Source organism: Callithrix jacchus, chromosome 5, assembly GCF_049354715.1.
Source record: "Callithrix jacchus isolate 240 chromosome 5, calJac240_pri, whole genome shotgun sequence".
Taxonomy (NCBI): domain Eukaryota; kingdom Metazoa; phylum Chordata; class Mammalia; order Primates; family Cebidae; genus Callithrix; species Callithrix jacchus.
Window position 1 is genome coordinate 41,348,858 of NC_133506.1, and position 228,084 is coordinate 41,576,941.

Below are 228,084 nucleotides of genomic sequence, written 5' to 3' on the forward strand. Positions count from 1 at the left end.
TGTGCCCAAATTTAGGAAGAGCAAGGGGAGAGGAGAAAAACATCATCCTGCATAGAGAACAAGTTGTGCTGAGTGTTCTGAAGGAACATTGTGGGGCAAATGGATTGTTCTGGATGCTCAGGATGTGTGTACCCTTCTAACTTGAGGGGGGCAGGGAACCTGGCAAGGAAGCCAAGGAGGCACAGAATGTGGGGTGTAAGCCAAATGTGGCCACTCTGATTCCCTTCCCAAGACTTTGAACCTTGAGGGAGTGGTGCTCAAGTTCAGGGGCAGTTAGAGATTGTGTTCATTATCTATTGCTGGGTAAGATATTCACCTAAAACTTAGTGGCTTGAGCAAGAAAGCATCTATTTTCTCACAGTTTCTGTGGGTCAGGAATCCAGAAGCAACTTGGCTGGGTGGTTCTGATTAGATCACCACTGTGATCAAGGTGTCAGCTGGGGCTGAATTCATATGAGGAGTGGCTGCTGCTGGAGGGCCCACTTCCACTTCCACTTCTTTTTTTTTGAGACAGAGTTTTGCTCCTGTTACCCAGGCTGGAGTGCAATGTCTCGATCTCGGCTCACCGCAACCTCCGCCTCCTGGGTTCAGGCAATTCTCCTGCCTCAGCCTCCTGAGTAGCTGGGATTACAGGCACGTGCCACCATGCCCAGCTAATTTTTTGTATTTTTTAGTAGAGACAGGGTTTCACCATGTTGACTAGGATGGTCCCGATCTGTTGACCTTGTGATCCACCTGCCTCGGCCTCCCAAAGTGCTGGGATTACAGGCTTGAGCCACCGTGCCCGGCCCACTTCCACTTCTTAAGTGGCCGATGGCTGGAAGCTTTGGATTCTTGCCACATGGACTTCACAGGCTGCCTGAGTGCTGAGTGTCCTCATGCCATGGCAGACAGCTGCTTCCCCAGAGGGTCTGGAGAGAGAGAAGGGGGAGGAGGAGGGGGAGGAGGAGGAGGAGGAGGAGGGGCGGACAGAGAGAGAGAGAGAGAGAGAGAGAAATGAGAGAAAGAAGAGAGAAAGGAGAAGTAGAGAGAGAAAGGAGGAGAGAGAAGAGGGAGGAAGGAGAGAAAGAAAGAGGAGAAAGGATTGAGAAAGGAGAAGGAGAGAGAGAAGAGAAAGAAGAGAGAAGAGAGAGAGAAGAGAAGAGAGAAGAGAGAGCAGAGAGAGAGAGAAAGAAGAGAGAGAAGAGAAAAAGAAGAGCAAGAGAGCAAGAGAGTACACACATAAGATGGAAGCCTCAGTCCTTTTATTTTTATTTAATGTTTTTTTTGTAGAGATGAGTTCTTTCTATGTTGCCCAGCTGGTCTCTAAGTCCCTGCTTTAAGGGATCTTTTCTTCCTTGGCCTCCCAAAGTGTTGGAATTACAGGCATGAGCCACTGCACTTGACCTCAGTGGGTTTATTATCTAATCTCGATGTGACCTACACTCGCTTCTGCTGGTTTCTGTTGGTCAAACGGACCAACCCTGGTACAACAAAGAAGGGGACTACATAAGGGTGTGAAGACCAGGAAGTGGGGATGGTTGAGGGCTACCTTGGAGATGGGCTGGCACGGAGATGGTTTATAGAACTTTTCTGTGGCAGAGTCTCATCTATTTCCCACCTCTTGTGATTTTGCCTGGGTCCCTCTCTTGAGCCTTCCTGTCAGCTCTCTGGGCAGCCCAACACCCTTATAATAGTGTCCTCTTTGATTAAGGTTCACCACTCTGTCTTCTCTTGTTTGCAAGGACAACTCTGATTAGAGCAGGTACTACAAGAGAGAACAGCAGTGGTGGAGGTGGGACAGTAGTGAAGGAAACTTGCTTTAGATAAGGCGGTCAGGGAAGGCCTCTGAGGAGGCACCCCTTGCCCTGAGACATGAATGGCGAGGAAGAGTCAGCAGATGCAGGGTGGGAGGAGGGGCGTTTTTGGCAGAGCAGGCAGCATAGACAAAGCTCTGAGGTGGGAACCCCATTGCCAATGGCCAGGTCATACAGGGTCTTGAGGTCATGGTAGGAACTTGTGTCCCTTCCCCTGTAACCAAACCATCTCTTCTTCTAGACATCAGGGACGGGGAGGGCTGAGGACCAGACCTCCTTGTGTGGGGATCAGAATCAGCCGAATAAATGGCTTTAACCAGATCAGGATCAAGACATTCTCTATTTCATTCTCCCGTCTGTTTTGCTGGCTCTCGGGTTTTCCAAATTTCTGCTTTGGGTTCTTTTCTGAGTTTCTTAGTTCCCTTTGATAAATTCCCACCCCATACTGGTGAGCTAAAGAGAAAGCTTTTTGTCCATGGTTAGGCCTGGGGATCCCAGCTAGAGAGCCTGATCATCTTATGGAGTTGGGCTGCTACCCAGGACAGTGTGGGAATGGGCAGGTGGGTCTGAGGGATCCCTTCAGCCTCATTACTCTATAGTTCTGCGTTCACTCAAAAAATACCTGTTCAGCATCTAGCAGGTGTTCAGGCTCTGTGTGGGTGTTAGGTTACAAAGGTGAAGGAGACGCTGTACCTCCTCTCCACAAATCAAGTTAGACATGAAAGGATGGGCTGATCCAAAGGCAACTGAGTGCAAATTCCTTGTACCTTAGAAATCAGCAAGATGGCTGGCCCACAGCCAAAGCCCACAGGCCTTCTGTACCCTGTCTTCTAGGAGCCAGATATTTTCCCTTCAGGTTTGCTAAAGGAGGCAGAACTGGCCCTACACCCACTGGCCAAAATCTCAATTTTCTCTCCCTTGTCCATACAGCAGTCTTGGGGAGAAAGGAGTTCCTCCGCCTCCCAGTGATTCAAGTGAGACTCCTGTCTCAGCCCTCCGAGTAGCTAGGATTACAGGAGCGCGCCACCATGCCTGGCTAATTTTTTGTATTTTAGTAGAGATAGGGTTTCACTGTGTTAGCCAGGATGATCTCAATCTCCTGACCTCTTGATCTGCCCGCCTTGGCTTCCCAAAGTGCTGGGATTACAGGCATGAGGCACTGAGTCTGGCCAGTCTTTGGTTTTATTGAATAGTCTAGTGTTTACAGCAGGAGGCAATTTCCTCCCTTCCTATTGAAGGTGGGGTGCCTCGTGGAGATTGAGAGGTTACTGCAAGCATGGGCTGCTAGGATGCTGTTCCCTGACTGGGGGAGGACTGTGGGCAATGGGCTGTGCCTATCTGAGCAAGGGAGAGGAGAGGTGAGAAGAGGGGCATTGTGGTGCAGCTGGGTGAATGCATGAGCTTCTCTGGGTCAAGTGGATATTGCAGAAATTAGCCTGGCTGGCATACTTTTCTGGTAGCCTACTCAAGCAGGTTGAGTTGGGCAAGAGAGTCAGGACAGTGTCAGGCCCCAGGTGGTGGGGGTGAGGTAGCAGAGGTCAAGCCTGGGCTGGATGACCCTGTCAAAAATCTGCAGTGGAGAATCCCCGAAGGAACTCATTTGTCCATGAGAAATCATATATGGACATGGGGTCGGGGTGGGCGTGGTGGGGTATGTCTCCCAGTCAGACCATCTCCCCACCTCCACCAAGTCCTTTTCCTCCTAGCAGGCAGGGTCTTGGCTCAAGTCAACCCTTGAATGAGTAAAAGAGAAGATAAAATGAGATTTAAATTGAGTTTGAGAATAAAGCTCTAAAGGATGGAGGTTTAACAACTGAAAGTGATCTGAAAGTAATGCAATCTGCCCAAAATGTCATTAAGAGATGGAAGAGGGAGATTCAACACAGCATGGCTGAAGGCAGAGATTAGGGGAGAAAATCTTCATTATTATGCCCCATGGAGTTGAATTGCCTCAATACACTGGCTCCACAAGTAAACAGAATAATTGAAATACAGCGTGGTTGGGCTAGAGTCTTGCTTGGGTAAGCTGCTTCAGGTTCTGGGAGAGCACAGGGAGAGAGGTTGGTTGTTAGAGAGAGATTTCCAGAGGAGGGTCACCCGAGATGAACCTTGAAGCCTGAGAAAGAGTTGGCCAGGAGAAAGGAGAGTAGCAGTGGGAGGGGAGCTCTCCAGGCAGAGGTGACAGCATGGGATATCTGGGAAGTGGGGCTTGAGCATGAAGGGAAAGGCAAGAAGGATGCTTAGAGATGTAGACCAGGAGGCCCGTGGCCTTGCAACTCTGCAAACTTAAGAAGTGAGGGTCCCGGGGAGTTTAAATCTTGGAGCAACACGATTGGATTTGCATATTAGACAGGACACTCTGGATGCCAGATTCTGGCAGTGCTGTGGACACTGGACCTCTAGGCATGCTCCTCACCTATTCACCTGGCACTGTGAACCCACCTCCCTACAATGGCCATTTCATCTCTGTGTTTTTGAAATCCTGGGTCCCTACTCTTTTGAATGTCCTTTGCTCAATTCCTATTGTAGAACCCTTCCTTGTTCCCTTTTTGATTAGCCTGGAATGTTGCCACTTTCCCTTAAATCCTCTTCTCACTTTCCTCCTCCAGCACACTCTTCTCAGCTCAACAAGATTCTAGGCCTTCTCTGGGCCTGTGCCCGCCAGCACATGTCTCCTCAGGATATGTATGTACTAAAATATCTTCCCTTTATCTTATCTGGTCTTTGCCCTATGGGGTAACCTGAAGGCTAACATTTATTCCTTCACACATTAATTTAAGCTGCTTTAATTGCTGCTATGATATGTTTTATATAATATAATTAATGTTTTAATTCTGTGTACTTGCTTCCCCAGGCAGTTTTGTGAAAGGCCCAATTTTGGAATCAAGCAAATAAAGAATAAGTAATGGCTGAAATTATTATAGTAACGCCCCTCTCCCAAAGGAATTAAAACCGTGCTTGTTTTTCAAAGTGGGTTAAAAAGGGAAAAGATATTTTAATCTTCTCTTCATCCTGGGCATGTTTGGGTGGCTTTAATGAAGTTCCCTGGAATCTGATTTCAAGAGTTTTTGGCCTTTTGGTATCTGACTACCATCCTCAAGAGGCCACTGCAGCTTGAGGTCTGTGTTGACATTACCAGCTTCGCACCCCCTGCCCCCAACTCTTTTTCATGATGGAGGCTGCACTTAGGATGAGAAGTTGCTGAACCCACTTATTCATTTATTTATTCATTCAGCACCCATATATTGGTGTCCTATTATGTACCTAGGACTGGGATAGATCCAGTCCTGCCCTCAGGGAGCTTACAGTCAAATGGGACCAGGCAGAGGGAGTTATGGTCTGGCATACTAAATGCTGTGGCAACACAGGGGAGGAGGCAGGGTGGGATAGAGTGCCTACCTCTGTCTCAGGGAGTTGGGGAAGGGTTAAGAGGTGGCAACATCTAAACTGTTTAAGAAAGGAGAAGTAAAGGAAGAAAACAGCAAGACACAATGAGTTAAACTGTAAGGAAGAAAGATTGTGTGTCTGGGAAGTGGGGAGAGGCTGAAGCCAGTGTGCATGGGAGGACATGGCAGGAAGCGGGCATACAGAGAGGTTGGGGCTGTGTGGGGAAGGATGTGCTCTGCCAGGATAAGGAGTTTGGATCATCCTGAGGGTGTAGGAAAACCCAAAGAGGTTTTTATGCAGGGAAGTGTCCCAGTCAATCAGATCTACAATTTATCAAGAGAATTGCAGCCGTGTAAAGAGTTGCCTGGCACATAATAGGTGCTCAATACATTCTATGGAATAAAGGAGGCTGTTGGGACAGTCGAGATAAAAAATGGAAGCCTCTGAATTAGGACAGTGGCAGAGGTGACAAAAAATAGGGGATGGATCCTAGAGGCAGAATCCTTAAGACTTGCAAATGTACCCTTAACAGCAGAAGCCATGAGAATGGGGTTAGAAGCATCCTCCCCTTCCATCCTTCCTGATCTGTGAGGTCTGGCCTCTTGGCTTGCTCCAGAAATTAAGAACATGGAGGGTCATCTTCCCAACCATTGCCTAATTCAAGCTCCTAAGTTTTCCTTGGAGAAAAATTTAGTCCTAAGGGAACACAGTCCTTCAGAGGCAGAGCCTGCACCAGAACCCAGGTGTTCCATGCTGCAATGCAGAGTGTTAACACGGGTTCAAGAACATCTTGAGGAAAGGGCATAGTGGCTCACACCTGTAATCTCAGCACTTTGGGAGGCCGAGGTGCCAGGATCACCTAGGTCAGGAGTTTGAGACCAGCCTGACCAACGTGGTAAAACCCTGTCTCTACTAAAAATACAAAAATTAGCCAGGCATGGTGGCACCTGCCCGTAATCTCAGCTACTCAGTAGGCTGAGGCAGGAGAATTGCTTGAACCCAGGAGGCAGAGGTGGTAGTGAGCTAAGATCATGCCACTGCACTCCAGCCTGGGTGACAGAGCAAGACTCCACCTCAAAAAAAAAAAAAAAAAAAAAAAAAGTCTTCAGAAGTCATGAACCTGGGAAATGTAGGCACAAGTGTATGTGTGTTTCTGCAAAACAAGAGGGCCCCACATTTCCTAACGTTCCTTAAGTGTTTTATGATGCCACAAAAGGCTGGCACATTTTTTTTTTGAGATGGGGTTTTGTTCTGTTGCCCAGGCTGGAGTGTAGTGGCTCAATCATGGCTCACTGCAACCTTAACCTCCTGGGGTCAAGCCATCCTCCTGCCTCAGCCTCCTGAGTAGCTGGGATTACAGGTGTTTGCCACCCTTCCTGGCTAATTTTTAAAACTTTTTTTTTTGTAGAGATGGGGTTTCACCATGTTGCCCAGGCTGGTCATGAACGCCTGACCTCAAGCAGTCCTCCTTTCTTGGTCTCCCAATGTGCTGGATTACAGGTGTGAGCCACTGTACCCACTCCCCTCCTTTTTTTTGAGACAGAGTCTTGCTCTACCTCTCAGACTGGAGTGCAGTGGCACAATCTTGGCTCACTGCAACCTCCCCCTCCCTAGTTCAAGCAATTCTCCTGCCTCAGCCTCCCAAGTAGCTGGGATTACAGGCAAGTGCTACTACATCCGGCTGATTTTTGTATTTTTAGTAGAGATGAGGTTTCACCATTGGCCAGGCTGGTCTCGAACTCCTGACCTCAAGTGATCTGCCTGCTTCGGCCTCCTAAAGTGCCAGATTACAGGCATGGGCCACCTCTCTCTGTTCCCACTCTTAATAAATGCCTGTATCCAGGTGCTGGGTGGGAGCTGTGATGGAAGGGAATGAGGTGAGGATGCACGGATGCATGGATGCATGGATGGATGGATGGATGGATGGATGGATGGGAAGTTGAGACATCGCACCCACACGAGGGAATTTCCTTTGAAAGAGAGTGAAACTCTATTGGGAAACTCTTTTCCTTGAAACGCCTCCCCACACTCCAGCTGTGGGCTTCCCGTTTTCTGCGTGGTGTTGTGGGGGGAACTTCCTCAGGCCTCTCCACAGTGGAGACTTTTTCGGTTTTGCCAGGATACTTAGAGGCAACGGAGAGGGGGGCGGGGAGGGGAGAACCGTGAGGGTCCCTATGGCAGTCCCCAGCACCCATGGGATCGCTCTCCGTTCCCTGGAAGCAGGCTAGCTCCTAGCCCGCCTCAGCTTGGCCTTTTTAGGTCCAGGGGACAAAGAAGAAGGGCGCTCTCTGGGACCATGCCTCCTCCCCTACCCAGCAAGATGCGTCCCTAAACTCCCGGGGGAATTAGACTCTTGGGAAGGTCCTGGGGTAAATCCCAGCGCAGAGAATTGCTAGGGGCGGCCCCCTATAGGTGGACTGCGATTGGTCTTTGAAGACCCCGCCCCTTTCATGGGCGGGGCCAAGGCTGGGGCAGGGGAGTTAGCCTAGGCCCCGCTCCGGCGCCCAGTGGTCCTGCCGCCGGGTCTCACCTCGCCATGTTTCGTCTGCCTCTGCAGTGTGTCCTCTGGGGCTGCTTGCTGTCCTCTGTGAGTTGTTTTTGCCCCGACCCGACGGGATCTGGGAGTGGGGAATAAGAAGAAAAGGGAAGCAAGACTTCGGGGAAGAGACCATCTTGGCTGATTTTTGTGGGGGCAGGAGGGGTGGGAGCTGGGCAAGGTGCCCACGCTCCTGGCTGAATGGGGTGGGCTGCCTCTCTCTTCTCCAGGGCTGGGGTCCGGGGTGGTCCAAAGGGGCCGCTCAGAGAAGGCACTGGTTGCACAAGCGTGCCTAGACGGCGTGGATGGGTTTAGGGAGTCTCAGAGGCTGGCAACACAGAGACCGGTAGGGGGTTTAGAGGCCGGGAAGGGAGGTGGACCAAGGGAAGGGGCGGATCTGGCCAGTTTCCTGTCCCTTTCTTACTGTGGACAGATGCCAGCCTCTGCGAGTGGTTATCATCTCCTTGCCAGCTGGGGCTGCCTTCTTCCAGGGCATCTTGTGGGAACAAGAGATGGGTGCAGTGGCCCAGGTACTTTTTTGAGAAGGCAGGGAGCTTTTAACATCGCCCCCCGCCCCCCGCTCCCCGAACCCCTATCTTTGGTGTTCCAACTTAGGAGGAATCCCCAGGGCTGTGCCATTTTCTCCTGAATTTAAGATGACATAGGGAACCCCTGGGGGAGATGAACAGTTTATGGAACCCAATAAAGGGTTAGGACACCAGGGCTCTGGTTAGCTCTGACCAGGGCTGGTGGTCAGAAGGCTGGAGAAACCCTTGGTTTCTCCAGGCACCAGAAGGGCTCAGAGCCAACCAAGCATGTCTCCGGGATTTTCAGAAGCCTACACTTGACTCACTTTTTGTTTAAATGTATTTTTGTAGTTCCTCATTCTGGAGGCTGGGAATCCCCGAAGTACCTGGCCCTCTTGTCCCAGCCCCTCTGGCCTCCCCCTACTTTTGAGGGGTATAGATTCCCGCTTGAAGCCTGGGAGAGAATGACCCATGGTGTGGGGGGTCGGCAGCAAGGGAAGAGAGGGAATAGGGAGGCTACTTTGGTCCCAGAGCTTTCACTTTCACCTGAAGCAATGGCTCTCAGGGAGCAGAGAGGCAGGAGGGGGAGGGCGGAGTTGGAAAGAGGTAAAGGAGGGCCCTTGTGGGAGGAGTGGAGGAAGAGTCAGAGAAGGTGGGGTGAAGGGTGTGATCCAGGCTTCTCAAGAGCGGAGTCCACCCTCATAACTCCCAACTTTGGCTCCAGGTAGAGGCTGGGCTGTGACAACAAGGGGAGGGACTATCTACCGAGGGCTTCTTGTGTGTCAGGCTCTGAGTCAAACACTGCGTGTTTTCTTCGTCTGATTTCTCACAACTCCCCCGTTATAGAGATGGGCAAATTGAGGCTCAGAAAGGGGGCTTGTCTTGCCAAAGTTCTCATAACTAGGTAATGAGAGAACCTGGGTGTGAATCTACATCTGCCTGATTCCTGAGCCTGCCTCTCAGATAGTGAGAGTCTCCAAGCTCTGGTCCTGAGCTCTTTTGTGGCAGAAAAACCAGAATTAAGGAGAATGAGAACTGGGGATTGACAGATTTTTAGAGGAGGGCTTTATTTCTCATGTGTTTGAAGATGGCATCAAGGACTTTCCTATGTTTAGGAGTGTGGTGGGGAGCTCCACATTCACAGAATGGTGTCTTGTGATGAGCTGGTGGGGGGCAGTAGCCTTTTGTGCTTCCTTCCCCATTTCGGGTAAGTCAGGTTTCTGTGAGTAATTTGCTGAGATACCCAGATTGAGTGAGAGCCACCAATTAGGTAGGATCCTAGGCAGCCAGCCCAGTAGCCAGGGTGCTGGCCATGTAAGCAGATACAATTGAATGATGATTAAAATTGCCATTTAATGAGCACCTACTATGTTCCAGACACTGTGCCAGGCCATATACATCTATTCTTATCTTCACAATCCAACCTGCAGGGCAGGCATTATTACTCCCGTTTTAGAGATGGAGAAACTGAGGCTAAGAGAAGCAAAATAACTAGTGTTACAAAGTCAAGACTGAAGTCTAAAGCTGCCTGACTCTCAAACTTGTGTTCTTTTTCCTGGCTGTTCCTAAAGGGTGGGATGATTTGAAGGAGCACATGGACGTAGAATTAAACACAGACTCACTTTACAGTTCTTTTAAAAATCCTTCTCGTTTTTTTTCAAAGAGGAAGTCTCTGGAGCTAGAATAGAGTTAATGCCTCTCAAAGGCTTGCGAATCCTCCTTTTAAAACAAAAATAAAGAGCAGGCCTGGGGTGGAGGGCCTTCAGCAAGCAAAGCAACCAGCTGGGGTTTAACAACCTTGTTTTGTTTCTTCCAAATTTATTTTTAGGGTTACTTTTTATTTATGAGAAGTGATACTGGTTTTTGTCTCTTGGCGATAATGTAAGGTTTACATTTAAAGTAAATGTATTGGCCAGGCATGGTGGCTCATGCCTGTAATCCTAGCACTTTGGGAGGCCAAGGCAGTTAGATCACTTGAGGTCAGGAATTCGAGACCAGCCTGACCAACATAATGAAACCCTGTTTCTACTAAAAATACAAAAATTAGCCAGGCATGGTGGTGCACACCTGTAATCCCAGCTACTCAGGAGGCTGAGGCTGGAGAATTGCTTGAACCTGGGAGGTGGAGATTGCAGTAGGTGATGGAGAGAGACCCTGTCTCAAAATATAAAACAAAACAAAATAAAATAAATAAAATTAACAAGAAGTAATTAATAGCATGGGTGGTACCTGGATGTAGTAAAATGGTGCAGATGAAACACAAGTTCATGGAGAGAGGGAGCATTGAGACCTGAGTTCTCATTCGGTCACTGTCCCTGTGAGACTGGGCAAGTGACCCTCCTCTTTGGTGCTCAGTCTCAATTCTCTGTAAAATGAAAGAGTTGGAGTTTATTCTTCCAGCTTTACAGTCTAGCATTTTATGAGGGAAGGGCTGGATGAGCAGAGGAGTTGGAGGAAGAAAACATGATGGGTCTTGGAAAGAAGCAGGAAGAGAAGTAGAAGAATAGGAGGAAGAGACAAAGTGCTAAACATGGCCCAGCACTGGGGCCAGCTGAAGTCAGCCAGCTTCAAGACTGTAGGGGAGCTGCTGGGGTCCCCACGAACTATGGGATCTTTGCGAAGAGGAATGACTTGGGCATCAAGCCCAAAGGAAGTCTGTTCACTTCAGAGAATATTGTGAGTTTATAGTGCCATCACTTTGTAAAATATCAGAATGATTCTCTGGGTGAGATTATAATCAGCTCAGCTGGCAATTTACTTGAAAACAAACAGCCAAACATTATTTAGCTTCCACTTTCCGTTTGTACTTGCACTTCAGTTTGCAGCCTCTTTCCTGGGTGACTTTCACCTTTCTGCTGAGGAGGCTGCAGCGGAGTTTCAAGATCCCTTCAAATTGCATAATTCTGTTTTCAGGTCCATCCAGAACCACCCACTGCATGCAGAGAAAAACAGTACCTAATAAACAGTCAGTGCTGTTCTTTGTGCCAACCAGGTGAGATGCCAACCTTCTAGCTCCATCATGGAGCCCCCCCTTGCTTTGGTGGCAAACGCAGACCCCATGTGTTAACTGTAAACTCAAATCTGAAGCGACCCACTTCCCAGCCCTGCTTCACTGTCAGAATGTTCTGGGTTCCCTCTCCACCAGGTAAACCTCTGTCTACCCTGGACTAGGGATCCCAGCTCCTCTATCTTCCTCGCCTGACTATAAAGGGTCCAAGACTTTCATCTTTGAATCCCCTATGCTAAAGCCTGGCCTGATCATTGTGTGGTTAATGTCTGACTCATGGAGTTGGCCAGAGCGCTCCCTCATTTCCTGATGTTTTCCAGGATGGAAACTGGTGAATGACTGCACAGAGGTCACTGAAACGGAATGCCTTCCTTGCGGCAAAGGCGAATTCCTAGACACTTGGAACAGAGAGACACACTGCCACCAGCACAAATACTGTGACCCCAGTGCGTGGGCTTTTGGGAAAGGGGCGTTTGGGAGCCGGGCTGATATTCCAGCTAATATTCCTGACAATGCAGCCATTGTAATTTATGTAGCCAGGGTCTGTTCTGATTGGTTGGAGTTGGGGTTGTACTGGTCATTAAATGATTTGATTGCCATCTCTATTTGGAAGAGGGTCTGAGGGAGAAAGGGCAAGCAACATGGGGAGTGGGGCTCAGAGCATGGCCCAGCAGGGGGTTTCCATCCTTCCTGCCCTTCTCTGCTCAGACCTAGGGCTTCGGGTCCAGCAGGAGGGCACTTCAGTAACAGACAACATCTGCGTCTGTAAAGAAGGCCGACACTGTACAAGCAAGGCCTGCGAGAGCTGTGTCCTGTACCATTCATGCTCACCTGGCTTTGGGGTCAAGCAGATCGGTAAGTGGATCAACTGGAAATCAGTTTTGGAGGCGGGACAGAGGAACTTAGGGCCCAAGGTGAGGGGCTGGGCACTGGGCACTTAGCTCCAGAGGCAGAGGAAGTGGAGGCTCCAACCTATGTCTGCATCCCCACTGGACTGAGCTGGAGATGGGACCTTGTTCATTCTGCCCGCAGCCATGGGCATCTGTCTTTGAAGGGCAATGGGAGAAGTCCTCCTGGGGACTGCAGCTATTGGGGGCAGCACCACACCGCGGGAAAAGTGCTCAAGGCAGGAGCTCTACCTGTCCTGCCACTGGCTCCCTTGTGAGCTGGACAGGTGGTTCACTGTGGTGGTTAATGTTCCTCTCCCCACCCACTCCCAGCTACAGGAGTTTCTGACACCATCTGCGAGCCCTGCCCAGTTGGCTTCTTCTCTAATGTGTCATCTGCTTTTGAAAAATGTCGCCCTTGGACAAGGTATAAGCTCTCATCTCTTGTGTTTCCTGCTCTAAGAATGGCATAGAGCTGCCTCTGTTCTCTCCAGCCACCTGTCCTGTACCCACTCCCAGAGGTCCACACATACTCATGCACTTGTGAAGCATCTGCAGAGTGGCCTCATGGCCAACCAGATGGGCACATGTCTGCATTTTTCTTGCCTGCTCTCTTTTAGAGGTAATAGACACTGGTGATCTCTTGCTTCATGAGAGCCTCACATCTTGGGGGTATTAGGACACTTCTTTTAGCTTTCCTTCTACCCCTCCTGCTTCTCCTCAGTTTTCCTCCTCTTGCTTTCAGCTTACCTGACTTTCTAGGGCTTTCTGGGTTCTGGATGCTCACTCTGAGGGAGTCCCTGTCTTACCTCTAGCACCAAACCTGCACCAGATCCTGCCCTCTGGCTGTCTACATGTTTTGGGAACTTACTCACCATCTTCACTGTTGCTTTAGTTTGGACCTCATCACTGTGGTCCGGGTGATGCCTTTGCTGCTTCCTGACCTCCCTGCCTCTGGTTTCTCCCCTCAGCTGGTTCTCTCTCCATCCTCTTGCCAACGTGAGCATTCTACAGTTTCTTTCAGATCATGACACTCTCCTATTTGAGATGGTTCCTGTGTCTCTGTTGGAACCCAGACTTCTTAGCATGGCACCTGCCCTTCCTGCTGCATTTCCTGATCTCTTCCCTGTGTGTGTGCATTTGTGCACATGTCTGTGCGTAGGTGCATACTTGCAATCCTCTGACCACACTGTTCATTCTCTTCCATCAAACTCATCTGCCTGGCATACCTTAAACACCTGCCCCAGGCCAGCTGTGATGGCTCACATCTGTAATCCCAGCACTTTGGAAGGCTGAGGTGGATGGATCACTTGAGGTCAGGAATTTAAGAACAGCCAGGTCAACATGGTGAAATCCCATCTCATCAAATACAAAAAAATTAGCTGGGTGTGGTGGTGGGCACCTGTAATCCCAGCTACTCAGGAGGCTGAGGCAGGAGAAATGCTTGAATCTGGGAGGTGGAGGTTGCAGTGAGCTGAGATTGTGCTACTGCACTTCAGCCTAGGCAACAGAGCAACATTCGGTCTCAAAAAACAAATACCTGCCCCATTGACTTTTTGCTTTTCATTTTTAAAAATGGGCAAGATAGACATATGGGACAGAAAGCATAGAAGATCCAAAGTGATGTCTCCGTGTCTTTCTCGCATCCCTGCCCCTTCGCCTCCCAGTTCTCTCTGGAGGCAGCCATTGTTCCTTGCATATCCTTCCAGAGATTCTACATATAAATAAACCAACACACACACACACACTCCCTCCTTTTACTTTCGCACAAATAGGAGTATACCATATACACTTTATTTGTTAACTGTCAGCCTTTCCCTAGAATATTGCATATTCTTTAAATGTAGAGACTTGGCCTTTTTTTTTTTCTTTCACTGATACATTCCCTATACCTAGAACAGTACCTCATGCATAATAGGTGCTGTATAAATTTTTACTGATAAATGTTGACCGACTACTGGAGGCACTAGTGGCATAGTATTTATAGAATCAGTGCACTGGCTTACAAATCTGATTACAGCTCAGTAAGTGTGTGAGCCTCACTGAGCCTCAGTGTCCTCATCTGGAAAATGGGAATGACCATCATTTCACAAGGCTTGAGCTAAAGGCATGTAAAGTGTGTTGTAAACTGAATGCTCTACTCATGTAAGACTTGCTTTCTTCAAAGCGTCTCTCTTTTTCTCCTACCTTAGATAATTTTTCCTTTGCAATGGCCTGTGTCCATCCTGCTCCACTCCTGGGGCCACCCTGGACCAGGTCTTCATCATCTCATATCTAGATGCTTGCTGTGCCTCCTAGCTGGCCACTCTTCTGTAATTTCTCCGCCTCTGAGCTCTCTAAGCAGCTGAATCCTCTCACTAGTGAAGTCCTCTGGTTGGATGCTGATGAGACTGACCAGGTGAATCCAGTCGAAAACATCACACCTGCCAGTGATCTGGTTCTAAAGACCCAATTTTCCATAGGTCCCTAACACCGTCCTGCATGCCACCTGCCTGATTTCCCCATCACATCGTCCCACGTAGCTGGCCCACTTAGGTCTTTTGTCTGCAGGGAAGCCTTTCCGGAAGACCCTTAAACGGGAGGTTTTCAAAAGGGGGCTCCCTGTGGAACGTTTGCCAATGTCTGGACACATTTCATTTGTCACAAATGGAGACAGGGATGCTACAGGGATCTGACAGATAAAGGCCAGGGATGCTGCTGAACATCTGCAATACATAGGGCAGCCCCCGCCCCCCAAAGAATGATCCAGCCCAAATGTCACTGGTGCTGAGATTGAGTAACCCTGTCTTAAACTGAACTCATCATCTCTCCATTCCAGCCATGGTGGATTCTGCCTCCTCTGAACCATTCCCATCTCACTTAAGCCTACCTATATCACAAAGCTTGGCACTCATTATAGACTCCCCTATTTATTACTCCTTCAAGATGTGCAATAATCTTTTCTCAGCACTTTTAAGTTCTGTGAGGACAGAGTGTGTGTCATTCCTATAATAACCAGCATAGGATGTGGCACATACTGTGTGCTCAGTGAACCTAGATTTGTTGATTGTTGACTGACTTGCTCTAGAGTTGGAAATCTTATGCTTGTGGAAACTTAGTATCTCTCTCTCTCTCTCTCTCTCTCTCTCTCTCTCTCTCTCTCTTTCTCTCTCTCTCTCTCTCTCTCTCTGTGTGTGTACGTGCGCATTTGTGCACATGTGTGTGCGTAGGTGTGAGACCAAAGGCCTGGCTGAGCAACAGGCAGGAACAGACAAGACTGATGCTGTCTGTGGTGAGTCCTGGAAAATGGGCCCCAGAGACAGCCTGGGAAGGTGGGGGCTGAAAGGGGAGGCGGAGGCACACAGGGACACTGGATGAGAAAAGGGGGAGGGGAGGCAGTTTGGGGGTGTGGTATCACAGCTCTGCCACTTACCTTGGGAGCCTGGGCAAATCACTTCTCCTCTCTTAGCCTCAGTTTCTTCATCTGTATAATGGGATAACAGCACCTCCCTTGGTAGATTTTGATTTTAGAGGGAGAAGGTTGGCCTACAGCACAGATCAGATAATGTTAATCAGTGAAAAAGGTCAGGGGTAAGAAAAATACATTCCCTTTGCTTTCTCTTAAAATTTACTTTCCTATTCCTAGGGCTGGGACTAGAATGAGGTGAGCATGGCACTTGCCCTTCAGCACAATATTTAAGAAGGTGCCTTAAAAGTGTAATAATCAAGGTAGATTCATCTTTTAAATTATTTATTGGTAGATTCATTTTGATGCAATATTTTTAAAAATAAAAATTAATGCAAAGAAATCCACGATGAGCAAGATAGCAACATTTTAAATAAAGAACAGGACCCAACCCTGTGTTTGCATGACTCTGCCTCTCTTGCCTCACCCTAATCCTGGCTCTGGTTCCAATAAAATGAATAGGCAGCCAGCCTGCAGGCCGTAGTTTGCTGACTTGGTGTCTGCCTGATGATTTCCAAAATATGGCATGAAAAGAGTACTTATCTTGATGCCTGAGTTTTTGGGTCGTCCTTTTCAATTTTGTCCTGAAACAATTTCATTCCTTGCCTCACCCTAGTCGCTGCCCTGCCTTTTGGTCTTTTATTTTTCTACTTAGAAAAAAAAAACCAGGCACGAGAAATACTTTACCTTTCCCCTCCACTCTTCTATACCAAAAGCAACATGCTGACATGAATCATGCTAGACTTCAGCACTGGACAGAGAGCAGGGAGTGATGGGGAGCGTGGTAAGCAGGTGGTGACAGCCACGGCTGCTACTTGCTTCTTGCTGATGGTTCCCAGGTGGGGAGGCTGCCCACTGAAACCTGGTCTTCCCAGTTTGTAAGAGAAATCAGATGTCTAGTTTTAATAGGTGATCTCCCAGTTTTAAAATGCCGGCAAATATTTCCAAACATTAAAAAATGTTCTGGTTCCTTTAAAGACATCTGCCAGCCACGTTTCCCCAAGGGCCACGGTTTGAACCCTTTGATGTAGATGAGCTCTGACACTGGAGGATTCTGGAGTCTGAAATGTCACAGCAGGTTTGGGGTGGGGAGAAACTGCAGGTCGGGGGGTGCATGCCGAAGTCCTGATTTCTCCAGGTCCCCAGAATCGGCTGAGACTCCTGGCGGTGATCCCCATCATGTTGGGGATCCTGTTTGCCATCCTCCTGGTGCTGGTCTTTATCAGTGAGTCCCCAGGTGGGGAGGTGATGGGGAAGGGAGTGGGGACCACCTGTTTACCGATCTAGCCTCTCCAACTCCCCTTTCATTTTCTTTTTCTCTAGAAAAGGTGGACAGGAAGCCACAGGATAAGGTAGGTCATCCCTGAGACCGGGACAGAGTTTTGGCAAACTGGAAAGATGGCCTCATGGTTACCTATAGGGCAGTAAAACTGATTCAGAGTCTGTCCCTGCCGCCAGGGGGGTGGCAGCAGAATTGGGGACTCTCACCCCCACCCACCATGCTCCTTCCATCCAGAGTTCAATCTCCGCAGAACTGCCCCTGGTACCCCTGGCAGAGCCTAACACTGGCTGTTCTCCATGCCTTTCCTGACATTCAACACGTGGGGAGCTGCATCTTTGGGTCTTGGGGCTAGGTCAGATGGGTGGGAGCAAATGTAGCAGCCCCGTAAGCTCACTGACTCCCACTCTGGAAGCTCCTCCTCACCCTTGGTGTGGCCAGCAGGGGGCAGGAGGTACCCGAGGAATTGGCACTGACCTGCCATCTGGGAAAGGGAAAGAGCTTGGGGAGGGGATCCACTTCCCAGGGAGGGGCTCCTCAGAGGCACAGCTGCCCCTGTTGCTGGGGTGACCTCACACCTTGCCTCCCCAGGCCCCCTGCACCAAGCAGATTCCCCAGGAGATAGACGATCTTCCTGGCCCCAACCCTACCCCTCCAGTGCAGGAGACTTTACATGGATGTCAACCAGTTGCCCAGGAGGATGGTAAAGAGAGTCGCATCTCAGTGCAGGAGAGACAGTGAAGCTGGACGCACCCAGGAGTGTGGCCATGTGGGCAAACAGGCACCTTGCCAGAGAGCCTGGTGCTACTGCTGCTGTGACATGAGGGTGAGGGACTGGCACTGACTGGGCACAGCTCCTCCCTCCTGCTTGCATCCCTGCATGTTGAGACAGGAGACTTAACAGCGGATGCAGAAACACTTCACCTTGAAGAACCTCTCACTTCATCCCTTGAGCCCATCCAGTCTCCCAACTTGTATTAAAGACAGAGGCAGAACTTTGGTGGTGGTGGTGGGGGCTGTGATATAGCAATATCCACCAGGCCTTCCGATCCAGCAGTTTGGTGCCCCGAGAGGCGTCGTAGTGGCTTCCCTGCACACAGGAAGCCACATACATGGATGCCCACTGCAGCGTTGTTTGTGATAGTAAACAACGGGATGCTGCTTAACTGTCCATCAGCAGGAAACCCGCACTTTGGGTCCTGAGCTAAATAAAATTGGAATATGTTTATACAACAGAGTCTCAAAAACACTGTCGAGTAAGGAAAAAAGTGTGTTGCTGAATGATGGGTATGAAACCTTTAAAAAAAAAGTACATGCTTTTATGTATGTATGTTGCCTATGGCTATATGTATAAATATAATATACATCATATATTGGTATAACAAGTGTTCTGGAAGGATACACAGAAAACCCACAGCTCGAAGAGTGGTGACGTCTGGGGTGGGGAAGAAGGGGCTGGGGGAGGGTTGGTTAAAGGGAGATTTGGTTTTCCCATAATGCTTCATTTTTTTTCCCAAAAGGAGAGTGAATTCACGTAATGCTTATGTAATTTAAAAAATCATCAAACATGTAAAAAGAAAAACAGGGGCGAACATGCTGGGTGACATGAGCTGTTTAACCTGCTGCCAGGCTCAGGAATGAGGGCATTTTCTGTAGATCCATGAGAATGTCCCAGGTTGCTGCCTCTCCAGGGTGGTTTCCGTGGGTGCTCACATGTGGCATCGAGGTTACAAAGTGCTCTTCCCATTTGATTCATGGTCACAAAAATAGCCTTCCCAGGCTGGGCAGGCCCGCATGCCCCCGTCTTTTACGGAGGTGGAAATGGAGGTCCAGAGAGGCAAAGTGACTTTCCTGCAGTCACACAGCAGTGTCTGGTGGTGCCATGCTCAGAGCTCCGCACTTTGGGTCCTGAGCTCCTCCCAGATTTGCCTGCTCTCTGGAACCGACATCTGTAGCTCCTTCCCAGGGAGATCCTGGGTCTCCCACTGCATTTTGACCTCCCTGTGGCTGCAGGAGCTGCTGCTTCTTGGTCAGATGGTATCCCCTTCCCCCCCAGCAGTATCTCAGGATAAAAATAAACCATCCTGTTCTCTTTTCCTGCTGAGCCAACTGAGGGGGAGCCTAGCCAGGAGGAATGGCAGATGGAGAGGGAGCAGAGGGGAGGGGAGGGGAGGGGAGGGGGGAGGGGAGGAAGGGTGGAGGACAAGGAGGAGAAGGAAGAGCAATGCAAAGTACCCTGCAGAACCCGGCACAAAGGTTCGAGGTGAGGTTTAACCCAGGGGTCTCAACCTTTCCCAGGGAAGAAACTGCTTTGGATTTCCCCAACACGTCCTGCTGGCTGGTGGGTGAGGGATGATGGGGGGCAAGGGGAGATGTGGAGAGGGATCATCCCAATGGAGGCTGTGAGGGCAGCTGGGAGCCAAGAGAGGGGCACCTGGCCTGGCAGTCTTCCCAGAAGCGCTTTAAGAACCATTTGGATGCACCAGGTGGAGGCCTTTGGTTTAGAAAGTGGAGCAAAGTGGTGATGGCAGGGAAGGGGAACTTTGGGACCTAATTCTCATCTCCTACCTAGAGCCTAAGCACAAGTGTTGTTCACTTCTGGGGTGGTATGGTGGAAAGAGACCAAAGACCCATGTGCTACCTATCATCAGTGTGACCTTGGATGAGTCACTTTCACCAATTCACTTCTCAGTTTCCTTATCTGACAAATGGGACAAAAGCCGCAGCAGATGCTATTGATGCCTCCTATATTATCTCCTAGGTCAGAGCTTTTCAAATTTGAGTGTGGGTTGGGTATGGCGGCTCATGGCTGTAATCCCAGCCCTCTGGGAAGCCAAGGCGGGCAGATCACCTAAGGTCAGGAGTTCAAGATCAGCCTGGCCAACATGGCAAAAACCCATCTCTACTAAAAATACAAAAATTAGCTGGGCATGGTGGCAGGTGCCTGTAATCTCAGCTACTTGGGAGGCTGAGGCAGGAGAATCATTTGAACCCAGGAGCTGGAGGTTGCAGTGAGCCAAGATCATGCCACTGCACTCCAACCTGTGTGACAGAGAGAGACTCTGTCTCAACAACAATAACAACAACAACAAAACTTAAATGTGTATCTGAACTACTTGCAGGTGGTTCTTGTTAAAGACTGCGGGGCCCACTTCCTGTGTTTCTGATTCCGTAGGTCTGGGATGGAGATCAAGCATCTGCGTTCTAACAATCGTCCCAAGTGGTATTAATACCGCTGCTCCGGGGCTCTCACTTGGGGGAACTACTGCTTTCAAATTTCTTTCTTTCTTTTTTTGAGGCATTGTCTTGCTCTGTTGCCCAGGCTGAAGTGCAGTAGTGCCACCCCAGCTCACTGCAACCTCCACACCTCCTTAGTTCAAGCGACTCTCCTGCCTCAGCCTCCTGAGTAGCTGGGACTATAGGCGTGTGCCACCACGACTGCCTAATTTTTTGAAGTTTTAGTAGAGACGGTGGTTTTACCGTGTTGTCCAGGTTGGTCTTGAACTCCTCACCTCAAGTAATCCTCCCGCCTTGGCCTCCCAAAGTGCTGGAATTTTACAGGTGTTAGCACCGCGACGGGCCTGCGTTTATATTTCTATACTGTGTAAACAGCCAGTTTCTGACTGCAAGCTGGGAATCACTTGCCTCAGGGATTTTCCAGGCCTTGAAAACACGCTTGGTGCCGAGGAAGGCCAGGTAAGCTGTAGATGGGGGCGTTGATTCCCCGAAGTACGCTCAGCCAGCCGGGGTTGAAAGTGGGTGGATAAATACTCAAGCTCCCTCGCCCTTGGGAGGGACAAACGTGAGCTGTGTTCTACAGCGTCTCCGAGGCTCCCTGGAGGGACTGAGCCACGGAGCCTAAAGACGGCGCTCTGCATGGATTCCCATCCTTTCCCAGTCTCTTGCCCCCCTCCACCACTGGTGCTTCCCGGGTTCAACCCCAAACAAACAACCGGCGTTCATCCCTAGGCTCAGGATCTACTCCTGGGAGATGTTCCCCCTGAGAATCAGCAGAGCCGTGCACAACAGCGTGCAATTTTGTTTTTCTTAGCGTCCCTAATGAAGGGAAGACGTGGTTATTCTTGGCAGCGTTAACAAGTTCTGGTTCTAAATGGAGATTGGCCAGGAGCTTTCTGTGTGGCCTCAGGAAAGTTACTCTCAGTTCTGGGCTTTTGTCCCCGGATGCTTGTTGAAGGACTGGGTCCCTAGGAGTTCAAAGGATCCTGCCAGTTCTGAAGATAGTGGAAAGGACCAACCTCTTCAGGGTGTAGGGTCTTCCCCGGGACGTGGACGGAGGGGTGGCTGTGAGGCGCGCATCAGCCGGAAGGTGGCGCCAAGGTAACGCTCAAAGACCCTAGCGGCGGCTTGGACGCCCTGAGTGAAGTTGCGTTTGCTGAGTCGCTCCACACCCGCCCACACTTGGGAGAGGAGGCCTTTCTTCCCTTGGCCCCATCAGCCTGAGCCTCCTGAAGCCTCTACTCGGCAACGTCATCCATCCCCAGGTCTCATCCTCGTCTTGAGTACGTCCTTCTTAAACATCGGCTGTGGTCCTACTGTGTGCCCCATTCCAAGCTAGGGTTGTGCACAGTGACACTGCTAAGAGCCCACACTGATTGAGTGCTCGCTGTGTGCCAGGCACAGCGCTAAGGGCTTTGCATGCATTGCCTTAATCTGTATGACAGCCCTGCATAAGACGCGTTCTCTTACAATACCCGTTTTACAGATGAGGCGCAGAAGTCAAATGACTTGCTAAGGTCTCGAGAGTTAGAGCTGGGATTTGGACATAACTAGGTTGACTCAAAAGCCTGTGGCTTTTGCTCATTCAGTGAGTAGGAAAATGGGCACATGCATGTGTGGGGGGTGATGCAAACTCATGCCCGCAGGAGCTGGAGAAGGGGCTGGGAGGCTAGTCAGGTGGCAGACGCTACAGCAAAATGCGGAAGCTCTGCCTGTCTTTGGGGGCAGTCTCCATTGGCTTCTTCCAGTGGTTGCCCAGCAGGAATGAGGGTTGCAGATTGTTTGGAATCTGGATTTTTATGTGAACTCTATTTTTAAATTCCAAAAATTGGTAAAAAATCTCACAAAATTGGCCAGGTGCGGTGGCTCACACCTGTAATTCCAGCACTTTGGGAGGCCAAGGCAGGCAGATCACCTGAGGTCAGGAACTCGAGACCAGCCTGGCCAGCATGGTGAAACCCCGTCTCTACTAAAAATACAAAAAAAAAAAAAAAAAAAAAAATTCACTGATCATGGTGGCGCGTGTCGGTAATCCCAGCTACTCGGAGCTGAGGCATTATTGCTTGAACCCTGGAGGTGGAGGTTGTAGTGAGCTGAGATTGTACCACTGCACTCCAGCCTGGGTGACAAGAGTGAAACTCTGTCTCCAAAAAAAGGAAAAAGCCAAAAACAATTAAAAAAAAAAAACCCACAAAAGCTCGGTGAGAGCCTGAGAAAGCATGTCACAGACGGCTGGGATTAAGAGATTGGAAATTTCATTGCATCCTACCCTTTTGTTTTTATATGTGGGGAAGCAGAGGCACTGAGAAAGTCCAGAGCTGGCTCAGGCAATATGTCCCAGGCAACGTGTCTCTCTCTGCACCCTGCCATGAGGTTGAAGAGCCCTTGGGGGCTTAGGCTCCATCCTGTGCACCCCAGGTGACCAGGGCCTAAGGCACTGATATTCTGGGACTGAGGGACTTCCCTTGGGGGGGGGGCTAGTTGCATGTAGATGTCCTCCTCATTCTATGAACAGCACCCCCACCCCACAGCCCTGGCCACAGGCAGGAACACACACCAGCTCCCCCACTTAAGCCTTCAGGCCCTGCAGTCAATTCCCTGGGCAGCAGAAGTTATTAAAGACCCTGTCCCCAAGGACTTCTCTTCCCTAGTGTGATTCCGGCACAGCAAATTGCAAACCCACCTGCAGGGGTGGGGAAGAAACAGTTTTAATTTGTAAAAAAATGAAATCCATGAAGTGGTCCTGGAGTCGGGGAGATGGAAAAGTTCCTGAGGGGCTCCTCCTGGGATAAGCAGTATTGTTAGGGTGGACACCCTAGGAGAAGCCCAGCAAGGTCGGTCAGCAGCTTGGGCCCAGCCAGCCAGAGCCAGTGGGCAGGGGATGAGGACGCTCGGCTCTTCCTATTCCCACCCTCCCTCCCTGTCCCTGGGGCTCCCTGCCGACTGGTCCTGTCTGGCCTTGGCACCCAGCTAGTTCCCTACCTCCCTCTTACTCCAGGGCTCCCTCCCACCCTCTGTAGCATCTGCCCGCACCCCCTCCTGCTGCTTTCTCCCATGCTTTCCAGCTACCTCCTTTCCCATCTCCAGCTCTCCGATTCACCTTGTTCTCTTTTGAACAAGTGTTATTGTTCTGCCTAATTATAAAAGTCATGCTCATGCATCACACCCCCCATCCAAGCAATAAACAGGACCAGGGAAGTAAGACCACTTGTAAGCCTCCCACCCCCTGCCAGCCACAAGGTATGGGTCCTTCCAGACTTGTTTTCTCTGCCAAAAACATTTTTTTTAAACTTGGGCTATTATTATATGCACTGTTTGGTAAGCAGCCTCTTTGCTTAGCAGTGTGTGCGGCAGACGTCTCTCCATGCCGATTATGTAGAAATGGACAGCATGCTTTTTTTTTTGTCTCACTGTCACCCAGTCTGGAGTGGTATGATCACAGCTCACTGCACCTCAACCTCGAGGGCTCAGGTGATCCTCCCAGCTCAGGCTCCTGAGTAGCTGGGACTACAGGCTTGCACTACCACACTTGGCTAATTTTGTATTTCTTTGTAGAGATTGGGTCTTGCAGTGTTGCCTAGGCTGGTCTCGAACTCCTGGGCTCAAGTGATCTGCCTTGCCTTGGCCTCCCAAAGTGCTAGGGTTACAGGCTTGAGCCACTAAGCCCAGCAACAGCATGCTTTTTTTTTTTTTTTTTTTTTTTTGAGACAGAGTCTCACTCTTGTTGCCCAGGCTGGAGTCCAATGGCATGATCTCGGCTCACCGAAACCTCCCCCTCCCAGCTTCAAGTGATTCTCCTGCCCCAGCCTCCCGAGTAGCTGGGATTACAGGCATGTGCCACCATGTCCAGCTAATTTTCTATTTTTAGTAGAGATGAGGTTTCTGTTGGTCAAGTTGGTCTCGAACTCCTGACCTCAGGTGATCCACCCGTCTCGGCCTCCCAAAGTGCTGGGATTACAGGCATGAGCCACCTTGCCCAGCCAACAGCATGCTTTTTAATTGCTGCATAGGATCCCATTGTAGGGCTGGATGCGGGTTCATGAAGACACTCCCATGAAGTCCCTCATGAACTCTTAGGCAGGATCTCTCTTTCCTTTTCCTCTTGAACCTCCCCCGTGCCTCCGCTTTTCCTTTCTCTCCAGCATTTCTCCCACCTCCCGCTTTTTCTCTCCTCCTGCTCTCTCCTCCTCTATGACTTCATCCCTGAGACACCACCCTCAGTTTCTCCCATCTTCTCCCCTCCGCACGCCCCTCTTCCCAACCCTCCCCAGCCCTCCTTATTCCTTCTGACTCTGCTCCCTGCGGAAGGGTGGGGTCCTCGGTGTTTAACACCGCTTCTGTGTCAGACGCGTGCCATCTCATTAGCCTGGCTGTCCCCCCAAGTGAGGCAGGCAGGAGCCACAGTCGCTGCGAGAGGCCTAATTGAATGTAACTAATTATTCACTCCCTTAAATGGGCCTGGGAGGGACAGAATTACTCACTCTGAACTGGGGAGACAGGGAACTGGCCGCTGGCAAACAAATCCTAGGGCCTGTGGAGAGGGCTCTCCTTGGAATACTAATTAGGGCGGAGTGATGGGATAAAATCAGGGACAGTGACGCCTCTCCCTGCCCTCCCACCTCATCTGGGAAGCTGGGGGTCGGGAGGAGGAAGGGACCCTTGTGTGAATCTAATTGAAGGACCCCAGGGAAGTGTGAATATGGGGTGGGGTGGGAGGAATGAAATGCTGAGCCTGGGGCTGGAAGAAGGCAGGGGGCTAATGTTTAATATGGAGAGAGGCGGGAGGGCACAGCAGTTCGGGAGGGAAGGAGCTGGCTCGGGGTGGGTTGGCAGCAACTTCAGGACTACCCAGAGCTGAGGGAACCTCCCTGGCTCCTGGGAGGAAGCCCCTCTCCTCTCAAGCACTACCAAGTGCCAGGCCCTGTGCTAAAGACTGGTGTTCCAAATCTTCCCGAAGCCCTTCCTGGGTTGGCTGGGTCCGTATCTCAGATGAGAAAACTGAGGCGCAGAGAGGGGAAGCGGCACCTTCTTCCACTATCAGGAAGCTAAAGCGTGCAGAGCTGGGGCTCTGTCCTGCCTGGCTGCAAAGTTTCTGTTCCTAACCCCTAGGATTACCCAGGTGACATCCCAGACCAATTAGACAAAATTTCCATGGGGCTGACATGTGATGGTCATAGTCCAGCCATCAGGATTTATTATTTGTTATTTTATTTTTATTTTTTTAAGGCACAGTCTTGCTCTGTTGCCCAGGCTAGAGTGCAGTGGTGTGATCTCGGATCACTGCAACCTCTGCCTCCCGGGTTCAAGTGATTTTCCTGCCTCAGTCTCCCAAGTAGCTGGGATTATAGGCACCTGACACTTCACCCAGCTACTTTTTGTATTTTTTAGTAGAGACAGGGCTTCACCATCTTGGCCAGGCTGGTCTTGAACTCCTGACTTAGTGATCCACCCACCTTGGCCTCCTAAAGTTCTGTGATTACAGGCGTGAGCCACCATGCCTGGCCTATTATTTTATTTTATTTTTATTTTTTGAGACAATCTCACTCTGTCACCCAGGCTGGAGTGCAGTGGCACAATCTTGGTTCACTGTAACCTCTGCCTCAGGGTTCAAGCGATTCTCGTGCCTTGGCCTCCTGAGTAGCTGAGATTACAGATGCCTGCCACCATGCCTGGCTAATTGTTGTATTTCTAGTAGAGACAGAGTTTCACTAATGTTGCCCGGTCTCAAACTCCTGACCTCAAGTGATCCATCTGCCTTGGCCTCCCAATGTGCTGGGATTGTGGGCATGAGCCACCAAGCCCAGCCAATCATCAGTATTTTTTAAAGAGCTTCCCTTGTGATTCTGAGAGTCAGCCAAAACTGAGGACCGTCCCCCTAGTCTGGACTTTATTTCCCTATTTGAGTCACTGCTTCTTTTTCACAAGTGGCATCCATCCTCTACTGATCTAACCTGTCCCAAATGACCTGTAGGCTCTGGCTAGCTGTAACTCTGGGGTGGGTTTCCGGATAGCTGGGAGCATGCAAGCAGGGGTCTGGGGGACTGTGTGGAATAGGAGGGGGAGGGTTCTAATGTCCTGGAGGTGGGGGTGGACCCAGGGTAGAAGACCTGAATGCAGCCCCAGGAGACTCTGGGATGCACCACTCTGGGAAGATCCTGAAGGTCAAGGTGAGAGGTCAATTAGGAATTGTGCAGTCATGGAAAGAACAGAAATCACATGATAGATGTGGAGAGTGGAGAGGTGTGTGCATGTGTGCATGCGTGCGTGTGTAGTCAGGGAGTAGTAGGTGTGGGTGGGAATAGTAATCAGGCTTCTTGATGTGATTCATATGCCAGGTACTTTTCCCATATTATCTCATTTGTCCTGACAACAGTCGTTTGAGGGTGTGTGGTCATCCTTGCAGCTGAGCAAGGTGCAGCTCAGAGAGGTTAAGTAAGTGTCCCAAAGCCACACAGCAGAACCAGTATTCAATTTCTGGCTCCCAATCCCAAATCCCAGGCTCCCTTCTTCTACTCTGATTTCATCCTGCTATTGCACTTGTGGTGTCTTCTCTAGCAGGTGTTGGTGTGTGTGTGTGCATGCTGGTTAGATGCCCATGATGTGTGTGTTCTTGTGCTTGTGTGTGTGTTTCTCCCTCCTTTCAGGAGGGTTGAGACTTCCATTCTGCCCAGCACAATGCCTCCTGCTGACCAGTGAGAGGGAGGAGGACAGGCACCCACCCCTGCTTCTTGCCCCTATTCCCCATTGCCACTCAGCTGATGACTGACTCTCCTGGGGCTGGGAGGGGCGGGGCAAGGGGTTTATCCTGCCAACCAAATGACAAATAGCCTTATTTGTAACAAGGGTGGAGAGAGAATCTATTTCTAGGGCAGAGAAATTCTCTCTTTTTCAGGCGTTCAAATTGCCCTTCTGCCATCCCCTTTCCCCCGCCCCCACCCCTAGTGAAGGTGACAGGGAGAGATGGGCCTGTCATATTCATCCCCCTTCTGCTCCCCCACCTCAAATACAGGGGACTTCATGGGAGCTTCAAAGTGGGGCAGCAAATTTATGAGCCCAACACCGATTCCCTGATCACCTTGCTGGCTGATCCATCTTTCTGGAGCCAGAGATGAAATGAAATTATTGTGAAATGAATCCATACAGATGATTGAGGGACTGGCAGTGGGGGACAGCAAGGGGTGTGAGACAGAAGCTGGGGGGCTCAGGGGGGGGAGGGCTGTTGCCATTCCCCTTGGCTAAGATCCAGAGAAGGAACTTGACTGGCCTTCCTCCCTTAGATGGGGTGTGGCAGGGTTCTGCTTGTGGCCCCAACTCTCTATGGAGACCCTTGCCCAATAGGATCCTTATCTAAGGGGCTGCATGCAGGACCCTTCAACTTGTGATGGGGTCCTCTGTCACCCAGGCTTCCAAACTCCTAGGGTCAGAGAGCGAGGCAGGGCAGCTGGAGGTGGTGTAAGGGGTCGCATCCAGGGTGAGGTAGGAGTGAAGACAGAGTCAGAATCAGGACCAAGGGCCTGGATGATGCTTTCTATGTTTCGTTACCTGCTGTGGATGCCCCCTGCTGTGCCAGGTGTTCACACCTAAATTTTGGGAATGAAGGGAGACCCAAGGGAGAACCAAGGGAAGGCACCAGTGTTGGAGTTACTCAGACAGCTTGGGGGCCGCACCTGTTTACCAGGAGTTTTGGAAGTAGTTCAATATTTTAACAACCTCTGTAGCGAGACTTCATGTTCCAGCTGAGCACCGATCTTGGAGCAGGGTGAGGGTTGGGGCAGCTTGGTGCCCCCTCTCCCTCCACTTTGCCCAGCAGTGTCTGAGTTCTCCTCCCCAAAGACCTTGCAGGATGGCTGTGTCTCAGGCTGGTGCATCAGGGGCTGGCCTCAGAGCTGAAGGGTCCACAGTGGACTTGCCAAGCTCAGATTGCCAGAGTTTTCCTGCCTCCCCTTCCACCTCAGCTGGCTCTCAGGGGACCCCCCGCCACCCTGAGCACTGAGCTGGAAGTGGAGGCAGCCAGCCGGCTGGGATGTGATCATTTACCCTCCTGAGCAAGGCCAGCCTTGGCCACAGGGAATCGATGAGGTCCCTTGAGTAGTCAAGGGTCGGGGGCCGCTGGGCAAGACAGGCCCTCCCTAGCCTTCCCTGGGCTTGCCCTAAGACCTCTACCCTTCCCTTCTGAGAAAGGGACACAGTGGCTTTGGGGCGTGATGAGGGCCAGATAGCCAGACCCTCAGTACTTGATGTTGCAGACTGGGTGGGCGCGTGTCCGAGTGAGCCCCGGGCTCACATTAGGTGGGGTGGGGGTGGAAGCCAGACACAGGCTGCTCTGGAAATGAGATTTGCCTTGTTATCTGTGCTTGCTCAGACCGAGGGCCTTGGGCATTAACCAGCCCATCCAAGGAGTTGAGAAGCAGGGGTGCGGGAAGAGGGGCAGAGAGCTGAAATCCAAGCTGGAGTGGATTGAACCCCTGCTGGAGTGTGTGTGTGTGTGTGTGTGTGTGTGTGTCCCTTGGTGGTTTGGATTTGTGGGGCTTTGTCTGCAAAAATGTGTGTGTTTTCCTGGTTGGTGTGGATGTCCTTTAAAAGGATGTGTGTATAGCGCCTTGTCTCCTGCTCATGGTGGCTGCTGTTTCTCTTTAGTGTGTGTGTGTGTTGCTGGAATTAACACAAGTATGTCTGTTTCTTGACTGCACCTGTGTGTACACACCTACAGGCTGCTGTTGGTTTTGTTTGTGCACGCCCCGTTCACGCCCCAGCCCACTCAGAAGGCTGCAGGCCCAGGCACAGCCTAATGGACAGAGCCAGGTGGGCAGGGCAGGCTGGCTGGCCAGCACCCAGGGGGCGGTGGGTGGGTCTGGGCATCTTCCAGAGGCCTGGCAGAGAACAAAGGGGCAATCAGTAGAGAGGCCACTAGAGCACAGCTGATTGAGGAAGAGGAATTAACGAGGAGCCCCATGGGGCTCCGCAGGGGGTGGGGGGGATGGGGGCCCTGGCATCCTGATTAGGAGGGGGAAGCAGGTGCAGCTGGGCTTACCTGAGCCACAGGAGGGAGTTGGAGGGGGCAGAGGGGAAAGCCTAGGATGGGATGAAGTAGAGCAGGGCCTGGGGCTGAGGACCTGGACCTATGACTTTGAGGGAGAGGAGTGAGGGGTCCTGGGCAAGGAGGTGACAGAGTGTACAGAGCAGATCTTGTCATCCTAAATGGGATCCTCGTCACTCGTCATCCTAAGTGGATGACACTCCCACTTATCCAGAGCTTGCTGTGGGCCTGGCAATGTCTGAACATCTGCCACGTAATCCTTACAGCACAGAAGTCAGTTTCATCGTCGGTCAGGCTCACAAATGAGGAAATGGATGTTCAGAGAGGTAAAGTGACTTGCTGGAGGACACACAGCTACGAACTCAGGTCTGCTTGGCTTTAGAGTCCTCACTTTACCCTCGATACCACCTTGGCATTCCCCAGGCCTTTGCTGCATTGCCGACGTGGAGGAATTACAGGAAGACAGACTGTGGCACAGAAAAAGAGGGATGTACGAAGCCACCTGACCAACAAAGCAGGCTGATCCTGGAGGGCGTGAGGTGCCCGACACTGGAGGTATGCAAGGGATAGCACTAACAAAGGGGTTCCTTGCTGGATAGGGGGTTGGATTCCATTCTCTCTCCATCACAGTAATATGGATTGAGTCAGACCCCCTGGGGTTGAATCCAAGCTCTACCGTGTACTCACTGTGTGATGTTGGGCAACTTGCTAGACCTCTCTGTGCTTCAAGTTTTTCATCTGAAAAATGGAGAGGGGTGAGGATGGAGGGTCAGAGAGAGCTGATGGAAGAAGTGGAAATTGGGATGAGCAGAAAGCAAGCTGGCAAAGTAGGTGTTAGGCTCTGGGGCTTGAGGGGTTGGGTGGGGTTCAGGTGACCTCCTGAAGACATCTAGGTTCAGCTTCCTCTGCTCTAGCCCAGACCACATCTCTCACTGGGGCCATTGCTTCAGCCCCCATCCTGCTTTTCCTGCCCAGCCTCTCCTCCTCCAGCTCATTCTCTGTCCCCTTTAATTTGACCATGTCACTCCCCTCACCTGTAGCCTTCAATGACTCTCCTTTGCCTATGAAAGTAGTTTTCAAAGTGTGTCACGAGAACCCCCTGGGGTTGGGGGATAACCTTAGGTGACACATGACCTGGGTCTCCTGGGGGACTTTGAACGGTTCTCCATTGATGCCAAGGAGGACAGTCCAGTTTGGCGCTGGTTTGTCATTCACATCCTTTGCTGAAGGAAAGTCAGGTCAGACTTAGCCACTGGCAAACATCTGGGTCTAGTCAGAACTCAATAATGTTGATTTGTGCTGAGCTTTGATTTCTCCAACTGTTTCCTTCTCAAACCCCTTCTCCTTGGGGCTCCCCAGTGCCGCATGTTCTCATTTGCTATCCTGCTTCCCCGCTTGTTCCCTGCAGGTCTCCTGTTTGGCTTTTTCTGCTGCTACGGGTCCTTTCAACGCAAGTGCACACTCAGGTTCTGCCTCATGCCCTTCTTGTCTGGAGCTCCATCTAGTCCCAGGGCCTTAGCCACCACCAGTGACTCTCAAATGCACCTCTCTACCCAGCTTAATTTCCAGCTGCCATCTTGATATTTCTATTTGGATGTCCAATAGATGTTTTTAATCTACAAGTCTGAAATGGGGTCTTGTGCTACTCATGCCTCTGCCTCTCCCCTTGCCTGCCTTGCTTTGGTAGATGGTCACAACATCTAGGAGTTATCCTTGACTCCTCTCCTTTGCCTTTCCCATCCAATCCATTATCCACGCCTGCAAATGTGACCTGCAAATCATACTCTGGAATAGCCACTTCCCTTCATTTCCTCATGCCCTGGTCTGAGCGGCATCACCTCTCACCTCCAGGCTGCAGCAGCCTCTGGGCTGCTCATGCTGCTCTCAGCTTACATCCCTCCAAACCCACCACATGGCAGCTGGGGGATCAATGATAGACTGGACAGGGAAAATGTGGCACATATACACCATGGAATACTATGCAGCCATCAAAAATGATGAGTTCATGTCCTTTGTAGGGACATGGATGAACCTGGAGACCATCATTCTCAGCAAACTGACACAAGAAGAGAAAATGAAATACCTCATGTTCTCACTCATAGGTGGGTGTTGAACAATGAGAACACATGGACACAGGGAGCAAAGCACTACACACTGGGGTCTGTTGGAGGGAATAGGGGAGGGACAGCGGGGGGTGGGAGTTGGAGAGAGATAGCATGGGGAGAAATGCCAGATATAGGTGAAGGGGAGGAAGGCAGCAAATCACACTGCCACGTGTGTACCTATGCAACTGTCTTGCATGTTCTTCACATGTACCCCAAAACTTAAAATGTAATTAAAAAAAGCTTTCGTCAGATTACATCACTCCACTCCTTAAAACTCTCAAAGGGCATCCCTTTGTGCTTACAACAAATCCAAGCCCTTTGCTCTGGTTTATAAGGTGCAATGTGACTGGGTGTGACTGGGTTTTTTTTCTGTCAGTTTCTCCCACTCCATCCATACCCCTCTCTCCCTTGCTCACTCTTCTCTCATCACATTACCCTGCCTTTGCCCTTGAACCTGCTGAGCTTGGTTCTACCTTGTTCCCTCTGCCCAGAACTTCTCCCCCTTGATTTTTGCACACTCAGCACCTTCTCTTCCTTTAGCTATCTGCTGGGAGGGTCGCCTCCTCTGAGAGGCCTTCCTGAGTACTCAGCAATAGTCACACCAGACACCACTGCATCCCTCTCTTTTTGCTTTTTGCCGAGCATGACAGTTTCTTTTTGCTTTCCTCCACATCATTACAAACCCTACAGAAGAAGGAATGTTACTTGTCTTGTTCATTGCTGTATTTCAGCGCCAAGAATGGTACATGAATCATAGAAGATGATTATTAAGTATTTGTTGATTGAATTAATGAGTTGCATTTTTTACAGTTACCTTTGAGGTATGACAGGCGTCACTGTGTTCTTCCATTTTAGATGGTGACATAGCTTTCCTTTTAAGAATAAAGCAAAAGAAAATCCGATAAAAGACTTGAATGTATAAGGAACTCTTCTAACTCAACAATAAAAAGATAAATACAATGAAAACATGAGCAAAGGATTTGAATAGACATTTCTCCAAAGAAGACATACAAATGGCCAATAAGCACATGAAAAGATGCTCGACATCATTAGTCATTAGGGAAACACAAATCAAAACCACAATGAGACAGCAGTGCGCTTCAAACTACAATGTGATCTCACTTTACTAGAACGGCTAATTGTGGTGAAACTGGAATGCTTGTACATTGCTGCTGGGGTTGTAAAATGGTACAGCCACTTTGGAAACAGTTCAGCAGCTCCTCAAAAAGTTACACTTGGTGTCATCACATGACCCAGTAATTCCTTTCCTCAGTATATACCCAAGAAAAATAAAAACCTACACCCATACAAAAACTTGTACCTAAATATTGATAGTAGCATTATTTAAAAGTAGTCAAAAGTAGAAACAACTCAAATGTCTGTCAACAGATGAATGGCTGAACTAAATGTGGTAGGCACATACAATGGAATATTATTTGGCCGGTGATGAGAAGAGATGGAGTATGGACACACGCTGGAACATGGGTGAATCTTGAAACCAGTATGCTAATTGAGAGAAGACATTCACGAAAGGTCACCTGCTGTATGGTTCCATTTCTACCAAATGTCCAGAATGGACAAATCCAGAGGAAAAAAAAAGTCAGTGGTTGCCAGAGGCAGGGGTAGGGAAGAATGGGAAGAGACTGTTGAAAGCTACAGGATTTCTTTTTGGAAGGTAACGAGAAATGTTCTGAAATTCGATAGCAGTGATGGTTGCACAACGCTGTGAATATACTAAAAACTACTGAATTACACATTTTAAAAGGGTGAATTTGGCTGGGCTTCTTGGTGGCTCATGCCTGTGATTGCAGCACTTTGGGAGGCCGAGGAGGGAGGATCGTTTGAGGCTAGGAGTTTGAGACCAGCCTGGGCAACATAGCAACACCCCATCTCTACAGACAAACAAAAAAACAAAACAAAACAAAAAATACAAAAATTAGCTGGGCATGCTGGTGCACACCTGTAGTTTCAGCTACTTGGGAGACAGACAGGAGGATCACTTGAGCCCAGGAGGTCGAGGCTGCAGTAAGCCGTGATTGTGCCACTGCACTCCAGCCCGGGTGACAGAGTGAGACCCTGTCTCAATAAAAAAGGGTGAATTTTATACTCTGTGAATTACTTCTCAGTAAAGTTGTTATAAAAGTGAAGCAAAACGATAATTTAAAGAGAAAGGCCAACAGCAGTACAGGGACACATGGCTCTTTGGCAAAGTCGTAGATGACTCACGTGAATGATCGAAGTTGGTTTATAGGCTTATAAGGACAAATCGCAGACATCCTAGTTTAACATTCAGGACCTGTGCTTAGCTCTAGCTTGTTCCCTGCTCTTCTTAAAATGCCTATGTTGGCCTTATCCCTATTTCTGGAACACTTAGGAATCTTTCAAGCTGCTTCGTCTTTGCAGATTTTGGGCCCTGCCTGGGATGTCCCTTCTCCTGTTCTTCATCTGGTTGAACCCAACCTGGTCAATATAGGTGGGCTTGATAGGGGATGGGGCCTGTGCCAGGCACTGAGCCTGGCCCTGGTGAGACAGCACAGAGAACTAAGATAGACGTGGTCTGGGCCCTTGGCTGGCTCCAAGACAGGGTGGGCAGACAGATGAGGAGCCTGCCACACCCACGCTGGGCTGCAGGAATGGAATAGAAGAACCTAACACAGTCTGAGAAATCAGAGGGGACTCCCAGAAAGGGACACTTCAGCTGAGTAGTTGGTCAGGCAAAGAAGAGGGGAGGGAAAGGTCTGGGCAAAAGCCTCAAGACTGCACGCACGGCAGGTTGGAGGAATCCTCAGAAGGTGGGTGTGGCTGGAACACAGCCCAGAAGGTGGGGAGTGCTGAGAAACAGTCATAGAGAGAAAGCTGGAGTCTGGGGATTGGGGCCCTCGTAGGCCAAGCCAAGGAATCCAGATATTTGCAGAGCTCAATTAGATGCCATCCGACGCTAGCCAGGTATGGTGGTGCACGCCTGTAGTCCCAGCTACTCGAGAGGCTGAGGCAGGAGAATTGCTCGAATTCCAGAGACGGAGGTTGCAGTGAGCCGAGATTGCGTCACTGCACTTCAGCCTGGGTGACAGAGTAAGACTCCATCTCAAGAAAAAAAAAAAGATTCCATACGACTCCATAGGATGGCTATTTTTTGTTCACATTATGGATCATCCCTGCCGTTCTGCATCCATCTGCTGATCGTTTTTCCCCCACTAGAAAGGAGAGGGACTTTGCACTGTTCACTGCTGTGTCCCCAACAGCCAGAAGAGTGCCTGGCTCACACACTCAATACATACGTATTGAATGCGTGACTTTACTTGCCTGTGTCCTCTGCTTACTGAGTTACTGAAAGCCAGGAACCTGTTGGAGTCATCATTGCGTCCCCAGGGCCTAGCACACAGCTCAGCCTGCACATGCTGCTTAATAAATATTTAAAGATTAATGAAGGAATAAATGTCTCCCCCCATGTGTCACACATTCCTGAAGGGCAGGGACTCTTCGATTTATGTCTCTAGTGCCCAACACATTGCCTGGTAGAAAGCAGACACTCAATAAAGGTTTGTTGAAATAAACAAGAGTCTCTTCTTGCGTGCGGGCCCTTGTCAGGCCTGTCATGGGAGCTCAAATAGAGACAACCAGACCTGTGCTACTGGATCTTAGGCAGGGGGGAAGAGACACCTTGCTGGCAAAGGGTCTTAGGATCCCAGGGTCAAAAGCTGTGCAGATAGGATCAGCCTGCATGTGTTGGGTGGCCAGAGAGACCAAAGAGGGCTTCCTGGGGGTCAGGAATCCCGCCTTTGTTTATGTCCCTTAGCACTGCCCTTCTCTGGAAACTGGCAGGCAGCCCCACCAATGAGGTGCGGGCACAGCTGGGGGTGGAATGGGATGGGACAGATGGTGGGAGACAAGGAAACCCCCATGTTTTCCTCCATCTGTTACATTTAATTGACTTCCCGCAGAAAGAAAAAAAAAAATAAACCAGTTGCAAGGATGAAATTGCTAATTAAAAGGCCCTCTGATTAGATAGACAAATATTTACCAATTATGTCTGACCCTGCCTGTCCGTTTTACGTCTGCGAACTCCCCCATCGGCACCATGGCCACATCACACCCAGCTGGTGGCTCTTTCACCAATCACTGTCTTGGGGCTCAGACTGGCTGTGGGTGAAACAGGGTAGAAAAAAGGTGAGTACTGGCAAACAGTTGTTCAATAAACACAATGCCTGTTGATGCTCAGGCTCAGCCCTGGCCCCTGGAAGCCACGGCAGAATTTCCATGGGCAGTTTTTCAAGTTGTGTGCTGCACAGAGGTGTGCCTGCAGGAGTGGGGACTCCCCTTGTCAACCTGGGAGCCCTGGCACCAGGCGAGGGGGCTTTTTATTTTCTTTGCACAATGGGGCATTAGCTTGTCAAGCCAAATCCACAGGATTGTGCCTCCCTAGAGGGGGTACCTCTAATTCAGGTAGAATGGGCTAGTGGCAACTCTACAGAGATGAAAATCGTTCAGTTCCTGATCCTCAAGGGCTCTAGGGATAGTAGGGGAGAAAAATATGACTATGATGTGTAAACATTCATGTTTGATTTTCTTTTTTTTTTTTTGAGACAGGGTCTCACTCTGTCACACACACTGAGTGCAGTGGCACAATCATGACTCACTGCAGCCTTGACACCCCCGCCTCCACCAGCGTCCCAGGGAGCTGAGATTACAGGCATGCATCACCACGCCTGGCTAATTTTTGACTTTTTGTAGAGACAGGGTCTCTCTATGTTACCCAGGATGGTCTCGAACTCCTGGATGCCAGCGATCCTCCTGCCTCAGCCTCCCAAAGTCCTGGGATTACAGGTGTGAGCTACCATGCCTGGATTCAACATTCATTTAATAAACATTTCTTGTTTACTGGCCACTAATGTTTGCCAAGCACTGTGCTAGATTCTGGGAGAGAGAGAGATGAGAAATACAGGTTTCCTGCCCTCCAGCAGCCCAGGCTACTTGGGAGAGATAGAGATACTTACCTGGGTCTGCCCTTCCTTTCTTCCCTTCCCTTTTTTCATACCCAATAATTTTCACCTGGGAGGTATGAGTAACAGCTCTGGACTCTCACCATTCAAATCCTGGCTCTACTGTGTCTTGGCTGTGTGACCTTGGGCAAGTTATCTCACCTCTCTGTGCCTCAGGTTCCCTCTCTGTAAAGTGGAGATAATAATGGTAACAGCATCCCAGGGTTATGATAATGATTACATAAATTAATGCATGGAATTCATGCTTGACATGGAATGCTCAGTAAAGGTTAGCTATTGTGTGACTGTTTTTTTTTTTTTTTTTTGAGTGCCTATTGTGTTACAGGCCCTGAGTCCTGGTATACAGAACTGTTCCCAGTTCATTTCCTCTCTCTTCAGACCTCAGTGTGGAACACACAGAGAAACCCACCAACGCGCATACAGGTTCACACATACTCAGGCCATGCTGAGAGAAAGCTGTGGTGACAGGGGTGGTTCTAGAATGAATGAGTCTTAGCTTGGAAGTCAGAACATTGGGTTTGTCTTAAGTCCAGGATGGGGAAATGGAATGATTGCTTGGTAAGGTAATGATCTCTGCATCACTGGAGGTATGTAAACCAAAGTGTGAAGTTGCCAGAGAGAGGCATCCTGGCTGTGGGAGAAAAGTAGGTCAACGCTGGTATGAGAGTCCCCTCCTGAGGCAATGAGACAAGCTTCCCTGAACCAGCTGGGGAGGCCTAGAGAAGCCTGGCACTGGGCAATGTCCTGAGAGTCCATTCCTGGAGCCAAGGGACAGCCAGGCTTCTTACCATGTATGTCCATTTCCCGGGCAAGGCACTGAATGGCAGGACCACAGCAAAGGCAGGAAAGGGCAACTTCCAGCCTCTTTCAGAAGGCCTGGTTGGGGCGGCGGTCAGTTGGGATTGCTCAGCCCTGAAGCAGTGACTGAGAGCCCGGTCTGCCTGTGTGACCACTGTCCATGTCCACTCCCTCTCTGAGCTTCAGTTTCTCCACCTGTAAAATGGGAAGAGAATGGACCAAAAAGTATTTTTCTCCCATTCTCAAATTACAGACTTTATTTTTTTAAGAGACAGGGTCTTGCTGTGTCAGCCAGGCTGGAGTGCAGTGGGGTGATCGTAGTTCACTGCAGCTGTGACCTCCTGGACTCAGGTGATCCTCCTGCCTTGGCCTCCCTAGTAACTGGGACTATAGGCACAGGCCACCATGCCAGGTGAATTTTTTGTTTTTATTTTGGTAGTAACAGAGTTTCCCTATGTTGCCCAGGCTGGTCTCAAAATTCTGGCCTCAAGCGATCCTCCTGCCTTGGCCTCCCAAAGCGTTGGGATTACAGGTGTGAGCTGCCATGCCCAGTCCACTGATAACATGTTTCGAGTGCTCACTACATGCCAAGCACTGGGCTAAGTCTGTTGCATGTAGCATCTCATTTAAATTTCACAATAAACCAGGAGGCAGACATCTGCCTCCTGAGGAAACTGAGGTCCTCAGCAGCAAATTTTCCAAGTTCTCTCAGCATGGGAATGATAGAGCCAGGTTTCAAACCCAGGTCTGGTTGACATTGAAACCTGGGATGCTAGTAACCCTGCCCTGCTGCCTGTCAGTCCTGCCAGGTTCTCCAGGATGGCCCCCACCCTGAGCCACATCCCCAGGAACACTCTGCCATTCCCTGTTCCCCTCCTGGGTTCATACCGTGAAAGCCCCATGCAGAGCCTGCTACTCTAGAGGGATATATATTATCTAAATTTGATAAGACAACTTAATTTCACTCCGTGTCTGTTACCGGCGATAAAACCAGGAGACTTTTATGACCCAGCGTCCTCAGCAAGATTGTCAGGAACTTATTATACAAGGTCTAACTGGATTTCTCTCAGCAGATGGCTGGGAGCCATGGGCTGGAACGCAATTCGGCAACACATTTGGGGAAATAAATGCAAAATGCTTGTTCCAGAGACTTAGATAAGGCAGCAGGCCTCCAAGCTCCCCAAGAATCGGATCTGCTTTGCCTGGGCCCTGAAGGGCGATTTGGGCAGGATTTGCCCTGGTGGAGGAGGAGGGAATGGCGGGCTCTTTCTCTCCCCATCCCTTGACTCTTCTTGCCCCAGGGAAGGAAAGCGGGGGCACCTGAGACTTGGGTTCAGCAACTGTAATTCCCAGAGAGATAGCAATTCAGAGTAGACCAGGGGGTGGGAGGGCAGGATGCTGGGGAGTGGCGAGACCAAGGTTAGGATTGTGTGCATTGGAAGAGGGGTGCAAGATGAACGAAAGGATACGGAACTGGGTGGGTGTTCACTAGCTGCTCAGAATCTGCCCTAGAGTCACTCCTTACTGCCCTGAGAGGACCGTGTCCTTCCCAGATACACCTCTAGGGCTGCTGTGGCCCCCATGAGCTGGGCTCCCAAACAGACCCCATTCCTTGGATGTGAGTTCACATCCAGATTCAGATGACCCCCATACATAGGCTCACAGATAATCCAAGATTTTGAGGTTCACTGTGCGGGTACTTCGAATTCATAGCTTACCTCAAATTCTGATCTCCCCCAGGCATGAGCTCACAGACAGGCTGGCAGTTCAGCTTGGCTTTGACGGCATCAAATACACTACATTGGTGCAAAAGTGGTTGAAATCTTTGCTGTTGAAAGGAATGGTAAAAACCACACTCACTTTTGCATCAACTGAACAGAGCCGCTGAATCTGGAGGCTGGAGCTTTGCAAGAGTCAGCCTCAAAGTCAGGGTTCACTCTGTAGTACATACATCCCCTAAACCTCTGCTCATACATAGATCTGGTGCAACCCCAGATTCAGTTAGCCCCCTAAACTGGAGTGCAGTGATGCAAGCTCGGCTCACTGCAACCTCTGCCTCCGGATTCAAGCGATTCTCCTTCCTCAGCCTCCTGAGTACCTGGGATTACAGGCATGCGCCACCATACCCAGCTAATTTTTGTATTTTTAGTAGAGATGGGGTTTCACCATGTTGGCCAGGATGATCTTGATCTCTTGACCTGGTGATCCACCTGCCTTGGCCTCCCAAAGTGCTGGGATTACAGGTGTGAGCCACCGTGCCTAGCTGTTTTTTTGTCTTTTTTGAGACAGAGTCTTGCTCCGTCGTCCTGGCTAGAGTGCAGTGGTGTGATCTCAGCTCACTGCAACCTCCGCCTCTTGGGTTCAAGTAATCGTTCTGCCTCAGCCTTCTGAGTAGCTGGGATCACAGGTGTTTGCCACCATGACCAGCTAAGTTTTGTATTTTTAGTAGAAATGGGATTTTACCAGGTTGGCCAGGCTGATATTGAACTCCTGACCTCAGGTGATCCACCAGCCTCAGCCTCCCAACGTGCTGGGATTATAGGCGTGAGACACCACACCTGGCATGGAAGCTTTGTCTCATTCTTTCAGTCCCTCTCTTACCTCTTCCCATGTAGAATCCCATCCCAGCTGGGTCCTTTGCCTCCTGTTTTTGGAGGGAAGGGGTAACATTTACCAAGCATCCTCTGTGTAACAGGGCCTAGCAAGTCTGTGCTTTCATTGAACACTTATCACAACCTTTCAGGCTAGATTTTTATAATACCCATTTTGCAGATAAGGAAATGGAAGCACAAGGAGGTTAAGTCACTTGTCTAAGAGCACACAGCCGAGGAGAGTGGGAGCTTTGTCTCTGCCAATAATCCTGCCGCAGGTCTTGGAACAGAGCATGGGAATGCCCTTGGGATTTGAAGCTTGGGGGACTGCTGCCTATGTGGCAGGCTGGGAGGGTATGCTGTTGCTGAATCTAAGCTTGAATTGTTTTCATACAGGAAAAATGAATTATTTCCATCAGACAGGAAGATGGGGTGGGGGCATGGGAGTGGAGGACATTATGGTGAGATCAAGGGCACTAGCTGCCAGGGCCAGTCACTTGGGGGAAAGGGCAGGAGCTGGCCTTTGCCAGAAGGCAGTGATGAATGGGCTGGGTCCCAGGCTTAGGTTGCCTAAGGGCAAACCAAGACTCAGCTTCTGCACTGGGGGGTGAGTGGTGGTGTCGGAAATCACTGCCACCCTGGAGGAGCCAGGAGGGGGGCCTACCCCACCTTGGGTGAAGGCCAGGAAGTCCGTGGGGCCTCGAATACTAACGGCCTCTGGTGGGTCCCGCAGGATGCAGCAGGCAGGTTGGAATCTATCTGTCTCTTAACTCTGCAGGTTCCTGAAGCAGGGTGATGGAGACTGGGGAGTGAGGATGAGGTTTGGACCAGGATCTTCAGCTGAACAAGGGCCTGGCTGCAGTGGGAAACACATTCATGCTGGAACTGGGCTCTGCCACCTCCTAGCTGTGTGACCTCAGACAAATCACTTCATCTCTCTGGGCCTCAGGTATGTGTAAACAGGTGCAACGATGCTGACCTGAAGGGTGGTGAGGAAGGCGCTCAATGAGTGCTGACTCAGGAAATGGTGCTTTCTATGATAAAGTGGTTACCATCCTGCACCCTAACAGACAGGTCCTGAAAACCACCCAAGGGGGGTGGAGCCCGAAAATCCCCCAAATCCCCTGGCTGAGAGTGATTTTATTTTATTTTTTAAAGAGAAACAAGGAATATAATCTCAAAGGATTTTCCCTTTTGGCTCTAAAAAATCTAATATCTTCATTTCCATCCCCCTCTTTAAGCTAATTTGTGGAAAATTAAAATGGGAAACTCACCAAGGCTGGCATTTTAATTGGATCTTGTCTGGCGTCCTCCATTCAATCCTCCCTGCTCTGTTTAGCCTGGTTCCCAGCCTTGGCAGGACCTTGGTGGGACCCTGGTGGGGTCTGGGACTGGCAGGACCGACCAAGGCCCAAGCAACTTTCCAACAAGAAGAAGGAGCTTCAGCCTGGCCCCCCACCTGCCCCTGGAGTCATGGGGTCAGAGGGTCCCAGGGCACAATTTCTGATCTGTGCAAGGCCCCCCACTGGCTGCACCTGTTTCCTCACCTGGAGATGGGATTCACCGGAATGACTTTACCCAGGACCCAGCACTCCTGGCACACCCAGCCAATCAATTCCCAGTGTTTCGTCCTCACCCACCGCCAAGATCTGGGGGGCTCCCAAAGCGGGGGAAGCAGGGCTGCCTCAAGCTGCTCCTAGGCCCCATGGGGGAGCTTCTCCTGTCTCCATCCATGGGTTATCCAGCCGCTGATTAGAAAGCCAGTTAGTGGCTTCTCCCAATTTCAGGAATTTGGTTAATAATAATGACGCTTTTTTTTGAGAGTCTCACTCTGTCATCCAGGCTGGAGTGCAACTGCATAATCTCATCTCACTGCAACCTCTGCCTCCTGGGTTCAAGTGATTCTCGCGCCTCAGCCTCCCAAGTAGCTGGGATTACAGGCACCCGCTACCATGCCTGGCTAATTTTTGTATTTTTAGTAGAGATGGGGTTTCACCATGTTGGCCAGGCTGGTCTTGAGCTCCTGACCTCAAGTGATCTGCCTGCCTCAGCCTCCCAAAGTGCTGGGATTGCAGGCATGAGCCACCGCGCCTGGTCAAACAATGCTTCTTGAGTGCTTAAGTCCTGTCCGACAAGCTACCTGCAGAGTCTTATTTTGTGCTCAGAACAACCCAGAGGGGAAGGAACTATTGTTATTGTTATATTATTGAGACATGGTCTCACTGCCAACCAGGCTGGAGTGCAGTGGTGGGACTGTAGCTCACTGCAGCCTCAAACTCCTGGGCTCGAACAATCCTCCTGCTTCAGAATCCTGAGCAGCTAGGACTACAGGCCCATGCCACCAAGCCTGCCTAATTTTTATTTTTAGAGACGGAGTCTCGCTATGTTGCCCAGGCTGGTCTCAAATTCCTGGCCTCAAGGCAGCCTCCTGCCTAGGCCTCCCAAAGCCCTAGGATTACAGGTGTCAGCCATAGTGCCCCATCCGGAAGGAACTGTTATTATCTTCCCATTTTATGGATGAAGAAACTGAGGCTCAGAGAGGCTAAGAAACCCCCAATGCCACACAGCCAGACTTCATGGCAGAGCCAGGATTACAATTCAGATCATCTCCCCCCAGAAACCTCCTCAACTCAGCCTCGATTTCCTGATTTTGGATTAAAGTGTGTTTGCCCTAGTCCTGGGCTCCTGGTGCTCCCTGGGCCCTCACCCCACTGCCCTCTGCAGCCTGCCTTGTCCAGAACCAGCAGTCTGAGCAGAAGAGAGGGGCTCTCCTTGCCCCATCGCCCTGTCCCTCACTCTGAGTCCCAGCCCAGAGGCAGGCTCTCTCTTCCGCCCCGCGGGGGGCTGCAATCACTGCTAATCAGACACTGCTAATTATCCAGCCCATAGAGAGGTGAGCGAATCGGCCACCGCAAGGGAACACGGAGGCAACTCAGGACCTGGGTTTCAACCCAGGCTCTCGCGGCGGGACGCTGGCATAATGCTCTATGTTTCTGGGTCTTGGTTTCCCTGGCTACACACAGGGGTGGGAGAAGGCAGTAAGTAGGGCTCTAACTCTGAAAAGAGCCTCACCACCTACCCCAAAGAAAGCTAAGGTTTGATTGGAGGCTGAACTCAGCCTGGCTGCCTGCTTTAAAACCCAGCTGCTGAGGTAAGGAGGTTGTCAACTCTCACTTTTCTCATTCATTAAAGTACTGATATCCACTTAAAATGGTTATGACGATTCAATACGGTATTTGGAATAGTTCCTGGCATATAGTAAGTGCTCGATAAACGAAGCTTAAGGCTAGGGAGCATTTTGCTTACATTATTTCATTTAATTCTCAGAACAGCTTGGGGAGGGAGGCATTATGACAGTTGGGGAAAGTGAGGCTGAGAGAGGAGAAACGTCTTGTTTTCTAAACCAAGCATCCATTCATCCCTGCATCCAGGCTGAGCATTTACCGAGCACTTACCGTGCTCCAAACTTGTTGCTGAAACAGACAGACTACCTCCCTCCGCCTTGGGGCTCATGTTCCAGCAATTTGAATTTCCACCTTTCTGGCTCCCCTTGGGAGGGACACCTCCCCACTCCCTTGTAGTAGCTGGGGAGGATATAAGGGGAGGCCCAACCAATGGAAATCCTTGGGGTTTGGGTGCCTAATGATCCCCCTTCCCATCAACATCTTATGTAAATTTCTTTCGTAATTACATTGAAAGCTATCAAACTATCTAATTTAATTTCTTTGCAAAAATAAATAGCTAAAGTGGCACTAGGTACTGGCATAAATACTTCAGGCAGAACAGTCCTAGATCGCTGCTTGTGCAGGCCTGACTGGCTACAATACACACTTAATAAGTACATATTTATTGGGCCTGTGCCCCCCTTTGGAAGAGGCAGGGATTCTGCTGACTTAGCCAGAAGGAGAGGAAAGCGATTGGGGCCATGGTGGTAATGTGAGGAGGAGGGGAGGGAGCAGAGGGAAAATATACTGGGTAATTAATTATCCGTCTTTGTACATCCATAACTTTTTATTAAACAAATATGCAAATGCTGCCTAACTGGTTGCCTTCGCCTGGGTCTACCTCCAGTATGAGTGTTAATGTGCGATTGGGCCTGTGGGGAGGAGGCCCGTCTGCAAAGTGGGCCAGGGCTGGGTCAGTGTCTCCTCTCTCCCTCACTTGCTATGGCTCCCCTGGTCCACTGGACCCAGGCTCATTACTCCAATGTGCTTACCCAAGGCCAGTGGGCTGTGCCTTCTAAATATCACTCCTCAGCAGTCCCATCTCTCTTCCTGGATGCTACGGCTTGGCATCGAATGACATCCTTTTTTTCTGGCTTCTTTCTTCTTCTCCAACCTCATTTCCTGCCCTTCTCCCTCTTGCCTGACATGCCTGGGCTGAACTGGCCTCACTCAGGCTGGCTGCACCTCGGGCTTTTTGCACTTGCTTTATCTCTGGACTGCTGTGCTCCCTGAGTCAGTTCTTTCTTTTCCTTCAAGTTTAAGGTCAGTGTTGCCTTCCCCAATCACCCAGTGGAAAGTGCCCCTTTTGGGTTTTCGCTACCTTGTTTTGCTATTTTTTTGTAGCACCTATTACTCTGATAATTTTCTTTTTTATGTATTAGTATTTCAAATTTCTCTGTCCTACTAGAATGTAGCTTCTGAGAGAACAGCCCTGTGTTATTTATTGCTGTATCTCCAGTGACTAGGGCAGCATGCATAGTTGGTCCTTGCAAAATGTGCATTACCTGAGTGAGTGAATAAAGGGAGGAAGAGCTCCTCCCTCACTCCCATTTTGTCCCCCAGTCACTCTCTTCTATTTATGCCATTTAGGATAATCTTTTCTTTTTTTTTCCTTTATTTGAGATGTAGTCTCACTCTGTCACCCAGGCTGGAGTGCAGTGGCACGATCTCAGCTCACTGCAACCTCCGCCCCCCAGGTTCAAGTGATTCTCATCTCTCTCAGCTTCCCAAGTAGCTGGGATTACAGGTGCCTACCACCGTGCCCAGCTAATTTTGTATTTTTAGTAGAGATGGGGTTTCACCATGTTGGCCAGGCTGGTCTTGAACTCCTGACATCATGTTCCACTCGTGTTAGCCTCCCAGAGTGCTGGGATTACTGGTGTGAGCCACTGCACCCAGCCCAGGATAATCTTAAAATCACAAATCCTACTGTGGACAACCTTCCATGACTCCTTAGTTCTTTGGAATAATATCCAAGTTCCTTTTCCTGCCCCTTCATGACCTGGCCTCTGTTCACCTCTCCAGCTCTTTCTCTGTCGGTCTCAGTTCCCTTCAACCTACACACACATTGGCCTTCACACAAAGCACCAGGCTTCCAGCCCTGCACAAACTGTTCCAGTTGCCAGATTTTGTTCCATACCCTTCATTACTTGGTCAACTCCACCTTGTCTTTTGTGTCTCAGTCAGGCATCACCTCCTCCAGGAAACCCTCCTATGTAACCTCCTTTGCCTTTCTCTGTTGTGACACTTTCCACTTTGCCCTCTTGTCTTTCTGCTTCCCTTTGTAGATGGAAAGCTTCCTGAGGGCAGGAATGGTATCTGGTTTCTCAACATTTAGGCAAAAATTGTGGAATTGGGTTATGAACCAGATTCTGAATTAAGAAGATGGGTTCTGGAGCCAGCCTGCCTGGATTCATATTCCAACTCTGCTATTTACTGGCCAAAATGACGGCCCCCGCTGGGGTTGTGGCATCCGGCATTCTCGCTTTTGTGCAGACACCCTCTCCTAGACTTTGAGCTGGACCTAGTGACCTGTCCCTAATAATGCAACATAGTAAAAGTCATGGGATGTCACTTCTGAGATTAGGTTATAAAAAGACTGTGGCTTCCATTGTGCAGACCCTCTCTTGCGCACTGTCTTGAGGGCAGCCAGTTGCTATGCTGTGAACTGCCCATGGAGAGGCCCACGTGGCAAGGAACTGATATCTCCAGCTCTAAGGCACTGGCTAAACTGCATGTGGCTCCCTGGCCCACAGAAACTGTGAGATAACAAATGTTTTATTGTTTTAACATGCTAAGTTTTGGGTGAATTTGTTCCACAGCGGTAGATAATTAAATACCAATTGAGTGATCGTGGGGAAATTACTAGACCTTCTGTGTGTCAATTTCTGTGTCTATAAAATGGAGATAGGCCGGGTGTGGTGGCTCATGCCTGTAATCCCAGCACTTTGGGAGGCTAAGGCAGGCCAATCACTTGTGGTCAGGAGTTTGAGACCAGCCTGGCCAACATAGGGAAACCCTGTCTCTACTAAAAGTACAAAAAATTAGCCGGGTGTGGTAGCACATGCCTGTAGTCCCAGTGACTCAGGAGGCTGAGGCAGGAGAATTGCTTGAACCTGGCAGGTGGAGGTTGCAGTGAGCTGAGATTGTGCCACTACACTCCAGCCTGAGCTGGAGTCTCACAGAGTGAGACTGTCTCAAAAATAAAATAAAAATGGGGATAATGATTGTACCCACCTTGCGGGGTTGTTTTGAGGGTTGAATCAGTGCATGTAAAGCACTTAGAACAGTGCCTGGTATACAGTAAGTGCTGTGTAGGCATAGGTCTTCTAACATTCTCAGCATCTAGGAGGTGCTTAATAAGTGTTGAGCAGAAGTAAACATGATCAGATAGTAGTTACTGTTTACTACCCCCTCGACCCGGCTTCTCAAGATGGCATTCAAGGCCTGTTATGACCCACTGACTTCTGCCAGTTTCACGGCTGTGGTGCTGGACACTGTTCAACCCGCCATATCTCATTTCATTCTTATCTTAGAGCTTCCTTATGAGGTAGGAACTGTTTCACAAATGCAGAGACCTGGGTTCAGAGAGGTTAAGTAACTTGTTCAAGGTCACAGAGTGAGAAGAAGGTTAAGCTAAGATTTGAATCCAGGAATGTCTGGCTTCTGATTCATCTTATTTGCATGTCCTCAGTGCCTCCCAAGGGCCTGGCATAAGTAGGAAGTGGGTACATGGCCACTGAATGACCGACTGCCTGACCTGAGTGGATATTAGTGCCCCCACCTCCTGCATTTGTCAGGGGAAAACAACAAAAAAAGCTCACCTCTGCCGAGGGATTTTGGAGAGAAATGCTTAACCCAGAGGACTGACCCACCAGCGGGGGCCTGGGGCATGTGCCCAGAGGCCCTGCTCAGTGGCCTGCTTTAGAATGCAGGGGGAGGAAGAGGCAGTGGGAGCCAGCAGGGAGAGCTGCCCATTAGCCCTAATTAGCAGCCCGTCTGGAAAAGAGCTTGGGCAGAAATTAAGATGCTGTCAGTGGGTCCCAGCTGGGTCGTAGTGGAGTGGCAGCTGCAACATTTCCAGAGCTTGAGCTTGAAACACCCAGCTGGGAAGGCTTCTCTGCCTGTTTCCACCTGGACCCAGCGGCCCCTGGGAGGCAGCCAGACCCTCTTCCAGCCAGACAATGATCACCAAGACACCCCCACCCCCTACCATGCATGTAGAGCACTCACAGAGCCCCCACTCCTTGGCTGTCTCCATGGGGCTTCCCACATTCCTGCAAGATGGTGCCTCTATACCTGCTTTGCAGAAGAAGAAACAGAGGTCATGAGAGCTTTAATGGTGTGCCCAAGACACACAATTAGGAAATGGCAGAGTTGCAGCAGGGAGGGGGTGGCTTGAGCCAGTGCCCTAAGCCCAAGGCTGCAGGGGTGGAAAGAGGAGGCCCCAGAAGGATCCTGACTAGGGCTGGGATAGGAGGTTAGCAGGAGGACAGGGGACAGTGTCCCCTCAAGTCACCATCATTGACTCCATCCCCTTACCCCAACCAGGGGAGGAAGAGTGCCACCAGTGCCACCTCTTATGAGGAAAGAAACAAATTATGCAGTAGAGATGGGCTGGGAGGAGCGGGAAATAGAAGTAGAAGAACAGGAAAATCAAACGTCAGGAAGGACCCAGCCTGCCTCCCAAATCTTCACTTCCTGTCTTAAAGTGCTAAGAATAAACTAGGATTTAAAAATCAAACTAAAAATAAAAAAATCACAAAACCCTAAAACTGCCTTCCAAGAACTCAATGGCAGTGATTCGGGCAGCAGATGTGCTGTGGGAAAGGCCTGCTGGACGGCAGGCAGGGCTGTGTGGTGGGAGGTGGGCCAAGGGGGCCGGGGTCCAAGGGGGCCCGCTTCAGGCTGTCAGTGTTGTTATTCATAAAAATAACAGGTCAGGGGTCAAGGGCTTATGACATACCAGATACTTGCTGGGTGCTTTGTAGAGATTAACTCTTTAATCCGTGCAATTAACTTCCTAGGGGTGGGTCCATATCAGTCCTTGTTTTGTAGTTGAAGAAATAGGGGCAGGGGGTGAGAGGGCTGTGCAGGTAGAGGAGAGAGATTTTCAGTACAAATCTGTCCATCTGCAGAAGGTTGTGTGTGTCTCAGCTACACCAGACTGAGGTGGGGGGGATGCTGCCAGTAATGAGGGAGTCTATGATTTTCACCTCAAAGAATGACTTAGATGTTTTACTTTGAATGAGTTTTGAAAGCAGAGGAGAGAGACAACAGGCAAGTAATGGCTGCCTGGGAGGCAGTGAGGAAGAATCACTTCCTGGAGGGGAGGCTGGGGTCTCACAGGAGACCAATGCCTGACTCATCACAGATCTGGATCTGGTGGAAATTTCCCCCAACCGTGAGCCGTCTTTCATCCTCCCAGACCTTGACCAGGGACATTGACAAAGCCCCACCCATGGGCTGGACCATGCCTATTTTGCCAATAAAGTTTTATTGGAACACAGCACATCCGCTTTTACGTCTTGTCTGTGGCTGCTTTCACGCTGTGATGACACAGATGTGTAGTTACCAGAGACTGTGTGGCTCTCAAAGCTGGAAAATACTTACTCTCTGGCCCTTTGCAGAAAAGTCTGCTGATCCAGATCCTAGATAACATAATCATCCCTTTCAGAATTCTAGAATATCAGAGCCAAAGCATTCACACAGAATATGTTGTCCAGCTGAGGCACAGGGAGGCGGAGGAACTTGCCCACAGACGTACAGCAAATAGTGAAAGAACCAAGCAGAGAGTCCTTGGTTTTTGCACTGGATGGATGCAGTGGCCAGGTGGCTGCCTCTAGGAAGCCCTGAGAGCATCAATGCTAGTGCCAACAAGTGTATGGTTTGCACGTCCCTGACAATCCCTGCATGGCATTAAATAACACTGAACTGTCACCTACTGAGAAATGTGGTTCCTCCTCAGTCCTCTTTCAGTCTTTTGATCATGACAAAGGGAAAGTTGAGTTTGGGGATCGAGTGTCTTTATCACTTCTCTAAAACTCAGTAATCTTCCTTTGTAATAATGAGAGCGCAAGACCCAGGCTGAAGCCTTCTGCAGGCAATGTTATCAGACCCGGCATCGGTGGCCTTATTTAGTGAGCTTATTTTCACATCACCGTCTATGTCCTGTGTTACTGTTTTTCCACCTAATGTATTGATGGTAGTTTTGCTTTCAAAATAAAATTAAGCTTAAAAAGGAGGTTGCTGGGGGAAGAAAAACATTAAGTAAATAATAGTTTGGGTGGTACTTGGATAGAGCAGAAATCATGAATATGGTATTTGAATGGCTGAGACAGGGAAAACACCAATCGATTCCATAATGTTTCTAGAGCTGCAGTTCCAAGGTTCTGTGATATAAGAGCAGAATGAGGTCTCAGAGCAGGGTAGGGCTGCTGTCACGGTGGTGCAGGCTGGCCACTGCACAAGGCTTCCAGGCCCTTGTCTGGATGAGGAGTGACTTCTAATCCATATGAAGAGGTACTATGGGCCAGCAGGCTCCCCAGCCAGGTGTTTTCATCTCTGCCTTGACTCAAGGTACAGATCCCATGGGATGGGGACATCTTGGAGGCAGTCCGGTGATTGGCAGAGGTCAGAGAATAGAGGTCACTGAGATGGGGGTGTTCCCTGTTGTCATCAGGTCACCCCCCCTGCAGTGAGGCTGCTCCTGTCCCAAGCTGCTGCAAGACAATGCTGACCTTGGTGGCATGGGCTGACCTGGGTTCAGAGGCTGTGAACAACCTTCGATAGGAGCCGGGCCTTGGGGTGAGATCAACCTGGGTTCAAGGGCAGGCTCTGCCACATGCTCACTATGTGACTTTAGGCAACTGCTCTCCCAGGTCTCTGAGCCTCAGTTTCCACAGCTGTGCAATGGAGCTCCTTAGTGCTTGGACCCAACTCCCAGCATTGTCCTGAGGATGTTCATTCAGTGATGCAGGGAATGAGTGACACAATGAGGGGGCTGAATAATCAGTAGGCAGGCTGAGCTTTCCCCATCCTGAGAGACACCCTCTGGAAATGTCACAGGGTGGTCAGCTCTCCCAGAGGTCACAGATGGGTCTGCATGAAGCTGGTGGCTGTGGAGAGGCCAGGCTGACTCCTGTGGCCACTGCCAGGCTGAGTTGATGGCAGCTGGCTCCCCAGCCGCCAGGCAGCTACTGACATTTTTATGGGCAGATACAGGTAATGAGCTTTCTCTTCAGAACCTAGGGACATTCTAGAAAATTGTATTCGGATTGGAGGGTGGGAGTGGGGAGAGCAGGGCCAGGAGGCGAGAGACTCCCTGCCACGGCTCGCCTCCATTCTAACCCTCATCCCCACTGCAAAGGAAAGAATCAACCAAAACCATCTAGCCACGTGGGGGCCCAGAACCCTCGGGACAGCCCAGGAGGCAGGTTTCTCTTCCCTCTTGGCATTCCTTTGTGCTGAGCTCTGGGGTCTCAAGGCAGGTTCCCTGGCATTACAGAGGGCCAGTGACTGCTCCAAAGGCCTCCTTTCCTCCTTCCACGTGTGCATCCTGCATCTTTGTGCATCCACCCTTCCCCCGTCCCCTTCTACACATCAACAGATGTTTATGGAGCCCTCTCCTTGGCTATGCACTGTGCAAGGGCCTGAGGATAGGGTGGCAGACAGGACCAAGAAGAGATGTCTATCCTTCCCAAGAACATTCACTCCCACTCATTCGTTTACTCAACAGATGTTCACTGCGCTCCTGTTATGTGCCAGCCACCATGGCTAGTGGAGATACAATGATGATCAAGAAAGTAGTTGCCCTACTCAGGGGCATCAGGAGGGGCACTGATGGGTACTTCTGAGAATAAAGGTGATGGAGCCCTAAGGCTACTGGTGATGAGCACTTATGGTGCCCCCAAAGTCATCATTGATGACTTTCATCAATGATGATGGTATCCTTGAGGTACTGGTGTAAGCATTGATATGCCTCCAGCACATGCATAATGGAAACTGATGGCATGCCTATGGAATCAAGGATGGGTGCTGGTGAGGTAGATACCTTTTGTTTCTGCCGGAGATCTTGGTTCACCCTCCCCGTTTGGCCTTTCTTCTTCCGCTCAATTAAAGCTCTTTCAGGCAGACGGACCCAGGGCGGACTCTGTGGCCCGAGACGTGATGTGATGGTGGCCGTTCCTCAGCCTCCCCCACTGAAAGGGCTGGCTTCCCACTGGAGGCCAATGGATCCCCTTGCCTGGGCTTCTCTCTGCAGCTAGAATGTCATTTTCCACAGAACCCTCTTTCTTGTAATTACTGAGAATCACTTATGAAGAGAGAGGGAGTGTGGGTATTGATTGCCACCCGGAGAAGCTCAGGAATCACTTAGAGTAGATTAACCTAACTTTCTTCTGCCTTTTGGGAAGTTAGACTCGGAGTTATTTAAGGAGATTAATCAGCTCATAAGAGATCCAACGGTCTTTTACCTCTTCTCTCTCTTTTTGGATTAGATGGGGCCATGTCATTTTCACCCTGTGTTTGAAATAACCTTTTCCTCACTGTCTAGCACCCCATCTACATTTCCACCATTATTGCCCAATCAAATTCAGTTCGGCGGGATTCTCTGCAGCTCCTCTTTTGGGGACTGGGTGGAGACACCCCTGGCTGCCATTAGTTTACTTGGATAGCCTTGTTGCCTAGATCTTGGGCTGGGCACAACCTCAGGCAAGTCTCCTGCATCCAAGCCCTGGGTCTCTGCAGCTGTCACACAGGAAGAGTCCAACCATTCCATTCACTAAACTGCAGTGTTTTCCAGAGGCTTTTCTGCGAGGTTTGCACACTGATCCTGCAGATGCTGATCCTATCCATCCAGTCTTCCGGGCTTCCAGGTGCGACTCATCCCCTCCTCTTCCCTTCCAGGAAGCTGTTCTAGACTGTGCCATCATTCTGGGAGCACTAGTCCTGCTTACTGAGATGTAGAGGATGGGAGATGAGAGGGGAGAAAGGAAGCCCAAGAGACGAAAGGGAGAAGGGAAAAGGTGGTGAGCAGCCCTGGGGAAGGACTCAGTATCTGCCTGACTCTCTGACACATTTTTTGGAGTGGAAAAGGGCAGGTTCTGGAGCCAGACAGACTTGGGGACAAATCTCAGCTCCAGTCCCTCCTAGCTTTGTGACCTTGGGCAAGTCACTTTACCTCTCTGAGACTTCATCATTCAAATGGGATGGTAACAGTTCCTAGATCACATTACCACTGTTAAATGAGGCCATGCATGTGACATGCTTAAAGCAAGGCCTGGTGCTTAGTGGGTGTGCCACTGACAGCAGGTGGGTCCCACCAGGCCCCAAACATGGGGGACTCCCTATGGATCCTCTGTAAAGACTTGATGTATGACATGGAGCTTCATCCTCAGGAGCCTCTGCTCCTCTTCCTCATCCTCCTGTCCCCAGGTAGCTGCAGAAGGAGCAGCCAGGATACCTAGGACTCTGGCAGGTGGGGCCTGGATTGTTGGCTCCTGGGAGGCTGAGAATATTTCAGGTCCTCGCTGCTGCCTCTCTCCTCTTCCAGGAAAAAAGTTTGAAGTCAAATGGGTCCCGAGGTGGAATATTTTCCAAATGTCAGTGCAATCTGTGGTACATTACAGCTAAATGTGATCATCTCAGTGCTGGGCTCTGAATGTCAGCGCACAGGCCATGATGGAGTGACAAACAGCAGGTTGACAGGTGGGGCTGTGGCCCCCCTTCCCCTGGGAAATCAGCCTGGGGAACTGGGCCATCTCTGGGTTCAGCAGGCAAGGACCATGGGCCTCTGTGGGGACACACAGCAGGCTTTGAGGGGTCCTGTGTGCATGGCATGTGTATGCATGCGTGCACACGCAACCATGTCTCTGTGTCTGTACACCTCCTCCTCGGTGTGCACAAATGCCCAGACATCCTGGGAGGGAGTTCACTAAGCACAGCTGGAGATCTGTGTGTGGCTGTTGTATGTGTGTTCTTCATCTCCATCTCCATCACATTCTCCATGAGTTTACACATCTTAGTAGAACCGCTTGCGTGGTGTACACCCATCGGCACTAACTGACCGTGAGACCGTATCTGTGTAGATACAGACACCATCTAGCTCATGGAGCCTTTTCTATTTGTTGTGTACATGATCTTCCTGTGCCCATATGTTTGGTTGTGTGTGTGGACAATTGTGCATGGTTCTGTGAATAGTATTTGATGGTGTGTGTGTGTATGTGTGTGCCTGCCAGTCTAGGTTTATATAAATTCCATCTCAACTGCAAAGGTGGAAGGGGAAGCTAGAGTGGGGAGGAGGCTTTCTGCCTCGCTGCCCTTGGTGGGGGCATTTTGATGGTCACCTGCTCTATGGGGCCTGTGATTGGCTAGGTGGGATGTGGATTAAATTGCCTCCAATGACCAGAGAGTGAACAGTGAACTGTGAGGCCAGGAGGACGGTGTGTGGATGCCAGGATCTGCCAACCACAATGGGATTAAAAAGCCCTGTGCATGCAAATGGCCTCACGTGTCTGTGTGAGGCTGTGTGCTCCTAAATGCCTGTGACTGTGTGTTTTGCATCTTTGTGCGTGAGTGCATTTGCCTATAAGAATGCACACAAGCATGTCTGTGTTGTGTGTGTGATTGTGAGAACACAGATGTGTCCCTGTGCATCCTTCTACGTGGCTGTCATTGTGCCTGTGTGGCTGTGCTAGCATGCATCTGTGTGTCTGGGGATGTGTGTGAGTTTCGGTGTGCCCATGCATATCTCCATGTCTGTGAGCACGTGTCTGTGCATATGATTCTGCATGTGTCTTTGTGTGTGAGGGTTCTGCATGGGTGGCTTTGAGTGTGTGTGTCTTTGTGTGAGACTTCACATATATGAGTGGGCCTCTGGTTTTCTCTGAGGGGTGTGTGTGTGCGTGTGTGTGTGGTTAAATGGTCTCAGTGAATCAGTGGCTAGGAGGGAGAAAACTGTTCCCACCCAATCCCCATCCCAGCTAGTGATCAGAATTCCAAGGCCTCCTCCCTCTGATGGCACCTGAGTACAAACTTCCACAAACAGTGGGAAGACTCCATGAGGGAGCCTGATGAGGGGTTTGTGAGCTGCTGCCAAGCCTGGGATGGGGGATGCCGGCGGTTGAGTTGTATCTCCCTAAAATTCATATGCTGAATTTCCAAATTAGTTGTACATGAGAATGTGACCTTGTTTGGAAATAGGATGGTGGCAGATGTACTTAGCTAAGATGAGGCCATCCTGGGGTCAGTGGGCGCTAATTCAATATGACCTGTGTCCTTACAAAAAGGGGCAGTTTGGATCCAGACACAGACGTGTCATGGGAAGATGATGTTGGGAGACACGGAGAGGAGATGGCCATCTGTAAGCCTAGGAGGGAGGCCTGGAACAGACGCTTTCTCACTGCCCTGCTGACACCTGGATGTCGGACTTCCAAGCCTCCAGGCCTGGGAGAGGATTCAGTGCTGTTGTTGAAGCCACTCCTTTGGTGGTGCTTTATTACAGCAGCCCTAGCACTCTAATCCAGGGGATGTGAAGTGCCCACGGGCTTCCCCTCCCAGTGCCCTTCTGCTACCTATGGACCCATTTCACAGATGTGTGTGTTGTGATCAGCTGTGGCCTCCTCTACTCTGTCAGCTCTGAAGCACTCCACCCTGGAGGCCTTGGTTCAGCAGCCTCCTTTGGGAGACCTTCTATATAATCCCACCCCTGTTCCTCTCCCAGCCCCTTCCCTGTCCCCAGGTCTCACCTTCCTTCAGGCTCTCCTGGCAAGGCTGGGCTTTATCACCTTCTCAAAAGTAAGTACATTTTCTCCCCATTTTTTTCTTCTCTCTGCCTAGCTCTGTGTCCTTGCATACAGGAGGTGCCTACTAAAGGTCTCAGTGAGGATTCCCAGGTTTCCAGCCTCTTCCTGGGCTTGGGATGGGAAAGAGGATTTGTCCACATCCCTCCTTCCCCCTACACCACGCCACCTCTTCCGTGTGCTAACGGCTGCTGTTTATTTTGTGCTTACTGTACGCCAGCGCTGAGCTAGGTGCTTTAGTGGGGGCCACTTCCTCCTCTGAACAACCCTATGGGATAGCTGCTATTTTAGGCTCATTTTCCAAAAGGGAAACTGAATCACAGGGAGGACAAATAAATGGTCGAAGATCACACCTTAAAATCCACAAATGCCAGATCAGGAAGCACTTTCAGAATGTGTTAGGTTAGCCCTCTCAGCCACCTGTATTTCACGGCTGGAGAAATTGAGGTCCAAGTGGCTCTTCTCCCCATGCCTGGCCCTGGTGCTCCTTTTGGATCCTCTCCGTTCTACGCTCTCCCTGCGCCTCCTACCCTTGCAGCTTCAGCTCTCCTGAGGACACTGGCAAGCAGAAAGATCTCTTTAGTCCCGCTCCTCCTCCTGAGCTCCAGCTCTGCATTTCCATATCTTGTGCGTGTGGCCTGCAGGCCCCTTAAACTCAGCATGTCTAAAACCAAACTGAACTTTCCTGACCCCAGATCCAAAGCTTCTCCTGGGTTCCCTGACTCATTACTAGCTTTGCTGCCCTTGTCACTCAAGCCTGAAGCCTCTAACCTTCTCTATGCGCCATCCCCACACCCGGTCAATTGCCAACTCCTGCTGGGTCTTTCTTCTAAAATATTTCTCAAATCCACTGTTGCTGACCCAGTTTAAGCCTCAGTGTCTCTTTCTGAGAGTCCTGTGTCAGCCTTTCATATCAGCTAGAGTTAGGTTTGGCTGCTTGAGACAAAAGACCAAAGTGACAGTGACTTTGACATGTTGGAAGTTTGTCTCTTCTGTGAGCCAAGTCTGGGGATAGGAGGTTCAGGGTGATATGGTAGCTCCATGAGGCTGATGAGAACCAAGTCTATCCATAGGGTATGACCTTTGTTCTCATGGCTTAAGGTGGCTGCTTGAGCTCCAGCCATCTCAGTTATGTTCAGCCAGCAGAAAGAAGAAAGGGACAGTAAAAAAAGAGGGAAAAGATATGCGTCAGCAGTCTTTTAAAGAGGTGTCCCGGAAGCTGCCACCTGACAATTCTGCTTAAGTTGTATTGGCTGGGACTCAGTTCATGCATAGTTCATACACAGCTGTGAAGGAAGCTGGGAAATGTGGTCCTTGTAATAGAAGGCCATGTGCCCAGCTAAAATTTGGGGTTTCTCTGATTAAGGAAGAAAGTGAGACTGTGACCTCCTCCCTTCCTCACTGATCTCCCTCTCATTTCTTTCATCCTCTAATCCAGCTTGGGCAAGTAGCCAGGATAATCTTTCTAAAATGCAAATCTATATGTAGGGTTGCCAGATTCAGCAAATAAAATACAAAATTCCCAGTTCAATGTGAATTCCAGATACGTAATATATGAGTGATTTAGCATAAGTATGTCCTGTGCAATAGTTAGAATACTAATACTAGAAAAATGACTTTTTATTTATCTGAAATTCACATTTAACTGGGTGCCCTGCAGTTTATCTGTCCAGCCTATCCATCTAGTTTTCATAGTTCCTCCGTTGTCAGAAAAAGACCCAAGCTCTCCGGAAGGCTTTGCCGGACCCTTTGCAATCTGTCCCCCAGCTGATCTGTCTAGGTCCTTGTTCTCTGAACAAGCCCCGTGCTGCTTCTGCTCTCTCCAACTCCCCAAGCCTTTGCTTAAGCTCTTTTCTTGGGAGACCGTCCTTCTCCATCTGAGAAAGCCTGTGGTCCCAGAGGGAACATGGCTTCTGTAGCTCTAGATTCCTGGGGACATGGTAGGAATGAGTGATTATTTGCTGAATGAAATGATGGGCCCAGGAACACATGCAAATGAGACCCACATTATGACTCCCTGTACAGTGCTCTCTGCACCCAGGTTGGCTCATGTGGACCCAGCACTGAGATATCTGACTCTGGGGCCTCCATTTTCCACAATGCCATGTCTAGGCATGGCACCCCCCAGCACACAGGGGGTTAAGCCAGCCTTGGAGTTGCAAGCTGGAGTCCATGGAGTCCTTCCTGACAATAAAGCTAATGAATCCCTCCTTGCTGTTTTCTCTTGCACAATAACATTTAATCATCATTTGCACAGCAGATGAGAAGTTTGCGGCAGATGCAATTCTGCGTGAGTGGCGATTTCTGCGTGTGGGCACCATTCCTTCTGTCCCCAGCACACCTGATGATCTGGGGATGGGCATGCTGTGCCCCAGAGAGGGTGTGTGTGCAGCCACGTGCCAGGGATTTGACTCCGCACACGTGTGGGAGATGGGCTTTGGAGGCATGTGTTTGTGTGTGTGCTTGTCTGCGGGGTTGAGTTAGGCACATGGGGCATGGCTGTGGGTGAACGGTGCTGGGCCTGCCTAAAGGTACACATGGATAGAGGTGATTAAGCGCCTGAGGACACGTTGTCTGGAAGTTGAGGTACCTACATGGAGACAGGCAGATGCACGTATACCACTGCCTGTGCATGAGTGCTTGGTGCAGATCTGAGCATTTGTTGGAGGATGGCTGTTTGTTTACGTGCTTGTAGGTGATCATGTAGATTGCGTTCATACACACAGACCTGTGCTCATATGTACAAACACATCTATGGAACCATGCACGTGAATTTGGAGTTTGTAATGGACTGCTCCTGAGGTTTCGTTTGCTTTCCTGTGCATGCATACAAATGTGCATATGATTGAGAATGAGTGCATGGTGCTGTATGCTCATGCACAGAAGAACATCTGAGGGTATACACATATATGTGCTGTGTATTTGCATGGGAGTTTCTGGGGACACACCTATGTTGGTCAATGTGTATGAGTATATGCCTGAATGGAAAAATATATTGCTTATTGAAGAGTACCAGCGGACACACAGGCACATGCATGTAAGAGAAGTTATCTACGGCAGGCATGTGTGTGCTCTGAGGATGAACACGAGTGCACACATGAGAGCTTGCCTCCCGCGCATGCATAGCATGCTGGCATGTGTCCATGTCTGCAGACCTGCAGGGATACGCTCTGTGTGGATAGCTGTGAACTGTCTGTGTTACACCCACAGGTGCAAACATGTCTGTGGGTACAACGTGTGCATGCATCATGTGCTGGCATGCTCATGCACACACTGGAACATGAGCCATCTTGCCTCAGAGTGAGGGCTGACAGGGTTGCATTTTCCAAAGGCTCAGCGACCAGTGACAGAGCTGGCCTGGGAGTGCTTGCTGGCAGGAGGTGAGTGGAGCTGCTGATTCGTGACCCGGAGATGGGCTGTGATGACGGCTGGCTGACGGATGCAGGCGCTTAGACGCCCTCTATGACAGCAACTGGCTCTCTAAGCTGCTTGAATCAGGAGGTGGGAGGTTAGTTCTTGACCTGTGCTGCTCAATGCTGGCTTCCCACCTCCCTGGTGCTTGTCCACAGCCACGTGTGGACACACACACATTGGTACACACCAGAGACATAGACCCAGGTTTGGACAGTGGCCAGCCAGCTAGGCCTCTCTGTCCATCTTGCTCCCAGCTCTGCCATCCCCCTGGAGTGCTCCCCTTTCTCACCAACATGCTTCTCTGTCCTTCAGGAAACTCCACTCAGAACCGAGTCATCTAGGCCCTATGCAGAGCCATGGTGGGTGGGGGTGTAAAGTGATTTCAAGCCTTTAAAGGCTTTGTGCCCTTGGGCAAAGTGTAGTTCATCTGTGAGCCCTGGGTTTCTCATCTCATCCTCATAAAATAGGCCTAATGAAAGCATAAAGGCCTGCGTAAAATTAAACAAGGCAAATTACGTAAAAGCACTAAACACAGTAAACACAGCGTCCATTCTCCGTGAGATTTACCTGTCTTAGTATTAATTATGTTCGCTGCTGAGAACAGGGCCTGGCATGCCGCAATGCTATGTAAGTGTGCTGTCACTGTCATCACTACCATCGTCATTGTCATTAATATCCCTGCTTCTGAAATCCTTGGCCAATTACACATCAATTCTTGCTCAAGACCCTGAATACTCTTTTATCCCTTGATAATGATGGGGATGGTGATGATGACAATAAAAGGGGAATATTTTTCTTTTCATCTTCCTAGATGCCTTGTAAGGAGGGCAGGCATAGTAAATGGAAGGCTCTTTATTTTCTAAGCTCCTCAATAGAGCTGGGCTTGCTCATTTGGAGCCTGGAGCTGGCATGGCTGTATTTTCTGCCTAACACAGGGAGAGGATTTGGAACTCTTGGGGAACCTGTGGGAATCAATGAGACAGCTCACCAAAATCTGTGTGTCCCATAATACCCTCCTCCGTGACCCCAGGTCATCAGAAAATCTCACACATGCTTGGCAAGAATAGACACCTTGTACAACTCAGTGAAAGGGCAGGACTCACTGGATTTCACTCTGGGCTGGCTCAGCACCCAGTGGAGGTAGCACGTGTGGTTGCGGGAGCTGGAAGCAAAGAGGATAGAAGACCGTTACCTTTTCCTCCACACCCTACTCTGGAACTAGCAGAAATCAGGGGGAGGCTTGAGGACGCCTGCAGGCTGTGGAATGTGGTGGTGACTAGAGGAACAAGCTCCCCAGAGCACAGACCGCAGGGACTTTTGGGGCTTCTTGTGTGTCGGACACTGTGTGTGCTGCTGACGGGGTAGGTCCTGGGGGCCAGAGTACCCGGGTTGAAGTCTCAGCATCTCCACTACTAGTCTTTGATCTTGTACAAGTTGCTTAATCTCCTTGTGCCTCAGTTTTCTCACCTGTAAAACAGGGGCTACCTCATTGCGTCGTTGTGGGATTAAATGCGTTAATTTATGTGAAGTGCTCAGTGTCAGCTGTTGCTATTGGGTTTTATCCTTATTGCAACCCTATGAAGCAGGTGGTCTGAGCATATGCACCTTATGGATAAGAAAATGGAGGCACACCAAAGGTAAATAACTGTCTGAAGTCACACAGTGGCTGGGCCTGGTGGCTCATGCTTGTAATCCCAGCACTTTGGGAGGCCAAAGCAGGAGGATCACTTGAGCCTAGGAGTTTGAGACCAGCCTGGGCAACATAGCAAGAATCCATCTCTACAAAAAATTAGCTAGGTGTGGTGGTGCATGTTCGTGTCCCAACTACTTGGGGAACTGGGGTGGGAGGATCAGTAGGGCCTGGTACATTGAGGCTGCAGTGAGCCATGATCGTGCCACTGTGCTGCAGCTGGGCAACAGAGTAAGACCCTAAAGAAAGAAAAAGAAAGAAAGAAAGGAAGAAAGGAAGGTTGGTAGAAAAAGAAAGAAAGAAAGGAGGGAGGGAGGGAAGGAAGGGAGGGAAGGAAGGAAGGGAAGGAAGGGAAGGAAGGAAGAAGGAAAGAAAGGAAAGAAAGAAAGAGAAAGGAAGGGAGGGAGGAAGGGAGGGAGGAAGGAAAAAGTCACACAGTGGGTAAAGAGCAGAGCCAAAGGCTTGGAAGGCGAATCTGGATAAATAATGTTCTTTATTTCTGGCAAGATCTTTGACTCTGGGTGACCTTAGGTAAGTCCTTCTCCATGTGTGAGGTTTAGACAGATGTTCAAGGGACCTGTGACTTCATGTCCATGTGTCCCTGTGGACATGTGACCTGCCTGTAACCTCCTTCTTGTCAGGGTCAGTATCTGCTAAGGCAACCCGTGCATGCGGAAGGGGTAGACTTGGAGCCGGGGGACCTGTGCTGTCCCTGCTCTGTCCCATACTAGCTGGGAGACCTTGAACCAGTCACTTTAGTCCTCTGGGTGTCAGTTTCCCCCTTCTGCAATGGAGCTGGCAACCAACCTCAGAAGTGCTGTTGGGTTCTGTATGAGAGAGCTGGGCATGCAGGGGAGAGAGGGCATCTCCCCAGTGGTCCCCAAGTTACCATGCCCATTTGTAGCATGAGCTATAGGAACCATGGGGTAAGGGTCCCACATGGGATGATCTGGGGGTTCCCAAATATCCCTCCACTTGGGTTTACCATACTAATACCACATCCCTGCCACTGGCCACTATCAATGGACTTTAGAAGGGAGGTTCAAGTTGAGCAAGCTATCATGTTCCTTAACCTGGCCTTCAAGTTCTTCTCAAACTACCTCTAACTAGCCTTCCCTGCCTCACCTCCCAGCACTCCTCCACCCTGTGATCCAGCCCCCAGGCCACACATCCTTCCTGAAGCTGCCACATGCTTCTTGCCTCCTCTCCCCCCTCCAGCTTTTGCAGATCTGCTTGGAATACTCTTGCTCGCTTGGCCACCTCACATCCTATACTCATTCTTCAAGACCTGGTTGAAGTTACTTCCTCTGGGAAGCCCTCCAGGATTACTCAGTCTTTCTTCAGTGCTTCCAGCATCTTTTTCTGGTAACTCTGCTACAACTCTTAGCAAACACATTATTTTTGGCTGCTTCCGCTCCCTGATCCACTTCCTTCCTCCAACTTAGGTCTTGAGCTATTGGAAGGGAGGAAATACCTATCAACTGTGTAACTCTGGGCAGTTTACTACTCACTCAGCCTCAGTTTCCTCATCTGTGAACTGGGGCTGACAGTACCTAAATGAGAAAAATAATGTGGGTAAGGCATTAGAACTTACTGGCTGTCTCTAGATCTTGGCAAATGTGGAGGGAATGAATGAGCGCTCCCTGGGAGGGTAAGGAAAATAAGGCTAATAAACCTTTATTGGGCACTATCCACATATCAGGAAGGCACTATGTTCAGAGCTTAACACCCACTATCTGCTTTAAGACTTTTAACAATCCTTTAAGGAAGAGACTATCATTACCCCCATTTTACAGATAAGGAAACTGAGGCTTCAGCAGTGGAGGACCCTGCTGAAGGATGCCCAGCTAGCAGGAGCTGGAATTCACGTTGGATTAATGTGGAATGAATGAATCACTTGGGCATGGGGGGAGGTGGGAGGACAAATAACCTGTATTTTATAATCATATAGTTTTAGAGCTGTAAACTCTTCAGGTGACTTAGACCAGGGGTTCTTAATTTGGGATCCATGAGTGGGGAGACTGATGGATTCCAAAGTCAAACAGATAAGGCCCCCACCCCCTGGCCCTTGCCCAGTGGCTTCTGACCCCTCTGCCTCCCGCCAGTCCTTGCATCCATGCAAGTCCTGGAGTCACCCAGCTTGTTCTTGCTTGGTACTGCTGGTATTTCAGTGTGATTGAGACTCCCAAAGGCTCCACAGTTGCTGGGGGTGTCCTTATACCCATGCAGGGCAGGATCAAGAGCTGACTGTTGCAACCTTTCCCTCTCCCCTTGGAGATGTTGGGAAAAGGGCAAGGGCATATGCAGCAAGGGAGAGAGGTCAGACCTTGGAGGCAGACACACTGGGCTTCTAAGAACCACAAAGATAAGAACAGTAACAAAGGCTAGCATTTATTGAACACCTACTATGTGCCAGGCACTGTCCTAACCATTTGACACATACGAACCCTTTTTAGCCTCACAACTCTTCGAGGTAGGTTCTGTTATTAACCCCATTTGACAGATGAGGAAACTGACGCCCAGAGAAGTGAAGTGACTTGCCCGAGGCCAGGCAGCTGGTCAGTGCCGGAGGCTCCACCATTCACTGGCCAGGGGCCCTGGGATGGGTCACAGCCACTTCTCTGGGGTCATTTCCCCTTCTATTTCGTGCACGACCCCACCTCATGGTTTCTATGATGACTGAGCTGGTCTCTGTACAGCGTCCCAGCACACAGTAGGTGCTTAGTAAATGAACAGCCTTCCTTCCTCTTAACTCTGATGGGGGAAACCTGAGGCGGGGGCATCTCAGCGGCGTGCTCGCTCCAGCATTCTCCTCCAGGCCAGGATTGAGTAACCCGCCCCTTCCCGACTCGGCAACGCCACCCCCATCTCCCGTTCTAACCCCAGAGCCACACCGTGCCCGGTCTCGCCTCAGTTTTAATGACGTTGGTCAGAATCCCGCAGCTCCGGGCTGCTAAGCTGCACCTCTAGCGGAGGAGGAGTGGGGGAGTCCGCCCCTCGCAAGTTGCCCTCCGTCCGGCCGCCGAGGGAGGGTGAGCGGAGGGCGGGGCAGCGGGTCCGCGGGGGAAACGCTTCGTCCTGGGACCCCGGCGGGTGCTGGGCGGGGGAGCAGCCGCGCCCCGACGGCAAGGCGCGGGGCTAGGAGGCCTGGGCCTCGTCGTCCCCGCGGTGGCCGGCGTAGAGCGCGGCCAGGGGCCGGAAGCGCGGACCCCAGCTGCTGAGATAGGCGAAGTCCTGCTCGGAGCCTGACGAGCCGCTGTGCAGCGAGCTGAGCGAGGCGGCCGGCGAGTCCGCGCCCTCGAAGGCGTAGGTCTGGAAGGCGTCGTAGGGCGGCACCGACAGGTCCCCGTCCGCCAGCGCCACCTTGCGGCTGATGAAGTCCCTGAACACCGAGAAGTCCGGCTCCGGGCTCGGCGGCCCCTGCGGCAGCGAGTGGCGCTCGGAGGGCAGGTGGGCCTGCGGGGGGCTGCCCGCGCCCCCGCCCGCGCCCCCGTCAGCGCCGCCGCCCGCGCCCCCTCCCGCGCCGCCGCCCCCGTCGCCGCCCTTGAGCTCGCCGAAGTCGTAGAGGCTCCGCAGCGCCGACATGTCGTAGGCTTCCGTGTCCTGCTCGCCGCCGCCTTCGTCGTTGTATTTGATGACGTTGTCCCGCATGTCCTCATCCTCGTCTGAGCTCAGGTGGCTCTTGTGGTGGCGCCTGAGGGTGAGGATCAGCAGCACCAGCACTGCGAGGGGGACAGAGAGGGTGACTGAGGGCCAAGCCCCTCCCAGGGCGTTAGGAGGACCCTCTACCCCGTCTCCTCCCGCCTTCTACCAGCAGAGTGGGCCCAGCCTCAACCCTCCTACAGATTTCTTAGAATTCTGTTCAAAAAGCCATTCTTACAGTCAGAACTGAGCTGAGTGTCTGGAGAGGTAGTGAGCTACCCATCTCGGGAGGTATGCAAGTCAAGGCTAGATTACCTCTGGGGTGGAGGTAGCCAACGGGAGAGCAGTGTTAAAGGTTTTCCTGGGTGTGGAGGCCCGAGGTCTCCCTTCTCAGCTCTATGAAGAGATACATTCTCTGAGGACTCTAGATGCTGGGGATGTGAAGCAGGCAGCTGAGAAACAGATGGAGCTGGGGAGGGGGTGTGAAAGATGTCCTTCACTTGACCTCTCTTTCACTTCACCCTCCTCTGTCCACACCAGAAGTCCTGAGCTCCTACTCAGCCCTTTGGTTCTCAGGTCAAGGTCTGCAGGAACCCTGAGAGCTGCGGGCCAGGTTCCATGCCTTCCCCTCCAAGATTCCCCAGGAAGGGGCTCCTTCCTCTATCATACTGGTTCTCAAAGTGCGGCCCCTGGGCAAAAGCAGTATCCCCTTGGAGCTTGTTAGAAATGCAGACCCTTGGATCCTCCCACGAATCTTGTGGCAGTGGAGGGGGATGTGTGTTTTAACAAGACCCTCAGACAAGAAGAGGCCCCTCAAGTTTGAAAGCCACAGCTCTGTCACAGACCAGACTTTGCTGTTTTACCACGCCTGTCTCCACCCTAAAACGCAAACCCTAAGCTACCCTTGAGGACCTGGGAAATGTTCCCCTGGCTTGGTGCCTGGCATGCAGTGAGCACTTGAAGCATGCTTGTTGAATGAATGAATGACTGAAGAAAGAGTTGGATGGAGACATGGGTAAGTGAATGAATGATTGTCCCGTCCTGGCTTTCTTCACCTGATTTCTAGGACTCCACACTCTCCTCCTCCACCTCCCACTTGACTGAACACTCATTCTCCCTCTTCTAAGCAGGCTTTTCCTTGCCTCTCTTAATTCAGATGTCCTAGGACTCAGACCCTGGTTCCGTATCCATGCTCCCTCTCTTGGAGCTCTCCTTCAGTCTTATTACGGCTTTAAAAGTTCCGTTTAGAAACTGACAATTCCCATATCTCAGCCTCCAGACTGGACCTCTTCCCTGAAATCTAGATCATACATTCCATTTCCTACTCAACGTGTCCTCTTGTTGACCAAGAGAATCTCAAATTTAACATGTTCAAAGGTGAAATACTAATTTTTTTCCCCTTCCCCACCCTGAGTCTCCCCTTTCTCAGTGTTAGGATCCCCAACTTTTCAGTTACTCGGAGCTTTTAGGTCTCTTCTGTTGACTGCTAAATCTCAGGGTCTAGCACATGGGAGGGACTCAATGGATGTATAGGTAAATGATGATGGATGGATAGACAGACAGATGGACAGACATGTACCAGGTACTGTGCTAGGTACTGGATTCTTTTTGCTTCTCCAAACAGCTCCAGTGGCCAGAGCTGGCTGCAAGGGCCATGGAGCAGGGCACCTGCTCACCACCTAACAAGGTGGCTTGTGATAGGGAAGAGCACGGGATCTGGGGACAGGCCCGGAGGGAGGCCACAGGGACGGAAGGTGTCAGGAGAGAATGGAAAGATGGATGGATGGCTTTCGGAGCGGAGGCTGGGAGCTATGGAGGGGGAAGCCCGCGGGAGCAGATGGTGAGGTTTGTGGGTGGCGGGCGACAGATGTGCCAGGCCTGATCAGCGATTCCGCCTGTCACCTTTAGAGCACTGATGTGCACTTTCTTCGTTTGTGGGCAATTAGGCAGAAATTTGTTTGCACTGCCTCAGAAAATGAAACCGCTGTAAAGTGCACCCTCTGGAAAAAGGGTTTCTGAGCCACGAGCTGGGATGGGGAGAGAAAGCGGGGGCTCCCAACTAGGAGGAGCCTGCCTAGGGCCCTTCAGGGGCCTGAGGAGGTACAGCCTGGCCATGGGCATGTCCTCAGAGGGTGGACAGAGGCCATGCCGGTTCTAGGCAGGGAGGGCGGGGGAGGCTGCTGACGTCTCCCAGGGAGCACAGCAGAGCTGGAATCTACACTTGGACCTCCCTTGAGCTCCTCGAGCTTTGGCCTCAGTGCCCTTCTGTACTTGGGTGGCCATAGGTGTGACAGGTGGCACATGGCCACTCAAATCCAGGTTAGCTTCTGAAACTTGACCTCTTCATTGGGGACACTTTGGGGTTCAAATGGCTGCTAGTGGGCTGGTATCAGTGTGGATTTTGCCCCCCACCGCCAATGACTTGAGATTTTGCTTTCAGTTTAGATTCATAGCAGGTAGTAGTTAGAGGAGCAGAGGACACAGAGTGAGAAGACCTAATATCAAATCTGAAGGCTATCTGGTACCCTTATACCAGCCACCTAACTTTTCTGGGCCTCAGTGTTTTCATCTGAAAAATGGGATAATATGCCTGGTCATACAATTGTGAGGTTCACAATAGCCCTTTTACTAAAAGTCCTACATAGAGAATAAAAAAGGACCGTTCACATGAGAGAATTTTTAAAAATATGATTGGTTTTTAAAAATTAGGGTGGGGTTTGGGCTGTGCAGGGGGTGGCCCACGGTGAACTCAGTCCTGGAATTTGTGGCGGGGCCACTCTGCTCTTAGAAGACTCCTCAAGGGGACTGCGTGTTAGAGCTTGGAGATGGTTCCACCAGCCCATCCTCATGTGGAGAGGGAAGCTGAGGCCCCACGCGGGCTGGTTAGGAAGGAAACCCAGGAGCCCAGGATGGGGGTCAATCAGGCAGGGGTGGGTGGCTCTCGAGGGACTCACCGACCAGGATGAGAACGCAGACCAAGAGGGCGATGAGGGCACCAGGGCTGAGGGAGGCAGCCATGACAAAGGCCGTGGTGTTGCACGACTGGATGGCACCAGAGCTGTCGCAGCCACAGATGCGGATGGTGAGTGTGCCCGTGCTGCTCAGCGTGGGCGGCCCGCTGTCCACCACCAGGATGGGCAGGAAGAACACGTCCTGCTCCTGCCGGTTGAAACCCACGTGCTGCGTGTGCACTGCAGCGGTGTTGTCTGTTCCAGAAGACGGGGGTGCAGTGTGACGTGGGGCCCAGGGTCAGCATCCTTGTCCTAGCCACCTCCTGATTGCATCCCGAGATTTGCTTCCCTATGCCCAAAACTACAGCCTCCCAGTGGACTCATGGATCTCTTGTCTGACTCCCAAAATAATGTACCAGCTGCCTCCACATTCTGCCTCATGCTGCCCAAAGATTCTGTCCCCCAAATTCTGCCCTCAGCTGCCCAAAGATCCTGTCCCCACGTAGCCCACAACTGTCCTCAGCTGTCCCAAGATTCTGTTCTCAGCTATTCTAAGATTTTGTCCCCCACTAGGCCAAGGTCCCCAGCTATTCCAAGATTCTGTCTCCAGCTAGGCCAAGGTCCTGTCCCTGGCTACGTCAGTTTTTTTTTTTTTTTTTTTTTTTTGCCATTTGTCTCAACAGCCTGTTTCTGTTCTAGATTCCACCCCAGCTTCCCAGCTATTCTGACCTTAGGAGTCCTGGGTCCACCCCAGCTTCCCAGCTATTCTGACCTTAGGAGTCCTGGGTCCACCCCAGCTTCCCAGCTATTCTGACCTTAGGAGTCCTGGGTCGACCCCAGCTTCCCAGCTATTCTGACCTTAGGAGTCCTGGGTCGACCCCAGCTTCCCAGCTATTCTGACCTTAGGAGTCCTGGGTCGACCCCAGCTTCCCAGCTATTCTGACCTTAGGAGTCCTGGGGTCCTTGGGTTGTGGTTTGTTGGGCCCTGACAAGTCCTGGATTATCAGAGGGGACTGGGAAGGCTGGCTGGCATCTGCCTTTGGCTGTCGAATCTTTCTGTCCTTCATATCCCAAGGCCAGTTGAGAGTCCTGGAGCCTGACGAGGAGTCTCTGCCTAAGAGGCTGAGCCTAGAGGGCTGGGGGGTGTGGCGAGGGGCCTGATGAGGGGCTCTGGAGTGTTGAGGACTCCTTACCCACATCTTCCCTTTTCACACAGGCGGCCAGAGAGGACAGTGAACGAACACAATGGAACTCATGGCACTGATTCAGCCTGTCACTGGGGAAGCCAGTCAGGATGCAGGGGGATGGTGGCTGTGTTGGAGCACAGGCTGAGGTGACAGGTGGCACCCCCTTCTCCGCCCTTCCTACCTCCTTCACACCTGTTCTGTAGGAGTCAGGCCACCTGACCCTCTGTCATTTTGATGGCCCCTCTCAGTTCTGCACACAGGGGCACGAAGTGCCCAGAGCTCCGAAGGCTGCCGTCTGCCCTTCACAGCCAACTCTGCCAAAGGGGGCCCTGTCTTCCCGCTGGGGGCCTCCAGTCCTCCTTCTCCCTGCAGTCTTCAGTCTGGCCTCTCTAATCTGAGAACCAGATCTGAGAGATCTGTTGGCAGCCTGGGTTCCTTATCCTGCTTCATGGCCCCAGTTAACCCAGCCCCTTCCCTAGCCCTCCCCAATTCAGTGCCCCAGATCTGGCCTTTCTCATCATGGATACCATGTAAGAGAAGGGGCCCTGGGAGCATCTGACTCATGGGCTTTGGCAATTTTGGAAGTGGACTGCAGGTCCAGAGGCAGTATGACTGGCCACAAGTTGAAGGCTGCCCATGAGGTGCTGGGCACATAAGGATTCATTCCATTAGCCTATCTCCTTTTACACACATTTGAGAATTGCCATTAAAATGTTGAAAAATAATGCAAGTCTATCATTTACTAGCTTGGGAAACCCACTGAGCTGCTTCTTTTTTTATTTTTGAGGCAGAGTCTTGCTGTGTCACCCAGGCTGGAGTGCAGTGGCATGATCTCGGACAACCTCCACCTCCTGAGTTCAAGGGATTCTCCTGCTTCAGCCTCCTGAGTAGCTGGGACTACAGGTGCCTGCTACCACACCCAGCTAATTTTTGTATTTTTAGTAGAGACAGGGTTTCACTATGTCGGCCAAGCTGGTCTTGAACTCCTGACCTTGTGATCTGCCCACCTTGGCCTCCCAAAGTGCTGGGATTACAGGAATGAGCCACTGTGCTCGGCTCCACTGAGCTTCACTAAGCTTCAGCTTACCCGTTTGTAAACTCAGAAAGTATCACACAGGTGTGAGGATTAAATGGTGTAATTCACACATAACCCTTAGAAAAGTTCCCAGCCCAAAGAAATGCTTAATAAATGGTGGTTAATATTTTTTCAGACTCCGCCCCCATCTTCCCTGTCCTGCACCTGCTGCTGCCTCCCTGTCTAGGCCGCCCTGCCTTTGCTCATAAAGTTCCCACTATCTGGAACACCCTCTTCACCTTCCTGCCTGGGCAAATTCCTCATCTGTCATGCTCTAGCTAAATGTCACCTCCTTTCTTGTGGCCTCCTTTCTCCGCTTCCCTGGGAAGGAAGGATTTATGGCTCCCCGCTCCCTGCTCTGACGACGCAGGTGCCATGCACAGTTCTGTTCCAGCACTTGTCACGTTGTGTTGAGTTAGTGTGCGCCTGTTTCTCCACTGCATGGCTGGCCAGGGCTGGCACGGAACCAGTCTTGAAGAGCAATCATTGAATGAACCACAGCTTTTGGGAGAACTGGTGGTCTTGGTCTCCCAAGAAGTGACCTCTTCAGGTCACTGCTGCCACCCTGTCCCCAGAGCTTACACTGGGTGGTCACACTAGATGGCAGCTCTGGTGGCCATCCCAGTGAAACACAAGCAATGGAGGCAGAATCTTGGGCTCATTGGGTTGGAAAGCTTTGTGAACTTGGGAAGATTGAGCCAAGTTCAACAGTTCAAACTAGCGACATTCAGGCTTGAACTCTAGCTCTCCTGCTAAGGGCGCATCAACCCCACTGGATTGAAAAATCTTCCTTCCACTGGGGAAGAAAGAAGACTGGAGGGCAAGATGGGGAAAGAGGGAATGGCATGGGACCCATTTGCATGTATATTTTTTATGCATCAAGGACTCTCTGCATATTTTAAATGCATAGTAATGCTTAATCCTCACAACCCATTAGGAGTTGTGGCATTATTCCCATTTTGTATATATGGAAATTGTGGCTCAGAGACGAGTGACTCGTCTGAATTTTTCCAGTGAAAGCACTCTTCTTTTCTTCCATCCATCCAACAAATCTTTTTTTTTGTGCCTTGAGACACGGTCTCGCTCTGTCACCCAGGCTGGAGTGCAGTGGTGACCTCAGCTTACTGTGACGTCTGCCTCCCAGGCTCAAGCAATCCTCCCGCCTTAGGTTCCTGAGCAGCCAGGACTGCAGGTGCACACCACCATGTGCAGCTAATTAAAAAAAAATCTAAAGGTTTTTTTTTGATGTACTGACGAGGTCCCATTATATTGTCTAGGCTGGTCTCAAACTCCTGGGTTCCTCTTGCCTTGGCCTCCCAAAGTGCTGGGATTACAGGTGTGGGCCACCATGCCTGGCCTCCATCCAACAAATCTTTATTAACTATTATGTGCTAGGCACCATGCTATTCACTGTGAGAAAACAATAGAGAGCTAAGCCAGCTCACGGCTGGTCCTGGATCAGAGCTCATATTTCAGTGTGAGAAACAGTGCTAATCAAATAAACCCCCAGTTTAGTCTACAATTACAAACCATGGTGAGTGCTGCAAAGGAAGAATATAGGAAGAGCACATAACAGAGGACCTGAGCCAGCTGAGGAGGTTGGGGAGAGCTTCTTGGGAGAAGTGATATGATTCCTGAGCCTGAACGATGATTGTAGGGAGAGGGAACAGTGCATGCAAAGGCCTTGGGGCTGGAAGAAGCATAACACATTCAGGGACACTCAGGCCTTTGTGGCTGGAGGGATGAGGGTAATAGCTATGACGAGTCAAGATGAGACTGGAGGAGGAGGCCGGTGCTCACTGTGGGAAGCCTGGGAGGCTGTGGTAAGGAATTTGGGTCACTTCTTTTCTTTTCTTTCTTTCTTTTTTTTTTTTTTGAGACAGAATCTAGCTCTGTTGCCCAGGTTAGAGTGCGGAGGTGCAATCTCGGCTCACTGCAACCTCTGCCTGTGGGTTCAAGCAATTCTCCTGCCTCAGTCTCTGGAATAGCTGGGATTACAGGCGTCTGCCACCACGACCAGCTAATTTTTGTACTTTTTAGTAGAGACTGGGTTTCACCATGTCACCCAGGCTGGTCTCAAACTCCTGGCCTCAAGTGATCTGCCTGCCTTGGCCTCCTAAAGTGCTGGGATTACATGTGTGAGCCACCACTCCTGGCCAGAATTGGGGTAATTTTCTTAAAAGCAACAGGAGGTCATTGATTGATGGGCTTTAAGCGAAGAAGTGATCTAGTGACAAACCCGTTCATTCAACAGCAAGTAAGAATTGAGCACCATCTCTCTATCAGGACTATTCCAGCCCCTGGGAATACTGCAATGGATGAGACAGATGTGGTCCCTGTCCTTGCTGGGCCTGTGTTCTAGTTGAGGGAGCTTATCATCTAAAATGCAGGAGCTGATGTGGAAGAACAGCCAGGAAGCTCTCCTGTGTTTTAGGTGTGCAATAATAGTAGTAGTGGAGGCACAGAGAAGTAGGAAGATTTGAGAAATGAGTGGCTGGCTCCGGCTCAGCCACGGATTGCCAAGCAAGAACAGGGATGTTTGTCTCAGGGTTGCTGTCTCGGGCCATGGGACCATATGTTCTGGGAACTCTGGTCCCCACCACTCCTCCACCTCATGAAGGGGAATCCCCAGGCATCATCCCTGAATGTATCAAGCTGCCCTCCTGGGTAGCAGCTGGTTTCTGCTGGGGAAGCCGCTGGCTACCCCAGCCCCCTACCCCACCCTTCTAGGTGGGATCTGTGCCCAGTGCTGCATCCATCCATCTGGCCTGACATACATCAGTGTCAATCCCTGGCTGCAAAGGCAATATTTATAAATCACGTTTCCAAACTGGCTACACATTTGTACAAAGAAACAGATGGGTTGGGGTAGCCGTTTGTCACCTAGGATATTTATACAGTGAGGAGGAGGGGGCTTGGCAAGTAGTGGGAAGGGGCTGAGGGACTGGAGGAGGAGGACTTCCACGGCTGCTGTGACCTCAGCGTGCTCCTGCCACCTTGTCCCCGGAGCTTACACCAGGTGGCACTCTGGATGGCAGGTCTGGTGGCCCCCCAGCTAAACAAAAGCAATTGAGGCAGAATCTTGGGCCCCTGGGGTTGGAAAGCCTTGTGAACTTGGCAGAGTTGAGCCAAGGCTAGCTGTGTTTCCTGTGACCAGCTCAGGATACTACTGGAATAATGAGTAGGCAGGAATGTACCGGTTGTTAAAATATTGAAATACTTCCAAAAAAGGTTTAAATAGCTGTTGACTCTGAGCCTCCCAAGTCCCTCCCTGCTGCCTCAGCCTTTCCCCCTGGCATCCTCCCAACTTTGACACAATCAAGCCATGAAGGAGTTAGTGCCTGGCGAGGCAGGGTTTCTGGGGTCCTGCTCCAGGTTTTGGCCAGCGTCCTTTCTGATTGGCTAGCTGAGCTGTACTGGTTGTTAAATACCTTTATTATTTTTCATTAGTTATTTGTATTTATTGATTGGCTGAGACAAGGCCACACTCTGTCTCCCAGGCTGGAGTGCAGTGGTGCAATCATGCTCAATGGAGCCTCAAACTCCTAGGCTCAAGCGATTCTCCTGCCTCATCCTCCAGAGTAGCTGGAATTACAGGTTGCCACCACACCCGACTAATTTTTGTATTTTCAGTAGAGACAGGGTTTCACCATGTTGGCCAGGCTGATCTCGAACTTCTGACCTCAAGTGATCTCCCCCAACTCAGCCTCCCAAAGTGCTGGGATTACCGATGTGAGCCACCATGTTGAGCCCCTGCTTTACTTTTCACTGTTTCATCAAACACATTTTATCAAACACCTACTATGCGCCAAGCCCTGCTCCAGGTACCCAGGGTTGAACAAAGTCAAGCCCAGACCCTTGTGGAGACTGTATTATTCCCTCACCCCAGCCGCTTATCATCATTTGTATAATTTTTGTCTCACCTCACTAGAATATAGACTAGGTTTTGTTGTGTTTGCTATTGGATTGCCAGGATCCAGAGCAGACCCTGACACAGAGGCTTTTTGTCTCAATAATTGCTCAATAAATAATTGCTGGATATAGAAATTGACATTTCTAGGTATTAACACTATATCTTGGTGGCCCTTATCTTACTGGGGCTACCTGGCTGCTCAAGGCAGAAGGTGTTATCATCCCATTCTAGATGATGAAACTGAGGCTTAGAGAGGAACAGGCACCCCAGCACTTTGGGAAGCCAAGGCAGGTGGATCACCTGAAGTCAGGAGTTCAAGACCAGCTTGGCCAACATGGTGAAACCCTGTCTCTACTAAAAATACAAAAATTAGCCAGGGATGGTGGTGTGCCTGTAACCCCAGCTACTCGGGAGAATGAGGCAGGAGAATCTCTTGACCAGGGGAGGTGGTGGTTGCAGTGAGCTGAGATCGAGCCACTGCACTCCAGCCTGGGTGACAGAATGAGAGGCCGTCTCAAAAAAAACCAAAAAACAAAAAACACTCCAAAAAACAAAACCAATAACAACATAAAAAACCCCGAGAGGACCAGGTGCTTGCTAGGGTTATATAGAGCACCCTTTGCTGAGCCTGGTCTCTTATTTCCAGTCTGGTGACTGCCCCTTCCCTCAGTCTATTCCTTAAAGGTTCAAACGTGAACATCGTGAGGAACTTGTGAGAGCCAGAAGAGGGGAATCTTACAGTGGAGTCAGGCAGGGTGGGGCAGTTTGCTTTCCAGGTACTGTGCTTAGGCAAGAGGCACACTGGACCTGAGATGGGGGTGCACTGAATCCTACCCACACCACCGAGGCCCTCTATGACCCTGGGCAGGGCTCTTTCCCTCTTAGAGTTTCAGTTCTATCACCTGCAAAACGGGGAGAAGGGTTAGAAAACTACCTCACTGGCTGTGAGGATGCAGAGAGAAATGTGAGTGGGTCTGGCGTGGTGTCTCACACCTGTAATCCCCGCTCTTTAGGAGGCCAAGGTAGGAGGATGGTTTGAGCCCAGTAGCTCGATACCAGCCTGGACAACGCAGCAAGATCCCATTGCTACAAAAAATAAAAAAATTAGCCAGGTATGATGGTGTGCACCTGTAGTGCCAGCTACTCGGGTGGCTGATGCAGGACTGTTTGACCCTAGGAGTTCAAGGCTGCAGTGAGCTATGATTGCACCACTGCACTGATGCCTGGTAACAAAGTGAGACTTTGTTTCAAGAACAATTTCAAAAACTAAAAGAGGAATGTGAGTGGAATAAGGCAGTTTTTAAACTGCATCGTGGCCTGGGCACAGTGGCTCACATCTGTAATCCTAGCACTTTGGGAGGCCAAGGCAGGCCGATAGCTTGAGCCTGGGAGTACAAGACTAGTCTGGGCAATACAGCAAAAATCCCGTCTCTACAAAAAATACAAAAATTAGCTGGGCATCATGGCACATGCTTATAGTCCCAGCTACTTGAGAGGCTAAGATAGGAGAATTGCTTGTGCCTGGGAGGTGGATGTGGCAACAGGCCACTGCACTCCAGCCTGGGTGACAGAGGGAGACCCTGTCTCAAAAAAAAAAAAAAAAAAAATCAAATAAAAAACCAAAAACCTTCAGGGCGGGGGTGCATGTGGCTTAGTTCAGTCTTCACTCAGAAGAGGGGCTCTTTCCACCCTGGACTCTGGCACAATCACTCCTCATTTATTTCTATCTATGTTTTCCCATCTGCCATTTCTCATCTCTGGGATGCCCTCCTCCACTCCATCAGCCCACACCCTGCTTGTGTTTGGCCAGTGGGCTGGGTAGCAGCTCCAGCTTGGCCCAGACTTTCCATGTGATCTTAGATCCAACACAGGCCCTGTGGATGCCTCTATCCCTCTGTCTATAATATGGGAACAGGGCAGGGAGACTGTGTCCCTCCCTCCTTGCATCCTAGGATCTGGAGGCTCACCTTGGATGTCAAGCAGAGAGAAATGAGGGTTGCTGGGAGCTTCAGGCACCAGGCGGAAATAGAAGCGGTGCCCGCCTTGGGGCTCATCTCTGTCCACCACGCTGATGGTCTGGATAAGCTGAGGGGTGAGGAGGGGATAGGGGGCTAGTGGTGAGGCTGAGACCAGTCTGGGCCCAGGTATAGGGTGCCACTGGCCAGTCCTGGAGGCAATCCCCAGCCCCAGCCCCACAGGGGTACCTGGCCTGGCTTGGCATCCTCGCATACAGCTGCCTCGTAGGGTGTGGCCAGTTCTGGGGGATTGTCGTTCACATCCAGGATTCGGATCCTTAGGGATGCCCGGGACAGCTGGGCATGATTGTCTGTAATGAGAGCACAAGGGCAGGGGAGAGGCATCAAGTGTGAGAACTAGGTAACCGCCTCTCTACTACAAGGACAACAGTGGGCAGTGGGGTCACACTGAGAGATTTGTGGGTTAACCAAGTTGGTACAAGCACCAGAACTGGGAACATTTGGGCATAAGTTGAGTAATCATCATTGTGACCATCACCACCATTACCATCAGCCTTGGCACCATTGGTATTACCACTACAACCCTCACCACCACAATCGCCAGTAGCACCCATTGCCATCACCAACAGCATCACCACGGTCAGCATTAACACCACCATCACTGTCTCCACGATGGCTACCTTTGCTGTCACCACTACTATTACTATTACCATTGCCATCATTAAGCCATTACCAATACCACCATTAGCATTATCATCAGTGTGTCTACCAACATAATGATCAGTACCACCATCACCATCCTGACACTGCTGCCATCACCATTGCCATCGCTACCACCACCATCAGGTCATCACCATCACTACCATCACCATTAGAATTAGCACCACCACCACCAGAACCACATCCTCTAGTGCCACACTCATCATCTTTACCACAGATAATACTAAAGCCATCACCATCACCACCCTCACCACCACCACCAACCCCATCACCATCACCAATATCACCATCACTATCATCATCACCAATACCACCACCATCTCTTCCAAAGTCACCACAACCACCATCACCAGCCCACGTGTTACCACTATCACCCCATCGTAATCACCAATATCACCATCACATCCCTGGCCCCCAACAACACTGTCATCGCCACTGCCATCTCCCTCTGCCCCACCACCACAGAGCACACAGCAGATACTTATTTGAAGTATCCTTGCAGAATCCTGTGGTTTGGAACAATTTCTATCCCCATATTGCAAAGGAGAAACTAAAACATGGGATGCTTTCAAGACATGGGTCAGCTGGCAGCTAAACTCCAAAACCTCTCTTTTCTCAAGACCTGATTCTGAAAGCGCCAGGCAGGTCCAAGGAGGTAGATCTTGGCCAGCAAAACTATGATGTCCTCACCCCTCCGAGTTAGGATGTCTTCAAGGTCATGGTCCCTGTCATATTCGAATACATTAATATTTGCTGAATGAATAAATGAATGAATGAATGAAGCCTGGAAGGAATGAGACTGCAGGAGGCTTGAATTCCAGGCGTGGCTATGTCCCTGACCCAGTGTTTGGTCTTGGGTAAGACCCTGCCTTCTCTGACATCAGTTTCCACACCTGGAAAATGAACAGAGGGTATAGTGATTATGAGCAATTCTGGGTAGTTCTGATTCCAGCTCTGCCACTTTATGTCTGTGTAATCTGAGCCATGTCACTTGACCTCTCTGTGCCTCAATTTTCTCACCTGCAAAATGGGTCTAATACTGACCCATTTATGCCTAGTGTTCCATTACTGGAACACTGAGCATGTGGAAGTTATTTATATCCTACTGCTCAAGGTCATCGCCAAGGTCTGATTGCAAAAATTCAAAAAATTGCAACCTCAGGCATAAATGGGTTAATAGCTGGGTGAAGTTAATATCTGCAGGGCACTTACAACTGTGTGTACAACACACAGCAAGTGCTGTATAAGCATTTGTAAATAAACAGACAGCCTCAAAGGGTCTTATCAGCAATGACATTAAATAACTCTAGGATGTGGAATACTTTATCCCAGCCTGTCCTGTCTGAACAGTGCCCTGAATGTTGGTGCTTTCTTTCTTTTTTTTTTCTTTGAGACAGAGTTTCGCTCTTGTTACCCAGGCTGGCGTGCAATGGTACGATCTCAGCTCACTGCAACCTCCGCCTCCTGGGTTCAGGCAATTCTCCTGCCTCAGCCTCCTGAGTAGCTGGGATTACAGGCACGCACCACCATGCCCAGCTATGTTTTTGTATTTTTAGTAGAGACGGGGTTTCACTATGTTGATCAGGATGGTCTCGATCTCTTGACCTCGTGATCCACCCGCCTCGGCCTCCCAAAGTGCTGGGATTACAGGTGTGAGCCACCTCGCCTGGCCCCTGTTGGTGCTTTCTAACCCCCGACCAGCCCAGACCTCTCAGTGCTCTCTGGTGCCCCATCCTCTGCTATCTTGGCCACATGTACATTACTGACATGTTCCACCTGCCAGCAACCTCAGTAACATCTCCTGAGGGAGGAAACCATACCTCACTTCCAAGCAGTGACTTGGAAGATGGGGATCTCTGGCTGGGCTGGCAGGGAGCTCTCTTAGGGACAGCCTGAAAGCTTCTAGACATCCAGGCTCCCCATGAGTTTCCCGGGGAGTGGGGACTAGTTGATTGCCTCCTGCTGTGAATTGGGGGTCCGCTGTGTGCTGATGGCAGCTGCTCACGTGTTGATAAAGAGAGAAACAGAGATAGGAGGGCAAGTGCAGCCACCTCCTGGGGGGTCGGTCAGGAAAAGGAAGGGGCTGAGTTCTTAATTAACTGAGACCCCGGCTTCTCTCTGGAGTTCCTCTTAGCCAGGGGCACATTATCTTCTCAGCTCACCCAGATCTGCCACTCCAGTGATTAGAGGGGGCTTTTCCGGGGCGAGAGATGGGAGTCGTGACTGGGAATGCCGGGTGAACCGTTATTTTTAAGAGTGCGTTGCTGGAGAATTTCAACAGACAGACGGCGGGTGGTTTTGGGAGGAGGGAGGTGAGGCCCACAGCCAGGAACAGGCGCCTCTCTCCCAGCAGAGGCAGAGGGAGAGTAGAGGGGGCGGCCAGGGCCTAGTGTCCCTGCAGGGCACTTTCCTCTGCAGTGGAGGGTGGTAGGGGTGTAGGGGCTGGTGGGAGAGACAGAGTCCTATGTCGAAGGTAGAGTAGGAGGGACTGCTGAGTGGGTGATCCCTCCTGGAGTGCTGGTCTCACTGCAGATGAGACCCCTATTATAGCACCTCTGCTTTGGGCTATGCTGGGTCTCTCCTACCTCTTCTTTTAAAATTTCACAAGTACCCTAGTGTGCTTGGCATGAGTGAGAGTCTCAGACCTGAGCAGTGGGGCAGTTGAGTGACCCCTAAATTGCCAAAGTTGCCATCTACAGATCTTATTCTAGGAAATCCTGAATTTGGGGCTAGCCTGGAAGCTCAGAGCTCATGGGCTGGCCCCAGGTCAGCACCCATTGTCACTGCCATTGCCACTGTGGCAGTGTGTTGCCAGCATGGCTACATTACAATCACCTGGGAAGCCTTTAAACAACACTGACACCCAAGGCTCGTGGATGCTTTTTTTTAAACAGCTCCAGGGGATCAACCTGTAGCAAGGTTTGTAAACCACTACCCTAGGGTGACTGGGAGGCGGGGGATCCAACCTGGTTGGCTTCCTCCAAACCCGTCCTATCACAGTTAGTATCATTTATAAGAATGGAATTTATAAGAATTGGAAAATAATCCTATTTTTGCCACCTTAAATGTTTCTGGGATAAAACAAGGAATCCATCAGTTGATAAGCTTGACCTCCTGTGCAGGATTTTCCAGTTCACAACACCCTCTCTTATTATGACCTCATGTGATCTTTGAAATAACCCTTGAAGAAGGCCTTGTTAATCCCACTTTCTGGATGAGGAAACTGAGGCTCATGGAGGGGCAAGGGTTTTCCTCACAGCCCTAGGTGAGTCAGCCGCAGAGCTGGGGCTGGGTCCGAAACCTCCCGACTCCAAGTTCTTTGTCCTGATACAACATCAGGGACCCTCCTGCTGCCTGAGCGTCTGTCCATTCAGTGGCAGCTGTGGCTTGACCTGGGCCCAAGCGGCTCTCACACAATGGCCAGTGGCAGGTGCCCCCTCCAAGGACTGGGTCCCCCACAGCCCTCCCCGTTTGGCTTTTCAGTTCAGCTGACTGACATGCAAATTAGTTTAATTATTTCTTCTTCTAAAATAAATTATATTTTGCAGTAGCTGCAATATGTTGTGTCAGGCAAAATTACATTCAATATTTTTAAACTAATTGATGCAGCCTTGAGGAAGGCTGATTGACAGCCCGGGGCTGAGCAGGCCTGCAGCCTTAACTGATTCCTAAATTAAAATTAAACGTGCTTTGGCCCGGTGCTTCCTCCTTGAGCTGCCTCACCATTAATCCGGGGAGGTGGCAGGTGAAGCCCTGGGGGGTCTGAGGGGCCTGAGGAGGCTGGGCAGCTCAGGGTGCCTTGGGGAGAGACCAAACTCGGAACAGGAGAAGTGCTGTGGAGTGGGGCAGGTCTCTGGCCTCCGCTGGGCCTCAGAGTTTCTTCTGTGTAATGGACAGGGGATTGGACTGGACAATCTGGAACTGAGACCTGTGCTTTTTGCTGACAGTTGTGGATCAAGCATCTCCTTTGTACCAAGGACACAGCAGTGAACAAGACAGCATGGTCTCGGTCTGGTGGCAGGGACAGAGATTACTCCAGACTGTGAGAAGAGCTGACGGAAAAGAAGTTCAGGAGCTGTGAGAGCTTGGAGCAGGGGGTCTTGGCTGGTGGGATGCAGAATTTTTTTTCCTGGACTAAGTGATATTTCTGCTGAGTCCTGCTGAGTCCTGACTGGGAAGTAATGGCGCAAGGGGGATGGGAAAGGAAAGATTGTCTCAGGCAGTGGGATCGGCACATGCGAAGGCCCTGGGGTGGGAGGGGAGGCTGTGAATGATGAGACTCTGGATCTCTTCCAAGGAGGATCCCAGCCCCTAGAACAGTTACTCATTTGACATCCGACCAATCTGAGTGAGCGTGGGGGCCGGTGAGAAGGGAAGAGGAGATGGGGCCTGGCCTGGTGCCCCTGTTAGGGCACTCCTAGGAATGTGTTCCTCCCTGGAAGAATGGCAACAAACGTATATTAAACACCTGCCAAAGACCAGGGTCTGGACAGCACCGTTTCATCCTGCCAACCCTGGTGGGAGGCAGAGACTGGTATTGTTGCTGTTTCACTGATGAGGAAATGAACTCAGAGGGGCGGCCCAAGGTCTCATAGGAGCTGGGACTCAAACCTGGTCTGGTTTAAAGGGGGATTTTTTAACCACCACATGGGGTTGCCTTTCATGTCTTTAGCTGTCAGAATCCATTTTGCCTTCAAGGCCCCAAACAAATGTCCCTGCTTCCTCCAGGAAGCTTTCCTTGATTGCTCTTGGTTCTGGGTGACCCGAGGATAAGCCCAAGTCCCCCGTGCCCACAAGACCCACTGTGATCATCCTGCTGTGGCCTCGTCGCTACCGCCTCTCCCTCTTTTGCTCTGCTCCAAGTTCGCTCCTTTACCTCCTTCAGGTCTTCGCCCAGATTTCTTCTTGGAGAGGCCTCCCCTAAAGACCTTATTTCCATTCGCCCTTTGCCATCCTACCAGACACTGCTTCCCTGCCTTACTCCTCTTTGTAGCATTTACCCAGCACTCTGTTTTTATTTAACTTGCTCATCCTGTCTATCTCCTCCCCTAGAAGGTAAGCAGAAGGTTTGTGTATTTTCTTACTGCTGCAGCCACAGCAACTGCTTGCATGGTACATAGTAGGTACTTAATAAAGACGTGTCCGATGAATGGGATCCAGTGTCTGCGGCATCCCTGACCATGAGCACGCTCCAGGAGGGATGCTGGGGAGGTGCAGGGGAGAGACTGAAATCTCCTTGGATGAACTGACTCTGTTGTGTCAGGGGTTGGGTCCCCTCGATTTCAGAAGCAGTCTAGTGCTGGGACCCTCTTCCTGCCTCTCCCATTCTCTCTCTCTCTACCAAGGTTTTCTCATCAGTAAAACAAATGGAGTGGGATTCTGTGGTTTTCCTTGGCTGTCACAGAGAAAGAGAAGTGAAGCTGCAGAGTGGGAGTGGGAAGGAGAGTTGGGGGATTGGGAGGGGGAGAGAGGAGAGAGATCAGCTCGAAGAAAGCACCTTCCCTCTCACTTGCAGTGGTGGAGACTGAGCAGAGCTTGGACCCTCTTCTCACTGTCGCCCCAGCCCCTCCTTCCTCCCCAGGGGAATTAAATCGCATCCAAACACCAGGCTCTGATTAGAGCTGGCCAGCTGGGCAGGAAGATTTATCATCCCAATTACAAGCCCGCCAAGACAAGCAGGCAGGACAGTGAGGCGCATGGGGCAAGCAGATGGGGGTGCTCCAGGGAAGAGGGTGTCAGAGCAGCCAGCAGTGAACTCCTTGCACTCCCTGCCCTGTCCCCACACCCCTCCAGTGGGAACAGGAGGCTCAGGTGCCCTTCTCTGTCCCTCGAAGGAACCGCAATGATCTACTTGGCTTCCACATGGAGACTTTAAGCTTTGACCTTATTGGGGGGAAGTTTATTTCTCCCAGGGGTGGGGGAGTACTCTGGGTGAAGTAGGACCCTGAAATTATAACATCCCTGAAATTCAAAGGGGAGATGGGGGAACGTTTCCTTTCCCAGGGGTCAGCTGGTCCCTAACGTTCTGGGCTATCCTGCTGAGACCCCACAGATATCACAAAATCTTTGTTCCTCATGGGCTCCATTAGGTACTCAAGGTGGCATAGGATCCCAGGAGTCATCCTGTCCAAGAGGAGCCCAGGCCTGATTTACACACCTCTGGTGACAGGGAGCTCACTGCCTCTCAAAGCAGCCGCTTCCATGCAGAGCCGTGACATGTCTCTCTCCTGGACAGCCTCCCTGGAGCTCCTAACCACCTGCCCTGGCCCCTGAGCCCAAAGCTGAGCCTGACAGCCTCTCGTCTGTTCCCCTGACTCCACATTTGTCCCTTCCAAGCCACCTTTTCCACAAACCCAAGGGAACATTGGGGACCAAACATCTGATCATGCCACTCTTCTACTCAAAGACCTGTCACCTCCAGAAGATGTCTGGTTCCTCACGGGACATCAAGGCTCTTTCTGTACAGGCCCAGTGAGCTTCTTCACCCTCCCCTTGCCTCACCTGCTCCCAACACCCTCCAGCCCCAGCGCCTGGCCAAACCCAGCCTCAGAGTGTTCTCAGAATGGGCCTCGGACTTCCAAGTTCCCAGGTCTTTGCACACAGGGGGCTTTCTGCCTGGAGCACCTGAATCCCCTTTCTGAAACTTCCTTGGCCTTTGAAATCCGGCTCAGATGTCCTCTCGGCCAGGTGCTGGTGCTCATGCTTGTAATCCCAGTGCTTTGGTTTGGGAGGCCAAGGTGGGAGGACTGCTTGAGCCCAGGAGTTGGACACCAGCCTGGGTAACATAGTGAGAGCCCCCTTTCTACCAAAACCAAATGAAACACACACACACACACACACACACACACACACACACACACACACACACACACAAACACACACAACAAAAAATAGATGTCCCCTCCTCTGGGAAGAGTTTCCTGGCCCTTGCTGGTTGGGCTGTCCTACTGAGACCCCACAGATATCACAATATCCTTGTTCTTGTCAGGGTCCATTAGGTACTTAAGGTGGCACAGGATTCCAGGAGTCATTCAGTCCAAGAGGAGCCCAGGCCTGATTCACACACCTCTGGTGTATACGGCTGTACAAGCTCACTGGGCCTGTATGGAAAGGGCAAGTCTCTCCCCGGGCCTGGGCCTGTATGGAAAGGGTAAGTCTCTCCCCGGGCCTGGGCCTGTATGGAAAGGGCAAGTCTCTCCCCGGGCCTGGGCCTGTATGGAAAGGGCAAGTCTCTCCCCAGGCCTGGGCCTGTATGGAAAGGGTAAGTCTCTCCCTGGGCCTTAGGCATTGCTGTGACCTCATGACTTTCACTTTGTGTTGCTTTGGTTTGGGAGGCCAAGGTGGGAGGACTGATTGAGCCCAGAAGTCTCTCCCACCCTCCTGTGAACTCTCAGGTCAGTGGTCAAGCCTCGTTCATCACCAAGTCCCAGAGCCCGGCCCAGGCTGGGGTGGGTGACAAGAGGCCCCAGAAAACACTGGCGGGTGTGTGCAGGAGGAACTGAGCACTCTCTACTGCTCAGACCCACTGCCACCTTCACTTTCCACCCCTGCCCCTTCCTCCAGCCTCCTCAGGCCCCCCTATGGTCCTTCTGAGAGGCACAGACTGGGAGTCAGAAAGCCTCATGGGGGACTCCCTTCCTTGGCCTCTGTCTCCCCAGGTACAGAACAGGATGGATATGGGGCTGGAGCCCATGATCTCTGACACTCCCTCTCCTCTCAGATTCTTTTTCTGACTATTAAGAGCACCTACTGTGCATCAGGCACGAAATAGGCACCTGTGCTAGGCACTTGAGGCACATTAATTCTAATCTTTGGGGATTTATGTTTTATAGAAAGCATTCAGCACAATGCCTGGCTGTAAGCTGTAAGTAAACAGAAGCTGCCATTATTACCATTATTTATTTTTTGAGATGGAGTCTTGGTCTGTCATCCAGGCTAGAGAGCAGTGGCACAATCTGAGTTCACTGCAACCTCCACCTCCTGGGTTACCTCAAGCCATTCTTTTGCCTCAGCCTCCCAAGTAGCTGGAATTACAGATGCCCACCACCATGCTTGGCTAATTTTTGTATTTTTAGTAGAGATGAGGTTTCACAATATTGGCCAGGCTGGTCTCAAACTCCTGACCTCAGGTGATCCACCCACCTCAGCCTCCTGAAGTGCTAGGACTACAGGTGTGAGCCACCGTGCCTGCCGGGAAGCTGCTATTATTAGTAGTTATCATTGTCACAGCTATCCAGCAAAGTAGGTATGATTGTTACCATTTTATAGATGAGAAAACCAAGGTGACAAGATGGAGAATGACCTGTCCAGGCCCACCCAACTTGGAATCATGCGACTAGAAGCAGTTCTTCCCCATCATGCATTCCTGTTTTTCCATCTGGGCAGGGAAGCCTGTTCATTTGTCCATTCAGTAAATACACATGCCTACTGTGTGCCTAGCCTGTGTGAGTGCTGCAGGTATAGACTAGGCCCTGCCCTCATGGAAGGCACACTTTCCCGGGGAAGAGTGATCTTCACTGAATACTCACACCGATGCATCTATGAATCATAACATGTGCTCTGTGGCATGAAGGGAAAGGCAGGGTGCTGGGAGACATGACTCGGCCTGGGGTGACCCAGATGGAGAAGCTTCTGGCGAGTCTGGTTAACCCTTTGCTATCCTGGACATCTAGCTATGACCCCTCCAGATCAGCTTAGGGCTGGGTGACTCCTGAGAGTGTGGCTGGATGCCCCCCTGGCACTCCCCCCTCCCAGCGTTGGCTTTCCAAGTCTCCCCAGACCCCCCCTCAGTCTCTTTGAAGACTGTCCCTTTACAACTGCCCTTTCCACCGAAGGATTCAGACACAAATTGTACTTTAAATTCAATATCGGTCATTAATATTTCATGATTACAAAACGTTAAAGATAATGTCAGTGGAAGGAGCGTCTGCATGGGCAGAATGGATGACTCAGAAGTTCGGGGAGAGGGGAGCCGGCATACTAAGTGGCTCGGGAGTCTTTGAGGTAATCCAGTACGACAGGCGGCGGCTCCCGGCTGAGTGCAACATTCTCCGAGGTGCTCACCAAGCGCCACTGCTGTGTATAAATATTTCCCCTCTGATTCTTGTCACCTCATGTTTGTTACACTTGGGAGCAGGTGGGGCCGCTGTGACCCTCTGAGCTTCCCTTCTGTTTTTGAGGAAGCCAAATGGATGCTCTGGTGGGAGGGCATGGGGCTGGGCGGGCAGAGCCGGTGGCCATGCACCTGGGGCTCCTGCTGGCTCCTGGGAGGCGGGAGATCTGGGGTCGAGCCTGCCCCTGCCTGGACTTGCTCTATGATCTTGGCGCCATCCCTGTTCTTCCCTGAGCCTTTGTTTCCTCATCTGTAAATGGGGATAATACGTTTGTCCTTATCTCATGGAGATGGTGAAAAGGAAGAGTAGGTCCATTATTTGTGACAGCTCTTTTAATTTTTTTATTTTTGTGACAGAGTCTTGCTCTGTTGCCCAGGCTGGAGCTCGGAGGCATGGTCTTGGCTCACTGCAACCTCTGCCTATAGGTTCAAGTGATTCTCATGCCTCAGCCTCCCCAGTAACTGGGATAACAGGCGCGCGCCACCATGCCCAACTAATAATTTTTGTATTTTTTAGTAGACATGGGGTTTTGCCATGTTGGCCAGGCTGGTCTCATACTCCTGAACTCAAGTGATCTGACCACCTTGGCCTCCCAAAGGACTGAGATTCCAGGTGTGAGCCACCATGGCTGGCCTGTGAGAGCTCTTGATCTTGTGCCAGCACCAGGGAAACTGGACTGGAAGGGCAGCTGAGGAGAGCTGGGCTCTGGAGTCGGGCAGGCTGGGGATGGGACTCGACAAATGACTTCGCCATGTTGAGTCAGTTCCCTCCCCCATACAGTGAAGATGACAGTAGAATGGACACCCCTTAGGGATGAAGATTTCATGAGCTCATCACAAGAAAGGGCCCGGAACAGAGTTAAGACTGACAGATACCATCAACTGCACACTTACTAAGCACCCACCACTAGGCTAAGTTCTTCCTACGAGCTGTGCTGTTTGATCCTCCCTACCGCTGTGAAGCAAAACCATCCTTTTCCCATTAATTAATATCCTGGGTGAGGAGTGGGCAGGGCTTGGGGATCGCAGCGCAGAGAAGGGGGGGTCTCAAGCCCAGTGGCTAGTCTTTTCCTTTTAGGGATACATCTCCTTCCCAGTGGTCAGTTACTGGGGTTGATGGATGGGACGGGGGTGGGGCTCAGAGAGCAGAGAGAGCACGGAAAAGGGAAGCCACAGCATGTCGCAGGGACCAAGCATGCCTGGTTGGAATCCCAGCTTTGCCAGTGCACATCTTTGGCAAGGAAGTTTCCTAACTCTCCGAGCCTCAATTTTCCCATCAGGAAAATGGGTGCTGATTATGCTACTGATCATAATTCAATAAAGTTTGTGCTAGAAAGCATCTATCCCAGAATATATATTAAGTAAAAATTGTAAAATGTTTGTGGAGTACCCCTCCCCTGATCCTCTCTCCTGTGAAATGGCAGTCTTACAGGCTTCGTATGCTATTCTAGCTGCTTTCTGAAAGAGACCCACTGGGTAGAAGCACAATGTTTAACCCGAGAGGATATTGCTGCAGGCAGTGGGACATTGGTCCAGTGACAGGTTGGTGGTATGCGTGGGAGGGGTCGTGTATTTCTGAGTAGAGAGAGGAGGCATTCCTGCCCAGCAGCCAGGCCAGTCATCCCTGGCTTCCTCTGCAGACCAAAGCCTCAGTTGCTACCTAGGGAGCAGGTTTGAGGAGGCAAGAAGGGGGGCTCTCTTTCCCCAAGTCCAGCCGCCACTTCCTCTCCAGCCACCTTTGTTATCTCCCTTTCATGCAGCGGAGGAGTGGATTCAAAGCCTCCAGAGCAGCAGGCATTGAGGTTTGAGCCAGCTTTATATTTCCTTTTAAACTGCAGTTGAAAGAGACGAAGGGAACTTCAGCCTAGGGACTTCCTCGGCCCCAGAATGGGCCAGTGGGGCCTGGGAAATGGGGTGATGGCAGCTAGGGGAGGAGGAAGAGGGCTGGCAGGAGGAGCTTGGGGCAGGAGGGGCCCGGGGGAGAGAGGCCTGGGGTCTGGATGGGCAGAGGCGGGTTTCAATGTTGACTGTCCACCTGCAGCTCAGAGAATCAACCATATTCCTGTTGTCATGATTGCTTACTGGTGGCTCTGTTGATGCCTGAGAACTTGAGGGCTGATGGGGCAGAGAAGCTGGGAGAGCGGGTGGAGGCCATGGCGGTGGCAGTGTTGCTTTGGGCATGGAGGAAGCCCGAGGGCACTCCCCTTGTCCTCCCTCTCCCTGTGCTCTCAGTTCCTCACCTCCACAGCCTTACTGAGCTGGATGCCATGTCTCAGGGCTCTCTCTCTTTCTTTCCCAGCTCACATTTCTCCCTAGTTGCACCAAAGTGACAGTGACACACACACACACACACACACACACACACACACACACACACACACGTATTCTTCCAGAAACTCAAGCCGAGCACCTTGGAGTCATCCTTGACCCCTCTCCATTCCTCCCCAGCACATCACCCCATGAGCAGGTACCACTGGCTCTATCTTCAGCCTGTGTCCCAAAGCCAGCCACTTCTCACCTCCTCCTCCACTCCTCTGAAGCCACTGCCCTGGGCCAGGCCATGGTCCTCTCTCTCCAGAACGATTGCTTTCAGCTTCTAGCTAAGCCCCGGCTTCCCCCTCAGGCTCCAGGCTCCTCTCAATGAGCTGCCAGAGGTACACTGTCTGAGAACATTCCTCCTGTCCCCAAACCCCAATGACTCCAACTTCATTTGGAGTAAAGTCCAGAGACCCTCTAGTGGCTCTGGCTGACCACGCTGCCCCTCGTCATCCACATTGGCCTCTTTGCTGTTCCTCCAACATGCTTGGCAAATTACACTGCCGGGCCTTTGCACTGGCTGCTCCCCCTGCTTGGGATGCTCTTCGTTTAGATGTCAGCATGACTCCCTCCCCTTCTGAGGTCTTTGTTGAAATGTCTTTTCCTCATCGCTTAGATGTTCCCCTAAGAGAAGCAATGCCTCCTCCTCCCAGTTCCTTTTCCCAGCTTCTTTCTCTCCTTGTTTCTTCTTAGCACTGAACATCACCTGACATGCTATGTCTGTGCTTTCTCTGTTGACAGTTTTGTTCTCCTTATGAGGACAGGAGTTTTTTTGTCTTATTCAAGGCTGGATCTCCAGCCCCTAAAACAGGGCTTGGCATACAGCAGGTGCTCAACAAATGATAAGAAAGCCTAGCTTGAGACCAGCCCTTGACTTGAAACCCCGCAGGATCTTTGCTCGCACCTGCCAGCTTTTGCTCCCACCTTCACCCTGTGGGATCTTTGTCTAGTTACTTTCTCTTTGCCCCGCCCCCAACCTTTGGCCCCTCCCTCATGGGCTTTGACTGACATTGAAGCCTAGGCTTTGCCCCCCAGCCCTTGGCCTCTCCCCTCAGCTTTTGCTCCTTCGCCCCATATTTGCCTTTGGAGGAGGCGCAGTCCCCAGCTCACCCGCCTCCATGGCCAGCACCGTGATGTTGTGCCAGCCGGCCGTCTCGCGGTCCAGCCCCTTGCCAGTCACGATGGCGCCGGTGTCCGCATCGATATCGAAGATCTGGTCCAAATCTGATTCGCGGTCAATGGCGTACCTGCGGGGGGACAGGGCGGGGCTGATTGAAGGTGCCCCCGTGTCAAATGGAGCCCTTGCCCCTGTCCCCCCACCTCACTCCAAGAGAGGGACCGCCTGCCTGGGACACACACAGGGGGCAGAGAAACCCCTTGTGACCGAGGAGAAGCGGGAAGCAATTGGGTTTGCATCCCAGTTGCACAGGTAGCTGCTGTGACCATGGACAGCCCTCAACCTTTCTGAATCTCAGTTTCCTCAGTTGGAAGGGAGTGAATAATTTGTACCCACAGTTGTCGTGAGGGCTGGAAGCTGGCAAAGTGCCTGGCACAGTGTTAGACTCACTGATCTTTTCTTTTCTCTCCCTTCCTCCCTCCCTTTCTTCCTTTTCTCTCTTTCTCTCTTCCTTTCTCCCTCCCTCCCTCTCTTTCTTCCTTTCTTCTCTCTCTCCTCTCTTCTCCTCTTCTCTTCCCCCCCCACCTCTCTCCCTCTCTCTCTCTCTCTCTCTCTCTCTCTCTCTCTCTCTCTCTCTCTCTCTCTCTCTCTTTCTCTCTCTCCTTTCTTTAGCCAGGGTCTCACTCTGTTCCCCGGGCTGGAGTGCAATGGCGCCATCACGGCTCATTGCAGCCTGGATCTCCCGGACTCAAGCTATCCTCTTGACTCGCTGAGCCTCCCGAGTAGCTAGGACTGCAGGTGCGTGCCACCATGCCTGGCTAATTTATGTGTGTGTGTGTGTGTGTGTGTGTGTGTGTGTGTGTGTGTGTGTTTGCAGAGACAGGGTTTCGCTATGTTGCCCAGGTTGGTCTCGGACTCCTGAGCTCAAGTGATCTACCTGCCTCAGCTTCCCAAAGTGTTGGGGTTACAGGCGTGAACCACTGCGCTAGGCTGATTCTCATCCTTTCCTAAGAGATGACCCTGGAATTGAGCTTGAAGGCAGAGGCCAGGAGTGGGGATGGCATTCTGGGCAAGGGAAATGGAAGGGGCAACGGCGCGCCGGCTGAGAATTATCCCAGGAATGGTCAACACTGCAAAATGGCTCGAACCGGGAAGTGGGGAAGAAGCGGGGAAGAATTCGCCACCAGAGCGCAGGGGCACAGCACGCAGTTGGCGTGTCCTGGGGAGCCAATGAGGAATTTTGAACAGGGGAGAGGGGGTCAGTTGTGGCGTTAGGTGGCTTCTCTGGAGGCCGCGGCGTGGAGGCCCCAGCCCAGGGACACGCGTGGGGTGAGTGCGGTGGGAGGGGGAGGGGGGCACTTCCGCCGGCTCCTCCCAGCACGCTCGAGCTAATCTGCAGCTTTTCAGTTGCCGCGTGAAAAAGCCCTTTGTTCCGCCTTCTTCCCGGGCCTTTGTGTGGCGGCTCCAGGCCTTAAAGGCCCGTGTCCAACACACGTCTCCGATGGCGGAGGCCCACAGAGGCCCCGCCAGCTTCGGCCGCCGCTTCTCCAAGCTGATAAAGCTGGTGGGGGCGCCGCGAGGCTGCGCGCGGACAAAGGCCTCGAATGCCAAGCAAGCGCTCATTGTGTGCCACGACAAAGCAGCCTGGTAAGGAGGGGCCCCTGCGCAGCCACCCGGCCCCTCCCACAGGCAGGAGGAAAGGGGCCCTTTTGCAGTCTCCCCGAATGGGGAGGTGAGGACTCCTGAAGCATTGCCTGCTGGGGGCCCAGAGCCCTGAGATGACCCTCAGTGAGGGCTTGGCTGCATTGCCAAACCTCTCTGGGCCTCAACTCCCCATCTCTGAAACGGGGATATTGACACCCAGTGGGACTGTGTGGGTCTGAAAGCAGTCAGAGCTGGGTTTGAGTCCTCTGCCACTGATTCTACCTGTGTGACCTTAGGCAAGTCTCTGTTTGCTCACCTGAAAAACGGGGTGACTGCTACTCACCCCACATTGCAGTGTTAGAGGAGGGGCGGGGCATACAGGACAGCTCTTAGGCTTTTCATGTTTACTGTCCCAGAGGTGAATGCCTATGGCAGACTGTAAAGCCTATGGGTGTAGTGGGAATTATAAGCCAATCCCCCAAACCCCCAGTTTAATGCTCCATACTGTTCCTAAGCTGCTAAACCCATATTCTTCTTGCCCCTGACCACCTTGAGTCCTGCTGACCTGGGTGAAAGTACGTGGGGAGGTTCAGACCCATGATTATAATTCCTCCCTAGCATACACTTAACAGTTTGGAGACTGCTTTTCCCCCAGCCAGCCCTCCATTCCCTCTGTTATGCCCGAAACACTACTTGAGTGCCTTCTCTGTGCTGGTCTGTGCTAGACCCTGGGGATAAAGTGACAAGTGAGATAGCAGAGGTCTCTTCCAGGCATCTTATGAGGCTGATGTAATCTCCCCCATTTTGCAGATGGAAACACAGGCTCGGGGAGGAAACTTGCCAAGCTTAGAGCTGCCAGGTGTGGTTGTGCAGGTTGTGTCATGCACAATGATACCAGGCTGAAGTGGGGAAGTGGGGGTTAATTCCAGCCAGCCTTCTGATTGCCCAGCCACGTGTCCTAGACTAGGAAGTATCAAAGGGGGGCCTGTTTCTTATTTATAAAAGATGACATGGGCTAGTGACACCAGTGCCCCGCTCAAGGGTGCACAGCGACTCTGCCACAGAACTGAAATTTGAAACCAGCTTGGGGATTCTCTACCAGAGTTCTTTTTAGCCTGACCCATGGCCCATCCAGAGTTGAACCAGCCAAAGCCTCCATGCATGGAGCTTCAGGTGCCCTTTACCCCATCCTGGCCCCATCAGATAACTGAGTCCAAAGGAGGTTGAAGGAGGCTCCGAGCATCAGTTCAGCTGGAAGGAACCTTGGAGACCTCCTCCCATTCTACAGGTGGGAGGACAGAGGCCAGGAGAGGATCAGAAACATGACTCAGCCTGGGCTCCTGGTCCCTGGTCTGGGCTGGGCGAGAGGCTGGGCTGATGGGAGGACGCCAGCTGCCTTCTTGTTTCTCCTCCCTTGTTGGCTCAGAGCTCTCTCCTCTCTCCTCCCTCCATGCTGCTGCTCCTCTCCTCCTCCTCTTCCTCCTTCTCCTCCTCCTTTTCCCTGTTTTTCTCTTTTGTTCCTTCCTTGAGAGGAAAGGAGGGGCTGGGATCTAAGTGGAGGCAGCTGTTCCCAAGGCCATAGGGCGGGGACAGCAGGGGACCCACCATTAACCAGCTAAAGACTTGGGGCTGGGGGTCAGTGCGGCTGGCTGAACCCAGGTGTTTTCGTTCCAGCTCAGGGAGCCAGAGAGTGAGTGGGAGGGAGGGTGGGAGGAAGCAGTGTATGGCAGGGACTGTGGCCAGGCAAATGAGGGGGTGGAGGGGTGGGGTGGGGGCGAAGCTTGTGCAGCTCACGTGGAGTACTCGCATGGGTTGTGTGATTGGTCTGTGTTGTGGGTGGACAGTGTGTGTTTTGTGTGGCGTGAATAGGTGAGTGGTGTGCCTGTGTGTGTAAGAGTTTGCATGATAGTGGAGCAGGGGCTCAAGAGACAAGCTCAGCCCTGGGTCTGGAGCCAGGTCTGCGTTACCTCCGGCAAGTCACTTCCATCTTTAATTTCCAGCACAATAGAGATGATAATCCTACCTTGTAAATTGTCGGGAGAATGAAATGCATGTAAGGTGCTTAGCTGAGTTCCAGGAAAATTATCCCATGAATGGGAACTATTGTCACTCTAATTATTATTCAGAGATGTCTGGTGGGGGTACACAGGAGTCCTCCCAACCCAGTGTGTGGCTTGCATGTCTGGGGACAGGGAGGGCACCACGCAGGGACACAGTAGTCTGAGGACAGAAGGCAGCTGTGAGTCTAGAAGGTTCTGCTGAAATTTTGCAGTCCTTCTTCTCATTTGGTGACAACAACCTGAAGGGCAGCAAGGGGAGCTAGAGCAGGTGAGGCTGGGGGAACAGGGAGAGAATATGAGTTTGTGGCAGCTCGTGTGTGTGTGCACCCACACGTGCAAGGGAGGCCTGGGAAGGGTGCTTAGGGGTGAAATCTGGTGCCCATCTGCCTAGGTTTGAAAGCTAACTGTGCGACCTTGAGCAAGTCACCTAATCTCTCTGTTCTTCAGTTTCCTCCTCTTAAAAATGGAGGCTGGTTGTGAGGTGTGGACAAGAGACTACCCATAAAGCACTTAAGACGGTGCTTGGTGTATAGATCGCTCTTGCTTTTATTTGTTGAGCAAGGCTTTGTGTCGGGAGCTCTTCAAATACTCCCAGATGCCGTCATCACTCCTTTTATACAGGAGGAAACTGAGGCTCGGAGAAGTCAGGTACCTTGCCCTGGGCCACACAGGGAGAGTTAGTGGCAGAGCCAAGCTCCCATGTCTGTTCAGAGCCAGAGGTTAAGAGCATTCTCTTAAGGAGCCAACCAGGTACACCTGCTGGCATTTCCATGTGTTAGCAACAGCACAAAATGCTGCTGTTGTCAAGGTTAGGGTGGAGAAAATGGGGCGGGTGCTGCTTCCTGGTTGGGGTGCACATGTGGTTTTCCTCTACATAAATATGTGCATCTATAATGCATACAGGCATAATAAATTGGGAAGGCTGCAGGCTTATGCACATACAGGCTTTCCGGTGTGCCTGTGTGTGGGCATATGAACATACATGCAGCCGGCTAAATGCCACCCAAGCTGCTGGGGTGTGTGTGTGTGTGTGTGTGTGTGTGTGTGTGTGTGTGTGTTGGGGTGCAGTGGGAAAATCCTCTTCAAAAACAAAGCAGCCTGCTTCCTGCTCCACTGTCCCAACCAAGGGATTCCTTTCTGCTCACTCCACCCTATCTGTGGCTTTCTCCCCCACTCCCTTTAGGCCTATACTCAAAAGCACGCACACGATGCCTGGAAAATTGTATGTGGTTAATACTGGCTGCAGAATGAAAGGGAAAAAAAATGGGTGTGCAGACCACCAAGAAAAATGGTAATGACTATTTCCTGAGGGCCTGCTATGTGCTAAGCCCTTAATCCTTCTTCCAACTCTGAGCGCACCAGGCACAGAACTCGGTACGTGGTAGACAGTCAATACCTATGAATGAGGCACATCCTATTATGATGCTTATTTTAGAGATGGGGAAACCAAGGCTCAGAGCGGGTGCATTGGCTTGCTCAAAACTCTCCAACTGAGCTGGGATTTGAATCCAGGTCTTCTCTGATTCCAAAGCCCTTGCATTTTCTGCTGCATCACACTGCGGGGTGCTAGGTGGAGAAATAAGTGCTCCCTTCCTCTGCTGTGGTGTGGACTAGCTGTTTTTGATGTTCAAAGGAGACTCATGACGGGGCTAGGTAGGAACATGGCTGGGCTGATAAATGGCCAGTCTATGTGCAAACCTGCCTAATCCGAGAGGTGGACCCATCTGAGCACTTTCCTCCCTCCTAAAGCCTTCAGGATAAAGTCCTACTGCCTACAGGATTAAGTCCCGCTTCTTCAGGTGGCATGCAAGGTCTTCTGCTGCCTGCCTTCAAGTGCCCCGTTGTGCCTATCATGAGTTCATCCAGCTAATCTCCCTGCTCCCAAACTTAACCTCCTGGCTTCACGATCCTGTCCCTGCCACCTCCCCTCCCCATCACGCCAACCTGGAGCACACTCTCCCCATTCCAAGCCTTGTCCTCTTTGTCCCCCTTTGGGCCCCCTTTGGGCAAACCGCTGTCCCTCCTCTTCCTGGTGCATAAACTACTCACCCCTTCTTGGAGCTCCTCAAGCCCCTGCCTCAGCTCAGGCCTACTTGGACCTGGATCTGTCACTGTATTTGTTCACACAGCAGCCCAGGCTTCCCACTGGCCCCTGTCCGACTCATCTCTGTGGCTGGTGCACAGGGGAGGGCACTGCACAAGTTTGGGTACTGCACCAACCACAAGGAGAGTAGGAAGCAGGGGTGAAATGGCAAAAGGCTAGATTCAGGAAGTGGTCAGTCATGGGTCAGACCCCAGTGCTTCCCCTTTTGAGCTGGGTGGCCTTGGGAAGTCATTTTCCCTCTCTGACCCTCAGTTTCTTCATCTGTCAAATGAGTACAATGTGCTCTGAAGGGTAAATGTAGTAACATGAGGCACCATCTACTCTCTCCAGTGCAGAGGCTCAGAAAATAATCTCTGTACTGTCTGCATTTCTGTAATTTCCAGGCACTCACTGTTCCCTGCCAACCATACTAGGCAAAGCCTCCCAGGATGCCACTTCATCTCTTCATTTCCAGGGACGCGCCAAGCTTATTCTGACTCAGGGCCATTCTACTTGCTGTTCCCTCTACCTGGCATGCTTTTCCCCACATTTTTGCATGGATGGCTTCCCATCATTCTGATCTCAGTTCACGTGTCACATTCCTGACCACTCAGTTCAAAGCGGCCCTCTGTGGCTCCAATCCCTCCTTATCCTATCGCTCTGTCTATTTTCTTCATAGTGCTTTCAGCAATTATTCCACGTAACCATTTGCTGTCCATCTCCCTGCAGAAGGCAAACTCCACGTGGGCAGGGGTCGTTTTATCATCTCTGATTCTTCACTGCACAGAACAGTGCCGGGCACTACTCAATGCTGAGTGGCTGCCCAGGCCTGTGACCCTGAGAACACAGGTGCTGCCAAATGGAAACCTTAGAGCAAGCTGTGCTCTGGCAGCACATATGGCCGGAGAGAACCCCTTCTCTGCCTCCCGCAGCCCCTCACTTCTATGTGTGTACCCCAGAGTCTGGGAGCTCCACCCCAGCTCTGTCCTTGGCTGAGTCATCTTGATGTCCCCAGGCCTGGCTCAGAACTTGGCACGGAGGAGGAGCTGGGTAAATGTTTGTGGCATTAAATTGGACCAGTCTCAAGCTTCTCACTGCCTCCACATCTGAGGAGCCCCAGGGAAGGGGCCGGCAGAGAGAGATGAAAGAAGGTGAGAAGCAGGTTTCAAAGTTGGCCCTTTCAGTGCAGATAAAAGCAGAAGGGAAGGAAGCCAAAGTGGGGAGGAGGGAGAGGACTGAGGGGGTGTGAAGAGTGGAATTGGAGAGGAGGGGAGCTGGCAGATGGGAGCACTGACCTGGGGCCAAGGACTTGCTTCCCACTCCGTGTTCTTATCTCCCTGGGAGAGGCCTCAGAATCCTTCCCCCATCCCTGGCCTCAGCTCCCTGACAAACAGGGGTGACAATGCCTTCTCTGGAGAGGTCTGAACCCAAGCCAGAGGCCAAAGGGGATGTTCAGAGACTGTGCCACCAGCCCAGGTGGAAAGGCATGAAGGAGTTCAGAGGAAGTGGCAGGGTGGCCCTGGCAGTGAGTGTGGTGAAAGCAGCATGGGCATTCTGGGCTTCAGGACAGAGTCCGAGGTCCTCTGCCTGCCTATGAGACCCCGTGAGACTTCACTTTTGTGCCTCATCTCCCCCAACCCCCTATAGCCATCACAGTCTGCTGTTCTCCAGGCACACCTACCGCTCCTTTGCCTCTATACCTCTGCACAGGTGTTCCTCTGTCTGGAACGTGCCTCTCCTCATATTTACACCATACCGAGATACCCAACTCAGGTCAGCGCCTGTCTCCTCTAGAAGTCTTCCCAGACCCCTGAGGCTATCTCCCAATCTGAGAGTCCATGAACAGTTAAGCAGGATAGCATCTGTGTGTCTTGCCTAGGGCTGCCAGGTAAGGTTGCACAGGCTGTGCACTGCACAATCCTAATAGAGCCATTCAGACACACAATGATGTGAATGTTGCCCTCTGGAGTTGCACAATGCAGAGGTCCTCAAATAAACTTTCCTCCCACCTCTCCTTAATGCCCAGCACAGAGCTAGGCTCATAGTCAGCTCAGGGATTACTCACTGACTAGGTACAGGGGTTTTGGGAATGAATCAGGGAGCCCCAATGCCTCCTTCCCATCCAACACTGGCCACTCCCCGCACTGCTGTCTTCCTCTGGCTCAGTTTCTTCTACAGCCTTTCCTCCCTCCTCTTCTATTTGAACTTCTTCCAACTTAGGCTACCATCAGGAACTCCCCAACGCGTGCAACTCCCAGACCCTTCCAGGGAACGCAGCTGGGATCCCTGCTCTGCCTTTGTCTCGCCTGTGTGTGTATCTGTTTCTTCCCTTGTCTGGCTTCCTCCCCAAGGCTCCCTTCTCTGTTTCCACATTGCCATGTCGGTCCCTCCTGTCCTCTTTCCATGGGTTTTTCTCTCTCTCCAATCTCTTCCTCTCATTGTTGGTCTCTCTACATCTCTGTGAGTCTGTTTTTCTGCCTCTTTTCTCAGTCTTTATTTTTATTTTATTTTAATTAATCTATTTATTTTCAGATGGAGTTTCGCTCTTATTGCCCAGGCTAGAGCGCAATGGCGTGATCTCAACTCACTGCAACTTCTGCCTTCCGGGTTTAAGCGATTCTCCTGCCTCAGCCTCCAGAGTAGCTGGGAGTACAGGTGGGCACTACCATGCCCAGCTAATTTTGTTATTTTTAATAGAGATGGGGTTTCACCATGTTGGTCAGGCTGTTTGCAAACTCCTGACCTCAGGTGGTCCACCACTTCAGCCTCCCCAAGTGCTAGGATTACAGGTGTGAGCCACTGCGCCCGGCATCTATTTTTACATATCATTAATTCACCATATATTCAGCATGTGTCCACTGAGTGCTGAGACCTGGGCTGGGCCCTATCGGTATAGCAGTGAACAAACAGATGTAAATCCCTACCCACAGACAGCTTACCTTTCAGTGGGAAAGACAAACAAGGCCATCAAAAAAGCAGGTAGGGTGTCAGATGGCGATGAAAGCTAATGAGGAAGCAGCAGAGGAGGACGGGATAGGAAGTGTCAGGGCTAGGGTTGGGGTGGAGTTGACATTTTAGGAAGAGCGATCAGAGAAGGTTTCACTGAAAAGGTGACTTTTGAGCAAAGACCTGGAGGAAGTGAGAGAGCGAATGATGCGTGTTGGGGGCGCTATTAGGGTGAGAACATTCTAGGCTGAGGATCGGCTGTAGCACAGGCTCAGCGTGCAGGTGAGCTTGGTGTGTCTGCAAGGTTGTCAGGGGCCGGTGTGGCTGCGGCTGAGTGGACTGGAAAGGAGCGGGAGGTGAGGTCTGAGCGGCTACAGGGCGGCTGGAGCCTGTCGTGGTCAGGGCTTGGGCTTTTGTTTTGAGCTGAATAGCTGTCTTTGGAGGGCTTTGGGCAGAGCAGGGCCAAATGGTTTGCATTTGAGCAGGATCAGGCTGGCTCCTGCAATTCTAGGTTAAAGAAGGGTGAGGACAGAATCAGAGACCAGCGAGGAGGCAACTGCAATACTCCAGGCAAGAGAAAATTGTGACCAAGGTGTGCAGCAGAGGTCAGACTCTGGATCCATGTTTAAGGTAGAGTCAGTAGGATGTGCTGATGGATTGAAGGGAGGCATGAGACAATGAGAGGGGCAAGGCTGTCTCCAGCATTTTTGACCTGAACAACTGGAAGGATAGAGCTGTCATTCCCAAGACGGAGATGATGCCAGGCAAACTGGTGTTTTTTGTTTTTTGTTTTTTTTCTTTTGGTGGAGAGACCAGGAACTCAGTTCTGAATTTAAGTTTGAGGTGCCTAGCAGAACACCAAGGGAGATGATGAGAGGGAAGGGGGGCAGGGAGAAGACTGGGGGAGTCCTGAGCACAGGTATGGCCCAGCCAAGAGACCAGGGAGCTAGTGTGGCTGCAGCCAGCAGTGCCCTGCTCTGTCTGTCCCTCCTGGTTCTTTCCCTCCAGGCCCTGGCTCCCCTGCCTCTCTCACTGACTGTTCTCACATCTGCTTCCTTTGCCCTTTGGCTCCGTGTCTGTTTCTCTCCACCCCTGTGCACCTCTCTCTGTGCCTCCCTCCCCCACGCAGCCCCCTCCTCCGGCCTTCCCCGCCCCAGCCCTCCTCCCATCTGCCCGCAGTCTGTCAGCAGGGGTGATGGCGGGACAGCAGGCAGCAGGCGTCGGCCCCGGGCGGGGGTCTCACCGGACGGGCCGGTTGGCGGCGTCGGGGTCCCGCGCCGTCACCACGCCGACCAGGGAGCCCACCTGCGCGTCCTCCTGCACCTCCAGGAGGCCGGAGGGCGGCCGGAACTCGGGGGGCTCGTCCACGTCGGTCACGGCCACGCGCACGATTGCCTGGTCGCGGAACGTGCCCAGGTCGGCGAAGCGGGGGTCCACGAACTTGTTGAGGGCCTCCAGGACCACGGTGTGGACTGGCTGGGACTCGAAGTCCAGGCGCTGGGGGAGGGAGCAGAGGGCCGGTTAGTGGGTGGGGTCTGGTGGGCACTGAAACCTTCACAAGGGAGGCCAAGGCAGGCGGGGCTGGCCCAAGGTCACACGCTGTCTCAGCAGGGGCAGCAGAGATGATTGGGCTGCATTGCAGAACTGGCCCAGACTAACCCTGTAGATTATGCTGGAGAAACTGAGGCTCCTCGAGGACAGTCTTGCCTAGGGACACAGCCTCTCCAGGCTAACAGGCTGGGCTCCCAAACTTCCTGCCTCCCAGCACAGTCTGTGGGCATATTTCATTAGTTTATTTCACGAATGCAAAGCGCCTACTGTGTGCCAGTGCTTTAACTATATTAACTCGACTTTACAGCAACCCTAAGAGGCTTGTGTTCTTATGATATGATTTTACACATGGGGAAATCGAGGCACGAAAAGGCTCAGTAACGTGTCCAAGTCACCAAGCAGTGGAGCCACTAGCAGAGCCAGGATTCACTGGTATGCAGGAGTTAGCAACTAATGTGAGTTGAGCCCGATAAGCCGAGCTGCCTTAGAGCTTTCCTCTGAGATCTGGCTAAATCCACGCTGAGCCTGTGCTTCTTATCGGGGGTGGGGGGTGCTAATGGGTGACCCTCTGATGAATGAGCTCCAAGGCTGTGTGTTAGCTCCGGCCTTCTAAAGACACTGCCTATAGCAAAGAGAAAAAGCCATGGCGGAGCTTCAGGGACCTCAGTTGCATGGTGGGGGAGCAATTTGGTTGGCAAGAGTGACCTTCCAGGAGACCCACAGGCAGGTGCCTGCCCTGTGTATGGGGTCCCGCCATTGCTCTCAGAATCCCCCACCCCTGACTTCTCTAGCGGTACAAACAGCCATGTACTGCCTCCAGCCTGTTGCCTGGGAAATCAGGATGCCGGGAGGCAGGCGGTGGCCTGTCCTGGGAGTGAGCGATGGACTCTGGAGCCAGGTCATCAATCTGCTCCCTAAGCCATCACTGACTCCACAGAGACACCCTAGGCACCACTGCTGGAGCAGGCAGCGGGAGGGGGCCTGAGAGCTGCAGGTGGGGGAGATTAAACAGCCCAGTGCAAATGCTGTGCTGGAGTCCCCAGGCTAAGTTTGAAGCTGGATTCTGCTGCTGGGTGAAACTGGGTTTCTCTGGGCCTCCAATTCTCCATCTGTAAAATGGGCTCATCTGTGGAGATCAAAAGACTGAAAACCACTAGTGCTTACAGGAGGGAGATTCTAGAGCTGGACCCCCTGGGCCTGTATCCCTACTGAACGAGGCTTGATGCATGACCTTGTGAAAGTTACTGAATTTCTCGGGGTGTCAGTTGCTCATCTATAAAATGAACAATAACAGCATCTCAGAGGGTTGATGAAGGGATCAAATGAGTTAATACACAGGAAGTAGGTGAAGGGCACATGGCACATGGCAAGCACTTTATCACAAGTAGTAGCTATTATATTATTATCCTCTGGGAAGGAGCCGAAGGAACTGGGCATTTTCTCTATCCTCAAGCCCTCAATGCCAGGTAAAGAGCAGATCATTATGTGCTTGCTGAGTGAAAGAAGGGCTGTTGGGGCAGATGTTTCTAGAGGTCCTGGAAGGCAGCACTCAGGCTGATAGGCCCAGATTTAAGGAGACAGATGCAGGCTGAATGGGAGGAAGAAGAGCTGGACTGTGGCAGAGAGTGAGTGTCCTGTCACTGGAGGTATGCAAACAAAAGCCTGTGACCACCTGTGGGCCAGTACAGGGGACTTAGACCTCCCACGGGAGAGTGGGGTTGGAGTGGATGGTCTCAATGGCCTTTGCAGCCCCGAATTGCCAAGCTCCTGACCAAATCCTGGAGGATGGATTTTTGCTTCTTTATTTGACCTCCCTACGGATCACTGAGTTTGCAGCTTTCGTTTCTAGTTCCTGGGTCAGCCGGTGGGCGAGGAAGGCTGTGAGAAAGGAAAGAGCTTTGGAGTCACCAGACCTGGGCTCAGATCTCTACTATATGCCTTACAGGTGTGACTTTGGGCAAGCCCTTTTACCTCTCTGAGCCTCTGTTTTCTAACTTGTAAAAATGAGGGTAGCGACCTCAGCTTCAGAGGGAAACATGAGGATTAAAGGAAATGAGGAGTGTGAAGAGCCTGGTGAGGGTGTGAAGCACATATCAGAGTGTTTGAGGGTGTGGGTCCCCATCTGGATTGAATCCCAGCTCTGACAACCAGCTATGCAGCCTCTGACAGGTTACTTCACCTCTCTATGCCTGGTGTGCAAAATGGGAATGAGACCATCAGTGTTTTTCCAGGTTGGTCTTGGGCCTCTAGAGAGAACTAATCTATTGAGTGGAGTGAGGTGGGGGTACTGGACTGCTCAGAGGCCTCCCTGATCCTCCCATCCCTTAGGCCTGCCTCCCCCACCCCTCTGGAGTCAGCTGCACCTTCTGCACTACGATGATGGCCTCCTGAGTGTCGCTGTCTGTGGTGACCTTGAACACATCGCCACCGCTGCTGCTCTCCTCCTTAAGGTGGTAAGTCATGTCTGTGTTCTCTCCCACGTCTGAGTCCTCAGCCTTCACACGTCCCACGGCCGTTCCGATGGGGGCCGACTCCTGGATGCTGAACTGGTACATCTCTGTAGGGGACACAGCCATGAGCAGGGATGGAGGCAGACCCTACCCCAGCCTCTGCCAGCAGTGGGGGAGGGGACAAGAGGGCCCAGGTGAGCCTCTGTGGAGGACAGTGCCTGAAAGGGCTCTCAGCTTGGCTGAAATGGGGCTGGGAGAGGCATGTCCCCTGCAGAAGTTTGGGTGGCAGTGCAAAGAGAAGGGTTTTAAGTTCTGACCCTTGGGTTTATTCACTGGTTGATTTTGGAAAATGCCTGCAGTTCTTTGGGCCCCAGTTTCCCTACCTGGCCAGTGACAGGGACAGAGGAGCACAGTGATAAAGGCTAAGGCTCTGGAGTCAGTCCTAGCTGTATAACCCTGAGCCTCCGCATCCTCATCTGTAAAATGGAAATGAATAACAATGGTGCCTTTCCAACAGCTGTGTGGTTATGACAACTAACTTAGATGATGGAGCCTGTAACTTGCTTAGTACAGTGCCTGTCACTTGGTAGCTACTCAATAAACAGAATAAATTGTGTTAAAATGGTGGGGCTTCATACAGATTTTGCTGTTGATGTTAATGGTAGTTCTTCCTTCATTTCAATATATACATTGAGCATCTATGATCCCCAAACATCATGCAGTTCTAGGCACTGTGGTTACAGCAACCGATAGAATGGACCAAAACCTCAGCTCTCATGTTGCTTTCCTCTTAATAGAAAGGGAAGGACACTGAACAATTACATCAGTGAAACATACGGTATGTCCAACGGTGATAGGTACTTAGGAGAGGAATAAAACATGGAAGGTGGGGAGTGCTGATGAGGGTGTCGTGCCATTTTAAATAGGCTGATGGAGAAAGCTCTCAGAGTAGATGACATTTCTGCAAAAGTCAGAAGGAGGGGAGGGAGCGAGCCAAGCAGCTATTTGGGAAAGAGCATTCTAGACAGAGGGAGAAGCAGGTGCAAAGGCCCTGAGGTGGGTGCAGTGCCTGGCATGTTGGAAGAATGGCAAGATGGCTATGTGGCTGGAGGGGAGGAGCAGAGGGGAAACCAGAAGGAAAGAGATCAGATGGGATAAAGGCTGCAGCTTTCCAACTTGAACTGAGGTCGAGGTCAGGATGACTTGCTAAGTGATGGCCAGCCTAGCTGAAGCAGGGACTCTGGGGATGTATCTCTTGGAGGCTCCACAGGTCTTGGTAACACTCGTGTGGAGTGGCTGCCTCTAATTCACCCTCATATAGCAGCCAGGGTGGGGCACTTTCTGAAACACAAGCTGAACATGCCTCTCCCCTGCTTTAATCCCTTCCATGGCTCCCCATTGCCTTTGGGATGGAGTTGTGCAAGCCCCTTGGCCTGCCCTACAAAATGCTGCCTGGCCCCTGCTGGCTTCTCCAGCCTTATCCTCAAATCCCCACTCCATCTTTAGCCTCAGCCTTGCTGAAGTTCTTGTGATTCTGCAACTCTGACTCACTCTTGTTCACCTCCAGGCATCCCCTCTCCCTGTTCTCCTGTCTGCCTTTGCCTTCCCAATTCCCACTCTGCCTTCTAGTCTCACTGAATGTTACCCCCTCCAGGGAACCTTCCCAGACCTCCAGGCTCTGCTCCTGTGCTCCCTTGTTCCCCAAGCTTATCCTATTGTTAGAATTACTGCATTTTACTCTCATTTTCTGTTTATTCTCTCTCTTGGGTATGAGCTCCTGGAAGAAAGGGACCACATCTCTTATTCATCAGGCATTCCCAGTGCCTGGCAGAATGCCAGGCTGTTGCATAAATGAAATGTGTGAGGGACTAGCGAGTGTATGAATGAAAACCAGCATGAGTTACCAGTAGACACTCACCAGATTAACACAAATCAAAGAATCTGACAGTACCAAGAGTCAGTGAAGATGCGGTAGTGGACATGTGCATTTCCTCATGGGGGAAAACAGGTTGGCTTTATATGGTGAAGTTGAAGATGAGCACATCCTATGACCCAGCAATTTCACTCCTCCATATCCACAGAGAACAAGTGTAGATGGGCACCTGGAGACCTGGGGCAAGGTTCAAAACAGTCTCCTTCCCAATAGCCCCAAACTGAAAATAATGCCGGTGTCCACCATCACCAGAATAGATAATTGTGGAACACTATACAGCAAAGAAAATGAATAAACTATAGCTACTAGCAACTTAAGTTCATAAACATAATTTTGAGAGGTAAAAAGCAAGACAAAAACAATTTGTATTGTATGATTCATCCCATTTATATAAGGTTCAAAAATGGATGAAATTAGACTTATGTCTGGTGATACCCACGTAGATGAACAGACTTAAAGATGATCGTCACAAAAGCAGATGGTGGGTGACTGGATGGAGGAGTTGGGGAAGAGGCTACGATCGGGAAAGGGCATCTTAGGGCTTCTGGGGTAGTGGCTGGTGGTCACAGGAGTGTTCGCTTTATAATTATTTGTTGAACTGGACATTTATGTTTTATGTTCTTTTCATGTGTTATAGTTCATGGCAAGAAAGACAGAAAGAAAAAGAAAGGAAGGAGGAAGGAAGGAAGCAAATCTTCCCGGGGCCCTGGCCTCTCCCTCCCTGCTCTGCCCCACCCCTTCCAGCTCAGAGCTCATTCAGAGCCTGGCACAAGTGGGCAGAAGACTGGGTGGGGGCACATCCCACCCATGCCACCCATCTGCATGGGGCTTTGAAGCATCTGCTTTCAGTGGGTGAAGCTGGACTGGGAGATTGGGCAGTGGGCTGGCTCCTGTGCCAGGCTCTCTGGCGCCGGGAAGCCAGTTGGTGAGCTCGGCCCACTCTGCTCTGTGTCTGAGCTGAGGCTCTAGGCCTCGATGATGCTGCGCTCTGAGCTAAGGGATTAGATTCCTTTATCTCTCGGGGGTCAGTCCCCTGTGGCGGGGCCTAATGCGAGAGCAGCAGACCTCAAGTAATGACTCACCCGATAGGAATCAGCCCAGCTCCCTGCAGCATTTAGTCTGCCAGCTTTGGTGGCTTCTCTGTCTTCTCAGCCTGAGCTGGGGACAGAGGGACTGGCTGGGCTGATAGGGAGCTGGGGGGCTGGACTGGAGACATTCCCCAACCCTCGCTGTGCCCATAGAGGCAGAGGGTAGAAAGGCCTCCTAATTCAAAAGCGCAGAGTCCTGCCCCCCGGGCTCAGAGGAGAAGGGAAGTGCCTGTCACTCAATCTCAGTTTTTCCCTGCACAGCTATGGGTCTCCCTCTGCCTGGGGGCTGCAGCTGCCTCTGCCTAGACCCCTGTGCGCCCCCTTTCTCCCCAGTACCTTCCCTTTGCAAGCCTAGTTTAGCAGCATGGGATTGTCCAACAAGTGGCTAGAGGAGTGGGTAGGGGCCAGTGATGGGTTGGAGGATGGATGGAAGGCTGGATGGATGGATGAGGCTCCCTCTCTGCAGGAAGCAAGAGGAGGTCTAGGATGGTAACGCATGTTACTTGGCTCTGTGGAGCATTGGACAGCTCTGGGTTCTTCCTTGGTAGGTAGATGATTGGAGGGGGGCTGGGGATAGCTGGGTGGCTTGGGTAGACGGACAGACAGACAGGGGAATCCCTTCTTTTGGTGGGAAGTCTAAAGGGAAGCTGGGGTTGGCAGGTGGCTTGGATGGGCTAACAGACAGACACATAGATGCGCCTTCCTCTGGGAAGGCCTCACTCACTCTGCGGGAAACGGGGAGGGTTGTCGTTGACGTCGGTGACCACGATGGTGACAGTAGTGGAGCCCGAGAGGCCACCCAGCTGACCCGCCATGTCTGTGGCCTGGATCACCACCTCATAGCGCTCCTGGCTCTCGCGGTCAAGGTCAGGCACAGCCGTCCGGATTACGCCTGTAGATGAGGGACTGTGAGGCCAGGACAACCCACACCACTGATGTGGGTCTGCCCACCGGCCCTGTGACTCCTGGGGAAATTCAAGTTCAGGAGGAGAGTGGGCCACGCAAGGACACCAGTGTGGCCACCATGTGGGACAGGGCTCAGTGGCTGCCACACACTCACACATGCTCATAGAGATAGAGATACACATGCCCACATGGATATATTCTCATGCTCACACACACATGCTAACACAGATACAGATACACATGCCCACATGGATATATTCTCATGCTCACACACACATGCTAACACAGATACAGATACACATGCCCACACGGATATATTCATCATGCTTACACACACACGCTCACACAGATACAGATACACATGCCCACACGGATATATTCCACACGCTCACACAGATACAGATACACATGCCCACACGGATATATTCATCAGGCTTACACACACACGCTCACAAAGATACAGATACACATGCCCACACGGATATATTCCACATGCTCACACAGATACAGGTACACATGCCCATGTGGATATATTCCTCATGCTCACATACACACGCTCACACAGATATACTCACACACATGCTCATATAGATGCAGATATACATACACACATACTCACACTCCTACAGATACATTCACACAGGCTCACACAGAATCACACACACAGACTTATACATATACATTCATACACACACAGATACATTTACAAACTCATACACACCCCTATAGATACACTCACAAATGCACACTCATCTACCCTATGGATCCAGTCACATGCGCATACTCATACACTCACAGACTCACACAGAATTACACACAGGCCTATATAGATCACCTACACACTTACCTGCTCATGCAGAAATGCACACGGGCTCAGATACACTCACATATCCATACAGAAACACACACACTCACACTTGGTCATACAGATGCATTCTCACAAATAACTCATACATACACACGAACACACAAACATAGATACACTCTCAAATACACACTCAGTGACACACACACATACACACACTCTCAAATACACATCCTACACAAACATACACACTAACATATACACATACTCTCTCATACACGCTCTAACACATACACACTCAAATACATGCACTTTATTTCTTTTTTTTTTGAGACAGAGTCTCACTTTGTTGTTCAGGCTGGAGTGCAGTGGCACAATCTCAGCTCACTGCAACCTCCTCCCAGGTTCAAGCAACTCTCCTGCCTCAGCCTCCTGAGTAGCCGGACTACAGGCTTGCACCACCACGCTCGGTTAAGTTTTGTATTTTCAGTAGAGACGGGTTTTGCTGTGTTGGCCAAGCAGGTCTTGAACTCCTGGCCTCAAGTCATCTGTCTGCCTCGGCCTCCCAAAGTGCTGATATTACAGGCGTGAGCCACTGCGCCCAGCCTCAGGTACGTACATACACTTTCAGACACACTTGCTCACAGACATTGCACATGCATTCTCTCACATGCAGACACAACAAAAAAGCAACAGAGCGGACTATTGGTTTACTAAAGAGAGGACTGCAAGCTAGAACCTGCCACCGTGTGACTCCCCTGGGCAACCAGTCCCACTTTTGGGGCCTCAGTTTCCCCACTTGACATTCTCTGCATGAACCAGGCCTGTGTCAGTAACATACAGCTCAGAAACAGGCATGAAGCAGCAACTTGGTGGGTGGGAACTGGACTCACGTCCACACTCATGTACACTCACTATGCTGTCACATTCCCCTGTATACACACACACAATGTGGTTCACACATTTGTGGACTATGCACATAAGAATACGTACACAGTCACATACACACAGGCACACTCATAGCTACCGTCACACATTCTTATTCACATCTTCCTCCCACAACCAAATTATCCCCCAGCCCTAGGGGCCTGCTCTGACCCTCTCCTTTTCCTGGATCCTCTGTCCAGGCACCAGCTAATCGCTGAGCAGACAGTCTTTCAAGCTGTTATTGGAAGTGGGGAGGGGAGCGGGTATGGGGGTGACCACAAGATTAATTCTGCTGTGGGGAAGACTGGGCTTCTTGTCTCCCTGCCAGTAGAATAGACAAGTGTCGGGTGGGAGAGTCGATGAGGCGTTCACAGCCTCTCCCACCACCCACTCCAACCTGCCAAGCACCAGGTGGTGACAGGTGGTGCCCGGGGCCTGTGCACCAGGTGGAGTCACGCACCAGCAGCCCCATGCTGCGCCCCATAAAACCCAAGCTCCGACACCTGATGGTCCCCAGCAGTCCCCAGACTGTCATACAGGCAATAGAACGGAAGGAGAGGCTGTTATATGTGTGAGTGGATATGTGGTGTGTGTGTACCTGTGGTGTGTGTGTGTGTGTGTGTGTGTGTGTGTGTTTCTGTGTGTACCTGTGGGAGCCAGAGGTGGGGTGGTCCTGCTTTCATGGGATCACATGCAGATACAAAATGGGTATTCTGTCTAATCAAGGGTCACACAAACCCTCTATCAGAGTGGCCTTCGCAATTCCTGTGTAGGCCCCCTCCAGACCCCGTCTCTGCCACCACTGGTCCCCCCAGCAACAGGGGAGTCTTGGCAGTGGATTGCCTTGGGATAAATTCCAGATCTGCCATTTCACTGGTCATGTGACTTTGAGCAAATCTCTTTGCCTCTTTGAACCTCAGTCTCCTTATCTGTAAAATGGGACAACCACCATACTGACCTGAACAAGAAGATTTCTCAGACTTGGCACTATAGACATTTTGGGAAGGATAATTCTCTGTATATAGAGAGTTTGTGTGTGTGTGTGTGTGTGTGTGTGTGTGTGTGTGTGTGTCCTGTAGGCTGTAGGATATTTAGTAGCATCCTTGGCCTCCCACCACTAAATGCCTGTAGCACTAACCCTTGCCTTAGTCCCAAAAATGTCTCCAGTCATGGTCAAATGGACCCTGGGGCAAGATTGGTTGAGAACCATCATGTATGATTTCATCTCATGAGAATTACATGTAATAAAAACAACTAACGATTATGTGCATTTGCACTGTGTCCCGCACTGTTCTAAGCACCTCAGGTGAATTGTCTCATTTAATCCTCTCAATATCCATATGAGGAAGGTGCTGTGCTGTGATGATACCTATTTTATAGATGAGGAGACAGAGGCATGGCGAGGCTAAGTACCTTGTTGAAGGTCACACATGTAGAAAGTGCATAGCCAGGATGCTGAGGCTTTGCAGCCCTGGAGAGCAGGGGCTATACAGAGAAGGTGGGATCTGTCATATTCTCCACCCTCGGGGATTGAAAAGAGAGAACAGAAGGCAGACAGAGGGGAGGAAGAGGGGAAAGGTGATGGATAGGGAAGAGGAGAGAGAAGAAAAGGAGTCCCAGGGAAAGAGAGACAGAGAGAAAACTGGTGAGAGACAGGAGGAAAGAGACAGAGAGGAAGGGAAGAAAGGAAGGTTAGGGAGGGGAAAGGAGGGGAACAGAGACAGAGGGAAATTGAAAGAGACAGAAAAAGAGAGAAGGGAAGATGGGGGGCGGTAGATAAACCAGAGAGAAAGCCAGAGGTACTCAGAAAGAGATAGTAACAGAGAAACAGAGACCTGGAGAGAAATAAAGAGGAAGAGAAAGAAAGGAGGGAATAAAAATGGGTAAGGAACAACCGAGAGAGTGGCAACAGATATACAGAGAGGGAGACACAGGAAGGGTGAAGAAAGATGGTGGGGGGTGGGGAGGGGAGGCAGATAGGCTTAGAGTGCAGCAGCTGCCAGGCCAGGGAGCAGGGGATCCCAGGCAGAAAGGTGGGGAGGGAATGACTTTAGCTGAGCACTTGCTGTGTGCTAAGCTTTGTACTGGTCACCTGCCATCCAGGACCTCAGTGGATGTAGAGGATTCATGGTAGGATCTGGGGCTGCTCTGCATCTCTGGGCTTGGGCACCAAAGGCTCAGTGTCCCAGTTCTGAGTGGAGGTTGGAGCAGGGGTCCAGCTCCACCTCTGTGAGTGAGAGAGGCCCCACATGGCTGCCCTCTTTGCTGTCACTGTGACTTCCAGCTCCTGAGGAACAGGGGACACAACACTCTTCTCACTTAGAAACTGGTCCTGAAGCCTTGTAGAGTATAGGATGCAGGTGCCATATCTGGGTGTGGGTGAGGTGGGTCCCCAGAGGCCACGATGCCCCTGGGCCCTGTTCTTTGGATCCAGGGAATAGGGTAGGTTGCTATGGTGACAGTGCCCAGTGAACCACACCTCCCAGTATCCACACCCTTGGGTCATTCACTCCCACACTGACTCTGGCCAATCGGACATCAGCAGGTGTGACAAAAGTAGAGGCTTAATAAGCCCTTGTGTACTGCCACCTGTCCTCTTGGAATCCTGAGACCATCGAACTGTGAAGAAGCCCAGAATAAAAGGCCACATGGAGAGGGAGGCCCAGTCATGCCAGCTGTCCCAGCGAAGTCACTCCCAGCGACCTGACAGCTGACTGTTGCTGCACGAGTGGCCCCTGCCAAAGAACTGCCCAGCTGACACACCAAGTTGTGACAAATAATAAATTGTTGCTTTAAGCCACCATGTTTTGGGGTGTGTCTGTGTGTGTGTGTGTGTATGTGTGTATCACATAGCTCTAGGTGACTGATAGAGAAACCCGGTTGGCTGGGCCATTCCTCTGCTGATTTTGTCTGGGCTCACTCACGCAGCTGAGCCTAAAATGGAGGAGCAGCTGACTGGAAGGTCCAAGATGGCTCATTTACATGTCTGGCAGTTGGTCTTGGCTGTCGGCAGGGACACGTTGGTTCTTTCATCCTCCAGTAGGCTGGCTTTCTTACATGGCAGTCTCAGGACTATGTTCCAGGACAGTAAAAGTGAAAGCTGCAAGGTCTCTTAAGGCCTAATGTCAGAATTTGCATAACATCACTTCTGCCACATTCTATTGGCCAAAGTAGCCCCAGGCGAGCCCAGGTTCAAGGGGTGGGGAAACAGGCTCCACCTCTTCCAGGGAACAGTGGCGAAGTCACATGACTAAGAGGCCATGTACAGGGCGGGGAGGAATTGATGACATATTTTCCTATCCGCTATGTTCCACTCTGCTCTCTTTCTCTTGATGCTGGGAGAAGCATGGTGGAGACTGTTGCCCTCTGGGAGATCTAGGGGTTCAAAAATCAGTCCATGAAGTTGTTCTTGAAACCTTCCAGCTCTTTGAGTTCATCCATTCAGTCATTCATTCATTAGACTCTTACTGAGGGCCTACGACAGATGCTGGGGCTGCACAGAATCAGACAGGTTGCAGTGTGAAAAGGAGGACTCTGGGGCCAGAACGATAGGGGCTCATGTCTTCTTTCCACCATTTACATGCTAGCTGACCATGGGTAAGTTCCTGGGCCTCTCTGAGCCTCTGTTTCCTCTTCTGTAAAATGGGGACACCCACCTGGTAGGGCTGTTGAGAGGACTGAATGAGAGGAAGCTTCCAGCAGCAGGCCTCACATTTTGGAGATGCCCTGCTGATCTCTTTTCTCAAGTTCTGAATTGGATACCTCCATAAATAAGCTTCACAGAGGCAAAGATCCATGCTGGTCTTGTTCATCTCTTGTCTATAGGGCCTGGCACACAGCAAGTGCCCAAACAACATTTTGACTGGCTGACTCCCAGTGCCCTTCCACTGCCCCTCTCACAGCCTGGGTGTAGGTATCCATTTGCTTCTCTGCTGGAGCAGAAGCTCTGTGAGGGCAGAAACCAGGTCTAGTTCATTATCCTGACCCCAGGATCTGGCACTTAGAAGGTGCTCAACAAATGTTAGTTTCATTTCCTCCCTGTAAAATGGACATCTCTGGCCCAGTTAAGAATTTTCAGCAGAGATCTTGAAGTCTCAGAGGATGTTTCTATTTCTGCTGGGATGGTGGTGGGCGGGGGCTGGTAATTATAACCTGGCCTTGGCTCCCGCAGCCTTATCTTCACCCATCGTCCCCAGTTGTAGCTGTTATCCCCGCTGCCACTGCTGTCCCCTCCAAATGCTGCAAAAGGGGCCCTGAAGCCCCTGTGATGCCTCATTAGCCCGCAAATGCCATCCCTGTTACCCCCACGGGGGGCCTGCTGGCAGGCCTGGCCTTTAAAACACACAAGTTAATTCCTCCTCTGGCATTGGGGCCTCGCAGGGCCCCGCCTCCTCCCTTCCCTCACACCTTCCTCCCAGGCCCCGTTCCGGCTCTGCTCCCTGCTATCTGCACAGCGAGAACAGACTGTACCTCGCAGCAGCTGCTAAATATAGACCCGCATCAGCGGAATATTCCTAGCTGGGGAAATGGAGCTGGGGCTGGGAATGGCACCAGGGTAGCTCTTGCCATGGGCCTGTGGGCAAGGGGAGGCAAAACCTGGTTCTTCCTGGGATGTGCCAGAAAGAACCCTTTCAGACTGAAGAGTTGAGGGACCCTAGAGCAGGGACCCCCCCTTTGAACTCCTTCACCTGCCTTGCCTGCTCCTCACTTTCTGGCCTCTTGGGAACTGTTCCTGCTCCCCCAGGCCCTGTGGCCTCCTGCTTGTCACCATCTTCTGGGCCCTCTGCAGTGGGGGATGCTGTTTCTTAGAAACTGGCTGCCCTCCCCACTGTCTTGGCATCTGATCCTTCACCTGCCCAGCTCTGCCACCTCCCAGTCCCGGCCCTTTTCTTATTTCTATGTTCTTTCTTCCCCCCCGTCTCCCAAGTCTTATCAACCCTAAGGTACCCACCTCCTCAGGCGGAATGTACGAAGGCTTCTTCATCACCATCACCATCCTTCTGTGCCAGGGCTGGGGCTGAGTACTTTACACACTTGCTATTCCCTTGGCCTGCAGTGGTGGTCCCCAGAAATCTGCATGGCTCATGCCTTCACTGCACTCGGTCTCTGCCCCAAGGTCACTTCCCCAGAAAGGCCTGTCATGATTTCTTTCTCTTTTCTTCTCTCGTTTCGTCTCTTCTCTCTTCTTTTCTCTGTCTTCTTTCTTTCTTCTTTTTTTGAGACAGAGTCTTGCTCTGTCTCTCAGGCTGGAGTGCAGTGGCACGATCTTGGCTCACTGCAACCTCCACCTCCTTGGTTCAAGTGATTCTCCTGCCTCAATCCTGAGTAGCTGAGATTACAGGCGTGTGCCACCATGCCCTGCTAATTTTTGTATTTTAGTAGAGACGGAGTTTCACCATGTTGGCCAGGCTGGTCTCAAACTCCTGACCTCAAGTCATCTGCCTGCCTCGGCCTCCCAAAGTGTTGAGATTAGAGACGTGAGCCACTGCACCCGGCCATGATGTCTTAATCTAAGTCCTTCCTCTGCATTAGGTTTTGTTCTTACACTTGTCACGGCTTGACATTATGTGTGTACATGCTCATCTTCTATATTCTCTACTTCGATAAAAGTGCCATGAACTCAGACCCTTAGATTGATCTATTGCTGCATTCCTGGTGCCTAGAACAGAGCCAGGCACATAATAGGCAATCAATAAATAGTTGCTGAATGAATGAGTGAACTGTCCCACTGAATCATCACAACCATCACATGAGGTGGCTGTGATTCTCTCCCCTATGCACTTGGAGAAACCGAGGCTGTAAGAGCCCCAACCATTCTTGGAGCTCCACACCTGTATTTCAGATGGCCTGCTGGAAGTTCTAGATGTTTCTTTCCCTGGTGTTTCCCTAGATGTTTTCTCTCATCTTAAAGCCAGTATGGTTAAAGCTGAATTATTTAGCTCTGCATCAGATTCCAAGGCACATTCACGAATTCCTCTGCTCTAGTAGCTTTCTTAATTTACACTCCTGCTTCTGTTGGTGGTACCCCTTGCCTAGATGAAGAAACCCTTTCTACACTACATGGAAAGAAACTCTGACTCTTCCCTCAACCTAGTCCTGCAAATTTGTGCTGGCCCCCAAGGTTTATCCTTTGCAGGGTCTCACTGCCATCCCCTATTCTCTCCTCTTGGCATCTCAGTCAACCCTCACCACGAATTCTTCATCATCCCTGGCCTCCCAGCTAGACCAGCAGGTTCAGAAGTCAAGAAAGGGCCCAGGCTTTTGGCTTTTGCCCTTTGGGACTCTACCCTGGGGACCCCAGGCTCTAGGGCCTCCCTGCCTCCAATTCCTTCCTTGGAGCCAAGCTCTGTAGCAGCAGCCCAAGGGATCTTGTTAAAATGAAAACCAGAGCATGTCACTTCCTGTGTAGAAGTCATCAACGAACCCGCAGTGTCAGTGAGGAGGAGGGGAAATGGGCACTCTCACACGTGGCTCACGGGAGTGTCATCTGGTGTGTTTTGACATTATCTACCGAGATTCTGAACACGTGTGCTCTTTGACCCCGCTTCTCCACTTCCTGAAAATTATCCTGCAGATATACTCATACAAGCACAAAATGATGTATGTATGAGGTTATTCACTGTAGCATTGTTCGTTGCAGCAAAAGATTGGAAACAGCATAAGTGTCCATTGGTAGGGGACTGGTGAAATAAATTTTAGGTATCCATAACACCCATTAAATAAAAGAATGAGGAAGCTCTTTTTGTACTGATATGGAATAATCTTCAAGATGTATTGTCAAGTGAAAAAGGCAAGCCGGGTGTATAGTATGTTTATAGCTACCATTCATGTAAAAAAACAAATACATGTACCTTATTTTCTTGTACATGTACAGAATAGCTCTGGAAGATGCACGAGAAAATTACACTGGTTGCCTTGGGGATACAGACTGGGCGGCTGGGGGACTGGATGGGGTGAAGAATTGCCACTAAATGCCTGTTTGGACTTTTTGAATTTTGAACCTTGAGATGTATTATCTATTAAAGATGACTTAATATTTTCAAGTGAATGAGTCTAAGATCTCATAGGATACATATACCAAGCGGCTACCTTTGGGGCGGCAATTACTGAGGATGGAGAGTGGGAATCACTTTCTTTCTTTTTTTTTCTTTTTAGCATTTCCTTAATGTTTGAACATTTTCTAAAATGTATTACTTTTGTGAGGAGAAAGAAATAATGAAGATACTTTGTGTAAGAGAATACAATTATAACTGTGCTCATGGATCGGAATCCTCTCCCTTCTCCCCCAGACAACAGGAACACACAAAAACCCCAAACCCAAATCCATCAACTCTCCCCAACCCCACTTCCCAGCTTTGCCCTTAGAATGAAATCCAAGCTCCTTAGCCTGGCTCACCCAGCACCCCCTGCCACCCTCTTGACGTGACTGCTCAAGCCTGAGCTGCTTATAATTCCTCTCACGCCCCAGGCTGTTCCACTTCTCCCAAATTTTGCTTGAGCCATGCCCTCTACCTGAAATGCCCTTCTTTGAAATCTTGGTTTGGCAACACCTTCTTCTTTTTATTTTTTATTTTTTGAGACAGGATCTTGCTCTGTTCCTCAGGCTGGAGTGTGATAGTGCTGTCATAACTCGCTGCAGCCTCAACTTCCTGGGCTCAGGCAATCCTCTCACCTCAGCCTCCTGAGTAGCTGGGACTACAGGCACTGTCACTATGCCTAGCTAATTTTTTCTTTCCGTAGAGATGGGCTCTGTCTATGTTACTCTGGCTAGTCTCAACCTCCTGTACTCAAGTGATCCTCCCTCCTTGACCTCCCAAAGTGCTGGGATCACAGGGGTGAGCCACCGCACCCCACAGATTCTTTCTTATTGTTTGTAGATTGTAGCTACTGCCTCCAAGAAGCCTTGCATCTAATCTCCACCTATCTGCCTGTCCCCCTGCGCCATAGGGCTGTGAGCCCCACAATGGCATTTGATAAACATTCTGGGTTTCTGACATCTCATTCCTGCCTTCACCCAAGCCAGGCACCTCCGATCCCAGGAGCAGTGAGAGCACCCTGCTGGAATCACCAGCCACTCTCAGCTGTGTGACCTCCAGTGAGTCACTTTACCTCTCTGGGCTTCAGTCTGCTCATTCTCTTCTCCCAGCACTCCCCAAGGCTTCTCAGAGAGGAGGCAGGTGCTAATGTCACAGCGAGTGAAGTAGAGGACAGCGGGTGGGTGTGCTGCACCATCGTTTGGTGGTGGTCGGGGGATAAGTAAGAAAGAAGCCTAAAGGTCTCTGTGTCTTCCACACCCTTCCTCAAAGATGCCTGTAGTTTTCCGTCAGATCCTTAACAACTGCCAAGTGGGCAGAGATCTCAAAACTGCTAAAACCAGCCATCCTCCCTCCCCAAAACTACACTTGTGACCCCGGAACAGCTTACACGCCTGCTTCAACTTCAAGGACAAGCCGCTTAGTTCGGACCTTCGAGGTCCTTTTAGGGCACTCACAGTGGCTGCCTCCTGCCTGTTTCTCTGCCAGTTTCGGAAGAACCCCCTCCCCACCCCATTCCTTTTCTGCTCCTCAGTCCTTCCTTTTCCTGCCTGGCTGCCCCTCCTCTCCGCAGCTGGGGACTCTCCTGATGTGCACGAAGTGCCCCCTGTGCTACCCTCAGAGCTGCTGGGTCAGACAGCTGAGAGCAGACATCTGGGGTGGGCCCTACCCCACGGATCCGCCTCTGGCTCCGCCTCGCCCCTCACCGGTCTTGGGGTCCACAGTGAAGTGATGCTCGCCGTCCAGCACGCTGTACACCAGCCGAGCACTGCTGCCATACGTGGGATCATCCGCATCCGAGGCCATCACCTGCATCACCGACGTGCCTGGGCCCGGGGGGACCAAGCGAGACAGGAGTCATCTGGGGCTGCCGAGCTTGTTTCCCCAGTTCACCTTACCCCAGGAAAGCTGGGAGAAGAGGCTCTCGGGAGACCCACGGGAGGTCATCAAAGATAGCCCCTCATGGTCCCCATCCCCACTCTGAGTCCCAACCCTCTTCCTGTTTTGAGACCTTTCTAGTGGTGCAAGTGAGACTATGGAGTCAGTTATGGATTCAAGTCTCCTTGGGGTGGTTCCCAGCTGTAGGACTCTGGCCACAAAAAGCAGCCTATCTGAGTCTCAGTTTCCTCTTCAGCAAAGTGGGGCAAATCCTAGTGCTTGGTTCACTATGTTGAGGGGATGAATTCTAAACTCCCGGCACAGAGCAGCTCAGAGCAGTTTCTCAATGACGGCAACAACCATTATTGCCAGTTACAGTCATCAGAGTCAGCGGAGCCAGGACTGGAAACCAGGGCCTGACCCCCGACCCAGGTGCCATTCTACCCACTCCAGCTCCTACTGATTCTTCAAGGGAGTCTGCCTCCTCTCCCCTGACCATGGTGGCAGGGGATAGCCCAGAGGGACAGCCCGATTCATTGGGGGTTAGAGGCCAGTGTCTCTTCAGCCCTGGCAGGAGAAGGCAGCACCCAGCCTTCCCTTTGGAAAGTCATTGGCTGTGGGCCCTGGTGCCCTCCTCACCCCTCCCCCTGGGTGCCCAGACCGCTCCCACCCCCACACTTCTCATGCTCTGCACGTAGGCTGCTGGGGAGAGTATAAATTGGATAAAAGTCCATCAAACAGCGGCAATTAAGTTATTGATTTTTGACGCTGCCTCATTAAACTGGGAGCTTCTTTTGGTCTGTCCCAGAGATGGCTCTAATTTGACATCATGTTCAATTTGACGAAAGCAGGGCTTGGGACGTGAGGCTAGACCGGGTGGGGGTGGGGACAAGGGTGGGGGAGGGTCAGGTGGAGGGGCCAGCAAAGCCATCGAGTCCATCCAAACCTTTCCAGAAAGAAGAGGGTAAGGTGGAAGACTCAAGAGTGAGTCTTGGGGGTTCAGGATATGATCCAAATGGGAGGAGACAGAGACCCCACCTCAGGGAGATGCCTTCTGCTGGGTGGCTACTGGTGGGGCCAGGCAGGTCCCTTCTGGGGCTGGGTTGGGCTCCCTGAGCCAGCAGGGCAGCATGCTGGGAGGTGAGGCCAGTTCACTGCCTGGCTAATGAGTGAGAGGCTGGAAGTGCTACTGCAGCAATTCTGCTAAGCCCAGCCTGCCGCCCGCCTCTCCCACCTCCAGCCTGGGGCCCTCGATCATTCCAGACAGACACATGTATTTATTTTTCACTCTTTTGCATTTCTCATTTCCCTCTCCAGGTTCCCCCTCCCAGCCACAGTCTCCTAAACCATCCCTGCAATGCGCCTCTCTCTTTGGCCACTCCAGCTCCATGTCAACCATCAGAGTTGCCCAGAGAAGCTGGGGAAGAGGGGTGAGCAAGCCTCTTCCCTCCTGATGCTGGCACCCAGGGGTCTCCTACTTAGGGAGGACACAGCCCCACATGCCTCCTGCTGGTACAGAGAGAAGGAAAAGGAATGATGTCCTACTAAGCACTCACGACACACTGGCTTCACCAGCCACTTAAATCCATCACCTCTAATCCTCATAGCATCTCAGAAATGCAAAGTGGACCCCCCCACCTAATATTACAGGTGAGGACTCAGGTCAGACAGAGGAAAAGATTTGACTGACGGCACAGAGTGAAGAAGTGGTGGGATTTGAACTCAGGACTCTGGAATGCCAAGTCCCTTCTGGGAAGCAGTGTCAGCACAAGCACAGTGATTTTGGGGACAGTGGCCTGGTGAACTGAGTCACAATCAGTGAAGACACTGCCACTTTTTAGAAGTTTGACCTTGGATCTGTCACGAACCCCTTTGTGCTTCAATCTCCTCGTTTTACGAAATGAGGGTGGTAGTATTACAAATCTCCTGAGATCATTTTGAGAATTCAATTTCCACATCCAGCACTGAGGACAGTGCCTGGCCCATGCCAAGAGCCCAGTAAGTGCAGGTTGTTGTCATCTCAGGAGGCACGGCACGCCAGTATACAATGGCAAAATTATGCTTCCCTCACAGAGGTACTGAAATGGGAGATGATACATAAAGCATCAGGCTCATGGTGGGTGCACAATAACTAGTGGCTGTTGTAATTGTTATGAGAGAGGGTCTCCCTGTCACTCCCCATGCATGTCCCCTCCACTCCCTGGGCAAAGCACAATGCAGGGCTGAGTGACTCCCCAGAGACATGACTGAGCTCTCTCTCTCTCCCTGGCTGCATCCCAGGGACTCCCGAGGGGATGACGGAATCATTTCCCCAATCCAGGATTCTTTATTGCAGCCATTACAGTTAATGTTGACACGTGGGAATGGTAAAGGGTCAGTGATTCACCACTGGTTTCCCAGACCCCAGGGGAATGACTTCCTTGGGCCACACACCCCCTCCCACCTTCTTTACAAGTCAGCAGCTCACCAGAATTGGCCGAAAAAAAGGTGCCAGGCTTATAGCTACTATGGGACCACCTCAGGGTTGTCCCACAGGTTCAGCAGTTTATTTATATTTTACAATGCACCATCATGTCCATTCTCTTCTGCAGACTTCACACCAGCCCTGTGATGTAGATGCAGTAGTTTGTTGGTGAGTCAGCTCTGAGGGGTGAAGGGGTGGGGAGGAGTGCCCTGCTTTTAATGTTTGCTGATTTCCATGGTGTAAATATTCCCACCATGGCCCAATTTCAAGCTACCAGCATGATATCACAAAACTCCTGAAAAATTAACGTGTGGCTCTTGTAAGCTGGTACAAGCTGACTCCAGCACAGCCCTGCACCATTCCCATTTTACAGCTGAGGGGGCTGCTATGCACAGTGAAGGGTGCAAACATGAATTAATCATTGAAATCCATTGTGAATTATATATCATTATTCAATAACTCATAAAGATTGCTTCCATTTATTAAATAACAAGTTTGTGCTAGAGACTATGATATAAGCCCTTTTTGTATATGATAGAATTTCCCAAATAAGGCCTTCAGATAGGCTCTATTAATATTTTCACTTTAAAGAGGAGGAAACGGAGGCTGAGTGAAGTTAAGTAATGAACCTCTTTGTGCTTCCATTTCCTCATTAGCGAAACAGGGGTAAGAATACGACCAAACTGGTGGATCATTGTGAGAACTCAGATTTCTGTGCTCAGCACCAAGGACAGTACCTTGACGAGTTCACCTGGTTCAGAGGCAGGTTTGAAACCCACGTGGATCTGATGTCAAAGCCCACATTTATCCGGCCTTAGAGGTAGAAGGAGGGGCTGCTTGGAGTAGAAGTAGATAGGTGTGTGTCTGTGAGAGAGGGAGGACTCAGACACAGGAGAAGGGGTGCAGAGAAAGGGAAGGACAGGAGCTGGGTTTAGATTCTCCCTCCCCTACAGCTGGTTCAAGCCCAGACTTCCAGAAGTAGAGCTGGGACTGGTTGACAGGAGCAGACCGCTGTCTGTGCTGCTGCTGCCCAGCCCTTCTGCTAAGTGGTGGTTGGGGCGTAGGTCCAGGCTGGAATACGAAGGGTTGCCCAACTGATTCTTGGCTAAACAGGATCTCAGGGCCCATGGATCCATGTGGAATGTTAGATATGGAAAGGCTTGTCCTTGGAGAGCACAGAAACCAGCTCTTCTCAACTTGGCAGCACATTAGAATCTCTTGGGAGCTTTAAATAACATTGATGCTGAGCCCCATCCCTGACCAATTAAATAGGACTCTTGGGGAGAAGCCCAGGCAAAGGTATTTTTACAATCTCCAGAGTGAATCTAAAGTGCCTCTAGGTCTAAAAACTGGTGCCCTAGACCCAACCCCTCACTGAACTGATGAGGAAATTGAGTCACAGAGGAGCTCAATGACTTCCCCAAGGACACATCATTAGTAAGCAGTAGGGAAAGATTCAAACTCAGGTCTGTCTAGCCAGCATGCTGCCCTCCTGGACTAACTGAGCCTGTTCTGAGACTGACACCCAGAAGGAAGCAGGTAGGATGATGCAGCCACCAAGTCATTAGAGCTCTTCCCAGCTGAGGTCAGCATGAGAAATCAGACACTCTTGAGAGGAGATGCCCCTCACATTCATGGAGACTGGGTGGGCTTTGGCATCTTAGAGTCCTGGTTTCAAGTCCCACCACTTCCTTATTCTATGCCTTCAGTCAGATTTTTTACCCTGTCTGATATGTTTCCTCACCTGTAACATTAAGGGGTGCCCATTCTGAGCTCTGAGATGCTATGAGGATTAGAGATGATGGATCTAGGTGGCTGCTGAAGCCAGTGTGTTGTGGGTGCCTAATAGAAGTTCGCTCCTTTCCCTTCTCTCTGTATCATCAGGAGCCACCTGAGGCTGTGCCTCCCTGGGTAGGAAACCCCTGGACACCAGCATCAAGAGGGAGGGGCCTTGCCTACTTCTCATCTCTGCGTCGTTCTGACTTGGTTTGTCATGAAACCAGAATTGCAATCTATGTCCTGGATCCCAGGCCAGAATTCTTTCTTTTCTTATCTGTTAATCCTTGCTATCTGTGAGGTGCAACTGAGGCTCCAGACTCAAGTTCTAGAGCCCCCAGGAGGAGCTCCAGCTGGTTCTTCGAGTGGGTGGTGCTGTATGGAGTGGAGCTCAGGGATTACAGACATAATTTCTCATTCCAGCCCTGTCCTTGGCTTTGTGTGGCTGTGGAAAAACTTCTCAATCTGATCGTGCCTCAGTTCCCCTTCTGTAAAATGGAGATAACACTTTATCATTCCTGCCTCCCTGGGTGTGGGAGAACCTTAATGAGGGAAAGAGATGAAGCACTCTGGAAAAGAACAGAGTTCTCAGCCGAGGTGACCAAGTGTCATTATTATGAAGACGTTTGTAATTATTATCATCCTGCCTCTTCTCTACCTCCTTTTGCCACCCCACTGGGCCTGGGGAAACCCTAGGCTCACATTTAGCTTCTCAAACATTTATAAAAAATGAGTTCCACCCCTGCTGCCAGCACTGTGCAGAATGTTTTCTATTAAAAATTAAAAACCACTTGTCGAGTCCCTGAGAACGTTCAGATTACACAGGAAACAAGCCCCCTCTCAACATCCACCCCCGCTGCCCTCCTCCCAACTCCCTCTTCGATCATCACTTAGAATGCCGGCTGGCTGGGCTGGCCTTGACCCTGCTTCCAGCCTCCCAGCCAGGGCAGCCTAATACAGATGAATGGCACACAGGAGATGAAGAAAGTGGCTGCATGGGAGGAGGCAGGTCCAGAGACAAGTGACAGAGGAGGCGGAACAGAGATGGGGGCAAGAAAGTGAGTAAGAGACAGAGAAAGGAGGGTTAGAGGGACAGAAAGTGGGACAGACACAGACAGAATGCAATAGAAACACAGAGGTTAAGTAGGAAACCAGAGGAATCCAGATACAGAGACAGAACAAATAGAACAGAGACAGAAGTATATTTGGAGCAGGAAGATGGGGGCAGAGCAGGAGGAGGAACTAGGAGAGGAAGGTGAGGTTTGGCCTGGTGGGATGAGGGGCCTCCTGCATTGCAAGCACCTTCCTCCAGTCTCCAGAGAACCCAAAACACCCTCCCCTCACCCTTTCGTTCCTTAAGGATCCTGGCTATGGACTTGCTCATCCAGGCAACCCCTGAGTGTGTGTGTGTGTGTGTGCATGTGTGTGTGTGTGTGTGTGTGTGTGTGTGTGTGTGGTGTGTATGTGGATCCACTATGTCCCCCTGAGAGAAAGCACTCTCCTACATCCCCAAGTGAGACCCACAACAAGCTCTTCTGTTACGCAGTCTAGTGACTTTATTTCAGACAGCAATATTTAAAGTATCTGTGATAGCATCCTTCTGCCTGTGGCAGAAAGCAAACATTTTTCCTTATGATTCAGTTCCATTCATTCTTCCAACATCTACAGAGCACCCACTATGTGCTAGACCCTTGAGGGCAGGATGGTAGCTTTATCACCTTTGCACCCCAGTGCCATGTGGCTACAGGGCCTGGCATACAGAGGGTGTCATGTTTGTTGAATGATTTGTTGATGGAAAAGACAAAGAGTGACAGGGATATATTCCTCCCTGTCCAGATTACCCGGGCCATAGGGCCAACTTCTGAGGGCCAGGGCCTCTGTTCCCGTCTGCTGCTTCTCCCCACCAGAAGCCTCCTGTCCCGTTCCCTCAAGCCCGGGCGGTGAGAGCCAGTGCCGTTGCTAAGCAAGGAGATATTACACGTATAGATCTTCCTGGACTTTAATTAAAAACATCTTTAGAAGTTGTCTCTGCAGAGACCAGCGATTGATTCCTGGCTTGGGCCTGCGGGCTGCTGAGCTACACTCTCTCCAGCTACGGACGGGACAATTGGAGGTTCCCAGCTTGCTGCTGCCCTCTCCAAATGAGATCCTTGGGGAACACACTCCTTCCTGCCTTCCTCCTTTCCTCTCTGTCCCCACAAGCACCGGATTTAAGAATCAGATAGTGTGCTCTCTGATTTTTTTTCAGTTTTACTTTCCTTCCCCTCTTGATCCTCAGTTTCCTTAGCTGTAAAATGGGGATGTCAATACTTGACCCAAGAGACTCCCTAAGAGGCTGAAATGAGATTAGGGATGTGAAAGTGATTTTCAAGCTATGAAGTGTTGTACAAGATATGGTCGTGACTCTTTCCTCAAAGAAAGCCATGGTTGCTGAGACAGGCAACTCGGGTTTTGGTTTCTGCTTCTGGGTCTAGTTCTGGCTTTGGCTCTTACTGCGGAATCTCAGAAAAATCACTTTGCATTTATTTCTGTATCAGTGACATGAAGACACTAATGCCTATCCTGCTTATTCCCCAGGATTGTGAGAATGAAGGGAAATAGCTCCATGAAGGCAGTGCTGGCTGATAGCTATTATTTAGTGAATATCCCAAGAAGTGCAGGCTGTATTACCAAACAGTATTTTCCCATCTATTAAAGATGCTGCTCACAGAAGAATTGAAATACATGGAAAAGTGGCTGCAGCCAGGCTCCTGCCCATTTCCACATTCTGTTGAGCCCCAGTCCCATGGTCTGGCAATGTCAATCCTATGGCATGTGCGCTATGACATTCTCCTTCCTTTGCCCATGGCAGACATCACTAATCCATCATGATATTCTTTTCTGCCTAGGCTGAATGAGACCTTAGACTCCTCAATACAGCCCAACGGTCACTACCAACTGATCTGAGTTAGCACAAGATATGAAAGTGATCTGCCACCACTTTGAGGTTGGGGTGGTGTCTTGCTCATCTGTGATCTCCACATACCTAGCAAAGTGCTATGTACATAGTAGGCACTGATATGTGTTTACTGAGTTAACAGCAACTATTTCTGTATCCTCTGTGGGGCCATATATAAAGTAGGTGCTAATAAATGTTTGCTAAGTTGGGTGACTCATCTTTGCAAGGCCTACAGAGCCAAGTACACTGGAGGCCTTGCGTATAATGGGTGCTAATAAACACTTGTGGATTTAATTCAATTACTTATCTTTATATCCCCTGCGGTGCCCAGAATAAAGGAGTGGTTAATAAATGCACAGTGAATTGAATTTCTCATTTCTGACTTCAGTATCTTCAATCGTGCCAGGCACAGTGTCTTACACAAGGTTGGCATGAATAAGTAGAGGGAGTTGAACTGGGTATGGGAGATCTGTGAAGTCCTCTTGCCATCCCATGGTCAGGTTGTGACAGCCTAGGGAAGGGGTCTGGCTCCCTGACACTGAGAGAGTGTCTAGGCCAATTCTTCTCTATCAAAACTTACTCCCTATTGATGTATTCAGCCTGAAGCTGTAAATTCCCTCTGCTGCTCATTTCCAGAGTTGTATCTTTAGCCTCATCTCTCTCCTGATGTCCAGACTCAACATAGATCCAACTGTCCCTTTGACAGCTGAACCTGGATGTTCAGTAGACACCTCAATCTGAACTTGCCCAAGAATGAATTCTTAATTTATTCTGCAAACTTGCTCTTCCTGGAGCAGTCCCCATCTCAGCCGCAGCAGCTCCATCCATTCAGTTGCTCAGGCCAAAAAACTCAGCATCATCCGTGTCTCCTCTGCCTCTTATTCCCCACATCTAATCCCTCATAAACCTTGTTGGCTCTACCTTCAGTGTACGTCTAGAATCCCATCTCTTCTTACCATCCACACTGGTCCAAGTCACCGGCACCTCTTGCCTGCACTATTGCAATTGCTTCCTCATTGGTCTCCCCGCTTCCAACCTTGCCCGCTACAGTCTATTTTCAACATGGCAGCCAGCAAGTCATTCTTTTTAAAATATAAGCTGGATTAGGTCACTCCTCTGCTCCTCATCTCACTCAAAGTACAACCAAAAACCTTTCAATGGCTACCAAGTCCTGCGTAATCCATCATCTGAGGCATCTAGACTCCAGATATTCTCCTACTCACTCACTCCTCTTCAGCCACAGACCTCCCTGCTATTCCTCAAACACAACAAACACTCTATGCCTCAGGACCCTTGCACTTGTTGTCCTCTCTGCCAGGAACATTCTTCTTTTAGCTTAGTGGTTGTCCACATATGATCTCTAAGCCAGCAGCATTAGGGATTTTGTTAGAAATGCAAATATTTCTACCAGCCCAGATCTCTTGAGCCAAAAACACTGGGGGACAAGGGCAGCAATTTGTGTTTTAACAAGCCCTCCAGGTAATGTGGATGCACGAAAAAGTTTGTAAACCAATGCTTCTCAGAGCTCCTTGGTTCCCTTCCTTCAGATCTTTATTTAGATGTCCTCTTCCAGAAAGCGAGGCCTTCCCTGACCCCTTTACCTAAAATAGCAAAATAGCCTTCACCCTAAATTTCTTTATTCTGTATAGCACTCACACCACCAGGCATATTAATATTATACACACACACACACACACACACACACACACACACACACACATACATATACTGTTTTTTTTTAGACCGAGTCTCACACTGTCACTCAGACTAGAGTGCAGCGGCACAATCTTGGCTCACTCCAACCTCTGCCTCCCCAGTTCAAGCAATTCTTGTGCCTCAGCCTCCTGAGTAGCTGGGACTACAGGTGTATGCCACCATGCCTGGCTCATTTTTTTGTATTTTAGTAGAGATGGGGTTTCACCATATTGCCCAGCTGGTTTGAACTCCTGAGCTCAGGCAATTCACACGCCTTCCAAAGTGCTCGGATTACAGGCGTGGGACACCGTGCCTGGCCTATTTTATATTTTTAATTATTTATTTGCATATTATGCATTTGCTTATCTCTGTCCTGACTTTCTCCCTGCTATAGTATGTAGGTTTCCTAAGAATCTCCAATGTCTGGAACAGCGCCCGGCACATAGCAGGCACTCAATAAACATCTGATGCTTGAATGAACTGTCTCAATGCTCAGAAGGGAACTTGGAGTCCAGGGGGCAGAAGTCAACCAAGGTCATGCAGGGAGCCAGGCCTCCTGACTGTCAACTCAGGAACCACTTGGCTGCATCAGGCTTAACATGACTGGTGTGCCCCTGCTCAGAAGCGTGGCTCATCGGTGGCCCCCGGCACACTTCCCTTCTCTTTTAAGCTGTGAGTGGTTTAATTTGCAAGCGCTGCTGCCTTTCATGTCCCAAGCTGCGTCCCTGCTCCCTCTGATCTCGGAAACTGCCCGGACCCTGGTGCTGCTTGTCGGCCCCGCCCTCCGCAGCCGGATCAGGAGGCTCAGTAATTGTGACTGATTTTCAAAGCTGCCTGGAGTCTCTGCAAGCACCCTAGTGTCAGATTTGCTTCCCCTTCAAAAAGTTGCTCAAATGAAATAAACTAATTTAATTTCTGCTTTTCCCTTCCCCCTCCTGGGTTTCCCAGCTAGTCCAAATTGAGTCCCCTTCCCTCCCAACTTTTTTCCTGAGTTGAATGTGAGAGTCAGTGGTCTGGGAGAGGGGGTCGAGGCAGGGCTGGGTCTCCGTAGGCTAGTGCTCATAAACTGGGGGCTGCCTCTGCCTCCTACTCTCTGCATGACCTTGGATGAGTCCTTGCCCTTCTCTTGGTCTCAGTTTCCCCACCTGTGAAACAAGAACTCTTGCCATTCCAACAGCCTGGGAGCTATGCCCAGCAACTTGCTCTGCCACTGACTTGATATGTGACTGTAGGTACTTTCTTCTCTCTGAGCCTCAGTGTTCCCATCTGTTCAATGGGGATGCTACCATCAGTCCTGCCACCTCTCAGAATTGCAGTGAGAGTGAAGGGGTCATGGAGGAGCCCCCATGGTGGAGTTGAGGCTGCTCTTCTCCCGCTACACCTCCCCATCCTCAGCCATTTTCCACAATGCAGTAGATGGCATTTTCTAAAACGCAGCATTTCCCAAGTCACTCTCTCGCTTAGGCCTTTCCCAGCTACCTGCTTTACTCTAGTCCTTCAGATGGGGCTCCTGCTTCCTTCTCAATAGAAAGCATCAGCTCTCCTCACATTTCTGGCCTTTTCTATGAAGAAATGTGCAGGTCAGTTTTAGGTGAAGAGAGATGAGGCCATGAGTTTAAGTCAGTAGGTGGGGGCTGCTGGACCTAGAAAGTCAGGAACTTGTGTGACTATGGCTATGCCACATGCACACACAGGCTTTAAAGGGCTTCCTGGCTAGGCTGTGTCTGATGTCTTCAAGGGGACGTACATTTCTGTGTGTGTGCACTTCCCTTTCCATGGGCGCAATCGTGTGCGGTACTCCTGGGTGTGTGCAGTCATACCCTGGTAAATGCAACTGAATCTGTGTCTGGGGGCTCAGCCATCTCGTGTGAGACTCTATCCCTAGCTGGCTGGATCTTGGCGAGCTGTGGCTTCCTCTGGGCTGTAGACAGAGCTGCCCGTCTCATTCATCTGCCTGTCACTTGGGCATATCACTGTCTCTCTGAGCCCCAGTTTCCCCATTTGCAAAATTAATTGCTAAGTTCTTGCCAGGCCCTGAAATTCCACAGGTCTTTGCCATTGACAATATCCAAATTTATCTCTCCAGCCCAGACCTCCTGTGAACCCACGTATTCAACTGCCTTGTTCAAGATCTCCACTCAGCAGCCTAATAGGTTTTTCTAGCAACATACTTCACACCAGACTCCTAATTTCCTCTCATCCCCCAAATCTGTTCCCCCCATCTCAGTAAATGGAGAGCCATCTATTTAATTGCTCAGGTTACAATCCTAACAGTCATCCTTGAGTTTTCTTTCTCTCACACTCTACATCCAATCCATTAGCAAGTGTTTTCAGCTCCACTTTCAAAATATATCCAAAAGGCGATCTCTTTTCAACACCTCCACTGGTACCATCTTGTTCCAAGCCACCATCACTTCCTATTTGCAGGCCACCCGCTTCTGCTCTTGCCCTCTTTTCTACCCATCTATTCCTCATGAAAGAGCCATGGGTCCTGATCATGTCATTCTTCTGAGCAAGTCGTTCCATTGACTTCTCAGCTTGCCCAGCGTTAAAGGCAAAGCCGTGGCTATGGTCTACGTGGCTGCATGAGCTGGTCACCTTGTTTCTTCCTAACAGAATTCAACCCCAGGGCCTTTGCCTGTGCCATTCCCTCAGCCTGGAATGCTCTTCCCCCAGGGCCTGTGCTCTTATTTCCTCAGGTCTTTGCTTCAATGTTACCTCTTCAGAGAAGCCTCACTGGACCAATGATCTAGTTGTTCACTTGCTTATTGTCTGTCTTCCTTAGGAAGAATGGGCCCTGCTTGAGAGTAGGGGATCTTCTGTCTTTTCACTGCCGTGTTCCCAGGGCCTAGCACATAGTAGATACTCAATAAATGTTTGTTGAATGAATGAATATACTCATATAGACACGGCATTTCACATGCACACACGGGCCTTAAAGTGCTTCTTGGCTAGGTGTGTATGCAAAACTTTATACATATTTGAACACACATGTATATCAGGCATGCATGTGTGCCTGTGTGTGTGTGTACACCAGTCTGCACCCACATCCACAGCCCCACTGTTTCCTATTTCCCCCTCATTCCTTGACCACCATTCTCTCCAGTTCACCTTCTCCTTTTCCCAGCTGGCTGCTTGCTCATTATCCCAGCAACCTGCCAGATTTGGCCTAACCTGGGGAAGCTGGGCTGACAGTACCCTTCCCAAGAGTCTAAGTACTCCTGGCCACAGTGAGTCAGCGATGGAGCGTGGCCTAGGACCCAGGGAAGCTGCTTCTTGTCTAGCCTGGCTTGCAGATGACTTAAAGTAACATGGTAGGAAGGAGATGCCCCTTACCCATGACTCCAGTTTCCACCATAGCTCCCGGAGCCCTGAGCTAAGTGGGGCCTGGATGGTCAGCAATGGTCTGGAGGTTTCACAGTGGGAGAAGGCAGAGTTGTGCAGCTTTAGTCCCAGTGACCTGCTGCTGTGTGCATGACCCTTTCTAAGTATGGCTGTGTCTGATGTCTTCATCAAGATATACATTTCTGTGTGTGTGCACTGCCCTTTCTATGGGCGCAATCATGTGTGCAGTGCTCCTGGGTGTGTGCAGTCATACTCAGGTAAGTGCAACTCAATCTGTGTCTGGGGGCTCAGCCGTCTCTGTGTGAGACTCTGTCCCTAGCTGGCTGGGTCTTGGCGAGCTGTGGCTTCCTCTGGGCTGTAGACAAAGCTGCCTGTCTCATTCATCTGTCTGTGCCTGTGCCTGTCTGTGGCTGCATGCCAGGGGAGCTGGGTCCTAGGATGCTCATGTCTGCTTCTGGCTTTTGCCTCTGTCTCTGTATATGGCTGAGTCTGTGCAGAAGTGCTATCTGCATAAGGGTCTATTTCCTGCCTGGGGGTGTGAGTGGCTATGTCTGGGTGTGCAGTCGTGGGTCTGAGTGTGTGGTTGGGCCCTGTTCCAGCTGTGTCCCAATCTAGCTGTTCCCAGTGGTGAGTGTGCCTGAAAATGGGACTATGTCCGCGTGGAGGTTGTGGCCAAGGGCTGTGCTGTGTCCGTGTGCAGTTGAACTTCTGTGAAGGGCTCTGTCAAGGCATCCAGCTGTGCCTGTGTGGGGCACTGGATCTATGAATGGGGTTGTGTACTGGTGTAGTGGTGAGTGGTATTTGGGGCTGGCTTGTGCACGTGGCATGTCCGGATCTGTGGCTGTGTCTATGTTCATGACTCTATGTGGCTGTATGAGCACGTCCGAGGGCATCCCTGTGTCCACATGCAGGTCCAAGTCCATGTGGAGGCTGTGTCCATGGATGTGGCTCAGGTCACATGTGTGGTTTTCTCCAGGACTGTGCTTGACCACAGGAGGGGGCACCTGGGCTCACTTACATCTGTACCCTGTACCTTGGGGCAGGAGGCCCTGTCTTTCCTGTCCCTTCCCAGAGGATGAGTGATTCCCCTTTCCAGCAGGCTCCACTCCCCTTGGGGGTCACCTAGATCCCACCCCCACCCCCAGGGCCCACAGCCCACCTGTGGGTGAGAGTTCGGCCACGCTGCCAATGTAGGGGCCGTGCAGGAAGCGGGGCTCGCTGTCATTGATGTCCTGCACTTTGATGATGAACTCCGACTCGGGCTCCAGCAGGCGGTTGGTGGCACGATCCCGAGCCTGGGCCCGCAGCGTGTAGAAGGTTTTCTGCTCGCGGTCCAGGCGCTCCATGGCATGAATGTCACCTGTCAGCTCGTCGATCAGGAAGATGGTCCCAGCGCCCTCGCCTGAGATGGTGTACTTGATGGCCCCATCACCCTCGTCTGAGTCCGAGTGGATCTGGGGAGGCAGAGAGGAAGGCAGGGTGGAGGCTGAGGAGGAAGCTCCTCTGGGCCTCACTGTCCATCCCATTCCCAAGCCCATCTCTTCTCCAACACATACACATCTTTAGTAAGGACACTGAGGCCCAGCAGCCACGCTCACTTCCATTCCTGTCCTGGAGTGTTTGCCCAGCCCTCTGGGGCTCTCCCTGCCCCTGGAATCTACTTTCCCCTCTGCATTCAGAGCTATCAGCCTCGGAGGCAGATTTGAACGTGGCCTCCCTGCTTGCAACCCCCCAATGGCTTCCCATTGCCTTTACAAAGAAGTCCAGCACCACCGCCAAACCCCGCTCCCCCTTAGCACGCACAGCCCTGAGGCTCCTGCTTTGAGCCGTTTCCTTGTTTCCCTGCCCCTGGAAAGTCTACTCATCCTGCAAAGTGCAACAAAAATGCCACCTCTTTCAGACAGCTTTTCTGGATCCTCAGTCTCTGCCCCTGCTGCCCCCAGGATCTCTCAGTACATCAAGCCATCATTATCATGTTCAGCCTTGTCGGATGGCTGCAGCTGGTACTTCTCAAACTTTAGTGTGCATGCAGTTCACCTGGGGATCTTGTTAAAACGCAGATTCTCACTCAGGAGGTCTGGAGCCAGGCCTCAGACTTTGCATTGCTAACAAACTTCCAGGCTGCTGGTCTATACCTCACTGTGAATTACAGGTCCACTGCTCCCTAGACTCTGCACCCCAGGAGGTTGGGGTCACATCTTATTCATCTCGGTATATGCAGAGCCAGGCTCAAGACATAGCACATGACAGAGAGTGAAGGGAGAGAGGAGGAAAGGAAAGGATGTCAATTGAAAGAGCACTTTCTATGGCTAAGCAATTTATGTACTTTTCTAGTTCAAGACACTTAAAAAAAACCCTGCTAGAGTAGGATTTTCTGTCTTTATTTTACAGATTACCCCCCAACCCCATTTCCTAATGAAGATCGGAGGAGTGGAATGGGTTCTTCAAGGTCAGGCCATGGGAAGAGCTAGTCTGGCTCCATACTGGGCTTTCCTGTTCCATCTAAAGCCTCCCGAGAGGAGCCCAGGGGAAGGGAGAGACAGTGCAGCCTGGCCCAGCCTTGGCTCTGGCACCGTCTCCCTGTGAGTTCTCACCTGTCCCTTCGCCTCTGTGGCCCTCAGCTGCTTCATTCTGTAACATGGGAATCATATTAGCATCTTCCTTCCAGAGCTATTGCTGAGTTGAGAATCCACATAAGGCCCATAGCAGGTGTCACCAGGTGACATTTGCAGTATTTAACAGGCAGCATGAGGGGGGGCATGGCCCGGGCAGTGGTACTGCAGCAGGACCCCTGCTGAGCCAGGCGGGAACCCTTTGGTTGCTGGATCACAGAGAGGTCCAGGGGGCTGAGAGAGTTAGGACGAGGGAGAGCAGGGACTATTTACTGCAAGTATGGAGGTTTTTCATGAATTTAACAACCAGTACAACCATACCAGTTTGTACTAGCTGAAAATCAGCCCTGTCTGAGACATAATAAGTGCCCAATAAATGGTAGCTATCGTTATTATTATATTATTACTAAATGTTAGCTATATATAACCGGGATTTAATCTAGGCACCATTAGGCTCCAGAGTCCAGGCTGTTTTCACTGCCCTGAGATCTCTTGGGTGAGGAACCAGCAAGAAGTCTGCTTTCTTGCAATCAGCAACACCTAAGTCCTTATCCTCCAATGCCCAAATCTCCCAGGCAGCTTTGAGCAGAGGAAAATCCATTCCGATGAAGCTAATGGCTTTGGGCAGGTCCCTGCTCCTCTCTAAGCTTCTATGGACATGGGCTGTGAACAAGAAAATCTCTAAAGTTCTTTTCAGGCAGCGGTGCCATGAACCCCAGCCCACTCAGCAGGAGGAGAGGTGCCCATGAAGTCATCACAAAGGGGGACGAAAGCCCATCCCCTGCCACGCAGGAGGAGCCAGGGTATAAATTCTGCTGGTAGAACTTTGTGTCTGAAAGGTGGATTATAGAAGTGCCATTTGGAAGATTGAATGGCCCATAAACATTTTCATATTTCATTAGCCGATTAATGGGCATCTCTCTCTTTTTGGCGAGTCTGCTGATTCTCAGCAGAAATTGCGGGGACTAAATGGAGGCGTCTGGTGGAACCTTTCCGGGTCCCCATCCTGTTATAGATTGCCCCAATTAATGCCCGTCCTGGGCTCCACTGAGAAGCCTTCTTCCTGTCCAGTTACTGTTAATAGATTTCTCATAAGTGGCTGGATTGTAAAAACCTCATAACTCAGTTTAATGCCCCCAATAAAATTATTTCAGGACAGCGGCCCTGAATCATTGGTAGTACTGGGGATGAGGAGACCTGTCTCTCCTGTTTGCTGTTTATACATTTTTTTCCCGCCTTTGTCCGGGGGGAAATGGGATGAGAGGGGGTGAGTCTGTTCCCTTTTGGGGCGCCTTTGCCTGCTTGCCAGTCAGATCTGTTGTCTGCTTATTTCACCAGTAAACATTTTTGAGCAGTATGGTAGAATAGATGCCATTTGGAGAGATGTTTAACAGCTATAATCTTACTAGTCTTCATCATTTCCCTGTGAAACATTATTATTCCCACTTCTCAGGTGAGAAAACTGAGGCACAGAGAGGTGAAATCATGTGCTCTGTTAGACAGCCAAGTGTGGGAAGCACGCTGCTGACTCTACCATTCACTAATGTTGGGACCACGGGTTTGCCTCTCTGAGCCTCTGTGTTTCTGCCTGAGAAATCAGACCAAGCCCTACTTGGCACTGGTGTGGGGAGGATTAGATGAGAGCATGTTTACCTTGACCTAAGCAGTCTGTTAATGGTTGTTTCCTTCTCTTTCCATCTCCTGGGTCCCCATCATGTCCCTGCAGCCCTTGACGTAACTCAGACCCCAGGCAGGGCTCATGTATGAGTGAGGAATGGAGAGAAGGGCATAGAACCTAGTGGGACGTCATCTTCTGTGGAATATGAGCTCACCCTGGGGCCTACTGGCTGCTCTCTGGGGACTGCAGAATCAGACAGGGGCAATCCACCTGGGCAGGAGCTAAGATCTGGGAGTTACGAATTCAGGCCCAGCTGGTGCTGCCTGCCCTGCCCGCCTGGGTCTCGGCTCTAGAGTAAAGAGGGAGCGCCTCTGGCTCTGCCCTAGGAAGGTATTTCTCAGGACTCTCAGCTGTGAATGGAGGCTGGAAGATGATGCCCTCATTTATTGACCTAGTATGTGTCAGACATGTGTTGCAGGCCATCTGCAGAAATCGAACCTCACTTTGTGGGCATGTAAATGTATCCCTATTTTCCAGGTGAAGAGACTGAGATGACCTCAGGTCTGTTTGACTCCAAAGCCCCAGTTTGGTCTCTCTGCAGTCTCCGGGAATCTAGCTAGTCTGCTTACAATGCCTATAGAAGAGAGTGAGGGAGAAAACGTTGCCGGGCTGCCGCTGGGCTCCATGGCTTGGGGAGTGGGCTTCACAGCAGTCTTTTGCCCTGTGCCCTGCAGGCCACAGTCATCAGTGGTCTCTTTTCTATCAGCCTCCATCTTACCATTTGGAAAAGAACCCTAAATCATGAATCAGGAAAAATTATGTGCTTTGGAGTCAGGAGCAGCCGGGTGCCAGCTTCAGCTTTGCCAGTGACTTGTTGTAGGACCCTGGGCAAGTGGCTACCCTTCTCTGAGCCTCAGCTTTCTCATCTGTAAACAGGACTGATATTGCTTCCCCATATAGATTCTGAAGATTTGTAAGATAATATATGAATGCTCCTCGCACTTAGTAGGTGCTCATTGTCGATTAGTCCCCTTTTCTTTTCCTGTTCTGGTCTCAGGAGGGGTTGAGGGGTCACCTAGTTCATCCCCCTATCCCCTGATACAAGAATGACACATACTCAAATCCTGACCCACTGGAGATCTGGGGACTATCAACCAATGCCTTCGTGTCTTTCAAACTTAGCCTCTGTCCTCCTCCTGGCAGCCCTCTCAGATGCCCTCTCATTTGGTTGAAGAGACCTCACCTGCCCTGTTCCTGTGCCATACACATGCCCCTTACTCCACCCCCTCCTGTAACTTCTAGTGCTGCACATCTGTGTCCCCAGCCATCATGAGCCTCTAGGCATGAACTAAGTTAGTTGTGTCTCTGTCAGAACTCTTTGTACCTGGCACACACTAGGTACTCTGACAATGCCTGCAGAGAAAATACAGGGGGTGGGAGGATTGAATGTGTGTGTGTGCATGCACATGAGTGTGAGTTTGCAAGCTCCTTGAGGGCCAAACATCTGGCTGTTTATTCCATTTCCCCAGCACCCAGCACGCGGCACAGCACCAAACATACTGAATAAATGAAGAATAAAATATCCAACTGTCATTAGACTCCCCTAATTGTCTTCAGGGATTTCCAGAGGATTCAGCCACTCTTAAATCCCAGGTACATATGAGTCAGACTACGGAGGATAGTCACTGAGAACCTAAAAACCCCAAGCACAGTTTTAGACCCTTTACGGCAGTCTCACAGATGTCCCATCTTGTGCATCAGAGATTTCTCTCTCCCCATTGTATAGATGGGCAAACTGAGGCCCAGAGAGGGTCTAAACCCTACCTAAAGTCACACAGGTAATGAGAGACAGCCCTAAAGCCTGACACCACATTCAGCGTTCTTTCTACCACATCACGTGTGGCCAGCCCTGGAGGAGAAATCCCCCTCAAGTCCCATCCCTTGATCATAAACAACATGAAAAACACAAGAGTGATGGTTTCTCATCCCAGGGGGCCAAAAAATGGGATTTATGAAGCCATTAATTACTTCCTCCTAATTAAATCAAAATTAAATGCGAGCAGAGGTACGTTTTCCTTATTAAAGACAATTAAACGGACAGTGCGGCTACGCAAATAAAATGAGTCCAGGATTTAAACGGAAAGCAAATCAAATAAAAAGCCTCCCCGGAATGAGGGGTGTGTTCACGCCTGTGCTACTCGTAAACCAGGAGTTCATCAATTTTCTTTAAATATTAGCAACTTAATTAAATCTGCTCTCCTCCCCACTTTAATCCTGCCGTATATCTAAAATAGATCTCACCGCCCACAGGAGTTGGTCATAAGTGCTGACCCCATAATTCTATCTTTTTCTAAAAAAATTAAAAATCCTACAAAATCCACATCCAGCTGACAGAAGCCTCGGGGGAAATTACAGTTCGGAAAAGGGATTAGTCAGAGTACCCAGATTTTATGGAAATGCTGGGAGGTTGCTTTGAGGGTGGGTGTTGTGAGAAGGTTTGGGGAGAGGTGGGTCAAGGTTGCCGACAGGGGCAGGGCTGAGGAAGGAGCTGTTTTGTGTGGGGCCTCGGCGACCACCTTGGGGCCCAGTGGTCCCCGTGGGTGCTGACAGGAGCCTGGTGGTGAGTGATGGAAGAGGCGGTTGTAAAATAGGTTACCGTCGGGCGCCCGGGGTTCACTCTGCCGATGGTGCTGTTGCTAAGCTACCTTTAGAATTCGACAAGGACGGATGCTCTGAGCAGCTCCCTGGGGTGGGGGAACCAGGAAGCAGTGAATTAACTGAAACCTTGGTGAAGTCCTTTCTTCCTGAAGAGTGAGAGAGTGTGGTATGAGAGTGTGTGTTTGCATTCATGTGTGTGCCCACACCAGCACTTGTACATACTAGGGACTCAGCTGGAAAGGGGACAGGTGGCTTTTAAAAGCCCAAGCTCATATTCCTAGGGATGGGGATGGGCTAATGACAACCTTATCCCCCCTTAGTGAGAAACTAGAATGTCAGGTTGCCAAGAAGACTTTGGGGATTTGGGGCGGGAGTTCGTAGTTAGATGGTACACTCAAGGTGGTGGAACTATCAATAATAGTGAAACTTACAAGATGAGACTTAACAATAATAAAAATGAATACTTACTGAGCATGTGCCAGGAGCCAGCAGGTATTCTAGGTTCTTGACAAATGCTAACTCATTGACTCCCCACCGCCAGCCTTTGAGCTAGGTCCTAGGAATAGCCTCACTTAACAGATAAGGAAACTGAGGCACAGAGAGGGTATATACAGTCAGCCCTCTGCATCCATAGCTTCTGCATCAGCGAATGCAACCAACCAAGGATCAAACACATTCAGAAAAATCATTGCGTCTGTACTGAATACGTACAGACTTTTTTTCTTGTCATCTCTAAAGAATATAGTATAACAACTATTTGCATAGCATTTACACTGTATTAGATATTATCAATACTCTAGAGATGATTTAAAGCATATGGGAGGATGTGCATAGGTTATATGCAAATACTATGCTATTTTATATGGGGTTTTGGTCTCCACAGGAGGTCCTGGAACCAATTCCCCATCGAGAGATACCGAGGGATGACTGTAACGTTCCCCAAGTCAGAGAGGTCATAAGCAGCCAGGCTGAGGTTTGAGCCGAGGCAGTGCAGCTCCAGGTGGCCCTCCAAGAACACACAATGCCACCTCCCATAAGAAAGTGCACATTGGGCAAATATTTGCAAAGAGATGGGAAATTCTTCTCCCTCCCTGCAGGGAGTGCTTTTCTGGAGGCAGCCTTGAGAGTAAGAGAGCAGAGCAGGGGCTCTGGGTGAAGGTGATGGAGGAGGACAGTAGCGAGTCACAACAGCAGTGGCAATGTGGACAGAGGTTGCTGGGGGGAACAGAAAGGACCCTGGGCCCAGCACAATGCTTGGTTCCTGGCAGCTGCTTATTATGGGGCTCTTGAAGTGAGCACGGAGACAGTGTTAGGAGATCTTGTTTCTTGGGTTGGTTCTGCAACTATGTGTGGCCTTGGCATGATGGTCTCTGCCTCTGGGCCTCAGTTTCTCCCTTCTAATGAAGGGAATTACAGGGCCCTCCCCCTGCTTATAGACTGTGGTTCTATGAGATGGGGTGGGGTTGGCTCACATGGCTGAGATGATAAAGGCTAGGTAGAGGCAGATGAAAGCATGAGTCAGAAGCCGGTTTTCTGATCTTTGCAGGATGTGGGTGGCTGGGGAGGCTTTTGCAGAGCCCCAGCTGCTGAGCAGACAGCAGAGCTGATGTGCCTGAGATGACCACGTCCTCTGACATTTAGGCAGATGCATCAGTCCTTCCCTGTGTCTCCAGGGTTTTCCTGGACCAAAGGCTTTTTCCCAGGTCTGGGAGTCTCAGAGGGGTCTGGAGAGTCGGGCTGAAATTGGCCTCTTCTCTTTCTCTTTTGGAGGTTTAAAAACCTCAACTCAAGGGACCAGGTGCAGTGGCTGATGCCTGTAATCCCAGCACTTTGGGAGGCCAAGACAGGTGGATCACTTGAGGTCAGGAGTTCCAGACTAATCTGGCCAACATGGTAAAATCCCATCTCTACTAAAAATACAAAAATTAGCTGTGCATGTTGGTGAGCGCCTGTAATCCCAGCTACTCGGGAAGTGGAAACAGGGGACTCGCTTGGACCCAGGTGATGGAGGTTGCAGTGGGCCGAGATTGTGCCACTGCATTCCAGGCTAGGCAACAGAACAAGACTGTCTCAAACAAACAAAAACAAAAACTTCAGCTCACACAGGTTCAGCTCTTGGCTGCGCCACTCGCCCATTGTATGACTTTGCCTTCTGTTACTTCGGTTTCTTTAGCTACAAAAGGGAATGATGGTTTCTACCTTGTAGTTTAAGGGTTAAGTACTTTATATGGGAATAATAAAAACAGTAACAACAAGCAAGCTGGAGGCTGAACACTTAGTGTGCTTTGTTTTCTTTTTTTAATCTCCAACAACCGTAGGAAGCCGGCTCTCTGAGCCCCTATTTTTACAGATGAAGAGACTGTCAGGGAGGTACAGTAACTTGTTCAAGGTCACACAGTGAAGGGGTTGGCAGAACCAGGCCTCAGAGTGTGTCTCAGGTGTGTCTGCCTCCAAAGCCTGCATTCTTAGCTGCTTCACTGGCTACTACCTATCATGTAGTGGGCTTGGACACTCCATCCCTACCCCTCACCCCTTTCTTCCAGTGCCATCATCTCCCACCCCTGGCTGGGAGTGAGGGGTCCTGGGCTCTGCTACTAGGTTGCTGGGTGATCTTGAGCAAGGCCCTGAACCTTTCGGAGCTCTGTCAAATCCTTGCTCAGCTTAATTGTAGGAATCATTCATTCATTCATTCATTTGGCCGTGTGTATATGGGGGAAAGTAGCTAAGGGCCAGGGATTACTGTGTCTGGACCAGAGAAAACCTGAGCTTCCTGCAAGGCAAACCCACAGGTTTAAATCTAGACTTTCCTTCTCTCCTTGTCAAGGATCCTGATCTCTGAGCCTCAGAACTGCTCAGCCTCCCAATTCCCAGACTCATTTAAGCACACAGGAAGCTCTGGAGTGGCCTTTCCCACCCACATTCCTGACCAAGACTCCCCGGAAAGCTAGTTGGCTTTAACAAAAGCCAGATACTGTCCTGGGGCACCACCCCACTCTCATGCCCTACAATAACCCTCCGCTTCAACACCTCAACTACTGACAAGGCTCTGAACAAATCAGGTACCTTCAGGTCTCCAAGTCTTTGGATAGGTCATGTCCTCTTTCCCATTAGCCTGAGGAACGCCTACATCTACATCAAAACCCAGTTCAGGTGTTTTCTCCTCCATGAAGCCAGACAAAGTATACCATTTAATGAGTGCCTACTCAGTGCCAGGTGCTGACTTGTGAAGCTTTTTATCACCAGGTGTCTCTGCAACTCTGGGCATCCCTAAAGTGGCAGAGGCTGGATCTCATTCACCTTTGTCTCCCCAGCATCACACCTGGGCTCTACAAGGGGCTCAGGAATTGAAGAATGAATGAAATTCCTTCTCAGCTCCTTGTACTCCTATGGCACAGATCTTCAGCCAGATTTACTAGCATTTACTCAGAGAGTTTGAGAAAGTAGATTTCATTCATTCGTTCATTCATTCATTCAATTACTAACAGTTTGCAAGCTACGTCTGTGCTAGGCACTGGGGATTTCATGGTGAGCAAAACAAACGCTGTCTAAAAGGAAAGACACACATTAATTGCATAATCAAACAAACACATGCATAATTAAAGTGTTATGAAGGAAAGATACTGGGACTTCAAGGGGGATGTGACAGCAGATCTGTCCTAGTCTGGTGTGTGCGAGAAGGGTTTCTCTGAGAAAGTGGCATTGTGCTGAGATCTGTAGTGTGAGTGTAAGGTCATCAGTGGAAGGAGCAGGAAAGAGCGGTTCAGCTGGAGAAACAACCTAGGCAAAGGGGAGGTGGCAGGAGTGTGCGTGGGCATCGGACCGACTTTCAGAAGAGCAGAAGAAGGGCAGTGAGGCTGAAACTCAGAGTGTGGCAAGAGATGGGGCTGGAGGAGGAGCCAGATCTTTGTAGTCAATGGATAGAAAGAATTTTAAGCAGAGTGGCCAGCTTATGTGTGAGATGATCGGATTTACAAACGTGTTCTTAAATCCCGTATGTACCTAGCTACACGATGGGCTGGGATTGCCCGCTGGCACTCTCTCTAAGATGCAAAAGGGAGGGGGAGGGGAGGAGGGCATGGGGCGGAGTAGGAGTGGGGCTCAGGACCCACTTATCAGTCCTTGGCAAGGAGGCACATGAAAGTGGATTTAAAAGGGCAGGTGAACTAGGGTTTCTTTCATCTACCAGTGGGTGTCCCCAGGGTCCTGGGATCTGGAATTGGAATGGGGCCCCACTTTACCTTGCCCACGTACAGGGGCTCCGTGCCCGTGTACTCCTCCACCACGAAGAACTGGTTCCACACCCAGCCGCGTTTGACGCGGCCGGCTCCCAGTGCGCCGTCCTGCCGAGCCCCGGGCGCCAACGGCGCGGGGGTACCCGCGGCCCACAGACGTCCCAGCAGTGGCGGCGGCGGCGGCAGCAGCAGCAGCAGCAGCAGCGCAGGGGACAGCGCGGCTCCGGCCCGGAGCCCCCTCCCGTCGGGCCTCGGCCTCATGCTTGGCCTGCGCGGGACCGGGCCCCAGGAGCATGGACAGGAGGCACCAGAGCGCCGCCGCTCGGTCGCGCAACGAAGCGGCGCCGTGTCACATGGTGGCCTCAGCAAGGCCGCCGGGTTGTCACCCCCGACGGGGCACCCGGACAGCCCCGCGGCTCTGAACGCCGCCCAGCCGCGGGGGTGCCCGGCTGAAGGGGGAGGGGGCGCGGCCGCACCCGGGGCATGGACAGTCCCCGGGGTCCCCGCCCGCGCCCCCCTCGCCGCGTCGCGTGCGGATCACTAGGCAGCGCCTGGGTAGCTCCAGAGTCCGGGAAGCGCCATGGTCCCTGCGCAGAGAGGATGCGGGTTGGGGCCGGCAGATCCTGCCAGGACTAGGGGCCTTCCGGTTCCATCAGGAGCCTGCAAGAGAAACAAGAAAACATCAGAGGGGCTTCTGTGTGCAGGGAGGGCAAGTTGAGTCTATCTTTCCTCTTGTAGGTACTAAATAAGCACCTACTGTATGCCTGGTACTGTGCAGAGTGGGACAGACACCATGGAGACTCACAGTGGTTCCCTTGTCTTGGAACCCATAGTCTAGTACGAGCCCTCTCTGGCACACCGCAGCCTCTCCCGCGCAACACAGCCTCTTTCACCTGGTGTCACATGCCACCGCTTTCCCACCCTCCTGAGCCTTTCTCCAGCCCCTCCTCAGCTCAGCACCCATGCCCACACAAGCAGAGACCCTAGCAGCTTGCATCCCTGCCCTGGCTGACAATCTGTCCAGCCCTGCCTAGTCCCCAAGAACCCCCCCACCCCAGGTACTTCTAGAAGGCATCTTCGAGAGCCCCCAAGACCCAGGCCTCCTGGGTGCACAGAAGCCCAGCACCCAGACTAACACCCAATATGCCTGCCCTACTATCCTTCGAAGCACAGACAGGTCATTCCGTCTGAAACAGGCACCAAAGAAAGGCCCTCTGAAGTGCTCCCACACCCACAGCGGCTTAGGGGTAGAGCACCTGAGTCCCAGAGGGCCTGGCTTGGAGACACCCTGAGTGACTCCACATTCCCCCAGAAAACAGCTCTTTTCCAGAGTCTGAGAGACACCTTTCCTTCCCACTCCTGGACCAGCTGGCGGTCCCCAGATCCATCCATCTCTCCTCCCCTCTCTCCATCAGATCCTGCTTTCAGCAGGAAAGGATCTGAGGGACTAACGCCTACTCAAGCCATAATGATGAATAATGGCTTAATGTGGGTGTTTACAGGGGACAGCGATGCTGCTTAATGGAGGAATTTCAGGCACAGAGAGGAGTACGTGGAGGTGAGGGGCTCAATCCCCACTCCTCCTTCCCCTGAGCCCAGTTCAGCTCAGTTCAACAGCTCAAGTCCACCAAGCTCCAACTTTGTGCCAGGTTTGGCCTGCTTGCCAGGGGCACGGTAAATAAGCTCACAGTTTTGTGGGATGGGAGGTGAAACCCCTCTTATAACAACCTAAATGCCAGGTGGCATGTGATCAGGGCTATAAAAGTGTCTGTGTCTGAACACCCTGAGACCGGTGGGGCTCAGGGAAGGGACTGAGCTCCTGTGTTTGGGAAAGGGAAGGTAGGCGGGAGACAATCAGGGCTACTTCTCGGAGGAGGTGGCGTCTGAGCTGATGGGAAGAAAAGGGTGGGCATTTCAGGCAGAGGAGTGTGCATGGGGGCTGAGCGATCTGGCCAGTTTGAGGAGTTAGATCATGAACAGGGGTGTGTGGTTGGACAGATGGTGTGTAGCCGGTGGGGGTGGGGTTGTCTGACCTGGCTCTAGCCAGATCTTCCTGAGAACAAAGGAAGTGGCCTCTCTAGGGAGGAAGAAATGCAGATCACCTTGGTTTTTGAGACACCGTCTTGCTCTGTTGCCCAGGCTGGAGTGCATACAGTGGCAGGACCTTGGCTCACTGTAACCTCTGCCTCCCAGGTTTGAGGGACTCTCCTGCCTTAGCTTCCCGAGTAGCTGGGACTATAGGCGCCTGCCTGGCTAATTGTTTGTATTTTTAGTAGAGACAGGGTTTCACCATGTTAGCCAGGATGGTCTCATCTCCTGACCTCGTGATCTGCCCACCTCAGCCTCCCAAAGTGCTGGGATTACAGGAGTGACCGACCACCTTCTTTAACCCAGCATCACAGTGGGCAATTCCCATCCCTTTAACTCATGGGAATCATGACTCTGAAAGTTTTTAAATTCCCATTTTGTAGATGGCTAATTCCTCAGTGCTTTTTTTCTGGAATCTGCTCCAGAAAATCTTTATGGAAGGAGTTTCAGGGTGGGGAGTCATTGCTGGAAGGTGAGGGTGATGGTAAGGGCATTAAGCTGCAGTTCTGGGCAATGGGAGTGGGAAAACGTCCACACTCCGCACGGAAGAATGGAGGGGAGGGGTCTGGACCATGCTGTTCCCTCTTTCCCTGTGGGCCCAAGCCTGAACTAATGGGGTCAGGAGGACCCGTGAGCCTGCTGTGAACACACCCTGCCTGAGTACAAAACAACTTCTATGGGCCTGGGCATGACAGTCCCCGACGCTGGCAGCTCTGCTCTGCAACCCCTGCTCTGTGCTGCCACCTCCAGGGATCCGGCTTTGATTCCCTTAATTATGACCTGAGCTAGTCATAATGAGGCTGGAGTTATGGCTGAGGAGGAGGTGCCTCTCCGAAGCCTTCATTTCCTGGAGTGTATGGCTCCCCTGCATGCACCAGGGGAACTGTTCCCCCGACTCCAACAAGCAGCTCCAGGGCCCATCACAGCCCTGCAGGGATGCAGAGCAGGGGAGGGGCTGGAGAGAGACAGAATTTGGAGGGAGGCTGCGGCCACTTCTGGAGTGGGCTGCCGAGGTCGAGGGAGGGGTGCGCAAGGGGAGATCCGCCAACGTTTGCAGACACCCAGCTATTGCTTTCCTTCTCTCCTTGCCTTTCTTTCTTTGTTTCTAACACCTTTTACAAGGATGGGAGGTGCTGAGATTCAATCATTCAGTCACCAAACACGAGGGTCTGCCACAAGCAGGGAGACAGAACAGCGTTTTATTCTTCCAATCATTCATTTATTCAACATACTTTAACAATCATTTCTCCTTTTAAGACAGCAAGATGCAGTCAGTTATTCAGGGATCTATCAGCAAAGAGATGCATTTCTTCTGCTTATTCCTTTGTTCTTCCCACAGCACCTCGCTGATGCCAGTCCATGTACTGGAGACATAGCAACAAAAAAATGAAGTCCTGGCCGGGCGTGGTGGCTCGAACCTGTAATCCCAGGACTTTGGGAGGCCGAGGTGGGGAGATCACTTGAGGTCAGGAGTTCGAGACCAGCCTGGTCGCCACCAAGGTGAAACCCCGCCTCTACTGAAAATACAAAAATTAGCTGGGCATGGTGGGGTGTGCCTATAACCTGAGCTACTCAGGAGGCTGAAGCAGGAGAATTGCTTGAACCTGGGAGGCAGAGGTTGTAGTGGGCCAAGATCACACCACTGCACTCTAGCCTGGGTGACAGGTCAAGACTGTCTCAAAAAAAAAAAAAAAAAAAAAAAATGAAGTCCTGACCCTCATGGAACTGACCTTTCAGTGGGGGACACGGATAATAGAGGAATGAATCTACAATATAATTTAATATAAAACACTGAGGAGAAAAGTAAAGAAGGAGGAAGTGAGCAAGAATGATGGAGTGAATGGAGTGAGTGCGTTGTTAAGGATGCGGTATCAGGGAGGGAGGTCCTCTCAGAAGAGGTGGCATTGGGCTGAGTCTGGAAGGATGAGAAGGAGCTGTACACAAAATAGTTCCACACAGAGGGAACAGCATGTGCAAAGGTCCAGAGGTTGGAACGAGCTGAGATGGCAGTTGCAGCTCAGGTGCAGGACGCATCTGGACATGTGGAATTTGGGGTGTTGGGGAGGAGAAGGTGTTCTTGGTAGAAGGGCTATCCAAGGCAAAGACCTGGAGTCAGATCCCACTTGATGTATTTTTAAAATTGTATTCTTTTTTTTTTTTTTTTTTTTTTGAGACAGAGTTTCTTTCTGTGGCCCAGGCTGGAGTGCAGTGGTGTGATTTCGGCTCACTGCAACCTCCGCCTCCCAGGCTCAAGCAATTCTCTTTCCTCAGCCTCCTGAGTAGCTGGGATTACAGGTGCACACCACCATGCCTGGCTAATTTTTTTTTTTTTTTTTTTTTTTTTAGTAGGGACGGGGTTTCACCATGTTGGTCAGGCTGTTCTTGAACTCCTGACCTCAGGTGATCCACCCACGTTGGCCTCCCAAAGTGCTGGGATTACAGGTGTGAGCCACTGTGCCCAGCCAAGATCTCCACTTTAGAGAGGGGGAAAGGTAAATTCCAAGAGGACTCTACCAAGCACACTTCATGACAAAGCAGTGCCTCGAACCTGGGACTTGGACTCCCCAGGCACAAGGCATATCTGGGGAATGGGAAAAAAACCCAGTGTCAGAGTCACGTCTGGCAGGGCTAGCCTGCCTCCCTTGTGAGGGCACAATCTGCCATATTGTTTGAGGATGGGGCCCTGGCCCTCCCATCCTCTCCTCTCCCTCCCTCTACTTGCCCTTCATACCTCAGCCTCCAGGTCCTCCCAGGGGCATCTTGGCCAGGTGCCCTGGCAGCCTGCCAACTCTTCACCACTCTGCACAGCCCTACTAGGGCTGCCATGGACACACTGGCCTCCTCCCTCACTTTCTCCCTCCTTTTCCTGCTCCAGCTGCTTTTCCTGAATGGATAGTGACTACAGGACCCTGTCCTGGCATTCAGAATCGGTCCAGGGTGGCAGTTGTGGAGTCCTGCAGCTGCACGCAGCTCTCCTGGGACCTGGGGCATGTTGGTGGCCTTCCCTGGGCTGCAGGTCTCAGCCTACTGCACAGAGCCATTTAATCCCAAATGAGATGAAAAACTGAGCCCTGGCCTGGCTCAATGAATGCTGGCTTTGCCCTGTCCACACTTCAGCCTGACCTCTTATGATCCATCCATCTGCCCATGGGTCTACATATATGCTTATGGCTTCTATGTGTATGCGAACGTGTGTCTACAGTCACACATGTGACTGAGTAGGCATGACGATCTGATAAACATTCCTTCATTTCACAAATATTTGTGAGTTTCCACTCAGTGTTGTTCTAGGCACAGCAAAAAGAAACAGGTAGAGTCCTTGCCAAGTGGGGACACAGACAATAAATAAATAACGTGTCGCATGATGGCAAGTGCAGTGGAGAAAGCAAAGCAGAGTAAGGGCAGGAAGTTCTGGGGGCGGTGGGATTTGCTGTTTATCTGTCCATCCATCGTCATTATTATAAATGATCATTCATACAGGGTAGTCAGGGAAGGCTTTGTCCTTAAGACGACATTTAAACAGACATCTGAAGTGAGGGACAGAGTTGTGCACAAAGCTGGGAGAAGAGGGTTCCAGGGTAGGGCAACAGCAAGTGCAAGTTCCTGCGGCCAGCAGCATGTGTCTAGAGGGAAGGAGGAACATCGGGGGTCTGGGGTTGCTGAAGTGGAGGAAGCGCAGGGGAAGCAGCAGCAGATGAGGTCAGAGAGGTGTGGAGGTGCAGTCAGGGCCTACAGGCTCTCTTGGGTTTTTACTCTGAGTGAGATGAGACCCCAAGAGGGTTTGAGCAGAGGACATGATCTGTCTTATGTTTTAGAAGATCATCTGGGCTGGGATGATGGTGGTTCACACCTGTAATCTCAGCACTTTGGGAGGCTGAGGCAGGAGGATTCCTTGAGTCCATGAGCTCAAGACCAACCTAGACAACATATCAAGATTCTGTTTCTACAAAAAAACAATTAAAACAAATTATCCAGGAGTGGTGGCATGTGCCTGTAGTCCCAGCTACTTGTGAGACTGAGGCAGAAGGATTGCTTGAGCCCAGGAGTTCAAGGCTGCAGTGAGCTACGATCATACCACTAACACTCCAGCCTGGGCGACAGAGTGAGACCCTGTCTCTAAAGAAAAAAAAAAAAGGCCAGGCATGGTGGCTTTTTACCTGTAATCCCAGCACTTTGGGAGGCTGAGGCAGCCAGATCACTTGAGCCCAGGAGTTCGAGACCAGCCTGGACAACATGGCAAAACCCTGTCTACAAAAAACAGAAAAATTATTTGGGTGTGCTGGCATGTGCCTGTAGTCCCAGCTATTCTGGAGGCCGAGTTGGGGGGGGATCACCTGAGCCTGGGGAATTTGAGGCTGCAGTGAGCCATGATCACGCCAGCCTGGGTGAGGGCTTGTCTCAAAAAAAAAAAAAAAAATCATGCTGGCTGGCTATTGTGTTAAGATAGGCAGAAGTTGGGGTTGCAAGGGGCCTATGGGAATATTTCAATAGTCCGGTAGAGGACTAGTGAGGGGCTTGGATCAAGGGGAGCAATGGAGACGCTGAAAATCGAGGCTGGGCCATAGAATATGTTGATGGGTCAGAAATGGGGTTCGAGGAAAGGCAGCAACTGAGCATGACCATGCCCTCAGCCTGGGCAGCAGGAATGAACTTTCGTTCAGAGCTGAAGACGGTAGGAAGAGCAGATTTGGGGGTGATCGGGAACTGACTTTGACGTGTTACAGTCATGTTTTGGACAGGTTGCACCCCAAATGCTTATTAGACATCAGGCAGAGATGCAGAGCAGTCTTCCATGGCCAGGAGTTCAGGGGTGAGGTCCTCCTGCAGGTAGCACTTTGGGAATTTGAGTGGCATTTCAAGTTGAGACTGGGTGAGAGCACCAAGGAAGGAGTGGCTGTCGGTGGAGAAGAGATCTGGGGACTAAACACAGGGGCCACAGCTATGGTGATGCAGGAGATGAGGAGGAAACAGCAAGAGAGACTGAAAGAGAAAACATGAGGAAAAGGGAGCTATCCTCAGAGCCAACAGAAGAAAGTGCCGTAAGGAGGGAGTGGTGATCTGTGCCCAGTGCTGCCCTTGGGGGGTGAGTGTCTGCCCAACTTTGCCGGGGACGGCTCCCCGGCATAACTGTTCATAATGCCCCCCAGTTTGGACGATAAATCATGCGGTGATCCTACCGATAGGGCCGATGTGGACTTGGACTTGCCCATTGGCGTTAGGGGGGCGGAGATCATTTATGACCTTGTTGGCAGCAATTTGGTGGGATGGTGGGTGCACACGCTTGACTGGAACGGGTTCCAGAGAACCGGGAGGAAAGAAGGTGGGGACCTGTGTGTGGGTGGGTGACGGCCCTGCTCGGGATTTGTGAAGGTTCATTTACCTGCCCCCGCCTGCCAACCTCATTCCAGTAGAGATGGCTCAAGACAGAGGCTCAGGACACAAATCAGCATCCACACTATGCCACCAGGGAAGCTTCGGCTGTGTGGGGAGGGCCAGCAGAGCCCCCTTCTCCCTGCACCCTCCCTCTACTCTTCCCATCTCTCCTGCTGCAGGGCCGGGCCAGGCTCATCTCCATGTGCCCAGACCGAAGCCACCACCATTTACCTGGGACTCCTGTGGGCTCTAAGCCCCCTAGCAGGACAGGTGAGTCTCTGTCCTTGCTCAGGCTCCCGTGACCCGGCAGATCCTTGATGCTCCCACCTAGTTCTTGATTTCTCTAGTGAGTATGGGAAGAAGAGAGCAGCCCCATCCCTGGGGGCGCCCCCTGCCTCCCAGCTCCCTGACAGCCCCGGGAGAGTCCCACAGCTCCAGTCTCTGGCAGTCACTGAGCATCTGCTGTGTTCTGGTTCCTGCCGAGGCTCTGTCACTCTGTGGGGCACACAGAGGGGGCAGGCACGATGCGGGAAATATTAACAACTTGAGGCAGTGTAGACACCAGCCACACTGACTACAGAGTCCCAGAGGCCAAGGAGAGGGGAGGTCCAGGAGATAGTCCCTGTGGTGTGGTAGGGGATAGGGTGACAGGGCTGGGTGGTCTTCAGGGGGTTTGGGACAGCGGCTGTTTACCAATAGTGATGAAGCATTTTCATACATGTTACAGCCACACCACGTGTACCTGATCTTCTCAGCCCGGGAAGTAGGCCAGATGTATTCCCTGCTCTCAAGGCATTCACAGCCTGGGGTAGAGACATCCATTCCTTAGTTCATTCATCCCGCAAACTCTTACAGAGCATTCCCTAATGAGCCAGACAGACCTTAGGTACTCTTGGGATGATGGAAACCTAAAGACATAATGCTCCCAAAGAGCTCACCATCGAGAGGGTGGCAACATTCATTCAGCATTTACAGTGCACGTCGTGTGTATCACTGACTCATTTATCCATTCAGTGAACACTTACTGAATTGCTATGTGCCAAGTTCTGGGCTGGGTCCTTTGCAAGTTTCACAAATGAGCCTTAACAGGTTTGTGGCCAAGTTACCAGATGCTAATGAGAGAAATCCCTGGCAGTTTCTCATTTGTCAGTGAACCAAAATCTAGTGAAGACCTACTATGTGTCACACCACATGTAAGTGCTCTGCAAATTCAATGCTCATGCCCACAGATGATTAGAAGAGACCAATATATATATTTTTAAACCCAACCAAAAAATAAAACCTGGAAAATGGAAAGTATAGAAAACTCATCACAGATGTGAAGGCTCAGAGGGGGAGCTCTGATCTCCATGAGTAACCATGGAGGGCTGCCTGGAGGAGGAGGGCATTGAAGTTGACTCTTGAAAGGTGAGTAGGATTTGGACTTAGGGAGGTGAAGTAGGAAATTACTGGAAGAAAGAGCGTGAGCAGAGGAAACATAGGATATGAATGGGATACAGTGAATAGCATAGTCCGGCTGGGTTTTATGGTGTATAAGAAGAGTGACGGCTGGTACCAAAGTTATCAAAAGAAAAAGAACAAAAATGAAATGAGGAAAAAAAAAGTTATGGGAAATACAAAAGACATGGCTGGCTGCAAACAGCCAATTCATCTCCCATCCTTCTTTCTTGTTTCAGTACCATTTCAATATTCGCCCTCACTCGGCCATGTGCTAGCCCTTCCTCTGTTAATAGTGATTAGTCTAAACCAATAGGATGAAGACCCCTCTCCCCACCAGTAATTGATTTAGAAAATATTATGTGATGCAGTTCTGGTCAGTGAAATATAAAAGTATATCTTCTGTGAGCTCATGGAAATTATTTTATTGTTAAAAAAGAGATCCTTAAGGAGGAACTTTTTGTTTTCTGCATATGTGAATAGGTGATGTCTGGTGCAATAGCAGCCACTTTTGGATGATGAAGGAACCACACCAAGAGGCCAAAGAGGCCTACTAAGAAGAGACAGAGCAATCTGTGTCTTTGAAGATGTTGTTGAACTACTGAAGTAAGCTACTCTGGGTCTTGAATCCACTTCCAGCCTCTACTTCCTCCAGACTCTCTTTCTCTTTTCTCTGAACTTCCTCAGACCTGTCTGGCTGGGTCTCCCTTTGGGCTTTGCTGTCAGCTGCAATGGCAAGCTTTCAAAGGACAAAGACCACGCCTAATCCTTCTTCCATCCCTTTCCCCATTCCCACACACACACCTGGCAGAGCTAAGCAGAGAACTGGGGCCTGGGAGGGACTCAGGAGAGGCTTGCTCCAGACAGACTTCAGAGGCTGCTTGGGTAATATGACCTTCCCTCTCACTGGGGAGTTGCCAGCTCTGGGCATCACTGCTGCCACCTGCACTGTGTCCTTCCAGAGTCTGGCTGGATGGCCAGCAAGTCCTTTCTTGATTTCCCAATGCCCTGGCACCATCACTGCCAAGGCTGTGTGGCTGCCAGCTCGGTGGCTCCGGGCTCTCCCTTGTCATCTGGCTGTCCCCTTGGGAACAGGGGAAGGGATTCTTATCCTACCTGTCCCACATTAGTTTTTTTTCCTCTCACTCTGCCAAGACCAAGAAGAGGGGCTGCACAGAGCAACCACCAGGCAGAACAAAGTAGAACAGATTTCATAGTGCTGCCTGTGGCTTCTGCACCTGTGCATGCTCCCCCAAGTTCCTGATAATCCTCTTAACATTAGGGGACCTAAGACCACGAGATCCAAAGTCAGACCAGAGTTTGAGTCCAGTTCCACTATTTTACTGTATGTGTGACCTTGGTAACTTGCTTCATTTCTCTGAGCCTCAGTTTTCTCTTCTGAAAAGTGGGGATAATAGTACTTATCTCCCAGAGCCAATGTAATGAGTAAATGAAATGAGGCATGTGAAGGAATTTGTGGTGTTTGGCAATAAATGCTAGTGAATGTCATCAGAATGACTAGTGTTTGGTGTTATTTCTGGTCCCTGGACAGATACTACTGGACCCTACTATGCACAAAGTATCCTGGCCAGGAAAGGAGAGTTTAGAGATCTTCACCCACTCAGCCATTTATTTATTCACTCATGCATTTAGGTAACAACTGGGCTCATCAGGCCCATAGTGCAGCCTGTGTCAAGAAGAGTGAAGACTTGCACAGGGCATGGGAGTTGTCTCCTGTCCCAGTGCCAGACTCAGGATGGAGAAAAGGGTAGTTCAGGAAGAGGCAGCCCATTCGTCTGTTCTTTCCTTCACTCACTCACTCACTCCTCTCGGCACACCTGGCTTGTATGTGTCCTCTCTCCACGCCTGCCCGGCTTCCAGAACTGCCAGTGGGAGCTGTGCCTGGCAGTCTGGCTCCTGTCTGCCCCCACTGAGTCCCAAGGGCACTGTGCCTACTGGATCCTGAGCCCAGAGCTCTCTGTGCTTGGCTGCTGTCTTCTCCCTGGGGGAAAATTATTTCTACCAGCTCAGTGCTCTCCTTTTGGGCCAGAATAGCTCATAGCTCTTGGTGTAATGCAGGAGCTATTGAGGCATGGAGGGGTGCTGGGAAGAGCTGCTTTGTCTCTGCTTACCTCTCAGTGACCCCCCGGCACACATCAGTGATGCACATGCAGGCGTGCGTTCAGCCACACACACCCTCATGTGAGTTGCAGGCACACCAAGGCAGTAAAGGTTTGCCTCCTTCATCTGTGGCTCCTTTGCGCCTTACACCCTGTGGCTCAGAACCAGGCTTTCCTTTGTCCTGGCCTCAGCACTCTGCCCACTGGCTATGGATGCTCCATTATTTGTCTCTGTCCTTCAACTCACACTTCAGTGCTGTGCTCAGAGTGGGCACTACTGAATGTGTAAGTGAATCCATGAAAGGATGTGTGGATGGTTGGATGAATGAATGAACGGAAGCACACGTGGTGGCGTTGCCTGGTTACTGCCACACCCCCTCCCTCAGACTGCTCTTCTATGCTCGTTCCACTTACTGATTCATCAAATATTTTTTGAGCACCTACTATGTGCCAGGCTAAGGATGCAGCAGTTAGAAAGTCAGACAAAGTCCTTGTCCCCAACCTTCCATTCTGTGTGTGTGTAGCGGGGGAGATGCAGTCATTCACCCAATAACCTCACAAATCAATGCACAATTGCCAACTGTGTCAAGGTCTGCAAAGAGAAAGTACAAGGAACCCCAAATTTATAGGGGACACTACCTCATTAAGGATGGGTGGGGCAAGTTAGGGAAAAGTTCCCTGAGAAGGGAGTTTTTAGCTGAAACCCAAAGGATGAGTGAGACGTACTGCGGCACAGGTGGCAGAATGTGCAGGGCGATATTCAGGGGACCGAAAGGCCAGGAGCAGAGCAGAGTGTGAGGGGGCAGGCTGGGGAAACAGCTGAGGATGGGCCTGGAGGAGTTTGGGTTTTGACTCAACCAGAAGGCACTGAAGAGTTTTGAGCAGGGGAGATGTGTTCAAGGTTGTGTTTTAAAAGAGATCACTGTGCTTGTGGTTGAAAGAACAACTGTGGATGTGCAAGGCTTGGATGTGGGGGACCCATGAGAAGGCCGTGGCAGTGCCTGAGGAAGAGGGTGGTGGTGGCTTGGACCAGGGAGGCTGGCATTGGATGGAGAAAAGGTGACAGATTTGGAATATTTAGGAAGCAAAATGGACTGGACTTGGTGATGAATCAGGCTTAGTGGACGAGGGAAGGAGAGATATCAAGAGTGACTCTCCGGATTTTATTTTTGTTTTAGCTGACATTTATTGATCACCTACTCAGAGCCACTGTTCTAGCACTTTATGTGCATTACCTTACTTATTCCTCACAATAACCTCGTAAAGTATATTACCATTATCCTCTTCACACTCTCATTTCACCCCAGTGAGAAGGCCGGGCAATGGGACACAGTGGGATGTGTCCCAATCTTTGTTCTTTTGGGGAACAACCTTGGCACATAAAAGGCACAGGGAAGGAAGAAAGAGAGGCCAGTCGCATACATTGAGCTGATTCTGAGTCAGTGAGAATAATGATAGATAACATTTATAGCGCTTTTACCATGTGCCAGGCACGGTGCCATCCAATTAGCTAATAATAAGAGGTAACACTTAGTTCCATGCAGGGCACTTTATGTCAATGATCTGATTGAATCCTCACAATAGCTCTCTTTAAAATTTCTGTTACAGAACCAGGAACAGTGGCTCAGAGAGGTTGAGGGACCTGCCAAAGGTCACACAGCTAGTTAGTGGTGGATCTGGAATTCAAACAGGCTCTGGCAGTGGGAGGGAAATGAGGATGGGCCCGGAGTTGCTCAATGGCTGCTGGAAAGGACAGGCCTGCATTTGGCTCTCAGCATGAACCATGTCCTTCCCCATGCTGCTTGACATGACTTAACCCAGGCCTGAGTCCCTCGTTAAGGCCTGACTTCCCGTGCAAATTATGAACATGCATGAGTATGCACACACACACACTGTGCACACACATCATGTACAGTACACACACACACACACCATGTACACATGCACACTCCTTGACTAGCACCGCTCACCTGCCCAGGGGCAACCTGTTAGGACCTTCCATCCCAGGTGCCCCTGGCCAGCACCTGTCTCTCTGCCCCGCCCCCGCCCTGCCTGAGTGCTGGTACCGCAGGCAAAGCCGTGCTGTACATCATGTTGACAGTAGAAATTACATCCCGAGCTGCTGTTTTACACCGCGCCCTGTCAGAACTCACCGCAGCCCAGTGATCAGGACAAATTGAATACCATCCTGGCCGTGTCAATATTTATTCCATTTTACAAACTCGTCCGGATGGGGGCAGGGCCCTACCGTGGTGCCAGCCAAGCGGAGTCCCAGGAGGCTCTTCTCCCTCCAAACCACCTCCTCCTTGCTCTTTTCTCCTCTTCCTCCTCCTGTTTCTCTACTCTTCATAATCAGTTAAAATGATAAAATTCAGCCTTGATAACAAAAGCTGCACTAATCATAAATGCGGAGTTTAACTAAAAATCATAAAATGAACCCATGAATCCACACTTCGTGCAAAATACTGAAAATAGCCCCCTCCTCAGAAGCGCCCACTGTGTGTCCCTTCTTGACAATAACCCACTGGTTCCTTCTGTCCTGGCGTTTGTAATGACCAGTCCCTTGCGTTTCTTTACTGTTTGCCTCCCAACTATGCATTCTTGACTGTCTTAGTCTTGCTTGTTTTCGAGCTTGTATATCACACTGAATGGTCTTTTGCATCTTGCTTCTTTTTCTCAGCATTATGCTTGTGAGATTCGTCTTTGCTCTTGCATGTGTTCCTTTTCACTGCTGCATAGTGCTCCATTGCATGAATACACTGAAATTTAGAAATCCATTCATCTGTTCTCCCTTTTCCTCTTTGTTCCCCTTTTCTCTTGCACTTCCTTCCCTTCCATCTTCTTCCCTTCTCCTTCCTACTTCTTTTCCAGTTCCACCTCCTGGTGTCCCGCCCACTGTTTTTCTGTCTGCTATATCTGGGAGCCATGCACACATTCACACACACACACACACACTTGATCCCAGCTCCGCCATCCTACTGGACTACTGGGGGCCCAGATGCCCCCTCTGGGCCTCTCTCTCTTTCTCTGCCCAGATTTTGGGTATGTGGCTCAAGCCAGAGGGAGGTTTTCCCTGGACCCGAGTCTGTTAAAGTTTATCTGCTGCAGAGGATTCCTGGGGCAGAGACTGGGGACATGGTATAGCAGGGCCCTTTGTCCGCACACCTCCTGCCTCTACTCTAGTAGCCTTGGGGAGAAGGTCTCTCCTCCCATTCTTACCTGCTCTGGACTGGGGTGGGAACTGAGGTGGTTGCCAGTGGCCCTGTGGCTGTCTGTAGGATGCACAGCTGCATGAGGAGAGAGGACTGGAACCTGGGCCATTCAGGGCCAAGTCTCAACCTCAGCTCTGCTCATGGAAGGTCTCTCAGAGCACCCACCCTGTACCTAGCATTGTGTCACACCAAGGCAGAGAAGACCCGAAGGCTGGTGGGGGTGGGGGGCCTCATAGGAGTCATTACAGGCTTGAAGACCCCAGGAGCATGTCTGACACATTTCATCCCAGTCTCCCTTCATGTCTTCTCTGCCTTGGAGCTGCTTTGATGATGCACATATTCGGGGTAGTTAATTTTTATTGCAACCTGAGCAGATGACATTAAAGAATCTGTCCCTTTGTGGTACAGGAGAAAGCTCTCTAGGCTGGAAGGCAAGTAGAGTAGGTTGGAGCTTGGCTTTGATCCCATAACATTGGGTGACCTTGGGCAAGTCTCTGTCCTCTCTGGACTTCTGTACAATGAATGGAAGGTCACACTGTGGTTCCCAGGGTTCATCAGAGGACTAGGGTCATGCTGGTGTGAAACAAGGTAGGGCTTGTTTAAAATCACATTCCCAGGCCTCTGGAGCCTCCGGTTCAGTAAGGGTGATAATAGTACTAACAGGAATGTCTATAGGCTGCTTTGGGTTTTTTTGGCCTTTTCCCACATGTTCTAACAGGGTGCTTTCTGTGTGCCAGAGACTATGCCTTTGATGAGCTGAAAAGAAGAGGCTGTACCTTTTGACCACTCTGCTAAGCACCCTCCATAGGTTACCTTGCTTCATCTGTGCCACATCTGTTTTATTATAACTGTTATATTACAGATGAAGAAATCGGGTCACAGAGAGGTGAAGTCACTTGTCCAAGATTACAGCCAGAAAATGGGGGAGGCCAGGACTTGAACTAGGAAAGTCTGGCTCCAGAGCCTGTCCTAGGTCTGGGATAGCTCCTAGGAGATTCTGATGTTGGCCTGAGAGCCTCTGGGGCAGGTGGTCAGCAGGCTGTGGAACAGAGATCAAACACTGTACACTAACCGTGTGCCCAGCCCCGAGCCAACTGCTGCATGTTTTCACAGTGATTCAACAAGATATGTGTGAAGGGCTCATTCCCACACACAATCAGTGCGAGCTCTTATTGTTATTATTTTAGGCAATTGTCACACCATCCCCCTGAGATGGGCTTTAGTCTCTCTAGTTACTGATGAACAAAGAGAAGTGTCGAGAAGAGAGGTGGCTTGCTGAGAACCACGTGGCTACGGGCCAAGCCCAAAGCAGTGAGCTTCCACCCCAGCCTGCTCGGCTTGCATTCCCTGACTCAGCTCTGCAGCTGAATGGTGTCCCCCGACTCTCCAAACCTCTGTCTTTCCACCTGTGAGATGAAGGAGTTGGACTAGTGGGCTGGGAGTCCAGAATCCCAGCTTCTGCCCTTGACACCATGTGTGACCTTGAATGAGTTTCTTCCCTTGCTGAACCTCAGTCTTTCCATCTGTAAAAGAAGTTACCAGTATCCTACTCCAACGCTACTTATAAACGCTGCTTTAAAACAAACCTCCTGCTGAGGGAAGGCTCTGGGTCCAGCTCCCTGGAAACAGACCTTGAGCCAGAGCTTTGCCTGTGAGAGATTCACTGGGAGAGAGCTCTCAGGAACACTGTAGAAGGGGTGAGGGAAGCAGGACCACGTAGAGGGAGAAGTTGAACTGCAAGGCTGTCTCAGCACGGGCCTCAGCTGGTCCCACAGTGAACTCTGGAGCTGTGATGCTCCAAATTGAGCAAGGTGCCAGGCCTTTGAATCCATGTATTTAGCTGATATTGGACATGAGTCTCTGTCCCCCACCCGCCTAGAGGCATGATCTGGGGTGAGGCAGCTCACTTTGGCTGAAGGCTGTCAGCAGCCACAGGGTCACACCTGTCCAGCATAGTACAATCCACTACATACGATCTGCTAAAAACTTGGGGCCGACCTCAGCCCCGGAGACGACAGCAGGCAAGACAGCAAGACGCGGCCTGAGCCTGGGCTTATTCAGCCTGGTCTGGCCTCGCTCCGGGGGTCTGCGGCCCCGGTTTGTCACCTGCTGTGATCACAGCAGGATCAGTGCCCCAGATCTTGCTTAAAGCCTAGCGGCCACTGCCTGCCTTGCGGCTCATCTCACGCAGCTCCCCGAGGTCCCAGCGATTATGCCACTGAAAATTCCGCTTTCATCTTGTCAACCTCGTAGTAAATTACAGGCCCGGGGAGGCGTGGGCCTCCTCCTTAAACAAGATTCAATTCCACTTAGCTGCCCCCATTCCCACCCCACACACGGGTTCCCTCCCTCCCACCACCCCAGGCTCGGGATTTATGGCCTCTCTTTGCAGGCAGCTGGTAACCATGGCAAGCTCCTTAGGGAGGCTTCAGGCTGGAGCCTCCTCAACCCCAGACTCCTGCGTGGCCGGCCGCTTTCTCCTAGGATGGAAGAAGGGAGAGGCTGGATGTGGCAGGAATGGGCTTCAGAGGCCGAGGCCAAGAGATCACAGTAACCCCAGCAATCCCGAGCGCTTCAACACTATCACATCTGACCCTCACAATAACCATCATCACCCCCATTTTATAGATGGGCAAACTGGGGCCAGGGAGCATGAGGTCACCGCCAAGGTCACACACCAAGAAAGCAGTTGACTCCGGGGCTGAGGTGCTTAAGCACTCTGGCACACTCCTTCTTTCCCCAGCCACTGCTTTTGGATGTTTGAATGTCTCTTAGATCTCAGTCCCTGCTTACATTCCCCTAGTGATGGGGAAATCACTCCTCTCTGGACAGCCTGTTATCTCTCTAACGATTAGACACAGTTGCCAAATGATTGATCAGGTCTTGTGACTCCTCAGAAGGGTTATTTTGGCACTGAGTGCCCTCTGTGGTCTGGCTGCTAACTCTCTTCTGCAAATGGATCTCTCACGGCTCGCCACCACAGCAGGCTGCCTGGGGTCTCCTTGCTGCTCAGTGTCCCGCTCTGCCCCGGGTCTTTCTTATTCATTCCCATCCTGCTCCAATTACCAGCCCTGTCTCTGTTCCTATCCTGGAATATCAAAGCTGGAAATCCATGACTCCTCATTTTCCTGATGGAGAGAGGCCCAGAGAGGGGGTGCATTTCTCCAGTGCACAGGGTGAGTTGACAGTGTGGGTCCCAAATCTTCTGCCAATAAAATAATAAATAGTACTGAGCCTAGCCAATTTTCGTCAAGTGCTTGATAACCACCATGCTAAGTGTCTCACGAATGTAATCGATTTACTTCTCACATAGCCCTATGAGGCAGACTATTTCTATTGCCATGTTGCCATGGAGACGAAGCACAGAGAGGTGACTTGCCCAAGATCACACAGGCATCTGACGTCAGAGCCAGGCTCCGAGCCGGGAGCTCCCTGCACCGTGCACCCGCTCTCCATTCCACGTGGCCCATTGTGGGTGATTGAGCAGACAGGAGGACAAGAGGAGCCAGCCTGCCAGGGACAGGTAAGGGCGCCTGCTCCACTAGGGAAACTGGCCTGTTGCTTTCATTCTTGGACCAGGGGCCTGAGGTCGCTATTCTCCCTGCCCTGAGCCTACTCCCTGGGGATTGTCACTTCCCATTTCCCCATCTACTTCCTCAGCGACTTCCAGCCTTGTGACTTCTTGCTACTAGTCTGCAACCCTGGACCTCTGGAGGCAGGGGCCAAGGTCTGATTCACCTCCATACCCCAGAGCCCCAACCAGGTACCTGTAGGTAGTAGGTGCTCAAAAGGGACTTGCTTTTATACAAGGGAGTGAGGTAGTAGGCTTCCTGTAGCAGGAGACATTTGAACTGATCCTTGAAGGATATGTAGGGGTTCGCCATATAGAGTGAAGGGGAAAGGAACTCCAGGCAAAGGGAAGAACCTGAGCAAAGTCGTGGAGGAAGGGCTATTCAGAGAGCCTGGGGGAAGCGAGCAGAAAAGGCAGGGGCAGCCAGGCTGAGCACCTTGCTATGGGGCGGGTCTTATCTTGGAGATGGGAACATTCATGCTGACCTGGCAGTGCTAGGAACAGATGGGGAAGAAGAGAGGGAGAGAATATTTTCACAGGTCCCGTATCTCCAGGTCGGGGCTGCTGGGGCTGCAGGGTGCAGTGTTTGGCCAAATCATTCCCCGAAGACTGTGAGCAGGGCCCCATCTGGGGTGACAGATAGGCAGCGCTGAGCCAGGCCCGAGGGGCTTTTACTTTATTCCCTCTCCTGACAAGTGATAGAGCTGGCAGAGAAGGCATCTTCTTCCCTAATCTCCGGTCTCGAGCTGGAACAAGAAAGCGAGTTGAGACTGGCACCTTGTTCAAACCTTAATCCTCTTTTTCTTGAGTTTAGAGCTATGGATTCTAGTCATGGATTCTTCATGGGAAATCCTTTCTCCAGGAGACAGTGCAGGTATTGAAGGAAATGGAGTTCACATACAGGGCTATACTGCAGGGGCTACGTGAGGGGGCGGCGAGAACCTAAGTCTGTGTTCACCTTTACCCCATGGATGGAATGGTCCGAAACTCCATGAAGTCGGGGCTGGAGATATAAATCTACAATTCATCATGTAGATGATATCTAATACTGATGATTAATTTGGCTGTGGAACGTGGGCTGGACTTCCAGCTTCGTTATTACCAACTGTGTGACCTTGGGCAGGCCACCTCATCTCTCTGAGCCTCAGTGTCCTGTTCTGTAAAACAGAGAACAGGAATCCCAGGTTCGCTGTGAAGCTCGAATAGATAGATGATGAATATAAAAGTAATCCTCTGGAAAGAGTCAAGTGCTGTAACCAAGTGAGGTTTGATTATTATTCCCCACAGGCGAGAGTGGAGCAGTCATGAGAGAGGAAGATAATGAATAACAGCTGCTGTTTGTGGAGCCTGTGCCACCTGCTGGGACCACCCTGGGCTGAGCCCATTGTAAACATCCGTTCATCAAAGCCCCATCATAGCCCTCCACAGCAGGCACTGTTACTACCCCATTTTGCAGATGAGGAAACACATCCATGTCTGTCCTCTCTTCTTCCTCTCTGCAACAGAGAAAATGGCCCTCCTTTTGTCTGAGACCATGCACACCTTCCTGGAATCTGAGAAACCTTACACGATGGATTCTCCCTTCTCTTGCCTTACCTTCAACCCTCCCTAAGAGGTTTGTAGGCATCAGCATTTAAACATGCTCAAGTAGATTCCATCTTTAGAAAACAAAACCAAGCACATACCACCCTATACTCCCCAACCCCTTCCCTTAATAGCAGAACCTCTCGGAAAACTGCCTGATCATACTCTCTATCTCCTTTATTCACCTCCTACTCTTCTCAACCCACTGCCATCTGGCTTCTACTCCCAACATGCACCGAGATGGCTTACTAAGGTCACCTTGACTGCCATGTTGCTAAATCCAATGGATGTTCTCCAGTCTTTATTTTACGTGACTCTCAGAGGCATTTAGAATATAAAACTAAACAACTGGGTTCCCTACTACCTCTCTAATAATGCCTTCTGTATCTCCTTTGCAGGTGTGTCTTTCTCTATCCCAGCTGCAAACTCTTCACTCTTTCCCTGGGCAATTTCATTCATGCTGATGGCTTCCACCACCATCAATACTATGATGGCTCCCAAGCGTAGTATCCTCGGTCCTAACCTTTCCTCTGAAGTTCAAGGAGAAACATACAGCTGCCCTCTCCTGCCTCCACTTAGATGCCTCCAAAAAACCTCAAACTCAACTTGTCCAAAGCTAAGTGTATGTTCCTCTTCCCTAAAACTGACTCTCCTCTGGGGTTTTCCATCTTGGTGAATGACACCCCCATCTGTCAAGTGTTTCAGGTCAGAAGGCTGGAAGTCAGGCTTGGCATTTCTCACTGCTGCACCCCCAAAAGGCAATTGTGAAGTCTGGGCCACTCCACCTTCTAAATAGCTCTCTAAATTGACCATTTCACATCATCTCCCTCTCCATTCTAATTCCAACCAGAAATTTAAGAAGACGCTTAGGTTTTTACAAGCTTGGGGAGGCAGCAACCCTTTTTGGATATGTTATGTTTGAGATATTCCTGTGAGACACGCATGTTGAGATGTGTCACAGACAGTGGATGAAACAGTCTGGAACTCCAAGGAGAAATCCAGGCTGGAGACATAACTCTGCAATTCATCAGCATGTGGATGATATTTAATGCTGAGGAAATGAATGAGATCACCTGGGGAGAGATAGAGAACAGGTCCTGAAGTGAACCTTGGGGCACACCACCATCAGAGATGAAACAGAGGAGGAGAAGGAAGCACAAGGACTGAGAAGAAGCTGCCAGTGAGGTTGGAGGCCATCCAAGAGTCTGTCATGGAAACCAAGAGCAGAACTAGAGGTCAGCATGATGAAACCTGTTGAGAAGCAAAGTAAACTGAGGACATAGAAATGCCCCCATGAGCAGAGACTGCTGGAATCCTTGCTAAGAGTATTGATGTCTGTCTTCCCTGCTGGGCTGTAAGTCCCGTGAAGAAAGGGATGTCATTTGTTTGCTTGCATTGTACTGCCAGTGCTTAGTTCGTCACACATTGTTTTCTGTTGTGTCTGGTTATCTTTGACTGCATGTTGGCCATTGTACTTGAAATTTTGTTTTAAGGAATAATTTGAAGGCCAGGATAAGGGTGTTTTCTTCTACTGAGCATTTACATATGGCTGTGGGTGTTACCATTCTGTGATTAAATACAAGTAAAGGCTTGAGGTTCCCTGGCATACCAAAGTTGTGTGGATGAGGCTTCCAATCTATGATTCAAGGCTGGGTCATTTCTGGTTCACCCTTACCCCAAGGGTGAATCCTTTGGCGTTCCAGTTTATTTTGGTGAGAATCTCTCAACTGATTTCCCACCTTGTTCAGGCCACAAACTTGGATTTCAATTCCCGTTATGCCATGAGATCATCAAAAAACAAATTCAGATTTTCTAGGATCAGCAAATGCCCTCAGGACAAAAGCAGTTTCTCTGCTCTCTGACTTCTCTGGGGTTTCTGTTTTTCCCTCAGTTTTGACCTAATAATTCCTGGTAATTCCTTACAAAGAGCTTACTTGTCAGCTCTTTAATGCTTTAATAAGATGCTTTTTCTATTTTACTCAGCATTCTTAGCCCTTTTTAGCTGAAGGGTTGACCCCAAAAACCTAACCTCCTGTTTCTAAACACAGAAATGGCTAATCCCTAGGACTTCATCATGGTGCATGGCACATCATTATGGCTCAATAAATATTTGTTAATTGAATGAATGAAGGAAACCCAGGTGTCCAATGTCCCTACTCTTTCTGATGCATTGATCATCATACTCACAGGCCAAGATGCTAAGAGAGAGCTATGCTCAGAGCTCAGTGAGCTGTGCAGAGAGGCAGGACTGTGAGCTCAGAGGAGGGAAAGACCCCCGTGGAATGCGGAGAGACAATGGCGGGGGGGTATCAGATAGGTGAGTACAAGGATGGAATTGTGTCTTGGCAGATGAGCCACTGGCTTGGGAAAGGACTCAAAGGAAGTGGACATTGTAAGTAAAGGCCTGAAATGAAGACTAGAATGAACGAGGAATCCAAGAGCTAGGAGTGGGCTGAGAAGCAGGGACCAGCCAGGGAAAGGGGCCAACGGAGGCCCCAGGGCCCAGTGTGAATGCAGAAGCCAAGCTGGGCTGGGGCAGTTCCCTGCAGCCACTGGGAGGAGGGAAGAGTGGGGAGATGAGGCAACAGCTTTTGTTGAAATGCACACATGATAATTGCTACAGAAGAGAATTTCCCTTAGTTTAAAACGCTTTCTTCTCTGCATTTTCCTTGGTCCTAGTTTCAAAGGATTTTTAATTGCAAAGAAAATTTGTCATCTCCCTGGGGGGAGAGGGCTCTGCAACTTCGAACAGTCGTGCCTGATGCTGATTCTTCTTTAAACTGGGAATTTTCACGCTTTGGCTGCGTGGAAGCTTTCTGGGGATTGGGCAGCAGGGAGGGAGGGGTAGGGATACGACAGGGCTCTCTGCTCCTTTCTGGGGTGGGAAGGCTGGGTTTGCAGCCAGGGGTTCCCTGGCCTGGGTCCTCAACAAGGGTTTTTGGTGCCAACATGAACACCATGTGCCCAGGTTACAGATGACAATTCTAATGCCTTTCTCCTTAAACCCAGTGGATTTATTTAATTAATGATATTAATGAAACAATTGGACCCTTAGCTTCCATCCTTGTTCCACTCTAGATTATTCTCCACATGACAGTCATTTGGAAAACAGTTTGGTTGTTTCTTTAAAAGTTAAGTATAAATTTACTATACGATCCAGCAATTTCATTCCTAGGTATCTACACAAGAGAAGTGAACACATATGTCCACATAAAAGCTCGTATGAAAATGTTCACAGCACCATGATTCAACATAGCCAAAAGCAGAAAAAAACCCCAAAGCCTCTCCCCCAGTGAATGGATAAGCAAATGTGGTATATCCACACAGAGGAGTACTATTAAGCAATAAAAAGGAATGAGCTGCTGATATCTGCGATAACTCGGCTGTACCTCCAAAACAGATGCGAAAAACAAAACAAAAAGCATATATGGTATGCCTTTGTTTACAGCAAATGTCCCGAAAAGGCAACTCTATAGAGACAGAGAGCAGAAGAAGTGGTTGCCTGGGGCTGGCAGTGGCGATGGAGATTGACTGCAGATGGGCACCAAGGCTCTTCCTGGGGTGAAAGGAATGTTCTGTAACTGAATGGTGGTTGCACAACTCTGTAATTTATGAAAACTCATTGAATTGTATGCTTACAATGAGTGAAGTTTACAGCATGTAAATTACACCTCAATAAAGCTTTTGGGAAAAGTGGTCCCCATTTCTCTCAGTACAAAAGCCAGTGTTTCTATAAGGCTCTATGTGATCTACCCCTGAGGTCCTTCTAACCTTGTCCATGTCCCCTGCCCCCACTCCTCTGCTCCAGTCCCCCTGGCCTGCTGGGTTTTCCTTTCTTGGCAGGCATTCTCCCACCCGATTGCCTTTGCAATAGCTGTTCCCCAAGTCTGGATGTTCCTTTCCCCGTATCTGTGGGCCTCCCTCCCTTGCCAAATGTCATATTGTCCATGAAAAGCAACCCGACCACTCCACCTAAAATCACAGCCCCCTTCCAAGGCTCTGCCAATTCCCATTTCTCTATTCTTTACTTTCCATAGCTCTTATCACCTTCTAACATATTATGTGATTTACTTATTTATGATGCTTATTTTTTGCCTCCCTCTCTCCTCCCTAGCACGCACGCTTCAAGGGGATCGGCATCTTTGTTGGTTCGATTCACTGATGTATCTTTAGGGCATAGAATCGTACCTGACACAGAAAGGTGCTCAACAAATATTTGTTGAGTGGTTGAATTAATAAGCGATTCAACAAACGTTGTCTGAACGCCGTCTCTGTGCCAGGAGCTGAGCATTCAGAAGCGCATTGAATAAGCAAGTCTCTCACCGCTAGATGCCTTGCATTTTAGTGGCAGAGGCCATAGGCAAAAAAAAAAAAAAAAAAAAAAAATTAACCAGTAATCGAGGGAAATCCTCTTAGCCCCATCCGTAAGAAATCATGAGTGAAAGAAACGTTACAAAAGGCTGCTGTGGGAGCAGGATGAGGGAGGGTGTTCCTGGAGAGTGACCTACTAGGTAAGGAGGAATTGGCCAGGTGGGGGTGGGAGGGAAAGGGGTTCCGGCCCAGGGAACAGCATATATGAGAGCCTAGAGGTCAGAGAGAAAGTGTGTCATCCTGTTTGGGGAAACAGAAGGTGTTTGTTCCAGTTGAAATATGAACTTGAGGGGGATGGAGGAGAGATGCTGGTGAGGTGATTCCTAGTGCCAGGCTGCAGAGGACCTTGGGCACATGCAAATATGTAGCAGTGAGTTCAGGGGGGCCACCAATCAGAGAAGACGTTGGCCGCACATAGCTGGAACTCTCCGGCTGAATCGCTGCAATGCCCGAAGCCACAGGAGAGACCCTGGACTTTAGACAGGTCGGTAATCCCTGAAGCGTTTAAACAAGGGAGTGACAGTGATTAGATTTACCTTTTAAAGGATCGCTTCGGCTGTCAAGAGCAGAACAGACTGGAGGGGCTGGAGTTGCTTCAGGGAGGCTGGGTGGAAGACTGTTTAGCCAGTCCGACTGGGAGAATTGACAGTCGTGGACGATTGATTGGATGTAGGTGGTCAGCAAAGGGAGGGATAAGGAGGGATTACGGACAGCATTTAGTGAGCAGATACTTGTGCCAGGGAGGGCTGCCCCCGAGCACCGTCCAGGTCCTGTCTCCTTTAATCCACACATCAGCAACTATACTGGGAGGAAGGAACTGCTGTCACCTCCATCTTACAGATGAGGCTCCACAAACCTAAGTGGTGTATCCAGCATGCAGACACAGCCTAATGATGATTTGGACTTTCAGGGGTGACTCCCAGGTTGCTCACTGCGGTGAGCAGTGGAGCTATTTGGGGAGATGGAGGTGGGCAGGGCCAGAGAAAGTGACAGTTTTCTGTTTTCCAGGGAAGATGCCAGATCTACAAAGAGTGTGAGCTTCTCCACTCAAGTGGAGATGTCAAATAGATGGTCGATTTTGTGGGTCTGGAATCCAGAGAAGAAATTCAAGCTGGCAGGAAGTGAATCAGGTCTTATCACCACAAAGACCCCATGGGGTGGCTGACATGGCTGGCTTGAGGCAGTGTGAGGAGTAAGAAAAGGCCCAGGGCCTGTGGGGTGGCCCACACCGGTAATCCCAGCACTTTGGGAAGCTGAGAGGGGAGGATTCCTTGAGCCCAGGAGTTTGAGACCAGCCTAGGCGACAAAGCAAGACCCTGTCTTTAGTGAGACTCCACCTCTAAAAAAAAAGAGAAAAGGCCTGGGACAGCCCCAAGATTTAAAGGGTGGCAGAAGCACAAAACAGGCTGTTAGAATCGTCCCTTTGGGGTAAACAAACGTAACGTTAAGACATACATGGTGGTGTATGAACAAAGTGTTTTTCTAGAAGGCGTTAGAAGATAGTGTTGGCAGTTTTACCTTGGCAGAGCAGCAGGTCAGGTGGGGAAGCGCTGTCACTGCCTCCCTTGTCCTCTCTGTGGGCACAGCATGGGTTTATGCGGGTGGCACACCTACCACGTCTATTTTTGCAAAAAATGAATAAGGGCGTAACTGGTTGGTAAGATTTCAGGTCATTTTCGTTTGTCTTTTTCTCTATAGTTGTTTGTATTTGTCATACTAATAATAAGTGTTGTTAACCAATGAAAGGGCAGGTGGGGGAGATGGTGAAGGTGAGTGACGAGGGTGGTCAGAGAGGTGAGAGGAACAGCAGAAGACAGTGGGGTGGAGGACATCAGAGGCAGGTGAGTTTGGAGGAGGGCCTGCCCCCCAACAGTCCAGCGCTCATAAGAGATCAAGGGGGAAGGGCTTCCTGAGGTGAGGATCAGGGTGTCCTCAGTGACAGCACCAGGATGGCCGCCAGTGACCTGTGATGGTTGTAATGAGGAGGGGGCGGGCACCAGATTGGAGTGGGTTGAGCAGTGAGTGGGAGAGTGATGCGAAGACAACTTGATAAGTTGGGCTTTGAAGGGAAGGAGGGAGGGGGCGGTAGCTGGAGAGGAAGGTAGGGCCGAGGGAGGGTTTTCTTAAAGGAGAGAGTTGAGTGTGCTCAGTGCTAATGAGTGGGGGCGAAAGTGTAGATCCAGGCAGAAGGTAGGGGGCAGGAGGCGTTGGCCGAGACAAGAGGAAGGAAGGATCCTCTGTGATGACAGGTGACAAGGAGGAGGAGGAGGATAAGAAGGAGGAGGATCGAAAGGGTGGTCAGAGGGTGGGGGCCCCAGGGAGCTGGGAACAGAAGCAGGCCTCAGGCCCTGGGCTCCTCTTGGGGACCACCCTCCAGTGCTACACTTCTGGGGACAGATCCTGACTTTGCTTCTCACGTGGGCCACCAGCCTCGGCCTAGGCTTGCCAGCCCTTCAGCGGCTCAGACCTTGGGCCCAGGCAGCCTTCTGGTCCTTCACATCTCTGGCGCACTGCATGGCCTTCACCAAGTCCGCCCCACCTCTGCCCCAGGCCTCAGTTTCTCCTTAAAGGTTGTTTCAGCTCCAGGAGACTAGCACTCCATGGTTCAATGCCCTTTCCAGTCCTGCCTCTGCCGCTCCAGCCGCCGACGTCTGGATTATGGAAAACTCTGGATCTCCTGGCCCAGAGACGATCTAGACAGCCACCTTTCACGTCATCAGAAGGGGCCTGTCACTTGGAATTTTGTGGACTTTTTGTATTGTTTTAATTGTTATTATTATGATCTATTTATATATGCTTTGAGACAAGAGCTCGCCCTGGCACCCCGCCTGGAGTTCAGTGGCGTAATCACAGCTCACTGCAGCCCTGACCTCCCAGGGTCAAGCAGTCCTCTGACCTCAGCCTCCTACAGACATGTGCCACCACACCTGGCTAATTTAAACAGATTTTGGCGGGAATAGAGACAGGGTCTCACTATGTTGCCCAGGCTGGTCTTGAACTCCTAGCCTCAAGCAATCCTCCCACCTTGGCCTCCCAAACTGTTGGGATTACAGATGTGAGCCATTGCACCCAGCCATCTAGTGAATTCCTGGCTCTGGGTCCAGAATGGCCCAGTTAATTTTTCCAGAGATTCTTGCCCTAAGTCTTCAAGAGCAGAGGGAAAGACTGCTGTTGGGGAGTGGGGGGTGATCTGGGCTCAGGAAGGCCAAGTTCTGGTCCAGACACTGTCCCAACCCAGCTATGTGGCTCTAAGTAAATCCTGCATCTTTCTGGGTGGGCCTCATCGGTCTCTTCTGACAACTGGAGAGACTCTTGGCTCCCATGTGGTTTTACTGCGAGGGCTAAATGAGATCATGTGCACACGTTCTCCTAGAACATCGCAAAAGCTCAGTACCTGACAACTATTATCATCATTAACAAGCCCCACCCTGGTCTATTAACACTGAAAACGCAAAAAACTCATGACTCAGGAGTCGGTGTGAGAGAAATGTCGGCGTGTGTGGCGGGAGATGTGTACACAGATGGTCACGTGGCATGGCTGATGATAAGGGGAATAGGGAAAACATCGTACAGGTCTATCACTAAGGGAGTGGACAAATAAAATGGAGTGCATTCATCCCATGGAACACAGCCACTTAAATGGAGTGAACCGGAGCTATATATGACAACATTGATAGCTTTCAAAAACGTTGTTGGAGAGAAAAAAGCAAATTGCAGAGTGATACATCAGTATGAATCCATTTACATTAAAAATACCACAAAACAATGCTAGTTATTTTCTGTGGGTACATATAATGTATGCTAAAGTCTAAAAATGGTCTGCAGTGATACATACTAAGCTCATCCTAGGAGCTGGCACTGTGGAAGTGGGAGGGGACCAGATTGGAGGTGGTGGGGAAGGGACTTCAGCTTCATCGACAGTGCCCTGACTTCTAAGAGAGTGGATTCATGTATTTCTTATAAAATGAGAATTATTTTCAGAAGAAATTAACAACTTTATTTAAATAATTTCTGCCTTGCCTGTTTCACTAAATTGTTTGGAGGATCAAATTATACATGCAGAGAGAATGTGTAATTCATTTTCTAGTTGACAGACCATTTTTTTTACCCATGTGACCTTACTCCATCCTCTCAACAAGACTTTGAGGGATGGATTATAATTTCTGTGTGACTGAGGAGGAACCCGGGGCACAGAGGGCTACAGTGATTTGTCCCAGGTCACATATATGTCATAGGGACAAGTTGGGAGTCACACCTCGCGCTGTCTGGTTCCATAGGCTGGGTCTCTCTTTCTGCTGCTTCAAGCTCTGGAGTGAAAACAATGGGCTGGGTGTGGTGGCTCACGCCTGTAATCCCAGCACTTTGGGAGGCCAAGGTGGGCAGCTCACTTGAGCTCAGGTGTTCGAGACCAGCCTGACCAGCATGGCGAAACCCCATCTCTACTAAAAATACATAAATTAGATGGGTGTGGTGGCACATGCCTGTAGTCCTAGCTACTCAGGAGGCTGAGGCAGAATAATTGCTTGAACCTGGGAGGTGGAGGTTGCAGTGAGCCGAGATTGTGCCACTGTGCTCCAGCTTGGGTGACAGAGAGCGTCTCCGATGACAACAACAACACCTTTTTTCTTCTTTTTTTTTTTCCTCTGTCACCCAGGCTGGAGTGCCACGATCTCGGCTCACTGCAATTTCCACATCCCAGGTCCAAGTAATTCTCCTGCCTTAGCCTCCTGAGTAGCTAGGATTATAGGTGCATACCACGACACCCAGCTAATTTTTGTATTTTTAGTAAAGACAGGGTTTCACCATGTTGGTCAGGCTGGTCTCGAACTCCTGACCTTGTGATCTGCCCACCTCAGCCTCCCAAAGTGGTGGGATTACAAACAACACCTTTTAAACTGCCTGCTGGCCACTGTAGTCATTAGGATAATGATGGTGGAGGCAGGGTCCTCTGAACACCTCCTCAGGGGGGCTGGCAGTCTCCAGGCAGAAGTACTACAGTCCCATCTGAACTGGCCCCGAAGACCTCAGCCATACCGTCTGGGGCTGACTTCTCTTTTGAGACCCTCACTCACTATTCCCCGGGAGGCAGTGTGGTGCCAAGGATACACCTTGGCTAATGGACTCAGAGAAACCTGGATTTGAATCTCAGTTCTGTCACTTAAGGTGACCTTGAGCAACCTACTTCCTCACTCTGTAAGATAAGACCTAGTTTGCAGGTTGCTGTGGGCAAAGTGTGTATGTTGGGCACTCAATGAATGTTACGTCCTGCTCTCTTTTCCTCTTCCAACAGCTTCTCCAACTCTGAGCAGGGGCCTGGCTAGCCCTGGGCAGTGTGTGGCTTCACCCTGAATGCTGTGTGAGCCACAGTGCCCAACACAAAGTAGGTTCTCAGGGAAGTTTGTGATTTGGCTTCAGAAAGTTTGTGGGCTTAAAGGACTGATGACAAAGGAAAAGTCACCACAATCTAATGGGTGGCAGACCTACTCATAAGCAAGGGTCTTCCCAATCTCAATTGATTTCTGGGGTCAGCTCATTGGGGCCATCTTGAACTTTACCTTAAAGGCAGTAGGGGGCCATTGAAGGTTTTATCAAGGGAGTGACATGGCTAAATAGACTTCTGAAAGGACATGCTGTGCGTGAGAAATGTGGCTTTGGTAGGGAAGCCCAGAGGTAGAGAGACCGCCTGGAGGCAGAGAGGCCTTTGAGCAGGCTGTGGTGAACCCTTCAGGTGACAGATGGGGCCCTGAGATCTCTTCTAATCCTGTGAGATGCTTGGGCAACTGGAGGAAGCCAGGGAAGAGTGGGGTGGCTGGACTGGATTTTGAAAGATGCTAGGATTTTCTTGGAGATTGAAAGAAAACCTGTGATGTATATGAGGACGTGTTTTGTAAAAGGAAAAACATTGCATACACCTACCCTGATACTCTCTTGTCCTTGTCAACAGCTTTCCGTGGGCATATAACATCCTGCCTTTGTATTCAGGGAGCATTGACACAGGTCTCAAGGAAATTCCCAGCTCACCTGAATCACTTGGCAGGAGCAAGTTTTTATGTCAACTCACAAACCGACCCATGTAAGCCCTCCAACAAACACAGAGAGCATTATTGCAAAGGCAGGTAGCTAACAAAGGGAAATGGTCAGTTTTTCTTTTTCCTTATTTGTCACAGACACATCTGTCGACCCACACCCGGCAGTCAGGATAATATCACAGATGCCCAGACCTTCAGATTCAAGGGAAAGGCAGGGAGGACAGGTGGAACACAGACAGGATATGAGAGAGGGAGTTTACAGTTTATCATAAAAATTGCAGCTCCTGGCTTTTGAATGCTTACTATGTGCGGGGCACATGCACTGATTCTTATGTCAATGTCTGATGTGAGTGCTGTTTTTACAGATGCCTTTTACAGATGACAGAATGCAGACCTTACTTAGGCAGTGGAGGTATCTTACCGAAATTCACACAGCTGTAAGTGGCAGAGCAGGAGATGGCTCTAAGGTCCACTACGACAGCTTTCTCCTGTCACTAGACTTGAATACCAATACCTTCCTTTTTGTCCCCAAAGATACCGATACTGATGAGTCTGATGATGATGCTTCATTTATTCATTAAAAAAATGATTATTGAGTGCCTACACCATGCTTGGCAAAGAGAGAAGAGAACAGCCATGGAACAGGATAGACAAAGATCCAGGGACAGAAATGAATACAACATGCCCAGGATACCCTGGATTTTGCGGGTTAGATTCCAGCGTAGACTTGCCCGGGGTGGGGGCGTGGGAGCAGCGCTGGGGAGAAAGGGGTCTCTATGCACAGTGGGCGGAGATGGGTGGGGCCGAGTGCCCTGGGAGAGCGGGAAGGAGTCTCGCTTCCTTATTTATTACCTCTGGGCTTTCAAATGTATGACTACTACGCAGAAGTGACAAAATAAAAAGGAAAGGAAAAAATGCCAGCTACAGCCAGAATAAAATAGGGCAAATAGAATAAAACCTGACAGCCAAGTATAAATAAATATTCGTAAAAGAGTTAAAGGACAGATTAAAATAAAAACACCAAATGCAATTCTTACCCCTTGACAAATGCAGTGCGAATTGGGTTCTTTTAATCAAATGTTTGGCAGGTGTATGAATTATTTATAATTCAATATCGGGTGGTTAAATGGAAATTGGAAGATGTTCCCGTGGTCTTCTCAAAGCTTATCCGCCTTCCCGAGTGAGTTGTCCCTGGGGGAGGAAAGGGTGGGTGGGTGGTTGCCCCTCCCCCTGCCAGGTGCAGGGCTGGACACCGGAACCCGGAATCCCTGCCTAGTTCTGGGCGTCACCATTTGTCAACTTGCTCCCTCATTACAAGCCTTCTTACTGCTCAGCTTTGTTTAGGAAGGCGGCCTCTTCAAAGCTAGGGACAGGAGTGGGAGCAGCTGGCCAGGTCTAGGGGAGCCTGGAGTCCAGAGACCTGGGGCTTCCACAGACTCTGTGCAGCTCTTGCCTCTTCCTGGCCCTTCTCCACTGCCATCCTTTGCCTACCACATCCTTTCATTTCCATTTACAGCACGCAGTATGGCACAGGGTGCCCCCACATCCAGTGCGGCAAGAGGCACAACTGTCTCCATTTTACAGAGGAGAAAACTGAGGCTCAGGGAGATGCCCGGATGTACCTCTGACCACACAGTGGTAGGAACTTGGGTTGGGGTTGGAACCTATGTCTTCAGCCTCCAAGTGCACTGGAAATGCATTCTGGGAACAGGGGGAGGTCTGGAGTCTGAGTAGAGTGGACAGGACATGAGGTCCAGAATGACACAGACTCAGATTCCGACTCCATCTGCGTGACCTGGGGCACATTCCCTAACATCTCCCGTCCTCCACTTGCCTGTCTGTATGCTGTGCTAATGACAGGAGCTGCTCCCGGGACTATGGTGAGGATGAAGAGGGGTGGAATCACCGTGTGGTGCCTGCCTTCCATGGAAGATGGACATTGCTGTTATTACTGTAGTTACAAGAAATGACCCTCATTTTACAGATGAGAAAACTGAGGCCTGCAGTCACAGAGACTTCCCCTAGTCATTCAGCGAGTCCGTGGCAGGGAATCCAGGCCTCTAGGAGCTTGGCAGACTGTGTGTGGCTGGCTCATGCCAACACCTCCCCAGGTACCCACCTACCCCTGATTCTGAGTTGGATGTCTACCCTCCCACCCCACCCCCATCACCAAAGAGTCTCAGAGAGCAGCTTCACATGGAGTCCTGGACCTTTCTGCTCTTGTCTGCTCCCCAATCCATTTCTCCATGTTTCTGTCTCACACACACATATGCATGCAGACACGCATACACACACCCTGTGAGCCAAAGCAGGAGCGGAGGATCCCACCACAGCCAAATGTTGCCTGACTTCTCTGAGCAGCAGATGAATGAGTCCTCGCAGCTAACAAACGGCTGTCGGAAAGGTGGGAGAATGAAGGTAATTAGTCCCCTTAATGCCGATTTCAGACTAATCTTTCACACTTAAGGAAATTGTTCCAATGATTTTCTTATTTTCAGGGGAGCTCGTTAAGTAAGAATTAGAAAAATAGATATGGCAGGAGATAAGAAAATGGATTTCGTAGTGACAAGCTGCCTGTACACACTGAGAGGGGGCTGGCTGGCCCAGGTCTGATGCACAGACACAGATCTTCCTGGAGTGCACGACAGGGAGGTGTTCCAGGGTCCCTGGGCAGGACAAAGACCCCCAGGCGGGCAAAGGTGAACGCTGATTGCAGTTGATGTCTTTTGCACCCAAATCATCTTTCTCAGACTCCCTGCTCCTAAGCCCTGGCTAGAAGAAGTAGTTCACAATTTTCCTCAACATCTGGAAAGAATGACATCTTTGCAGGGACCCACTGCAGGGAATTCAGACCTCAGCACCTTCTGGGATCCTTGGGGGAAGCCAAGGCTCACTTATTGAATGCCTGCTGTATGCAAGGTGCTGTGCTGGGTGCTTTATCTCCATTTCATCCGACAGTCCCACGAGGTAGATGCACAGAGGTGGAGGCGCAGACTCAGAGGCTGAGCCAATGTCCAGGTAGCCCTGTCGTTTGTTTTCAAGTGTCACCTGTTCCGACGGATCAGTGACTATGCTGGTCCAGTGGCTCAGTATTTTGAATATTGCCCTTGTTCATGTGAGCCAAGGCCACAGGGCTGTAGCTTCCAATCTGAAACTGGAACCCATGATGTCTGACATCAAAGTTCACACCATTTCTGTCCCTCCAGACCACCTCTGCATAAGGGGTCCCAGTGGGAAGGAGGCATGGAGGGGATGAGTTGGAGCCAGGAGAAACTGTGTCCCCTGCTGAGATGGGGCAGCTTTACTAGGCAGGAAAATGTGAGGGGAAGTCTAAAAGGTGTTTGTCCTTCTGGGACGGGCACAGATCATTTTTTCCCTCACTTCTCATCAGCACTCATTCCTGCCTCTCCATCTTTGCTCGGGCTGTCCTCTGAACCGCAACCTGACCATGGTACCCAATGCTGATCACTCCTGGTCTTCACTCATCCCCAACAGCTCCAGACCTGTCTTTCACCCCTGTGCTTGGTAGGGACTCATTGGTTCCCAGGTTTAGCTGCAGTGCATTCTGGGAAGCTTGTCTTTGCATGCCCCGTCGCCATCGGTCTGTGGACCAAGTCAGCGTTGTTAGCAGAACTGCCTGGTGATTGGCTCTGCCAAAGAATTGTTCTCAAACAGGCCAAATGGGAAAGCGGGACTTTGTGAAAATGTCAACATGACATTTTTCCTGGGTCACAGGCCAAGTCTCCCCCACTCCCCCAACAACAATGTAGAGCTCTGTTGTGCAGAATTTGTGCATTTGGAGAAAGTCCCTAGTGCAGTGGCTCTCAACAAGGGGGTACTTTGCCACCCTTGGGACATTTGCAATGTCTAGAGATATCTTTGCTTGTCACAACTGAGAGGCCGCTACTGGCACCTAGTGGGTGGAGGCCAGGGATGTTGCTAAACACCCCGAAGTGCCCAGGATACCCCCACCCCCAAACACCCATACACAAAATAACTATCAAACCTGATATCAGTAATGCTGATCCAGCGTCCCCTTTAAGTAACTTACCTCAGAACTGGGGGTAGGATCCAGGTCTCCTGACTGTTTCTACCACTGAGATGAAACGATGGAAAGGGAATTGGACCTCTGAGGCAAGAGCCAAGGCTCAGACAGTTTTTGTTTTCAATGTGACACATATACATTGTGCGCCTGTGATATACCAGGCATTGGGCAAGGTGCTGGGTACTCTGGGGTCAATAAAATATATACAATCTCTGCCCGTTTGGGACTCCTATGTAGCAGACTTTGAGCTGGGCGTGTCTCTTAGGCATGTCCTTAGGCATGTCTCTTCCTCCCCTGAGCCTTAGTTCCCTAATCTCTAAAATGGGCACGACACACCGTCTCATCTCTCCCAGCATGTTTGTGAGGCCTTGAGTGATTTAAATGTCAAATACAATTGTAAATTCTGGATAAACATTTAAGTAGAGTGAATGCTTCTCCTTCCTGGAGAGGGCTGGCAGGTGGTGGGGAGAGATTTTCTACAAGGACAAGAGAAGGGGGAGAAAACTAAGACATTATGAGCACTTACTATATGCTTTTCATGGGATCTTCCTGTCAACCTTGCAAGGCAGATATTTTCTTACTCAAAGAGAAGATGAGCAAACTGGGGCTCAGACAGGGAAAGAGACATGCTCAAGTTGGATTTGAACCCAGCTCCCTGGCTCTTTCAGCTTTCCCACTCTGATGCAGGGCAGGGAGTTGAGGTCCAAATCTGACGACGCCTGGCCCTCGAGCCTTATTCCCCAGCATCCCCTGGGGTCTCGGTCTCACCCCATTAGCGCTGCTTTAAAAAGTGCGGACCGACCAGGGTGCATTATTGCCCACATAAATCAGGCGGCTCCGAGTATGGAACACCTTTAAACAAACAGCTGATGGGAGTGAAGTTCCAGGATTATTATTAATAGCTTTTCATTTCGGTGGCCGCTGTGCTGTGACATGCCTTCCCAGCAGAAGCCCTGCGCAGCCAGCCCCCATTCGCTGATCCCCGGAGTCTACCAGTCAGAATGAATGACTGTACCTTTGTGTTAATTGAGGAGCCCAGCCACATGCAGAATGCTAATAGGGCCGAGTGGGAGGGGGTGGGTGCCAGCCTTGCCTGGTTGCTGGGCCGGGAAGGACCCCACCTCTGGTCTTCCCCCATGGCAGCCAGCTGCTAGATCTTTCTAACATCCTTATCTGAGCTCTGCCCTTCCCTGCTCAAGAAAGCCCCATGGCTCCCGTGGTCCAGACCCAAGTCCAGACTCATCTGTCTGGCATTTGGGGCCCTTCACATCTCATCCTTTCTGTGGCTCCAGCCTCCTTGCTTGCATTCCAATACCAGGGAGCCCTGTGCTGCTCAAACTGGTATTCATTTATTCATCCATTCAATCAATCATCCATTCATTCAATAAACATTTACTAAGCCCTCTGAGGGATGGAGGGGATGAAGCTGTGAACAAGACAGGCATGGTCTGTCATCCCATGGAGCTTAATATCAAGCAGAAAAGACAGACATTTGTGGGCTCTGGAGCCAGGCTGGGTCTGTGTCACAGTTTAGCTCTTTATCATCGGTGTGACCTTGCATGAATAACCTTTTCTGAGCCTCAGTTTCCTCCTCTGTAGAATGGGAATAATAACAGTAGCTACCTCACAGAGTGGTGCCAGGATTTAAATAGCTAAGAAGATATGTGAATCACTCAATATTCTTCTGATCATTTACTGTGGAGCAAGACGTACTCCGTAAGTGTTAGCTGTTATCATTATTAACTCACAACTTCATTAAAACGTACGACGATGAGTATAAAAGAAAGGTACAAGGAGAACATCCGACAAGGAGCTCGAGCCAGCCTGGGGCTCTTGGGAAGGGCTCCCTGAGAAAGTGATTTGTTCGCAGACTGGAGGGTGGGGGTGGTGAGGGCGAGGGCAGTCAGATGGAGGGGACGGCCTGGGTAGAGGCCCTGAGGCTGGACGGATTTTGTCAAGCTGAGAAACCTGAAAGGCAGCAGGGAGGTTGGTACATCAGGAGTGATAGGGAAGAAGGCCGAGATGAGACAGGAGAAGCAGGCAGGAAGCCACACAGTGCAGGATCTCGTGGGCCTTGTTAAATTTTAGATTTCATCCTAAGAGCAATGGGAAGCTGTTGAAAGCTTCTGACGCAGAGGATTGGCCTGAACCTTATTCTATTTGGAACTTGCCCAGGCCACTGTGGGTGTGGAGCAGACTGGCCCCCACTGCATCACCTGCTGGGGTCCCCCATGGGGTGGTTGAGAAGGAAACAGGGACATGGGAGAGGAGGAGGTTGTCCAGATGAACAATAATGGTGGCCTGAGGAGGTGGGGGTAGTGAGGTTGGAGAGGAGTGGGCTATTTCTAGAGACATACAGAAGGAAGAATCCTCGGGACATAGTAGGAACGCTATGGGGTGGTGCAAGACGAGGACCTGTTCAGTAAGACTTTGAGGTGGCCCCATTCACTGATTTTGGGAAGACAGGGAAGCAGAAAGTTTGGAGGATGAGGAACCACGAATGTAGCTTGGCATGTCCCAACGTCTGGAGACCTCGAGACTTTTTGCATGTACTGTTCCAGGGAGAATGTCCTTCCTCGATCTTGTCTGGTGGATTTTGAATGAATCACTCAAAGCCAGGCTCCAATGTACCTTTCAGTATATGAAGCCCTCCCTGCCTACCCCAGGTTTGGTCTCTCTCCCCTATGTGTCCACACCTCTCCCAGAACCCTGTACCTCATAAAACTCGTGGCTCCTTCAGTTTCCTCTGCTATTTCCATCTCATCTCCCTCCAAATTTTGGAAGGCTCCAGAGCATAGTCCTTGGGCCACTCCTCTTTTCTGTCTATACCCACTCCTAAGATGACCACATACAACCCCACAGCTTGAAACCCCATGGATTTGCTGATGATTTCCAAATGTGTGTGTCCAACTCAGATGTCTCCCCAAAACCCAACACATAGAGCCTCTTGCCTGTTCAGTGTGGATGCCTAAAAGACACTTCAAAACCCTCATGTCTAAACCCGAACTCCTGAGTTCTACCCCCCACCACACACAAATAATGAGAAAATAAATTCAAAAACTGCTCCTTTCCAGCTTTCCCTAGTTCGGTAACTGGCAACTCCATTCTTCCAGCTGCTTCCGCCAAAAGCCTTGAAGTCAGTCTTGACTTCACACCCCACATCCAATCCATCAGCAAACCCTGCCAGCTCTACCTTAAAATAGATCCAGAATCTGGCCAATCTTGCCACCTTCATTCATCGTTAGCAGCCTGGTCCTGGCCACCATCATCTCTCACCTGGATGATTGTGACAGCCTCCTAACCATCTCCCTGCTTCTGCCCTGGCCCCCTGCAGACTGTTCTCAGTTATGGTGTTAAAACATATATCCGGTCATAACACTCCTTCTCTCAAAATTCTTTTGGCTTCTTGTCTTACTCAGAGTAAAATGGCTCATAAAACCCAACACAAGTTGGCTTCTTGTTACTTCTCTGGCCGTTTTCTACCTCCCGTCTCCCTCTGTTCCAGCCACACTGGCCCTCTGGCTCTTCTCTGAATAGACCATGTATTATCCCACCTTTGGACCTTTGCACTTGCTGGTCCTCTTGCTGGGAACGCCCTTGCCCCTGATGTCTGCCTGGCTCACTCTCTCCCTCCCTTCCTTTGAGGTTCTGCTCATATGGCTCACCCCATGTACCTTTCCCTGACAACCTGAGATAAAACAGCTCCGCAGTTCCCCAGGCCATTCCTATCTCTTCACCCTGCTTTCTTTGCCTTCTCTATAGAACTTATCACTATCTGATACCTTATAATGGATGCCTCCTTTCTTTCCAATGTGAGTGCCATGATTTTAGGGGTGTTGTCTTTTTTTCTCTGGATGCTGTGTCCCCAGCATTTAGAACAGTGTGTGGCACATAATAGGTGCTTAGCAGATATTTCTTGAATGACTTGCATAGTTTTTATCTGACTGTCTTCCTGTTTGTCTGCTTGTCTGTCTCCCACAGCCACTGGATCTAGTTCTCCAGACTTTCCTGGTGTCCAACACAGAGTCTGCAGAGTGGGTGCTCATCAAATGTTTGAATAAACAAATGAATAATAATAGAATTTCCAGATGGATTGTCTGGGGTGATGTGAGGGAGGGGCTGTGGCTAGACAGAGCTGCCTGCTGGAACTTTTCCTGCCACTCCTGAAGGACCTGGGGTCACCTGTGGGTGAGGAAGCTAGAAACGTGAGCCAAGGAATCTAGAGGTCAGAAGGGATAGGGATTAAAATTTAGGAGCTGATGATGGAAGGATCTAGAAGTGTAGGTTTCCCACTGGGCTTCATGTTTGGAGCTAACCTGTGGCTTTAGAATTATGTTGCAAGTTCAGGAAACTAAAGTTTTAGAAAGGGCCAAGAGTTTAGGGTTAGGGTCTGAATGAAGGTTTGGAGTTTGGAAAACAGGCTGAAGTTTTGGATTTAAGGTTAACATTCAGAATTCTAGTTAGAGCTGAGTGTTTGGGAGCTGGGCCTAATGCTTGTGGTCAACTGGTTTTTGAGGATGGGTCAAGGAACTAAAACTTTGGTGAGAAAACTGGATAAAGTTGAAGGTGGCATCATCTTGAGGGGCTCAACTTCAGGACGTTTATTAGGTTTTCAAAGCTTCTTTGCCTGGACAGTATGTGACAGTAGCTCACATTATATAGCCAAGTTCTTGAATGATTTTTCTCTACCGGGGGCAATTTTGCCATCCAGGGGGCATTTAGCAATGACTAGAGACATTTTTGGTTGTTGCCAAAACTGGGTAGGAGGGTGCTGCTGGCATCTAGTGGGTAGAGGCCAGGAATGCTGCTAAACATTCTACAATGCCCAGAACAGGCCTCCACGACAAAGAATTATCCAGCCCCAAATGTCAGTAGTGCTAAGGTGGAGAAACCCCATGCTGCAGGATTTATTCATTCTCTGAAGGGTTAGCCAAGACTAATCCAAGTGGGCCAGGAGTCAGGATATGAGTGTTTAAGGGGGAGGGCTGGTGTGATGTGGGCCTGAGGTATAGAGTCAGGTGCAGGCACCCTTGCATTCCCCTCCCCTGGATGGAGCTGCTCACAGCTATCTCTGGCTCTGGCAGACGCTAGGGGAAAGGAAGGGGGTTAGGGTGGAGATGGGGAGGAAGAAGTCCAGCCCAATGTGCCAGGGAATTCATGAAGCTACAGACAAGCAGGGTGGGAGCTGGTGAGAGAGAGAGAGAAGAACAAGAAGAAGAAGAGAGAGAGAGACTGACTAACAGGCTTGCAGAGTTGCAGACAGCCTGAGCAGGGTCTATGGGGGGTGTGTTGGGGAGGAAGGCTGAGGGTGTGGCATGGATAGTCAGAGAGCTGCAGAGAGTTGGCGTCGGGAGGGCCTGGTGCCTGATGCACCCTCTGCAACATATGTAATTGCCTTATTCAACGCAGAATTCAAATAATGATAGCTGGTTGGGCAGGTGGCTCACTCCTGTAACCCAGGCACTGTGGGAGGAGAGACAGGTGGATCACCTGAGGTCAGGAGTTCAAGACCAGTCTGGTCAACATGGTGAAGCCATATCTCTACTAAAAATACGAAAATTAGCTGGGTGTGATGGTGTGAGCCTGTAATCCCAGCTACTTGGGAGGCTGAGGTAGGAGAATCACTTGAACCTGGGAGGTGGAGGTTGCAGTGAGCTGAGATCGTGCCACTGCACTCCAGCCTGGGAGACGGAGTAAGATTTCATCTAAAAATAAGTAAATACATACATAAAACAAAAAACAAATAATAATGGCTAACGCTTGCATCACACTTACTCTGTGCCACTCTCTAAATGCTTTACATCTGTTATTTTTAAGAGCAGATGTTTTAATCCTCCATCAAGCCTGTGTGGTAGGTACTACTATAATCTCCATTTTACAGATTGGAAATGGAGGCAGAGGGGTTAAGTAAGTTGCCTAGGATCCCATAGCCCTGGGCGGCCCTGCTGCCTCCAGAGCTGGCTCCAGGCTTCCGCTTTCCATTTACTTCCTCTACCATCGCCATTCATGATCTCATCACATGCTCTTGATGGTCTCCCGAGATAGGTGCTCTTGTTACTGCCCGTGCTGCACTGATGAAGTAACCAAGGCACAGAGAGGTGAAGCACCTCTCAACACAGCCAGGTCTGCCTGACAGCGAGGCTGTTTCTGCTTCTCTGCATTGCAGCCTGGGGTGCACCTCTGCACAGCCCCATGTGACCACTCTTGTGGCCACATCTGATCTTCACAAATGGCCTCAGACTTCGGAGTTTCTCAACCTCAGCACCAGTGACATTTTAGCTGGATAACCCTTTGATGGTGGGGGCTTTCGTGTGCAGGGTAGGATGTCTGGCCGTATCCCCGGCCTCTACCCACTGAATACCAGTAGCACTCTTTATGCCCTGTTCTGAAAACCAGAATTGTCTAGGCAATGTTAAATGTTCTCTGGAGGTCAAAATCAACTGCCCTCCCATCCCAATAGAGAATGACTGCTCCAGACAGTAGGCAAAGGAGGATCCTCCTATGACATATGGAATCATGGAAGAAAGGACCAGAAAGGGTCACACCTTACCCAAGGTCACTCAGAGAGTCAGTGGTAGGACTCAGGTCACTCCAGCCAAAGGGAAGGCATGGCTGTTGAGCTTTCTCACTGGAGTCTTTCTCCCCCAGGGTGAGTGCTGAGTGCCAACAATGTGGCAGGAGCTGGTTGCCTGTCCCAGCAAATGCACAGGTTCCATGAGCAGCCTGTCCTTGCCAGAGCCCTCTGCTCTCCAGCTGAACTAAGGTGGGGCTCTCTCTGCTCCCAGCTGTGCCACCAGGAAAACAGCTGTGGCTTTGATGTCAAACAGACCAGATTTCAAATCCCAGCTCTGCTACATCCATACCCCAGAGGCACAACACTGAACATCTTTCACCCTGTTTCCCCATCTGAAAAATGGGCAGTTTGGATTAGAAAATTGCAAACATCCAACTAGTTCTGTTATTCTGATTTTCTGACAAAATAGAGTATCTGGTATCTTAGTCCTGGCTGTGTCTGCAACTCGAAGTGGCACCTTAGACAAGTCACTGCCCCTCTCCCGAACCCACTTTTCTCAATCCACCATTCGCCTTCAAGCAGCCAACACTTCCGTCACACAGAACTTCTCGTTATGATCTAAACTGTGAATTCTTCCCTGCCTTGGTTCATGTTGCCCCTCTGAAATGCTCTCCTGCCCATTATCCACCTGGAGAACTATTCATCTTTTAAAGACTGAGCCCAAGTCATTTGCTCCACGGGGTCTTTCTGATTCCTGCAGGCAGAGTTAATCACTCCCTCTTTTGTTCTGTTCTGGTGCTTCTAGAAGAGCACCAGCCACTGGAGTGTGTGTGTGTGTGCGTGTGTGTGTGTCTTCCCCGCTAGACCAAAGGAGTCCTTGAAGACAGATCCTGTGTCTTCCTAATCCCAATATTTTTGTGGCCAGCACAGTGCCTGGCACAGAGTAGGTGCTCAATACATGCTGAGTAAGTAAGAATGAATAAAGCAGGGGAGGAAACTGCCAAGACCCCTTAGTGGTTACAACCCTCTGGAATCCAGGGAAGGAGGCTAACCTCTTGCTGTCATCTGAAGACTGCCCCCATCCCCAGTCCCGGCAATGGCCTGTTGCCTCAGCCACCCACACAATCAGCGAACTCAGAGAGTACCATGGACAGCGGCAAACAGACGCTTCATAAAAAATGCTTTATCCTCTGTGAAGCTGCCGCTACAGGGAGCTGTCTGTGCAGACCTGCATCTCCGTATGTGCATGGAGAATGTGCTTGTAGAAGAGGCCTTGCTTCTTCCATTTTTCAATCCATCCCAGGCCTTTCTGAGGATCAGGCAGGGAGCCTATGTTTTTCAAGTTTGTGTTTCCGAATGTGCAGTCTCTGACTAGAGCTAGGGGTGGCTGGGGGTAGGGGGAGCATTCTGGAATTCCCTCCCGCTCATAGTCAGTCCCTTGAGGAACTTCCTCTGAGCCACTGTCCCCAAATTGTCTTTAACCATCTCTTCTACAAAGTCCTCTGACTAAAGAAACCAGATCTCAGTTCCTGGTTTTGGGGGTGGGGAGGAGGGAGGTGGTCTGTATTCTTTGAGATCCATCTATTCAACAGGTGTTTTCTGAGAAATTGTAAAAACACAGACGCCCGGTGTGGTGGTTCACGCCTGTAATCCCAGCACTTTGGGAGGCCAAGGTGGGTGGATCACGAGGTCAGGAGTTGAAGACCAGCCTGACCAATATGTTGAAACCCCATCTCTACTAAAAATACAAAAAGTAGCTGGGCATGGTGGCGCATGACTATAAGCCCAGCTACTCAGAAGGCTGAGGCAGGAGGCTCGCTTTAGGAGACAGAGGTGGCAGTGAGCCGAGATTGCCCCACTGCACTCCAGCCTGGGTGACAGAGTGAGACTCTGTCTCAAAAAACCTCCACTTACGTTTAAGTTATTGGAGTCTTAGTTTGTTCACTTGTAAAATGGGGGTGGGGTAGGTAGATATACATACAAAAGCAATCCTTAAAAGGGGACAGCTTTATGATTAGTGTACTGACCCTCAGTGCAGCACATCAACTTCAGCTTTCACAAAAACGCAGGACTGGATGTCCTTGTTCAGCTGTGTCCAGCCGGTGGGTCCCTAGTTAAACCCTTTCCTTTCCTTGAGTCTCTGGTTGCAAAATAAGTGGGTTCTGTTCTCTAAGTTCTGGTTCAGCTGTGGAGTCCTGAGTTTCCAGGATTCTGTAATGATGCTGGGAAGTCATACAACCTCTTCTTTCTTCCTCCCGCCTCAAGGAAGGGGCTGGAGCCTCAGACAGGAGATGGGGACAGACCAGAGCTTCCTGGGGAGGGTAGGAGGGTGCGGAAAGAGGAAAATCTGTCCTAGCTGGGGTGTGAGAGACAAGTTAACAGCTCAATTGTTATTTCAATTACACGGATTATTTGAAAACAATGTTATGAGTTTCATCACTGACAACCCCAGGAAATGGCTGCTATGGCAACCAGGGAAAAGAATGGCCCTGACCAGCCAATCAGAAGTTCCAGCTGTGCCCCAGTTTGTACAAACTCTCCCTCCTCCACAGGGCTCCTCCCATCCTCTGCTGGGGTCGGTGGGTGAGGCTTGGGAGAAAGAAGGAAGTAAAGGGGCAAGGAAAAGGCCACTCTGTAGAAGGGAAGAGGACAAATGAGGAAACTGAGGCATGAGGAAAAGTGGGATTCCTGGCATTGGATGTTCATCCCAAATTCTTCAAAGGCAAGAACATATCTGACCCACTGCACCTTCCTGGTGCCCAGCACAGGCCTGGCACCCAGGAGACAGTAACAGGGCTTGTTCCAGAGCTGCCTGTGGCTGGGGAGGAGTTTCCCCTTCACATCCTTCATTCCATGCTCACCATCTGGTGGGAGGGAATTCTTGAAGACTTTGTCCACGAAGGGCATACACTGGCCTTGTCTTTCAGTGCCAGGAAGAGAACAGGCATGCTAGGAACCTCTCACTGGCAGGTGAGACCTGGGAGGTTCTGGGGTGTCTCTGAAAGCCCTGGATGTCTTTTCCTGCTGCCCTCTGCAGAGGCCACCTCTATGCCACATCCTTTGGCCCAGCCTTCTACAAACAAGGCACCCCAGTGGTCTCCAGAAAAGTGTTTTTGCTTTGAGAATATCCTGTGATTTCCCTATTCAGAAAGAAGCCAATTTGACAGGAAGCTGGGTGGACTCTAGCTCTGTAAAACTCCCTTCTGAAAGCCCATTTCCTACCTGGCCTGAGCTCCCTGCTGTCCACTCCTGTGTCCCCAAATCCTTCATCACATTTACTTTTAAAGAAACCCTTCCGTAGGGCTTACAAGTGCTGGGCACTGTTCTAAGACTTTACAAACATTAGCTTGTTTCATTCTCACTACAACCCCTGTGACATGATGTGATTATCATCTCTACTTTACAGATGGGGAAACTGAGGTGGGTAAGTAACTTGGGTAAAGACAGGCAGCTAGGAAGGGGCAGCTCAGGGAGCAGAACCCAAGCAGTCCCACTTCCACAATCCAAGCTCTGGGCTGCCATCCTCATTCCTCCTGATGGATACTGACCTACCTTGAGTCTTGCCTGATAGTCAAAAGACTCATAAAATTCAACTTTGTTGCCTCATCTATTTATTTTTAGAAGCAAGGTCTAGCTCTGTCATCCAGGCTGGAGTGCAGTGGCATGATCATAGTTCACTGCAGCCTCAAACTCCTGGATTGAAGCAATCCTCCCATCTCAGCCTCTGGTGTAGCTGGGAATACAGACGTGTGCTACCACACTTGGCTAATTTTCTAATTTTTGTAGAGATGGGGGTCTTGTTATGTTGCCCAGGCTGGTCTCAAACTCCTGGTCTCAAATGATCCTCCTACCTCGGCCTCTCAAAGTGCTGGGATCACAGGTGCGAGCCACCGTGCCGGACCTGTTGCCTCATCTTTTTATATCAGGAGCCTCCCAAGTGCTTGTCCTGAAACTCCTGTGCCCTCTTTTTGTAGCTTCACAGTAGGGGAGTGGCAGACATACATGAAGAGGGGAGGTACCTGGGGACATCATCAATAAGTGGATGTCTGTAGATCAATGCTGGTTCTCACAGCCCAAAGTCCTGATCTGGCTGTAAGGCAGGGAGAGGTATCTTCGTTAATGTGGTACCTACTATAAGGACTCTATGTGCCCATTATCTCATTCATTCCAGCAAGGGAGGCCTTACATTCCTCATTTTACATATGAGTAAACAGAGGCTCAGAAAGTTGAATAGACTTGCCCAAGGCCATCCAACCAAAATGTATCCAATAAGTATCGGTGCCCAGATCTGTCTGTCTCTGACTGCCATTAGCAAAAGACATCAATCCTGCCCTCAAAGGGCCAGTTAGAGAGGCAAGACAGGTAACAATGGTTCTCAAAGGGCTGAAGGGGGGCGCCGAGATGGAACAGAGGGAAGGGCTCAGCCCAGGTGAGCACAGGTTTGTAGGTGGGAGTGGGTCCTGGAGCAATGGCCTAGCAGGTGTGTTTCTTGAGTCTGGGCTCATCAGGTGACCATGTCAGATAATGAGATGGTGCTTTGAACGTCAAGCAGATGGTTTGGTGCTGACAGGCGAGGCCACAGGGAGCCATTGCTGTCTTAGGAGCCCCTTTCCCTCCCTCCTGAGGCGAACTCCCTCTCGCACAGCAGAGCAATTTCCCAAAGAATTTTCTCTAATTTGTGATTGTTTTTTAACCAGAAGCAGCCAAGAGTCTCCAGCTTCTCCCAGCCCATGAGCCGAGCCTGATGGAGCTGCCAAAGCTGCGGGTCTCCACCCCCAGCTCAATCCACTTGAGGACTTACAAGGCCCTCTGTCCCAAAATCCCCCCATGGTACTGGGCAGGCTAATGGTCCCAAATCCAGGGGTTTCTTTCCCAGCCAGAAGCTGGCTGAGTTGTTGCAGAGACCTGGGAATGACTTTAAGCTGGGGCCACCCACTGCTGGCTGATGGTGCTTCACAGACCTCAAGAGCTAGTACCCCAGGACAGAGGGTGGCATGAGGGCTCTGGGAGGAGGCCAGGGGCTGCTTGAGGGCTCCAGGAGGAGCAGGGGCTGAGTGAGGAGGCTAGGGCTCTGTGAGTAGGGATGAGGGCTTCTTGAGGCAATGTGGACTCCGAGAGGAGATGAATGTTCAGTTCTGGGGGGGCAGAAATTCTGTGAGCGATCAGGGGCTCTGGGAGGGACAGGCATGCCAGAATGTAACCAGGAGCAAAGTGAGAGGAGGAGCTCAGGGAAGGCCTGGGGCTCCAGGAGGGGTGGGGGCTCTGTGGAGTGTTAGGGCTTTCACAGAGGGTATAGGAGATCTGTGGAAATTCTGGTGAATGAGGTCTTTATCCTGTAAGAGGACCAAGCCTCTGGCGGGAGGTGGGGATCTGGCCAGGGGCTTGGCTGCAGGGCTGGGATTTGTGAGCACAAAGGCTCAGAAAAGAGAGCATGGGCTCAATGAGGGGATGGGGACTAACCCGTGGGGGACAGAGGCTCTGGGAGGGGTTCAGGGCTATGCAAGAGGATGGGGGCTTGGAGAGAAATGGTGGCTTATGAAGGGACAGGGGCAGTGAGAATGTGGGGAGGCCCTTCCTCTAAGGTTGGCCTCCCCAAATTAAATGTAGCCATCTCCTCCCCAACCCACTACCCAGGTGCCCTACCTCAGCTGGCCCATCCTAGCCACAGGCTTGTCTCCTTGGCTTACACAGCCCTGTTCCCCTGAGGGTCTCCCACCTTGGTCCTCTGCTCCACCACTCTCCTACCCACCTCTCCTCAAGGCCAGATCGAGACGCCCTCTCAACTAATCCCTCCACAAATGCCCCACTCTGCACCCAGTTTCTCAAAGTCACCCCTATAGATTTGACATCCTCCTATAGCTCAAATGCATTATCAGGTCGGTACTTCAGACACTGTAATGATCAGTAAGGAAGTCCTCCCTCACAGCCAACCTCAATCCATCTAGCTGCAAGTGCAGCCAATTTCCTTTCTTCTATCCTGGAAATAGAAAAAGAAAGCTGATCTACAGGCCACTGTTCATTCCATTCTTCATCGCTTTGGATACATTAAGTCTCCTCTCAGCTTTCTCTCTTCCAGGTAAAATCATTCTGCTCCTTTTCGTTGGCTTTTCTAATCATGATCTTTAGTATCAGGTATCTTCAAATGCTGCTGCATTTTTACCAGAGCCTGGCATATAGTAGGACCACAAGAAATGTATTTTGGATGGATGAAGAAGTTGGTAGATTTTGGGGGTGAATCAGGGTGGGGAGATAGGCAGTAAGAAGATGGAAAGAAAGGTGGTGATACGTGTGTGTGTGGATGACGGGTGGGTGGATAGATGGGTGGAGGTGGGTGAGGGGTGAACTGCAGGCAGATGGATGTTTAAATGGAGGTGGGTGGGCTGGAGAATGATGGATTGAATAAATGGATGGATTGATGAATGGGTGGATGGATGGATGGATGGATGGGTGGGTGGATGGATGAGTAAATGGATGGCTGGCTTAGATGCGATGCTGGCTGGATGGATAATCTCAGTTGGCATCTCAATTTTCCCCTATATCTCCCAAGTATAGGCTCCCCTAATTTGGTTAATGGACCCCAGTTATCCCAGACACCAGGCTTGAGACTTTGTCATATTTCATTCCTCCCTCACCCTTATCTCCCACAACCAAGCAGCTCTGAGTCCTGCTGATCCTTTCCCTTGAGGCCTTTCCCCACTGGCCCCTGTTCTCTACAACTTCATTAAGCCCCTACCCCACTCACCTATGGACAATTTCATCTGCCCCTGTCTGCCACTTCCTTTCTCTTTCCTTCAAGTTCATTCTAAAACACTGCCAGCAGCAAGATCTTTCTACAGCTTGATTCCAGCCAGCAACCTTCAATAGCTCCCTATTGCCTACATTCCTCAGCCTGGAGCTCCACCCATTCTAATTCAGCTGCACCTTCCCTTTCTGGTCCTCTCTGTCTTTCCTCCCCTCCATGTCCTCTGTGCCCTGGTCAATGGGGCAAGCAGCTAGGATCCAAGCCTTCACCAAGCTCCTCCTCTTTGCTCATGCTCTTCCCACCTCCTGGAAAGCTCCCACCCAACCCATCACCTCCACCTGGAGCAGTGCCATCCTAGCTTCAACACACAGCTCAAATGCTGCCTCCCCATGAAGCCTCTCCCAGTGCCCTCAACCAGATAGAGTCAAACTTGCCACTTTTTCGAGAGCATTTATGGAGCACCAACTACGTGCCAAACTAGCTAATAGGGTCCTATGGTGGGAGGGCTGGGACACAGGAGAGCCACAGTCTTTGCCTTCTAAGGTACACAGCCTGCTCATATGTGAGAGCACACAGGTGCATACAAACATACACAGAATTCAAGGGAAAAAAATAAGGGCAAAATAGCATAGTATTAGTAGCTAGGGCTAATAGAGCACTGAATATGGGCCTAAGTGCTCTGTTTTAAGTGCCTTCTAAGAAGTCATTTTACCTTCTCAATAATCCTATGAGGTAGGTACAGATGGGGAAACTGAGGCAGGAGGCCACTCAACTAGTAAGTGGCAGAGGAAAGACGGGAACCCCAGCAGTCTGGCTCCTGGGCAGTTCTCTCAACAGCGCACAGTAGTGTGGCATAAATAGCGCTGTGGGAGTGGAGTAGACAGAAAATCATGACAAGGTTCATTCTGACCTCCAAGCTCCCCTCTCACTCTGCCAACCCATCTCCCTTCCCTTATAAGCCACTTGAATAAATGGACATTGAAATAGACTCAATTAGGGGCAAAGGACTCAGTCTGCTCTGAGACACCATAGGGCCCTGGGCAAGTTCCAGCTTCTTCCTGGGCCTCAATTTCCCTTCTGTATCATGGGCTTGGACTTGTCCATCCTTAAAGGCCCTTTCAACTCAAAAATGCATAACCCTAAACAGCCACTTGGATCGTAGAAGATACACACCTTGGCAGCCTCCTGGCCTGGGGGCTGGGCTGCCTCTCCTGGGAGCTCTCTGTTGTCCCTGAATACACAATTTCAGCCTCTGGTCCCTGTGGGCCCCGCTGTGAGACCACAGTCCTATGTCTCGTTACCTGAGTCTGTCCGGCTCATCACCTGCCCATCATCTTGTCTGCCTGCTGACCTGGATCCACCTGCTTCTGCTACCCATCCATCAGCCTGCCTGGGTCCATCCACCTTGTGTCCCCAACCTGCCTGGTGCCTGTCATTCTGCCCATCACACATACACACATACACACACACACACACTCTCTCTCTCTCTCTCTCTCTCTCTCTCTCTCTCTCTCTCATCACCTCCCCTCCCCTACTCTGCGAGCACCACGATGACAACAAAGAAGATGGGCGGCAACTTCTGCTTTGTTCACTCGCAGAGGGGTCCATGGTGTTAACATCTGGACCTACTTTCTGGAAGCCAAAACAGTTTTCTGCCATCTAGCATCCTTCCCTTCCCCAGGGACGACCCCCAGCCCCCTCTTCACTGGGCCCAAGGGCTTCTACTTGAGGAATCTGGTCAGGGCCACATGCCTCCTGCCAAAAATGTCCAAGTGGTCCCTGAAGAAATCATCGGACAAGAGCGTGAAGATGTGTGTACAAGGATGTTCATGGCAGAATTGTTTGTAATAGCGAAGCATTGGAAGCAACCCAAATGTCCAACAGTGGGGGCTGGTTAGATGAATTATGGGCCAGCCACACAATGGAGAACCATGCAGCTCTTAAAAAATGATGATGTAGATGTAGATTTATCGAAATGGCAAGACATTCACAATATATTATAGGGTGAAAAAAAGCAGGTTACAGAGGCATATGTATAAAGCAAGATGCCATTTTTATTTTTTAAAAATCTATATATGTCAAGAAGGATATGCACTGAAATGGTAGCCAAGTGGTGGTAAAATTATGGCTAATTAAAAATGCTTTCATATATAAAAAGATACATACATATATACATATATATATAAATTTACACACGCACGCACACACATATAGAGTCACTCTGTATTAAATACTTCCTACAAACCCAGCTTGGTGCTAAGCGCTTTGTCTGTGTTACTTCATTTCTCCAGAGTCCTTGGAGGTAGGTTTTATTAAAACCATTTTCTAGATGAGGAAACAGAGGCTCACTCAGCTATTAAGTGGGAGAGCCGGGACTTCAACTTGGCTCTGCCAGGCTCCAGAGCCTGTGCACCTAATCAGTAGGTTGCCATGTTTCTCCTTTTGTGTGTGTGTGTATGTATATATATGTATGTATGTGTGTATATGTATGTATGTATGTATATATGTATGTATGTGTATATATATATATATATATGTATGTATGTATGTATATATATGAAATCAGGCTGGGCACAATGGCTCACGCCTGTAATCCCAGCGTGTTGGGAGGCCAAGGCAGGTGGATCACCAGAGGTCAGGAATTCAAGAGCAGCCTTCGCAACATGGCGAAACCCCGTTTCTACTAAAAATACAAAAATTGGCTGGGCGTGGTAGCAGGTGACTGTAATCCCAGCTACTTGGGAGGCTGAGGCTGGAGAATTGCCTGAACCCGGGAGGCAGAAGTTGCAGTGAACTGAGATTGCACCACTGCACTCCAGCCCGGGCGACAAGAGTTAAACTCCATCTCAAAAAAAAAGTATATATATCGACTTGGGTGATAAAGAAACAACGTAAGTTAACAAGACAATGAAAGAATAAGGCTGATGAACTATACACGGCAATGGTAACCATGTACCCTCAACCTCTGGGGTCCTGCACAGGAGCTCCCCACCAGCCCGTCCATCCTTCTCTCCTCTCTACGAGCTAGTGTACTAGGACGGCCCAGCTCTCAGTGGGGAGGGACCAGGCAACCCTGGTTAGAGTTGGGCCTTCGTCTTACAGACTTCAAGGCTGCGTGGCCTCAGGGCTCCTCTCCTCACACCCAAATTGAATTCAGTGAATGGAGTGCAGCTTTGCACCATATGCCACGCTAGACCCTAGGGAGGAAAAAATGAAAACGCCCAGCGCCTGCCTTCGAGATCTTCTCATCCAGGGCTTGGTTTCTCAGCCTCCGCACTATCAACAGTTTGAGCTACATGAGTCTTTGCGGTGGGGGGGAGGGGGGGGCTGTCTTGTGCCTTGTAGGCGGTTTAGCAGCATCCCTGGCCTCTACCCATCAGATGACAGCAGCAGCCTTCTACGCAGTTGTGACAGCCAAAAATGTCTCGAGACATTGCCAAGAGTCCTCTGGGGGGCAAAATTGCCCCCAGTTGAAAAACACTGATCTAATGTGCTGCAGATGATACAAGGCAGGCAGTGAGAAAAAAACTAAACTAATTGCTACAGAGGTTCAAAATATAGACAGGAGTCATGTGTGCCTGGCTGGGTCCAAGCAGGTTTCCGGGGATGAGCCTGTCCCTGAAACTTGAGAGCTTCTCAAGGTTCTTTCTATTCTACAGACTCATCCTGAATGGTGAGCTCCTCCTTATGGCCTCAAAACCCTATTTCCAACCCAGAACTCTCTGAGTGGGCCTAGATGTCTTTGCATGACTGTCCATCAGGCATCCTCACTTGCGTATCTCACTAGGATCTCACCCTGGACCTCTCCACAGCTGGTCCCCACCTCTTCTCGAAAGCCCTTCTCCTCTTCATTTAGCATCTTCACGACCCACACAGCCTCCTGAGCCAGAAATGGGAACTCCTTCTCTCCCCCATGCCCACGCAGTTACTCAGCTCTGTCCCCACAACCTTCATGAGTCCCCTCCATGCCCCAGACCCAGACACCATCAGCCCAGGCCCTGGTCTTCCCCACACAGCAGCAGGATGAGGCTTCTAATGGCGAATCTCCCTGCACCACTCCTCTGCTGAAAACCTGTGTAGCTCTCCACTGCTCTTGGGATGACGGCCAAGCTCCTTCTGTGGCTTTCAAGACCCACGGGACCTGACTGCTACCCACCTTGCTGGCCTGGTTTCCTGTGACTTCCACTCCCTGAACCCCAACCTCTGTGTGTTCTACTTCAGCCAGCTGAACTCGCAGTTCCTCTGCTATTCTCCCTCTACTTGGGGCCTTGATACTCCTCACCCCTTGGCCTGGAGGCTGCTCTCCCTGCTCTTGTTCTGCCCTACCTGCCTTTATCCCATAGGTAACCTCGAGTCAGCCTGTCGGTGTGCTCAACATCACTTCCTCCTGGAAGCCTCTGCTGCCCCACACATTAGCTGTCACAGTCAGGAGAATTGCTCATCTTCCTCCCTAGACCACCAGACTCCTGTCAGCTGGGATTCAGGCTGCTTGTCACCACTGTGTCTCTACCATGCGGCACAATGCTTAACACATAGTAAATGCTTTATGTATATATGTAAATATACGTATTTTAAACTAGATAATGAATGGATGGTCAGACAGGCAGATGGGTGATGCAAGGAAGAGGTGCTGTTTGGGTTGGGTCCTTAATGCTTTGGAATTTCTTCAGGGAAGGGCATTCAGGTGGAAAGGCAGGTGGGGCTGGATGCAGGAGTGTCAGATTGGAGGCACAGTTGGAGATAAAGGAGGATGCAGACGGATTACAAGGACCTTGAATGTCATGGTGCCAAGTCTGGACTTAATTCAGTAGGCAATGGGGAGCCATGGAAGGGTTTTAATCAAGCCAGTGACACGATCCCACCTGCAATAGAGAAAGATCACTCTGGGTGCCGCAGGGGTTGCAGCGGGAGAATATCAGAGGCTGGGAGGCCAGGGAGAAGGCTGCCACAACAAGTTAGGCAAGAGCCAGTGAGGTCTGAGCCGGAGCAGGAATCTCGAGATGGGTGAGAGGGGAGAGAAGGTAGAAATTTAGGATGAAATGTATCTGTGGGGATCTAGAACATGTTCCTACACCGCCGGCTGCATGCAGGGACTCCACCTTCCACAAGGCAAAGGCGAGAGGATCCTGAAGTCAGAGACAGATCCTGATGGTCCTAACTCAATTCCCCTCCTGCAGGGGGTGCAGACAGCCAAGATCATGTGCAAAACCAAACAGGGAGGAACGGCTGCCTTTACCCCCTGGGAACCAAGGAATACAAACGGAGGGGTATGAACAATAACAATACTGCTGGCCGGGCGCAGTGGCTCACACCTGTAATCCCAGCACTTTGGGAGGCCGAGGCAGGCAGATCATGAGGTCAGGAGATTGAGACCATCCTGGCTAATGGGGTGAAACCCCATCTCTACTAAAAATACAAAAAATTAGCTGGGCATGGTGGCATGTGCCCGTAGTCCCAGCTACTCGGGAGGCTGAGGCAGAATTGCTTGAACCTGGGAGGCGGACATGGCAGTGAGCCAAGATTGCACCACTGCACTCCAACCTGGGTGACAGAGCGAGACTCCATCTAAAAAACACACACGCACACACAAAAAGCACAAAAAAGAAAACAATACTGCTTTATGTATGGGGTGTCCTATGTGCCAGGCATCATCCTCAGCACCATGCATGCTCATGCACATTTCATCTTCACAACAACCCGATGAGATAGGTATAACATTTTCCTCCATTTCACAGAGGAAGAAACCGAGGCTCAGAGAGGTAACTTGCCAGCAAGTCACAAACTCAGGCTGGTTGGACTCCAATGCCTACGCGCTTAATCAGCTATTTATATTATGCAAAGGAAAGAGCTGGTAACAAGTGGATGGTTGAAGGCTTGTGGGTCTGACGACAAAGCAAGAAGTTCCCAGCCTAATCCCAATGTGACAGCAGGAAGGAGCCTGCTGGTGGGGCACTGAGGGAAGCGTGGGGGAAGAAGGGAATTCCTCCAGGTCTCTGCACCTCATGTGTTTGGAATCAAATCCACATATTCAGAAAGGGTTGTTTCCATTGTAAGAGAACTGAGCTAAGGAGTGAGCAGTGAGCATATCCTTAACCCACAGATGGGTTATCTCAGAGTAATAAAGAAAGGCATCCCCCTCTGGGGGCAACCAGCCCCATAGGCCCATGGCTTGTAAGTATATGAAGCCTTTTTACATATTAGAGAAAGATGCCCCCTCCTCCAGGCAGGCACAGTCTGTCTTTAGGACACCTGACTTAGAGAGTTGAGCTTAAAATGGGCTTCAGCCCCTGCTCTCCTTCTGCATGAAATGCCCTTGGACAATCAACAGCCTGCCCAACTGCATGTAACGGCCACGCCTCCGGCCTCCCTGTCCTGACCTCTGTTTCCAAGCAGCCACTCGGCATCACAGCAATGAGGAAATGTCCCTCCTGACAGATCCACAGAGCTCACATCACTCCACAGACAACTTTCCTGTTAGGCCTTGCTCCACGGGAGGGAAGACAGTGGAGCATGCCCACTGCCCTGATGAAAGGTTGAGGTCAGAGCCTGTCCTGGTGGTGAAATATCTAGGTTTTCTCTAGAGAGGCCAGAATCAAACACAGGGTTCTAGGAAGGAGACGGCCTAAAAGCTCCATCTTAAAGGTGCTCTGAGGAACCTGGGGTGGAGGGTGTGCTCACCCTTTCGGGGACCATGAGGCTCTTCTCTCCAAGCCTGGGTGTCCTCTCAGCCTGATAGTGGCGGATTCCCTGTCCAGTCCCCAGCCCCTAGCACCCTTCCTGGTTCAGCTATGGGGAGGAATGAGAAAGTCCTTGGCCCTGAGGCCTCAGCCCAGACACCACCTTAGGGTCTTCTATTCCCCCACTCCCTCCCAGGCCCAGCAATACCAGCTGCTGCCCATGTTATATAAACAGAAATCATTCTCTCTCTCTCTCTACCTGAGGCTGTATTTCCGAATGGAGCTTCCTGATGGAAGAAAAAGGGGAGGGGAAGAACAGAGAGGAGAGGAAGTTTAATTGGCTGACACTTATTGCCCATGTGGTAAATAAACTGGCTTCTCCGAACTTTGCCAACTCAGGAGGAGACAGGCCCGCCTGGGCTCCCTGCCCCAGCTATGGCCCGGCCCTCTGTCCAAGCCCTCAGAAAAACCAGTGCCTGGGGAAGCAGCAGGGGCACTGGGTGGGGGGTGGGGGGTCCAACCTCTAGGTATGATTGTTCCAGAAACCACCAGAAACATCCTGAGATCACAGCCACTCTTTTAACAGAAAGGCTGGGACTTGCCCGGAGGTCACAACACACGTTTAGGGGCCAAGCTTTGTCCTCTGCTTCTGCTACAGGGCTTCTCTGCTAAAGGCATTCAACAGCCTTCTTCCCAAAATAGGCGAGGAACACTGGGGGTCTAACTTGAACACCTCATGTTGACTTTAAGCAAGTGTCTTCTTGTCCTGCCTGCAGTGTGAAGCCGAGAAACAGCTCAGTTTTGCCCCAGACCTGCCCAATATATAAGGAACGTTGGTGAGGCCTGGAAGTCAAGGTGCCTGGGTTTCTGTTCTGGCTCTGGATCCAGCTTACCATGTGACCTTGGGCTGCTGTTGCCAATCCTTGAAAATGGGAAAGAGGGCAGCCCAGGTGGTCTCCAATGTGCTGCTCACAATTACAAATAGGGAAAGGGGTTCTTGTCTCCAGGGCCCTCCTGATGGGGCCACCCAAGAGGTACGGGTGCCCCTTAGCTAAGAGAGACCTGGCTGGCTTTATAAAGTACCTGCCCCCAAGGCATTGGCAGTGGTGGTTCCAGAAGGGCACACAGAAAGGAAGCAGTGTTCAAATGTTGGCAATGCCTTTCCCTTCCAGGAGGAATGGAAGAGGAGCATCCCAGACACTGGGACAAGGAAGGAAATAAGGGTGAAGTGGAGAAATGGCTGAGGCAGGGAACAGGTGAGTGCTACAGAGAAACTGAGGCAGACAAAATAGAAGATGGGTTGGTGGGGGGGCGCAGGGAAATGGTCACAGATGGGCAAAGACCAAAATATGTCACAATGGGTGTAGAGGCCAAATTCCAACAAGCACTGTAGACTAGGGACAACTGAGGGGGTGGAGTGGGCACTGATAGGCACATATACAGGATACTAGTGAAGGACAGAGAGTCATGGTGGTTAGAGAGGAGCCTTTGGGTCCTAGGGCAGCGGTGATGCTGATACAGGGTAGTGGTGCTGACCAGCAGGAGAAGAGGATGAGATCCTGAACCTGGGTGGAGGGACCACAGAGAGCCGGTACCCCCAAAGCCCTTAAATGAGCCGCTGCCTGTGCTGGGGGCACCTTAGTCAGCCCCAGAAACCAAGGAGTGCTGGAATCAGACCCAAGGAAAACGAAACTGGCATCCGCAACCCTGGCGACGCCCGAAGGGGTGGGAGAGAAGAGGTTCCCAGGAGGGAGCGCCTTGGAAGCCCCGAGCAGCTTCAAGCAGCAGCTTCTCTGCCCGCCACAAGGGGGTGCCCTGCACCTCCGGGAGACCTTGGGGGACCCTGGATCAGCTCCACCAGCTGCAGCCCCGCCTCGTGGTCTCCGGCGGCGCCCCAGCTGGGACAGGGCACGACGGTGCCAGAGAAGAGGCAGCGGGGAGGCGCGAGCGAGACGGGTCCACACTGTGCCCACCGAGCGCCCACGCAGTCCACTCTTCCCGTAAACGCCGCGGCCCCCGAGGGTTAGTCCTAAGTGGCGCTCTCTTAGGACGTTAGGCTGTCGGGGACCCGTCCTTCTTCCGCGGCAGGAACCGTGTCTCAGGAGTCGGGTCCTAAGGAAGAGGGCAGCTCTAGCCCCTCACTCACCGCCAGCTCGCCCGACGGCCAGAGGGCAGCGGGGTCGCGCTGGTGCGGCCGGCAGGGGTCCCTGTGGGCCGGCGCCCCCTCCCAGAGGGGGCCAGAGCCGTGCCTGTCGCCGCGGCTGGAGTCAGCCTCCCGGTGCCCTCGGACGCGGCACGACCTCGCACACACACACCGCGCGCACACGCTCGCGCCGTGCGGTATTTCCCGGCCCCGGACCCCGCCTCTGGGAGGGGCCGGGGAGCCTAGCCCCGCTAGCAGGGTGGAGGAACCGGGAACGCCTGGGTCCCGGCCCCCGCGTCAGGGCTGTGCGCCACCTTCCCAGCCCCTTTCGGCGCGCCGGCTCGGCCCCTGGTGCTGCCACCCTTCGGCCTGCGGGGGTCCCGGAGGCTCCCGGGCGCGCGGCGGACTAGGTTGGGGAGACGAGTGGGGGCCGCGGGCTTCGGGCCGAGAGGCGGCTCGGCTCCGCGCCGGGGAAAGTTTGGACGTGGGAAACTCCCTCCCCTCCCGCCCCGCGGAGAGGAGGGGGCGCGCAGGGCCGGGCGCAGGCACCCCTTCTCCTCCTGCGGCGGGAGGCTCGCCCCCCGGGCCTCCTGCCCGGCCGCTCCCGCCGGCCAGGGGGCTCCCTCCTGGCCGGGCAGCCTCCCCTCGGCGGCGATCCGGCCGCCCCTCCCGCGGCACCCCGCGCTCTTACCTCGGGGAGAGGCCCGGGGCTCCCCCCAGTCCTGCCGCCTCGGGACGCTGCGTGGGGCGGGAGCCCCGGCGCGGGCGGCGGGCGAGTCCGGAGCCCCGCGGCCGCCCGGAGGAGCCGGAGGGAGAGCGGGAGCGAGAGGGGGAGCCGCGGCGACGTGTGCGCGCGTGTGTGTGAGCGAGAGAGCGAGGGAGTGAGCGAGCGGGAGCGAGGGAGTGTGCGTGTCTGACTAGGGGGGAAGTGTGCAAGGGACGGATCCCTTCCTTCCTCCCGCAGCCTCTGGTGGAGACTCGGAGAATGCAGCGCCCGCCGGGCAGGAGCGCCGCGCAGCGCGGAGCCGCAGGCGGCCGCGGGGCGCGGACCTCCGCAGCAGGGGAGCCCCGGCCCCCACCCCCCCGTATCGCGCCCCTCCTACGCCACCAGGAGGGGCCAGCCTCTCCCTCTCGGGCAGCTCAGTCCCAGGAAACCCCCCAGGGGACAGTGCTCCTCCCTCCTCCAACCTGAGATCCGCGCGAAGGGAGCGCCCCCAGGAGGGGGACCATCTACCTTTCCGCCTGGCAGCTCCCCCGGTGGTCGCAGTTGGAGACCCGAGCCTGTTCCCCCACCTGATTTTACTGCGACTAGGGCTTCCCATGTCCCAGCAACTACGGGGAAGGGGCCCCTTCAGAGGAGCGCGGACGCAGGCGAGGGTGGGAGCAGCCTTCTCCAGTGGCCGCCCCTGGCTTGATGCCCAGAAAGGCCCCTTGCACAGACCAGATCAGTCAGTTCAGAAACAGTCACTGAGCATTGAAGTGGACAGAGACCAGGTGCCCAGTGCTGAGAGACTCCAGGCAGGTGAGAGGTCGGGTGTCCCCTGTGGGCTTTTCCTCTGGAGGGTCCCGCTGGACATCCCTGTAACCAACAAAATAAGCAGGCGAAACAAGACAGCTCCATCCTTAACTTGGTGCCACCTTGACCTGGACAAGCCTCCCAATAAAATCTTCCCACCGCCCAGAAACTCCTTGCTGGCCGGGTTTTCTGTTCTTTTAGAATCCGGCTAGCCTGCTCCCCGGTGTTTTTTCCACCTGGCCCTGCTTCTTTCTCCGGGCTGCCTGGCTCTCCTTACTGCCTTGTCTCTCTGGGATGAGGCCTAATGGAGGTGACCCTCCCATCCCCGCTCCTGAGTTCTCAATATGAGGTTGTTGATGTTAGGATAGGAACAGTGACTCCCATAGACCTACCCTTTGTCCTAGGTGTGGGTCCCCTTAGGAGCTACCACCCTCCCCCACTCCTCACGGCTGCCAGATAGTTGGGTGAAGGATAACAGGAGACTGGACAGCTGCAGACATCTGTCCCGCCATGCTGCAACTGACCAGCCATATAATCACCCACAATCAGCTGCTGAAGTTCATGGCAAAGAGGGTCCTTCCAGGACCCCAGCTCTGCCTCACCCCTATCCTTCTCTCTTCCTCACCTCCTTCCCCAATTCCCATCTCCATCTCCACACCCCAGTCCTTCTCCCTGATGATTGGAATCACCTCCCCTGCTGGTTGCCCCTCGGCCCCTCCTACTAAGCTTCATCTTTCGTTTATTTATTTTGAGATGTATTCTTTATTGTGCCAGGCTGTTCCCGCCCCTAAGTCCTTCTCTTGGTTTATTTCCCTCATTGATCTCTTTCAGCCTTGCCTTTCTGTCATATTCCTTTTCTCCAGCTCTCTCCTCCCCTCTCCTCTCTATCCTTAGCCTCTACTCTTTCATGCTTTCAGAGACTAGAGGCCAGCCTTCCAGATGCCTCTCTTCACTTTCGGTTCTCTCCACCCACTCCGACTCACTTTTGCTGTTTGCTCCAGTCCCTGCTCCCTCTTTGCCTCTTCCTACTGGCCCTGGTGTGTGCTGTTCATCTCAGGAGTCAGACCTACTTAGTTGATCACAGGTTGTTTGGGCCTGGGACACTGTTGCTGTCACATCTGCATGTACGCAGTAGGTGCTCAGTAAATGTTATTGAATGAACTGTTATCACATCTCTTTCTTTTGCGCTGGTCTCTCTCTTCTCTCTCTCTCTCTCTTTTTTGAGATGGGGTCTCACTATGTTGTCCAGGCTGGATTCCTGGACTCGGGTGATCATCCTGCCCTAGTCTTTCAAGTAACCGGTACTCCAGACATGTGCCGCTGCACCCAGCTCCCCATGAATCTTTATTAGGCCCCCAAGTTTTCCTCTCCCAATGTTTCCCATTTTCAGGCTCATTCTACCATAATTTCCAATCCTTCCTTCCTTCAACAAACTTTCTCTGAGCATCCATTCTGCGGTGGGCACTATGGCTAAGCTCTCAGAACACATTAAGTGTTTACTGAGCACTTGCTATGTGCCATAGTTTTACTTTTAAGTCCTCGCAATAAGCAGATACTAGTATTAGCCCATTTTACAAATGAGGAAACTGAGACACGGTGTTGAAATAGCAAAATCATCCAGATGACAAGTAGAGAGATTGGGGTGATGCATTGGGCCTGGGTCAGACCTCTCACTCTGGTCTGGGAGAAGGTAAGCTGGGACTTCTGCAGTGTGGCAGGTGCAGCAAGAGGCAGTGTAGTGTGACAGAGGAAGAGCTGGGCATATCTGGGCTCTGAGAGCAGCTCTGCCCCATGCAGCCTGTGTCACACGGGGCAAGCCACTTTCCCCAGTGTGGATGTGAAGAGAAAATGAGATGATAGTAACAATAGTTAGCATTTAGTGAACCTGTGCCATGTGTCAAGCCCTCTCCTAAATGTTTTACACAGATTATTTCCTTTTACTCTAAACAAATTTATAGATTTATAATGGGGAAACCAAGGCACAGATAAACTATGAAACATGCCCAAGGTCACACAATTTGGTTGTGGCAGAGCTGGGATTCAAACCAAGGCAGGCTGGGGCCAAGGCCTGCACACTGAACTGGTGTGCAGTACTGCCTCTGGGCAAATAAAATGCCAAGTGCTTTGTGGTTAAGTTTGAACCTGTATTATATATGTATATATGCGTCATGTGTTGCGTCTACAAATAAGGGAGACACCACTCCCCCAGGGACTGGGTAGGGTGAGAAAGGACTTGGGAAGAGAGGCATGGCTAGGGAAGGATTGCAGGAGGAGGCGCTTGTGAGAATTCTCCTTCCTCCTCCATCAGAGGGGCACCCAGCCCTGTCTTGACACATGGGGCATGTTTTACCTCTGGAGTAGTCATCTGGGTCCATGGGCATTTCTCTCTCTCTAGCCCAGGGTCACTCCATCTTGACCCTGTTGACATTTGGGCCAGATAATTATTTGTCGTTGGGTCTGTCCTGTGTAGGACGCTTAGCAGCACCCCCGGCTTCTACCTACTAAAGGCCAGAAGCACACCCCCTCCCCAGTTGTGACAACTAAAAATGTGTCCAGACATTGCCAAATGTCTCCTGAAGGGCAAAGTCACCCCCAGTTGAGAGCCACTGCTCTAGTCTGAGTGCCTTAACAGCAGGGTCTGCTCCAGGGAGCCTTCGAGTTTGAGCAGGTGTCAGTGAAAGGTGTGTGTGTGCGCGCGCGCGTGCGCGCATGTGTTGGGGGTGGGGAGGCTGCTCTTAGCTCCAGGCTCTGCTCTTCTCCCTGTCTCTTTTCCTCTCCTCTACACTTTGCTGTCATCTCTTATCTGTCTGCCACCTTCTCACAAACTGTCCATCTGTCCTCACTTCTCTGACTCCCTCCACTCCAGTCTCTGTCTCCTCCCACTCAGTGCCTCTGGTCTCTCTGACTCTTTCTGATTGGGTGTCAGTCTTTTGCTAACCTGCTGCATCCTCTCTAGGGCCCTTCTCTCCTTATCTCCTAGCTGCGCCCCTGCGTCTGTCTTTCTCTTTCAGTCCCCCCGCCTTGCCTCTGTCCCGTTCTCCCTGTCTCTGTGTCTGTCTCCCTCTCTCTTTCTCTGTCTCTTCCCATCTCTGTTTCTTCGGGGCACCCCAGTGTCCCTCTGTCTCCCTCTTGCCTGTTCTACTCTGGTTCTCTCTGTCCTCATCCCCCTACCTTTTCCCTTTCTCTCTTTTCCTTCTCCTCTTCCTCCTTCCCTCATTCCTTCCTCCTCCCTTCCTTTCCTCCCCTTCCTCTACTCTCCCCTCTCTGTTTCCCCTCCCCTCCTCTCTTCCTCCCCCTCCTCTCTTCCTCCCCCTCCTCCCTTCCTCCCCCTCCTCCCTTTCTCTCCCTCCTCCCGCTTTGTCTGTGGGAGCTGGAAGTTAAAAGCTTTTCCGAACTTGCTCTCCAGTCGCTGTTCTCGGCGCCTTTCATCTCGCCAGCACATTTGTAAAACTGCGCAGACTGAAGGGCCGTGACAGGAACAACCAAAGAAATGTCAGCGCGGGGACGGGGCCGCCAGCCCGCCGGGGGGTGTAGGGAGCCGCGGGGGCACACCCCAGCCCCTCCCCAGAGGGACCCGGGAACATACGAGGTCACCCCACCGGGGGCTCCGGGCGCTCTGCGCGTCTGCGGAGCCCGCTTCCTCCTCCGGGGCCGACGGGAGCGCAGGGCAGGGGAGGGGACTCCGGGGGGAGGGGACTCTGAAGGGAGGGGGAAGCCGCCAGTGGCTAGGGGCGCCGGGAGGGGGAGCGGCGAACCTGCGGGAGCCACAGGCGCAAGGGCCACACATCCACCTTGCAGACCCGGGAACCAGACTGCCTGGGTTCAAACCCCATCACCGCCCCTTGCCAACTTTGTCACCCTGGGCAAGTGACTTCACCTCTCTACGTCTCAGTTTCCTTATAGGTAAAATAGAGATGGTGAAGATTGGATGAGCAAATCCTTGTAAGGCACTTAGAATTTCTAACTGTTTGCTGTAGTGAATAAGAAGAATAGCAGCAAAAGCTCACAAAACAGGGTTTTATCAGCCCCATGCTACCGCTGGAGAAACCAAGGTTTAAGGGAAGAAGGTGACTTGCTGGGCCAGGGGATGAACAGGAATTTCAGGCCAGCTCCCTCCTCTCTCTTTCCATCTTTCTCCTCAGGGAACTGCGCACAAGGGTGGAACACAAGTTCTAGGAGCTTAAGAATTGAGTCTGTTTTGTTCACTGCCATATCCTCCGAATGCAGCACATAGTGGATGCTCAATCAATACTTGTTGAATGTATGCATGAATAAATGAATGCGAATGCTGTAAAGGTGCGGAGGTTAGAAAAGGGAAAGGCTACTTTGTCTGCGGTGGGGTGGGGGCGAGGTGAGAAAAGTAGGAGCCCGGCGCCTGTCAAGTTCCAACTCCGAGAACTTGGCATTCCATCCAGGGCCTAAGCACCGCGGCAGCACCATGGACAGTGGCTGTGGCCCAGGCCAGAATCCAGCTTCGTACCAGGAGCTCTCCGGCAGCCTGGCAGGCCCGCCCTGCTTCTGGGCATGCACATCTCAGCCCGCATCCCAGCTCCCTAACCCCGCTCCTGTAACCTCTCCCTGGGGCTAGGTCCCAACCTTCTGCCTCCTACACACACTTTGTCTCTTCTCTTCCTCTCTGTTTGGACCCAGATCCAAAGCCACTGGGAAAGACGTGCCTCCTCTCTTTCTCTCTCCCTTCCTGTCAGCCCTAGACTGCGTCTGCAGCCCTGAGGCCTGACATACTGCAGGTGTCTGGGAATAAGAGTCCCCTGAGCATTCCTGAAAGGCCCTAAAGACACAGCAGAGTAGAGCAGAAACTAAGCACTTGGACCTTGCCTCCTGAGCCCCCTTCCCTGGGGTACTGGGGTGAGACGCACTCCCCACACACACTTCAAACACCGAGTCTCCCTGAATTATTCACCTGCCTCTCCTCGGGGCTGCTGCAGAGCGCCCAGCCCAGGTGCTGAGGAGGAAAAAAGCAGAAAGGCCCATTAAATTTAAACACCGCTGAGGATTGTCAGATGTGAGATTCTATTCCTGGCCTGGAGAAGAGCCGCCAGTGGGAAGGGAAAGGGGATATGCAAGGGGGTAAGGACGAGGGACCCACCCTGGGCTGAGTGACTGGCTGAGGACCAGATGCCTGGGGCCAGCATGCCAGGGGACCCGGGCCTTCCCTCACCTGCAGTTTCTCACCCATGTGGAAGTGGACTTTGCCATGCCACCTCATTTGCCTTGTTCTGGCATGTCAGGAGGACCCATCTAAAAATAGCTTCCCTGCAGCTACCTGAAAGCCCACCATTATGGCTTCAGCATGAGGAACAGGGCATTGCCTCTCCAGCCTCCTCTCCTGCTGTTTCCTTCTTGCACCTTATAGCCTGGTAATACCAAACTCGCTTAGCTTTTATCACACTCAGCTTTTACAGTGTTGTCCCTGCCACTTGGAGCTCCCTCTCCTTTGTTTTGCTGGAAAACTCCTATTTCTCTTTCAAAATCCAGCTTAAGTATTAATCCAGCAGGTGGCAGGAAGTCCTTCACCTCTGCACTCCATCGGACTGGAACTCATACCCCTGATTGCTTCCCTCCTCCCGCCCAGCCTGGGATGGGGGGGTGAGAAAGCCCTGCCATACTCCCCCACACACTGTTACCCATTTACAGAGAACATCCCTGAACACCCCAAGGCAAATGGCACCTCATCCCTATTCCATCTTTCCATGACATCACTCGATCTTTTCACCCTGCAAGGACTCTCATGGGTAGCAGAGTCCTTGACTGTCAGGCCTGATGGGACCATCACGGATCATGACTTCTTAATAACAGGCAGTTGGATGCAGAAGAGAAAGTGCTAGATATCCTGAGAAGCCTAAGATCTTCCAGCTGTGGCTCTGGCCTCAACTCCCTCTGTGTTTCGGGTAAGTCTCTAGTTCTTTCTTGGTCTTGGTTTTCTATTCCATAAAATAAAGGAGGAGTGGCAGGGAAAATTTCATGATGACCAAGAGCCCTTCCAGGGTCCAGGATCCTCAGCCCCCCATATACTTTTACAAACCATGGATGCTGCCTGGCCACACTCTTATTGACACCTGAGGCAGTGATGTGCTGGAAATGGTTTGTGCTGGCTTATCAAAGCCAATTGTTAGAGTCTTTTTCCAGGAATTTTGCAAGCCAGGTTGGCAAGCCCTTGAAATTGGCCAGGTTGAAAATATTTACACCACACAAAAGAAATGATAAACAATACAAATCAGGGCTTGCTCCCTGCTTCCCCCTGAGCCAGCTTGCCTCTGCCTGAAGGTCTCATTCCCACCTCCAGGCCCTTGCCGCTGTGGTCTCCGAGCCGCCTCTGCTCCACTCCTTGCTATCTGTTCTCTCTCACCGAGGTTTCAGACTTCAACTCATACCTCGCCCACTCAGAGTTGAGTGCTTCTTGCTTCACCATGTAGTGCTCCTTACTGCCAGGAATGCTCATTTTTAGTAGGGAAAAATACATGCTTTGAAGCAGACAGATCTAGGTGGAAATCCCGGTCCTGCCCTGCACTGGAAAGGTTGTCTCCTTCTTGTCAGTGGCACTCCTGCTCAGCAGTTACCTGTTGACAGAGAATATCCCTGACCACCCACAGCAAATGGCACCTCATCCTTATTCCATCTTGCCATGACATCACTTGATCTTCTCACCCGGCTTTAACTTCTGAGCTGTTATCCCTTTTAACATTTACATATATTTGCTAACTCACACAATGCCTGTTTCTCTCTCTAGGATGTAAGTTCTGTGAGGGCAGAGATCTCTCAGTCCTGGTTGCTGCTACATCCTTGTCTCCTAGAACCTTGCCTGGCACATGGTAGGTACTCAATCATTTCAGTGATTAGATGAATGTGACCTTGGGCAAGTCATGTCACCTCCCCGAGTTTCAGTTGCCTCCACACCCCACCTGGAAGGATGTTTGGGAGGTGTATTCCTGGCCTGAGCTGCCTCAGAGAAGGGCCAAGGACTGAGATCCTAGTACCAGCCCTGCCACCAACTTGCTGTCGCCTTGGGCAAGTCACGCCTCCCCTGGCCTCAGTTTTGCCATCTCTCAGTGGTCAGGTAAGATGATGAGCAGTAGTGAGGTGTCATTTCAATCTGTGGGTCCCATCTGCTTCTCCCTCCCCACCTCATTCATTCAACAAATATTAATGAGCATCTACTATGTGCCAAGCACCGAGAATATAGCACCAAATGTGGGGATGACCTCATGGACTCTTACATCACAGTTGGGGAGGAAAAGTAAACAAGATAAATTCACAAAATAAATAGAATGCCAGAAGGTGATTGTACCAAGGAAAAATTAAAAGCTGGAAAGGAGCACAGGGACAGTTGAAGAGGGGGTATCAGTTTTAGGCAGTGGCGGTGAGGGGTCAGGGAAATATCTGACTGGGAAGGTGAAACATGAAGAAAGATGCAAAGAAGGCCAGGCTCAGTGGCTCATGCTTGTAATCCCAGCTACTCAGGAGGCTGTGGCAGGAGAGTCCCTTGAACCTGGGAGGCAGAGGTTGCTGTGAGCCAAGATTGCACCACTGTACCCTAGTCTGGGTGACAGAGTGAGACTCTCATCTCAGACCAAAAAAAAAAGAAAAAAGAAAAGGAAAGATGCAAAGGGGTGGATTCCTAGGGTAGAGGGAAGGAATAGGGTAGCGGGAATAAGTGCAAAAGCTGGGAGCAGGGCGGGCCTGGTGTGTCTGGAACCCAGCGGCCAAGGCCACGGACGGGACGAAGCATCCTATGCCTCCCTCCGTCCCTCATTAGGAAGATGGCCCCAAAGAGTGTGATATGGGGGAGTCTCAAAAGGAGGATGAAGGGACTCCCCTGTGCCTCCCTCCCTCCCACGCTGCCTGGGCGTCTCCCAAGTGGGGAGCCTGGGATTGCTGTGCGTGTTGGCAGCTTTTGGATCTGCAATTTATCTCCTGGTGCCTCGAGTTTCCTGGAGCTGGGCACTTCCTCCCCACTCAGCCCTGCTCCCCTGAGCGGCAAAGACAGGTGTGAGGAATTAGCTGTGGGGACTAATGCCATGACAGGAACCGGCACAAAAGAAGGGGACAGAGTGTAATGTTTATTACGTTTGAAGCAAAGCAAACACACGGCCTATTTATGTATCTATAGAGAATTAATTGGCGAGCGGCAGCAAGAAGCAGATTATAAATTAGAATCATTTTCACCAACTGAAACCCATTCATCTTGCTTCAGAATGGGCCTGTCACCTCCTCCTGACTAATTCCTTTTAAATTCCCTGCTTTTTCTCACCGGCCCCCTGCAGCTCTCACCTTGAGACCTGAAGCCCAGGAGGTTGCCAGCACCTCAGAGAAGGGCCATGGCCAAGCCCTGTGCTTTCCAGGGCCCACTCTCTTCCCCCTCCAGCCTCCAGGAACTTCCTCCACCCCTCAAAACTGGTCCTGGGCCTGAGCACCCGCCTTGCACTGCTGTCCCTTCTTCCCCTCTGCCCCAGAGCCTCCCTTAGGCCCTCTCTGGCTCTGGCCCGTCCCCTGATAATCTGGGACCCCCGCTCTCAGGTATCCCCCACCCTCCCCCACCTTGCAGAGGCTCATGCCAGACTGATGGTTGAGGGAAAGGGCAGCATGGGGCTGCCATCTGGGGGACCCTGGGGCACTGGCCACCGCCGCCCTGCTTTTGATTCTGGGCTCCACAGGAATCAAAGGGAAGCTACGCTGCTGGGTCCCTGGCAAGTCTGGCTCTGGCTTCTCTCACCCGGAGCCTGTGGAGATGAAAGGCCAGGGCAGGTGCCAGAGGCTGCCAGGCCCGAGAGTGGTGCTGTGCCTTCCCTGGCCTGTGGCCCAATTAACCCTTCCCTTTTTCCTGCCTGAGCTGCCATTGGCTCTTTGAGTCTGGACGCTGCAGGGAGGCCTTGGGGAGAAGAGAAAGCAGCCAGAACGTGAATGCCTGGGACTGAGACAAGGTAGCTAAACATTAGAAGCCTAATGGTTCAAGGTGCAGGCCCTGGAGTGAGGCCAGCTTAGGTCTGAATTTAGGTAGCACCTCCCCACTAGAGGTGGCACCTCTCTGAGCCTCAGTTTCTTTGACTGTAAAATGGAGCCGATGGTAGTAATGTCTATGACCTGAACCGATATTCAGCCAGGCTTGTTAAAATATTGTAATATGGGACCAAGCATGGCAGCTCATGAGTATAAACCCAGCACTTTGGGAGACAGAGGCAGGGGGATCATTTGAGGTCAGGAGTTCAAAACCAGCCTGGCCAAGATGGTGAAACCCTATCTCTACCAAAATTTTTAAAAAAAATTAGCCGGGCATTGTGGCGGGCACTTGTAATTCCAGCTACTCGGGAGGCTGAGGCAGGAGAATCTCCTGAGCCCTGGAGATGGAAGCTGCAGTGAGCTGAGCTTGTACCTCTGCTAGACAACAGAGAGAGACTCTGTCACTAAAACAAAACAAAAACACACAAACAAGAAAATTGCAATACATTTATCCTGGTCACTGAACAGCCCATGTCCAATGGACCAAATGTCCTCTCCTGCTACTATCCCCATCTCACCTAGAGTCACCTCCTTTTGCCAAGATCCAGAAACTAAAGGTTGACTCCTCTGGGGTCCGTGAGGACCTGCTGTAGCCTCAGTGGTGAATGTTCTGATAGATTCTGTGTGCTGTAGTGAGTGTTAAATATTTTGTTTATATGCCCTGCTTGCATCCCATAGATGTCACGAAGATTAAACAAGATGGTAAGAGTATGCTGCACGCCATCCAGTAGGTGCGTAGCAGATGTAGGTATTGTTGGTGCTATTATTAATTTGGATCAAGGCTCTAAGCCTGGAGTCCTGGCATTCCAGGTCCCCACTCTTCCCCACCTCCCCACCTTTTAATAAGATTCACCAAGCTGGGGGTGCAGTGGTTCACACCTGTAATCCCGGCACTTTGGGAGACTGAGTCAGGAGGATCACAAGGTCAGGAGATCAATACCATCCCAACTAACATGGTGAAACTCCGTCTCTACTAAAACTACATACACACACAAAAAATTAGCCAGCATGGTAGCATGCTCCTTAGTCCCAGCTACTTGGGAGGCTGAGGCAGGAGAATTGCTTCAACCTGGAAGGTGGAAGTTGCAGTGAGCTGAGATCTTGCCACTGCACTCCAGCCTGGGTGACAGAGTGAGACTCTGTCTCAAAAAAAAAAAAATTTCACTAATAACTTCCAGCCTCCCCTGCTAATGCACTGTTCCCACCCCAATTGCTGGGCGTGAGAACCTCTCTGTGCTGAGCTCTTGGAAACTGCCAGAGCACAGACCTCCTGCATCGGGGAACCTTATTCTCTGGGGATGGGAGATGTTGAGTCTCAGAGGCAGACCTGGAGTCCTTGAGGGGAGCACCTCAGCTAACTGACCTCTGTGCTCCCTTCTCCCCAGATTGGCCACAGCCTAGGGGTCTCCAAAAGTCCCAAACTGAGACAGAGATAGACGTGGGCCCAGTACCACAGGCAGCGTTCAGGCAGTTGTCAAAGGCCTATGGAAAAGTTTGAGATGTGAAAAGGAATGAAGAAAAGATTAGCTGCAGAATACAAACGGAAAACTGCAAAATCAAAAGTAATGAGTGTTTAATTAAATGTCTACAAAATCCAGCATTGTGCCAACTAGTCAGTTTCAATTCTGTTCACCTCTCCTCTACTCATGCATAAGAGAGGTCTGAAGTGGGAGTTGGTGCATTTCACTTCGAGTGGTGTGGGGTGGCGTGGGGACCTTCAGAGAAGGAGTGTGCTCGGGTCACCTTGGTCTTCAAACTTTTGGGTCACAGCTCTGTTCCTTGCTCACTGTGTGACCTTGGGTGAGTCACCTGTGCTCTTTGGGCCTCAGTTTCTTCTTTCTTCATCTGTCAAATGAGGAGAACCACTCCCCAGCTCCCAGGGTGGCTAAGAGGCTACGGAAGCATGTTTCAGGAAAGCCTGGCAAGTGCTGATCTCGTGTTGTGGGAATCCAGCAAGGGGAGGCGGCTTGCCAAGACCTGGCTGAAGAGGACCTGCGCCTCAACCTCTGAGCCCCTCTCTGCCTCATTGCCCCCCCACAGGGTTATGAACAAGTATGATATTTAAAATACATAACAGTTAATAATGGCCACTTGAGCAAGACCCTGGAGGTCCTGCTGGGCCACATGTAACCCTTTAGTTACTAGATCCAGAGAAGAGTCAGATGTTCTGGAGTGGAGCTGGGTGTCAAGGAGCTGGGCTGAGCCCTTGGGAGACTCAACACAAGCGAGCACCTATTTGCCCTCAAGTATGAAGGGATGTCAACATTCGAACACCTGACATAGCCCTCGGGGCGCATGCTGCCTCCACCTACCCTGTTATGGGTCATCCTCCAAGATGGGCCAGGACACTCTTGTGAGTGACATGGCATTTAGAGATCATTATTAATATGCTGACGCTATGGCCCAGACAGTCTTCTCCTGGGTGTAAATCTCAGTGAAATTCTCAGCATGACTTGGGGGAACAAGTCTGAGGATACATTGTGGTGAAGGGGATTTGGAGGCAACCCCCCTCCTCTCCCTGGGGGAGTGGGCAAGAAAACATGGGAGACACACCCCGCAGAGATCCTGGCAACTGTTAGACAAGTGCAGAGACGGCCACGGACAGATCTTTAAAACATGAGATGAAAGGAGTGAGGCACCAACTGGGATCTATAGCATAATACCATCTATTTGAATTAAAAGTGCATTCAGATGGTGGTTATATGAATTTATATATGTGTTGAAATTTATAGAGCTGTACACCCAAAGAAAGTCAATGTTACTTTATGATAATTGAAATAAAATAAAATAATATAAAATAAGACAAGTGACCACTTTCAGAGGGCTTGTAGTCTAGGGGGGAAGATACATATGAAAAACTGCATTTGGCCGGGTGCAGTGGCTCAAGCCTGTAATCCCAGCACTTTGGGAGGCCGAGGCGGGTGGATCACGAGGTCAAGAGATCGAGACCATCCTGGTCAACATGGTGAAACCCCGTCTCTACTAAAAATATAAAAAAAATTAGCTGGGCATGGTGGCGCATGCCTGTAATCCCAGCTACTCAGGAGGCTGAGGCAGGAGAATTGCCTGAACCCAGGAGGCGGAGGTTGCGGTGAGCCAAGATGGCGCCATTGCACTCTAGCCTGGGTAACAAGAGCGAAACTCCATCTCAAAAAAAGAAAAAGAAAAAGAAAAACTGTGTTTATACAAAATCGTGCTCATTTGCAAGAACACACACAACGAAGGATCTCTTGTGACCTTGCTCCATTATCTTGCTCCAGGAACTCCCAGGTTAATGCAGAAGACAGAAAAAACAACCTTACTATAGTATCATCAGGCCTGTACATCCATATGAGGCACTCTGGGACCACAGAGGAAGGAACAAGTTATTTTATCTGGGGAACCCCAGAAAGCTGCCCCTGAAAACAATGATATGTAATTTGATTCTCCAATGTTGTCTGTGAAGAGTTCATGGCATAATATGAACTCCCCACCAGAGACCAGGCAATGCTTAATCCAAGGGAATGAAATTGACATGATGGGTCTGAGGTGCCACTGGAGAAGATACAGTTGGCCAGGGGCCTTTCAGGCTGGGGGCACTTCTTGCCTTATCAGCTCCTGGTGTCTAGGCCCCCTGCAGCTCAAGCTGGGATTGAATAGGCAGGCTGTGTCCCCATCCTGAGAGGCTAGCATGGTTCCCTAAGTCAGAGAAGAAAGGTGGCCCTCCTCGCATCTGCCTGGGAGCCTCTGTGTCCTTCCTGGACTCTTCCTTCTCCTTCGTCCTGCTTCCACTTTCAATCCATCACCTATTGCTTGCTCCTTTTCCATCCCAGTAGCACATGGCTCAAGCACAATCCCTGGCCAGTCCTTCTCTGCTCTGTCATCAGTCACCCCTATCTCTCTCACAGTTCCCTTCATCCTGTAGCACAGAGGGAGCATCCTGAAGTCAGATCTCTGCTGCTCTCCTTGTACTGCTCTTCATGGCCCTCAATGAGGTTCCGGCCCCACTTCTGGATTCCTCAGCTTGGTCTCTCCCTGTTCTCAGTGCACTCCTTACCCTCAGACATCTTTAGACCATCTGAGTGCTGCCCTGCTTTGCTCACGATGTCCTATCTTTCCGAATTCCTTTCTACTTTCCCTCCTACTTCCCCCAGATAACTCCTATGCACCCCTCAAGACCCAGACCTCACCCTCTCCTGGAAGCCTCATTCATTACCCAGGACTACAACCCCTAAACCTCCCCTATTCCAACCTGGTGCACACTGAATTAAAACTGCCTTCTTACTTCTCTGTTAAAGGTCATGGGTTCAAACAGCTGGCTTTAGATCCAGGGGCCTGAGATCACTTCTGGATCTTGCTGTATTGCGCCCTTGGACCAGTGATTTGATCTTTCTGAGCCTTCTGTTTCTCATCCGTAAAATGGAAATAAAAAGAGTACCTATCAAAAAAATAAAAGCAAATGAAAAAGCTCCAAACCACAGAAGTACCCACCTCATGGGGTTTTAGGGAGGAATGAATGAAGCTGTGTGCATAAGTTCTTGCCTCAGTGCCCAGCACATAGTAAGTGCTCAATAAACGTTGGCCATTTGCCTGTCTCCCTCCACCAAGCCAGGAGTTCCTGGAGATTAAGGCAGAGTCTGAACTGCGTTTGGGGGCCCAGCACCTCCCTAGGATCTGCTTGCTAAGCAGCCATCTGCCAGACACTCCACTACTGTGTACTAAGAGACTCCACATAGGTGCCCACCATTAGCATATTTGAGCCCTGGGCCTTTGAATTGGCACTCACATTGGAGTTGTTCCATGCTTTTGATCTGGGGCCTGGCAGTGTCTATGATGGGGGTGAAGGGGCCACCACTAGCCAGATCTCTTTCCCTGGCTTCCACTCACCTGCCTCCTGGCCTGGTTCCAGCCTCCCACTCAAGTCATCCTCTCTGGGTGATGTAGCACACGAGGCAGAGGGCAGGGTCCAGGGTAGGAGCCATTCCCGGCCAGACTGCCTTTGGTCCTGCCAGGGGCATCCTTGGTGCCTGCCTGCCTGGCTCCCGCCTGGCTCCCTACTGACTTGCAACCTTGCCCAACTAGGCTTTCCTGGCTGGGTGGCCCTTTACCTCATTAACAAAGAAGTTTTCCTTGGCAGCATTACTAATTAGCAGCAAAAGACGATTAGTGTCATTAACAGACTCAAAACATTTGTATTATGAGCTCCTTGGTGGTTTGGGGGTTTCCTGGACGGAGGTAGGGGTGGGAGCCTCCGGGGCGGAGAGCGGACTTGAGAGGGAGCTGGCAGGAGAGGCAGTGAGACAGAGGTGGCGGGGAGGGAGCTGGTGAGAAAAAAAAAATGAAATTTAAAGTGGATGAATTATTTACTGCAGGAAACAATCCTGGACTCACTCACTCTCACTCAGAACATCCCAAACTGTAATCTGCAGCATTTTTCACATCTCCCTAGTGTGCTGAGTGATTTTCTTTACGATTGGATGCCAGAGGCTGGGGGGAATCTTGTAAGAGATTGGCTTAGTATTGATCATGTGCATCTTCCTGGTTCCTCAGCTCCCACCCACTGTCAGGGCTGGCATCCCCAACTTGGATGATACCCCAAGGCTTACCGGGGCCAGAGACAGCCCCAGGTGAGAGCTGATATGGGGGTCATGACCCTGGTGAGCATTTAGAGCCATGAGGATGGGCCTCTTGCCCGAAAATGAGCTGAATGTCCCTGACTCAGTCACCTCACTCCAGCGTGGTCACTAAAAGAGCCCCTGCCATGTTGCCATATGTTTTAGATGCATTATGTCATTATCTCTTCCAAGAATTCTAGGCTAGATATTATTAATCCCATTTTTCAGATAACAATAAGAGCTACTCTTTATCGACCTCTACCTAGGTCCTAGGCACTGGGCTAATACCTTTCATTTATTATCTAATTGTTTTCTTACAACAGCCCTGGTTCTGGAAAGACTCAGAGAGGGGATATGGCTTGCCTGGAGTCACACAGTAAGTGGCAGAATTGGCCTCAAATCCTGATTTCCCCACTGCCATCACGGGCACAAACCGACCCACCCCCCCACCTCAGGAGCAATGGAAGGTGGGTCAAAAGATAAGGGACATAAAACACATGGAGAGGAAAGATAGCAGGTGTTCCCTGCTATTCAGGTGCCCCTCCCGGTGACTTCCTGACAGGACCATGCTTCACTTGGAAGGACATGTCTCCAACAGCGAGTGTCAGCAGGGTGTGGAGCACAGCGTTGCTCAGTCAGGGACAGAGGCTGCCTTCAGAGCAGAGATGAGGAGTCTGGCTGCCTGGGCGGACCTGGAGGACCCTGCTGGGCTGACAAGGTCCTCCTGCTGCAAGGTGCTTCTGGCCCTGAGGGTCAGAGATCTCCATGGAGTCAAGGAGGAGGAGAGAGGCAGTGCTGAGTGCAAGGAGGCATAGAAAGCTTTCCAGCAACTGCAAAATCCAGGCTCCGTATCTGCCTCTGGCCTCTCTGCTTCCCTTCCAAGGAGGAAGGGAAGGAACCTGAGTCCCAGACTCTGGTCCTGATGGGACTGTGCAACTTTAAATGGGTGTCCACTCTTCTCTGTGCATCTGACTTTTCATCTGTAAGGTGGAATCTTTGTCACTTAAATGGGCTCCTTAATTGAGCTCCAGTCAATGAGGTCAACAGTTGCCCTTTGGTGTAGGAATGGGGACAGGGGAGATAGTAGGTGCCAAATCTCCCACCACTGCCCCAACCCCAGAATGTTAGCCTGTCGGTGTGGGAGTGACCTCTTGGCTCTGCCCCTGTGTGACCTCCACTCCCATCTCTGTCCCTCAGTTTCCCCATCTATAAAATGCCAACCCACCCATTTTATAGATGGGGAAATTCAGGTACAGAGATGGGAGTGGAGGTCACACGGGGCAGAGCCAGGATCCCAGCCATGCATTCTGAGCCCCAGCCCACTCGTCTTTAGTTGGCTTTACCCAGGCTGCAGGGGCAATCTGGCTCTAAGGCCACTTTGTTTGGGACTGGGGGAACCACAGGCATGGGACTGACAGAGGGAGCAAGAAGTGGATCCCACAACAGGGTTGTGGCTCTGGCATTCGGCCACTTTTCTCTGTCATCGTAACTGTAAATAAGGTATCTGGGAGGACTCCCAGCACTTTAACGAATTTAACAAGCAGTAGAGGGTGACCCATAGTCCAAATGGATTTTTTAATAATGAATAAGCATTTATTTAACAAGTAATAACAGTTTTACCACCCTCAGGATCCTCAGAAGTCCAGAGCTCTCGAATTAACTCTTTACACTGGCATCTTCTGCTGGTACCGTTTGTCCATTTTTTTTGGTTGTATTCTCTTATTGATTGGCAAAAGCTCTTTGTATATTAAGGCTATTAACCCTTTACCTCTGATATGCAAATATTTTCTCTTAAGTCTGTATAATTATTAATTTTTCTTTAGGTCATATAGAAGTTTAAGTATTTTATGTTGCAAAATGTGTTTTTGTTGTTGTTGTTGTTGTTGTTTGTTCTAATTTAGAGACTTCTGAGTTTTCAGAATTGCTTGTGAGCCTGAAGAACCCTGTGGCTCTGTTGGAGAAATGCTCAGCAGCGTTCAGATACAAGAACCCTGGCCATGGAGTACAACTGTGGGTGAGTGCCTCTCTTGAGGCCTTGGTGGACCCCCATATAATAATGTGTTAAAATAGACAACCTCTGAGTGCCCCACTGCATGAATGTCCCATGATTGTAAGATGGGAATTTTGCAGGGAAGAGGCTGCAGTGCACTCTGGGAGAAGTCCCAGCCATACAGTCCTTCACAGATCTATCCCCCTCACCACTTCCTGCTCCTTTGAGAAGAGGAACTGCTGTGTCTTTTCACTGCGCTGTCCTTAGCACCTTGCAGAAGGCTGCCTGCCTCATAGTAAGCCCTCAGGAGAAATTTCCCCATCTGCACTGCTGATTGTATCTGGAAGTGAGCCCTGGCTCCATTCCACACCCCTATCTAGAGGCGGTAGAATGGAGTGGATAAGGCCGTGTGCTCTCTGAGTTTGGATATTGACTGTTTTGTTTGCTGGCTGGGTGGACTTGGGTAAGTCGCTTCACCTCTCTGAGCAAGTTTCTTCATCTGTAAAACTGGGACAAGTCTTCTCAGAGCTGTCTGGCAGTGTGAATGAAAAATTGATCTAGGAGCCAGAACACATGATTCCTGCCATGTAGCAGGCAATCAATAAATGTCAGGCCTCTTCTATCTCCACTGGTGAGTAGAGTGCATTCCATCTTGAGATGCTAAAAAATCTTCGGTGTTCTCACAGTTCGGTTTCCCACAGTAGACCCTGAGAAATGGATTCAAGGGCAAGTAATTTATTTGGGAAATGATTCCAGGAAACACCATCAGGGCAGTGGGAAAGTGAGACACAAGGGCGGGCAGCCAATACCGGATGTTTGATCAAGCCTCTTACTACTGTGGGCAACTGGAGTTCAACTCTGCTGGGGAATTCTGGGAGGGAGAACAGAACTCACATCACAGAGCAATTCACTCCCACTCCCCAGCAAAGGGTGAGGGAGCTGGGGTACTTATACTCTGGCTTCAAAGAGTCATCAGTTAAGAGCTGGACATTAATTTCCTGACTCTTTCAGCCTGCCCACTGGGCAGCAAAGTGGCTCTGGAGGCCTGAGAAAGTAACTCAGCCAGACATGCCCTGAAAGGCTAAAGACGAGGTCCTGACACGTTTTTGGAAGGGCAGGTGAAGGTGACATCTCAAGTAGGCTGACCCCAAAAGGTTTAAAGAAAGGATTTGGTGGCAGAAGGGGAGTTAATGGGGCCTGATTCTTCGTTGTGCTCCACTCTGATCGCCGCCTGAAATTGATAGCTGGTACCAAAGGGCAGAAGTGTCACCTTTCAATAAGATGAAATCTATGTCTCAAGCGGATGGAGACGACAGGAAGATTTATCAAGGCCCTGGCAAAATTAACATTTGGATGGGGGACACGGCAAGAGCGGCCTCCAGAGGGGGTCTCTTTGCATTTATTCCGGCTGGTTCCTGCCAGCGGCTGGACTAGAAAGGGTTGCACGGGTCAGCCATCCAGCTGGCCTCTCAGGGAGGGATGCCTGGACAGACAGATGCGGACACCCAGGACAAAAGGAGACTGGAAGGAGAACTGTCGTCACCCTTGCTGAGCAGGAAGGCCACCAGGGGACTTGGGGCTGAGTTCTGGCCCTGCCACTCACTTGTTGCAACCCGAGGCCTCAATTTCTCCATTTGAAAGGCAAGGGCATTGTGCTGGATGCGTCTAGCTCTGGCGATCTCTGAGACCATGACACAGAGCAAAGCTCGGCCCGGTGCTACCCCAGCAGTCTTAGGAGGTGGGCATGAACACATCCACAGAATGATGGCTAGCCTGGGTTGAAGACCTACTACGTGTCAGGCACTGTGATAAGGGCTTTACTTGTACTTCCTGTAATACTTAAATAGCTCCATAAGGTAGGCACTATGGTTTCTACATTTTGCCCTTGAGACTCAGAGAAGTCAAGTAATTCACCCAGGGCTACACAGTGAGTTTGGGGCCAAGTAGAGCTCAAAATCCAGGTCTACCAGTCCAGGGCTCCTTCCACTGTAGGCACCCTGGGCTCCGGTTCCAGGCTCTCTGTTGCTAAACTTAGAGAGGAGTCTCAACTCTAAGTCTTCTCTCTTGCACAGGAGGGTGTATCCAGAGCTCAGGTTCTGGATCAAGACAAACCTGGGTTTGAATCTCAGCTCAACCAGGCCCTTGCCGTGTGGCCTTGCCTGAAACCTCCACGGGACCCTCTGTTTCTTTGTCTGTAAAATGGGCCTTGGAGCCGCACTGGCTTGTGGGTCTATCCTGAAGATGACATGAGGCAATATGCATGTCATCTGGGGTCACTGGGGAGCAGGCTCCCATGGACCGCCTCCTCGCCTCTCCGTTATTCCAATGTGAGCCTGCAGAGTTGTGTGGTTTGCATCTGGGGTACATCTGGGAATTAATTTGTGCTAAGGAGGTGAGGTCCTCTCTCCAGAGGAGCAGTGTGGGACAAGGGACCTCAACAGGTCTTGAGGATGCTGGGACAGCAGCCTCCGCTCAGGGAAGGAGAGAGGCAGGGCCGATGGAGGAAAGGCAGGTGTTGGGAGCAAGTTCCTCTGCCCCACCTCAGACACTTGCACTGAACACGCCCTCTGAAACCCTAGACTTCTACCCTGGAACTGCCCTGGGCCCTGGGGTGGAGAGAGGGAAGGGAGCCCTTGGTGGGAGCCACATATCAGACCTCAGTTTCTCCATCTGTGAAATGGGTGCAGTCCATAACCCCCACCTCAGGGCTATTTGAGTGTAACTGGGTTTTTAAAGTTGGGGTTCTAGGCCCCCTACACACCTGAAAGATATCACCATGGGGTCTGTCTGGACTCTGAGCTACTTACTTAACCCCTCTGTGCCTTATTGACTTGTCTGTACAATGAGACGTAATCATACTTAATGCACTGGGCTGCTGTGGAGATGAGAGGGGTGAGGAGTGCTGTCCTGCATAGCACTAAGAACAGTGTCTACGTCTAGGAAACGCTACGCAAGTTATGGCCATTTTTATTATTAATATTATTATTGCCATTATCATCATCTCAGATGAGAGACTGTGGAGCCCGGAGAGGGGCAGAGGCTTGGGAAGGCCACGTGGCGGTCAGGGCTGTAGCCCAGGAGCCTGGCCTTGAACCACAGCCTCAGCCCAGGTCCTCAAACATCCCCTCCCCGATCAAGGCTGCCACATCCCTCTCCCTCACCAGGGAGTGAGAGGAGGCCCAAATCCAATTAGCCTGGGAGCCAACTGCAGAGCGTTGCCCCTTTAATATCGCAGGAGAAGCTGCAGAGATAAATGAGAAATTAGAATTCTGCTGGGGTCCCTGAGACCCGCCTGCTGGCCGGCCCTGAGCTGGGGCTGCAGCAATTCTCCTAGGGACCCATGGAGCTGTCTGAGCCACAGTGGAGGAGCTGCTCCTGAGGGGCCCTGGGCCCAGTGCCTCGGTTTCTCCTTAGGCCTGCCAGCCGCTCCTACTCCCAACCTCCCATCGCCCACCCACCTTCCCCAATGCTGCCCTCCCACTCCCTTCCCCCTCATCCATAGACAGAATTCACCTCTCCTCTCAAAAGACTCCTTCCTCTCCTCCCTCCACAGCACCCTCCCTCCTGTATCCGAGGGCATCAGGCTAGGATCTGACCCTCATTCTTGGCCTCCCCCATTTCCCCTTCCCACCCTCCTCTTCTCAACCCTAACCTAATCCAGGATGCTTCCCTCCTTGGCGTAGGACTGACTCTGAGCTGAGGTCTCTCTTGGGTCTGGGGGACGCCGAGGAGGACATCGCTAGTCTCTCTCAAGGAAGAGGAGGCTCAGGGTCTGCAGCAGGAGCTCCTCCTGAGGGTCCCAGAGCAGGTGTGCAAAGAAGGCATCTGCAGCCCCCTCTTCTAGAGGGTAACAAGCTGTCATACAAAGCCCCCAGGTCACCACCACAGCTTTGCTGTGGCCTTGCACAGGCTTCAGTTTCCCCTTCTGTACAACGGGGAGGGGCTGACATAGGTGCAGGCCTGAGATCTTGGCTTGGACACTTGGCCCAACCCTGGGAAGCAGGCAGGCCCTCCTGTCGTCAACCCAGCCCGCCAGCCTCCCTCCCTCCCTCCCTCCCTCCCTCCCTCCCTCCCTCCCTCGGGGGACACATTTGCTGCTGGGAAAGTTAATCCATTACAGTTTAAAGGCTCCGTTCCTCGCTGGCAGTAAATTACCTGCTTTGCATTTTGCAGCAACAACTTAACGGTATTAATTTATTGTGCTCTGTCTTTAACAAACATCATTATCATATTGCCAGCCAGGATTATGCAAATGGGAGGGACAAGGGAGAAAGAGGCCGATCCTTGTCCCCAAAGTCACCTTGATTTATTAACTTTGGGGCTCTGCAATTGGCCAGCTCTGGGAGGCTCAGGTGAGTGCAGAGGCCAGGAGAACTCACAAAGTCTGGGCAGAGAGTCCTGGGGCCAGAGGGGGACTCCCAGCAGAGGGCACCCTTGGAGGGAAGGGCTGGCAGGGATTGAGAGGGATTCCCTTGTCATGTGGCTTCGGACAAGTCCATTCTGTCTTGGGCTTCAGTTTCCCCACCTGTAAATGGGAGTTGAATTAAGAAGTCCCTGGAGCTGATAACAAGTGAACTTGAAATTCAGCAATACATTGTGAATGAGAGAGAGAGAGAGAGTTAGTTAGTTTATGCGTTTGGGCAAGGTGGGGTGAGTAGAGAAGCCACGTGGTCCTGAGGCTGTGGTCCCCATGCTGGGCTCCCTGGCTGCCCTGGCTCCTTGTGCCCAGCTGTCCGCACCAGACTAGTCATGGGTGGACATGGAGGAAATGGATGAGCTAAGGCTGAGAAGAGAAGGGTCTGAGGGAAGAGGCTACTTCTGGGCTGAGGGTCTAAAAGCTGAAGGCCAGGGCCAGTTCATGAGAGGGTACTTTCGGGCCATACCCCGAGATGCTGGGTTGGGAAGGGAAGCAGGACCATCCCAGGCTGGGAGGCAGCAGCCTTTAGCTCCTGATTTTGCATCTGGCCTGGAGGCTGGGTTGGCTGGAGGTCTACTCTTGGGGTCCTATCCCCCTGCACAGCCTCCAGCAGCTCCTCCTGAGCCTCCTGGACTCTGAGTCCCCCAAGATACTCCAGGCTGGGCTGCCAGGGGAGCTGGAGGTGGCTGGGCCAGGCCCTTCTTTGCCCCTCCCCGTGTGCCTCCTCCCTCAGGCTGGCAGTGGTAAGAATCCGCCTGATTACACAGATGGCTGCCCCTGACCACCAGGACTGCTCCCCACCACCTGCAGATGGGCTCTGCCAGGAACTCACTGGGACTGCATCCAAGCACCCGTGGGCGCCAGCCCGGGGTTCTGCCCCGGCCATTAGGGCCCTTCCCAGGCCCTGCAGAGGCGCCAACATGGGAGCTGGAGAGGGGCCAACAGGGAGGAGATGACACCAACCTGGCTGGCCAAAGCTCCAGTCTGGTGGGCGCGGGGGTGGCGGGGAGTCCACGGGGAGTGTGGCACCCTCTTGTGGCCCTATTCCTGCCCTGCCTCTGGCTCATTGCCAGCCCTGCCCTTGCCTCCTGGTGCCCCAGTCTCTGAGCACCCCTGCTGCCCCCTCTACTTGCCCTGTCCTGCATCTCTGTCTCTGGGTGTTTCCCTGACAAGGGGATGGGGTTAGGGAGGGAGCGGAAAGCAGAGAGAAGAGGGATTCGGGGGACATGGAGTGGGAAGCAATTCAATTTCCAGAGTTGGCCCTGGCAATCCTGGTTGTGTCCTGATAAGAAAGCCATTTCCCTGGACGGCTCCTAATCCACACCTTCCTGCCTTTGCAGGCAGCAGCTCCCTTCCTCTGCCTGCGGCCAGACGCTGGAAGGGATCCCTGTCCATCACGGAAGGGGCCATGTCTGCTCCAAATGAACCATGCTGAGCAGCTGTCCTGTGTCTGGGACAAAGACCTATGCGGAAATCGACAAGTCCAGGAGAAACCGTCACTCCCGATGGATAATCCCTCGGATTGTTCTAAATTCACACAGGCATGCACAGCTGTGATCTAATTTGAGCCCTGCATCAGACCTTGAGAGAAGTAGGGATCACTCCCATTTTGCAGATGGGGAAAGTGAGGCTTAAAGCGGTTCAGTGATTTGCCTGAAGCTACACAGCAAGCGCGTGCAGGGAGAAGCGCAAGTTGCTGCATGCAGGGCTGAAGGGTGAGGTGAGGGTGCAGTGTGGGAGCCGCTGGCCTGGGCTTCGAGGGCAGGGGGAGTTGGGGAAGGAGGGGAGGGGGACAGGCTGGGAGGACGAGGAGAGGTGAGGAGAGGTGTGTGCTGGGCAGCAGCTTGGTGGGAACCCAGCTAGGAAAAGAGCTTGGGGTGACCTGGAGAGGATTTTAGTGCTGACTGGGCAGGGGGTCTGTGGGATAGAGACCTGGGAGGGATGGGGGCATGGCAGTCAGAGAGAAGCTGCCGGGGAACACAGGCCAGCCTGCAGCTCAGTTGGGGAGGCAGCTGTGGCTGTCAGCAGGAACACGGGAACCCTCCTGGAGACACAGCCTGAGTTCTGACATCAAAGGGGTCTCTCGCCTGTCTGGGTGGGTTGGTCGCCTGGTTCGGAGCTCAGCTTTCCTGAACACTTTCCTCCTTCCTGTCTCCTCTACAGGCCCTGAACACTTCCTTGGACTCAAGTGGGCCCCTCTTCCTGCCACACCCTTCACTGGCTGGAGGGGTTGCAAGGAGGCTGGGGTTGAGCCACGCCCTTCTGCCAGCTCCCCTCTGACTGGGGGGGGGGGGCAGAGGAGGGAGGGTGGCTGGGCTGGGGATTCAACAGGAGGAGAGGGGCAGTGTAGGCGAGGCCGGCGGGCCCTTCTGATTTACTCCCCACCAGGAAGTTTTCTTCATTTGTTTTTTGTTTTATTGAGACATGGTCTTGCTCTGTCGCCCTGGCTGGAGTGCAGCAGTACAATCATAGCTCACTGTAGCTTTGACCGCCCAGGCTCTAGCGATCCTCCTCAGCCTCCTGAGCAGCTGGAACTACAGGCATGTGCCACCATGCCTGGCTAATTTTTAAATTTTTTGTAGAGACAAGGTCCCACTATGTTGCCCAGGCTGATCTCAAACTCCTGGCCTCAAGTGATCGAAGTCTTGGCTTCAAGTGATCCTCCCATCTGAGCCTCCCAAAGTGCTGGGATTACAGGTGTGAGGAGGAGAACTGACCAGGGGTACAAGCAAGGATGGATCCCGAATCCTGTTCCTCTCCCTCTGCATCCCCATCCCCAGCTGCAGACTAGAAGGCCTGGTGGGGAGCCGTGGTGGGTCTGGGGGCTACAAAGCCGGGCAGAATTGCTTACCCTCTCCCTACCTGCACCTCGCTGGCCCAATTGTGATGGGGGTGAGGTGTGGGCTGGGGCTGTGGGAGGCTCCCAGAACAGCTGGCGGCTGCGCAGGGCCGTGGGTGGTGGCAAGTGGGGACCTGCTGGAGCAGGCAAGCTAATCTCATTTGGTTTCTGCAGTCTCACAACCAGGGCTGCATGCTAAGTGGCCAGAGGCAGCAGCGGGGCTCAGGGCCGGCCCAGAGAGGGCACAGGCCCCACGCACACCCGGGAGCACCCAGGGGCCAGCCCTGGCTTGGAGGAGGAGCCACCCTGGGCAGGGGCAGAGGGATAGGTAGGGGAAGGGTGCGTCCTGTGGGGTCAGAGGTTACTTCCCCGGAACACCTGCTGGGACTGCATGCCAGGGTCAGCCAGCTCCTCCCATCCTCTGGTCTCTCCTCCTCTAGCCCTCCTTCTGTGGGGTCCTGGATCAGATGCCACTGGGCAGGAGGCATCTGGAGAGCAAGCTTCATCTCCTTTGCTGGCAGAGTTGTGTTTGGAGAGAGGGACCCGCCTGGTTACAGCAGAGCATGAGGAGGAGGCATGGGGAAGGTGCTGGAAGAGGGGAGGGGAGGGGGCTGGGGGAGACTTGAGGCCTGAGGCCCTGCCCAGTCATTCCACTCCTCTGAGCCTCTAGGGACTTGTTTATAGGCAGGGTCAGGGAGACCCAAGAAAGTGCCTTGGCTGCAAAGAGGTGACTGGGATTGGGACGCTTGTGAAATGGTCTGAAACTATCTTTAGCTTAGATGGGAGTGCCACGCTTGCAGGGCCTGGGCTTGGCAGATGAGCCAGGCCAGAAGCCAGTGCCCTGAGGGCTTCCTGACTGCCACCCATACTCCCCACCTGGCCACCACCTCTCAGAGCAGCTGGTACCGTCAGCTCCCAGGGAGAATCCTGAAATCACACAGGTAGCTCTGGCTTTTGGGCAAAGGTCTGTGGCTCTAGACTCTAGATGGGGGTGGCCTGAACTTGGGGCTGCATCACAGTGACAGATGGAGTTGAAGCCAGAGCCTGCCTGCAAGTGAGTCCAGATGGCCATGGCCACCATCCAGGGCTCTTTTTGGTACTTGCTGGGCTCCTGTGGGCAGCTCAATATGCAACCCCTTTGAGAGCTCCTTAGTTCAGGTCTCGCTGATGAAAACAAGCCCTGCCAATCACAGGGGGCTTGAACCACTGTGTGACTCAGTTTCCCCATCTAGCCCTGAGGGGCTGCTAAAGAAATTAGGCATCTCAAATGTCCCACCCAGGAGCCAGAACAAAGGAAGTTCTGTTTTCATTTTGCAGCACCTCAGCCCAGTGTACCACAGTGTTCCATCATTACAGTCTGATGGGTCTTTAGAAAAATGGCTCTGCCTCACTTGCTGTGTGACTGTGGGCAAATATCTCTACCTCTCTGAACCTCAGATTCTCCATCTGTAAAGTGGGAACAGTAATACATATTTTATAGGAATGTGAGGAGCTAAAGAAGAATATAAGCAAACATGAATAAGACAATAAATAGAAATACAGAACAGTATCCAGTTGGCAGTAGGTGCTGGATAAATATCTGTTGCCTGTGCAGCCTCGACCTTTCAGGGAGATACACTGAGGTCCAGGAAGGGGAAAGTTTCCTCCAGAATCCCAGCTGAATCAAAGGGCTCCCGACATCTGCTGGAGGAACAAGACAGAGGAATCCTTAAATCCTTGGCCTTCACCAACCATGAAATGAGAGGGCTTCACTGATCTGTGGTTTCCGGCTGGGATCTGGGCTCTCAAGGGCCACCGCTGTCATCAATGCCAAGCCCATGGAGCTCTGGGACCACCTCTTCTGGTTCCCTCAGCCCACGTCTCTTTCACTCGTGGAGGGCCGGAGGAGGCTCCTTGTGAACAAAGCTTCCTGCCACTCAGCCTTGAGTGTGTAAAAGCCCCTACTTGTTTATCTTCAGGGGTCCTGGCAGCACAGACTCTCTGGGACAAGGATTCCTCCCCAGACCCCTGCCCATGTAGAACCCCTATGTCCCCTCCTGGGTCAGGGTTGGCTCAGCTGCCTGGAGGGAGTGAGCAGACCAGCAGCGTGACCCTGCCCCACCCCCAGCCAGCTGCAGCCGGGGCCTGGGACGCTGGTTCTGCCAGTAGTTAAAGTTCCCCTGGTTGTCTAATTTAATCACAGCTGTGCGCACGGTGACTCTATAAATAATTTTTAGTGCGACATAACCATTATTTCACTAATTGCTTCACTCGCACCCCTGGCCTGTGAGATAAATTAAGGTTTGCTGAGTCAGCACCTTTGACTGACTCCGCTTTGGGGCTTGGAAGTGCAGCCCCAACAACCGGGCTGTTCCCACACCAACCTCAGTCCAGCACTGAGGGAAGATGCTCCTCACAGGGTGTGGCCAAGGGTGGAATGAGTGAGGAGGAATAAGGAGAAAGGGGTTAATAAGGGTGGCCATGTACAGTGACACAGGCTGTGTCCTGCACCAGGGTGCTTGGCCAAGGGAGCAAGTGGGGGCTGAAATCCAGACCATACTACACTTCTTCAATCCACATGCCCTGACCTGGGATTTTGTTGGCCCAGAATAAGGTGGTACCTTCTTGTAATTTGCACAAAGGCTAGGAACAAATCAGCGGCTCCTGAAGGAACTCCCACATAGCAGATTGTCAGGGCCGTCCCCCTCAGAGACGAGGCCAGGCAGAACATGCTTTAAGGACCCTTCTCATGCTAACGACAGCATGGATACCTAGGCTCTAGACCTGATGCTGCATGACCTTGAACAAGTGACCCTCCTCTTCTGGGTTTTAATATCTCCACAGCTTGATCCCATCTAAGGCTGGGCCTTGCACCCAAGTCACTCGGACTCAGAGCCTGTAGCCTTTTGTCTGCCTATCATATTCCAAATTCAGTAGGTATGGCTTGAAAAAAAGGTTCACATGGTCAAGTGCATTTGGGAAACAGAATTAAGCGGTTTCTTTCTGCAGAACTTTCCAGAGAGCCCACAGTGTGTTCAGGAGCAGCAGACTTGCAGGGAGGGGTGGTGGTGTGGCTTTTCCCAATGCATTTGGCCATGGAATCCTTCATTTTAGGACTCTTATTCATCCTGGGATCCTAGTATCTATCTCTGGGCTTATTAGTGGATGTCATCACCAAGGACAGAGAACGCTCCTATTCCTGGCCGTAACTCTAGACTCCAGGCACTTCCCGATCTGTCATCTAGATCTGATGCAGTGTGACCTTGGGCAAGTGACGCAAGATTGCAAGTGAGCAAGATTGCTAGATCTTCCTTCAAATCGGTGAAGTGTGAGGACAGCATCCCAAGTCCACGGGACTCAAAGTTCCTTCAGGGTAGGAGCTATGTCTGCCTTACTTGTTGCCAGTTCCCTAGGGCTTGGTTTGGGGACCATCTCTTGAATGAATGAATGAATGAATGAGTATCTATTTTGAAAAGAGACAGGAAAGGAGATAACTGGCTTCACATCCGGCCGCAAACCTTACTAGCTGAGTGACCTTTGAGCAGATTGCTTCTGAGAGTCCATTGCCACCACAGCTCTGTGTCTCTTTTGTCAAATGTAGATCAAGGGCCAGGCATGGTGGCACATGCCTATAATCCCAGCACTCTGGGAGGCCAAGGCAGGTGGATTACCTGAGGTCAGGAGTTGGAGACCAGCCTGGCCAACATGGTGAAACTCCGTCTTTACTAAAAATACAAAAATTAGTTGGTTGTGGTGGCACACACCTGTAATCCCAGATACTCAGGAGGCTGAGGCAGGAATTGCTTAAACCTGGGAAGCGGAGGTTGCAGTGAGCCACGATTGCGCCACTGCACTCCAGCCTGGGCAGCAGAGCGAGACTCCAACTCAAAAAAAAAAAAAAAAGTACAGTAGATCAAACTCTTGGTCCTTCAGCCATAAAAAAGGAAGGAGATCGTGTCCTTTTCAGGGATATGGATGTAACTGAAGGCCATCATCCTTAGCAAACTAATGCAGGACCAGAAAACCGAATACGGCATGTTCTCATTTATAAGTGGGAGCTAAATGATGAGAACACCTGGACTCAGGGAGGGGAACAACACACACTGTGGCCTGCTGGAGGGTGGAGGGTGGGACAAAGGACAGGACCAGGGAAAGATAACTAATGGATACTAGCTTAGAATCTGGGTGATGAAATAATCTGTACAACAAACCCTCGTGACGTGGGGTTACCTATATAACAAATTTGCACTTGCAACCCCTGAACTTAAAAACTCTCCATCCTCTCATTCTTAAATGCTGAATTGAGGCTCACATGCAATGATGGATGTGAGTGCTCCTTCTAAAGCATGAAGCACTTGACAAATCAAGGGATCAGTCTTCTGATCTGTATCCTCCTTGGCTCCCTCTCTGGGCTGGGCTGTGACCACGTATTCTGAGCTGCTGTTGACTGACTGCCGACCTCAGGTCAGGGCCTGTCCCAGGGGTCTTTCACACATCCTGTGCACACTTGTCCAGTCACCCTCACAGCACTATGAGAAGAAGGTATTATCTTTGTTTTATGAACGAGAAGAGTGAGGTTCAGAGAGGTGATGTGGTTTACCTGAGGTCACACAGCTGTAAACTGCAGAGCTTGGGATTTGAATCCAGACATGGTTCCAAAACATGTCTTTTCACTCCCAACGTATTGGCTCCCAGGTTACCACTGTATTCTCCCCCTCCTCCTTCTTGGGCAGGGTGGTGAGGCAGGTTATGAAGGGATGCTGGCTTCAAGGGGCTACTAGCCTCTTGTCAAGTCATTTTGCTATTTTCACAAGGACAAGGGCAACCGTTTGTTGAGTATCTACAGTGCATCTAGCATTGAGCTGGCTGCTTTAGGTTTGTTATTTTCCCACATTAAATCCTCACCCAAAATCTACGATGTAGAAAAAAACACTCTCATTTTAGAAAGGGAGGCTGAGGCTGGGTGCGGTGGCTCACACCTGTAATCCCAGTGCTACGGGAAGCCCAGGTGGGAGGATTGCTTGAGCCCAGCAGTTAGAGACCAGCCTGGGCAACCTAGGGAGACCCCCAGCTCTACAAAAAACTACAAAAATTAGGCAGGGCTGGTGGTGCATGCCTGTAGTCCCAGCTACTTGAGAGGCTGAGTGGAAGGACTGCTTGAGCCCCGGAAGCTGACGCTGCAATGGGCCAAGATTGCTCCGCTGCACTCCAGCCTGGGAAACAGAGTAAGACCCTGGCTCAAGGAATAAATAATGGAGACTGAGGCTTGGAGCGGTTATGTGACCTGCTCAATCACATGCAATTAGAAAACAAGCAGCCGAGCTGAAATTCCACCCGAGTGGGTCTGATCCCAGAAGCTGGCTATTTTGCTGGCTTCTCATCCATGGCCCTGAATATCCATCCTGAGTCGGGGAAGGGTGACCTGTGGCTCCTGGGTCCAACACCGGGTCTGTCTGCAGTAGCTGAGGTTGAGACATCCCCACAGTGCACCGTGACCTTTGGGGCTCTCCTTCCCCAAAGCCCTGTGGGCCCTGTCCTTGGTGCCTGGCACACACCATTGCTGCCTGGGAAATGCTGAAGAATGATGACAGGGCTTTGAGCTTGGCTTCTCCAAGGTTCCTGCTTAACCTCCAGGGGACCAGAGGAGGAGCCAGGAGAGGAGGACGTGGAGTGGCTGCCGACATCCACAGCTGATATAGGGACTTGTGTATGCCTGGGCCTCCCTCTGAAAGCTGCCCCTGGAAGGTGGTCACCCCACCTGTCAGCCTGGCTGCCCTGAGCACAGTGACCTCTCCCAGGCTGGTGTCCTCTCCTAGGATGAGTCCATCACTATCCATCACAGCCAAGCTCCCATGCATGGCTTTCAGATCCCTTGCATCTGCCTCCAGCCTCCCTGTCTTTCCAGCCTCTCCTACTGCTCATTCATTTATTTAAAAAATATTTGTTGATCAACGATGTGCCTGGCAGGTATTCTAGGACCTGAAAATACAGCAGAGAACAGAACAGATGAAATCTCTGCTCTTCTGGGGAAAACTGACAGAAAGCAAGTTGACGAAGAAAGAAAGTAAATGTATGATGTCGGGCAGTGAAAGGGACTTAAAGGAAAAAAAAAAACAGACCTCCCCCTTGCCCCAAGGGATCTAGAGATAGAATTCAGGGGGTCAGTGAAGTTAGATGAGAAAAAAAATTACATTTGTATTTCACTAACCTGTAACTGAAATATCGCATTTTTCTTCAATTATAAATGTTGGCAACATACCACGGTAGTATTAGCAGTGCCTGTGACTTTGTCATCAACAGAAATCAGATATTTCCTATCACATTACAGTTGTTGCATACATTTTGAAATATCATTGACACTCATCACTGCTTCAAAATTGTGGTGGTTAATAGAACTGCCACTAGATCTTGTTATTTAATGTATTAATAAAGAAGTGATCTAGTACTATATCACTCATTTGTTTTGTAAATATTTTGAAAACAATTTCTATATAATTGGCTGCCTTTGTAAATCCATGTATTTTCTTCTATGCCTTTAAAATCATTATTCTGAGAAAGGCTCTGTAGGCTTCACAAGGGCCAAGGAGTCCATGGCCCCAGATGCATTAACTCCTAGAGTAGAGATGGATGGGGAGGAGGGGCGGGTTTTTAGCTGGAGTGATCAAGGAAGCCTCTCTGGAGAGGCGGTATTTGATCAGCAACCTAAAGCGGGCAAAGGAGCTGCCATGCAGATTTGCAGTCAAATCCATTGCAGGCAGAGGGAACAGCAAGTCTAAGGGCTCCGGGGTGGGAAGGAACCATGAAGCTAGGGTGGCTGGAGCAAAGTGACCAGCAACAGGAGAGGACAGAGAGGAGCAGGGACCCAAAGACGTAAGGACTGGCTTTGGTGAGGACTTGGGATTGTATTCCCAGCAAGGTGGGACCCTGTGGAAGGATTCTGAGCCAGGAGTGATGCATTCAGATTTATTGATGAGAGGATCCCTTTGGCAGTGGGGCAGAAAATGGGGCATTGAGCAGTGGGTAGGAGGGGAAGCAAGGAGACCAGGAGCGAGGGGGCTGCAGCCATCTTGAGACTGGAGCCTGTGGGGCGTATGTGGGACTCAACATCATGAGCTTTCACCCTTCTGCTTTGGCTTCTGCCACTCCTAGAACTCGCTTTCCTGCCGTCTCCATCCTCCAGCCAGCTGTCTCCCCAGATTCTTCGCCCACATCGCCAAGGCTGCTAGTAGCCTCCTCTTTATCCATTTCCTTACCAGTAGCCTCCCAATATTACCTGGGGGAGCAATGCACCCAGCTCAGAGGCCAGTTTTCTCAGCCTCCTTTGGTGAGGAGCTGCTTTGAAGATATTAGAGATGCCATCCGGCAGGGCTTCCGGGAACAGGCTTTTTATAGGAAGCCGACTCCTCCTTTTGTCCCTCTTTTTCTCCCTGGAACATGAACAGGATGGCTGAAGGCCACTTTCCCAAAAGTGATTTGGGACCATGAGGGAATCACAGTGACCTTGACCCTGACATTCTTGATATCAAGGAGGGGCTTTATGGATTCGAGCAATTCCAATTAGGCTTTGTTATTAGCAGTAGGATAAAAGTCCCACTGGGTACAACTACACATTCGACTGCTTACGGGACCTCTCCCTCCAAATAACATAGTCCCCCAGACTCGCCGTGTCTAATTCTGGGTCTACCATCTTTCTCTCATGCAATTTCTTATTGGGAAACCCAGATATCTGTAAGAAAAGAGAATGAGTAATGTAAGAGCTGCATCTCTCTACCCTTCCACCACCCATCCACTCATTCATCCTTCATCCACCCCTGTCCATCTGGACATCCATCCATTCAACATGCTTTTATTGAGCACCTATTATATATTGGGCCCTGTGCTAGACAGAGGGACTGGAAGTATGAATAACTTCTCCCCACCTCTTTTTTAAGACAGAATCTCATTCTGTCACAGAGGCTGGAGTACAGTGGTTCCATCTTGGCTCACTGCAGCCTCTGCCTCCCGAGTTCAAGCACTTCTCATGCCTTAGCCTCTTCAGTAGCTGGGGTTACAGGCGTGTGCCACCACACTCGGCTAATTTTTTGTAGAGGTGGGATTTCATCATATTGGCTAGGCTGGTCTTGAACTCCTGACCTCAAGTGATCCATCTGCCTCAGCCTCCCAAAGTGCTGGGATTACAGGCATGAGCCACCATGCCCCACCAACATATCTTATTTGATGTTCATTTGTGTCTATATGAACAGAATATCTCTAGAAGAATCTACCAGAATCTGGGAACCATGAGTGCCCCAAGGAGGGAAATTGGGCACCAGAGGACATGGGTATTTATTCCTTTTGAACTTTCTGAATTCTGTATCATGGGTATGTATTCACTCTAAACGTTTTTAATTAAAAATGTATGTACATCTCATTCAG

At 51.0% G+C, this 228,084-nt stretch overlaps 2 protein-coding genes and 1 long non-coding RNA gene across 8 annotated transcripts; 2 read left to right on the plus strand and 1 right to left on the minus strand.

Annotated features, from left to right (window-relative positions):
* Positions 1-7,633: 7,633 nt before the first annotated feature.
* CD40 (CD40 molecule) lies at positions 7,634-18,097 on the plus strand. 2 transcript variants are annotated; one of them, NM_001267730.1, is given in 9 exon segments: positions 7,716-7,770; positions 11,160-11,238; positions 11,574-11,699; positions 11,962-12,108; positions 12,474-12,567; positions 15,350-15,411; positions 16,724-16,810; positions 16,909-16,937; positions 17,456-17,650. In NM_001267730.1, coding segments are annotated over 9 exon segments (825 nt in total). In that variant the 5' UTR covers positions 7,716-7,719; the 3' UTR covers positions 17,606-17,650.
* Positions 18,098-19,050: 953 nt separating this feature from the next.
* Positions 19,051-34,663, plus strand: LOC118153616 (uncharacterized). Its single transcript, XR_004742902.3, has 3 exons — positions 19,051-19,127; positions 29,562-29,693; positions 32,099-34,663. It is a non-coding gene; the product is annotated as an uncharacterized LOC118153616 (long non-coding RNA).
* Positions 34,664-62,131: 27,468 nt separating this feature from the next.
* On the minus strand, positions 62,132-195,378 carry CDH22 (cadherin 22). 5 transcript variants are annotated; one of them, XM_035298744.3, is made up of 12 exons: positions 195,011-195,378; positions 138,420-139,073; positions 128,453-128,747; positions 114,904-115,023; positions 104,250-104,417; positions 100,418-100,611; positions 97,747-98,000; positions 87,764-87,900; positions 74,734-74,855; positions 74,497-74,614; positions 66,358-66,609; positions 62,132-63,483 (listed from the first exon to the last, which is right to left on the minus strand). In XM_035298744.3, the coding sequence occupies exons 2-12, from the start codon at positions 138,672-138,674 to the stop codon at positions 62,900-62,902; spliced, it is 2,499 nt and encodes an 832-aa protein (XP_035154635.1). In that variant the 5' UTR covers positions 138,675-139,073; positions 195,011-195,378; the 3' UTR covers positions 62,132-62,899. The 5 variants fall into 5 exon arrangements, with proteins under 5 accessions (XP_035154635.1, XP_054111386.1, XP_078227915.1 ...); XM_054255411.2 differs by lacking the exon at positions 195,011-195,378 and adding an exon at positions 194,323-194,494; XM_078371789.1 differs by lacking the exon at positions 195,011-195,378 and adding an exon at positions 139,758-139,826.
* Positions 195,379-228,084: the final 32,706 nt, after the last annotated feature.

Coding starts and splice junctions, on each gene's coding strand:
- CD40 (XM_008995938.4), top strand. CDS start 7,720: ATGTTTCGTCTGCCTCTGCAGTGTGTCCTCTGGGGCTGCTTGCTGTCC. Junction 11,239..11,573: donor CTGTTCTTTGTGCCAACCAG/GTGAGATGCCAA, acceptor GATGTTTTCCAG/GATGGAAACTGGTGAATGAC. Junction 11,700..11,961: donor GCACAAATACTGTGACCCCA/GTGCGTGGGCTT, acceptor TTCTCTGCTCAG/ACCTAGGGCTTCGGGTCCAG.
- CDH22 (XM_035298744.3), bottom strand. CDS start 138,674: ATGAGGCCGAGGCCCGACGGGAGGGGGCTCCGGGCCGGAGCCGCGCTG. Junction 100,612..104,249: donor CCCTCCCCGTTTCCCGCAGA/GTGAGTGAGGCC, acceptor TGTCCCCTACAG/AGATGTACCAGTTCAGCATC. Junction 74,856..87,763: donor GGTGCTGGCCATGGAGGCGG/GTGAGCTGGGGA, acceptor CTCTCATTACAG/ACAATCATGCCCAGCTGTCC.